Source organism: Diceros bicornis, chromosome 5, assembly GCF_020826845.1.
Source record: "Diceros bicornis minor isolate mBicDic1 chromosome 5, mDicBic1.mat.cur, whole genome shotgun sequence".
Lineage (NCBI taxonomy): Eukaryota > Metazoa > Chordata > Mammalia > Perissodactyla > Rhinocerotidae > Diceros > Diceros bicornis.
This window is the reverse complement of record NC_080744.1, coordinates 65,820,125-66,108,482: the sequence shown is the minus strand read 5'-3', so window position 1 is coordinate 66,108,482 and position 288,358 is coordinate 65,820,125. Positions and strand designations below refer to the sequence as shown.

The following is a 288,358-nucleotide window of genomic DNA, read 5'->3' as shown; positions in this document are numbered from 1 at the left end:
TCTTTCCCAGCTTTCTCTGAAGCTGGGAGTAAAAAGTACATGACCTAGTTCTGGCCAATTAAATATGAATGCAAATCTGTTGGGGGCTTCTGAGAAAGCTTTTGCCTTCCTAATAAACGCAATAGGTGTCTCTAGAGCCATTGTTTCCTGGCCCTACCTGCCTTTAACACAGTCATAATATGACTGTGAGGGAAACGCCTAGAGAATCTCAGAGAGTCTGGCTCTGACATTGTTGGGCCACAGAACCAAAGTTGACACCATCTACCTCTGGACTTCTTGTTGGGTTAGGAAAAAAGTCTGAACCAATACACTGAGGAAAAATATTTTCAACTTATATTACAAAGAGTTAATATCCCTAATATTTAAAAAAAGATTCTAAAATAGAGAAGACCAGAACTATATAGAAAAATAAGCAAGAGATGTAAACAGACCATTAATACAAAAAAATGCAAATGACTCTTAACCAAATGAAAAGAGGCTCAACCTTGCTTATTATAAGAGAAATGCAAACTGATATTTCATTCTCACCTATTAGACGGGCAAAAATTCAAAATTTTGGCAACATACTCTGTTAGCGAGGCCCTGGGAAATGGACATTTTCATACTTTGGTAGTGGGAATGCAAAATTGTACAATCCCTATGGGAAGGAGTTTGGCAAAATTATCTCTGCATTCACTCTTTGACCCAACAATCCCAAAGATAAAATGGCAAAAATACAAAAAGACACATGTGCGTGGTTATTCATTACAGAGCTATCTGAAAGTGCAAAAGCCCCCCACCCGCCCACACACCAACAGGAGATTGTTGAAGAAACTAGTGTATATCCACATAATGGAATTATATGCAGCTGTAAAAAGGAATGAGAATGATTTCTATATATTACTAAAGAGATGTTTCTAAGACATATTTTAAGTAAATAAAGTAAGATTGTAAAAGTATGTATGCTACCATCTATCTTTAAAAGAGTGGGAAACAATTATGTTTTAATGGAAAGACAAATCATAACTTTTAAAAAAAAAAAGGTTACCTAAAGAGAGAGGGAGGAGAAATAGTGGGGGAAACAAGGATAAAAGCTGACTTCTTTGAATGTACCTTGTTTTGTAGATTTGACTTTGGAACTATGTAAATATTTTCCATAATTATAAGACAAACTTTCATTTAAAAATTAATCTCTAAAAATCAAAACTAAAATGAAACAAGTAAAACAAAAATGAATCTCTTTCTGTCCGCATTAAAAGGATTTCTACATTAAGTCAATCTTGCATTCCTGAGATAAATCCAATTTGATCATGATGCATTATCTTCTTTACCTGTTGTGGGATTCTGTTTGCTAGTGTTTTCTTTAGAATTTCTACTTTGTTATCCATGTGATAATGGCCTGTAAATTTCCTTTCTCATATTGTCCTGTTTTTTTTTTTTAAAGTTATATGAGTCATAATTCAAAAAAGAAAAACCATTATGACCATCTCAATAAATTTAGGAAAAGCATTTGTCAAAATCTAATGTCCTTTTATGATTAAAAAACAAATCTCTCAGCAATATGGGAATAGAAGAGAGTTCTTCAGATTGATAAAGAAAATCTATGGAAAACCTACAGCTAATGTCATTTAATGGTGGTAGTCAGAATGCTTTCCCCCTAAGAACAGGAACAAGGCAAGGATGCCTGCTCTTAATTACTTCTATTCAACATTATGTTGGAGGCCCAAGCCAGTGCCATCAGGCAAGCAAAAGAAAAGGCATCCAGTCTTTATTTGCAAGTGACATGATCTCCTATGTAGAAAATCTAATGGAATTTACCAAAAAGCTACTAGAATTAATAAGTAATTTGCATAGTTGCAAGATACAAGATCAATATACAAAAATCAATTGTATTTCTAGATATCAGCAATGAACAATCAAAAGATGAAATTTTTTGAAATGCCATTTACAATAGCATAAACAAATATGAAATACTTAGGGATAAATCTGACAAAAGATGTGACAGACCTGAACATGGAAAACTACAAAACATTGCTGAAAAAAATTAAAGACGACCTAAGTAAATGGAGAGATATACTGTAACCACGGGTTGGAAGACAATAAGATTTCTCCCCAAATTGAGGTATAGATTCAACGCAATCCCAATCAAAATACCAGCAGGCTCTTTTTTTAATAGAAATTGAGAAGCTGATTCTAAAATTCATATTGAAAAGACCTAGAAGAGCCAAACAAAGTTGTAAAAGAAGAAAAAAGTGGGAGGACTAATACTGCCTGATTGCAAGACTTACTATAAAGGGACAGTTATCAAGATAAGTATTGCTCTAAACACAGACAAATAAATCAATGAAACAGAAAATAGAATCTAGAAACAGATCCACACAGAGATGGACAATCGATTTTCAGCACTGGAGCAAAGCAATTCAATGGAGAAAAGATATCCTTTTCAAGAAATGATACGGGAACAGCTGGCTCTCCATATGCAAGAAAATGAACTTTGATTCATACCTTGCACTATTTAAAAAAATTAACTCAAAATGAATCATAGATCTAAGTGTAAACACTAAAACTATAAAACTTTGGGGCTGCCCAGTGGCATAGTGGTTAAGTTCACGTGCTCCACTTCAGCAGCCCCTAGTTCATAGGTTTGGCTCCTGGGTGCAGACCTATACACCGCTCATCTAGCCATGCTGTGGCAGCGTTCCACATACAAAGTAGAGGAAGATTGGCACAGATGTTAGCTCAAGGACCATCTTCCTCAAGCAAAAAAGAGGAAGATTGGCAACAGATGTTAGCTCAGGGCCAATATTCCTCACAAAAAAAAAAAAACTATAAAACTTTTAGGAGAAAATCCTTGTGACCTTAGGTTAGGCAAAGATTTCTTTTTTTTTTTTTCTTCAGCTAGGACAGCAGAAAAGGTGATTTATTACACACATATTATATTCAGCCATAACTGAGAACAGAACTAGTCCAGAATGTCACAGGTCCAGGGCAAAGGACCAAAAGGGACTGTTTTGGTATGAGCAAAGTGGGTCTCTCAAAGGTGGTTGTGGCGATCAGAGGGCAATGGATGTTCCAGATCCACTGAAACAAGTTCTAGACGGTAGGCATGCAGTCCGACGATTTGTACCAGCGTCCCTGGCCTGTGGCTTCCTTATTTCTGCTCCTCTGGCTTCGATAGCTGCACACGCTATCGGTTTACTCAGACCTCAAGCTTTTTTCTTTTGTACTTTGGCTGTGCATTTGTTTCTTCCTCCACTTGGCTTTCGAGGCACGGAGGTTTCTAAGAAGATGATGGTAAGGTCAAGAGGGCAAAGATTTCTTAGATATGACATCAAAAGTACTACCTTTAAAAGAAAAATTGATAATTTGGACTTTATCAAAATTCAAAATTTCTGCTCTTTGAAAAACGCTGTTGGGCCGGCCCCATGGCTTAGCAGTTAAGTGTGCACGCTCCACTGCTGGCGGCCCCGGTTCGGATCCCGGGCGCGCACCAACACACCGCTTCTCTGGCCATGCTGAGGCTGCATCCCGCATACAGCAACTAGAAGGATGTGCAGCTATGACATACAACTATCTACTGGAGCTTATGGGGGAAAATAAATAAATAAATAAAATCTTTAAAAAAAAGAAAAGAAAAGAAAAACGCTGTTAAGAGAACAAAAGACAAAACATAGACAGAAAGAAAATATCTGTAAATCATATACCTGCTAAAGGACATGTATCCAGAATATATAAAGAACTCTCAAAACTAAATAATAAGAAAACAAACAACTTAATTAAAAATGGACAAAAGATTTGAAAAGACATTTCACCAAAGAATACATATGGATAGCAAATAAGCAGATAAAGATATTCAACACCGTTATCCATTGGGGAAATGCAAATTAAAACCACAATGAGATATCACTACACAGCTATTGAAATGGCTAAAACACAAAAGACTGACCATACCAAGTGTTGGCAAGGATGTGGAGAAGCTAGAACTCTCACACACTGCCAGTGGGAATGTAAAATAGTGCAACCACTCTATAACACAATATGTCAGTTTCTTAAAAAAATAGATATATACCTACCATATGTTCCAGCCTTTCCACTGCTAAATATTTACCCAAGAGAATGAAAGTATATATCCATGCAAAGACTTATAGATGAATGTTCACAGCAAATTTATTTGTAATAGCCGAAAACTGTAAATGACTCAAATGCCCATCAACAGGTGAATGGATAAACAAATTGTGGTGTATCCATACAATGGAATACTACTTAGCAATAAAAAGAATTAACTGTTGATACTTGCAACGTGAATGAATCTCAAAATAATTATGCTGAGTGAAAGATTTAAAAAGGGTATATACCATATGATTCCATTTATATAAAATTCTAGAAAATGCAAACTAATCTATAGTGACAGAAGCAGATCAATGATTGCCTGGTGTGATAAGCAACCTCTGAAATGGCTCCCTATGATTGCCACCTCCTTGTATTCACACACTTGTGTAATTCCTTTCCCTTGAGAGTGAGCTGGACCTAGTGACACACTTCTAATAAACAGAATATGGCAAAAATGATGAGATTTCATTTTCGAGATCAGATTATAATGAGATGGGACTTCCATCTTGCTTGATCTCTCTGGCTCTGGCTCTCTCTCTCTTTCTAACTCTCTCTCTCTCTCTTATGAAATCAGCTGCCGGATTGTGAGCTGCCTTAAGGAGAAACCCATACGGCAAAGAATGGAGTGAGGCCTCCAACAGCCTCTGAGAAACTGAATCCTGCCAACAACCATTTAAGTGAGCTTGGATACAGATCCTCCCCTGGTCAAGATGTAAGGTGAGACCACAGCCCTGGCTGACACATTGATTACAACACTGGGAGAGACGTTGAGGCAGAGGTGCTCAGGTAAGTTGTGCCCAGATTCCTGACCCATAGAAAATAAGAGATGATAAGTGTTTGTTGTTTTAAGTTGATAAGTTTTGGGGTTATTTGTTACACGGCAGTAGATAACTAATACATCTATAGATTGGTTGTAGGGACAGGTATGAGAGGCAGAAGAGAGGGATTACAAATAGGCATGAAGAAACTTTTGGGATGATGGATATATTCATCATCTTGATTGCTGAGATGGTTTCACAGTTGTATGCCTATGTCAAAACTTATTAATTTATACACTTTAAATATGTGCAGTTTATTTTGTATAAATTGTATCTGGATGAAGCTGCTTTTTTAAAAGGTCGCTGTAAAGGCAAGTAAGAAGAGGACTTCGTCAACACATTCACAACATGGAAGTCATCAATCTAGGGTGACTTACTGTCTGGATTTGCCCAGGACTGAGGTGGTTTCTGGAATGTGAGAATTTCCATTTTAAAACCTGAGACAGTTCCAGGCATACAGGGATGAGCTGGTTACCCTCCTGATGATGCTAACAAGAATGACAGGGGCATCCATTGTGGTAGTCAATGGGAACCTTGCCAAAAGCTGTTTCAGTGGGATGAGGGGGTCAAAGCCTTTTAGAATAGTTCAACACAGATGGCAGAAGAATTGGGGACACTGAATATAAACAACTCTTTTGAGGAGTTTTATTGCAGCAGCAAGGAGACAGTTGTGGTAGTGGCTGGAGGGGATAAGAAGTCAAGGAGGTAAGTTTTAAGGTGGGAGTCATTACCTCCTGTATGTGTGCTAATGCAAATAATCTAGTAGAGAGAAAAAATGTTACAATAATGAGAAGAGACACTTGCAGGAGAAAAGGCCTCCAGTAGGCGAAACCTATTTGTCGGAGCAATTTCCACAAGTGTCCTGAGACTCTCTGCCAGGCCACAGGGGCCCAAAAGTACAAGTTCTTTCTTCAATTCTTATGGTCAAGTGACTCATCCTTCTATAGACTCTTGTATTTTGGGACACCTAAGGGTTACTTACTAGAAACCCAATGAGTGAGTCATGAAAGGTTACTAAAATGTGCTATTCACAGACTGAAATGACCTAGAACTCTGATTGTGTCCTTTGCTAAGAAATCTGGCTGCCACACAATACTTACCAATATTGTCAAACTCCTACCCTGCATGCACACTCGCAGATGGTTAGAATTGCACGATTTGGCAGAAGGCTGCGTGGTCAGTATTTCATCAGTGTTATCTTGAACTGGCAGTGGTTTTATATTACTGATGGTCTTGCTATGTTTATTATAAAAGTCTCTCTTAGTTTAGCCTTAACATTATCCATTTAGCCTTTTTGGTTGTTAGGTTAATTTCACAGTCTATAGTGATCCAGATTTGCATCAATAATTTTTAACCTATAATTTTCCTATAAGAGACTTAAAGACCCTGTAAGTTTGGTGTTCAGACATGAATCACCCCCATTCCTATGGCCTGTGGGGAATATGTCATGTGTGCTAGACTGCTTGTGAATATCGGCTACTTTAATACGTAAAATAAAGTTATTGAGTTATTTTTAAGTTTTTTGGAAATTGTTTTATAGCACAAAAATCTATTAGGTATGATGATACTGTTTAAGTAACCAATAATTGAATCATTTATATTGCTAGCGATACGATAAATCCAACTTGTTTTATTTCTTCCTTTTCTTTGTAATCCTTGAGTTTTTTCCCTAGTGGAAACTCACGGGAAGAGGAGAGCACAAAGCCTTATATCCTGCCTCCATCAAAACACTCAGGACCCCCGATTGTAGAAGGGATTCTTAGGGCTTCTCAGGGCAAGCCTTTGTGCCAGCACAGGCAGAGTTTACAGCTCCCTAAACCGTGGCACCTGCAGTTTTCTTAATTCCAGGCTGGCCTACAAGCACCCACAGTCCATTCCTTCTTCTTAAGGACCAGCCCAGGGGACGCTGTGGCTTTGCTGCATGGAAATAACATCCCATTTTCTGGGCTGCTTCTTTCCTTTTTTTCTTTTCTCCTTTGGCTTCTCTCTTTTCCTTGCCCCAAGATTTACTGTTCTAACTATAGTTTCTAACAGGTGTGCAGCCAGGGATGGGAGGCTGTGGTCCAGCTGTCCCCAGACACATGGATTCTCTCCAACCCTCTTGCTGGAATCATGGGGCCCGGAGCACACTCCCTGAGTGAGGATAGCTCTCCCTGGGTTGTGGCAAGGGGAGGGGCAAAGGCAGGGGAGGCTTCTCGTGCCCAGAGCAAAGTGGGGCCCAAGAAAGCGTGCAAGCTATCCCCAGATCTGGAGGACTGCTCTGGTGCAATCAGGAATCAGGAATTAGGTCCTATTTTCCTATTTGTAGCAGAGACTGCCGTCCCCTCCTCCTTCTTCTTTTTACTATAACCCCCATTTGAGCCCCACCTGGCTCAGAGTGAGCACCCACTCCAGGTGAGCTACTGCTGTATCATTTAATCCTCCCAACAACTCAGTGCACAGAAGAGTTTATACTGATTCTCAGTGATTTACTCGAGACCTCACAGCCAACAGGTGGCAGAGCTGGGATTCAAACTCAGGTCTGTCTGACTCTGAGATTGATCCTCTTCCCTCTCTACCTTCTGTCTCACTAAGAGAAAGAATCCACATAAAGAGGCAGGAGCCTTAGAAAACACCTATGAGACCCAGGCTTATCTTTGGGAATAAGATCGTCCCATAGAGCTGGTGGCAGGCTCTCCCCAGGGCCGCTGGAAGTTTCACTCTCCTCTCCCAGCACATGGCCCAGAACTTGGTGCATAGTACAGGCTCAAAGCAAAAGGAAGAAATGGAGGAGAGGAGAGACAAAGGTGAAGGATAGTTTATCAGCTGGGACTTGCATTCATTTGAGATTAACAGAGATGGAACTTAAATATGTAAGGGTTTATTATTATTTTCCCCACACACAACCAGAGAGATAGGTAGTGGTGTTATACTAGTGGTTCAAAGTGGTTCTGCAGTCTCTGCTTCTCTTGGCCTTTACCTCATGGTCACAAGATGGCTGCTGCAGATCGAATCATCACGATCTAGGCAGGAAGAAAGGAAAGCAAATCTTTCTTAGAAACCTTTAATTTATGTCTCATTGGCCAGAACTGGGCTGGGAAATGTAAGATTTTAGTTTTGTTTTGTTTTTAGCAAGTCGTCTTTGTTCTGTCACCCCCTTCTCTGTATTCTTCTCCACCTCTCAGTCCCGGGAAATGATCTCTAAAGTACAGAGGCTCAGCTCACACATGTAATCTCAGGAGAAAGGACAAAGCAGGTCCTGCTGACATTATGAAGACTTCTAGGAAATGTATCCAAACCACAGAAATTTCAGACTTGACTACCCGAGCCGAAGTCTTCCCCCACCTGACCCACTAGGCTTTCTGTAGCTCAATAGCTCCTCTGGGAGAGCCCAGGTCCCCAGAACACACAGAGAGGGCAGGAATTGACCATGGCCAACAGGAAGCACATTTTGAATCAGGATGTTTTCAGCTACAAGTAACAGAAAGCCTCAAGTCAAGCCTTCGACATGTAAGGGAGTTGACTATCTCACACATCAGAAAGCCCGGAGATGGGAAGAGAGGACTCCAGACAGGGTACTTCTGCACCCCAACTTTTCTATGATCTTCTGAGAACTGCCCCACTCTATGTGTTGGCTGGTAGCAAGATGGTCACAGAAGTTTCCAGGCATCACAGCTGGATGAAGAAGAGAGACCATCTTTTCCTGGGGCTCTCTATTAGAAGTGAGGGAACCTTTCCCAAAAGTCCCCCTGGAGACTTCCCCTCATGTCTCCTGTGGCCTCTCCACATGGCCTGGGCCTCCTCATACCACGGAGGGTGGGGTCCAAAGGCAAAAGCACTGAGAGGGGGAGAGAGGGAGAGAGAGACACACACAGAGAGAGACACAGAGAGAGAGGACCAGATGGAAGTCGGATCTCTTTTCATAACCCAGCTTCAGAAGTCATGCAGTGTCACTTCTACTGCATTCTATTCATTGCGGCAGTCGCAAAGTCCCACCCAGCTTCAAGGAGAGGCGAAATGGAATCTAACTCTTGATGAGGTGGTGGAAAGTTCTGGAAGAGCACATGAGAACCAATAAATTATGGCCACTTTTCAGAAAATATGATCTGCTGCATCAGAAGATCTAGTGGTTCTTTGCACAGTCCCCCCCCCCCCCGACACACACACACGCACACACACTGCTCACTTCCATATCCAGGTCTTACCTGGCAGGATCTAGACCACCTGCAGAAATCTACTGCAAGGGAGTCTGGGAAATGTTGTTTCTAGATTTCCAGCCTCTGTAGCACAGGAAAGTAAGCTAGAAGGGAGTTGGAATGGGTGGTGAATGAAACAGCTTACGGCGTCTGCCACAGCTCAAGAAGAAGAAAGAGGGAATAAATAAATGATTGGGAAGTGGCCGATAGGGTCTGCTACAGATCCTTACCTTTTCTAATTTCTACTGCTTAACTCTTTCCTGTAGCATTCAACAAATATTTATTGAGCATCTCCCATATTCCAGGCAAGCTAGACTTTAAAGAAGACAGATAGGGATTTTAGAATCTATGGAAGACAGTCTTAAACAAAGAATTATTGTAAATAACTATGTATTTACAGTTGTTTTAAGGGCTTTCAAAAGAAGTAGCGTATTCTGTACTCCCTCTTCCCACACGTATATTTTGTTAGTCAGCCTGATGAGAAACTTCAGGCATTAAAGACTACACATCCTCTGTAGTCATTACAGGACAAAGCTCATCTAGGTGCTCAGATATTACTCAGAGTATTAACTACTCAGAATTAGGCAGTAGAGATTAGTAGAGGTGAGCAAATGTTTAAATAAATGTAAAATGCTGAAACAGGATAGAATCAACAGTATCTGAACAAACTTGGCACTAACCAAAGCAAAACGGAGGCTTTGGCCTCAGATGAGAAAAGTTAAATTCCAGATACAGTCCAGATACTGACAAGAGTAGGCAGTGGGGTCTAGAGCTCAAGACAGAAGTGCGACATTCCAGTGCATGGCCTACATTAGCCACTCGTTTCAGGAGATGTAAACGTTAGATTTCCTCAACATCAGCCATGGTTGGAACTTTAGCTCCCAAGGAAAACCCACCATTCATTCCAAGGAAATGCGGGTGCTGACAAGCGGATAGGGTGACCATGATTGGACAGCATGTCTGGAAACAATTACACCCATATTGATCGAAACTGAAGGTGCCCTTATGACCTATGGTTCAGTGACCCCAGTAAGTTTGTGTTGTAGTCATGTTAAAATAGACTCCCCATTATGGGCTAACCACACAGGGCTGTTTTAGTAGCTAAAGCCAGTGCTGCGTTGATGACATTGTAATATACGTTAAATCATACGTTATTTCTTCAATTAGTAGAATGAAGTTACGGGAATAAACAGCGCAGCCTCACACCCATTCTTTTCCTCTCTGATGTTTTATTCTTAAGAGACAAACACACAGCTTCATTACCAACAAGCTCTGAATAAATTAATAGGAGCTGAAATCCATGAAATTAGATTCACTTTTCTAATTAGCTGAAGAGTTCACAGATACCAGGGCGGTCTTTATCACAGACTCTCTTCGTCTCTGGAAGGGGATAGCCATTTGTGATCTCAGAAAATTAAACCCTCCCTTCTTACACTCTACAAAGGAATTTCTGATTGAAGTGTAAATGTGAATTTCCTTTAGCCACCTGGAAGATCATTTTGAAGTTGTGAATCTCGAGCAGATTCCTCATTAATTCCACCCCATGGTTGAAAGATTGTGTGATACAGCAATTTCCATTTTCAGAGGAATTGTGTTTTCACTAATAATGTCCTTAAGCTTAGTTGGCACCCTCCTCCGTGGAGTTCAAAGTGATTTTGTGACATTTTGCCCTTAATTCTCACATCCCAGACAGAGGAAATAGGGGCTAGGAGAGAAAGCAACTCCTTTCCTGACAGTCAAGTGAAGGAGGCTGAAGTCAAGGAGCCAAGGGCCCAGGGAGACATGGAACAAAGTTCTCAGGATGACCCAGCGGGTCGGAGACAGCCCTGAAGCATCTCAACCCTTACTTACTCCTCACTCCAAGCTAATCAGTCATTCCAATCGCCTCCCAAGAGTCCAAAATTGTCCAAGAGACCCATGGGGCTCTCAGTGAGGACTCCAGAGACCTGACACTGTCTCTTCTAATGATTCACCAAGAGACTTAGAAAGACAAAATTTCCCAATGAAGGAATGGGCTCTCTGTCCACAGCAGCTAGATGCCCACTTTCCAGGAATTTCTTCACTCATGGTGCATTCAGTTATTGGACAAATTTTCATTGAGCACCTACTATGTGCCATATACTATCCTGGGCACTGGGGATACAGAAATGAATAAAATGAATGAAAATCCTTGCTTTCACAGAGGTTATTCTAGTGGGGAAGGCAAACAGTAAACAAGATAAATAAGCAAAATCTAAGGTTTTTTAAATGGTGATAAACGTCAGGGAGAAAATAAAGCAAGGATTTTCTTGCTTGACAAGATTTAAAATGTCCGAGTGGGTGGGGGTTGAATTCTTAGTCAGAGTGACCAGGGAACACTGCGCTGAAAGAACCCAGGCAGAGATGAAAGATCACAATGAATGATGTGGAGGGTGACACTGCCTTGGGTGGAACATGAGACCAGGTTTCCTCTAGTCTCTTTGGATGTAAACTCATTCCTCTCTGCCTCTGCTTATGCATTTGTGCACGTGGCCAGTATTTATCCTTCAGAGGGCTGTAGGAGTTAAGAAATTAACATCTGTCCTGGGTTAAATAGTGTCCTCCCAAAATTCATGTCCACCTGGAATGTCATAATGTGAACTTACGTGAACCCTTTGCAGATTTAATCAGTTAAAATGAGGTCATACTGGATTAGGGTGGGCCCTGAATTCAATGATTGGTGTCTTTATAAGAAGACCCTACAGAGACACAGAGGACACACGTGGGGAAGACAGCCTCGGGAAGATGGAGGCAGAAATCGGAGTAATGGAGCTGCAAGCCGAGGAACGCCAGAAGCTAAGAGAGTAGCGTGGAACAAATTCTCCCTCAGAGCCTCCAGAAGGCACCAACCCTGCTGACACCTTGATTTTGGACATCTGGCCTCCTGAACTGTAAGAGAATAAATTACTGTTGTTTTAAGCCACCAGTTCGTGGTAATTTGTTACAACAGTCCTAGGAAAGCAATACAGATTTTGGTATGAGGAAGTGGTGCTGCTGTAACAAATACCTAAAATGTGGAAGATCTTTGGAATTGGATAATGGGTAGAGGCTGGAAGAATTTTGAGGTGAATGGTAGAAAAAGCCTAGACTGCCCTGAAGAGATTGTTAATAGAAATACGGGCATTAAAGGAGATTCTGGGAGGATAATAGCAAAAGCCTCTGTCATCTTAGAGAAAATGTATATTGCCATGAACAGAAAATCGATAGAAATATAAACATTAAAAATGTCTCTGGTGAAATCACAGAGACAGAAAATGAGGAGAATGTTATTGGAAACTGGAGGAAAGGTGATCCTTGTTACAAAGTGGCAGAGAATTGGGCTGAGTTGTGTTCTAATGTTAGGTGGAAAGTAGGATTCATAAGTGATGAACTTGAATATTTAGCTGAGGAGATTTCCAAGCAAAACACGGAAGGTGAGCCTGGTTTCTCCTTGCTGATTATAGTAAAATGTGAAAAGAAAGAGATAAATTGAGAAGGAACAATTAAGCAAAAAGGAACCAGAACTTGATGATTTGGAAAATTCTTAGCCTGTCCATATCATTAAAGATGCTAAGTCATGCTCCGGAGAGAATACAAGGGTGTGGCTGGACAACTTTCCGCTCAAGAGGTTGGGTGTGTTACTCATGGATCCAATTTACCATCTTAGCAGAAATCAGGAATAGAGATGGGGTTATCCAGGAAGGATCTATGGAGGACTCTTGTGTCTCATGACATGGATCCTCTTGACATACACAGAAGACCCGCAAGGATTTTGAGAATATTATACCACCAAAAACACTATCAGCTTGGACTAAAGGGAACAGAGATGGGATAAAATGAAGGAAAGCTACCAACTTCTGGGATTCTACAGGCAGAAAACCAGCCAAGAGAGATACTCAGCTGTGAACATATGTTGTCCTTCAAGAAAAGAGAAGAATGGCTTTGAGGGTGGCTCAGAAGCCAGTGGGGCTGCCTGTGGTTCCCCTAAAGAAAGTGGCACCCAACATATCAGGGCCCCTAAGCAGCACTTCTTGTTCTCCACACATAGCACAGAAACAGAGGAACATCAGGGACCACAGAGGCCGAGGCCGAGGAGCTTAGGTATCAGCAGCAATCATGACAGATTGGCAATTGGACACTCTATCCCTATTTTCCAGGTGCCACATCAACCTCTACATGCTCTTGAGATCCTGAGTGGGAGATTACTGAAATGGAATTTTCCATTATCCTTGTGAGATGAAGACACAACATAACTATTAGATTGTTTTAAATGAAATGAAAAATATGTGTATTTCTTATACACCTGAGTGTGTAGACTGAAATTTACATCTACCCAAATGTTTTCAAGTTTTCCTTATTAAAAAATGTTAAATCAGGAGACTTGAGCACAATAAAATAAAATTTTAAAAAAAGAAATGAAAAAAATCATAATAAAATAAAACAAAAATAAATAAATAAAAATTTAAAAATTTTAAATATTAAAATAAATAAATTTTTAAAACCTCAGGAGCCAGCCCAGTGGTGTAGTGGTTAAATTCGCGTGCTCCGCTTTGGCAGCCTAGGGTTCACAGGTTCAGATCCCCAGTGCAGACCTACACATTGCTCATCAAGCCATGCTGTTGTGGCATCCCACATACAAAATACAAGAAGATTGGCACAGATGTTAGCTCAGGGCCAATCTTCCTCACCGAAAAAAAAAAAAAAGTTAAACCAATTAATAGTCCTATAAACAATAAGAATGTAGCAGTTTCCTTAGATTCATGAGCGGTAAATATATCTGTTGTCTATTGCTGTGTAACAAATTGCCCCACAATTTAGTGCTTTAAACAACAATGATTTATTATTTCTAGTGATTCTATTGATTGGCTGGGAAATTCCTCTCCTGGCTTTTCCTGGGCTCATTCATTTGACTGCATTCAGCTGCAGGCTTAGCTGAGCTGGAAGGTCCTAGATAACCTCACATATCTAGTGCTGGATGTCAGCTGGGGTACTTTGGTTCTCTTCTGTGTGGCATCTCATCTTCCAGTAGGCTAGACTGGCTTCCTTGCATGGTAGTCTCATGGCAGCATTCCAAGAAAAGCAGATTAGAAGCAGCAAGGCCTCCAAAAGCCTAATTCTGAAACTCATAGAAGATCACTTGTGCCACGTTCTATTGAAGAAAGCGAGTCATGAAGCCAGCCCGGATTCGAGGGGGTAGAGAATTGACTCTACCTCTTGATGAAAGACGAGGCAACGTTGCTTGTAAAGATGTGTGAATGTGAGAAGGCAGAATCCACTGAGGTCCATTATTTTAATGATCTTCCACAATCTGCCCTCTAGCCCCAGTGATTCATAATACCTCCCTCCTGCAAGATATACTCACTCTTTCACAAGACCCCCAAATTTTCAAACAATTACAGCATCAGGTTGCAAGTCCAAGATCTCATCGTTTAAATCAGATGCAGATGTAGACGGGGCTCCTTGGGTGCAGATCCTTGGATAGTGCTCATGTTGATCCAGAGAACTATGAATTAGAAAGACAAGTTATTTGACCTCAAAACACCTAACAGAAAATGGTGAGATAGGGCTAGGCTATCCCTCAAGAGACACCTCCATTTAAAAAGCAGGCAAACAGGAGGCACATAGTGGTCACTGTTTCATAGCAATTTTGAAATCTAGCTGGGCCCATGTCAGCAATTCCCCGAACTCTAGGGGCAAAAAGGGTTCCTTGATTAGGGCCTATTTTCTGCTTTCTGGGAGTGGTTCCCTAATCATTATTCTCCTTGCTTCTTGGCTCCACACTGTGGGCTCTGGGCTCCACCATCTGAGACCTCTTTCCTTTTCAATAATTAATGGACCATATTTGCAGCTTGGTAGCTGTCTCTACCTGCTCCCTGCATGTGAAAAGTTGGAAGCCCGGAGATGTTTTCATTTTTCTGTTTCTGGTCCTTTTAATCCAAGCTAGTAATGTTTTTGCCAGGACTATTCTCTTTAAAATTATGTAGGTTTCCTATGAATCTGGCTGGGAGTCACTATGTGCTTCAAAAGCCATGTTCATAATACTTTCCAAGCTATGCCTCTTTCTACTTTGAGTGGCTGTCAGGATTGTGTTAGAAGCTCTTTTGTCTAGCTAAGAGGATCTACTAAGCACCACCTTAAATCTTTCTGAGATCTAAACAAAGAGTCTTACAGTCACAATCTTGATTCATTCTTTGCCCTGAGACTATTTGTTATTTTGAGAACCTTTGCTGGAGAGACTGTCCTGGAACCTCTATATTGCCTCTAAATTCTTCTTGTAAACTGAGTAGTTCCTGCTTGAGTTCCTCTCTCTCTTACAATGTCTTATCATGTGCTGCTAAAAGAAGCCAATGGGCACTTTCAACATTCTTCCTAGAAATCTTCTTAGCCAGATCCACAGGTTCATTAGCTACATTTTCTATTCTGCAAGAGAACACTAATTGTTCTACCACAATATAACGCAAGTTGCCTTTTCTCCAGCCTCCAACAGCAGTTTCTTCACTGCCCTTCCAGCATCCACAGCCTTGTCATCCTTCCAGCCTCCAGCTGCCACTCAGCCCCAAACCCTATCCACATGTTTTAAGTTTTTGTTACAGTAGCACTTCTACTCCTATGCACAAATTTCTATTTCAATTAGCCTCTGATACATAAAAAAAAAAATACCCCACAACTTAGTGGCCTAAAATCAGCAACCTAAGCTGTGCTCTAAGATGTCCTCATTCACACCCCTAGCACTCACCTGGGATGACTGACATGGCTGAGGGTGGCCTCGGCCACACTCTTTCTCCACAGGGCTTCTTATCTTAAAGGAAGCTGTCACAGGCTTCTTTACAGGGAGTCTCAGGGCAGCATGAAAGGCCCCTTAAGGACCAGGCTCAGAATTTGCACAACACCCTTTTCACAGCATTCTCTCTGCCCAAGGAAGTCACAAGGCCAGCCCAGATTCAGCATGGGAGAGGACCACAGAAGGGCATAAATTCAGGGACCTCATTTCTTTTATTTATTTATTTATTTATTTGTTTGTTTGTTTGCTTGTTTGTTTGTTTGTGTGTGTGTGTGCGTGTGTGTGTGTGTGTGAGGAAGATCAGCCCTGAGCTAACATCCATGCTAATCCTCCTCTTTTTGCTGAGGAAGACCGGCTCTGAGCTAACATCCATTGCCAATCCTCCTCCTTTTTTTGGTTCCCCAAAGCCCCAGTAGATAGTTGTGTGTCATAGTTGTACATCCTTCTAGTTGCTGTATGTGGGACGCGGCCTCAGCATGGCCGGAGAAGCGGTGCGTCGGTGCACGCCCGGGATCCGAACCCGGGCCGCCAGTAGCGGAGCGTGTGCGCTTAACCGCTAAGCCACGGGGCCAGCCCAGGGACCTCATTTCTTAATATACTAGGAAACTAAAAGATTGGAAGTAGTCTGGGTCCCTCTAGGCCAAAGGAGAGACCCGCTTACTTTAGCTCAGAGTAAGTGCTCAGTTAACGCCTGACAAATGAGCAAATGAATATATGCAATGTGGTCTCCTCACTGATGGAGAGAGTGACTGTGGAGTCCCCTGCACCAGGAGGAGAAATCACCCCACCCTGCCCCTTGCTGCATCTCCTCCCCCTCACTATGAGCTCTGGCTTTGGCTCCCTCCTCTCTATACTCACCCCCAGATGTAGGGCCAAGCCAGAAGGATAATCTGAGTGGCCACAGGTTCCTCCCCACTCACCGTTTGGGGTCATCATGCCTGGGCTACCGTGATAGGCATGGGCTCTCCCCTGAGGCCCAGCAGGACAGCAGCCTCACCCCTGGGGCCAGAGACCCAGCCTGCTGGCAAAGCACAGAAAGGGGATGGTGGTCAAGAGGATGCACAGGAATGCCCCCACCACACATGGCCTCTGGTTGCTGGAAGGGCCTTACCAGCCACAAGACTGTAGACGGCCAAACTATGAGGGGCCCTAGCCACTGCATAAGTGGAAATGGAGGCCCAGAGAGGAGCCTCTAGTCAGTGGTCTGTGGCAGAGCCATGCCTCAGGCCTGGGGGGTGACCTCTAGTTGTTCATCAATTCCCTCAGGCAGTCACTCAGCAGACACCTACCCTGATGGGAAGACTTGCCCCAGGCACTGACAAGAAGAAATAGAGTGAGGAAAAGAAAAGAGCCTGTCCTTTCCCCAGGAAACTCCCTAAGAGAACTCTCTCCGACTTGAGGCCTCCTGTCGGCAGGGCCCCGTGAAGCAGGGCTGGGCCTCGGAGTGTCTCCAGGTCCTGAGCTTGCCGTGTTCATCTCGGTCCATCAAGAGTGAATGCTGCCCTCACCCTGACCCCCCATGCTCACCCAGTATCTCCAGCCTCTTGCCCCAGCTGCCAAAACAACCTTGACCAGGCAGCATTCCCTCAGCCCCCACCTCTCCCGACCCTCCCACCTCCTCCAGGCTACAGCCCACCCCCCACCAGGCTGCCCACCCATGTCAGCCCCCAGGGTGCATAGCCTTCCCCTTCCCTGAGCTCATCAGTCGGTCGCTTTCCCTGCCCCTACTCTGTGCTGGGCCTGGGAGACAGTGATGACTCAGAGCCAGCCCTACCCTCGGGTCCTTCCAGACAAGGACAAATAGGCATTTTCCCTCTGACAAGCAGATTAATGCTTTCCTCTCAGGAGAGGCTCTTAGAGCCTGGGAAATGTTGCCCCCTCTGGCTCCAGAGCAGCTCTGAGGGCAAAGAGACTCATATCTGAGGTCCTCCTCCCCAGCCACCACCTCCTCCCCGGGATTTTCCATAAATCCTTGAGTGACAGGGAGAAAAGGACTAAGAAGAGTGAGGGAGGACTGGAGAGAGGTGCACACTCACAGGCATCCTCCTGCACACACAGACACAAGTCCCATGCATCCCATTCAGACATAGGCACACACATGCCATGAGCACGCACACACACAGAGAAGCAAACACCAGACACATACACACACACGCAGATATAACCATACCAGCACACACACAGATGCGGGCACACATGCATACTTAGACACACAAACGCCTGCACAAAGTCACACCGGGTAACCACACACATAAACACACTTACCTACATTGAGGCCCACGGGCTTTCACATCGTCACGCGGGATCATGTGCAAACACAGAGACAATATGCAGGCACACACATGTTGCAGCCGCACAGACACACACAGAGACACTCATAGGCGGACAAGTTCACACGAGGTCATCCAAGTCTCATGATCACCATGGGCGTGTGCGTCACCTTGGCTCTGACCCATTTTGCTCTACCCTGGAGCTGAGCGGTGCCTCTCCCCACAGCCTGGGGTTTAGCAGCAGCCCCTATGTGGGTGGGCTACAGCCTATGACAGGAAGAGGGGAAATGGAGATCTGGGGGCATCATTGAAGGAAGGAAGATGCGCTCTGAGGGAGTCCTCAGCCAGGCTCAGGGGCCTACCCGGTGGCCCTGGTACAGGGTAGGTGCCAAGAGAAGTGTCAGGTGTCATTGCAAGCCTGGGGTCCTTGTCATTTCAAGCTGGCCACACTCTGCTGGCTGCAGGCCAGGAAACTCAAACACAGAGTCCAAACCAAGAGCCTGCTTCCTGGGGGGCCCAGGGGCCTTCAGCATCCTGTCACCCGCCTCTGCTGAGACTGGGAACAAGAGCCACCCTGGCCCTTGCCCTCCCCCCACCCCCGCTGAGAATCCCAGACACAGACTTGCTGCTCCAGCAGATTTCCAGGGTTGGGAGCAGAGGAATCGATGATGCTCAGAGCATTTACCACCAGTGGGAATAACTGCCCTGGGCCTCCCTGACACCAGAAATAAATGATTCCCCGAACAGAAAACCACTCAGACGCGGCCAGAATGACCCGCTGGAGAGTGCTTTCACCTTGAGGAATTGCCCGTGCTGGCAGCAGCGGGCCACTCTGAGCCTGGGTCAGGCTCTCTGTGCAGCACAGGGTCGGATCGCACAGCATCCGGGCCCCAAGACCCCGACAGCCCAAGCCACGGCCACCAACAGCTCTTCCAGGCAGCCTCTCAGCCCTGGGCACACGTGGGCAGGGCCTGGAGGCCCAGTCTTTTAGAGAGCAGCTGCTTGGAAGGATCTGTCTCTGGAGAAAAATGGGGTTTAATTTTCTTAAACAGAAAACCTGGTTTCTTTCCCTTCTCACATAACTCCCAGGCTGCTGACAAGCTCTAGAGAGGAAGATACCAGAAGGCACATGAGTTCCCTGGCTCGTGCAAAACCCCACCACCTGCTGAATCCCCCCAAGTGTTTCTAGGAGTCCCAGGAGGTGACCCACACGTGCTCGTGGAGGAAGCTGGTCAGTCGCCGCACGACAGCTGCGGATTTATTCCTCTTCTTCTAGGGACTGTGTCTGCCCGACACTGACACTTCTGCTGGTCACCACTGGGCCCCCCAGGCACCACTGTGGAGCCAGAGACTGTCCCCCAAATGTAAAGCTGCCCCGCAGCTGTGCAAAGTGGGGCAAAACCTCTCTCCTCCCACGTCACGCTCTATCAGAGGAATCCGGAGTAGGGCTGCTTGGGCCCCACGGCCTTATGGAGTTTTAGGGAAAGGCCTTTTGCACTTCTGACTTTCCCAGCCGTCCGCTCTCCCATGCTTAGCATCCAGACATGAGCCCATGTGGGTTGGTGATAGAGACACAGGCAAGGCTGGACTTAGAACTACTTTGCCCCTTAATGCCTCCACTAGGCAAACCCATTGGCCTGGCTACCTCTTCCCTGGGATAAGGACTCTTCCCGAAGGACCACCGTCCACACGAAAGAGCATGCTGTCCTACTGGTTTGGCAGAAATATCTAGCCTCTCCTGAATTCTAGAGATGGACATTGGTTTGCCTCAGGTAAAGAGCCCCATTGCAACAGACACATGTTCGGCCTGTAAAAGTAATGAGATGGGCCGGCCCCGTGGCGTACCGGTTAAGTGTGCGCACTCCAGGTTCGGATCCCGGGCGCGCACCGAGGCACCGCTTGTCAGGCCACGCTGTGGCAGCGTCCCGCATGAAGTGGAGGAAGATCGGCATGGATGTTAGCTCAGGGCCAGTCTTCCTCAGCAAAAGAGAGGAGGATTGGTATGGATGTTAGCTCAGGGCTGATCTTCCTCACACACACACACACACACACAACAAAAAGCCACATCTGAGTTTAATAAAAAGATAAAGATGTGCAACAATTAAAAAAAAAAATGTAATGAAAACACCTTAGCAATGTCAGAGGCCAGGCCCTGGCTTGGCGTTGCTCACACCAACTCCACCTGAAATGGCTCAAGGGACGAGAACATTGTCTCCCGTGGGCGGATCCTTGTGCTCTGCGGAGGGCTGAGACCTGACCACCACCTCTCTCCTAGCAAAGTGGGCACAGGCGGAAGATCTATACTTAGTGCTCCCCACTCCCACACCACTTGCCCCACTCGCTTCTTTTCCAGACAAAATGAAGACTGTTGGTGTAGAAGAAGGGAGAGATTACTGCCCCATGCTAGAAGCCGATGTTCCCCCAAGGGCTCCCTCCCCCACCTCCAGCTCCACCTTCAGGACCCTTGCTCAGTCTCCCCAGTCCCACTCTGCTGCTCTGAGGCAGGCCCTGAGGACCAATGACCCTGCAGCCTTGGTGCCTGGCCTCCCCTGGGACTCTGCTCACACCCCAACCTCATTTCCCCTTCAATGTGGCCCTGGGTGATCTGTCCTGAAAGGCTTGACCCCGTTACCTTTGGCTTCCATAGTTACAGGGAAGTTAGAGTGCAGGGTTGGCCTCCGGCTGGACATCATGCAAATATCCACACTCTTCTCAAAGACGATGCTAACAACATCCCCAGCTGTGTGCTTCTCGGGCTCAAGCAGCCTGAAGAGGCCTCTTGGGAGAGAAGAGGCCCCTAGAAGAGCAGATCTGTATTGCAGCCAGCACAGAGGGTGAGGAAGGGCTCACAGTCGGCAGGTCCCCAGGAGGCAGGACCGTGGGGACCAGCTCGGGGCTGTGATTCCCCCTTGGGGCAGCGAAGGAGTGAAGGGGTTCAGAACATGCCACTCCAAAATATGCCACTTTGGCATACTGATTATTTTGAGGAGAAGGCACTTGAGAAACAGCAGATGCAGGAAGGGGTCTGTGCCCTCCCACAGTCTACCTGAAAGCAAGCCATAAAATTTCCCCTGAGAAAGGTGCCCTCCCTGCACCAGGAAGAGAAGAACATTCTTATCATCAGAGCCTGGGAATCGAGGTCGAAATGGATCTGTACCAACAGACCTACTAAAATAACCCTTATCTTCCATTAGTTTCCCACATATATTTTGTAGTTGCTGTCTCACAATTTACTGTCCCTAGCCAAAGCCCCTTTGTCTTGTCACATCCCCACAGTTTATCATTATTTGCATAAAAATGTATCTAAGCTTTTGGGCCTAATATCTCCTTCAGGTCTTCATTTTCTTTCTGAAGACTGCCGTGTGCACATAAAAATATTAAATAAATTTATAAATAAATAAATGTGTATACTTTTCTCCTGTTCATCTGTCTTACGTCGGTTTCATTCTTAGGCCAGCCACAGAACCTAAGAGGGTCAAGGGAGGTTTTTACTCCCCTGCAGGAGCATCTTAGAACCTGGCGGTCTGAGGAGAAGTGCAAAGGCTGCTGGTCATTTAATTGCCCCCGAACTTTAATAAATGCCTCAAAAACTCCAAAGTCTCTCTGAATCCTTTAAGTTTTGGAACCACATCTGCTGCCTTTTGTTGTAATGTGGGATGTCAGGCTGTCAGCAGCTGGTGCTGTGATGAGGCACCAACAACAACTTAGTCAAACTCTGAGACCAGATCTACAAGGAATCTGGAAAAGTCCCCCAGATGTGAGGAGACAGAAGACACCCAGTGCAGACCCTGCACTATAACCTGTGTCAAGGCACTAATCTGCCTTTGGGTCAGTCCCAAAGGGGAAATAGGAAAGGGTTCCAAAAGAGAAAGCAGGAACCAGGAGGGTCCTGGAGGGAGGTGATGGTGTTACTGCACAAAAATAGGGTTCTGATGAGCATAAACAAGCCAATTAACTATGGCATCAGCTTTTGGGGAAAGAAATTAACTTTATTCTGCAAGATTGATTTACAGGGAGACAGAGGGCATGTGCCCTCAGATCTGTCTCCCTGATTTAGGATTGGGGGTGAAATATAAGAGGTTAGGGAGAACAAGCTGGCACGTGAAAACGCTGGCGGGACAGATTTTGATTGGTGGGCTTCAAGCATTTATGGTAAGGTTCTAAACATTTATGATGAGGTTCTAAACATTTATGCTAAGGTGGAGAAGGAATTTTAACAGTGGATCTTCCTGAATGACCCCTCGCTTCTGATAAGAGTCCAACTTTTAACTTCTGGTCATGTCCCCGTCCTTTGGTTCCATGGGGAGGAGAATCTTTGGTTCCATGGTCATTTCAGGTCAAGATTTCTTCTTCTGCGCATGCTCTGGCTACATGACTTTGGAAATTTTCTGAAAGACAATTTCTTAATTACTCTGTTGACAAGATGGTGTCCGTTGAACTGGTCCTGGAGGGCCTGCGGTTACAACAGCAGCACCATGCAAACTGTGCAGAGAGAAAGGCATCTTGCCCACGGCCTTGAGGATGTGCAAGATGATGGACACAGGGGTTGGGAGCAGCAGACTAGGAGTACTTCCTGTCCTGAAGGTGACACATCTCTAATGCTGGGGTGGAAGCACTGGACATTCTGCTCACCTGACTCTATGGTAGCTCTCTGCCTGTGTCAAGGGTACATTCCCTAATTCCCTAAGCAGCTCAAAGGAAGTTTTAAGGTGCTTAACACTTCCTCAAGGTTGTTTTTCAGAGCTATGTTGGGAAGAGATACCAATGTCAACCGGCCTGAACCAGATGGAGCCCCACTGCAAGGGCAATGCTCAGAGAGAGCCATGATTTTGGAAATGATTCCGCATGGACTCCTATTTCCTGCAGATATACTTTACTTTGTGTGACAGCTACTTCTGGTGGAGAGTCTGATTTTAGCTTGCCAGGACTAACCCACTTTGGTTTGGTAGCACCTGCAGACACAGAGAGAAGGTACTGGCCACATGTTCCCTCCTAGTGAGTTAGTGAGTTCTGAAAAATTCACTCCAGCAGCTCCTGGTTATGATTTGTTTCACGTGCACATTGACCATAAAGAGAAAACGCCCTAATACCTTTCTCTCTCCCTCTCTCTTGCTCATTCCCATCTGTCTCTTTCTCTCTTATCTCGTGTGCGTGTGTGTGTGTGTGCGCGCGTGCGTGTGTGTGTGTGTGTGTGTGTGTGTGTGTGTTTATTAGTAGTTTATTAGTATTTTAAAATCTGACTGCAGTTGGAGACATTGTCCTAAGAGGATAAGAGAATTCTTCTGAGAGAGAATGCTGCTCTTTTGTTTGGGAAAACACCTTAATGGATGTTTTAATTATGCGAAGAGAGGCCCCAGGGCCTCTCTGGATGGGAAGGATGAGACAAAAAGGAAGCTAAATTGCACTGCATAATAAACTCGCAGGTATTTTGGAATGTCCTAGGAGGTAGCCTTAGGAAAGAGGCCCCCAGCAAGAGGGGGAAAGCCAGGAGCCTAAGGAAAAAGGCAGCCAGCGAGGATCGCAGCCTTCCCCCGCCACCCCATCCCTGAACTGACACCCTGTGGGACAGCACTGGCTTTCCCCACAGCAAGTTCAAGTTGCTTTACCTAGATGTTACTGGAAAGGGCAGCCTAGAAGGCTGGAAAGCTGAGGCATCTGGATTACAGATTTCAACTATTTCACTCGCTAGGTCTGCAAATTTTTATTATAAAGCAATAAATTGGCACTTTGATGTCTGCTGTAACCTTTCTGGAAGTTGGGGAAGGGTGGAGGCAGCATGGTGAACAATGAGATGGAGACGAAGCAACTGGCCACCAAAGAGAGATTCACAGGTAGAGCAGAGATGACCAACGGGTGTTTGGCTTCGGTTCTGTTTTGCGGTTTGCAAGGTCACCCTCTGTCCCATGGCTTCACCAACTCATCAGTAAGATCCACATCTCTTGCTGATGACTTGTGGCATCCTATTGGACTTTTGGGGGATGTGATCAAATGCTGAGTCCTGCTCCAGTGTGAAAACAGCAATAGCAGAGACTTGGTCACGCCTGGGTTCCACCCAAGCTAAATGTGTTCCATTCAAAAGGCTGTCCTTTATTGTTAGATGATGTCCTTCCTATGTTTTATGGAATGATGAGATATTTTTTGCATGTCCTTACTTGACAAAATAAAAATTTGAACCTAGTATTACCTCCCTTTTTAAAAAAAATTTTTTACTGATCCTTGAAATCCCAAAGTCTGACGTAAAGCCGCACTCTCAAAGTCCTGCACCTTGCACAAATCTTAATGAGGAAAGAAATGCCCCTTCCGATGAGAGTGGCTCTCCCTTGCATCCAGCTTTTCACTGCTTCTGTGTCAGCGTGTGTGGCTTTACTACTCACTGTAAGATCAGGAAGGCCAGCACAATCTTTCAATCGATGAAACAAGTCCTTCAACGAAACAAATGAAGGTTTTATGGACACTTGATGTCCTTGGGCAAACTTCTTGTGTTTTTCCTGAATAAGCATCAGACTTAGAGGCACATGTTTTTTAATTGGGTGTTCAGTTCCCAATATCAGAATTTTTCATCTCCTCAATCATGCTTAAATACTGTTTAGTCTTCTAGGGAAAAAATCTTTTAATGTTCTCTTGTATTCTTTCTTCATCCTTGTCCTGAAGTGCAATGGCCCTTTCTCACCCCTCATCGTACATAATATCTTGGCCTCCCCATGCTCCTGTAACTCCTGCTCCCAGAGTCTCCTCCTTCCTCTCTGACCACGGCCAGATGAGGCTCCTCCTCCACGCTCTGCACTTGGTCCTCTTCTCTCTCCACACCCATGCTTTTCACAGTGTCATCTGGACCTGCACTCAAACTGTCTGGGTAGCCTGTTGAGCACATGGCTGCCTGTTGCAGGCGTTAGGAGGCTGAAAATCAGCCAGAGCTGGAGCTCAAGGACACCTTAAATTACACAGAGTCACCTGGTGACCATCTCCCTCCCCCAGGTCAGACCAAGGCTCAGTAGGTGACCACTTGGGTCAGGGCTCCTGGTGGCACATCTGTTCTAGGTTTCCCATCACATCTTTTGGGAAGGCTCCTCGCAGCCAAGATGTGCAACACCCTTCCCTTCTCTCTCCTCCACCATCAGTGAGGGCATCTCTGCAGTGTTGCCCTGGACCTTCACAGCTGTTAGATATTTAGGCCCACATGCCCCAAGGTCACTAGGAAGGATCCTGTGGCTAGCACCTTCTTTCTGTGTCTGCAGGCGGAGAGTGAGCATGGAGTAAGGTGGTTGTACCAATAGACACTCTCACCAATGGTGAGAGTTCTACTGTTCCCACATCTCTGCCAACACTTGGTGTTATTCTCCTTCTCTCTTCGCCAGTCTTACACATATAAAGTAGAGAGTGGAGAGGGTTGGAGCAAAGCTCTGATTATCAAGAGCTCGTTACGCTTTCTCAGGCCTCTGGCCTATGGAATGAGATAAATTATCAGATAGTTACCTCCCTGCAGAATACAGGCTCCACTTCCCTCAGATGTGCTGAGAGGATTGAACCTTCATAGATGGAACCTCCACACCAAGGAAGATCAGGGACTGTGTGGCCTTACACATTGAACCCAAGATCATTCCCCCACAATTTGGGAGCACACACAATGTGTGTGAGTCATTGTGTGGGGGCAGATGTACATGTATATAATCATGTGTGTTTGGGGGCATTTAATATTAGTTGCAATATATGTGTGTGCCTGTATACTTGTGTGAGGTGTGTATATGTGGCTCTGCTAATGTACAAGTGTTTGTATGAATATGATCAAGCACAAACACTGGTGTGTACAACTCTTATAAAGGACAAGGCAGTGAGGGGTGCCATAGTGTGATAAATGAAGAATATGGAAAGCTCATAAGGAAAGAAAAAAAAGGAAACGTTATGGGCTGAAGGTTGTGTCCCCCAAAATTCATATGTTGAAATCCTAACCCCCAATGGGATGATATTAGGAGGTGGGGCCTTTGGGAGGTGATTAGGTCATGAGAGTGGAGCCCAAAGAGACCCCAAAGAGCTTTCACTCACCCTTTCCAACGCATGAGGACACAGTGAAAAGACGGTTATCTATGAACCGGGAAGAGAACCTTCAACAGAAATCTGCCGGTGCCTTGATCTTGGACTTCCCAGCCTCCAGAACTATGAGAAATAAATGTTTGTTGTTTAAACCACTCAGTCTATGGTATTTTGTTAAAGCAGCCCAAGCAGACTAAGACAGGAACTAAAGGAATTAAAATTGTGTTTCTCCCTTCTCTTCCTCTTCTATGATTCCTTCTCTGACTTACAGCACATGGTGACTCAGAAAAGTTCTGAAAAATCTCATAGTTGGAAGGAGCCTTCTAATGCTTGAAACCCTTCTGCAGCATCCCCAACAAGTAACTGTCTTCTTTTGTTTAAAACCTTTTGATGCTGTCTCAGGGCGCTCACTGCCACTCCAGGGAGTACCTCTATTTATCAGGTGGCTCTGATCACTGGAAACACCTTCCTTATGTTACCTGAAATCAGTATCCCTGCAATTCCACTCACTGATGCAGCTCCTATCTGATGGGTTTCACAAACCAAGTTCATCTTCTCTGGGCCAACCTTGTTGTGGTCGCTTGAAATATGAGCCCCAGGACAGAACACAATTCTCCAGACTCAGTCAAATCAGAGTAAGCAGGGCAGTTGAGAAGTATTTGCCATGGCCAAAACAATGCAGGGGTAAGGACTGACATCTAGAAAATTCTGAGAACTCCTGAAAATCAACACAAAAGAGATAGGCCCTACAATAGAACAATGGTCAAAGGATAACGACCAGACAACTTATGGAGCAGGAAACTCAAAGGCTAAGGAGGATTTGAAAAGATGCTCAAACCACATTAGGAAGCAAACAAATGCAAATTAAAATGACAATGAAAGATTGCTTTATATGTGTTAGACTGGCAAGAGAAACTGAGTAATACCCAATGTTGGCAGAGATGTGGGAATGGTGGAACTCACCACTGGTGACAGGGTAGAATGGTACAAGCACTCGGGACAGCAGCCTGACCGCCCAGGTAAATAAGGATGCACTACCCTCTGACCCAGCAGATCCTTGCCCAAGTATATATCCCAAGTGCGTTCTCATATGGGTCCATAAGGGACATTGCAAGGATGTTCATACAGTTGTTTGTGATTGCAGGAAATTGAAAGCAATCTAAGTGTCCACCACCAGGGAAGTGGATAGGTAAAATGTTGGGAGATTCAGCATTTGGAAGCATTTAGAAGCGATGAACTTGATGTACTTGTGGCAAGACGGATGGAAATTTAGCAGCAAAGTGCTGAGTAGGAAAAATAAGACAGAATGAGCTCTATGACGTGATCCCATTTATATAAATTTAAAACAACAGCAATACACACTTTACAAGAAGACATATAAACAAGAAGAATGTGTTCTAGGCAGGCAAGGAATGGAGAGAGATAAGGATAAATCTGAAAACAAAAGAAGCAAGAAAGGAGTCTTGTGTGGACTGATGATGTGGTATGCCAAGAATCAGAGGTCAAATAACTAAGAGATGAGGGAAACAGTATATTTCCATTAATGTGGCCTAACATCAAATTAGCATTTTTAACTGGCCATACAAACACTACTTGGTTTCCTTTCCAGATATTCCTACCACTCCCACCCAAACAATGGCCTTTTTAGACCTAAATACAGGACTCCATATTTAGTGCTGTTTCAGTTCATCTTGGCAGATTTGGTCCAATTTTCCAGGCTATTGAGCTCTTTATGGATCCTGATTCCGCTATCCGTGAGGCTGGCTATTCTTTCTATCTTGATGGCATGCAGGATTAAGGTCCCTGTGCTATCTGCATTCTCCTAATATCTTCTCTCATTCAACTCTTTGTAGGCATCCACTGTAGGCCAGACCCTGTACCGGGTAAATACAAAAATGTAAAGAAAGGGTCCCTGTCCTCAAGGAACTCACAGAGTAGAAAGGAGAGAGACATGAAAACCCAAGGTTACAATGTAACAGCACCATTGCTGCAAAGCAAGGGACATGGGAACAGAGGGAGGAAGGGCGGCCAGGTCTCTCTGTGGATTAGGAAAGATGTCCCAGAGAGGGTAGAACTTAGGCTGCAACTTGAGAGAAAAGGAGTCATCCAGGAGGGAGAGACGGCAGGAAGAGTGGGCCTACAATGAAGGGAGTGAGTATGCTCGTTGCCTGCCCAATCTCCATTCCAACTTCTCCCAGAGTCAGTTCTCCACGTTTCCTCTGGAAAGCTGCCCCACCCACTGTTATTTCATGTGCTTTGGGAAAAGCTAATTCCAATCTCTGCTCCAAGGATGGGCATGTGGCTCAAGACCCAGACCATCAGAGCAACACCTTCCTCTGACCACTGTGATTGGTTGATGGGTGAGGACCTGACCCAAGGCAAGCCAATCAGGTCCAACTAAAGTTAATCCTGTACTTTGAGTATTCATGTGAGAGGCATGCTATCTCTGCTGGATTTGTTCCTGTGACAATGTAGCAATCTAGAGCTGTGGCAGCTATCTTGCCACAACGAGAAGAGAAGCCTACTGGAGAAAGGAACCAAGAAGTGAAAAAGCATAGCTGAGAGAAAGAAACAGCTTTCTGATGATACTGCTTGAGCCCTTGGACCCAGCCATGCCTAAATCTGAGCAAGATCTATCCCTGGATGTTCGGTTACATGAACAAATAATTTCCTTTTTGCTTAAATCAATTTGAGTTAGATTTTCTGTTCCTTGCAATTTAAAGAGTCCTGACTGGTCCAAAGTGACAGAAGATGAAGTTAGACAAATAGGCAAAGGCTAGATGGGAATTTAGATTATATTCAATGGGATGGTGGTTGTAGAAACTGAAGAGTCCAGAGCAAGGAGTAAAATTACATGATTTGCATGATTCACATCAAAGATCACTAGGATGGCCAGAGTGGAAGATGAGACCAGAGGCAAAGAGGCCAAATAGGAGACTAATGCAGTAATCCAAGCAAACAAGGAAGGTATCCCAAGCTAGGAAGAGGAAGGAGTCTTAGTTCAGTGCACTATAACAAATTACCATAGACTGGCTGGCTTAAACAACATTTATTCCCCATGGTTCTGGAGTCTGAAAGTCCAAGATCAGGTTAATAGTATGGTTCAGTTCTTGGTGAAGGCTGCCTTCCTGGTTTACAGATGATGGCCGTCTTCTCGTTGTATCCTCATATGGTGGAGAGCAAAGACAGAAGCAAACTCTATCATGCCCCTTCTTATAAGAACACTAATCACATTCATGAGGGCTCCACCCTCATGACCTAATTGCCTCCTAAAGGCCCCATCACCAAATATCATCACATTGAGGATTAGAGTTTCAATATACGAACTTTGAAGGAATGCAAACATAGTAGAAAGAAAGTCCATAGTAGAAAGAAAGGAAAGAATGGATCTAAGAGAAACTTAAGAGGTGGGATCCCTTGGATTCAGGACTGGAGTAGAATTGAGGGAGACATGGGGCTAAGGGAAAGGGAAGATTCTGGAATAACTCTTGGGTTTCTGGTAGTGGTGACTTTATGGCCTCACAGTTGCCTTACCTGGAGACACAGAACACTGGAGAAGAAGCAGGTTTAGAGCAGAGGAGAAGGAGGAGATGGAGGTGAGAAGGAAAGGCCAATGATGCATTCAGTTTGGGATGTGTTGAATTTGAGCTGCCTATGACACATCCAATGAAATGTCCAATACTAATGAGTCCATAAGTCTGGAGTTCAGAAGACAGGTCCATGGCCATGGATGTAGACATAGGGTCAGCAAAGACTTCCCAGAGGAAGTGATGATAGCTGAGCTGAGAAACCAAGAATGATTTAGAGACAGCCGGGTGAAGAGGAAGGGGGGGAGAGTGTTTCAGGTAGAGGCACTGCATACACAAAGACCCCAAGGCCTAAGAAAGCTTGGCCTCTGCTCTGACAGTCTGGCCATCATTTTGAAGATAATGAAGAAAATGGAAACTCCTGGAAAACGCAGCACATCCACCTCTGCTTGATCTGCTGTGAGTGCCCAGCAGGGCTGGTAGAGAGATAACATGGACAGTATGAAAGTGATCAGCCATGGGAACTGACAAAAGCCAGAGGTGTTTTCTTGTCAACCTTGAGCAGCAAGGCAGCAGACATAAGCAAAGAATAGCTAAAGCTGTTGCAAGACTGAATTTCCTTTGAAACATCACAAATGAAAAAACAAAATCCCCTTAACCTAGTGACGGCTCCTGATGGAATAAAGCACTTTCTCTGAAACTACCCCCAAATTAGCAAAGCCATAATTAGGATTACTAAATGAATAGATCAGAATTCCATAGAGAAAATATTTACTCAGGCAAAACCTCCTCAATTCAATAGCTCTTTCAATTAATTTTTTCTAAAGTTTTGGATTTCCACAGACTAATCTGCTGGTATTCAGAAGGATTTGTAAACCACTTTCCAAGTAGTTAAAAAGTGTGAAATGTCTTTGCCAGGAAGCTCTTTGGGGACCTTTGAAAGAACATACAGAGAGGAGTGAGGTGTCCAAAATGCCTCCCTACAGCCAACAGGACACCACTCTCTCTGGTGCTAGTTCACTTCCCACTGGAATATGCATTACAAACTGTCCCAAGCAATGTAGGATTGTCCAATGACTTGGCCAAGTTCTAAAGTGGTGGTTGCCTCTGCAGGAGGGATAGAGAAAGGGTGGGAGCCTTCTTTGCTGTAGAACTGAAGATTCCATTTGAAGGAAGCTAATGGATGATTAGAGCTGGTCACAATGAAGACGGACTGTGTTGCTTTGAATGTGATACTAAATCAAGCCTGGACCACATGGAGCACTGAGATTTATTTGGATTACCCTAAGATTTTTACTATACCTGGTGGTCTAATGGTTAAGATTCTGTGCTCTCACCGCCACGGACCAGTTTCGTTTCCCAGTCAGAGAACCACACCACCCATCTGTTGGTTGTCATACTGTGGTGGCTGTGTGTTGCTGTGATGCTGAAAACTACACCACTGGTATTTCAAATACCAGCAGGGTCACCCATGGTGGACAGGTTTCAGTGGAGCTTCCAGCCTAAGACAGACTAGGAAGAAGGACAGGGCCACCCACTTCCAAAAAAATTGGCCATGAAAACCCTATGAATATTAGCAAAGTATTGTCTGATATAGTGCTGGAAGGTGAGAGGATGGCTCAGGGTTCCACTAGGAGTCACTAGGAGTCAGAATCGACTTGACAGCACTAACAACAGCAAGATTTTGGCTAGTAGGATATCTGGGAGAACTCTTTTTTTTTTTTATAATTTTATTTATTTATTTATTTTTCCCCAAAGCCCCAGTAGATAGTTGTATGTCGTAGTTGCACATCCTTCTAGTTGCTGTATGTGGGACGCGGCCTCAGCATGGCCAGAGAAGCAGTGTGTCGGTGCGCGCCCGGGATCCGAACCCGGGCTGCCAGCAGCGGAGCGCGTGCACTTAACCGCTAAGCCACCGGGCCGGCCCTGGGAGAACTCTTGACGTGGAAGGAAAGCAAAGCCCTACCCAGAGCCCTAACCCACCTACTAGCACCATCTCCCTACTCCCTACTCCCACCACTGCCCCTATACATTTCCCTCTTTTTGTGCAGAGTAGCTGCACAAAAAGTGACTCTTCCCTGCCTTGCTTCCAATTTTGCAGTCTCCCTCCCAGGACCCCATTCAGTGAATGGTGTTTGAACTCCACCTTCTTTAGAAGAGAGTGGGAAGTTGTAAATAAGTATTTTTCTGTGGCACACTTTTTCCCTTGTGAATGAGGACCAGAGTTTCGTGAGGAGCACAGTTAGAGGCCTGGCTGAGGATAAGTGGGCAGCTTTAGTGGTCACTGTGGCTGCAGAACCTTCGCAAAGCCACCTGGGCATTCCTGTCCAGGCAGACATGAGGCTGCCCTGAGGTCCTTCTGAAAACCCCAGCAGGGGCAGTTCCGCCCAGAAGTGGGTTCAGGCCCCACATGTGCAAAGGCCACACCAGACCACAAGAAATGGAGGCCAAGACTAGAGCAAGAAAGTGGAATAATGGATCTTTCAGGAAAAGATGTCCATGCTTCAATCACCTGAGGGCAGTCTCTGTAAACTATAAAATCCATAGTCACAGGACATTCCAACTGAGTGGTTTCTGGGCCCCCACATGTCTTGGGCAAAGGAGACAACCATATCCTTCCTCTCTTCTTCAAGCCTTGCCCACCCGTTTCCACCTGGGAAAGCTGGGGTTGCCATGCTGATCAGAGTCAGATAACACACTCCCGCCAATATCGCTTTTCCACAGGGGCGAGCCTGAGAGCTGCTGGCAAGAGAGTGGAGCTGACTCTTAGTATCTGTTTGTCCCCACACATTGCCATGGGAAAAAATAATTATCACTCTCACTCAACGGAAGAGGACAGAAAAACATAGCTAACAGACTGGGGCAGCCCCACATAGACGTCTCATTTCAGAACCCCTAGGAGGGGCTCACCTTAATGGCGCTCGAATCTAATCCTGTAACTCAGAGTCACTGGGGGGCCGGGATGAGGTTAGGGAGAAGTGGTTTGGAGTCCTGGCAAAGGGGGAGTATCTGAATTTCTGATACGCCAGCAGGGGGCAGCAATGAGCAAGAACCAAGAGTAGTTTGTAGGCTGACTTCTGCATTACTGGAAACTTTGGAAATACTAAGGAGAGAACCCCTTGAAAGGATTGGACTCCATGCTATTCAGATTGGTGGAGGTGCAGAGCCTTCATACATTCAGATATTTTTGTTTGGGAGGATTTGGCCTGCAGAATCCACCAAGTAGGATGTTGTCAGATATTTACACAGATATTTATGTTAATTAAAATATGCATTTGACAGATTGTATTTTCCAAAGATGGCCACAGCAATATTGCCCATCCCACATGTCCTTGTGATGTAACCTTGCCACACCCCTATCAGGAGGTGTTTATTTCCCCCTTGTATCTGAGTGGTCCAATGTCTGCTTCAACCAATAGCGTACAGCAGAAGTGACATTGTGCCAGTTCTGGGCATAGCTTTTAACTGTCCTGGTAGCTTCTGCTTCCTTGGAATGCTCACTCTTGGGATTATCCCTCTCGGCACCCAGCTACTGCATTGACTCTATTTTCTTATTTTCTGTATTCTTAATGCTCTGGCATTTAGGCCCTTGATCCTGGAAAGATTGCTCTTCTCAGGGTTAGCTAATTCCTACAACCTCTCTTGTGAGTGTGCCTTAGATATACAAACCAACCAGTCCAGAGCCCATGCTTCCAACCAGCTCCTTTATAAAATTCTCACACACGAAGCCAATATTTGCCCTGCCCTAAATCACCCCAGGGCCAAGTACCAGACAACTAAGGACCACTCCTTTAGCCAGAGCCTACCAAAATTATTCAAACTATCCAATCCTAAACTTACTCACTGTCCCCACCCTGCCTCACCCATTCCTTCTTGTGATAGCCCCAATAAAGGCTCTGGGCTATGCTATGCTCTCCTCTCCTCTCTTTCTGCCTCCTGACTGATCCTGGTGCTTCCTCGTGTGGCCCTGTCTGGCATGCAGTGCCTCCTGTTTCTAGGGATCTAGAGTGAGTATAAACTTTTTCCTCCATGTCTGTGTGTCTTACTATACCTAATTAAAACAAATCTTGGGTACATTTTAGAATAGCCACTATGCTATGAGAAGCCCAAGCCACATGCAGAGGCCACATGAAGGCGTGACAGTCAGTAGCCCAACCTGAGCTCCCTGACCGCAGCCTGTGTCAGCTGTCAGCCATGTGAGTGAGCCCTCTGGGACATTCAGCACAGAAGACCACAGCACCAGCCAACTTCTGACTGCAAATGCGTGAGAGACCCCCAGAGCTGAGGCCAATCAACCCACACAATAATAAAAGGTGTTTTAAACCACTCTGTTTTGGGGGTGGTGATACACAGCAATAAATAACTAGAACATACATCATGTTCTTTCACTGAAGGATCAGTTCCTGTAATATTAAGTTCCCATGAATGGTACTATAGCTCCTTGCTCCTCAAAACTTGAGCATCACCTAGAAGCTTGTTACAAACGCAGAGTTTCAGCCCCATCTCAAACCTACTAAGACAGAGTCTGCATTTTATCAAGAGCCCCTGACGAATGCACATTAAAGTTTAAGAAGCACTGCTGTGGCAGATATTGACTACACTCTGCCCAACTCCCCTTGGTTCCTTTAAATGGTTCTCTGTGCTCCTCCTCCAGCTTCTGTCTAGGTGCTTTGATTCTAAGAGCTTGCACCTGTGATCTTCAGCCATTTGCCCTTGGGTTACTGTAGCTGCTTTGCCCCTACATGCAGACAGCCAAGAGTGTCTGGGAGTTTATGTCCCCTGGGGTAGCCCACACAATGACTAGCTAGAATGGCAGTATGAATGCCTAGCTCTCTTGCCTCAAGGTGGAACAAACTTTAAGGTGTAATTTCCTCCAGAGGTGTCCAGGATCAGTCTGAGACTTGGACTTCGCCTGAAATTTCACCCTTGCTTCACTTCCTCATCTTCCCTGCCCTGCTTCCCCTACTGTCTTTCCAGTTTCTCTTAGGAGCTCTTCCATTAATAAATCTCTTGCCCGTGAACCCTCATCTCAGGGCCTGCAACAGGTACCTGAGATAGGTAACATAAGAACATGTCAACTATCAGAACTTAGCACCGCCCTATCACATCCTAGTCACACAGGTAGTAGACATGGGCTAACATATTAGAACATATAGGATTAGGTGGGGAAATAGGAGTGGGGAGGAAGAGGAGACAATGAGTATAGACAACTCTTTTGAAGAGCTTTGCTATAGAGGAGAACTAAAAAATGATGCAGTAATTGGAGAGAAATGAAAGTTAAAGTGTTAATTACATTGCTGTGTAACCAATTACTCCAAAACTTAGCAGCTTAAAACAACAAACATTTATTATCTCACACAGTTTCTAAGGATCAGGAATCCTCAGGGTGGTCCTGGCTCAGAGTCTCTCATGAGGTTGCAAGTCAAGTCAGCCAGGGCTGCAGTCTCATCTGAAGGCTTGGTGAGGGCTGGAGGACCTGCTTCCAAACTCACTCATATGGCTGCTGACTAGAGGCTTAAAATCCTCTCCACTTGGGCCTCTCCATGGGATTGCTCATGACATTGCTTCCCCAGAGGTGAGTGATGAGAGGGACAGGTGTTTGTAAATGAGTAGGCAGGAATTGGGAAGGACACAATGTTAATAGTTGGTAAAAATCCCTAACCTTTGGGAGTGGGATTGAGGAGCACAGGACTGTGGGGATGATGAAGACAGACTTCTACTTTATATACTTCTGAACTCCTTTTGTAATTTTAAAACATTAAAGGAGAAAGCGTAAATGAATTGTCAGTAGTTGGTAATGAATAAAGCTAAGTCTACTGCAAAAATATCTATGAGAAGGAGAGATGATAATGATAGAAAATTTGAATTGGGTCATAAAAAAATATGTGAGTGATAAAAAAAAATATGTGGATGATTTTAGAGGCACATATCTGTCCCATTTAGGATTTCCAGAAACATATTGTGAGCTCTGGAATTGCTGCTGACCCTAGGTGGAGTAAGAGTTCCTAGCTCCACTAAGAAAGCCCAAAGCATTCTGGGAACCTTCCTTCCCCTCCCATTTGCTCTCCGCACCATTGGGGGACATCAGCTCTACATGGCCTTGTTTCAGCAGCTGCCTGTCTGGGACCTGACTCTAGGCTTTCTGGTCTGATTTTCGTAAACACCTCAAATTCAAACATCTGCTCTGACAGCATGCATGACCACTTGCCCTGGATATAGGGTCCTGACTCCTCCAGCAGAGACAAAAACTGAAATACTTCAGCCCCAGGTTCCAGCATCAGCCCCTAAGAGTAAGGACAGGTGAGCAGTTTAGTCTTAGCCCCAGAAATGCGCCTGTCCTCTGCAGGTGGCCCTGCCAGAGAAGTAGCCACACTGCCTGAGTTCAAGGGGCAAAGGAGACTTCTTGAGTCTGACCCCTTCTCCCAACAGTCTCAGGAGCTGACCACCAGGCTCAGGAGAGGTCCTGGCTGTCTCAAAGTCAAGATCACACTCTGAGCATGACCCTTGGCTCAGAAGCCTCCTCTCTAGGCATGACACTCAAGGCCCCTCATCATACATCAGTGTGGAGTGACTCAGGAAGAAGCAGGGGCTTGTGGAGATGGTGAGACCTTGGGGATCTGCACCTGTGTCAAGACAGTTAGAGAACAGAGGATTTGGTGGCCTGAAATGAGAGCTGCATGACATAGAGGAAATTCTCTTTCAAACAGAGATTGCAAAGGCTGTGGGGTAGGATTCAGCCTGATGGTTTCTGGCGCCATCCTCAGACAGAGATAGAGGGACCCCTACCCAGAGTCCCGCGACTTAGAGCAGTGCTCCGAGAAGTGTGATGTATGGACCAGTGCCAGTCCACAAATGGTCTGTTACTGGTTCTTGACGAGTTGCACACAGAAACAGAGAGTAATTTTGTAGCTGTTGAATCTTTAAAAATTTAGCCTTGTATTTTGTATGGATTTTTTAAATTTCATTTTTCTAATGATTTATTTTTACTGGATTTTTACAAAAGAATTGGTTTGTATTGGATTCGAAAATTGAAAACCAATCCTGCACCATAGAAAGTTTGCAAAGCCCTGCTTTAGGAGGCCCCATATATCACAAATACACAAAACATAAATTAATTAGCAGCACATGGGATCTGGTGCTCAGCACTGGCACAGTGCAGCCTGCAGGGGACAACCCCTTTCAGGCTCCAGGGAAACGCTGCTCCTCGTCTTTTGCCCTATGCCCTCCACACAAAAACAGCTGTGTCTGAAGGTCACAAAGGTCTCTGGGTTGTGTTTCTGCCAACACCAGAGACAGACACTACTTCAGAGTAAGAGGAAGATTTGAGTGGCAGAAGCACTTAGGTAAGAAAAAAGACAAATTAATTAACTTGTCAAATCCTTTTTCTCAGTTGGCATGATGGCATGAGTGCAGTAGTTTCCTGCAGAATGAAGCACCGTTTCCCAGTTGGACCACATGTCCACTTTCTCGGTCTTCCTTGTGCTCCAGTTCATGGTCCAGCGGGTACTCACGAATTAGTGTGGGACTGACAGTTGTACATGGCATCTGAGGAACATTTTGCAATATTAACGTTTTATCTTACCTTTGAATCCGTATATACGTCAGCATGGATGTAACCCTAATTCTTCACATCACTGCATGAATCTAGATATTACTTTAAGAGATGGTGATATTTACAATGTCAGAGGTAGAAATTTATATTGTAAAATTAAAATATTTTGTAATATTTTCTGCAATAATGATAATTTATCTTATGCAATCCCATTAAAATATTTAAACAGGATAGGTACAATTCATAGTTCACTTCCACATTTAAATATTGTTTCTAAGATTTTGATGATAATCCCACTTATTACTGAAACTTTCTCCAAATTGAAATTAATTTTTAAAATTACCTAAGAATTACATTGACTCAAAAGGGATAGTCCAATTTGTCATCATCATCAACAGAACATAAATTGTGAAAAAATCTTGATTATAACAACATAATTAACTAATTTTTCAATAAGGAAGGCAAAAAAAAAGTTAATGAAGAAATATATAATAATTTATGATTTATGTATATCTTGATTCTATTACTTATCTAAACATCACCAGCCAATCAACAGGATATCCAAGTATGTGCAAAAATAATTAAATTCTGGCATCTTTACTGCATTGCCAACTTTCGTTCATATGAAAACCATAATGTTACACTTTTTAAAAAACTTTGGTTTTATGAGGATTTTTTTTTTGGGTGGGGGGGTAAGGATGATTGGCCCTGAGCCAACATCTGTTGCCTCACAAAAAGAGGAAGATTGGTGCTGAGCTAATATCTGTGCCCATTTTCCTCTATTTTGTATGTGGGACGCCGCCACAGCATGGCTTGACAAGTGGTGCGTTGGTGCGCGCCTGGGATCCAAACCCGCGAACCTCGGGCCACCGAAGCGGACCACACAAACTTAACCACTATGCCACCGGGCCGGCCCCCTGAGGGTGTATTTTTAAGGGAGGAGGATAGAATATTTTTATCTATTAGTTTATTGGTTTCATTTATAATATTAAATATTTACACTTACACAATGTGGGCCTCTGTTTAGTATGGAGGCCTGCTTAGAACTGCCTTCCTAAGCCAGGCCAGGGCTGCCCAACAGCTGACTGGACATTCGTGAGTTCACTCCACATTTTAATTCACTTAAGAAAGAGAGCATCAGGTGAATGAAGATATGACTTGAACACAAACATCAGAAGGCAGACATGGTTTTTAGAAATAATTTGCAATTGATCCCATGTCTCATTTATTCTTCAATTAGTAGAGACTTTTGCCTAGTTTTGGCTTAAGAAAGCCACTGTAGGTGTGACGGACAGTGGACATCCGTCCGTAAGAGCTACCTCCATGATCTTCCTTTGTTGGTGTCCTGTCTTGGATCCTGGAGGGATAGGATCTGAGCCCTGCTGTGAGGGAATGCCTCTGTCTCAGATGATCACTCCTCCAAATCTTGCTCTGGAATCCTGCTGCTGGCTAAGGGCAGCAGGAAGTGGGCTTCCAACCATCCACGACTGTCCACCCTGCCCCCTGCTCAAGGTGAGACCTCTTGTGGACTGAAAAGATCACAGTTTACCCCAGGCGTCTGGACTGTGAGCCCCAAGGGAAAGCACTGGCATTTACACCATTTCTCCACTGAACGATATTTGCTTTGTTTCCAGGGTTTGTGTACGTGTGTGTCCACACACACAGGCACCATGCATGCACCTCCACGATCAATGCTGCAATGAACAGCCTTGTACACGGGCCCTTAGGTGGATGCTTTTATTTCTCTGGAATAGATTCCCAGGAGTGGGATTGCTAGGTCAAAGGGCATATGTATTTTTAATTTTAATGGATTTTTCCCAATTGATTTCCAAAAAGTCTCTAATAATTTACATCTCCACCAGCAATGATTAAGAACACACTTTTCCTCTACGTGTAATAGGTGTAGAAGCTCTTTTTAATTTTGCCAGCCTGAAGGGTGCAAACTAGTATCATATTACTACTTTAATTTACATTCCCCTGAATTCTAATGAATTTGAGCATCTTTCCATACAGTTGGATATTTTTCTTCTCTGAATTGCCTATTCGTATCATTTTGTCTATTTCTCCATTGGGTTGTTTGTCTTATCAATTGATAAGAGCTCTTTGCATATTACAGCAATTAACCTTTGTGTGTCAGCTAGATTACAGATATTTTTTTCCAAATCTAATGACATTGCTTATGGTATCTTTTGCCATAAAAATGCTTTATATATATATAAAGGCAAAAATATCTATCTTTTTGATCTCCTAGATTTCCAACCTTGGTTGAGAAGGTCTTCTAACCCCTAGTCTATATTTAAATATAATTTTGACTATATAAGTATAGTCAAAATTTTTATTGAAGTATAACATACATATGAAATAGTGCACGTAGTTTTAGGGATCCATGAATTTTCAGAGGTGAACACACTCATGTAACTAAGACCAGATCAAGAAACAGAATATTCCCAGCGTCCTAGAAGCTCCTTCGTGTCTCCTTCCAGTCACTACCCTCCCTAAAGATTAACCTCTACCCTGACTTCTAACATCACAGGTTAGTGCTTAAATTTTATTTAAATGAATGAATCATCCTGTATGTACTCTTTTGTGTCTAGCTTCTTTTTGTGTGTGTGAGGAAGACCAGCCCTGAGCTAACATCTGTTGCCAATCCTCCTCTTTTTGCTGAGGAAGATTGGCCCCGGGCTAACATCCATGCCCATCTTCCTCTACCTTATATGTGGGATGCCTGCCACCCAGGATCCGAATCAGCAAACCCCAGGCCGAGGAAGTGGAGCGTGCGAACTTAACCACTATGCCACCGGCCCAGCCCCCATGTCTAGCTTCTTTAACTCAACATTATGTTTGCGAGATTCATTCATGTAGCTCATTCATTCTCATGGTTGTGCAATATTCCTTTATATAAATACACCGCACTTTATTTATGTTTTACTCTTGATGGACATTTGGGTTGCTTCCAATTTGGGGCTATTTAGTGCTGCCATGAACATTCTTGTACATGTATTTTGGTGAATTCATGTCTGCATTTCTGTTGGATATTTACCCAAGAGTGTAATTTTGGGGTCACAGCATACGTGTATGTTCAGCTTTTGTGGACTTTTCCAGTTTTCCAAAGTGGTTGTACCAGTTATACCCTCACCAGTGATGAAATTTTCAAAAAAGATGTCTATTTGTTCTATATCCATCCAATGCGTGGTATCATCTGATTTCATTTTAGCCATTCTGCTGGGTATATGCCAGTGTTGCATTGTGGTTCGCCTTGCCAGATTTTTAATATTTTATTTTTTACATTTTAAGCCCTTAATCCATCTGGAATTTTACTTTTGTATATATTAAGATAGGAATCCACTTTGACTCTATTCCAGACAAATAGCCGGATGTGCCAGATTAAATAACATGTCTTTTGCCCTGAAATGTCTTGAGGCATAAATAGACATTTGCCAGGTGGAGTGGAGTGGGGGAGAGCACTGCAGGCTGACAGAGCTGCATGAGCGAAGGCACAGAGGCATGAAGCAGCATGATGTGGCTAAAATTAAAAGTGTGCAGCAGCGAGAAGCACAGCAGGTTAGGTAGGGCCAGGTCTTGCCATTCTCACAAAAGAACAGAGGCACAAGGCTGCCATTAAATGGGCGCAACAAAGGAAGAAGGACTCTCTCTGCTTCTGATGTTTGGCAATGTTCTTTGAGATCCTCATTTTGAAAGGTGTGATTATCAAAATGTCACTCTTAGGGGAGTGTTGACTTAGGCACTTAATAAGATCTATTGTATATATTATTTCATTTAATCCTCACAATGACTTCATGAGGTGGGCACCATTAACCTTGATTTACAGATGAGGACGTGAGGCTCAGAGAAATCAAGTGGCTTGCCCTTGGTCACATAGCTAGTAAGTGGCAGAGCTGAGACTGGAACCCAGATTTGTCTCCCTCCTGAGTTCCTGCTCTTTCTTCCAGACACACTGCTGGTGCTGCCTGTGAAAGTGAATAGAGCTTCCAGCCACTTCCCAAATAATGGCGCATGTGATGAAGCAGAGATTTATAATCATTGCTTCAGCCCCACCAACAGACCCTGTTGGTGGCTGTTTTCTCTTCCCCAGTCACGCTGAGTGGTTGATTTCTTGGGAAACTGAGTCTCTGTTCCAGGCAGCAATGGCCTCTTCAGCTGAAAGGCACATAGAGTGAGAATAGGGTGGCTGCTTTGGGCCCATGGGCAAGTTTACAGAGTACGGTCTGCAGAGAGCTTCCGGGCAGAAGCAGAGTACGACAAGAGAGACAGAGAGTGAGGTTGCTTCCATCCTCCATCCTCTTCCCATTTGCAGATCTAGGTTGCAGAAAGTCCAGCTGCTCTTCTTTTCCCAACTGGGAGAGATCTCTCTGCCTACAACAAACCCCCTGGGAACCTGCGTTATTGTGAGCAGGTCTCTGTTCCCCATCGCCAGGCAGACGTGAACACTCACTGACATGAACACATGGGCTTTCAGACGTACATCAGACGCACAGACACACAGAGGTGACACACAAGATCCACAATGACAGAGCAGAGCCAAACACCCAATTATAGAGAATCTGCCTCCTGGAATATAAGAGCCCAGAGAATCAATCCAACTCAAGGGTTTTCAAACTATGCCATGGAGTTATTCTGCAGAGGGAAGTCACACAAATAACGAAGGAATTTCTCACCAAAGGAAAGATTTTAACTGCTAGAGATAATTGTGGAAAAATACACTGAAATTACGAGGTGCCGTCTCCCTTTATCAGATTGGCAAAGATTTAAAAGTTTGATGATACCCAGTGTTGGCAGGGATGTAAAGATATGCCATTTGGCAGAAAAAATAAATGCTTACAACTTCCGGGGAAGGTAACTCAGCAATATAGGTCTAAATGTTAAATGCAGCTACCCTTAAACCCTGTGATTCCACTCATAGAGTTTTACATACATATATATCCACACAAAAATACTGACTAAGGAAGTTCATTGCAGCATTTATTTATAATGCCATAAAATTGGAAACAACTAAAAAATATCTATTAATAGAAAACTGGTCAATTAAGTTGAGGATATCCATACAATGGAATACTATTTAGCCACTTAAAATGATGAGGTGGACCTCTATACTCTGACATGGAAAGATGTCCACAATATATTTTTTAGTTTAAAAAAAAGTGAAGTACAGAAGGGCAAACTGTTTTTATCCCATTTGTGGTTTTAAAAATATATGTTTGTATATGCATAGAGGGTATCTACAAAGTATACCAGAAACTGTTATAATAGGTAGCTCTGCAATGGAAAGGGGAGAGGGAGGGAGGGGAAGAGAAGGGAGACTAATTTTTTACTTAGTTACCTTCCTTAATATTTGACTTTTTTATAATGAGCATATGCTAACTGTATAATAAATAATTTAACTGAGTTTTTAAAAATATATTTATTAGGGTTTCCTGTAAGATTTCACCTAGAAAAAGAGTTCCACCACTAAAAACTTTGAAAAACCTTAATGCAACCAACCCTGTTGTAAAGTTGCCAGGAAAAATTGTGAAAGACTTTTGAAATGGGGAGAAAAAGTACCCTCTGGAATGCTGGGCTAGTGTACTCTTCCAGGTTATCTGATTCTGTAGTAGTCTCCATCTTTCGTTGTCTTTGAGTCTGTAAATTGTAGAAAACTGAAAATAATACAAATAATTCTTGTCCATAGCAATGCAAATGAATTTTCTCCCATGGAGGTGCAATTGATTTACCCCTACTGTGGAAGAAGTTGATTTTGTATCAATTAACAAATTCATTTCATTATTCCTGATCACCAGTATGTGTATTTGGTCTTCGTATTGTCCTTTGAACTGATTTTTAAAACATCACTGGTTCCCTCATTAAATAATGAGTTAAATAAAATCTTTGACACGTGTTCATTTTATATTTTTATGAGAGTTATGATTTTTCCGTTTAAAAAATTCTGTTTTAACAAAATGGAGACAATGAAGACCAGTCAAGGAAGAGATTTGCCCAAGGTTAGGTGCCTGTGGTTGCAAACATAGTATCAATCCCCTGCCCTCAAATTTCTCGGCTATTTTACCCACGTCATCAAGGAACAAGGATTGAAGTCCTTTCCAATGTGACTTGAATACTTACTCCACATAGACGTATCGTTAATTTAGAAGATGCTTTCTCACAAATATATAAACACAGAGTCACACATGCACAAACACCCTGCTGACATGGTGCACGGACTCCCACAGAGATTCCGACACCCTCCTCCTCCTCCTCCACCACCATCACCACCACCACCAAACCGGGACACCAACGCTCTTCCAGCAAAGCGGCTGAAGGGTTGGGGATGGAGCTTGGCCCCTTCCTGCGGACCCTCGCTTGTGCCACGCAGGGAGAAAAGGTGGCTCTCTCACTTATAACCGTGGGCCAGAGGCCGAGAGGCGCTCGGGAGCTGCGATAAGGGGCTCGAGTCCCCGGAGGGAGGCAAAGTCCCCATCCTCAGAGACAGCCCAGCGTGAGAAGCGGGCCGCACTCTCGCGGAACCAGGCGCCGCCCGGGACGCCAGGCCCCTGAGTCCTGGGGGAGTCCAGTAAGGCTCCCCGGAGGCGGTGGCCCTGCGCTGAGGTTTGAAAACCCCAGAGCAATGACGTCCAGCCCCGGAGCTGCGCGGCGGCCGCTGGACTGAGCTGGAGAGGGAAAACGCCCAAGGCGTCCAAGCGCGGACCGGTTAAGCTGATGGCGTTTTTGTTGCGCGGAAAGAGAAATCCCACCAGATGATGACCCGGCGCCGAGCCTGGCCCACCGCCCGGAGCAGCACGGCTCGCGACCCTCCCCCCGGGCGCGCGCGGCCCGGGCCCGCGCCGTGGCAGTTCTTGCGGTGAGCTCGCGGCGCCCCCTGCGGGCTCCGAACCACTATCCTGGCGCGGGCCCGCCGAGGGAGGCCGGCGGCGAGCGGTGTCGCCCGCAGGATGCTGGCCAGGCTGTCCGGTCCTCGGTCCCCTTCGGGCGCCGTGGGCGCTCCTGCTGGCTGGGCTCGGATCTGTGCAACCCCGAAGGCGCCGCGTCCACGCATCTCCATCACCAAGGGATCCCATCCCCATTCCACAGATGAGGAAACCGAGACTCAAAGACAGAGCCTGATGCATCCATAGGCACTAATGGGAGCTCTGGGACCCTAAGGCCCGTCGTCACCGGTGCTCGTCTCTCTCGCCTAGGGACCCGTTCCTTTGCCCTAGAGCGCCTAGCTGTGGCCACAGACTCCGTGGTTTGCGGTGCACCCTACGTGCCCTCTCTGCCGGGTTTCTCCGAGCCAGAGCGGTCGCCTGGAGCATCCTTCCTGGACCCGGCTGGCTGGGCTGCGGTGTGGACAGGAGTGCGTGTGGAGGGGGTTATTCCTATCTACTACCGAAGGGAGATCGATCAACATTACTGGAGGGAAATCTGACAACAGCATCGGGCGTGCCCTTGGACATAGCTGTTCCACTGGTGTGACTCTATCCTAAGGAGACAGTTAAGAAACTCCGCAAAGACTTTGCTGTGAGAATGTTCATCCCTCCTTGTTTGTAATAGCCAAAACTTGTAAACTGTCTCTCTACCGGTGGGTTAAATAAATGTAGTCTATGCAACCATGAAAAATCATGTTGGATAAAAAATTTTAGTGATATGTCAAATGTTCATTAAATCATTGAGAAAAAGTTACAACATATTTAATAATAAAATCCCATTTCTGTGAAGATGCGTGTGTCTGTGTGCACACATTAAAAAAAAAAGTCCAAAGATATAGACCAAAAAATTAACATCGATCAGTGGGATTAAGGCAGATTTAAACGGTATTTGTACCTTTCTGTGTTTTCTAAATGATACACACTGAATATGTATTGCTTTCATGATTTTTTTTAAGCAGAAAAGGCCCAGTGTTCACTTACCCGCCCCAGGAAGGACAGAGCAGCCTAAAGAGTTGGATCAAGGAATAGGAAAGGTAATTATTGGGACATTTCCTTTCCCCGACCTCAGGACAGCCACAGGAATCCCCAAGAGCTGCTCCTTCTGAAGAATATGACAGTGATGATAAATTTTCCGAAGTGTTGATTATAACACAGTTTGCAACATGATCCAACTGGTGGATCATACGTTCCGCCACAGATCAGCAACTCTGGAAGAAAAATTGCTGCTCAGTACCTACTCAAGTTGTCATGGGTAGAGTAACCGACGGATGTGCCAGATTTTTGCTCCAGAAAGTAGACAAACATGCAGTAAGGGATGTGGTTCCTTTCTTGTACCAGTTCCATGCAGATTGACTGGAGCACGTAGAATGGACTCTGACATCCTTGGCTTTACTAAAGAGGCAGCAGCCTCTTTATCTACTCCCAGCCGGGTGTGCAGCTCCAGGCTGCGCGTGGTAAGCAAGAGAAAGCATCGTGTTGATGGATTCAGTTGTGACTGGGAGCAGTGGTGACAAAGTAGACTGTCAGAGAGGAGCAAGTCCTCCAGATTCTCCCAGGCAAGGAGACAACACTGGAAACTACGTTAGGCTTTTTTCTTTCAAAACCTGGCCAAGTAGAATTTGCTGAAAAGTAAGCAGTGCTGTCTGTTTTTAATTTCATTTCTCAAGAAAACCCAGCTAACATTCATCATTACTTTTTAGGCTTGTACCTTTTTGGAAATTAACTTTTTAATATAACCTTACCTAAGATATGTAGATTTTTTTGGTGTGAAAATAACATCTATTTGTTAGAATATTTTCCCAGTGAAGTACTATACACTTTTAATTTATAAAGTTATTTTCTGTTGTTTCCAACAGTAAATAGTGTGAAAAACTAAGAAAAGCATATAATTTCAACATCAGAGCTGACTTGCTTAAAGAAATCTGTTTGCAATAAATTGCAATGAACTGTAGTGCCTCTTTAAAGAAAGATTTAGAAATAAATTGCTAGAAGTATTAGTTCATTTCAAAAAAAAAAACACAGAGAGAAGCATGAACAAGGGTGGAGGGAAATGAATTGCCTGCTCTTTTTGGGAGGTAAGGGGAGAAACATCCACACTGAGACCTGCAAGCCCTTCCACTGTTGCTGAGGGCCAGTGACCCCAAGGGCTGACCACTTGGGATGTTAGCTGCTTCTCGCCCGGGCACTATGGTTGAGTCTGTGGTATAAAGAAGGGCTTCTGCCATAGAAGGAGATAAATGCAACCGGCTTCATTCTGCCCTGCTTCCTGTCTCAGAATTTTTTTAAAAGAGGGTGTAGGGTGTCTTGTGAAATCAGGGATTCACGTCTCAGCCTCTAACATCCCCACCACCACTACCACAAATTGTGTGGTTTGGGGCAAGTCACTTAATCTTTCCCTCACCAGTTTCTCATCTGTAAAAGGGAGAGAACAATGTTCATATTATGTGGTTGCTGGAAGATTCATTATTTTATTATTCAACATTTATTGAGTCCAGGCACTATTCTAGTCACTCACTGGGAAAGACAAGTTCCCTGTTTTCATGGAATTCATATTCTACTAGGATGAGATCACAACAAACAAATAAATGAATAAACAAATGAGAAAAATCAGATATCAATAGGTTCTAGACAGAAAATCAAAGGGGGAGAAGTGGTAGAGACCTACAGGCTGATGATATTATATTGGTTGGTCAGCGAAGCTCTGTCTGAGCAGATTGTATTTCAGCAGAGACAGAAATGAAAGACAGCAGCCTGGTGTGCGAAGATCAAGAGGAGAAACCGGGTAAAGTGTACAGGGGACCTCTCTGTACTATTTTTGCAACTTCCTGTGAATCTATAACTATTTCAAAATAAAAAGTTTTTTAAAAAGCAATTAACTATTGACACACACTACAACCCAGACGAATCTCAAAAAAATTATGTTGAGTGAAAGAAGCTAGATCAAAAAGAGTACATACTTGGCCCGGTGGCAGAGTAGTTACGTTCAGCGTGCTCCTCTTCAGCAGCCCAGGTTCAGGGGCTCAGATCCCAGGTGCAGACCTACACCACTCGTCAGCCACACTATGGAGGAGTCCCACATACAAAATAGAGGAAGATGGGCACGTATGTATAAAATTCCAGACAGTGTAAACTAAGCTATAGTTGTCACTATAGCAAATCATCGATTGCCTGGATACAGAGTAGAGAGAGGGGATGTTTGGGCAGGAAGGAGTGAGATGGAAAGAATACAAAGGCACATGAGGAATCTTTTGGGGGTGGTGGCTATGTTTATTATCATGATTGTATTCATGGTTTCAGAGTGTATACATATGTTAAACTTATCAAATTGTATACTTTAAATATTGTGCAGTTTATTGTATGTCAGTTTTACCTCAATAAAGGTACTAAAAATATTAAGTGTCTAAAAATTTTTCTAAAGATGTGCAAAGCCTCTACACATGAAAGTCTAATATGTTATTGCAAGACATTTAGGTAGATCTAAGTAAATGAAGGAATCTACCATAGTCGTAGATTGTACAACTCAATATTGCAATATTGTCACTCCTCGCCAAACTGAAACTGTCAAAACCCAGACTGGATTTTTTTTTTTTTTTTGGTGAGGAAGATCAGCCCTGAGCTAACATCTGTTGCCAATCCTCCTCTTTTTGCTGAGGAAGATTGGCCCTGGGCTGACATCTGTGCCCATCTTCCTCTACTCTGTATGTGGGACGCTGCCGCAGTATGGCTTGATGAGTGGTGCATAGGTCTGCGCCCAGGGATCCGAACCTGTGAACCCCAGGCTGCCAAAGCGGAGCGCGCACTTAATTGCTACACCACCAGACCGGCCCCTGGATATTTTTTTTTGACAAGTTGATTTGAAAATGTACATGGGAATGCAAAACAGCCAAAGATAGTCAAGACGCTCTTGAAAAATAAGATAAAAGAGTTTACATGATCAGATATCAAGATAGTGAGGTGCTGGTATGGGGATAAACAAATAGACCAATGAAACAGAATGAAGAGCCCAAAACAGATCCACACATACATGGGCACAATATAGGGCAGAGGTGAGAATGCAGAGTCATTGAGAAACGACCAATAAAAGGCACTGGGTCAATTGGGTATCTATAAGGATTCCTCCCACAATACACAAAAATCAATCCCAAGGTGGATTAGACACCTATACATGAAATGTAAAACCACACAGCTCTGAGAAGATAGGATAGGAGAATATGTTCATGACCCCAAGGAGGGAAAGTTTTTTTAAACAAGCAGCAGAGAGCACTAATGATAAAGGAAAAGCCAGCAATAAAAAGGAACAAACTATTAACCACAGTAAAATTAAGAACTTCATTCACTAAAGCTATTATAAAGAGAATGAAAAGAAGCAAAAGGGGTGCAGGACAAGATATTTGCAACTAACAAAAACCTTGTCAAAACCACAATGAGACACCACTGCACATCCCACAGAATGGCAAAATTTTAAGAACATGTTGGTGTGTATGTGCGGCAACAGGAGCCCTCATATGCTGTCAGTGGGAGGGTAAACTGGCGTACCAGTTTGGAAGGATATCTGACATTATCTTGTAAAGTTGAGAACAGGTATAGCATATGACCCAGAAATTTCACTCTTAGTTTATACCCTAAAGGAACTTCTATACATGTGTATCAGCAGTGTGTACATGGCAATATTGTACATAATGGTAAAAAACTGGGAAAATTCCAAATGTTCTATTTACAGTAAAATGGATAAATAAATTTTAGTATTTTTATTCAATAGAACATTATATAGATGCTGACCAGCCAAAAAATAGAAAAAGCCACTGCACAGTGATCTATGCAGAAATGCCTGTTCTCCTTATAGTGAGAGAGTGATAGACCAGCGGGGCTGAGACAATAACTAAATATAGTTCTCAGGAACCAACCATAGCAATGGCAAGGGGGTTTTGGCATGTGTCAACATGTAGCAGACACCATGCTAGGGTCTTTTCAGACACCTCTACCTCCTACAACCATTCGGTAAAGTAGGAATTATTTTGCAGGTAAGGAAAGTGAGGGACAGAAAGATTAAATGACTTGCCTGAGGTCGCACAGATGGTGGATGGGGGAAGTGGAGTTTTAAAACCAGGCATCTTGGGGCCGGCCCCGTGGCTTAGTGGTTAAGCACACGCGCTCCGCTACTGGAGGCCCGGGTTTGGATCCCTGGCGCACACTGACGGACCGCTTGTCCGGCCATGCTGAGGCCGCGTCCCACATACAGCAACTAGAAGGATGTGCAACTATGACATACAACTATCTACTAGAGCTTTGGGGAGAAAAAGGGAAAAAAAGGAGGAGGATTGGCAATAGATGTTAGCTCAGGGCCGGTCTTCCTCAGCAAAAAGAGGAGGATTGGCATGGGTGTTAGCTCAGGGCTGATCTTCCTCACAAAAAATAAACAAATAAAACCAGGCATCAAATCCTGCATTCTTTCCATTTGAATAGAAACTGTTGATTGCCTTATAACAACCACCTCTCCTTTCTTTAAGAACCCTGATTTTGTCATGATGTAGCCCCTGCCACCCTAGGAGTGGCAGAGCAAAAGAAAGAACAAGCCTGGGCCTTTGACAACTCTAGAGCAGTGCAGCCATGCCAGATCATTTGGATGTTTTTGCTTCCTTTTATTTATATTTTCCTTTATTTTAGTTTGGAAAACAACTCTTGGGCTAAGTGGTTCTAGAACTGTTAAGGCTCTTGAATCAAGAAGGAAATGCAGTTAGAAGGCAAACTTTCCATTTCCTTCCAAATGTACATTGCAAGTATTACAGAACCCAAATCAGATGACTATAGCATACGCTGCATGATCTACAACAGGGCTGGTTTACACAGCCTGCAGCGGAGTGCAGAGCAGGCGGACCCATGAGTGAGGAAGGGCTACAGCAGGCACTGTGCTAACAGTGTTCCAGGAAGCCTGAGACATCCGAGAAAGCACTCCAGGACAGGCTCATGCTTCACCTTGTCCCCCTACTCATTTACCCTATGAAGCTCATAGGCCCCCGCCAGACAGAAGCCCAGATAGCTCAGCCCCTCCCACTTTCCCACACTTAGCACTTTCTTCTAGTCCAAAGCAGTTAATCCCAAAGTGGAAATCTAGGGCCACCACACTGTTACATCCCCACAAGCTAAGAAGGTCCCTGTTCCCAATCTGTGTAGGAAATCCTATTACTGTCAAGGAACTATGGGGCCCTCCTCATTGCTTTGCTGCTGATGTTCTTGTCATCTGGTTCCTGTGCCTTCAACACCTCTGCCTGTCCCCATTTGGCAATCCATCCTCCTAGCTCTTCTAGTGCCCTCCTGATGGCAAGTTAGGGAGGAGGATGTCCGATTGCCCAGGGCTGTGGCTGCAGACACAGAGCTTTCTCTTTTTGGATGCTGGGATTCTTTATTCCTTCTCTTTTGTCTCCTTGGAGTTTTCTATAACCTTCAAAGCTGTGCTCTAACTCTGGCCCTTGAGTGTGGCCTGTGGTGGGCTGTGTCCCTGGCATCAGCAAAGGCCCTAACACAGTGTGGACTTCAGAGAGCAGCTTGGACAAAACCCGAGAGGCCTGGAGCTGCGGGAAAAGTTTCTAGCCCACCTTTCATAAGGACCATTTGGGCCCACCTTAGTTTGTACTCCAACGCAGGCACAAACTCACTCCTTAAAACCCTTCACATCACACGGGTGGTGTTGACTGGTGTTTATGTCAGAGCCAAAGCCTTAGGCTAATTTGGGAACTGACAGGCCTCTGCTAATTCCTTGTATAAACATGGGATCTGCTCCTTGGCCTTCCATATCAGGGTCTTGGGCGGGACACCTGGAGCCTCTGTTTGCCTCTGAATTTTCTGGAACCGAATTGCTTTTTTCTTTCATTTCACGGTCCTAGGAAAGAGAACCAATAGCCAGGGCCACATCTGGAAGCAATCTGGGTGGAGGAGGGGGTGTCTTGAGACCCACTCAGTCCTTTTCTCTTTGTTCAGCTTAGGTAATGGAGCCACAACTGCCCCCAGACATCTAACTTCTAGAAAAACAATTGGCTTGGAAAGCATTCCCAACTTGCTAAACATATAGATAATCAGAATCTGAAATGACTATTTTTCATTAAGGAAATATTTCAAGAGGGACTGTAGTACTCTATCTCAAGAGAGCTGAATGCCTGACCCTGAGCCCTCGGTAAGGAGTGAGAAGGAAGTAAGGCCACTGTGATTATGTCTGTGACCAGAAGCCACATCCAGCTCTGCCAGGACTGGCAACTGTCACTGGTGTCCTTCACTTTCTGCAGCTCCTGCCTCTTTAGCTCTCAGATGGAATAGAAGTCGCTCTCAGCTCCTTGTCTCTCCCCACCACCACCCACATCTCAAACCCACACTGAGTGACCAACCAGCAGGAACCCCAGAGCAGCCTCTATAACGATCAGATGGGACCATGCTTGTGACCGCAGCCCACAAAGTGCCAGCACCCCATTTGGACTTTCACATGAGAAATGAACTTCCATTTTGTTCAAGCTGCCATTGCTTCGTGTCCATGACTCAACCAAAAGTTCTAGTATTGTATATGTAGGAGAGGAAGACTGTCCTCTACCCACTCTGGGTCCTTTCTGGCTGGGCTACAAATTAAATTGACATGAGATCGAACAGCAGGAGAAAATCAAACAAAGCTTTATAACATGTATACATGGGAGAGACCCAGAAAACTGGGTAACTCGACAAAATGGCGGAGGTTCTCACCTTAAATACCCTCTTCAGCTAAAGACAAAGGAGGATGTTGGGGGTGGGGGAGGCAGCTATGGGAGATTACCAGAAAGCACAGGAAACAAGAGTATGCAGATTTAAGTCCTTGCCTTCCACACTGACATGAGTTGCTAGAGATAAGGTCATCCTCCCTCCCCCCCCACCATACCCCACCCCCCACGTACAGACAGGGAGATACCTTTACAAATGGAGATTTCCCTTAAAAATGTAAATGTTTGGTAAACAGAACTTTGATAAGAATGGGCTTAGCAAGGACCCTCCCAGTCTATCCATACCCAGAGTTAACTATGGTGATGGCCTGTCATGGGGACAGGACTTCTATCTTAAATCCTTTTAGGCAGTTAGTGGGAGGAGAGGTCAAAGTTTCTTTCAGAGTCTTCTGAGCCTTTATCGTCTTCAGCTCGAAATAATCTGCATACAAGAGTGGCACAACTTGGAGCAGCCTGCCCTGAACCCCATCATATATTTGAAAGTTGCTAAGAGAGTAGATCTTGAGTTCTCATTACAAGAAAAAAAACCGTAACTATGCGAGGCAATACATGTTAACTAAACTTATTGTAGTAACCATTGCACAATATACACATATAACAAATCATCATGTTGTACATCTTAAACTTATACAATGTTATATGTCGATTATATCTCAATAAAACTGGAGCAAGAAAAAGTTCTGGCAAGTCCAGAAAGAAGCAGAAGAATTAGGTGCAAAGTGCTAGTAGTTCAGCAGCTCTCCTGGGAGTCAGAAGGGAGGCCCCAGGAGGCTTTCTTGCCACATCACTTTGGTGTAGAGCACTTCCCTGCTCCTCTAGACCTGTCTGCTCCATGGCCTTCCCACAGTTCAGCTTCCTCTGCTCCCCCGAAAACTTCACCTTGGTAATATACTTAACTGGCTCTATTTTACCTTCAATCTTATGTGACCTTGCAGGTCCAGAACCAAAACCAACCAGCTACAGACTCTTGACTCTTGGTTCAAATTTTCAGTAGAGAGAAATGGTCTCTGGCCAGCCAGTAGATTTGCTGCTTTTTTTGTGTGTGTGTGTGTGAGGAAGATCAGCCCCGTTGCTGCTTTTGAATTAGGTGCTGGTTCAGTCGCTTCTGGGGAAACCTGCCAACTGGGGGCCATGAGAGGGAATAGTTTCTCTGGGAACCGACTGACATGTCTCCCTGAGGAGAGAGAAGGGACAGGCAACTCTAGGGAAGACAGCTTCATGGCCCCACACAGATCTCATTGGCTCCTTGGCTTCTTTCTTTTCTCTGGTAGCCCAAATCTCTTCCTGTTTGAACGTCTCCTTTGAAAGGGATGCTATGGTCAGGTGGGCTGGGCGGGGTTACCTTGGGGAGGGTAGATGACCAGGATGGGGAAACGCTATTGAGGTGGAGCTGGGGGGAATAAAGCTTAATGCCCAAGATCAAAGCTAGGGAAATAAAGATCCACTGCCAAGTCCAAAGGTCAGGGTCAGAGTGGAAAATCCGACACAGAGCCAAGGTCAGGAGGCGGCAGAACTCGAAAAACGGAAACAGGCCAGGAAACAAGACCAGGCCCGGTGTGGTGGCTGCAGAGGGAGCTGGCAGCAAGCCTAGCTTCACTGGCTCTCAAACTAGGCTCACACACAGAAGGGTCACAAGGAAGACAGGGCCTGCTGGGTTTAAATCGTATCATCAAGGGAGAAGAGGAGAAACCAGGAATTCTTAACGCAAGTTCATAAGCTCTCTGTTATACACAAGATCATGTGCATTTGTGCATTTTTCTGAGATTGTTAAGGGAACAGCGCCCCCAAAAGGGTCATTTTAACGTTTGAATCTGGTCATCCAGCGAGGACGATTACCGCAGGCTCTCCTCAGTCTTGGCATGCGCTTCGAGCGGCTGAAGGTCTGAGGCCACCCTCCAAAGGGACAGAATCCCCCTGCCACGCGTGCCCCAGGGGGTCGCTGCAGCGCTGCTGTGGGAAGGGCCGAGCCCGGGGCCTGAAAAAGGCTGAGTTTAGTAAATGACTAAGTAAATGACGATGGGTACACACACGGGCGGAGGGACGGATTTACAGAGGGGAGTGTGATCGTGCCCCTCCGAGGAACTGCAGGCGCAGCTCAATTGGGGACACCGACTACCTCAAAGATTAACATGAGGTTTGCCCGCTTCATAATCTGTCCGTTTCGTTTTACTAGGAAAACAAACGTATCCTCGCCCCTCTATTGTGGTGTATGTTTGGAGTTCCGGGAAGGCGTGCAGCGCCCAGACCCGCACTCCGCCTTTGTCCAACCTCCCCTGGGACCGCGGAACCGCGCCCCCGAGCGCCGGGATTTGGACGGAGGCGGAGGGCTCCGCCCCCTCCACGTCCCTCGCCCCGCCCCCCGGGGCCCGTGCGCGCCGGCGTGGTGGGGCGCGCGTGTCGACGTCGGCGCGCGCCGAGTCCGGAAGCGGCGCGGGCCGGGAGAGGAGCCTGGGGGTGCCGCTGAAGCGCTTCAGTCCCCATGGCGCTGTGGCGCGGCTCCGCGTACGCGGGCTTCCTAGCGCTGGTAGTGGGCTGCATCTTCTTGTTGGAGCCGCAGCTGCCGGGCTCAGCCTTGCGCTCGCTGTGGAGCTCGCTGCAGCTGGGGCCCGCGCCCGCGCCCGCGCCCCTGGGACCCGGCTCCCCTGAGGGCCGGCTGGCGGCCGCCTGGGACGCGCTCATCGTGCGGCCGGCCCGGCGCTGGCGCCGCGTGGCCGTGGGGTGAGTGCCTGCGTCCCTGGGCCTTTCCAGGAGGTGCGGGCGCTCCGGGCCCCCGGGGGCCGCCCTGCCGGGGGTTGAGCGGCTTGGGAGCTAGGAGGTAGAGCCCGCGCGGAGCGGGTTCCCCAGAGGTCCGCGGGCGGCCCCTGGGCGCTGGTGTCCACGCTGCCTCGTTGGCGAGAAGCGTCGGACGTCTGGGACGAGCCCACTTCCTCCTCGCTGCGGAGACTCAGCAGACTGCTTTTGCCTGTCGGCTGGCCCTTGCGCCCTTCTCTCCTCGGTAGGACCAGCCCCTTTTTGTCATCTCCGGCCTAATAGCCTCTTGCAGATCCCGCTCAGCCAGACACCTTCATGTTCGAGCCTCCTTCATTCCGTATTCAGCTCCTCTGGCGACTCCTCCTTTGCAGTCAGAGGTGCTTGGGCTTAACCGCTTTGATGGCGCTCTTCTTTCTCCCGCTTCTGAACTTCTTGAAGGAGTGGTCGCTGCCGTTAGCTGCCGACTTGATTTCTTTACGCCTCATTTCCTCTTCCTTAACGCCGTAGCCTGGAGACCACCACCCTACTGAAATTCCTCTCTCAGCGCTCACGCGTGACTTGTTGATTTTCAGATTCAACTGCCTTTTTTTTAGTCTTCATTGTCAACTCTCTGCAGCCTTCCACGCGTTAAACACGCCCTTCTCCTTGAAACTCTTTTTCTTCCCCTGACTTCAGTGACATTGTGTAGTTAGGGTTCTCCCAAATCGCAGTGCCTCCTGTCTTTGTGTTCCTCTCCGGAAATGTAATAATTCCCTTTACACTGACTTTAGTCCCTGTCTCAGTTTGACTTGAATATCTTGTCATCCCCTCAGAAGCACCAGGCGAAAGCAGGCCTTCTACCCAGTACTCTACTAGTTTGTTTCTGTGAGTGTTGGCGCCAGGAAGGGTAAGGTAGAACAAAGATATCTGAAGATTAAATGAAAATAATCCATGTTATGTAGCATGGTGTCGGCTTCAAAAAGCAGACACTAAATGTTAGCTAATATTTTTATATCAGCACATTTATTGTTTGTTCAAATGTATCTCCTTTTACCTCTGAAGTTCAAGCCCTTTCACCCCCTTCCTTATCAGCTTCTTAATCATCCTCCCTGGCTTTATGCACATTCATTCAACAGATAGTCATCAACTAGATGGTGTCAGGTCTGTGCTAGGCTCTGAGGATACAGAGATGGATGAAGCAAGATCCCTGCCTCATTTGTTGGAAACAAATATATTCATTATTGTATTAGCCTGCTGGGGCTATCATAACAGAATACCACAGACTGGGTGGCTTAAACAACAGAAATTTACTTTCTCACAGCTCTGCAGGCTGATAATAGTCCAAGATCAAGGTGCTGGCAAGGTTGGTTTCTGGTGAGTCCTCTCTTCCTGATTTGCAGATGGCCGCCTTCTCACTGCGTACACATGGCCTTTCCTCTGTGCCTGGGCACTCCTGGTGTCTCTTCCTCTTCTTATGTGGACGGACACTAGTCCTATTGGATTATGGCCTCATTTAACCTTAATTACCTCCTTAAATAGTCCCTATCTCCAAATACGGTCACATTTGTGGTTAGGGCTTCAACATATGAATGGGGGGCGGGGCACAATGCTGTCCGTAACAATTATAAAAAGAGCTTTGCTGAACTAGTGGTAAAAACAAAGTAGCCTTGTGTCGCAAAGAAGGCTTACTAATTCTTCCCAGGGTGAGGTTTCAGAAAATGCTCCATCTGAGAAGGTGACATTCCATTTATTATTGCTATGTCACAAATCACCCCAAAACTTAGTAGCTTAAAACAGTGGTCATTTTATTCTCTCTCGTGATTCTGAGGTTTGATTGGGCTGGACTAGGCAGTTCTCACTTGTGGTCTCGTGCAGTTTCAGTCAGGTGGTGGCTGGGACTGGAGTCATCTTAAGGGTAGATTGTGGTTGTCAGCCACAACCTCAGCTGTGGTTTTCACCAGAACACCTACACATGGCTTCTCTGTGTAGCTATTTAGCTTTCTCACAGCAGGTACCTGGGTTAGGAGAGGGCCTTCCCAAGAGGGCCAAGCAGAAGCCTTAATGCCCTTTATGACCTAACCTTAGAAGGACATAGCGCCACTTCTACTTTAGTCACAGGTCCAGTTGGTTTTAAGGGGAAAGGACATAGAACACACCTCGATGAGAGGAGTGTTGGCCTCACATTGTAAGAAGAACGTGTGGGATGGGACATCGTGTTGTGGCCATCTTGGAAAATATATCCTGCTACAGTGACTTGCGTGGGACAGTCCCTGGAGAAGAAATAGGATTTCTCCACAAGAAGGTGGGGGAATGAGTCCACCTAGGCAGAGAGAACCGAATGTGAAGAAACACGTGGTTTGTTTGGGAATAGCAAGTTGGCCCTGTGTTTAACGCAAGGACCTTATGGTAGATGTCAAGGGCCTTTTATATCAGGGTAAGTGATGGGAAAGCCATCAAGGTTTATGAGCAGGTAAATGATGCTAAGTTCTTTGCTGAGAATAACTGGTGGGAATGTGAAAGGTGGGGTTTGAGCAGTGGTTCTAACCTGTTTGACTGTTTGACATCATTTTTGTGTGTAACAGACATCCCTTGGTAACATTTCTCATTACCCAAGGGGATTTTTAGCCTCAAGATGGGGATGTGCAAGCGGTAGGTGGGAGAAGGTGCAGACTTGTACCAGAATCTCATTTGGGGTGTGTGTGTTGTAGTTTCACCTTTCGGGGGAATACAAAGACACACACACACATATATTCACTCTCACACTCACTCAAAACACAATTAAATGTGATTCATAAGGAGAAAAGTCTTGAGACCCTGACACTAGTTAAGAGGCCATAGTGCCTTTTCTTGTTTGGCAATGGTGCTAAACAGATGAGATTTGTTAACAGGTTGGATGTCGTAAAGAGAGGCAGTCAAAAATGACAGGTTTTTAGCATTGGGTATCTTATAACCACCTTATATAGGCAGATACAGATATTGTCATCCAGTTTTCACAAATGAGTAAACTGGGGCTTGGAAATGTTGATTTGCCCAAGCTTACACAGGTCTTGATGCCAGAGGTGCAATTTAAGCCCATTCCTGGCTCCATGTTCATGCCACGTTGTTACCATTAAGAGAGACTAAGAAAAAGGAATAAGTTTGTGGTGGAACTAACCAGTTTGATTTCAGAGGAGAGGAAATGTACATTCTTGTGGGATTTTAAATGAAGCGGAGCCATCAGCTGCTGATAAGGAGAGGCTGGAGTTTGGGAGCGTATTGAGGGGCAGGGTTGCAGGCTTTGGAGACACAAGCACTTAGGTTGAAGCCCAAGACTGGATAGCATCGCCCAGGAAGAGAACAAGAAGGGAAGGTAAATGGCAAGGGTGGAATTCGGGGAGGCACCAGCATGTAAGGGGATGGTGGAAAGGGACCAGATAAATGAAGGACAGCAGGAGTTTCAAGAAGATGGTCAGTGGTGAGCCCACTACCACATCTTTCTGATACGTGCCGCCTCCCCTACTTCAAAATTGGACCCTGCTTCCTAAGGCTCATTGGGTGAATGATGAACCCCTCATACTAGCATTTGTTCCCCCATACCTGGCTTCACTCGCACCTTTGAAACCTGTCTTGCTCCTTGAACAGGAAAACCCTGTTCAAACTCCATTCTAACCAGAGCAGCATTCTTGTTGTGTTAATCCCTTCGTGCACATCTTGTGCGTGGTCCCTGTGTAGGCTTCAGTATCCCATAAATCTGGGTTTGAATTTAGGCTTCTCCAGTCATGGTCTTTGGAATGTTAGTTAACCTCCAGCCTCACTTTTCTTAGCCGAAAGCGGTGATGACTACTTCCCTGTCTTATGACGTGTTGCAGATTGGTGTGATCTATCTAAAAAGACTTGCCTCCTTTCTCTGTCCAGAGCATCTCTACACAGTCCAGGGACTGCTGCCCCACCCCTTTGGATTTCTCTTCTCTACAGTTCTGTATCTTATAGTGATTATGATTAGCTCTTGTAATATCTCAGGTATAGTGTTGAAGCCAGGAAGAACCTTAGGAAACATTTTACAGATGATGAAACAGAAGGGAGGTGATAAGACCACCATCCTTGCCTTTAAAGAACTTACAGTCTAGACGGGGGAACTGTGCCATCCCCCTTCCCCCACCCAAGTCTCTGATAATAGGCCTGGAAGCCCGGGCTCCCAGCACCCTCTCTGTTAGCCCCTACAGCCTCTTGTTAGGGCATTCAGCATCTGTTGCCTAGCTTTATTTTCAATTTATTTCATCTGTGGCTGTATTTTCTCCAAACCCACATTGTAATCTTTTATGCATTTCTTAATGAAGTGTGAAATTGTGCCTAAGTGTCAAATGAGCATAATTTCTGTCTTCTGGTTCTTTTGCTCCCTCCCTCCTTTTATTTCCCCTGATAATAAAGCACCTTAGGCAATGTGCTTGTTTATATTTTAGTACGCTGTTGAATTGAGGTAAGTGCAGACAAAGATTCTTGCTCTGGTTAAAGTATTATAAAATATAACTAGAAAGTACATGTAAAAGTACTTAGCTTGGTATCTAGTACATAGTAGATGTTTAGTGATCTTGTTATTATAAAAAGCTACCAAATAAAATTTTCTCCTCTGTAAGATTGTTTTTTCTCCTAGTATTCATGACATGATTAGGTGGAGGATATAAAATGTTCCTATGATAGTTACATTCTTTCAACTCAAAATTAGTTCTGTTGTATTTTGTCTTGTGTTGCAAAATATGCTGAACATGGTTCCTTTCAGTTTTGTTTTTTGTAATTTTTGCAAAGTCAACTTCCTCCATTCTCATTTTTAAGGAATCAAACTCTAAGGCTTCAGTAGAACTAGATATGGAGATGATGTGTTTATTGAAGTCATTTTTATTTCCAAATATAGGTATCCCTCAGTATCCGAACTTTTGCTATCCAGACTCAGGACCCAAATCCATTTGGATACATTTTCTAGACAGGGGTGTTTGATGGAAGTAGTATCCCTCGCTATGCAAACTCTCCCTGTCTGTAACTGAAGAACCTCCTGGAGTCTGAGAGCCAGGGACACCTGTATTCCTAGTAAGATTCTACCCTTCAGACATCTGATGTTGTGTTCAGTAGAAATAAAGGACACTCTGTATGAGGAGGACTGGAGACAAGTTTACAAGGTGTGTTTGATTTATTATCATGTAAGGCTGAGAAAAGGTGTTTTAAACATACGATTTAGCACCTGCCACACGCATGTCCATGTGTTTTATGCACTGAAGAGCATACTAACTCTTAGATTATGCCTTTCCAGTTGACCAGAGTAATTATATGCGTCTTTGATTTTAAAAGAATCAGAAAATTTGAATATCTAAATGCTGTTTGGTAGGCAAAAATCTTTTCAAAAACATGGAATCCATAGGGGAAGAATTAATAAAAGAATCTTTATGATGAGGATGCAATCAGTTTGTGTCACGAGAAGGAATGTCTCTCTTCCTTGCCCTTGTAAACCTTTGAGTGATTTAAATAATGTCGACCCTACGTACGAACCTTTTAAAAATTATTTGTTAAATTATAAAAGTAATACGTGCTTGTAAAACTTAGAAATATATCTAATGAAAAATAAAATTTCTCTCCCTTACCCCAATCTCATTTCTTTTAGAACTTGTGGCCGGCCCATGGTGTAGCGGTTAAGTGCACGTGCTCCGCTGCTGGCGGCCTGGGTTCGGATCCCGGGTGCACCCCGATGCACTGCTTGTCAGGCTATGCTGTGGCGGCGTCCCATGTAAAATGGAGGAAAATGGGCATGGATGTTAGCTCAGGGCCAGTCTTCCTCAGCAAAAAAAAAGAACAGGATTGGCATGTATGTTAGCTCAGGGCTGATCTTCCTCGTAAAAAAAAAAAAGGGGGCCGGCCCCGTGGCTTAGCGGTTAAGTGCGCGCGCTCCACTACTGGCGGCCGGGGTTCGGATCCCAGGCATGCACTGACTCACCGCTTGTCCAGCCATGCTGAGGCCGCGTCCCACATACAGCAACTAGAAGGATGTGCAACTATGACATACAACTATCTACTGGGGCTTTGGGGAGAAAAAGGAGGAAAAAAAAAAGGAGGAGGATTAGCAATAGATGTTAGCTCCGGGCCAGTCTTCCTCAGCAAAAAAGGAGGAGGATTGGCATGGATGTTAGCTCAGGGCTGATCTTCCTCACAAAAAAAAAGAACTTGCCACCATTAATGATTTGGTGTGTTAATTTCCATATCAAGAGATTTTTAATGGAATGTGGGATCTACAAAACAAAACAAATGAACAAACAAAACAAAACAGAAACAGACTTCATAGATACAGGAAACAAACTGGTGGCTGTGGGCCAGGAGGGTGGGGGGATAGGTGAAGGAGGTTAAGAGGTATAAACTTCCAGTTATAAGATATTAATAAGTCATGGGGATGTAATGTACAGCATAGGGAACATAGTTAATAATGTAATAACTTTGGTGACAGATGGTAACTAGACTTATCACAGTGATCATTTCATAATGTATATAAATACTGAATCACTATGATCTATACCAGAAACTAATAGGATATTGTATGTCAATTGTACTTCAATAAAAAAAGTAAAATGAAAACTGAGTGATTTAAAAAAAAAGATTTTTAAAGGAGACTAGAAGGGAAGCATTGTAGGTATGTATTTTACACTAAAATTCAAACCATTGGGCCTTCTCTGTTAATAATTTTCCCTCTGGTTTCAAAGCTGCTCGGAATTAACCTGGGAGCCCAGCCACCCTTACCACCAAGAGCTGTCTCGGTTGGCCTGCTGTGAGCCCTGCTCTTCTCAGAGGCTGGGAGCTGCTTACGTGGTCATCCAGCCCCACTGGCAAGAATGACATCCCCAATAGGCAGAGGCGAGAATAAAGATGACCTTGGGGGTCAGAAAGACTTCATCTAGCTACCCAAATTATTTGGCCTTTCTCTTTTAAGGGATGATTTTTAGCGAAAAAACACTGAAAATATAAGCCAGAACTTTTCCATGCACACATAGGAGACGCCATGCCAGATAACCTTAAAACTTGATAATTTCAGTAGAAGAGCCAACCAGGAGATGCAGCACTGGCTTCTTACAGCCCTTTAAAGTTCCTGGATCAGTCCAGTGAACACCTGCCAAGTGATGAGCTGTTACAAGGCTGCAGGTGTACCTAAGTCTTTAAGGCACTACTCAACTCTAAGAGTTTCAACTGGGAGTGTTTAGACATTTAACTGTTTAGTGTATCTTACCACCATCCTAATATGTCTTTCGAGGGAAGGTATCTGATGTTTGGCTTTTGACCAAAATTTATATTTTGCTTACTCTGCACCAAGCAGTGCTCCTAAGCATATATTAACTTATTTACTCTTCACAACAGCTTTATAAGTTAAATACTCTTATTATATACCATTTTACAGATGAGGAAACTGAGACACAGAGAAATTAAAGTGATTCACCCAAGTCACAGAGCCAGTGTGAATCCAGACTATTTGGCTCGGCCAGCATTTTCTCAGAAATGCTATATTTATGTTTTCATGATAGCTTTGTTCTGAAATGCTGAGCACTTGTCCTCTCTCTTTGTAACTAATGTAAAAGTTTGCCACACTATTGAAGAGTCCTGTGTTCTGATCCTAAGACATACATCCAGATAAAGTAATCTTCCTTCTGCCATATGCTGTTTCATTTCTAGGTCGGGTTTCAGTTCCGCTTCATCTATTTTTCTTTTTGAATAGTTCTCGGAAACATTTCCCTGTTAAATGCAGAGTAGCTGCCCCAGTGCTTCTGCTTTCTTTCATAGTGTCTCTCCCCTCCTTCCTTCCAGAGTCAATGCATGTGTGGATGTAGTGCTCTCAGGGGTGAAGCTCTTGCAGGCACTTGGCCTGAATCCTGAGAATGGGAAAGATCACAGCGTTCTGCATTCACGGAATGATCTAAAAGAAACCTTCGTTCACTTCATGGGGAAGGGAGCAGCTGCTGAGCGCTTCTTCAGCGATAAGGAAACTTTCCATGACATTGCCCGGATTGCGTCAGAGTTCCCAGGAGCCCAGGTCTGTTTGGTTCACCAGTAGTAAACTTAAGATAGAGTGAGAAAAGATACCTTTTTGTATGGTTCCTAGAAGCAACCAAGCAACTTTTTCCTCCAGTTGGCCACCAGAGGATGATTGTTGGGAATCCAGTCCTGCAGTGTTTTCTTTTTTTTGTAAAACTGTGTGTCTGATTTCCATTAACTCTGCTATTTCTACTCAGTTCAATTCAGCCAACAATTATGAAGTGTAATTACTAAAATTTTGGTTCTGGTTCATCCACTAACTCGTTCTTTTTCATGTTACCCAAGTTTAAGGTAGGAAAGGTATCTACTCCTAACTTGTTGGGGTATTGCTTGTGGCTAATAACTGGCAGTAGTCTTAAAATGGCTGAGTCCCTCCTCAGCAGGAGAACAAGGCCAAACCCACAGAGAACTAGTTTTAGCCTTTGCCTGGGAAAGGGGGAGCTGAGTCCTCACCTCTGCTCTGCAAGTCCAGAGCAAGGCTTCTCAACCCCAGCACTGCTGACGTTTTGAACTAGATAATTCTCTGTCGTGGGGGCTGTCCTGCACATTGTAAGATGTTTGGTAGCATCTCTGGCCTCTACCTACTAGATGACAGTAGCACTCCCCCTCTTCTCTAGTTGTGACAGTTGAAAATGTCTCCAGACATGGTCAGATGTTTCTAGAGTATGGGAGAGGAGGGAACCAAAGTCACTCCTGCCTGAGAACTGCTGGTCTAGATTGGTGGTTCTCAGACCCACTCGCATCAGATTCACGGAGGGGTTATTGAAACACAGATTCCTGGGCCCCGCTCCCAGTTTCTGGTTCAGTGTATGTGGCATGGGACCCAAGAATTTACCCTTCCAGCAAATTTCCTGGTTATATTGATGCTGTTTGTTTTGAGAACCACTGGTCAACAGGGTAGACCCTGTCAGACTTAGAACTTAGGCCCACCTGGTGATCATAAACAAAGCCCTGGGGCCTGCATGGTCCAACACTTCCTCAAGGCTCAACGGAGTGACAGGCAGTGCTGGGGCTGGAGACCCAACTGTGACTCGCTGAGGACTCTGGAGCCCTCAGCCCAGCACACCCCCTGCTCCCCGTGCCCTCCCATCTCCTGAGGCAAGTTTTGGTGGTTTGTTTAAGCATCTCTCCGCCTCACCCCATCCCACCACCAGTTCTTTTTACTCACGTCAAGTCTTCCTTTGGCTAGTCATCACATTCTGGGTGTGGTTCTCACTAGGGAAGCTTTTAATGCCACTTTTAATGGGTACCTTTCACAGGCCATTCTTTTTTTTTTTTTTTAAAGATTTTATTTTTATTTTTATTTTTTTCCCCCCAAAGCCCCAGTAGATAGTTGTATGTCATAGCTGCACATCCTTCTAGTTGCTGTATGTGGGACTCAGCCTCAGGATGGACGGAGAAGTGGTGCCTCGATGCGCACCCGGGATCCGAACCCGGGCCACCAGCATCGCAGCGCGTGCACCTAACCACCGAGCCACAGGGCCGGCCCCACAGGCCATTCTTTATGATCATTTTTATTTTGATAACTTTTAAGATTTTAAAGTTTTTTTTCCCTTTGAAGCTGCCCATTTGAACATTAGAAATGGGCACAGGCATTACCCAGCTGAGTTTCTAAAGGAAAGAGCAAGCTGTTAAAATTTCAGTTAGTCATTTTGACAGCTGAGCTCAGTAAGATTCTGATCTCTTATGAAGGAATCTTAGTTCTAACGTGATGACAAGTCTACTGCTTAAAAGTCTTTGTGATCATGGTAGTTAAACCACCAATTTGATTTTTATTGTATTCTCTTCTGCCTTGATCCTGCCTTTTGTTTCATAATGCAAAAAAATTTCTACAGAAATTTTATCTAGCTTTTAGATCATCCAAATCATTTCTTAACATTATAAAACCTAAAATGTGTTATTTGTCTTACACTAGAGTAACACTTCATTTCGTGCCTTTTCAAACTCTCTTAAACTATAAGCCCCGTGGCTTAGCAGTTAAGTGCACGCGCTCCACTACTGGCGGCCCGGGTTCGGATCCCAGGCGCGCACCGACGCACCACTTCTCCGGCCATGCTGAGGCCACGTCCCACATACAGCAACTAGAAGGATGTGCAACTATGACGTACAACTATCTACTGGGGCTTTGGGGAAAAAAATGGAGGAGGATTGGCAATGGATGTTAGCTCAGAGCTGGTCTTCCTCAGCAAAAGGAGGAAGATTAGCATGGATGTTAGCTCAGGGCTGATCTTCCTCACACACAAAAAAAAAACCTATAAGGCAGATTGACTGATAAACAGCAGTGAATAACTATTACAGGAAAACTCTAACATCCATTTCATAGACTCTTAATACTTCCCCCAAGATTTTTAGTAAATTCTAGCCATCATAGTTAAATAAAAAATTAAGGCTAACGTGTTAAAAGGCCAAATTTCAGCCTATGTATCAAAGAAAGTTTTAAATTTATCTATAGGTGGCTGTTACTGTCCCACCTGAATCCTGTGATTGGTTGACACAAACCTTGGGACGAAAGTGATATCTGGCATCTAGAATTGAATTAGATTGATTAGTCTGTGCCTCTGCGTGGGGCTGAGGACTAGGAAGGTGAGGTGGTAGCATTCCACCCAGGCAAGACTATTGATGAGGATTCTCAACGTTCATAACGACATCAATCTTACGTCCTACTTCTCAGGTTTCCAAGGCATGTGAATCCGTTCTTAATCAGCAACAAGGTATACTAGCCTTGAATTACCTGCCTCCTGCTATAGGTCCTAGGCTGAGAGATGTGGTGTTTAGGAGAGAACATTGCCCATTACTTTTAGAGTTTACTCCCAGGGAAGCCTTTATATTTCCTACTGCATCAGTGTGTTTCTTCCTTTCTCAAAGTTTAGCAACAGACATTTACTGAGCGCTTACTGTAAGAAGAGGATCGTCCCTGCCCTGAAGGAGCTAGACTTGCACTCAGATGATAATAGCCTAAGTGGACAAGGCCTGCAGTAGAAGTTTGTTCAGAGTATAGAAGTAGCGAGGGATCCATAATCCTGTCTGGGAGGGGGTTGTGGAGGCTGAGGGGCAGTAGGGAAAGAAGAACAGAAGGCACTGCAGAAGAGGTGACGCTGCAGCTGATTCTTGAGAAGTGATCAGGGATTTGCCAATGTATGAGAAGGGGCAGGCGTCCAAATCAAAGGAAACGGTGTGCTGAAGGCACAGAGACAGAGAGGGAGGCCGACTTGGAGAGCTGCAGGCATGGCGTGGAAGGGAAGAACAGGAGGTGAAGGTAGAAAGGAAAGCAGAGGGCAGATGAAGAAAAGCCTGCATGCCTCACTTAAGAGTTGGACTTCAGTTAGTTATATACCTATCCAGTGATTTTCAGGAGGAGAGTGAAATAATCATATACTCATTTTAGAAGGATTACTTGTAGAAGATAAGATCTATCCACACTTCTTATGTTTCTTTTATCTGCTCTGGCTGCCTGGAAGCTCAAGGCCAAATTTGATCTACGGTTAACGCAATTATACTAATTTTCATGTTAGCGTATTTGTTTTCTTTGCCTTTCCTTATAACTCACTGTCCTCACTGTATGGGGTTAATGTTTTTATTAACCTTATCTGTCTGTCCTTGTTGTAAAGTCATCTCAAATTTTTCTTGGAAAAAAATGGACTATAAATTAGTTCAATAAATTAAAACATTATTAAGCTTGGGTAACATAGTTATGCTAAAACACTGTCTGATGACCTTGAACTGTCTTACAGCACTATGTAGGAGGAAACGCAGCTTTGATTGGACAGAAACTTGCAGCCAACTCAGATTTAAAGGTAGGTCAAATTCCCAGATTAAAACCTGTGCCTTTCACTAGTGTTTCAGTAATTTTAGGAGCAAGAATGAATGTCTGTTCCTTGATACAATTTATGGACCACCTACTATGTGCCTGACCCTGGGCCTCTTGTTACGAGGCAATATAGTAATAATAGGAGAGGAGTAGTAGCTAATGCTTTCCAAGTGCTTACTTTGTGCCTGAGAGTGTCTTTAATGCTTTACATAGATTATCTCATTTAATCCTTGCAACAACCTATAAGGCTAATTGGTACTGTTGTTGGTACTGTTATTGTCTTGCTTTCCACATAAAGCTTGAGGCATAGAGAAGTTCACAGCTAATAAGAAATGGAGCTTTCTAACCTAGGACCCTAGAGTCCACGTTCTTAAGTACTGGATCATGTAATGGTTAAGAGCATGTGGGCTCTGGAGTCAGTACCTGAGACTGGGGATTATACAGTGATGAGAGAACATGTAGTTGGTGAGCTGGATCCAGAGTGTTGAAAAATGAAGGCCACCAGATGGGGGTCAGTAGGGAAGTGTCTTCAAGTCTTAAACCATTTGGTTTAAGTAGAATTAAAAATTACTGCTATGTTCAGAATAACATCTGAGTAAGAAAGTTCTTTTGCTACAAGTGGAGTAGGTCTGAGGGGAGAGGCCAGCAAGGAGGTTATTGCTGTTGTCCTGCTGTAAAATGATTAAGCTTTGGGTTAGAGCATCCAGGAGAAGAGAAACTTATCTATCTAAAGTCTACTCAAATGCAGTCACTTCGTGCTAGACCATACATGGGGACAAAGAAGATAAATTTAAGATAATCATAAAGATGATTCTGGAATAAATGAACTTGAGAAGTGCAAGATAGATGTGGCTACTGATGATAGAGAAAGGGAACCATAAACAGTCCTCTAGTTTGGGGGAACCAGTCTGAAAATAGAAATATGGGTCAGGGACACAGATTCAAAAGCCTGGAGATGGACCCAGAAATACTGATAGATGATCAGCTGTTTGAGGGGAAAAAATTCATATGGAGCCACACTGTACACCAAGAGATGGATGTGCTTAAATGTGGAGAGCATATATAAAGTGTGAACGTTCACATTTTAATAAGAATTAAAGTTCTCATGAAATTTTAGGGTGGAAGATTCAGATTTTTTTTCAGTCATTATCTTTTTTTTTTTTTTTTTTTGTGAGGAATATCAGCCCTGACCTAACATCTGTGCTAATCCTCCTCTTTTTTGCTGAGGAAGACCAGCTCTGAGCTAACATCTACTGCCAGTCCTCCTCCTTTTTTTCCCCAAAGCCCCAGTAGATAGTTGTGTGTCATAGTTGCACATCCTTCTAGTTGCTGTATGTGGGACGCGGCCTCAGCATGGCCGGAGAAGCGGTGGGTCGGTGCGCGCCCGGGATCCGAACCTGGGCCGCCAGTAGCAGAGCGCGTGCACTTAACTTCTAAGCCACGGGGCCGGCCCTCAGTCATTATCTTTATAGATAGTAATTAACTCCCAGATAGAGAAGATTAGAAATTCCAGGGCTGACCTTCAGAAATATTACCAATTAATGGATAGAAGAAAAGAAAAGATCAGTCATAAGCTCATTAGAGAGAGCCTAGGCCCTTCCCATCAGAATCCTGGGTGTTTATGTGGGTCCCTAAAAGGCTGCCCTCCTGCCCCCGAGAAGTACTGGCCTCTGGGAGGATGACACCCTGGAAGTACTGGGTGAGTATAAGATTGACCTTTCAAAACTGACCTCCCCTGGGACCAGCATTTGCTATTGGTCTTTGGAGAAGCTGGGCCTGGGACCAGTCCCATAGAAAAGCATTCTGGTAAAACAAGTCTGGCCTTGATAGGAGCTTGAGGAGAGAAAAGGGATTTCTGTTATTCAATCCTCATGGCAGTCTAATGAAGTAAGTTATTATCACCCTTTTAAAGATAAGAAAAGAGGTCCAAAGAGGTTAAGTAACATGTTAAGAAGGTCATGTAGCCAGTAAATAATGGAGTGAGGATTCAAACACCACACTCTGCCATGACTTCACCACCCTATACTGCTCTCTCAGAGATTCAGTTTAACAGGCTGAAATTCTTCTCAGCGTGGACAGAGTGATCATCAGAGAATGACTAGAGATTAAGGACTAGGTATTTTCCAAAGGTAATAATAATAGCTAACACTTACATAGTTCTTACTGTATGACAGGCACTGTTTTAAGTCCTTTACATTATATATTAACTCATTTAATCCTCACAATATCCTATAAGGGAAATCCTATTATTATTCCCATTTTGTAGGTAGGAAAAATGAGGCATGGAGAAGTTAAAACTGTTCAAGGTCACATACCTAGTAAGGAGTAGAGCTGGGATTTAAATCCAAGTAGTCTATCTCCAGAGTCCATACTCTTAATGACCTAAGACTCATAAACATAAGCTATATTATGTTTCAGAAATAGACCCTGGTGAATATAGCAAAGGCAGATTTAGTGGAATAGTGAAATAGAAGCCAGATTGCAAGAGGGGAGCAGTGCCTTTACAAAATATGTTTGTGGAACTTAGCCAAGAATTGGGAGTAGATGTTGGATTTTCTCAAATGCTGCTTCTACATCTATTGAGATGATTGTATGGTTTTGGTTTTTTAGTTTGGTATGTCGTAATTACATTGATTTTTCAAATGTTAAACCAACCTTGCCTCCCTGGGATAAACCTTACTTGCTTCTGATGTAGTATCTTTTTTATGTATTGTTAGATTCAGTTTACTAAAATTTTGTTTAAAATTTTTACATCAATTTCCATGAGGGATATTGGTCTGTATTTTTCTTTTCTTGTAAGTCTGTCTGGTTTTGGTCTCAGGATAATACTGACCTTATAGAATGAGTTGGGAAGTATTTCAATTTTTTTTTTTTTTTAGTTTGTATAGAATTGATATTATACCTTCCTTAAATGTTTGTAGAATTCAGCAGTGAAGCCCTCTAGGCCTTGAGTTATTGATGTGGAAAGGTTTTTAATGACAACTTTGATTTTTTTAATAGATATAGAGAAATTCAGATTTTCCATTTCTTGAATGAGCTTTGGTAGTTTTATCTTTCAAGGAATTTGTTCATTTCCTGTAAGTTGAATTTATTGGCATAAAATTAATTATAATATTTCCCTATCCCTTTAAGATCTGTAGTGATGTTATCTCTCTCTTTCCTGATATTGGTAATTTATGTCTTCTTTTTTTCTTGATCAGTTTGGCTAGAGGTTTATCCATTTTATTGGTCTTTTCAATAAGCAAGGAGCTTTTTTTCATTGATTTTTCTCTATTGTTTTTCTCTTTTCTATTTCATTGGTTTCTGTTTATTTTGAATTTAACTTGCTCTTCTTTTTTCTAGTTTCTTAAGGTAGAAGCTGAGGTCATTGATTTGAGACCTTTCTTGCTTTCTGATATAGGTGTTTCTGCTATATAAATTTCCCCGTAAGTACTGCTTTAGCTGCATCCTACAGATTTTGATACATTATGTTTTTATTTTCATTCAGTTCAAAATGCTTTCCAATTTCCCTTTGATTTCTTGAGATGGGCTACTTAATAGCCTATCGATGAACTATTTAGAAGTAAGTTTAGTTTCTAAATATTTGGGGGTTTCCAGATATCTTTCTGATATTAATTTCTATTTTAATTTTATTTATGCTTCTCTAACTCCTATTAAATTTATTGAGAATTTTTTATGGCCTAGAGTATGGTCTGTTTTGGTGAAGTTCCGTGTGCACTTGAAAAGCACCTATATGCTGTTGTTTTGGGGTGGAGTGTTCTGTAAATGTCATTTGGGTCAAGTTGGTTGATAGCATTTTAGTCTTCTTTATTCTTACTGATTTTCTGTCTACTTGATTTATCAATTATTGAGAGAGGGGTATTGACATTTTCAACTATAATTATATCTATTTCTCTTGCAGTTCAGTAACTTTTTGCTTTGTGTATTTTTAAGCTCTGTTAATAGGTATGTAACTGTTTAGGATTGTTACATCCCTTCATGAACTGAGCCTTTTATCATTACCAGGGGTAAAGAAAAACATTTCATAATATTCCAGTTTTCTTTTGATTAGTGTTAGCAGATATGTCTTTTTCCATCCTTCTGCTTTTAACTTATTTGTGTCTTTATATTTAAAATGTATTTTTTGTAGGCAGCATATACTTGGGGCTTGCTTTTTAATACACTTTGACAATCTCTGTCCTTTAATTGGGGTATTTAGACCATTTACATTTAATATGATTGTTGCTATATCAGGTTAGGTTTAAAGCTGACATCTTGCTGTTTGTTTTCTATTTGTCGTCCACCTCTTTTATCTTCCCTTTTTCTCTTTTTCTGCACTCTTTTGGATTATTTTCTGTGATTTCATATTATCTTTCCTGGCTTATTAGCTATAATTCTTTGTTTTGTTATTTTAGTGGTTGCTTTAGGGTTTATAATTAGCTTATCATAGTCTGCTTTCATGTGATATTACTATACCACCACATAGAATGTGAGAACTTTATAAAAGTGTACTTCCATTTCTCCCCTCCCATCTTTATACTATTATTGCCATATAGTTTACTTCTACATATGTTACAAACCTCACACTATGTTGTTAATATTTTCTTTAAACAGTAATTATCTTTTAAAGAGATTTAAATAATAAGAAAAAGATGTTATGTGGTTATCCAGAGTTACCATTTGTGGTTCTCTTCATTCCTTTGTTCAGACCTATGTTCCCATCTGGTATCATTTCCTTCTGCCTGAAGCATTTCCTTTTTTTTTTTTTTTTTTTTTTGTGAGGAGATCAGCCCTGTGCTAACATCTGCCAATCCTCCTCTTTTTTTTTGCTGAGGAAGACTGGCCCTGGGCTAACATCTGTGCCCATCTTCTTCCACTTTATATGGGATGCCGCCACAGCATGGCTTGCCAAGCGGTGCGTCTGTGTGCGCCCGGGATCCGAACCGGCGAACCCCGGGCCGCCGCAGCGGAGTGCGCACACTTAACTGCTTGCGCCACTGGACTGGCCCCAGTGAAGCATTTCCTTTAACATTTCTCATAATGCAGGTCTGCTGGTGATGAATTCTGTCAGATTTTGTATATCTGGAAACTTTTAAGGTAATTTTCTGGGGCGTTTGTAGGGCTTACTCAGTTTTTTTCTGTTTCTTAGGGATCACTGTCCTTTGTTGCCCAGTGTCCACATGTTTTGAAAATCATTGTTTCATAAATTTTATCTGTTTTTTTGTTTTATCAGGCAGGAGAGTAAATCTGGCCCTTGTTATTTCATTTTGGAAGCTAAAGTTCTGGCCACGAATTAAAGAAAAGAAGTACAATGGCAGGGGCTAGCCTTTTCAGAATTGGCAAAGAATAGGCATGTGTCAAGGCAGAGAGGGAGTAAGTCAAGGGGAGGGAGGTCTATTTTCACCCAGAAGCTGGGATTCCTTAGATACGTGCAAGTGCCTCTGTACAAACAAGCAGTTAATTAGCAAGTTAAAACGCCTTTTGAAGCCTCTGGGTGCAGCATATTAAATCTGAAATAGTGTTGATCGTCTCTAGGGACTTTCCTTTAAATCCCAGTCCAAACCCTCATTGTTCAGTGGTTTTGAGTCTGTTAGCCTAGCTTTTTATTGGGGTCCTGGGCTGGCGTGGCAGAAACAGCAGCAAATGTGAAATAGCTTCTAGAAGGGCCAGGGAGAGGCCCAGGTTGGAATTGTAGGTTTTGGAAAAGTTGCATAGCACCTCCCCCCAAACTTTCTGAATCGAGGTGCTCTTTAATTCGCATATGTGGAAGGCTATCCTGTTCACATAAAGCCTGATCCCACAAATTAGGTCACCTGGTTGTGGAGGGTATCGTGATCCTGAGGCTCTTTTCTATACCGTGTACAATTCAAACAGAATTGTTTTCATCTGGCAACTTTGAGCAGCTAACATCCCCTATTTGTTTGCCCACACAGGATGTGAGTAAAGGAAAGAGAGAAAATGGTGTATGGTGTATCTTAGTGTGCTTGGGCTGCCATAATAACAAAATGCCATGCACTGGGGGGGCTTAAACAACACAAATCTATTTTCTCACAGTTCTGGAGGCTAGAAAGTCAAAGATCAAGTTTGCAGCAGAGTTCAATTTCTGGTGAGGGCTCTCTTCCTGGCTTGCAGACCACTGCCTTCTCTGTGTCCTCACATGGCCTTTCTTCAGTGGATATGGTAGAAAAAGAGATCTCTTTCTTCCTTTTCTTATAAGGCCACCAATTCTATTGGATTAGGACCCTACCCATATGACCTCATTTAACCTTAATTACCTCCTAAAAGCCTGATCTCAGAATACCACACATTGGCAATTAGGCTTCAACATATGAATGTTAGGAGGACACAAACATTCAGTCCCTAACAGGGTGTGTGGGATTCAGCAGCTATATAGGTACCTAACATGTGTGCCCCATGTCTTTTGTCAGCCTCTCATTTCTGGGTACATTGTGGCCATACCCTCCAGAGGCCTAAGCCCTGGTAATAGCCCCTCTGCTACATACTTCTTAACCACAAGCTTTCAAAATTAGATTTGGATTCCAGTATTTTGTTGAAATGAATAGACATGGCCTGGATGTACCTTTTCAGTAACTATACAGATTCCATGGGAGAAGGGACAGGTCTCCTGATAGATTTCGAATTGCTTGTCTCCAGGTTCTTCTTTGCGGTCCAGTTGGTCCAAAGCTGCATGAACTTCTTGATGACAATGTATTTGTTCCACCAGAGTCACTGCAGGAAGTGGATGAGTTCCATCTCATTTTAGAGTATCAAGCAGGTAAGAGAAATGAGTAAGTAATGGTGTAAGACTGGTCAGGGGACTGTGTATTGTCACTTGGGATGTGACTGTGCTAGAAATCTATCTTAGTAAATTGGCAAGATCCTGTTCTTGCCATACCAAAGGTTTTCTGACCCCTTGGTTCTACTGAGCTGATACTGCCATTGTCTCAAGGAAAAGTGATAGAGTATTACAACTTGCAGAAAAGTCCCAGGTCTGCAAACATAATTGATCTGAACCCAAGAGAAATCAGGTTGTAGGAAAGCAGGCATCATGAATAAAATGAAAATATGTTAAAGATGCATATATAAAGTTTTTCTTTGTTACTCAGAAAAGAGAAGAGCAGGTAACATCTGCTCAGCTCTGTGCTGGATTCTGCCCTAGGCCTTTCTGGCCAACTGTTCCAAGCTGCTTAGGATTGGTTCCAGGCCTTTGGCAAACTTCCTTTGAAGCATTTTTTTTTTTTAATTTTTAAAGATTTTATTTATTTATTTTTTCCCCCCCAAAGCCCCAGTAGATAGTTTTATGTCATAGCTGCACATCCTTCTAGTTGCTGTATGTGGGACGCGGCCTCAGCATGGCCGGAGAAGCGGTGCACGCCCGGGATCCGAACCCGGGCCGCCAGCATCAGAGGGTGCGCACTTAACCGCTAAGCCACAGGGCCGGCCCTCTTTGAAGCATTTTATTCTCCCTTGGGTGTGTAAGTAGGAGTGTTTTGTAGTTAACAACACGTACATTATTTCCCATTATATAATGTTCCAGTGTTTATAAATCCAAATCCACCCCATCTTACCCGAACCCCAGCAGATTTTGTTATACAGACTAGAAATCTGATTTCTGAGAGAATCCTAAATACCTAAATATATTTTAATTCTGTTTATTTGATTCCCTATATTAGCTGTTGTACCTTTCCTCTGCTCACACTCAGACTCTTGAATTTCTGATTCGATGCATTATTAATTCAAGTTAAAGACTCCAGCATCTAAACTGACTGATTGGTACCTTAAAGCAGTACTTACTTAGTACGCTTCAGTGAACTGCTTCCAAGTCAGACAATTAAGAGAAACGCACCTGCTAGAGTAATTAACTTTAATGTAAGATAGGAAATATAGTGCTTCTTGAAAATTATGCCTTTCTCTAAGTACAGAAAAGGAATTGTTTCTCATTTCTGGTTCTCTTTAGGGTGCTTACTGGAATCAGTTAGGAAGGGCAGGGTCTGAAAATTTGGGACAGAATGTTGAAGCAGGCGATTCACATTTAATGATACACAAGTTTTGAGTTTCTCCCAGTTTTTATTTCCCCAAGTGGGAAGTCAGAGTGACAGTTCTTACTGCCTGAAGATTGTGGTAAGGATTAAGAGGTTAGTGTGGCTGAGCACTGTGAGCTCTTTAAATGAAGGGCATGAACGTGACTGTTGACTGGAAGAGTCTAGAATAGCTAAAGGTATGCCTTGGAGGTGCTGCTGCTCCTGCTACCAGTTCCAGATTCGTCTCACTTCCACCCTGCTGGCACTCTCATCATGAATGCGGGACCTTTCTGGTTCCTGGTTTCTATCATTTTCCCTGGTGACCGCAGAGTAGAAAGACTGGTTTCTTTAACGAGACACAGCTGTTGACAGCTGTGACTTGTATGTAGTTAAGAAGACAGCATAGCTTATCTTGAAAGGAGATTGTCTCTATCCTTGGATTTATAAGCTTCACACTTCAGTCTTTCTTTTCTATGCCTTATTTTCTTAGTACAAAGCAGTGGCCTTCCACTAAGCTTTATGTGAAGTTACATTTTCATCAGCCCCTGGAGGGAACCTAGTCTGATGGCAGCAGGCCTTGGGTCAGCTCTCTTAACAGAAATCCATCCCCAGTGTCTCTCTGACCTAGATGGATAAATTCCCAGAGAGGATTTGTCAACTTTTTTCCCCTCCTTCTCTCCTACAAGACTTCCCCAGAGAAGTTTATTTTCAGGGTTTGGGCTGGGGATGCAGTGAGTCACTTCATAGGTTTTGCTGACTTACTGGCTGAAGGGTGGGATCATAAATTGAGAGAAGAGATCATGTAAAGAAATAAATTCAAAGCTTTGTGAGGAAAGAGGGGCATTGACTATTATTATGGGCTCACTGTGTCTGAGTTTCAGTCATTTTGCTTCTCAGGCCACTCCATCAGTCCTGTGTCCTGTGGAAACAGGCAGTGTAACTCCTTGTCTTTGCCTTGCGGAAGCTGTTTATTTTTGCCTCTCTTACTTTTTCCTTGAAGAAATTATTTTGATGCTGGGTGGCTCTTCTCTCCTAGGTTAAGTTAGGCCGTGCTTCTTAGCAGCTTCACCCTTTAAGGGTCCGTTCTAGGTCTTGCCCAATGGAGAACACTAATGTCATGTATTTTTCCCATTGTACAGAGTCTTATTAATTGGGGAAATGTTGGATTTGGAGTTCACACCCATAGTTTTTGTTTTCATGGGTATTTAAGTCATTGGTCTGTTCTCTTGTTCACTTGTTCTTTTGCTAATTCACTCACATTATACTCCAGGTGCAATGTGAGGCAGTAGGAATATGATGATAGAAGACGTGGGCCCTGCCCTTGGCTCACAGTTCACTGCAGGAAATGGACTCTTGAACAAATGATTGCAAAATCATGTACCAGGTCCTATAACAGGGTACAGCAGTGGCCCCAGGAAGGAAGTAATTGAGTTTGCTTGGTGGTGGCAGAGTTAGGAAAGGCTTCATAGGGGAGGCCGTCCTTGTGTTGGGTCTTGAGAGACAAAGTAGAGTTGGACTGCTGCAGTCAGCTCTGTGAACCACCACTGGTTATTTTCTTTGGACAAATGGTAAGACATGGGCCAGCAGTTAAGAATAAAAGAGTGTAGTGTTTTAACAAATATAACCGTTGTAGCGGGGTTTAGTAAATAGGTAATGTCTTTTTTTTCTGCTTTCATAGATTTTTATACAAATAACCCACATATAAAAGGTTTTTCAGAGGAATGGATTCAGTAAAGCTGAATTCAAAGCAAAGGAAGGATGGGTTCTCACAGCCTGGACACCTGCTCTAGAGTCAGCCCTCCACACTCAGCACACATGCACGTGCTCCCCACCAGGGGGCAGGGCTTCTGTCTGGAGAGGCCATTGTAGAAAGGAGGAGGCAGGTTGCTGACTGCAGTTGGCAGATCAACCTGCAGGATGAGGAAGCCTTGCTGTGGTTTGTCTGCCTTGGGGATGAACTTTCTGTGGGAATATCCAGTAAAGATAGTGTAGGGGAGGAAGACAAATCCTCTACCCTCTGTGTCCTTCTGGCTGGGTATGAATTAAATTGACATGAGACAGAATAACAGGAGAAAATCAAACAAAGCTTTATAACATGTGTACATGGGAGACACTCAGGAAAACTGAGCAACTCGCCAAAATGGCTGAGGTTGTCACCTTAAATAGCATCTTCAGCAAAAGACAAAGGAGGGTGTTGGGGGTAGTGGTTTGGCACTTCAAAGGGGAGGAAGGCAATTCACATGGAGATGGAAAAAGCAGATGTTTGGGAAACAGAACTGTGATAAGAATGGGCTTAGCAAGGACCCTCCCGGTCTGTCAATACCCAGAGTTATTTATGGTGATGGCCTGTCCTGGGGACAGGCCTTTTATCTTAAATTCTTTTAGGCAGTTAGGGGCAAAGTTTCTTTCAGAGTCTTTTGTTTCTTTCAGAAAAGTTAGGGGCAAAGTTTCTTTCAGAGTCTTTTGTTCTTAAAAATAATCAAGCCAAGGCAAAGAGACACATTTTGGGGTGGCCAATTCTGATTCCCCACAATAGAGACCAGTGAAAAACTAAATTTCAATGTATGGACTTTAGTTTTATAATTGGGACAAATCCTGTATGTGGAGGGAAAGCTGTGTAAGCCTGGATCACAAATCCTTGCCCCCAAGTCTCTGGGAGCACATCCATGCTGGTGGTGACTGGCTCCCTCTGGTGCTCAGTGGGGAAGGCCTCATTTAGGAATTGCCCTAAGCAGTAGCCCTTAGACTGATTGATTTCAAGATTTTCAGGTCTTTATGGAGAAGAATGTGAGTTCTGCATGGTAAAGTCTCCGACCATGAAGCTTCACCAAGTGACCTCGGAGAGGGCCTCCTTGTCACCTTCCTGCTTTAGGACTCACGGCAATAGCACACTCCTTTTGAAAACTTGGCAGCTGTGGGGTCTTAATCGGTAGTTCTTTACCTGACTGCACATCAGGCTCTCCTAGGGTGGGGCCTTGCTACCTGTACATTAAAAACTAGGTTCCCCAGGAGATTCTGATGCATTGCCAGTGCTGAGAGCCCCTCCTATAGATGTGCACAGACTCCAAACTCCTTCCCCACCAGAAGACCCAACCAAGAATGGATCTGGCCCCCCCCCGCCTGGATCAGATTAGCAGCTACTGAGTAGGCACTCTATGCAGGGGTTTGTGACAGGTGCCAAGGGAATCAAAGACATACAGTATTCCCTTTAAAGAGCTGGCAGTCTGTCTGGGGAGATGTGGCACAAATGTGTGAAAAGTTAAGTAATGATATAGGTTTGAATACTGTTTCAAAATGGTGGAAGAGATAACTCAAAGCAAAACCATGTAAAGGAGAGTCTCTGTGGATGCTCAAAGTGGTGAAAGTGCAGCCAGGCTGGAGCAGTCAGCAACCATCTAAGGAGGAAGTAACACTTGAACTTGTTCTTGAACAGTCATTATTCCAAAGCAACTCATTCAGAGGAGGCTTGAGCAGCCAGAGACTCTTACCTTCTGGATCAGGTGCCCGGAAACCACCAGCGGGCAGCAGGGAGGAAGGGGTGCAGTCAGCTTGACTCTTGGAACTTCAGCCTCCCTAGGTCCCAACTAAATGAAAGGTGCTCAGGGCGCTGCTATGAGGTGGAAAGTGCTTTGAGAAAGGCAGCATGTCTGTATTCAGGGACATGCATGGTATGCACCATGTGCTGCTACCTGGAAGTCATGCTCCCACTCTGACTGGGAAAGGACACTGGCATCCTCTGTTTGAGAGCTCAGTGGACAGTAGAGCTTTCCTGGGACTCGAGGGGAGCTAATTGCCAGCCCCTCGACAAAGGCATACAGCATAGCACCCATACTGTGTTTCTGTGTTTTTGTTGGGTTGGGGTTGGGGTTTTTGGTTTGTTTGTTTCTTTACTGACCACTGTCCTCCTGGATGCGATGCCATGCTTATCTTCAGCCATTGTAGCCAGGGTCCACTCAGCCAGAAACCAGCCTGCCCAGAGCCAAGGCTCTAGTGAGGCCCCTGCAAGCCCCCCACAGCTAGGAGACTTAAAGCCTCTTCCTTTTCTTCCCATTGTGTTGACTGGGCTTTTCTAGGGGAGGAGTGGGGCCAGTTAAAAGCTCCCCATGCCAACCGATTCATCTTCTCCCACGACCTCTCCAACGGGGCCATGAATATGCTGGAGGTGTTTGTGTCTAGCCTGGAGGAGTTTCAGCCAGACCTGGTGATCCTCTCTGGATTGCACATGATGGAGGGACAAAGCAAGGAGCTCCAGAGGAAGAGACTCTTGGAGGTAATAGCACTGTTACAGAATTTCACAGATCTCAGCTAGTGTTTTTCTTCAGATTCCTGCCTTTCTTGCTCTCTGCAGCTTGTGCTGCCTTGTCCTTGGTCCTGGCCTCCCCAGGGCATATCATGGCAGCTGGCTCTGAAGCCTGCCTCCTACTCCAGTGAGGCACCTCACGGTATTCTTTCGGGCACAGGCAGTGGCTTGAGTAGGACAGGTCAGAACATCTTCTTGCCTGAGCCTCTGCATCCTGTGCTAAAGTGAATGTGGCTGCAAGCTACGGTGTTTGTAGTTTGTGTCCTCTGTGTCATCTGTACCATCTCACTTCACATCGGCTGTGCTGCAGTTCCTGCAGATTCTTACAGCAGTTGAAGCCGCCTCCTCAGTTTAGGTCCCCAAGAATAGGCTGGCTATCTGAACATACAGGGGCGGGTCTTTGTGCTCTCTGAGTCTATAACCCCAGCAACTCTCTGCAGAACTGAATTTTCCCTGTTGGGAAAAGCATCCCTCGTCCACAGAGGCCATGGCGACCCACATGGCGTGGAGCTTTCATGAGGATGCAAAGGCAGTGACAGGAGGCATTGACTCTCAGGACCTGATCCTTCCCTCTTGCCTGACTTCCTTCTATTTCTAATGGCAATGCTCTCCTCTTCTCTTTGCAGGTTGTGACCTCCATTTCTGACGTCCCCACTGGCATTCCAATTCACCTAGAGCTGGCCAGTATGACCAACAGGGAGCTCATGAGCAGCATGGTGCTTCAGGTAACCACACGGGCAGCACGTGGGGCCCTCTTTGGTCCTGACCCTCATGGGGTCTTGCAGAGAAACACCTTTGTCAGGTGAGACTGGCTCACTGAGATGTGGATGTCATGTCACTCAGACCTAGGTCCACGGACATCCAAATAAGCAGCCAGAACTGTTCTGGAACAGGATCTCCTTCTAGGTTAAAAATACGGCAGTGTGACTGATGGGTTCTTGGGTTGTGTTTCTCCTTCTGGAATGGGGAAGTTAGAAATGAATGGCTTTTGCAGTAGAACTTAAGGGAGAAAACTGAAGTCCAGCTTAGCTGCTTTCAGTTGAACTCAAGAAGCTCAGAGAAAGAAAACTTTGGGTGAGCTTCACTCCCTCACCACCAGGCATCCAGGTGTTCAACCCCTGCCTTTGGACAGCAGCAGTGATTAGATAAATCCAAGAGTGTGATACTTTTTGTTTGTTTGTTTGTTTATTGCAGTAACATTGGTTTATAACATTGTATAAATTTCAGGTGTACATCATTATACTTCTGTTTCTGCATGGATTACATCATGTTCTCATGTTCACCACCCAAATACTAATTACAGTCCATCACCACACACATGTGCCTAATTATCCCTTTCGCCCTACTCCTTCCCCTCCTCCCCTCTGGTAACCACCAATCCAATCTCTGTCTCTATGTGTTTGTTTGTTGTTGTTATTATCTACTACTTAATGAGGGAGATCATACTGTATTTGACCTTCTCCCTCTGACTTATTTCACTTTGCATAATACCCTCAATGTCCATCCATGTTGTCACAAATGGCTGGATTTCATCGTTTCTTGTGGCTGAGTAGTATTCCATTGTGTATATATACCACATCTTCTTTATCCGTTCGTCCCTTGATGGGTACTTAGGTTGCTTCCAAGTCTTGGCTATTGTGAATAATGCTGCAGTGAACACAGCGGTGCATGTATCTTTACGCACTGGTGTTTTCACATTCTTTGGATAAATACCCAGCAGTGGAATAGCTGGATCGTATGGTAGTTCTATCCTTGATTTTTTGAGGAATCTCCATACTGTGTTCCATAGTGGCTGCACCAGTTTGCACTCCCACCAGCAGTGTATGAGAGTTCCCTTCTCTCCACATCCTCTCCAACACTTGTTGTTTGCTGTCTTGTTAATTATAGCCATTCTGATGGGCATGAGGTGATACCTCATTGTAGTTTTCATTTGCATTTCCCTGATAGTTAATGATGTTGAACATCTTTTCATGTGTCTGTTGGCCATCTGTATATCTTCTTTGGAGAAACGTCTGTTCAGGTCTTTTGCCCATTTTTTAATCGGGTTGTTAGTTTTTTTGTTGTTGAGATGCGTGAGTTCTTTATATATTTTGGAGATTAACCCCTTATCAGATGTATGGTTTGCAAATGTCTTCTCCCAATTGTTAGGTTGTCTTTTCGTTTTGTTGATGGTTTCCTTTGCTGTGCAGAAGGTTTTTAGTTTGATGTAGTCCCATTTGTTTATTTTTTCTATTGTTTCTCTTGCCCGGTCAGACATGGTGCTTGAAAATACGTTGCTAAGACAGATGTGGAAGAGCGTACTGCCTGTGTTTTCTTCTAGAAGTTTCATGGTTTCAGGTCTTACATTCAAGTCTTTAATCCATTTGGAGTTAATTTTTGTGTATGGTGTAAAGTAATGGTCTACTTTCATTTTTTTGCATGTGGCTATCCAGTTTTCCCAACACCATTTGTTGAAGAGACTTTCCTTTCTCCATTGTATGTTCTTGGCTCCTTTGTCGAAGATTAGCTGTCCATAGATGTGTGGGTTTATTTCTGGGCTTTCGATTCTATTCCATTGATCTGTGTGTCTGTTTTTGTGCCAGTACCATGCTGTTTTGGTTACTATAGCTTTGTAGTATATTTTGAAGTCAGGGAGTGTGATACCTCCAGCTTTGTTCTTTTTTCTCAGGATTCCTTTAGCTATCCGGGGTTTGTTGTTGTTGCATATAAATTTTAGGATTCTTTGTTCTATTTCTGTGAAAAATGTTGTTGGAACTTTGATAGAGATTGCATTGAATCTATAGATTGCTTTAGGAAGTATGTACATCTTAACAATGTTAATTCTTCCAGTCCAAGAGCACAGATTATCTTTCTATTTCTTTGTGTCTTCTTTAATTTCTTTCAGCAGTGTTTTATAGTTTTCAGTGTAGAGATCTTTCACCCAAGAGTGTGATGCTTAAGAATACAGACTTTGGGGCCAGCCCTGTGGCTTAGCGGTTAAGTGCGCGCGCTCCGCTACTGGCGGCCCGGGTTCGGATCCCGGGTGCGCACCAACGCACCGCTTCTCTGGCCATGCTGAGGCTGTGTCCCACATACAGCAACTGGAAGGATGTGCAGCTATGACATACAACTATCTACTGGGGCTTTGGGGAAAAAAGGAGGAGAATTGGCAATAGATGTTAGCTCAGAGCCAGTCTTCCTCAGCAAAAAGAGGAGGATTAGCATGGATGTTAGCTCAAGGCTGATCTTCCTCACAAAAAAAACAAAAACAAAGATACAGACTTTAGAAACCTGGGTTGGAATGCCAGCTTTGCATTTGCTAGCTTTATGAACTTAGGCAAGTTACTTAACCTTTCATTTTATTGTTGTTTAACCTTTTTAATGGGTAATTTATTCATATGGTTCAAAACCCAAAAAATATTAAAAGATACATGAAGAAGTCTCCCTCCCTCCGGCCATCTATACCCACTGTTATTAATCTCCTTATTAGTTTCAACTGTATCCCTCCAGAGTTGCTGTGTACATATATAAACAAGTATGGGAATATATCTTTATTTTTTCATCCTTGTTTACCCAAAAAGATAAATAGCATACTGAATACACTGTTCTACACTTGGCCTTTTTTCACTAATGAATTTTGGGGATCTTTTCTCTATCATCACATGGAGAACGTCCTCAGTCTTTTCAGAGCCCTGAGGTTGAAAGGAATGTGTGGGTGTACCTCATTTCATTTAACCTGAACCTTCTTGATGGGCATTTGGTTTAGTGTCCTTTGCTATTCCATACAGTGTTGCAACAAATAACTTTGTGCATGATTTTATTTTGTCCATGAGCAAGTACATGTGTATGATAAGTTCTCAGAAGTAGAATAGCTGGAGTAGAGCATAAAAAGCATTTCTAAGTTTGATATTGCCAAATTGCCCTCCATGAGAATTGTACCAATTTACTTCCGCTAGAACTCTTTACAAATGCTTATTTCCTCATCTCCTTGCCACCGGAATGTGATTAGAAACATGCATTCTTACCAATCTGACAGGTGAGAAATGATATTTCAGGATAGTTTCTTTTTAATAGACTTTGCTTTTTAGGTTCACAGCAAAAGTGAGCAGAATGTAGAGAGTTTGCATATACCCCCTGCCCATCCACATCCACAGCCTCCCCCCACCCATCAACATCCCACTGCACCAGAGTGGGACATTTCTTAGAGTCAGTGAACCTACATGCACACGTCACTATCACCCAAAGTGTATGGTTTACATTACGGTTCACTCTTGGTGTTTTTCATTATAGTTTTTATTTGCATTTCTCTTTTGAGGTTATCTTTTCACTTTTTGAAAAACAAGCCATTTTTATTTCATTTTCTGTATGTCTCCTTAACCTTTCTGAGCCTCAGTCCCCTTATCTGTAAAAAAGAGGCCATCCCTGCTTCCCTCAGAGGGTTACAGTAAGAGCTGAATGAAATAAAGCCATTAGCTCGGTGCCTGGCACAGAACATGCAGTAAATGGCAGTGCTATTACATTAGCAAAGGCTAGGCCATTGACCTTTAAATACGTAAATAAATACACATGCATGTGCGTGCAGGCGTGCACACACACACCTACCTACCTACCTACATACATAGCGGGGCTCGTCTCTCTCGCACAGAAATTCACCTTATGTGCAGTTCTCTGGCTCTAAAGATGAAAGTGCTAAAGTAAGAAAGATAGTGAGGTGGACATAGTGGTTCCCCTAAAGATAGAAAACAGGCTCACAGCCCCTGTTTGGTACCCTTTTCTGCACAGTGTTATTATTAAATACAGTCTTCCTAACCCATACCTGCTTTAAAAGCTTAGATCTAACCTGAAACTATTCTCCTTACTTCTTGGTGTTTTGTACACGGAACCATTGCAACCCTGACTGTTGCTAGGGCCTTCTCCGTTTTACTGGTGTAACACCTGCTGACATTCAGGAGCTGAGTCACGTTCCGTCAATGGTGAGAGGATCTGCTGTGTGTGCAAAGGCAAAAGCTGGGCACCATGGAAAGAAATACAAAATATGTACACCTCTGCCCTTTGTCTTATAATGGTGTATAACAAATGACTGGGTCTAAAACGGTGTTACCGCAACTTTCTGGTTTATCCCAAGTGATAATGAAGGTGGAGATGGTTAGAGGTTAATAGCCACAACAGTGACCTATGATCTGTCACTTCCCCACCACAGACTTCAGGGGCAGGGAGTCTCGTGAAAGATGAAAGAAGAAAGATGCCATCCTGCCTTCCTTCCCTGACTTTAGTCATAGGCTGTGTCCTAAGATATCTTAGGAGCTAGATGTCCATCAGAAAGAGACCTCCGTTTTGTTTTTGTTAGCAGGTCTTTCCCGCAGTGACGTCCCTTGGGCTGAATGAACAGGAGCTGTTATTTCTCAGCCAGTCGGCATCTGGACCTCACTCCTCTCTCTCTTCCTGGAACGGGGTTCCTGATGTGGGCATGGTCAGTGACATCCTCTTTTGGATCCTGAAGGAACATGGGAGGAGTAAAAGCAGAGCCTCAGACCTCACCAGGATCCACTTCCACACGCTGGCCTACCACATCCTGGCGACTGTGGACGGATACTGGGCCAACCAGCTGGCGGCCGTGGCTGCAGGAGCTCGCGTGGCTGGAACACAGGCCTGTGCAACAGAAACCATAGATGCCAGCCAAGTGTCTCTGAGGGCACCCCAAGAGTTCATGACTTCCCACTCGGAGGCAGGCTCCAGGATCGTAGTAAACCCAAATGAGCCAGTAGTAGAATGGCACCGGGAGGGAACATCCTTCCACTTCACACCAGTGCTGGTGTGCAAAGATCCTATTCGAACTGTGGGCCTTGGAGACGCCATTTCAGCCGAAGGACTCTTCTATTCAGAAGTACACCCTCACTATTAGGAAGGTGGTTGTGGGTAATTTTTCTGAAGGAGGAGAACTAGCCAACTTAAGAATGACAGGAATTAAGTGGTTTGGAAAATAGGACTGAGGATGTCAAAACAGTTTCTAGATCGAACTGAAAGACAGCCAAAGAAACAACAGATTAAACTATATCAGATACATTCCATCCTGTTGACAATTACATGAAAACATTTCAGGTTTTAATCAAAATTTAGCTATCTACTAACAAAACTGGATTTTTGTTTTTTTATGTTGTATGTTACAGGGGTAAAAACTTGATTCCCATATCCCCAATTTATGAAGCATCATCAGGTATTTAGGCCAAACTTCTTCACCCTCAAGAGCATGTCAGCTGGAGAAAGCACTTCCCTCCTTGCCCACTTCAGAAGTGCATGCTTGCTCACCCACACTCCTCGTCTCCAGTGGAGCCCAGTGTGAAGTTCTTGGGTTCTCTCAGCTCAGCGCTCATGGGCAGAATCATGGTTTCCATTCAGTGTTATAATGAAAATATTTAATGAGCACACCTTCTCAGTCTTCTGCTCTCAAACAGGACAGAGCCACAAGTAAGGACAAAACAGTCCCTCCTGTGCTTCCTAGTTGCAGCAGAGGCTGAGAGCCTTGAGGAGCCTTCGAAGGAGTCAGCCATTCAGCACTTGACCAACAGGGCAGCACTGTGAGCGGAAGGGCTATGCCTTCCTGTCCTGGCTCCTTAGACTGTAGGCTGGCTGGTCAGAGGCTGCTGTGCCTGGGCCCAACCCCATCACCCAGCTCTGGACATGCTTTCTGCATTAGAAGACTGATCTTTGTTCATTCTGATCCTTGAAGGAGTTTCCTTTTACAACTGGAATGTGCTTCTGTGTGTATAACAGATCATATATGTTTTACATTGACACATCATAGCCATTAAAAAGTTTGACCTCATAAGAGCCCAGGATCATGAATAAATTTATGTATTTATTTTTTTATAAATCAAGATTTCTGTGTGCTTTTAAATATATTAAAAACAATTTACATTTCGGGAATCCTAAGTCTATTTGTAATTGGTTTTGTTTCCACCACCACTCTGGAGCCAGATAAAATATAAATCATTCTGGGCCGGCCCTGTGGCTTAGCAGTTAAGTGCGTGCGCTCCGCTACTGGCAGCCCGGGTTCAGATCCCGGGTGCGCACCGACGCACCGCTTCTCCGGCCATGCTGAGGCTGCATCCCACATACAGCAACTAGAAGGATGTGCAACTATGACATACAACTATCTACTGGGGCTTTGGGGGGGGGGTGGGAAGGAGAAGGATTGGCAATAGATGTTAGCTCAGAGCCGGTCTTCCTCAGCAAAAAGAGGAGGATTAGCATGGATGTTAGCTCAGGGCTGATCTTCCTCACACACACACACACACACACACACACACACACACACAAATATATATATAAATATATATACATATATATATCATTGCGATCTTGACTTGTGAGTTAGATGTTACTCTGCTATTGAGATATTTGGTTACCTTGTCTTCCCCATCACTGGGTTAGGCAGTCCCTCACACAGAGCCTGAGCTATAGGTCTGTCCTCTGTGGTTTAAAGTGCTAGAAGATACCAGTATCAAGTAGCCAAGCCACTATGAAACCAGTTTGAACGAGTGCAGTGAGCCTTCTCAATTTGTTCAAAGAGCAGTATAGACAGGCCTACTTCGGTCAGGGGTAATCATTTCACAGCAGCAGCTTCTGGAATCTCAAAGCTGCCTCAAGTTCTTCATTTACCACCTCCCCCTCCGTGATTTGGGTAAGAAGGAAAGGCTTGTTTACTCCTTCACAGAAAACTTAAGTCTAGAGAATTAACGCAGCTTGAAATTCAAAGCAAGTAGTTTCTTAAGGAAACCTGGCTGCTACCTCATCAGTCTCTGCCTCCAAGCTCAATTAAAAATAAACACCAGCCTTCTAGCCTATTTTTATTAGAAAGGCTTAAGTGAGAAGAGATTTCTGCGTTCCCAAGAATTGGAATAACTCATCATTTATGTTCTAAACCTAAGAAGACAAGACTGAAGTGTTCTCCATGTGACTTTTGTTTTTTTTCTTGTAAGGAAGATCAGCCCTGAGCTAACATCCGATGCCAATCCTCCCCTTTTGGCTGAGGAAGACTGGCCCTGGGCTAACATCTGTGCCCATCTTCCTCCACTCTATATGGGACGCCGCCACAGCATGGCCTGACAAGCGGTGCGTCGGTGCGCGCCCAGGATCCAAACCTGCGAACCCGGCGCCGCTGAAGCGGAGCAGGAGCACCCAACTGCTTCCGCCACCGGGTGGCCCCCTCCATGTGACCTTTTTACATTCTGTCTCTAAGTTGTGTCTGCTCGGCCCCAGCCTTTAGCATAGTCTCAACAAGTTCTCCGGTTTTCATTGGTGATGGCAATAAGACCAGTTCAAGAAGTGTAGGCAGCACATACCTAAGAACAGTATTTTTCAAAAGATGGCTCTTGAACTATTAAGTTGCTAAATTTGGTGTTTATCACAAAAAGTATCAAAATGCATCATACATTATAGGGGTAAGTATTATAAGTATTGTTTTGTCAAACTTTATTCCTGAATTTGTGTATGATAAGAATGCACATGCGTCCCTCTTTTTTGAGAAGCCGGCTAAGCTCTGGAAGTAAGATTGACTGGACTCTATCAATCACCTAGGACAGATTACGCAGAAGTGAGTGGGAAGAGCAGGATAAGCTGAACGGGTGGGGCTTCAGGCCCCTCAACCCTTTGCTTTGAACTGTATTTTACAAAGGTTTCCACATATGATTTGCTACAAAGAAGAAAAGTTTGAAAATCCACTGGACTAGAAAGAAAGGTTGGTGAAAAATGAGCCTTCCTAAACATGCTCTAACGCTCACTCTTGCGTTCACTTGAAACTGATTTAACACCTAGGGGAAAACTGCAGCACACGAAACACCATCAGGCAATAAGAATTCAGCCAAATATCAGTACTCTTGATCATGCGGATTCAGTCTGCATTTTATTTCCTCTGTCAAGTTTGAGTGGGGCGGGGGTAATCATTCATCAGCAGTAGAAATCCAAATTCTATGCAGGGTTTGAGACGGCAAGTATTGTATGACATTGGACAAGTTAGCCTTACTGAGCCTCACTTTTACTCATCTGTAAAATGGGGCTAGTATGGTCCCTACCCTCATAGGGTTCTTGATGATGACAGGAGAATGCCATGCAAAATATTTAGCACAGTGCATGGCACATATTTAAAAGTTTAATAATTGTTAGTTATTAAACTGAACGGGCAATTTCCTGGGCCTCTTAAGAACTATTTTAAATCGTTGAAAAACTACCACAGTGATAATGTGACATTTTATTTTTTGGTCTTTTTTAGGTAAAAATTTTCATACAGTGAAACTGCACAAATTTCAAGTGTACCATTTGGTAAGTTTTTTTTTTTTTTTGTGAGGAAGACCAGCCCTGAGCAAACATCCAATGCCAATCCTCCTCTCTTTTGCTGAGGAAGACCGGCCCTGGGCTAACATCCGTGTCCATCTTCCTCTACTTTATATGGGACGCCGCCACAGCATGGCCTGACAAGCGGCGCATCGGTGCGCGCCCGGGATCTGAACCGGCAAACCCCGGGCCACCGCAGCGGAGCACGCACATGTTAACTGCTTGCGCCACCGGGCTGGCCCCCCATTTGATAAGTTTTGACAAATGCATAACCTATCTAACCCAAATGCCTATCCAGATACAGAATGTTCCCATCACCTCACACAGTTCCCTCGTGTCACTTTCAAGTTATCCCCAGCCTCACCCCTCAACCCTGACCTCTGAAGCAACTCGTTACAATTTTTTTCACCGTAAATTAGTTTTGCCTGTTCTGGAACTTCATAGACATGGAATCATATAGTATTTAGTCCTTTGTATACAGCTCCTTTCATTCAGCATAATGTTTTTGAGATGAAGCTATGTTGCTGCATGTAGTTGGTTGCTTTTTATGGCTGAACTGTCTTCCACTGTGAATACAGTGTTTCCACTGTGGGGCTTCTATGAATAATGCTGTTACCAAGTCTTTGTGTAGACGTTTTCATTTCTCTTGGGTAACAATTCCATAGGACTGTAATTGCTGGGCTAGATATATATCATGGAATAGGTGACAGACCTTTCTCCAAAGTGGTTGGACCATTTTACACTCCCACCAACAATATGTGACAGTTCTGGTTGCCTCTCATTCTTGCCAATATTTGGAGTTGTCAGTGTTTAATTTTAGCCATAGTGGTGTTTCACTGTGGTTTTATTTTGCATTTCTCTGATGATGAATGATGAGCACTTTTTCACATGCTTAATGGCTATTCATGTATCTTTGTGAAATGTCCTATTTTTTTGCCTACTTTTTTTTTTTCAATTAGGTTGTTTTGTGTATGTTATTTGGGTTGTTAGTTTATTACTGAGTTGTAGTTCTTTTTATATTCTGGATATAAGTCCTTTGTCAGACATATTTTGTGAATTTATTCTCCCAGAAAATATTCTCAGTCTGTAGATAGATAATCATTTTTTGTTTATTGCAGTAACATTGGTTTATAACATTGTATAAATTTCAGGTGTACATCATTATACTATTTCTGCATAGATTACATCATGTTCACCCCCCAAATACTAATTACAACCCATCACCACACACATGTGCTGAATTATCCCTTTCACCCTCCTCCCTCCCCCCTTCCCCTCTGGTAACCACCAATCCAATCTCTGTCTCTATGGGTTTGTTTATTGTTGTTATTTTCTACTACTTAATGAAGGAAATCATACGGTATTTGACTGTCTCCCTGTGACTTATTTCACTTTGCATAATACCCTCAATGTCCATCCATGTTGTCACAAATGGCCGGATTTCATCGTTAGATACTCATTTTCTTTATGGCTTAATGGTTTGTGTCCTAAGAAACACTGGACTACTCCTATGCCATGAATATAGTCTCATATTTTCTTCTAGGAACTTTATAATTTTAGGTTTCACATTTAGGTCTATAATCCATTTTGAGTTACTTTTTGTGTATGGTGTTAGGCTGGAGTCAGATTCATGTTTTTACACACAGCTATCCAGTTTCACCACCATTTGTTGAAAAGATATTCCTTTTCCCAAAGGCATTGCTTGGGTGCCTGTATCAAAACTCAAATGATGGTGTAAGTGTAGGTCTGTTTATGGACTCTCTTCTGTTTTATTGATCTATTTGTCTATCCCTATGCCAGTACCACATAATTACTATTATGCTAAGTCTTAAAGTGAGGGAGTGTAAGGCCTCCAATTTTCTGCAAGATTCCCTTGGATATTCTAGGTCCTTTGTATTTCCATTTTAGAACCAGCTTGTCAATTTCTACCCCAAAACTTGCTGGAATTATGATAGGAATCTATAGATCAAATTGGGAAGAATTTTTATCTTAACATTTAGTTTTCCAAGGCATGAACATGACATATCTTTCTAGTCTGGTCTTTTTCACAGCAATGCTTTGCAGTTTTCAGGGTAGATGTCTTACATGTATTTTGTTAAATTTATTCCTAAGTATGTCATGTCAATAGTATTTGACAATATTATAAATTGATTTTTTTATTTCATGTCAAACTGTTCGTTGCTAGTATAGAAAAATATAATTGACTTTTGTACATTGATCTTTTATCCTGTGACCTAGCCAAATCCACTTAATCAGTTGCAGTGGCTTTATTTATTTACTTATTTTTAGGGTTCCTAAGGATCTTCTACATAAACAACTATGTCCTCTGTGAAGAGTTTTATTTCTTCCTTTCTAATCTTTATGCCTTTTTATCTCATGCCTTTATTGCACTGGCTAGAACCTCTAGTATAATGTTGACTAAAAGTGGTAAGAGTGGCCATCCTTGCCTTGATCCTGATCTTAGGGGCAAGATATTCAGTATTTCACCACTAAATGTAATATATCTTATTGCATTTTTTTTCCCACAGATGCCCTTCATCAAACTGAAGATGTTCCCTTCTATTCTTGATTTGCTCAGAGCTTTTATGATGGCTTCTTAAAAATTTCTTTTTCTGCATCTACTAAAATCATGACTTTCTTATTTTGTTAATACATGGAAGTACTTTGATTTTCAAATATTAAACCAAGAGTGGATTCCTGGGATAACCCCAACTTGCTCATACTGTACATAGTAACCTATTGATATACTGTTGGATTTGATTCACTGATACACTGTTAAGGACTTTTGTACCTATGTTCATGCAGAATAATAGTATGTAGTTTTCTTCTTTTGTAACGTCTTTGTCCAGTTTTGACATCAGGATTGTGCTGGCCTCATACAAACAAATTGGGACATTCTTGCTCCTATTTTCTAAAAATTTGTCTAAGATTGGATTTAATAGGATTTACTGGTGAAATCATCTGGGCCAACAGTTTGCTTTAAGGGTGGCTCTTGATTTACAGATGCAGTTTCTTTGACAGCCCTGTTTAAGTTTACATTTCATCTTGTTTCAGTTTTGGTATATTTTTCAAAGATTTTTGTTGCTTGCATCTTAGTTGTCAGTTTTCTTGTCATAAAATTGTTTATAATATTCCTTTATCTTTTTCATGTCTGTAGGATCCGTTAATGCTATCCTCTTTCGTTCCTGATATTGGTAATTTGTCTCCTCTTTTTTCCCTTTATCAGTTTAGCTAGGGATTTGTCAATTTTGTTGTTTTCATAGGACTTTTGGCTTTGAGATTTTCCTTTGATATTTGTCTGTTCTTTCCTTCTACTTACTTTGGATTTATTTTGCTCTTCTTTTTCTAGCTTAAGGTAGAAACCTGTATCACTGATTTTCTACCTTTCTTCTGTTCTAATGGAAGCATTTACAGCTATAAGTTTCCCTGTAAGCATGGCTTTTAGCTAAATCCTACAAATTGATTTGCTTTTATTAAGTTCAAAATATTTCCTAATTTCTTTTGATTTCTTGCTTGAGTTATTACAGGTATATGTTTAAGTCCAAATATGTAGGTTTTCTAGATATCTTATTAATTTTTAATATAATTTCATTGTGGTCAGAGAACATATTCTGTAAATTTCAATATTTTGACTTTTGAGACCTATCTTATGGCCCAGTATATGGTCCTCTTGCTGAATGTACTATGTGCACCTGCAAAGAATGTATATGCTGCAGTTACTGTCGTGTTGTATAAAGGTCAGTTAGGTCAAGGTGGCTGATATGTCCTTTTACACTTTTAGTCTAATTATATCAGTTGCTGAAAGAGGAAGTAACATATCCAACTAGATTTAATTCTATCCACTTTTACTTACTGTGTTTTGAACTAATGCTGTTAGGTACATACATATTCATGCTTGTTATGTTATGCCAAAGGTACATCACTGCTGCCTGGTTACCAGTTAAGAGCAGGGGCTTTGCATCCAGACCAGGGTCCAAATTCTGATCCTGCCACTTACCTTGGAAAATTCATTTTGCCTCTCCCAACCTAAGCTTCCTCCTTTATAAAATGAGGATACCAGTACCTCTCTGTTGGAAGGGTTCAGTGAGACTGACCATTCCCTTCCTGAACCTCCTCTTCCTTGGCCTTCCCTAACGCTGCGCTCCTGGTTTTCCTCTTGTATCATCTGCTTTTCCTGTCTGTCTCCTTTGTGAGCTCTCTGCTTCTCCCTTTAGATACTGGTTCTCCATTTTTGGTCCCCCGTCATCTTATTCCTACTTACTCCTTACTCCTTTCAAATATATAGTTTCAGCTATCACCCAAAACTAAATTACTCCTCAATCTTTATCTTCAAACTAGATTTCACACCTGAAATCTAGCTATTCAAGTGTCTCGTGGGCGTCATCATTTGGATGTCTCAAAGACAGATAAACATGTCTAAAACTAGACTCCACAACCCTCAACTCTGATCCCCCAGTGTTCCTCTACTCTGACCTGTGTAACTCTCCCCAGCAACGAGTACCCATCTTACAGTCTGTGCTTATCGCCCACAGCCAGTCAGTCCCCAATTTCTGTTGATTTTACCTCATAAATCTCGCTCATACCTCCCTCCTCCTCTCCATCTCTGAGTTTTTACACCTTCATTATTTCTCACCAAGACCTTTCCAGTCACAGGCACACTAGACTCCACACTGATAGAGAAGTGAGCTTTCTCAGTTGCTCAGGTGCAAATCCTAGTTCTGCCACATACCAGCTGCATGGGTAAGGGTATCACTTCTGATACCTTGCTGTTTATTTCTGATGTATGAGAAGTGAAGAGTTTTCTGCTCAGCTGCTGCTTCCCAGTCATAAAGAACTCCAAACATAGTTTGGTTTGGCAGTACATCAGTCCTCCACCTTCAAATTATGGTGATTGATTAAAGGGCACTTTAAGTGCAAAATGGGGACTAGCCTCAAGCAAACTGCTGGCCTGCCATCCATCAGGGCTGCCGCAGAGGCTGTGCTAGCACCAAGTAGGAAGCTGGCCTTGAGGTTCCTCCGCCAGTTTCAAACTAGGCTTGGAAGTAGGTAAGGGAAGAGTGTGATCATAGGTTCTTTTAAAAAGTTTTTATTGTGATCTCTTATTTTTATACCTGAATAACAACTTTCCCCAAAGGGATGAGGATACATAATCTTTAGTCTAAAAGGACATATAAATAATGTATTGATAGCATCTGGTCAGTGGTATCATTGATTGTCTTACATGAAAATTCCTCTTCCTGGGGCTCTTCCTGGGGCTGGCCCCGTGGCGTCGCAGTTAAGTGTGCGCACTCCGCTGCTGGCAGCCCGGGTTCGGATCCCGGGCGTGCACCAACAGTGCACCGACACACCGCTTGTCAGGCCATCCTGTGGCAGTGTCCCATATAAAGTGGAGGAGATGGGCATGGATGTTAGCTCAGGGCCAGTCTTCCCTCAGCAAAAAGAGGATGGGCATGGATGTTAGCACAGGGCTGATTTTCCTTGTGCACGCACAAACACACTAAATAAATAAATAACTATTTAAAAAAAAAAGAAAGAAGCAGCTCTTCCTTTTTTCTTTTAATCCTTGGTGCTGATACCAGACCAGCCCTTCATTCCTACTCCTTATCATACGGACATGATCTGCCTCTACACTCCGACCTCTCTCAAGAAAAAGATACAGGGACTTGTTCTGGATTCCCTTGGGCAAGTGCAGCTGGGATACTCAACAGGCTGGGCCTCAGTTTACAGAGCTTCTTTTCATCGTTTTTTTTTCCTTCAGATGCAGACTATTAGAGCTGGATTATTAACCCAAGATTTGTGTTTGCCCTGAGGGCTGATAATACCCTACAGCCTGAGGATCACCGCAGCTAAGCCAAGGCTTCGTCATGACAGGGCTACTGAGCAGAGGTCTATCTCAGACTCTCCCCCCACAAAGGAAGGGGTCAGTCAGCCAGGAGATAAAAGTCCTTTCAAAAGCAAACAGTGTCACGCGCCCCACTGGCCCTTGGAACTACATACATAGAGCCATGAGCCTTGCTCTCAGTTCTTAAAGGACCTGTCTGGGCTGTCTTCTCTCTACTTCTTGGCTGATGGGGCCACCGGGGGGCTGCACAGGCCTCAGCCTCCTCATGATCATCATAAGATACTCTGTGTTGTGCATTTTAACTTCGAGGTGCCCAGGGAACATACTGGCCTGCATCTTGCCTGGGTCATGTGACCTTTCCTAATCTGGTACATCCTTGCCAAAGAAACTCCTACTCTGGGATCATCTTACTCCTATTTTTCTCTTATTTGTGCTGATGCTTCAGTTGGATGTGCTTCCACAGTGGGCTCTGGCTCCAAAGGAAGAGATGGTGGCTTTGTGAGCTGGGATGTTCCTCCAGCACCTAGTAACAAAACAAACAGCTTGACTTCTCAGTTCCACAACTCCAGAAGAAATCATTATTTCACTGTCAAATTCCAAGAAGAAACCCCATAGTTTCTGAGACTCGTGGGACTGTGGTATATCTTTGCAGCTATGAAGGAAGACCACAACTGGGGAAATAAAGCAGCAGTCACGTTTGCCTTCAATGACTCACTGAAAGAAATCTAATTACCTGCACCATGCTGACTTAGGATAAGGCGGTGAAAATTAAAGCAAGACTACATAACAGAAGGTATGTAATGTATCACCCTGTGGCTTTTTTCCCCTTCTAGGCAACACTACACTGGACATGTTCTGAGTCTGAAAAGTGCAAGCTTCACTCAAAGCTGTAATCTCTTTGCAGGTACATGGGGCGTGTAGCCTCCTACCTGAGGGGGGCTTCCTGTATGCAGCTGCTGAAGACATTGCCTGTCCTAGAGCTTGATTAGAGCCCAGAGGCTGCGGGAAATTGGCGGCTTTGCTGGCTGAAGTGCTCCGGTGCTTTGATTTGGGATCTTTAACTGGTTTAGTCCACACCAGTGCCTCCCCAACCTGGAGAGCAGCTCCCAACTTCTGGGCCATCTCCACCATCTTGTGCCCACATGGGAAGAAAGAAAGAGTCACAGGCATGACCAGTAGACACAAGCCTACTCACCTCTTCCTAGGCCTTCAACTGAGGCGGGTAGCTGAAATGGTACTAACACTTGGGGGAGGAAGTACTTATTGCAAGGAAATCATCTCAAACAGCAGAGAACACAGACTGCCCATAGTGGAACGCAAGGGGGCTCATACAGGATCTCAAAACCCAACAATTCAAGTTTGATGCGTTACTGGGCTAACCTCCTGCCCTTCCTACATGAGAAGTGGGAGGACACTACAAAGAGACACAGACCTCAACTCAGATGAGTTGTAGTATCAGTAACAGATAACTCAGTAAGCCTAAATTTCCTCTTGTTATTTTCTTCTAGGAAAGTTTTTTCTCAGGCTGTTACTAACTGAAGAATGCATGCTGCCAGGAACAAAGCCAAAACAGGCATAAGCCTATAATACCTTATATTTGGATTATTTGGGCTTGATTCAAAAGTCTCCTGACAGCTTGTTTATGACTCCTGGCAGCTAGTAAAAGACACACCTCAGAGTCAAATTCCAGAGAGCTACTGTCCTTGAGTAGGTTGACTTTCTTCTCCATCTCCTGATACTGGGCCAGGGCACCTCTCTTCTCGCCCTGGTTGTACAGCAGCACAGCATAGTTCAGGTTTACTAAAGGGTTACACCTGTGGCAAAGAGACAGGGATTCTATGGAGCTGGGGCTTTGCAACAAATGCTCCTTTAGAAATCCTTCTCATTACACAAAAACAAAACAAAACTGGTGAAGCAGACATTTCTCCATTCTGCAGCAAGGTGGGAACACTCATGCAGTGTGGCCCTGTGAAGAAGAATCAAGGAATTAATTGCCCAACCAGCAAAGCAGGTATTGGGATCAAGTCTGACATCTCAACCCTCAACAGAGACCATCAGGGCAGGGTTGAAAAAGGGATCCCTACCCTGCTGCCTAGAAGATGCCAGTGGAATAAATCCTGGGAAAGTCAAGTTTATCTTAGATTAAACTGAGCCCAAAGTCCCATCTGATATTCCAGCTTGCCCATGGCTATCAACAACCCAAGCCCACTGCCAGCTCTGTCACTGGCCTCCTGACTACTAAACTGGGGGCTGGAGACATTTTCTCAGAAAGAGCTAGTGTCAGTTCCTGCTGAGCCACTGCATGCTTAGGAACCACATCCTTCCACACTTAGGCCTGCTGTGTACAAAGGTCATGGAGACTTGGGCGATGCCGGTGCTATGGCGCCACCTCGTGGCTTTATTACAGAGTCCAGCCTCCCCATTACCATTCCCGACAGAGCAGCTAGCTTACTTATCCAGGCGGACTGCTTCTGCGTAGGCTCTCTTGGCATTCTCTGTATCTTCCAGATTGGTCAGAGCCACTGCAACAAAGAAAGTGAGCACTGTGGCTGGAGAGCCCAGCTTAGAAAACAAAAGGAATGTTTCAAGCCACAGTTCATTCAGCCCCCAAGCTTAACTCCTACTTTGCCCTCTCAGCTCCTGGTAGCACCATCTACTCATTCAGCCTAGATACCTGGTGTCATCTTCTTCAGCAGTTCCCTCTCCACAGCTAATCAGTTGTCAAGTTCTGTGAAGCCCATTTTTTGCAGGTTTTTTTCTGACATTGCCCTTGTTCAGGTCCAAGTTGTTTAGACTCTCCATTTTGTCCTCCTAGCAATGTCCCCACCTGCCTCCATCCACTTGCCACAGTGCTGCCAGGTATCTCACTGACTTACAAACAAATCTAACCACGTCACTATCTACTTAAGAATCCTTGGGGCTGGCTGGGTGGCATGGTTCAGTTCACGTGCTCTGCTTTGGCACAGACCTACACACTGCTCATCAAGCCATGTGTGGTGGCGTCCCACATACAGGATCGAGGAAGATGGGCACAGACGTTAGCTCAAGGCTAATCTTCCTCAGCAAAAAGTAGAGGATTGGCAACAGATGTTAGCTCAGAGCCAATCTTCCTCACCAAAAAAAAAAAAAAAAAAAGAATTCTCACTGGTTCTCCATTACCCATAACCATGATCTTTAAACTTTTGTTTAACAACAGAACACTCTCCCCTTTTTATTCACTATTTTCTGGAAGCCTGATCTATAAAACAAACAAAAACAGAGCTGCTCTGGAAGCTCTGCCCACTCCACCTCCCCACCAACCATGCACCCTCACTTCTATGAGACACTTAAGAGGAGATCTAGGAGTACAATTGGAAAAACACGGCCTCTAGAATAAAGTCCTCGCACTATACTCATGGCCCTCAGTGTGACCCCAGACTATCTTTCCTGACTCATCTCTCCCTACATTCTATAACACTATTGCCCACTAACTGCAGGCTACATCATGCAATTTCATGGCTACATGCCTTTGTTCAGTGGCTCCTCAGCCATTCTGTGCTATTGAATTCCAGCTTATCTTTCAAACCCAGTGTGAAGGCCATCTCTACTTTGTGAAGTTAGAATTGCTGCTTATGCCTTACAGTATGGCTATTTGTTTACACTCCTATATCCCATTACAACTGGGCTATCTTTGTATTCAGGCAACCCCCAAATAACCACCACTCAATTTGCTATTGCAACCTTTCTCTTATAAATATAAGAACCCCAAAATAATGACCAAAAAAACCACCTGAAGACCACCGTCAATGAGAACAGAGAAACTGCTTTTGGGCATATATTTAGTAAGTTTAGTATATGGAGAAATATCCCCCAGAAATATTTAGTTAGTACTTTTATATCATAGTAACAATAACAACATTGATAATAGACCAATTATATAATGACAACAAAACTAATAGTTAACATTCATAGATTGTTTAATCATGTAATCCTCTCATCGGCCCTATGAGATGTATCTAGTAAGTAGTGGGGGCAGGACCCTACCTAAAGCCCAGGCTCTTAACACTTGATGATATCTGGAACTTAGTTGGACTCAATACATATAAAAATGAATTGTCAAGCCAAGGGAAAGCGATTGGTAAAAGATGAACTAGGGATGATCTTGATTTAACCTGTTGGTCTCTGAGTGAAATTCCCCCAAGTTAGAAGCAACCAAGTGCTTTGTCATCTTTTTCTTTCATATTTCTTTAAGCTCTAGGACAGTAATCCAGATTCGTATGGGATCTGTAAGGGAATGGCTTCCATGGGGCATTTAACCACTGGCCTCCTATGATTCTAATTCATTTTTCCCTTGTTACAAACTGCGGAGGGGGCTCTGCACATAAATGTCTCTTACCGGCCAAGAGCATGTAGAGCTCCCCCATCTTTGGCTGGAAGTTGATGGCTGCACTGAGAAAGTGGAAAGCTGATGCATACTGCTGCATGGTTAGGTGGACAAGGCCCAAATTATACAGAATCTTCCAATCAAAGGGTGCCAAGTAGTTGGCTCGTTTCAGGCAGCTGATAGCCTGCAGGGGAGAGGGGGCACTCGATGAGAGGTTGGGGCAAGCTTAACAGACCCAATAACTGCAGGCCTGAACACAAACAAGGAAGATGAGGAGACACTCACTGCCACGTATTTCTTCTTGCCAAAGAAGCACATTCCAATGTTATTCCAGAGTGGAGGACTTTCTGGAACAGCAGAAGCTACAACTCTGTATTTGGTGAGGGCAACATCAAAGTCCCCATGGGTCTGCATCATGCTGCCTGCTGCCAAAATGGCCTGAGAACACAGGATATGGAAAGTTGATAATACAGTCATTCCCAAAGGACTGGAGTAGTGAAGCAGCCTTCTTGGGTGTAGATACTCCCAGCAGGCCCATTAGCATAGATGGCACTAAAAAACTTCTTCCAGGGACATATATATATTCAAGCTACTGGGACAAAATGCTCATGAGGAGTGTCCCCACACCCCACACTGTGGCTCTCTTTGGCACAGTACAGAAAAAAAAAAGATAAAATGTCACTGACTCTATCCAGCTCATTTGTTTCCTCCTTCTAGCCAGGGAAGTCAATATTTCAGAGTATCAGGGCTCGTTAAGTAAAACCTGCCTTTAATCTGTTCCTTGCAGCCCCTACCTGGTACACCAAGTGCACTAGACAACTCAAAAATACACCTGTCTTTGGCCACTTAAGGTACAGCTCCTAAGTCAACTTTAAGCTTCATCGGTCCAGCCCTTTCATTTCTCTAAGGAAAGATGCCACGGTGGGGGGCTGATGGAGCCATGCTAATATGACTTTCGAGACAGGACTGAGTCTATCCTTCCCCAAACAGCCTGTTCTGCTGTCTCTCCCTCAATAATATTCATCCACTTGATGATCTTCTCATCCCCAAAGTCAGAGCTGCACAAAAGTTGTAATTACAAATTCATTAATAATCTAGAAGTCATTTCACCAGAATTATTTTTGACAGAAGTTGTGGAGGCTTTGCTAATTTCCTGAGTAACACATAAAACTTTACCAGCACTACGATTTTGCTTTCTGCATAGGTTACGGGCCTGTTATAACAAATGTGCTCTTTTAGGAAATAGGAAGCAGAGCACCAACATTTTACAATATTTTCAAATAGAAGAGCCACATTTATTTATAATTTTTATAAGAAAAAGCTAATTTCTTAGGTATGCAAAATGCTTTCTAGGACCAGATCACCTCTAGGAGCAGTGGGACCACCCATGTGAGGGCTCTGGGGTTTGACAGCCCACAATACCTTGTAGTTGGTAGGGTCGTAAGTCAGTGCATTTCCAAGGTGTTCAAATGCCTTCTGGTAAATGCCAAGCTTGGAGAAAAAGCAAGCCAGAGAATTATATCAGGGAAGAATGGCAGTTAAGGAGTCTGGCCAGCCAGACTCTGAACAAACACCCTGATTTTTCTTAGTTCTCTTGACAAAAAAAAAAAAGCTACAGATACTAGATTAAAAAAGAAAGCTAAAAAAAGAAAGCTAAAAATCCTCACACTTATGCCCCCCTCCCCATTTTGTTGATTTGTCCCCGTAATAAGGTCAAAGGGTCTATTTGCCAGGAACCAGCTCTGCCACACTAGTGCTGTTCCACACTAATGCCTCCTGGCAGGAAATGGGCTGGTTGGCCTCATCTCCCCTGGGGCCACCTCCCAAGCCAAAGCCCAGGAAGGCCCAGGGTTAAGCTCCTGATTCCTTTTAAAGAAAAATGAAACAAACAGGGCAGCACAGAGGCAGAACTGGAGGCAGGATCAGCTGCGCAGGGAACTTGGGGAGTTAGTAGGGGGCAGGGAAAGGCCCCTCAGCGATCCCTGGGCCCTGGGTACTCAGGCTGATACAGAGAAGTGATGGAGCTAAAGAATTCCATTCATACTCAGGAATGTGGAGGGGAGAAGAGACTTTTTTTTCTACATAATGCTTTGCCTTCTCCTTGCCTATAGGACCTGGCTGGGAAGAAGGAGCAATAAAAATAGCCTTTACCTCAAAGTCCTAATAGTGTCACAGTTTCTCCCCCCACAACAAAATGCCAGCCCCCTGACCAGACAGTTATTTCTCATATTTGCTCTTCCCTTGAATGGATAAGAATTATAATTGCACTAGGCTCAAACAGATCTGTCTGCTTCAGAATGCAGAAAATTAAGTTAAATCCCTTAGCAGACAAAGAATATCAAATGCAGAGAGTAAAGTTCATGTGCTTCAGATGACCTTTAGTAAAACGTGTTAAAGTAAAATCAAACTGCAGGGAAACCACAGTACACACAAATCCAAAGGCATTTCCAACATCAATGCACGAATGAGTCAAGAGTTCTCATTACCTGTAAGTAGAGTAAGCCTAAAGTTGTAAGAAGTTCTGTATTTTCTGGTGAGAACCTGCAACACAGAGATCAACAGAGAAGATGCTCAGAGAGTGACAAGACGTGTAGAAGAGACACCGAGACATGCGCATAGTCACGTGCCCTCTTGCAACACCTGCGAGACACTATTGCTCCTCCCATTCCCCATGGAAATTCCCGAAGGTGATTTGGGAATTTCCTTCAAAAGTAGCTCATCTCAACCCTGTCAATCCCTGGAGGATTGCTCAGCAAGAAAGAAATGGGACTTAGAATCCAGACTCCTTTCTCAGGACTGTCCTGAGAAAGAACCTATGGAATATTTTGTGTGACTGTCCTGATTACACTGATAGAATTAAAGAACAATGCTTTATAAACCAAGTCAGTCTAGAAGACAATAAGTTTTAGCCAGTTCCCTCTTGTGGGAATTTTTTTCCTGTTCTCACTGTACTCACAATGCCAGCCAGCATAATTTTCTATGTAAGTTAGGATCCCAAGGCCCCTAACACTCTGCTCTCCATATTAAACAAAAAGCCATACTAAATAGCCAAACTAAACAAAAGAAGGAAGTCACATACTAGCTCTAAGAAAAAACTGGCCATTGGCCTTGGGGAATAAATGTTGGCTTAAGTAAAAGATTATCTGCGTTCCAATCCCTCATTTGTCTTTGTCACAAAACCAAAGCAACAGTGAGCTGAGACATCTGACTACAGGATCATCAGAGAGTTTCAACAGTGAAAATGCTAAAAGGTGAGGAACAATGTTTCCTCCTAAGGAAAGAGGTAGGGCGCTGGTTACCTATGGGGAGGCCAGAACCAGACAGCCAAAGCCCCAGCCAGGGAAGGCCTGAGCTGGCCAAACAGAGCTTACACAGTCCAGCTGAGTATTTGCCCTTCACTTTCTGCCATAATAAGTATCCATTTCGATCACCTCTCTCCCCCAAACCAAATAAGTAACTTCCACGATTCTGGCGGCATCCATCCCCCCACCAAAACATGACTATTATCTCTAAAGCTGTGGGTCATAAACAATGGTCTCTACATTCTCAGTAAGGCTCCAAATGCTCAACTGTCTCCTCTTCTTCCCGGGGAATTTTAGTGACTTAAGTCTTTGACCAGCCACTGTAAGAATGTCACTCTCCAGATTTATGTGAGCTAATCTCAAAGAGCCAAATTCTGGAAGGCAGGAGTCAGGGAACAAGGCTTCCACCCAGCACCACAGAAGCTTAACATCTGCTACATGGGCTCCTTCCTCCTCGTCCATATAAACTTAGCCTCTTTTTATGACAAAAGTAGCTTAATAAACCAAGGGATTTTTATGTCTTTTTAGACACAAAATGTGGTTGAAGAAAATTCAGAAAGCAGTGTTGTGACTGATATAACCAGAAAAGTTGCTACTATAGTAGACGACAAAGGTAATTAACAAATTAAACAGAAATCTAAGTTTAATTCAGAGTCTAATTATCAGGAACAATAGACTCTGAACCAAAGACTCGGCATTATGGTAAGTGACCAAACAAACAAATGAGACACTAAAGCATTTTGCTACAGCTATCCCACTATAAGAAACAAGACAAGACGCTATATAGAAAAGACAACATGTGTCCCTAGAGAGGAAACGTGGAACACCATTCTGGGATAGCCAGTCAGTTCCATTATCAACAAGGGTTTGGCCTACCATAAGGATGTTTTAAAAAACAACATATGGGTCTCATGCTAATAAGGCCAAATGTTTATTACTGAACCAGGAGATTTCTGACCCTAATACCTCTGGAAATAAAAGGTCTGCTATAAAGTTTAAAACCACAATGGCAGACTGCCAGCTGACTCCAAAATCTATTCTCTCCTTCCTCCTGAGCACATGTGTGCCCACCTCCCTTGTAGCTAAGTGTGGCCACCTCACTAATTTTGAACCATGAAATGTGAGCAGGACAATGTTTGCAACTTCTGGGCCATTTAAAACTTACTACAAGCTGCTTATTCAGTACTTAGTTTCTGTACCACCTCCCCCCCCCCCACAGCCTGGAACATGGATGCTACAGTAAGTCAGCTTCAACTATGCAGGTGAAGACAACAACCTAAGGAATGGTGGGTTAACAAGGAAGAAACCTGGATCCCCGATTGACCTTGTGGAGCAGAGCTGCCCAGCTAGGCTAGACCAGCCATACTGATAGGTGAAAAAGAAACACAAGTCTTCCTTATTTAAGCCATTGGGAGCTCTTAACTTTAGCTTACCCTTTACTCTAACTCATACAACTAGTAATCAGTCACATATACTCTGTCTTAGGCTTGGGAGTTCATATGTCTGCTCCCATTTTTTTAAGTTTCTGGTTGCTCTAAAGGAAACAGACACACTTACTCCACTGCTTTCTTGTAGATTTCAATGGCCTTGTCCAAGTTTCCCTCCAGCAAGTGGATCTTCCCCAGCATTATGTAAGTCAGATCATGCCTGTTAAGATGTAGTGCGTTGTGCAGCTGGTCTTGTGCCTAATAAGATTGGTGGAGTAAAAAGAACCAAATCACTACCATGGAAGGACAATGGCTTTGTATGGCTAATGTAAAGACAGCTCCTGCTGTACTAATGTAAGAACATCCCATTTCAGCAAACAGCCCCCACTGCCTGAGAAACCAAAATATACCAAAACTGTGCTTGCTGACCAGACAGCTGGTAACATGGGGCATCTATCTCTGGAGCCACTTGGGAGAGTTCATACAAGATGGTTAACTTTTCTGAGTGCTTTCTGCTTCTTAATATTCATACCCATAACTCATACTTCATAAGTCAAAAGGGACATCATAGTACAGTATACAGTAGTATTGCCCTGAACTCAGTCCCAGCTGCACCGCTGACCAACTGCACAGCCTTCACCAGGGTGGACCTCATCCTCCTCACCAATATTTTGATGAATGAATGAATGGATTGTTCTCATTTATGCACTCAACATGTGTTCACTGACTGCCTGTTGTTCTAGGTGCTAGGTATACTAGAGCTAACAAAACAAACTACTTGCTCTGGAAGAGCTTAAATCCCAGTAGATGATCAAAAGGGCTTTGTTTAGTCAACAAGTATTTACATAAATGCCAAGTGTTGTATTTGCTCTGATAGCTTTAGAATTAAATCTAAATATAATTCTCCTCCTCCTCAGTACAAGTCTGACCAAAGACGAATCACACCTCTCCCCTGGCTCTGAATAATCCTGTGAATAGAAATGTACTTGCTTGGAATATCCTCTAAAGAGAAAAATCTCCTAACGAGTATATAACACTGTAGGTCTGCCCAAAAGACCTAAGGGACCCACTAAATATATGTATTTTTAATATATATTAGTTATTTATTATATATCTCACAGGAGAAAAAGTTACTCTCAGTACCTCAACTGCTGATGTACACTTTTTTTTCATACCCCTGAGGGATAGATTAGGTTGCATCAGTTTGCAAACTGACACAAATTAAACACTGTCAAATGGGCATTAACCAACTCAGATTCTCAGTCCTGTCAGCACTGGAGAAAGGAGAATAAAACTTCACAATCATTAAGTGGGAGCTTTATGAAGGAAACTCTACCCAACCCTACTATCGTAACTTTCAGAGCTCTCAATAATTTAGTTATCCCTCAATTAAGATATACACATTTTTTTATCTGAGTACCAACGTAAACTCAAATGTTCCATCTGATATAAGAGCCTTAGAGTCTACCGCTTAATCATAATGAAATATAAATTCTCACACGGAAAATAATCTTAAAAACTGAAACTCCCAGAAATCAGATCCACTTAAAACTTAAAATTCATTTCCAACGACCTTAAGAACTAAAATCAGTTGCCATCAGAGCATAAGATAGTTCACATGGTCATGATTACACTTTTAAGACTTAAGGGTCCACTTTTTGATATCTAAGTTTTATTGACTATTGTTTGTTTACTGAGAAGTTAAACTGGGGGTGGAGAAAAGAGAGGACAAAAGCAATTAGAATGCCATTCTCTCATAATATTTCTAGAATTTGTCGTTTTCTTGTTAAAAGCAGAAAAAAAACCCATATGGATAATGACAAATGACAGTAAAAACGGAGATAAACGTACAGTCTGCCCTCCGCATCGTTAAATATGTTTACGATCTGCAGTTGGTTAAATCCATGGATGCAGAACCCAAGGATATGGAGGGCCAACTAAGGGACTTAGACATCCACAATTTTTGGTATCCTCGGGGAGTCCTGGAACCAATCCTCCATGGGTACCAAAGGACAACTGAAATGGCACTTTCAATTTTTACTTCCAAAAATCTCTGCAAGCACTAGGAATAATACAAAATGAGCAATGGCACCTCTCTAACAAGTGTACCCTCAGTGAAAGCCCCACCAACCACTCAATCGCCACCGCCATTTCTATGAATTACCTTGTTGAACTGTTTCAGATAAATGTAGCAAACTCCTAGGTTATGACAGATCTCCTACACACAAAAGAAAGGAAAACAGCTTAGGTGTAAATTCCACAGTAAGTATTAGAGTGAAACAACAGGCATCCAGAGATTGTTATTGTTCAGCAACGTTTAAACTTTAAAATGTGCACTACAGTTAATTTTTTACTAGATTTCATACTCAAATACAGTCACAACTCACTTAACGATGGGAATACGATCTGAGAAATGCATCCTTAAGTGATTTCGTCATTGTGCGAACATTACCGAGTGTACTTACACAAACCTAAATGGTATATAGCCTACTACACACCTAGGCTATATGGTACGAATCTTATAGAACCACTGTCGTATACATGGTCCATCCTTGACTGAACTGTTGTTATGCGGTGCTTGACTGTATGTTTAATTCTACAAAATGGGTCCCTTAATATTAAAAAAACTACAGTTTTTTTATACTATAAGAGATAAAAGCAGAATAAACAGGTGATCTTCTTGGGTCTATGTGGTACCTTGGGGTACATACCCAGCCTATCCTCATACTTTTTTTCTCTAAGAGCTGCCCACTGCCCACACCCTTTGTGCCCTCTTCTCAGAAGAGACTACCCATGGCACCTGCTCCACCCCAAGGGGATATGTATATATATGTGTGTGTCAATCAGATCCCTTTTCCTAGGAATCTAGAATTGCTAGGTGATGTGGACTTGGGGACTGACAGGGCCATCTGGAGGCCACTATTATGGAATCCATGTAATTGGAGCCAATCTGTTGAAGTCTACAGCAGAGGTCAGCAAACTAAGGCCCCCGACCAAATCCATCCTCTGCCTTTTTTTGCAAATAAAGTTTTACTGGAACACAGCCACACCACTTATGGATTGTCTATGGCTCTTTTACACTAGAACTTCAGAGTTAAGCAGTTGCAACCGTGTATGAAGCCACAAAACTTAAAATATTTACTAACTGGCCCTTTACAAAAAAGAGTTTGCCAACTGTTGATCTACAGAGAGCAAAAATGAAGCGGAAATTCAGAGTAGCTACCTTGGTTGCTGACAGCTTTCCAGTTCTAGTTCACTGCAAGATGAACCTGTATTTCCTGACCTTGAGTTCTATAGAATCTCTCAAATTCCCTTATACTAAATCTCCCTTTATTTAGGGTAGCTTTAGAGAAAGGAGAAAGCGAGGGTTAGGAAACTGCTCTTGGGAAACAGAAAGAGCCTTCTTATTAGTAGTGGAGAGGTGTGGAAGCACATTCAGGCCCAGAGTGTCCCTGGCTGAAGAAACATGGAGCGCAGGGCTCAGAGACAACTGATTTAATGTCGTCCAAGTCTCCTAAAATAACAACAACAACAAAATAGCGCTCATTGATTAACTACTTCACATCAGGTTCTATGCCAGATATTTTTCACATATATTACTCTAATTTTCCCAGCAAACCTGCAACATAGGTATAACAAATCTGATTTTAGAGATAAAAAAATTAAAGCTCAGAGAGGTTAAGTAGTTTGCCTAACTTAAGACAAATGTGTCAGCACTGGGATTTTTGCTTTTTCAGGTCTAAATCTTAAGGAGAATTTCAACCATAAATAAATGTAGACAGAATCACCATGTACTAATCATTCTGTCCCAACAATCATCCAATCCATACCCTCATCTATCCCACTACTTTTGTAAGCAAATACCAGATAGCCTAACATTTCATCCACAAATATTTCAGTATATATTTTTAAAGAATAAGGTCTTTTTTTTCACCTACCCACAATATCACTATAAACTAAAAAAATTTAATAACTGCTTAATATCAGATATTAAATCATGTTGCAATTTCTGATAGTCTCATAAATGTCTCAAAAAACTTTTTTTCCTGAATCATGATCCAAATAATGTCCACACACTGCAAAGCACGGAACTCAGGCCTGTGTCCAAAGCTTGTGTCTTTTCCACTTTCCATCCCATCAGAATGTACACATGGAGCCAGAGAGGGGAGAAACGTAGCCCTACTTGTCCTTGAAATGTCCTGAAAGCTAACTAATCCCTAACTTTTTAAAATAATTTGTCATAGATATTATTTGAGAAGGCAGCAGCAATATGCCTTAAATAAACTGACAGCAAAGGAAATTTCAAAAGGAAAACAGAACAAATCAGAGTTAAATCCTGTCTTTCATGGGATGAGAGAATCTAGCAGACATCCTGCAACGACAGTTGGTACAGCAGAAAGATCACAGGCCTACAGTGAGGAATCCTCGATCGAGGCCTGAATTCTAGCTCTAGTTCTGCCACTACCTTACTGTGTACCCTTTAACAAGTCATTCCATCTCCCAAAGCCTCAGCTTTCTCACCTATCAATGGGGGTAATTCTCCCTATTTAACAGAGCTGTTCCAAAAGTCAAATGAGATAATGGCAGGAGGAACTATTATTCCCCTGTTGCAGCCAGACTGTGGAATACCCTGATGAGTCCAAGAAAGTAGGGCTACAAGGTTTTCTGCAGGCCACAGGCACTTATGAAGCATGCAGGAGATAGAGTGGCTGTTTGGTGAATGACCACCTCTACTGGTGCCAATGGAATGGTTATCCCAAGTTGAGTAATACCAAATGAGCTCCTTCAACCAAATGGATGGATTAACAGACACTCTCCATTCCCACTGTGACCCTGAGCATTCCTGTTTCACTTCTTCCCTATCTCCCTCTGTGAGCTCTTTTCCTCTTCAGCTCGGCCTTTCAAAACTTTTTTGTCCAGGGTTCCATCTTCAGCCCACTGCAGAGTGATCTCATCCAATTTCATGGTTTTCATCATCACCTTTATGCTGTTGACTCCAAAATGTGTATCTCTAGTCCAGAACACCTGAGTTTCAGATTTCTATATCCAGCCATGCATTGGACACATCTCAATTTAAATATCCTACCAGAAGCTAAAACTCATCGTGTCCATAATCTTCTGAAAGACAGGATTTAACTCTGATTTGTTATCATCGCCCTTTCCCAAAACTTGCTTCTCTTCCTTCCTGTATTTCCTATTCTAGCCTATTGTCCCATAATCCACCAATCCATCTCTGCATCTCCAGGGTATAGCCCAGTGCCTGGCACATAGTAGACATTCATTTATTGAAAGAATGACTAGATGAATGAAAGAGTAAATGAATTTCCCTTTATCTGCAGCTTCACTTTGGTCTTTAGCTATGAAATACTCAGTGGCATCAAGACTTAAACATCTCAATCTTCAGACCTATAGAAGAAAAGTTACTGACAAATTGAACACACTTCAAAAACAAGAGTGCCATAAGAACTGCAGAGAGGGGCCGGCCCGGTGGCCTAGCGGTTAAGTATGCGCGCTCTGCTGTGGAGGCCCAGGGTTCGTGGGTTCGGATTCCCGGCGCACACCAACGCACCACTTATTGGGCCATGCTATGGCGGCGTCCCATATAAAGTGGAGGAAGATGAGCACGGATGTTAGCCCAGGGCCAATCTTCCTCAGCAAAACGAGGAGGATTGGCATCGGATGTTAGCTCAGGGCTAGTCTTCCTCAGAAAAGAAAAAAAAAAAACTCCAGAGAAAATGAATGCTAGCTATCTGTACTAATCCATCTAATCCTTCACTTACAGATATGTCTTTCCAAGAATCATCAGCTATTTGAAAAAAACCAACAGCATAAGAAAGAAGAACCAAAATGAAGAGGGAAGAAAAAGATAATTCTGGAAAGCAGAACAGAACTTCAAAAGTCAGAGACATGGAGAGGCTACTTGCAAGAAGAGAAAAGACAAAGTTCTTGGAAATTAAAAATATATTTACTGAAATACAAAATACTGAATGGGGCCGGTCCCATGGCTTAGCGGTTAAGTGCGCGTGCTCCGCTACTGGCGGCCCGGGTTCGGATCCCGGGCGTGCACCGATGCACCGCTTCTCCGGCCGTGCTGAGGCGACATCCCACATACAACAACTAGAAGGATGTGCGACTATGACATACAACTATCTATTGAGGCTTTGGGGAAAAAAAAAAGGAGGAGTATTGGCAATAGATGTTAGCTCAGAGCTGGTTTTCCTCAGCAAAAAGAGGAGGATTAGCACGGATGTTAGCTCAGGGCTGATCTTCCTCACAAAAAAATAAAAAAATAAAATACTGAATGGATAGGCTAAATAACAGAATGTGAATAGCTAAAAACAAAAATGATGATCTGGAAGATAAGATTAAGGAAATGTCCCTGAATGTACAGCAAAAAGACAAGAAGGTGGAAAACAGCAGAGGCAAATTAAGACATATAGAGAACAGGTACAGAACACATCTAATAGAGTGGAAACCAGTGTGGCAGATGCTACTAGTTAATATCCACTCTCTTCGTTTTCTTTACTAACAGAACTCTAATTTTGTTCATAATGGCAATGTATCCAACTTAAAAACTACATTTCCCAGCATTCTTTACAAAGGGGTAGTTAATATGACATAAGCAGAAGTCTGTTGGGGATTTCTGGAAAAGTTACACTTTCCTAATATGGGGCTATGTCTTTTTGTAGCTTCCTGTTTCTCCCTGCCTAGAATGATGATGTGATGTTGGAGCTGCAGCAGACATCTTGTAACCATGAAGAAAAATCAGCCTTGACATCCTTGGACCACCAAATCAATGTCAGCAACTACTTACCTGGACTTCTTATTTCATGAGAAAACAAATAAACCAATAATTTGTAAAGCTAACGTTTAGTCAAATTTTTTGTTGCCATTACACACAATCCCTAACTGATACAAGGAGACAATGGAGGGAGAACAAATAATCAAAGAACTACTCAAAGAAAATTTCCCTGACCCAAACAAAGGCAAGGGTCTTCAGAGGGAACAAGCCAACTGAGTGTCCACAGATGAGGGGGGAAAAAAGAAAAGAAACACATCTAGACAGCTATTACTGACATTTCAGAACTCCAATGATACACAGAAAATCTTCAAAGCTTCTAGAGAGGAAAGTGGGGTAAACAACAAGAATCAGACTGGCAACAGACTGCTCCTCAGCAACACTGCTGCCAGAAACAAGCAGCACTGTCTGCTAAGTTATGAGGAAACATGATTTTCGGTCTTATACCTAACCAAATCATCAGTCAGATGTGAGGATAAAATAAAGACATTTTTGTCACGTTAGAATTCAATAATAATAACAAAAGACAGCCATGTGAGACATGGACCCATTACCATGTTACTAACAACAAGGAACTTCAAGTTCCTACTTACCCAATCCTTCTGGTTAAGTTTAGCTGCTTCATTATATACTTCAATGGCAGCTTTATGTTTTCCCAAAAGAAATCTGAGGAAGAAATACATTTTCTGTAATTATTAACTCAAAGCTTTTACAAGACTAACTCCACTAGTCCCGCATTTGACTCATATTCCATCAAGCAGAGAATTCTGGAAGCCTCTTCCCTATGAGCTGGTTTGGCCAGTGAGGCTGCTCTATACCAACAGCAGAAGCTCTCTTGGTAGTGACTGCACTGGTAGCTGTTCCAGGGCCTTGGTCCCATTCTATACCAATTTTAGTGCAAGTCTTCTGTAATTTATTTTCTGCAATGTACTACAAATGTAGACCAAAAAAGAAACAAGCTAAATCATATACCATGTTAGGCAAAAGCTGCCATCATTTATCATCATCATTATTAGGCACATGCCGTTCTCTCCCAAGCCTAAGAGACTTCTTTCCTTGATACTGGACCATGATTCTGGAGAGCCAGGGGAAAACTGGGCTCTATGCAAAGACAGTGCAGCTATGAATGACAATGTAGGTAAGAAAGTGGGGATGGGAACCTCATGGAACACTTTACTACCCTGGTGTAGTAAAGCTATTAGTGTACCTAATGCTTATAAAGACTGGTGGCTGCTTACATCCAGGAACCTTCAGGGCATTTGTTCAACAAACTCTTACTAAAAACCTACTGTGTCAAGCATTATGCTAAGTGTTGGAACAGTATATGAGAAAAATTCCACGGGTTGCCAATGAGGTTAGGGGACTGGAGGGCACAAGATGTCACTACGGACAGTCCCCAACTTAACGATGGTTCGACTTAAGACTTTTCGACATTACAATGGTGCAAAAGCAATATGCATTCACTAGAAACCATATTTCGAATTCTGAATTTTGATCTTTTCCCAGGCTAGTGATATGCGGTACGATACCCTCGTGATGCGGGACAGCGGCAGCGAGCTGCAGCTCCCAGTCAGCCACGTGATCACGAGGGGAAACAACCGACAGGCTTACAACCATTCTGTCCCCATACAACCATTCTGTTTTTCACTTTAAGTACAGTATACAGTAAACTACATGAGATATTCAACACTTGATTATAAAATAGGCTTTGTGTGAGATGCTTTTGCCAAACTGTAGGCTAATGTAAATGTTCTGGGCATGTTTAAGGTAGGCTAGGCTAGGCTATGATGTTTGGTAGGTTAAGTGTATTAAATGCATTTTCGACTTTTGATATTTTCAACTTACAATGGGTTTATTGGGACATAACCCCATCATAAGTCGAGGAAGATCTGTATTTATATGATAAACAGTATCAGTGTTCCCCTATCAAACTAGGATATACAGTATTTGAAATACTCAGTTCCTTTATACTAGTTATCTCATTTTCTCAAATTTCAAAATAAATCCATACTCTTCAAAGTGAATCCCATTATACCTATTAAGCAACTCTCCCTCTATGTGTCAGGTTGATCAGGCTGCGATGAAAATGCACTTTACATTTTTCTCAGTAGTACCCCAGGGCCTCTAGGCTGCTGATACTCACAAAGATCTGGCCACCTGCTTGAGGTTATCAGCACACTGAGGGCTGAGAATAGCACACGTCTGGAAGAGTTCTAGGGATTCTTGGATATTTCCTTCCAGGCGAAATATCAATGCTGCCAAGAAACAGAAAATAAAATGACATTCTGGGAAGAATGGAGCCTGGTAGCAGAAAAACTGGAGAAGAGGGAGGTGGGAAATCATATCAAAGAAATCCTTGGGTAATTATATCTTTAATACAATCAGATATGGCTTCAGATGGACTGAAACAAGTAGCAAAGTAGTTGACAAGATAAAATCTTTTTTAACAAGTATCTCAAACCTACCTACTCCACCACTCCCAGCATCCACACACAGATAATCCGATGCCTTGCAAATTATCCCACAAATTCTTCATAATAAGAACATTCTTGGGCTTCCCTATCAGATGCTTTATTTATCATGATAATTCAGACTTCTACCTGATAGTTTTCAGAGTACATCCAAATTGGGCAAGTGCAATCAATACCCCAAGTCCAACAAGGAGATTCCAGCAAAGTACACACTAATATTTCAGGCTTTGTTTTCAGTATAGCAACCACTCAGAATCAGTAACTTTTCCTAGGCCTAAGTTTTCAGAAGAATTTACATACTTAAGTATTATGAGGCACTGAAAGTCTGTAACTTGTGATACTGGTAATAAAAGAACATTTTTTTGCCATGTCCTAGATGTGTCAATGTCTTACCAATTACGTCAAAAAATTATATATTAATCTGAAGACTACAAATGCAATGAGTGATAAACAAAACCATTCATTTACACCAAAGAGTCAAAAAGAAAGTTCCTGGAAAAACTAAGGATGCTACTTTTGTCACTAAAGGGTAAGATTTCAGTAAGTGGTTCCTATATTTGGTTTCTGATGAATTTCACTTATTCTCTGCTTTATCCTATATACCTCTAGCTTCTCCCCTTCATCCTGACTCACCTTACAAAAGCCTGACTGCACAAAACCCTTCCAAAACCTTCCTCTGGGCCTGAAACTATTGCATGAGGCAGGGACCCTAACATCCATTCTGAAAAACACTAGCCAGAAACTAGAAAAGGGGTGAAGGATAGGAGAAAATTTTTTTTAACAGAACTAGTCATTTCTGAGGTTAAATCCAGCACAAGAATTATGTTCCAACTTCAAAAAACAAGAATACTGAATAAGATCTTTGTGGAACATTTACTTGAATTTAAGTATTTCAAAAATTGCTTGCTCTTTTTCCAGAACCTAGGTAAAGTGTGCATATCTCTAGCAAGAAGAGAAGAAATATACGGCTTACCTTGGACATAAATAGCATATTCACATAACCCCTGAGTCTCCTGAAGCTGTTCTTTGATAACAGCCTGAAAGAGGAAGAAAAAAACTGAGTAGTGGTTAAGTGTCTTGAAGTGTTTTTAAAAAAAGGTAGACATGGGGGCCGGTCCGGTGGTGCAGCGGTTAAGTTCACATGTTTCACTTCAGCGGCCTGGGGTTCCCCGGTTCAGATCCTGGACGTGGGCCTACTCACTGCTCATCAAGCCATGCTGAGGTGGCATCCCACATAGAGGAACTAGAAGGACCTACAACTAGGATATACAATTACGTACTGGGGGCTTTGGGGAAAAAAAAGAAAAAAAGAGACTGGGACTGGCCCAGTGGCCCAGCGGTTAAGTGCGTGCGCTCCGCTTCAGCAGCCCAGGGTTTGCAGGTCTGGATCCCAGGCGTGCACCGATGCACCGCTTGTCAGGCCATGCTGAGGAGGTGTCCCATGTAAAGTAGAGGAAGATGGGCACAGATGTTAGCTCAGGGCCAATCTTCCTCAGCAAAAAGAGGAGGACTGGCATCAGATATTAGCTCAGGGCTAGTCTTCCTCACAAAAAAAAAAGAAAGAAAGAAAGAAAAAAGAGGAAGATTGGCAACAGATGTTAGCTCAGGACCAACCTTCCTCAAAAAAAAAAGAAAAGGTAGACATGGACAAGGAGCATATGTAAGAAATCTAGGATACTAATAATGAATAAAGTAGTTCATTCGAAATTGTTTTTTGGTGAGGACGATCAGCCCTGAGCTAACATCCGATGCCAATCCTCCTCTTTTTGCTCAGGAAGATTGGCCCTGGCTAACATCCATGCCCATCTTCCTCTACTTTATACGGGATGCCGCCACAGCATGGCTTGATAAGCAGTGTGTTGGTCTGCGCCCGGGATCCAAACCTGCAAACCCTGGGCCACCAAAGCGGAGCACACGAACTTAACTACGCCGCCACTGGCTGGCCCTGGAATTTTTTTTTAATCTCAACTCTCATTATGATTACTAATTCTCGAACAAGGGTCAGCAAACTTCAGCCCACAGGCCACAACCGACCCACACAGCCTATTTTTTTTTTTTTTTTTTGGTGAGCAAGACCAGCCCTGGGCTAACATCTGTTGCCAATCTGCCTCTTTTTGTTGAGGAAGATTGGCTCTGAGCTAACAGCTGTGCCCATCTTCCTCTATCTTGTATGTGGGACGCCACCACAGCATGGTTTGATGTGTGGTGTGTTGGTCCACGCCTGGGATTCAAACCTGTGAACCCTGGGCTGCTGAAGCGGAGCGTGCGAACTTAACCACTACATCACCAGGCCGGCCCCCACATAGCCTATTTTTGTACAGCTCTCAAGCTAAAAGTGGTTTTTATATTTTAAAGGGTGATAAAAAAATAAGAGAAGATAAAGAATATGAGACAGAGACTGTATGTGGCCTCTCAAGCCTAAAGTATTTACCATCCGGCCCCTTATAGAAAAAGTTTGCTAACCCCTATCTAGAATCTACCTAGGCAAGCTAAGAAAAATCTGAAAAGATTCCCAAGCACCATTGTAGATGCTAGGGGCTCGCTGATGTGCAAAACACAGGCTCTACCTTCTACTATGATGGGCTAAGCCCAGGGTGTTATATGACCTCAGAGGACAAGCACCTGATTCTAACTTGGAGACAGGGAAGGCTTTTCAGAGTAAACAGTTTCAAATCTTCTGTTGGCAAGGGGTGAAGAAGCTGAGGTGGCCAAGAGAGTCAGAGAGAGAAGGACCTTTGAATGCCATGCTAAAAAGGTTGAGAGCAATGGGAAAATCTTGGTAAGTTTTAAGCAGCAAGTAACCTGATTCTATTTGTGCTAGAAAAATCATTTTTTTGCAGCAATGTTGAAAACAGATGGAAAGGAGGCAAGATTAGAGGCAAGGTTGGTATAAGAACTCTTGTGGTAATTTAAATAAAAATGATGGGATTAACTAAGACATGGAGAGGGGAAAAGTGGACAATTTCAAGAGACAGTAAGAGAAAGCTCTCCGGAATTTGATGATTATCTGTATTCTATTAGGGAAAGTGGGTCAGGGGATTCTGACAGACAGCTAGGGGAACGATAGTATCTATCCCTGAGACAGGGAACAGGAGCAGGAATACATTTGGAAGGAAGCAGATAAATTCGGCTACAGACAAGTTGAATTTGAAATGCCTGTGAAGCATTAAGTATCAGATTGGTCTGAAGATCCCCAAGAAGTGTGTGGAATGAGCAGAGAAAGGGCTCAAGGACAGGACCTAGGAACAGCCCCAAATGATAATAAATAAGCAGTGGAAGAGAAGCCAAAAATACAAAACAGAGAAAGTGGTCAAAAAAGGAAAAGGGAAACAAGAAAAGGATAATATCAGAGAAGGAAAGAAAGAAACCTTTCAGGATCCATACTAGTACTCCTACTAAACATTGCTAGTTCTGGCATTGCTGTAGGTACACGTGCCACAGGTATAAATTAAAAACCACAACCTTAGAAGCATTACAAAGCTCTGAATACCAAAAAGACAATACCAAGGATTTATTTTGAACGTTAATACTCCTGTCTGCCAGCAAGTATGTAACATATATAGTATGTTACCAAAGAGACAAACAGACAGGTTCAGAGAAAAGGAAATACAAATGATTACTAAATATACAAATGATGATTAAGTTCACCATAATAAGAGAATTATAAAATAAAACTCAGTGAAATACCATTTTTCACCTATCCAGGGATCAAAAAGTTAAATAGTAAGCTGTGATAAACATCTGCCCTGCTCCATGAGACCAACAAGTCCCAGAGAGTGGCTGCTCCTTCAACCTAGTCTTGAAATAAGAAGACACATGGAACACACCTGAACCTGACCCAGAGCCTGTAGTCAAACCCAGCCAACCCACAGCCAATCTGAAGGCCCATGAGCAATAAATACATGTCTGTTGTTGGAGGCCACTGAAATTTTGAGGTTGTTAAGCAGCATTATCACAGCAAAAGCTAACCAATACACAAAGTATGGGGAAAGAGGAATTCCATACATTATTAGTGGGATATAAACTGCCACAAACTCTGTGTGATAGACACTGTCAGTTGCCTAACCAAAGCCTGCTTCTCATTTTCTCCATCATTGCAATCTCTCACCTTGCATGCTTCATAATCCTTCCGGATATAGTGAAGATGTATCAACCAGTTCTGCTTCTCCAAAATAGGAAACTCTGGAGCTGGGTAGCATATTTTGACAAAACAAATAACACAGGCATTGTTAGATTTTCTCCTTTAGCATTGTCCTCATGCCTAAACTATCCACAAGCATATTGCAATTATTACATTAAATTCTTCATGCTGCTGATCCTAAGAATGTAGTATATCAAAAATGTATAGATCATTAAACTAAAACATACTTGTCCTACTATTACACATTGAATATATGCTTCTCTTTGGTTTTTATGGCTTATAATGTCAGTTTCTCAAATGATGACTTAGCCTGAAAAAAAAATAAAATCATTCTTTGTCTCTTCTCCTCTCTCTCTCTCCTTGGTTATAGAAGGTGAATAAGAAGACTTTCTAAAGGATATTTCAGGAACATTACTAACAAAATCTATATAACATAGTTAATGTCACATCTGATAGATCAGAGGACCAAAAACAGTTAAACACAATCTTAGCAATAGCTCAAATTGAAACATTATACTGTTGCCCAGGAATGAGAAGTGAACAATGAAAAAAAATCTATTTGAATGATTGAAAATGATTTATGATAGAGAAACCATGAGTTACTATCCCTTTGAATTCAGAAGTTTAGGATACACATAAAAATTCATTAAGAAATTACTTTTCTATGGTAACAAGGAGATGGATTCACACCAACCTCAGAACAGTGGTGACCTCAAGGAAGGGAGAGGGAGGAATGGGATTAGGAAAAGACAAAAAAAAGACTTCAACTCTTTATTTCTCAAAAAAATAAAAAGCTCTAAAGTATACAAGGCTAAATGTTTTTATTTATTAAATCTGGCCAGTGAGTACATGGGTGTTTGTATTTTTTTAACGCACTTTAATATATATTTGAGATATTCCTTGATTTTTAAAAATGTAAAAGAAAGGGCACAGCAGGGGAAGAGAGGGAAATGATTTGTAATCATTATGTTCTAGAACCTTAGGAGATACATCAACAGCAAATCTAAGACTTATATGTCCATAATAAGACAGGAAGGGAAAAAAGCTTACTGTGACCTAGAGTTAACGTTGCCAGAACACAAAAATTAAAGAGTAATGCTGCTTACTGCTTCCCAAGAATAGGAAATATCAATGGAATTTGTAAGATGAAATTATGACAAAAAGTATGGATATGATTTTACATGCCAGAAGAAAGGAAAAAAAAGATAAAATGTTAAGCAATTGACTCATCTTCCAATTACCCACATCCTCTGAGTGGCACACCACTCTTCTTCTAGTTAGCAAGAGCCTATTTGATATTCTTCAATGACTTTTGTTTCCTTCCTTCTCTTTCCCTAGGCCCAATCAATCACCATATCTTAGCCATTCATGTTTTGCCTAACCACTTCCAGAATTAAGTTTCCTACTAAAGGCCATACAAATCACCAAGTTTAAAGATCTATGTGTATGTTTGTGTGTGTGTGCGCACGTGCACGTACGCACACACGTGCATGTAAAGTGGGTAAAGAAATGCACCATAATATTTCTGGGACAAGTGGTATACTGAGTAATCTTGGACCAAGTCTCAATTGTATGCTTACCGCTCTGTCACCTACCCTCTAAAGTGAAAGGAGTAACAGAGAAGGAGACACTGAAACCTTTGAGTTTACAATATCACTAAGTATCATTGCTTCTACTGCCTAAAAGACAAAATTTATAAAATGCAAACTTGAGTCTTGCCTATTATTAAATTCTCACAATAAAAGACACGTCATTTTTTGTATTCCCTGGGTGAAGAAGAATGGAGAAAAAAATGTTCAATTCGTAAGGCAGCTTAAGGGCCCAGAGGCTCATGAAATGGAGCCCCAGGGATTAGAAGAAGGGAAGGCACCACCAAATCCAAGCACTTAAAGGTCACTTCACACTCCTGAAGATGTACTTTGTCTAAAAGTTAAAAGAAATTTAGCTTCATCAAAGACTTTAGAAATCATTTCAGTGCCCCATAATTATCCTATTACTAACTGTGTGATCTTGGGAAATTTAGAGTTTCCTCATCTATAAAATAGAGACTCATTCATTCATTCAACAAATATTCACTGAATGCCTGCCATGTGCCAGGCACTGTTCAAGGCACTGGGGATACAAAAGTGAACAAAACCGATCTCCTGCTTTCAGGGAGCTTATAATCAGTATGGGGGTAGGGGAGATGGGATACCTTAGAAATCCCCAGAGTCTATGATTTCTGAATTTACAGTTAGGATTTTACTTGTAAACGTGTAAGTTGAATTTCTTGAATTCCAAATCACCTTTCACTCCAATTCCCCCTACAAACAGGGATACTGGTTCTTATATGCTTTCACAAGTATTATAAGAATTGCCTATTTGAAAGATCCTCTAAAAAAGATAGGCATGTAAGTGCAAAGTAGAGCCTCCTCTACTTTACAGCACAGCAAGGTGGTCATCTCAGATGGAGCCTATATTACCACAGAGGTCAGGTGGCCAGCTGATGAGATGAAGACAAGGTAATGCCCTTCAGCTGGTTGTAAAAGACCTTATTCCCACACTGCCTCTCCCACCATCATTGATGAAGACAAGATGAAGCCTCTCAACTGGTTGTAAAAAGACCTTGTTCACATCCCCAGCTCCCACACTGCCCCTTCACCATCACCAAGCAGAGAGGGCAGAAGGCTGGCAACCTGGCAACAATACTCCCATGGCCCTTCTCTTCTCCCACCCCCATTCTACTCTTTTGTGACATCTCTTCTCTTTCTTTCCCCCTCTAAGGATACCCTAGACTTACATCTTAAACAATTCCATAACCGAATAAACATGATATCGCAAGAATTCTTCTCCCCTGTAATGTGCCCTAGGTGCTAAATTCTCTTAGGAATGGCCATAACTCAAACCTTCACATTAAACTTTGATTAATGCTAGGGTATAGCACCCTGGATATATGAAGGCTGAGCAGAAAATTACTGTGCTTTTAGTTTTTAGTTGAAACATTTTCTAAAATGACTAAAGCTTTTCTATGTACACTATAAATGAACCCTTCTTCAGTAAAGGATCTCTTCCAGGACCAGCAGACATGCAGCAGATAGAATTTTTATATGTAGAATTCCAATCTTGATTCAGTACCAGCCTTTATGGGACCTAGAGCAAGTTATTTAACTTCTCTGGGACTCTATTTTTTCCCCCTATAATTTTCACTGGAAAATTACAAAAAATCTGAAAGTGGTCATTCGATAAATGTTAATATCCTCATGTTATAAGAGGAATTTTAACACTTTTCTACGTCAATATATTATTTGGGACATCAAAAGATATAACAATGTAGACATTTTTATCATTTATTATCAGTTTGAGCTCTATATCAGTCAGCTCTAACAACGAAACATGGAAACCACTTGAGGATTTGAAAGAGAGGGACTTCAATGCAGTGAAAAGTGATGGAAGAAATGAGAGGCCCAACAGGGAACAGTGAGACAAATCAGAGGTTAGCAAGGGAGCAAAAAGCCACTACCACCTCTAGGCTGGAGGGAAAAAAGGGAGGAAATATGTTGCTACCAGTATCCAAGGCTGAAGTTACCTGGAGGAAGCTGAAAACAAGATGGCCTGACTGGCAGAAGTAACAAGAGGTGCTTCTAGAGACCACCCCATTCCTCCAACTTCCCCAAACAGAGAGAAAGAGGGGAAAGCACTGGCTCCTCCTTCTTCCTGCCCTCCAATCTCCTGCCAATTCCTCCCACTTGCTAATCCAGCCAGAAACTGCTGACACAGGAGCCTGGGAAAGAATGAAGCCCACAAGAGTCAGCTCCTCACAATATACAGCACAGAGAAGAAGTGTGAGGAATGGATGGGAGGGCTAACAGGCTCAGGATCAGCAGAAACATCAACTCTGTTCATAAATATAAATGATGATGGAGGAGGAGGAGGAGACTGGACTGAATCAGTACTCACTCAAGGATACATGCTACAAGCTGGCTTTTTTTTACTATTATTATTAAATTGCTTGCTAACTAACCTGCTTGCTTCTCATGAGCTTAAAATGGGATGAGGAAGAAAGAACAAGTCATATAAAAGATCAATTATGGTTTTACTACATATCCTAGATTATTTAAAACTATTTTACTAACAAAACAATAATTATATTTTATCATTTTTAGGGGGACATGGGTGTGTGTATCCCCCCACATGTATAGCAGTGTCCCCTTAACTAGAGGTTTCACTTTCCATGGTTTCAGTTATCTGGGGTCAACTGTGGTCTGAAAATATTAAATGGAAAATTCCAGGAATAAACAATTCTTAAGTTTTAAATCATGCACCATTCTGAATAACGAGATGAAATCTTGCACCATCCAGCTCAGTCCCACCCAGGACGTGAATCATCCCTTTGACTAGCATACCCACGCTGTATACACCACCCTCCCTTTAGTCACTTAGTAGCCGTTTCAGTTATCAAATGGACTGTCACAGTATCACAGTCCTTATGTTCAAGTAACCCATATTGTACTTAATAATGGCCCCAAAGCACAAGAGTAGTGATGCTGGCAATTCAGATATGCCAAAGAGAAGCCATAACATGCTTCCTTTAAGTAAAAAGGTGAAAGTTCTTGACCTAATAAGGAGAGAAAAAAAATCATATGCTGAGGTTGCTAAGATCAACAGTAACTTTTATTACAGTATACTGTTATAATTGGTCTATTTTATTATTAGTTATTGTTAATCTCTTACTATCCTAACCTATAAATTAAACTTTATCAGAGGTTTGTAGGTGTGGGAGATCAAAATTTGGCCACCCTGAAATATATCTCTTTACCTTGATTGTTTTCTCTGAAGGACATTTGACCTCCCCCACTAACTGCCTAAAGAATTTGACATGGTGGCTCCTTCCTGGAACAGATCTTCCATCTGATGGCTGTAATATAATGTAAAATAGATGTTACAATAGGAAAGGCACCAACAAGCCCATCTTATCAGAAATTCTGTCTCTCTGGCCACATTCTCTGGATGGCCCTGCGAGGAGTTGCCAGACAAACATTTACATTTATAAGGGAAATCTCCATTTGTAAAGGTATCTCTCTCTCTGTCTTGGGAAGAGGGGGGATGAGCTCATTTCTAGTGACTTATCAATGTGGAAGGTGATGACTTAAATCTGCATAATAACCTTACTCTTGTTTACAGTGCTTTAATGGTAATCTCCTGTAATTGACTCCCCCACCCCCAAAATCCTCCTTTGTCATTGGCTGAAAATGATATTTAAGACGAGAATTTCTGCTATTGTGTTGAGAAACGCAGTGTCCCTGCTTTCTCCCATGTATACATGTTATTAAACTTGGTATTATTTTCTCCTGCTAACCTGTCTTGTTGATTATTTGGCCAGCCAGAAGAACCTTAAGGGAAAGGGCAGAGGGAGATTCTCCCTCTCCCCCGACATAGGTATAGGAAAAAACATAGTACATATGGAATTCGGTACTATCCACGGTTTCAGGCATCCCCTGGGGGTCTTGGAACATAACCCCCGTGGATAAGGGAGGACTACTGTATTTATATATTTTATTTTATTCACATATATTTATTTCTATGATTTACTTATATATGTAATTTATTTATATATATGTTTGATATATATTTATATCAAAGTGTTTTCTCCCCTATTATTTCACTGAATGTTCCTATGAGGCTAATGAGTCATGCAATTCAGGAACTATTCAACACTATAGATGAGGAAATTAAGACTCCAGAGGTTAAGTGATTTGCCCACATTCAACAATTAATGGAAGAGGCAGGACTATAACCCAAGACTCCAAGGTTACTCATTAAACTACACCAACTTTCTGCCCAATGGTAAAGGACTTTCCAATTTTAAAATTTAAGTGTTTGGGCTCTCCACTAGACGTAACTTAGCAACACAAAATTAATAATGATTTTAGGGCCGGCTCCGTGGCTTAGCGGTTAAGTGCGCACGCTCTGATGCTGGCGGCCCGGGTTCGGATCCCGGGCGCGCCCCAAGGCACCACTTCTCCGACCAACCCGAGGCCGAGTCCCACGTACAGCAACTAGAAGGATGTGAACCTATGACATACAACTATCCACTGGGGCTTTGGGGGGAAAAAAATGAATAAATAAAATCTTAAAAAAAAAATAATAATAATAATGATTTTAAAGTTTTTCTATTACTAAAAAAAAGCAGAACAGGACTTTTAATATATTAAAGTAGTAAAATTTTCAAATTTTTAAAAAAATAACTACAGTTGGCCATCTCCATCCATGCATTCAGCCAGTTTAGAATTGAAAGGCCTAAGATGGCTGCATCTCTACTTCACATGTATAGACTTTTTGTGTGTCATTATTCCCTAAACAACACAGTATAGCAACTATTTACATAGCATTTACATTGTGTTAGATATCATAAGTAATCTATGATTTAAAGTATATGGGAGAGGGCCGGCCCCGGGGCTTAGCGGTTGAGTGCACATGCTCCGCTACTGGCGGCCTGGGTTCGGATCCCGGGCACGCACCGGCACACTGCTTCTCCGGCCATGCTGAGGCCACATCCCACATACAGCAACTAGAAGGATGTGCAACTATGACATGAAACTATCTACTGGGGCTTTGGGGAAAAAAAAAAAGGAGGAGGATTGGCAATAGATGTTAGCTCAGAGCCGGTCTTCCTCAGCAAAAAGAGGAGGATTAGCACAGATGTTAGCTCAGGGCTGATCTTCCTCACACACACAAAAAATAATAAAATAAAGTATATGGGAGGATGTGCGTAGGTTATATGCAAATACCACGTAATTTTATATAAGGGACTTGAGAATCTGCAGATTGGGATATCTGAGGGGGGTCCTGGAACCAATTCCCCTGTGGATACTGACGGACAACTATAATTGGGTTTTTTTAAAATACATACTTACAGTAAATCAAAATTGAAAGGGCACAGAGAGTATTAAGTAAAAGATACTCTCCTCTCCTCTTCACTAAAGGTGAATAGTTTCTTCAGTATTTTCTAAGGAATTTCTATGCATATATAAGAACACTGGCAAGTGTACATGTAGGGGATTCTATTAAACATATTTGGAAATTGTTTGCTTATAACTACTGCATCTAAATATATCCTTCCCAGTGACCCAGCAATCCTACCCTAAGTACATATGTCTACCCAAAACACATATACAAGACTTCATGGTGGCACTATGCATAACATCTTAAAATGAAAGCATCCCAAATGTTCATCAAGAGTAAAATGAATATATTGGGGTATAGCCCCACAATGGAATACTATACAACAACAATGAAAAAAACAACCACTACTATATGCAATACATGTGGCATTCATTATTTTTTTTTTTAAACAGTTTTATTTATTTTTTTTTTTGTGAGGAAGATCAGCCCTGAGCTAACATCCGTGCTAATCCTCCTCTTTTTGCTGAGGAAGACCAGCTCTGAGCTAACACCTATTGCCAATCCTCCTCCTTTTTTTTTCCCCCCCAAAGCCCCAGTAGATAGTTGTATGTCATAGTTGCACATCCTTCTAGTTGCTGTATGTGGGACATGGCCTCAGCATGGCCGGACAAGCGGTGCGTCAGTGCCTGCCTGGGATCCAAACCCGGGCAGCCAGTAGCAGAGCGTGCGCACTTAACCGCTAAGCCACAGGGCCGGCCCTACATGTGGTATTGTGGGAGATCAAGATTTGGCCACCCTGAAATCTATCTCTTTACCTTGGTTGTTTTCTCTGAGGACATTTGACCTCCCCCACTAACTGCCTAAAGAATTTGACATGGTAGCTCCTTCCTGGAATAGATCTATCATGATGGCTGTAAAGATAACGTAGGGTAAACGTTACAATAGGAAAGGCACCAACAAACCCCTCTTATCAGAAGTTCTGTCTCTCTGGCCACATTCTCTGGATGACCCTGCCAGGAGTTGCCAGACAATCATTTACATTTATAAGGGAAATCTCCATTTGTAAAGGTATCTCCCTCTCTGTTTGGAGAAGAGAGGGGGATGAGCTCATTTCTAGTGACTTATCAATGTGGAAGGTGAGGCCTTGAGCTGTATAATAAACCTTACTCTTGTTTACTGTGCTTTAGTGGTAATCTCCTGTAACTGACTCCCCCCACCCCCAAAATCCTCCTTTGTCATTGGCTGAAAATGATATTTAAGACGAGAATTTCTGCTATTGTGTTGAGAAACGCAGTGTCCCTGCTTTCTCCCATGTATACATGTTATTAAACTTGGTATTATTTTCTCCTGCTAACCTGTCTTGTTGATTATTTGGCCAGCCAGAAGAACATTAAGGGAAAGGGCAGAGGGAGATTCTCCCTCTTCCCCCCGACAGTATTCAAACAGATGAATACAACAAACATGATTTAGAGCAAAAAATCCAGATATAAAAAAGTACATACTGAATGATTCCATTTATATTAAGTTTAAAAGCAGGCAAATCTGATCTACATGATAGAAGATAGATACAAGAAACCACCTTTGGGAGGAGTGGTTAATGACTGGTAGTGGGCATGAGAGAGGCCTCTGGGATGCTGACGATGTTTTATATCTTAATCAACACGGTGATTATATGGATATGTTCACTTTGTAAAAATCTGTGGAGCTGTACAACTATGACTTACGCACTTTTCTGTGTGTATGCTATATGTCAATAAAAAAATGTCAAGAATCAAATTAAACACCTCCTCAACAAAAAAAATTAATTTTTGCAATCCCAATGCAGAAGATAAGGGGGCACACAACTCAGTCTGAGGGTAAAGGTCAAGATTTCCTAGATAAGACATAAAAGGCATTAATCATAAAAAAAATAATAAATCAATCTTCATCAAAATTAAAACTTATGATCATCAAAAGATGCATTAATAAAGTGAAAGGATAAGATACAGGCTGCAGAAAAAAATTCACAATACATATAATAGACAAAGGACTTGTATCCCAATATACAAAGAATTCTTACAAATCAATAATAAGAAAACAAATAATCCAATTTAATAGGCAAAAAACTTGAACATTTCTTTCACAAAAGAAATGACCAATAAGTATACAAGAAGGTGTATGACATCACTAGTCATCAGGATAATGCAAATTAAAGTCACAGTAAGATACTACAACATACCCACCAGCACGTCTAAATATGAACAAGTCTGACAGTACCAAATGTTGGTAAGAATTTACAGGAACCAGAACTCTCATATTTGCTGGTGGGACAGTAAAATTGTACAACCACTTTGAAAAACAGTTTGGCAGTCTCTTATAAAGTTAAAACATACACTTTACATATGACCCAGCAATTCTACTACCTAGGTACTCACTGTAGAGAAATGCAAACACATGCCACACACACACACAAAGATGCCTAAATGAATGTTCAAAGAAGCTTTTACATAGTAGTCAAAAACTGGAAACAACACAAATGTTCCTCCACAGGAGAATGCATAAACAAACTGTGGTATATACATACAATGGGATATTAGCCAGCACTTTTAAAAAATAAAAGAACTACTGATACATATAGCAACACAGATGAATCTCAAAAAGATTACGTTGAGTAAAAGATGCCAAAAGCTAAAGAGTACATACTGTATGATTGCCTTTGTATGAAATTTAAACACAGACAAGATTAACTTATAGGGACAGAAATCAGAATGATGGTCCTCTCTAGGAAACTGAAGGCAGGATTGATCAGAAAGTGGCATAAGGAAACTTTCTGGGTGATGAAAATGTTTAACTTGATCTAAGTGATGATTACAAGTATATATATTTATCAAAATTCAAGAGTTGGGCACTTAAGATTTGCAGATTTTACTAGCACTAGGAAAAAAATAAGATGTATACTACTTTCCATTTAAATTAAAAGTTAATATTGTTTCTCAAAAAATCAAACAATTACCATATGATCGAGAAATTCCACTTCTGAGTATATACCCCAAAGAACTGAAAGTAGGGAGCCCCCTTCTGTAGTTGCTGCTAAGGTGCTGATCCTTCTAAGGAAGTTAAGGCCACGCTGGGGTAAGGCCCTCACTTCATCCTGCGCATAGTGCCGAGCCTGGCAGCCACCAGGCTGGCACTTTCACCTGCATCTACTCTGGCCCTCATCCTGCACGAAGATGACGTGATGGTCACAGAAGAAAAGATCAATGCTCTCATTAAAGCAGCTGATATAAATGTTGAACCTTTCTGGCCAGGCTTGTTTGCAAAGGCTCTGGCCATCAGCAACATGGGAGAGCCTCATCTGCAATGTAGGGGCTGGGGGACCTGCCCCAGCAGTAAGTCCTGCCCTATCCACCACTGCTGCCCCAGCTGAGAAGAAAGTGGAAGCAAATAAAAAAAGAACCTGAGGAGTCCAATGATAACATGGGCTATGGTCTTTTTGACTAAACCTCTCTTATAACGTGTTAAATAAAAAGCCAAATTCTTAAAAAAAAAGAAAAAGAAAGCAGGGACTCAAATAGATACTTGTATCCAGTGTTCACAGCAGTGTTGCTGACAACAGCCAATAGGTGGAAACAACCCAAATGTCCATCAATGGATGAATGGATAAACAAAATGTGGTACATACATACAATGGAATATCATTCAGCCTTAAAAAAGAAGTAAATTCTGACACATGCTACAAAATGGATGAACTCTGAAGACATTTTTGCGAAGTGTAATAAGCCAAACACAAAAGAACAAATATCGTAAGATTCTACCTATATGAGGTACCTAGACTAGTCAAATTCATAGATATAGAAAGTAGAATGGTGTTGGATAAAGAAAATGTGGTATATATAAATATATACAATGGAATATTATTCCACCATAAAAAAGAAGGAAATTCTGCCATTGGCAACATAGATGGACCTTGAGGGCATCATGCATATTTCATGCAATGAAATAAAGTTAGACAAAGGCAAATATTGTATGATCTCATTTATAGGTGGAATCTAAAAAAATCTAATGCATAGATACAGAGAACAGATTGGTGATTGCCAGAGATGGGGGTGGGGGTGGGCAAAATGGGTGAATGGGGTCAAAAGGTATAAATTTCCACTCATAAGATAAATAAGTTCTGGGGATGTAATGTACAACATGGTGTCTAAAATAAATAATACTGTATTGTATATTTGAAAGTTGCTAAGAGAGTAGATCTTAAAAGTCCTCAGCATAAAAGAAAATTTTTTTGTAACTGTATGAGGTGACAGATGTTAACTAAACTTATTGTGGTGGTAATCATTTCACAATATATACATCTATCAAATTGTGTTGTACACCTAAAACAATACAATGTTATATGACAATTACATCTCAATAAAACCGGAGAAAAATAAAAAGAAAATAGAAGGGTGGTTGCCAGGGGATATAGGGGAGGGAGGAATGGGGAGTTACTGTTTAACGGGTACAAAGTTTCAGTTTGGGAAGACAGAAAAGTCTGGAGATGGATGGTGGTGACAGTTGCAGAACAATGTGAACGTACTTAACGCCACAGGATTACACACTTAAAAATGGTTAAAATGATAAATTTTATGTTATGTATACTTTACCACAATAAAAAAATAGCAATGCTCAGTGTATCAATTTAATCAGTGGAGTGGTAGGGCCAAAAGTCAGACTACAATAGACTAAGAAAACAGAGTTGAAGATATGGAGACAATTAACAGAAACTATCCTTTCAAAAAGCAAATCAATGAAAGTCAATCACTACCACGGTAGAAATAGGGAAATGAGATAACTGTTTATCAAAGATGCTGTGGGAGCAATTTCATGTGGCTTGTAAATTGAATTAGATAACATCTAAATTACCTTCTAACTCTACAATTTTGAATACACAAGAACTAAAACATAGGGAAAGGAAAACATATTAATGAAGTCAAAAGCATGTATCTATGAAATCATTACTGGGAACCAAATATACAGATGGTAATTAGTCTGTCAAAGAAATTGTTATATATCATATAGGAAATGACGTATTTCCAGAATATCTGTAACATTCCCAACCTCCATAACCTTTAAATTCTTTAAGAATTACTGACATATAAAAATACATTATGGAAACAACCCAAATGTCCATCAACAAATAAACTGATAAACAAAATGTGGTCTACAGACATACAATGGAATGTTATTCAGCCTTAAAAAGGAGGAGCCAGCCTGGCGGCGCAAGCGGTTAAGTGTGCGCTCCGCTGCAGCGGCCCACGGTTCGCCGGTTCGGATCCTGGGCACACACCGATGCACTGCTTGGCAAGCCATGCTGTGGCAGTGTCCCATATAAAGTGGAGGAAGATGGGCACGGATGTTAGCCCAGGGCCAGTCTTCCTCAGCAAAAAAAGAGGAGGATTGGCAGATGTTAGCACAGGGCTGATCTCCTTACAAAAAAAAAAAAAAAAAGGAATGAAATTCTGTACAACATGGACGAACCTTGGAAACATTATGCTAAGTGAAACAAGCCTGACACAAAAGGACAAATACATGATTCTGCTTATATGAAATACCTAGAATAGACAAATGCATAGAGACAGAAAGTAGAACAGAGGTTACCAGTGGCTAGAGAGGGGAGGGGGTAATGGGGAGTTATTATTTAATAGGTATAGAGTTTCTGTTTGGAGTGATAAAAAATTTTTGGAAATAGAGGGCCAGCCAGGGGCACAGGTGGTTAAGTGCGCGCGCACTGCTGTGGCGGCCTGGGGTTCCCTAGTTTGGATCCCAGGCGCGCACCAATGCACTGCTTGGCAAGCCATGCTGTGGCAGCGTCCCATATAAAGTGGAGGAAGATGGGCATGGATGTTAGCCCAGGGCCAGTCTTCTTCAGCAAAAAAAAACAAAGAGGAGGATTGGCAGACATTAGCACAGGGCTGATCTGCCTCACAAAAAAAAACACACACAAAAAATACATTGACCAGGATTGCTGTAACAAAAAGGAGGAAAAAAAAAAATTTTGGAAATAGATAGTAGTTATGATTGTACAACACTGTGAATGTAATTAATACCACTGAATTGTACACTTAAAAATGGTTAAAGAGGGGCCGGCCTGGTGGCGTAGAGCTTAAGTTTGCGCGTTTCACTCGGTGGCCCAGGTTCGCAGGTTCAGATCCCAGGCGCAGACCAATGCACCATTTGTCAAGCCGTGCTGTGGCAGCATCCCATATAAAGTAGAGGAAGATGAGGACAGATGTTAGCCCAGGGCCAATCTTCCTCACACACACAAAAAAAATGGTTAAAGAGGTAAATTTTATGTATACTTTGCCACAACAAAAAAAATTTTTCTACTGAAAAACATTCTGAAAGTAAACTTCAAGCTGAGATCAAGTTTTTCACATAGTAAGCACACTGTCTCAGGTTATAGACAAAACTCATGCTGGGCTACAGCCACCTCAGAATGGGTAAGGTCTTTAATGGAGACTCTTTTAAGGAAGGAAATATACCCATGAAGTAAATCAACTCATTCAGCTCAATGATGGATAAGGTCCTCAAGTGAAGGCCAGGAAAAGTCACCTGAGGTTGGATCATGGGGAGAAATGAAGAGGACTTAAGTAGCCCCAAGTAGGATATTATTTTCTCAGAACTATCGAGTAGTTCTGATAAACAATTCCAAATAAGAAGTTGCCTGTTCTTGAAAACGTCCTGATATATTTGGACAAAAATCTCAAATAGAAAGCTGTTTATCCTTTCCACAGTCGGCATTCACTACCCTCAAGACCAGAGTCAAACTAGGACATGGGCCTCTCAAGCTGAGGAGGGAAGGGGCAGGGGGTTGAGAGACAATATCTAAAACCAAACTCAGAATTTCTCAGTCAAATGCCTTCTACTGCTGCTTGTTCAAATCAAGTCTCTCTGCTTGCTAATCCCAATTCTGTGTGAATTTTTCATGTTCAATTACCGACTTCCTGCCTTCTACTTTCAAGTATCATACTATTTAACCAGAGCAGTGGTTCCCAACCAGGAATAATTTTGCACCCGAGGGGACATTTGGGAATATCTACAGATGTTTTTGGTTGTCACAACTGGGTGCTACTAACATCTACTGGGTAGAGGCCAGAGATGCTGTTAACATCCTATAATATACAGGACACTTCCCACAACAAAGAATTATCTTTCCCAAAGTGTCAATAATGCCAAGGTTCAGAAAATCTGAACTAGAGGTTAAAAAGACATCTAAGGATTTCACAGTGAAATGTGAAAGCTTTCTGTTCAAAATACTACTTTGGTTTTTAATTTGTCAATTAAAGTTCATTCATCCTTAAGGCTGATATTTTTCCTGTTTTCTTCATACCTCCCTATATTTTCCAAAATTCTACAATGAGCTTATACTGATTTTCTCATCAGAAAAATCATAAACTTAGATTTCAAAATAAAAACCATTATCCTTTCCTTTTTCTGTAATAGTCTATTTTCCTACAGACAATTTTCCTTCAGGCTGGCTGAGTCTTTATGTTTTCTGCTAACATTTTATCCATTATTGCTCTGTATCTGGAGCAGGAGTGATCAAAACTTGAGTTTACTGCACCACCTTAACTGGAAGCCCAATTTGATATCAGAATTCAAGAGAAATTACTGAGTACTATTAAACAAAGTTTTATACAAAACAAACTATTTTCTGATATCCCATTCTTCAGTGTCAACCAATTTACATACCTGTACAATATAAAATGTGTGATTCAGATATTTACACTATTTAAATAACAAAAATGTTTTTATCATAAAAAGCAGAGGGAAGTAAAAGAGAAGTAATCAGTAACAGCACTACAATCAAAGAGTCAGAATAAACCCAAGAAAAAAAAGCAGCAATGGAGCATATGACCATGGAAACAGAAGCGAGCTGATTCCTAAAACAGCACTGTGGGCGAGGCAGAACCATCTGCCAGTTTCCTGTGCAGCTCATTTGCACCTGTACCCTTACAATACTTACATCATCTCCTTATCTGAATGTTTGTCTCTGCTCTGCAACCAGCAATGATTATTCTTGACTCCTCAAAATTCCCTCCGTATCAGTTAATTAAATTAAACTAATCAATGGTAATCCTATCTCCCTTGTCCATGACTAGCAGGGCGATCAATTTGGTCCAATGAAAAGAGCATTCCTAGGAAGTTCTGAGGAAAAAAAGGCTTTCTTATTTTTAAAAAAGAACCATGGGAAGCCAGACCATGTCTCTGGCAGCGGAGAAATGGAACTTGTATGCCACTGACGGCTATAATTCAGGAAAAGGCAGGCACTGGGCAGAGGAGTAGAAAGGCAGAAAGAACTTAGGCCTTCGTATATCATCAACCGCAGAGCCCACTCTTAATTCTGGACTTCCTCATACATAAATCAATAAATGTCCTGATTGTTCAGGCCACTTTGAGTTGGATTTTCTGTTATTTACTGTAGAAAGTAACTCAGCTAAAACAAGGTCTGAAAAAGATGTACACATCCTTCATACAATCCTGTATTCCACATTTCTTACTTTTATTATATTGTGAACATCATAAACAACAACACATAGAGAAATGCTATAGGTACTCCATATTAACAGCAAGAATATAAATAGCCACTTTGGACAATAACTTGGCAAAATTATTAAAACTGAAAACGTGCATATTTTCTTCACAGTAATTCAGAGAAACTCACGTACAAGAATGTTCATTAAAGCAAATAGTAGTGAAAAATCAGAAACAACTTAAATGCTATCAAAAGGAGAAAAAACTGTTAATACATCCATACCATGGAACATTATATTTAAAAATAATGAGGTGATCTTTATCTATTGACATGGAAAGCCCTCCAAGATATACTGACCTAGCAAAATAAATGATAGTTACCATTTATATAAAACACTCACACAACAGTAAACTATATATTCCTATTGCTATATACATATACCCATACACACACACACTAAAAAGTTTGAATGAAGCACACTAAGTGGTTAACAGTGATTGCCTCTGGACTGCATGGTGATTTAAGGAGTATTTTACCTTTCTTGAAGTTGGTCGAACTTTTTATAACAAGAATAGATTCATATATGCCTGGTGTATTTAAAATGTTTAAGCAGTTTAAAACTAAAATCTAAATATCTAAACTTAGAAAAAATACATACTCACTATAGAAGTTTTGAAAATATAGAAAGGAACAAAAAAAATTAAACTCTCCTATGTTAACACCACTTACAGATAATCATGGTTATCATTTTATCATATTTCTTCCCAATCTTTTTATGTGTGCATTTTAAGTGAGATATTTATCTACATGGGCCGGCCCCGTGGCTTAGCGGTTAAGCGCGTGCGCTCCGCTGCTGGCGCCCCAGGTTCGGATCCCGGGCACGCACCGACGCACCGCTTCACCGGCCACGCTGAAGCCGCGTCCCACATACGGCAACTAGAAGGATGTGCAACTATGACATACAACTATCTACTGGGGCTTTGGGGGAAAAATAAATAAATAAAATTATTTTAAAAAAAAGATATTTATCTACAATTTTAAATCCTGCTTTTTAAAAATAAGCATTATTTTAAATAGTTGCATAGTATTTATTTGCATGAACGAAAAATCACTTAGCCTTGTGTTATTGCTGTTTATTATGTGTCAGTTGTTTCCAATAAATCACTACTATAAATAATTCTCTACTGAACATCTTTGCTTTTAAAAAATAGCTTGTACACATTGAGCATACTTTATTAGAATAGATTCTTAAAACAGGAAGCACTAGGTTAAACAATATGAACATTTAAAGTTCCTGATACTTACTGACAAATTTTTACTCAGAAGTATCGTGTCAACTGATACCTGCATATTTCTATGCATAGAAGGGTGTCTAATACAATAATTTTTAAATAATAAATAACTTAATCATCACTCTAGCATCACATGCTACTTAAGACAGTGAGGGGAAAAAAGAGGATGATGCTTAGCTAAAACTTTAATTTCAAAATTAAATCAAGACTAGACTCTCAATTCCTTTAAATCTACCTTCCTTTTCAGATTAAGGCGACAGAAAAGAATGTTGAAAAAGACTTGGCTTTTTTTTTTTTAACTAAATGCTACTGATTAAGGTTCTTTGAGTCAAATTTTTAAAGAAAATTGTGAAATAAGTGAAGCATACATCTCTTAAAGAAAACAAAAAAGACATGAGTCAATCACTATTAAAATAGGCCTAACCTCAACAACAAAAAGACAAACAACCCAATTTAAAAATGGGTAAAGGATGAGGTCGGCCTGGTGGCACAAGCAGTTAAGTGCGCGCGCTCCGCTGCAGCCGCCTGGGGTTCGCCAGCCTGGAACCCCGGGCGCACACCGACGCACCGCTTCGCGAGCCATGCTGTGGTGGCGTCCCATATAAAGTGAAGGAAGATGGGCATGGACGTTAGCACAGGGCCAGTCTTCCTCAGCAAAAAAAAGAGGAGGATTGGCAGATGTTAGCACAGGGCTGATCTTCCTCACAAAAAAAAAAAAATGGGTAAAGGGTATGATAGATATTTCTCTCAAGATGATATAAAAACAGCCAGTAAGCACATGAAAAGACATGCCCGACAACCTTAATCATTACGGAAATGCAAATCACAACCACGATGACATACCACTACACACATACCACGATAGTTTTTCTTTTTCGCTTGAGTAGGATCAGCCCTGAGCTAAATCTGTGCCAATCTTCCTCTACTTTGTCTGTGGGACACCGCCACAGCATAGCCGGTGAGTGGATTAGGTCCACACCTGGGATCTGAACCTGCGAACCCGGGCCACCAAAGTGGAGCACATGGAACTTTAACCACTTGGCCACGGGGCCGGGCCCTAGGATAGCATTTTTTTTTTTTTTTTGTGAGGAAGACTGGCTCTGAGCTAACAACCATTGCCAATCCTCCTCTTTTTGCTGAGGAAGATTAGCCCTGAGCTAACATCCATGCCTATCTTCCTCCATTTTTTTTGTATGTGGGATGCCACCCCCCAGCATGGCTTGATGAGTGATGTGCAGGTCCGTGCCCAGGATCCAAACCCGTGAACCCCCGAAACAGAGCCCGCAAACTTAACCACTACACCATCAGGCTGGCCCCTAGGGTAGCTCTTTTAAATAAAAGCAGCAGTAGCAGAAAATAACAGTATTGGCAGGATGTGGAGAAACTGGAGCCCTTGAACATTGCTGGTGAGAATGTAAAATGGTGCAGCAGCTAGAAAATAGTTTGGCATTTCCTCAAAAAGCTAAATATAGAATTACCATATGATCCAGCAATTCCACTCCTAGGTATATACCCAAAAGAAATAAAAGCAGGAACTCAAACAGAAACTTATACATCAATGTTCACTGTAGCATTATTCATAACAGCCAAAAGCTGGAAATAATCCAAATGTCCATTAACAGGTAAATGGATAAACAAAATGTGTTATATACATACAATGAAATATTATTCTGCCTTAAAAAGGAATGAAGTTCTGATACATGCTACGATACAAATGAACCTTTAAAATGTTATGCTAAGTGTAATAAGCCAGACAGAAAAGGACAAATATTGCATGATTCTGCTTATACGTGCTGACCTTAAAAAATAGCCAGTTATTCCTCCAGTAAAACTGGGTTTATCCAGAATCAGCAAAGAACTGCAATTCAGGGTCTGCAACCATAGTGAGCCACTGTGCAAGTCCTCAGCAGCAAGGGCAGGAGAAACTCTTCATAGAGGGGAAAAGAAAGTTTCTGTTTATTAATTTTCACATATGAAATATCTAGACTAGGCAAATTCATACATACAGCAAGTAGAACAGAAGTTACTAGGGACTGGGGGGAAAGGTGAAATGGAGAGTTATTGCTTAATGGGTACCGAGTTTCTATTTGGGATGATGAAGAGTTTTGGAAATAGACAGTGCTGATGCTTACACAATATTGTGAATGTAATTAATGCCATTGGATTGTACACTTAAAAATGGTTAAAATAGCAAATTTTATATATTTTTTACTACAATTCAAAAAATAATGTAGTATATACCAAAACCATTGAATTGTACAGTTTTGTTTTTTTTTTTTTTGTGAGGAGATCAGCCCTGTGCTAACATCCGCCAATCCTCCTCTTTTTTTGCTGAGGAAGACGGCCCTGGGCTAACATCTGTGCCCATCTTCCTCCACTTTATATGGGACACCGCCACAGCATGGCCTGACAAGCGGTGCATCGGTGTGCGCCCGGAGTCTGAACCCGGGCCGCCGCAGCGGAGCGCGCGCACTTAACCGCTTGCGCCACCGGGCAGGCCCCGAATTGTACACTTTAAATGGGTGAACTGTATGGTTAAAAAAGAAAATAGAAGCCTATCTATATGTGAATGACAATAAACAATTTGTTATATGCATGCAGATTTTATTAGAAAGGTAATCTACCATGGGAACTCCTTTAAAACGTTTTTTTATTTTAAATAATTTCAAGTTTAGAGAAAAGCTAAAAAAATAGTGCAAAGAATTCCTGCAAACCCTTCACTGATAGTCCCCAAATATTAAGATTTTATCCCATTTTTTTTGTGTGTGAGGAGGATTAGCCCTGAGCTAACATCTGATGCCAATCCTCCCCTTTTTGCTGAGGAAGATTGGCCCTGGGCTAACATCCGTGCCCATCTTTCTCTACTTTATATGGGATGCTGCCACAGCACGGCTTGACAAGCGGTGCATCAGTACACGCCGGGGATCCGAACCTGCAAAGCCCGGGCCGCGGAAGCGGAGTGCGCACTTAACTGCTACACCACCGGGCCGCCCCCTATTTTACCCCATTTTTAATCATTCTCTCTATAAATTTTTTCTGAAAGATTTGTCAGAAAGTAAGCCACAGACATGATTCCCCTTTACTCCAAAAAACTTTATAATTTCCTTAAAAAAAGGAACATTCTTACATAACCTCAGTAAAATTATCAGAATTAACACTGATACAATACTATTATCTAGTCTGTCATCCTTATTCAAATTTTAACAAATGTCCTAATAATTTCCTTGGTAGCAAAAGAAAAGAGTCTTTAATTTTAAAACATTTTAGATGATGTTTTTCTGCTCTAGAATCAAACCTAGGTGTTGCTTTTAGCTGTTATGTCTCTGCAGTCTTCTTTAATCTTTGTCTTTCACGATCTTGACTTTTTTTTTTTCAAAATGCAGGCTAGTTATTTTGTAAATTGTCCCTCAATTTGGGTTTGTCTAATATTTCCTCATGATTAGACTGAAGGTATTATTTTTGGCAGGAATAACACAGACGTGATTTAGGAGGCACAGGATATTGATTTGTCCTATTATTGTGATGTTTAACTTTTATCACTTGGTTAAGGTGGTGTTTGGTAGGTTTTTCCACTATAAAGTTACTACTTTATAATGAAAAAGTATCTTATGGAGAGATACTTAGAGACTTACACAAATATCCTGTTTCTCATCAAACTTGCACCCACTAGTTTTAGCATCAATTGAGGAGTCTTACATGAATCAATTGTTACTATGATGGCTGCCAAATGCTAATTTTCTAATTCTATCATTCCTTCTACACTTATTAGTTATTATATTTTATAAAAAGAGAGCTTTTCCTTTTCCTTCATTTATTATTTATTAGTATATTTATATCAGTATGGCCTGGTATATTCTTATTTTATTCAATGTGTTATAATCCATTACTATGATTATTGGAGGCTTAAATCACTCTAGAATTGGCCAGTGGCCAGCGAAAGCCCTTCAAACCCACTCCTGTGTCTTTTCTGACAAATCCCCGCCACTCTGTAGGCCATTCCTTACTTTCTGGCACAAGAAGTCCCAGGTTGATCTTGTACTTTCCTAGACTTAGCCATGCAATTAGGCATTTCTCTGGAAAATAATATCTAGAAATTAAGACCTGGGCAGTTAACTGTGCTCACTGTTACTAGGGTGTCACTGCTGCTAACTCCTTTCAGTGGACAGAATTAGGGAAAAAATATATTCTATATCTACGTATCTATATTAAAAACCATGCGTTCAATACTGATACCTCCAATTCCAATCCAATCCAGGGTTTTGTTTTGTTTTGTTTTTTGTGAGGAAGATCAGCCCTGAGCTAACATCTGTTGCCAATCCTCCTCTTTTTGCTGAGGAAGACTGGTCCTGGGCTAACATCTGTGCCCATCTTCCTCCACTTTATGTGGGACGCCGCCACAGCATGGCCTGACAAGCAGTGTGTTGGTGCACGCCCGGGGTCCAAACTCCAGGCTGCCGCAGCGGAGCATGTACACTTAACTGTTATGCCACTGGGCCGGCCCCCAATCCAGGGTTTGATCTCACCTCTCCTCTTTCTATATTATGTAACTCCCTTCTCCAACAGTAAGAAAACTTGATTCCAGTAAACCATAGTATATTTGCTTCTGCTTGTATTCTATTTTTAAGTTTTTTGTTTTCTCAATCTTTGTTGATATAAATACATGATTCCAAAAATCAGGACTATACCAAAAAACATACTTAAAGAAATGTCACATCCCCCATCCTTTCCACTGCATTTCCCTGCAAGGCCCTGTAGATAGCCAATCGCATTTGTTTCTGATATATCCTTCTGGTGTTTCTTTTTGCAAAAATAAGCACATACATATTTTTTATTTCCCTTTCTTTCTTATAAAAATGTAGCATATGGCAAATACTCTTTTGTACTTTGTTTTTTTGTACATAACAATTTATCTTGGAAATGACTCTGTATCAAATCACAGAAATCCTTTACTCTTTTTCTAGTTGTATAGTAGTACTCTATTATGTGGATATACTACAGTTTATTCACCACTCTCTTATGTATGGGCATTTAAGTTGTTCCCAATATTTTACAATCATCAACAATGCTGCAATGAATAATAATGTGAATAAGCATTTGTTTATTGTTAGAGATATTATCTTCAGGGTAAAGTCCTAGAAATGTGATTATGGGGTTTTACTAGATATTGCCAAATTCCATCCCAAATGGTTGTAACACTTTCGATTCCCACCAGCAATGTAAGACAGTGCCTGTTTCCCACCACCTCACAAATTGAATGTGTATTCATACTTTTTAATTTTAGCCATCCTGATAGGTGAGAAACAATATCTCAGTATAGATTTAATTTTAATTCTTCTTATTATGAGTCAGGTTGAACATTTTTTTCATATGCCCAAAGGTCATCTTTATATCGTGTGTGTGTGTGTATGTGTGTAAACTGTGATTGTGTCTTATCCATTCTTCTATTGAGTGTTTGGTCTTCTTCCCCCACCCCAAGTTTTAAGAGTTCTTTATATATTAGGGATATAAGCCATTTATCTGTGATATATGTTGCAAATATGTTCACCCAGTATGTTATCTCCCTTTTGTCTTTTCTTATTGTGCCTTTTGCCATGCAAAAAAATTTTTTATGAAATCATATTTATCAATCTTCTATTGCCTCTGGCAATATTTTCTTTTAGTATTTCCATGGTTATGTATTTTACATTTAGATTAGATCTCTGACCCATTTGAAATTTATTTTTGCATATAGTGTGCAGTATAAATCTAATTTTTTTCTTTACCAAAATAGGTATCCAGTTGTTCTAGCATCATTTATTAAAAAGTACATCTTTTACTCCAGTAATTTGAGATGCCATATACTTTATCATATACTAAACTGCCAAATGTATTTGAGTCTATTTCTGGACTTTCTCTGTGCTTTCCACTGGTTTCTCTTCTATTCATGTACCAGTAATATACTGTTTTAATTATAAAGGCCTATAGTATTTTTAATATCTGTTAGGGAAAATTGTGAACTTTATGCCAATAAATTTGAAAACTTGCATGAAATTTAAAAATTCCTTGAAAGACATAAACACCAAAGCTCAATCAAGAAGAAATAGATAACCTGTTTAGCCTTATATCTATTAAAGAAATTGAATTTGTAGTTGAAAACATTTCTACAAAGAAAGCTCCAGGCCCACATGGCTTCATAGCAGCATTTCAGTAAATATTTAAGGACGAAATTAGTCAATTCTCTACAAACTCTTCCAGAAAATTAAAGAGGAGAGACTATTTCCCAAATCATTTATGAGATGGTCAGCATTACCCTATACTAAAATCAAACAAAAACATTATAAGAAAAGAAAACTATATACCAACAGCCTTTGGGAACACTGATGCAGAACTTCTTTAAAAATTTTTAGGAAATCAAATCCAATAATACATAAAAGAGAAAAACACATCATATCTGTGTGAGTTTTTTCCCAGGAATGCAAGGCTGGCTCGATATTCAAAAACTAGGAATGCAAGGCTGGCTCGATATTCAAAAACTGATCAATGTAATTCACCATATCCATAGAAAAGTAAAACAATATGATCATCTCAATAGATGTAGAAAAAGGATTTGACAAAATTCAACATCCATTTGTGGTAAAAAGTGCTCAGCAAAGTAGGAATAGAAGGAAACTTCCTCAACCTAATAAAGGGCATTTACACAAAACCTACAGCTAACATCACACTTAATAGTGACAAAAAGAATGTTCTCCTGTGAACAAGGTTCTCACTGCTCTTATTCAACAACATATTGAAGGTCCTAGCCTGTATAATTAAGTAAGAAAAAGATAAAGACATACAGGGGCCAGCCCAGTGGCATAGTGGTTAAGTTCCCACGTTCCACTTTGGTGGCCCAGGGTTCACGGGTTTGGATCCCTGGTGCAGACATATGCACCACTTATCAAGCCAAGCTGTGGCAGGCATCTCAAATAAAATAGAGAAGGATTGGCAACAGATGTTAGCTCAGGGCTAATCTTTCTCACCAAAAAAAAATAAATGAAGACATACAGATTAGAAATGAAGAAATAAAATGATCTCTATTCACAGGTAACACCCTGTCTACATTTTAAAAATACCAAGAATCTAGGGCCAGACCTGGTGGCCTAGTGGTTAAGTTCAGCACACTCCACTTCAGCGGCCCAGGTTCAGTTCCCAGGCGCAGACCTACACTGCTCTGTTAGCAGCCATGCTGTGCTGGTGGTCCACATACTAAAAAAAAAAAAAAAAAGAGGAAGATTGGCACAGATGTTAGCTCAGGGTGAATTTTCCTCAGCAAAAAAAATAAAAAATAAAAATACCAAGAATCTATGAAAAAGCTACTAGAATAAGTAAGTCTAGCAAGGTTGCAGGAAACAAAGTCAATACATAATCATATTTCTATATACTAACAATGAACAATTGGGAATTGAAATAAATAAGAATTAACATGTACCATAGCACCAATAAACATGAAATACTTAGGTATAAATTTAACAAAATATGTGCAAGAGCACTATGCTGAAAACTACGAAATGCTAATGAAAGAAATCAAAGAACACCTAAATGAATGGAGAGATATATCATGTTCATGAATTTAAAAACTCAACATTGTTAAAATGTCAATTCTCCCCAAATTGATCTATAGCTTCAATGCAACTGTTATCAAATTTCCAGAGGATGTATTGTAGAAATCAACAAGCTAAAACTTATATGAGAGGCAAAGAAACAAGAACAGCCAAAACAATTTTCAAAAAGAACAATGTTGGAGGGCTAACAACACCTGATTTCAAGATTTACTTAAAGTTACAGTAATCAGTGGGCTACTGGCAAACAGATAAACATATAGATATATGGAAGATAATAGAGAGTATAGAAATAGAGAATTACATAGTCAATTGATTTTCAACAAAGATGCGAAATCAAATCGATGAAGAAAAGATAGTCTTTCCTATAAATCGTGCTGAAAGAGTTGGAGATCCATGTGTAAAAAAAACACCTCAATCTATACTCTGCACTATACAAAAATTAACTCAAAATGGGTCATAGATACAAATGTAAAACTTAAAAGTATAAAACCTCTAGGAGAAAACGTAGGAGAATATCTTTGTGACCTTGGGTTAAGCCAACATTTCTTAGATATTACACCAAAAGCATGATTCATAAAAGAAAAAAATTGATAAATCAGACTTCATCAAAATTAAATATATCTGTTCTTCAAAAGACACTGTTAAAAGCATGAAAAGTCTAGTCTCAGACAGAGAAAATATGTCCAATCACCTATCCGATAAACACAACTTGTTTCCAGAATATAGAAAGAACTCTCAACTTTTAATATTAAGAAAACAAAGAATCCAATTTTTTCTAAAGTGAGGAAATTTAGACACTTCACCAAAGAAGACATAGGGATTATGGATAAGCACATGAAAAGATGTTCCACATCAACAGTCTTAGGAAAATGCAAATTAAAACAACAATGCTATACCACTATATATCCACTCGAATGGTTTTTTTGAAAAAAAAAACCTGAAAGTACCAAGTGCTGACATGGGTGTGAAGTAACCGAAGCACACATACTTTGCAGATGGAAATACAAAATGATATAATTACTTTGGAAAACAGTTTGGCAATTTCTAATAAAGTTAACTATATACTCACAGTACTATTCAGCAATCCCACTCTAAGGTACTTACACAAGCGAAATGAAAACATGTTCACACAAAAACCATAAGTGAATGTATACAGCTGCTTTATTTGTAATAGCCAAAAGCAGAAAACAACCCAAACGTCCTTCAACTGATGAATGGATGAATAAACTGTGGCATACACATAAAACTGAATACTACTCATCAACAGAAAGAAACTCAGACACACAACAACATGGATAAATCTCAAAAACATTATTCTAGGTGAAAAAAGCCACTCAAAAGGTTACATAATGTATGACTCCATTTATATGACATTCTGGGAGAGAAAACTATAGGAAGAAAAAGAAAAGATCAACGGCTGCGGGCAACAGGGAGTGGAAGGAGTTCACTACAAAGTCATGGTGAATTTTTGAGGGTGATTAAGCTGTTCTATGTCTTGATTGTGGTGGTGGTGGTTAATGACTATTTTCATTTGTCAAAACTCCCAGAACTCTATAATAAAAACAGGTGAATTTTACTGTATGTAAACTATACATTAATTACCATGCAAACACCAGTCAAAACAAAAGTAGAATAGCTATATTATCATCAGACAAAGTAGACTTCAAACAAGAAATATTACCAAGGATAGAAGAGGGACATTACATAATGATAAAAGGGTCAATTCACCAAGAAGTCAAACAATCCTAAATGTATATGCATCCAACCACATCTTCAAAATAAACAAAGTAAAAACTGATAGAACTGAAAGTAGAAATAGACAAATCCATAATTACATTTGCATAATTTAACACTCTTCTCTCATTAAGGATATCAGTATCTTTTCAGAAAGGATATTAATATCTGTATCAATAAGTACATAGAACAACACTATCAATCAACTTGATTTAATTGACATTTATAGAATATTCCATCCAACAGGAGCAGAATATGCATTCATTTCAAGGCACATGGAACATTCACCAACAGAAACCACGTTCTGGGCCATAAAACAAACCATATAAAGTATGTTCTCTTACCACAATAAAATTAAACTAGAAACCAATAACAAAAAGATATCTGGAAAAATCTCCGCATGTATGGACATTAATCAATACCTTTCTTAATAGTCATGAGTCAAACAGGAATACAAAGGCAATTTTAAAATACTTACAATTGTATAAAAGTTAAAACATAACATTTCAAATATGTATGAACCAGTTTAGCACTGTTTAAAGGGAAATGTGAAGTACTAAATGCTTATAACAGAAAAAAGAAAGATATCAAATCAATGATCTAAGTTTCTACCTTAAGAAATTGCAAAAAGAAGAGCAAATTAAACACAAGAAAATATTGGATAAGAGCAGAAATCAATGAAATTGAAACAGAAAAGCAATAGAGAAAAAGTAATAAAATCAAAAGCTGGTTCTTTGAAAAGATCAATAAAATGTATAAACCTCTAGCCAGACTGATCAAGAAAAAAAGAGAAAAGACATAAATTATCAAAATCAGGAACAACACAGGGAACATCACTATGCGTCCTTTAGACATTAAAAGGAAAATACAGGCATATTATGACCCTTATGCCAATAAATTCAATAACTGAGAGGAAATGGACAAATTTCTCTGAAAGACAAACATTACCAAAGCTCTCTCTAAAGAAATATATAACTGGAACAGTCCCATCTCTATGAAAGAAATTGAGTTTGCATTTTATCTTCCAACAAAGAAAAACCCAGGCCCGAATTGCTTCACTGTTACATTCTAGTAAACATTTAAGAAAGAAATAACACCAGTTCTATAGAAAATCTTCCAGGAAATGGAAGTAGGAATAATTCCCAACTCGTTTTGAGGCCAGCATAACCCTGATACTGAAAACAGACAAAAGCATCGCAAAAAAAAGAAAAGAAAACTATAGACCAACATCCCTCATGAGCACAGACGCAAAAATCCGTAACAAAATATTAGCAAATTGAATCTAGCAATATATAAAAAGGTTAATACATTATGACAATGGCGGGTTAATCCAGAAATGCAAGGTTGGTACAACATCCCAAAATTCAATCAATGTAATTCACCATATCAACAGATAAAATTATGGGTTACGGAAGCCAGAAATTAAGGGCAGGTTAAGAGCAGGTTATACCCTTGATATTTTAGGTGCCTATGTCACCGCCTTGCACAACTTCAGAGGCATCATCTATATTGTGGTCACTGTATTCTACATGAATGATACACCTGGCACTGTGCAACACAGTGGTATTGCAAACGTGTGACTGGTTGCCCAAAAGGCAATGCAACCTTGAGCTGGACTAACAGAAAAAAAAGATCCAGATGAAGAGATTTTATCCTCCAAACATTCCACTTGGCTCTGTTCACACCATACCTGGAATATTCTATTTAGTCCTGAACTCCATACTTCCAAGAGGTCCAACGAATTTCAGCAGAGGACCAAAGCAATAACAGTAAAAGAGTTCTAAACATTTCATATGAAAAGAGTTGAAGAAACTGGAAATGTTAAACTTTCAGAAGAAAAGACCTAGGGAGCATACACTACACTTTAATTATTTGTTTATATTCTATATGCCTTGAAGGCTGTCAATTTCCTGAGGGCAGAAGCCATGCCCTATTTATCTTTGTATTCCAAATACCTATCACAGGTTCTGGAACCTGGTAAGTACTCAGCTGTATGAGGGGTTCAAGAACAGGAAAAACTCAATTTCCATAATAGAAATCAGAAAGTGGCTGTTCTTCAGTGGGGAAGAAAGAAAGAATTGATTGTGGGGCACCACATCACTGTTAAATTTTATAGCATGACATGTCAAATGTGTCCCTTTTCCCCACAGCTATAAACTTTCTATCTCATTAGCCTGAATTGGGCATGCGCCAATACTTTTTTTTTTTTTTTGCAAGGAAGATCAGTCTTAAGCTAACATCTGATGCTAATCTTCCTCTTTTTTGCTGAGGAAGATTGGCCCTGGGCTAACATCCGTGCCCATCCTCCTCTACTTTATATGGGACGCCGCCACAGCATGGCTTGACAAGCGGTGCATCGGTGCGCGCCTGGGATCCGAACCTGCGAACCCTGGGCCGCGAAGCGGAGTGCACGCACTTAACCGCCGCGCCACCGGGCTGGCCCTGGGCATGTGCCAATTCTTGATCTGTGTATACTAATTACAATTCTCCTGGACTGGGAGTCAATCAAACCACACGGTTTGACTCTGGAGGAAGTGTGGAAAGAATATTGGAGAGACAATCACAATACCTACTACCCTCTCCTAACCAGCCAAATCACCCTAGTGATTAATGAAGTGACAGCACAGCAACACAATTCTCGTGTCCAGAAATGGTGAAAAAAATACTAGCAATTATGTTAGATATTGACAGAATTACACCTAAATTTCACAAATAATCTAAATTATAGACGTACTGCTCTTTCAATAAAAGATGCAATCATGAGGGGGCCGGCCTGGTGGCGCAAGCGGTTAAGTGCGCGCGCTCCGCTGCGGCGGCCCGGGGTTCGCTGGTTCGGATCCCGGGCGCGCACCGACGCACTGCTTGTCAAGCCATGCTGTGGCGGCGTCCCATATAAAGTGGAGGAAGATGGGCACCGATGTTAGCCCAGGGCCGTCTTCCTCAGCAGAAAAAGAGGAGGATTGGCGGATGTTAGCTCAGGGCTGATCTCCTCACAAAAAAAAAAAAAAAAAAAAGATGCAATCATGAAAAACTCTTTGAAAATACATTCCTTGGGCGGGCCCCGTGGCTTAGCGGTTAAGTGCGCGCGCTCCGCTGCTGGCGGCCCGGTTCAGACCCTGGGCGCGCAAGGACGCACCACTTCTCCGGCCATGCTGAGGCCGCGTCCCACATACAGCAACTAGAAGGATGTGCAGCTATGACATACAACTATCTACTGGGGCTTTGGGGGGAAATAAAATAAAATTTAAAAAAAAAAGAAAATACATTCCTGAAGGCAATCATATTTTCCAACAACTTGTATTATAATTTCAAAGAGTAACAGAAATGCCCCAGGTAAATTAAACAATTTATTGACAGAATCAACTTTAAAACTCTTCGCAGACCACAGGAAAATACATGCTACAAAAGGGAGAATAGCCTGGTAACCATAACTCAGGTACGCAGACGAGAGCTCACAGAAGACCCTGGGCAAGCATGCCCCTTCCACTCACTTTGGTTTCCTCACCTAGATAATGATAAATCAATGAATAAATAATAAAAGTTTCTTCTGCTAAATAAAAAGTTCAGGGATTACATAATGCCTGACGAGTAGCAAAGACACCGGGTCCTAGACATGGAGAATATCCAATATAGTTACCTACAACCCGATGCAAACCCTCCCAAGACTGTTTAGGTTAACAAATGAAGGAATCTGTTCCCCTAAATAAAACATACATCATATCTCTATCAGATTTTAAAATGCAGCTTTTTACAATATAGGTCCTCACCTAGTTAGGCTTCCCAGACTCAATTTTTATAAAACCTCACACTTATTCAACGTAAACGTGAGATTATTTGAGGCCTGCTATGTACTATGGGAACTTTACAGTGGTTTTTCCACAACTAGAAAATTAATATACATTTACATAATAAAACCCCATTTAAACACATTTACAGATAAAATCAATCCCCTAATATCTAACAGCTCCATAAAATAAAAGCTAGATATGGCAGAACATTTAGACTATTACTGTTTTTCCCCAACACTTACATTTTAAAAAGCTCTAATGCGTATAGAATAGAAGAAAGACTCAATAAGACAGAGAAATCTGTGCAAATATATACATACAATGAAATTGCATACAGACCTTTTTTCAGCCGGGGTTTTTGAGATTCAGCAGATGCAGAAAATTGAGTTCTCTGAAATGAAAGAAGTCTATGTTAAAGCACCACCATAAATCTTGATAACCTAAAGAAGCTTTCAAATAACCATAATCGGTAGCTCTCTGATCATGCAATTAATCCATTAACTACATACAGACACAAAAAATTATTTTTAATATGGTTTAAAAAAACAAATGTCAAATCGTAATTTTGCTATCCAAAGTATTAATAATGTATGATGCATATACTTATGTTTATTTATAATGTGTAATTATAATGCATGATACAATGTGCACAAATAAATGCACTAAGTTCTTAGATACCACATATTAGCATTATACTTAATGCTATACTTATCAGGCCAAACCAAAAAAGTGGTAACTTGATAAACGTAAGCTTATGAGGTCATCTACACAGAAATTATCTAGCACTCAATTCTAGGAGGGAGTTTTTTTAAAGGGACATTATTTAATATAATAGATACTATCTTATACTATAACTGCAGAAAATCTTCAAATGGATTTTTCTTATACATATCTACCTCCTATGTTATATATGATATAGTATGATATAAGCAAAAATAACAGCTGAAAATTTCCAGAAGTAATGAGACACTAATCTTTAAATTCTGGATGCTCAACCAATCCTGACCAGGTTAAACGAAAATGAATCTACACTTAACTACATCATAGGGACCTGTACCAGAGAAAATAAGAAAGCAACCCAAGAAAAACATATTACCAGATTACCTACAAAGAAAGGACCATTAGATTGAAAGCTGACTTCACAAAAATTAAAAATGGAATATCACATTAAGAAGTTATAAGAACAATTACTCCCAAGTGTCGGGTGCTAAGTAAACTGAATGTTAATCCAGACACAAGGTCAGCAAACTATGGCCTGCAGGTCCAATCCAGCCTGTTTTTATATGGCCCACAAGATTTTTTTACATTTTTTAACAGTTAAAAAAAATGTAATATTTCATAACACATGAAAATTATATAAAATGCAAATTTCAGTGTCTGTAAACAAAATTTTATCATAACACAGCAGTCACACACATATTTACAGATTGTCTATGGTTGCTTCTGCACCACAACTGCATAGTTAAGTTAACTTGTGACAGAGACTGTATGGCCCACAAAGCCCAAAATATTTATTATTGGCCCTTTACAAAAACAGTTTACCAACGCCTGATCTAAACTCTTACACCAATCAAAACTAACTTTCAAGAACAATGGCAAATTAAAAGGATTTTCAGACAAATAAAATTTGAGAGTTTTTAGACTCACTAAATAAACTTTTAAAGGATATATACTAGGAAAAAGGAAAATAACCCCAGAATGAGGGAGCGGAACGAGCAAAGGAACTGGTAAAATATGGAAGTATTCTAAGCATCTACTGACTGAATAAAACAAATAAAAAAGTATAGTTTGTGGTGTTGAACTGAGAAATACAAAAACTACAAAACTAAACAGCAATGGCATGAATTGGCAGAAGGCAACTGGTAATAAAGCATTCAACGACCCCTGTATTATTCAGATTTAAGTTTGAAATTTAAGTTAAATATGTATTATTAAAAACTTGGGGTACTCACTAAAGGAAGACTAAAGAATAGAGCATATAACTTCCAAGGAATGAAATGAGAGGAGCAAAAGGGAGAGAAAAGGAACCAAACTCAGCCAAAAAAAAACGCAAGAAAAGAAGGAGAAAAAAATGAAATTCTCCAGTTAAAAAGACAGATTATCAGGATGGATGTTTTTAAAAATCTAGATGTATGCTATGTGTATAAAGACATATCTAAAACATAATAGCAAAGAAAAACAAAGTAAAAGGATTGAAAAAGATACATCAGGAAAACAGAAACAAAAAGATAACCAAAGAAGCAACATTAACACTAGACAAAATATGGGCCAGCCCCGTGGCTTAGCGGTTGGGTGCCCGTGCTCCGCTGCTGGCGGACCGGGGTTTGGATCCTGGGCACTCACCGACGCACTGCTTCTCCAGCCATGCTGAGGCCGTGTCCCACATACGGCAACTAGAAGGATGTGCAGCTATGACATACAACTATCTATTGGGGCTTTGGGGGAAAAATAAATAAATAAACAAATAATTTAAAAAAAAACACTAGACAAAATAAACTTCAAGAGAAAAGGCTTTATCAGGGAAACGAAAATGAATTCGAATAGATTGAAGACTAAACAGAAAAGGCAAATTTTAAAACTTTTTAGAAAAAATATAGGGTAGGGAAGGATTACTTCAAAAAGATATAAAGGTATAAATCAATTAAGAAAAGATCTCAATATTCAACTAAATTAAAATTAAGAACTTCTCTTCCAAAAACGAAAAGTGAAGATAGAAAACTAAGAGAAGATAACTGCAATACAAAACAAAACCAAAAAAATGACAAAGGATTAGCAGTCAGAAACTATAAATAACTATAAATCAATATGAAAAATAAACAGCAAAGTAGAAAAATAAGCAAAACATATGAACCAGGCATCGCACAGAAAAGGAAAGGAGACAACCAATGATGCTATACTTCATTAATAATCAGGGAAATGTAAATTAATATCACATTAAGACTTCATTTCATATCCACCATATTGATAAAATTTAAAGCTATGACAATATCAAGGATGTAAGCAACAGGAACCAGTGGTGGTAGAAGCATAAATTGTTACAACCACCTTAGCGTTTCCCATTAGTAATAAAAGTTGAAGGTGTACATACCCCATGATCCAGCAATTCATTCTAGGAATATTCTAGAGAAATCATAGATCTGGAGACAATTACGTGTAAGAATGTTCATAGCCAGGGCTGAGACACTCTTACTCCTTAGATTTTGCACTCTAAGCACCTCACTTGCCTTACCGTAATCCTGGCCCTGTTTGTAGCAGCATTCTTTTTTTTTTTTCCCGCTAAGGAAGATTCACCCTGAGCTAACATCCATTGCCAATTTTCCTCTTTTTGCTTGAGGAAGATTCGCCCCAAGCTAACATCTGTGCTAATCTTCCTCTATTTTGTATGTGGGACACCACCACAGCGTGGCTGCCATGAGCGGTATGGTATAGGTCCACATCCAGGAACTGAACTGGGGCCACCAAAGCAGAGTGCACCGAACTAAACCACTAGGCCACGGGGCTGGCCCCACAGCCTTCTTTTTAATAACTAAAAATGAGAAGGAAAAAAAGTTGAACTCACAGAAATAGAGAGTAGAAAAGTGGTTGCCAAGGGTTGGGAGGTAGGGGAAACAGGGAGAGGTTGGTTAAAAGGGTACAAACTTTCAGTTACAGAATGAATAAGGTCTAAGGATCTAATGTAAAACATGGTGACTACAGTTAATAACACTGTATTGTACAGTTGAAATTTGCTAAGAGAGTAGAACTTAAATGTTATCACCAAAAAAAAAAAAAAGTATATATGTAGGGTGATGGATGTGTTAATTAACTCAATGGTGGGAATCCTTTCACAATGTATACGTATACCAAGTCATCACCTTGTACACTTTAAATATCTTACAACTTTCTCAATTATACCTCAATAAAGCTGAAAAAAAAACCAGAAATAACCCATATCTCCATCTAGTAGAATGGATAAATTAAGTGTAGTAATTTCCTAAAATGGGATACTAAATAGCACTGAAAAATGAATAAACATTAATAAAAAAATATATATATATTGTTTAGGGGTATTAAATATGGTAAAACTATAAAGAAAAGCAAAATAATAATTAAAATGAAATTGAGGAAAGAGATGACTTCTGCTGGAAAAGGAGGAAAATGCAGTAAAGAAGAGACACTTAGGAGGTTGCAAAGTTATTCTTAATGACCCATTTGTGATGTAGGAACACAAGTTTCCATTACATTGTTCTCTAAAATGTACATATAACCGTTTATTAATTCTTTTAGAGGTAAGATATATTTCATAACAACAAAAAATTAATCCTCAAAATAAAAGAGAATATATAATTTGTTCTTTTAGCTATTTTATTATCTTGATTTAACAAATACAGAAAACTTGATAATAAAATAACCCATTTAAAAATGGGCAAAAGATTTGTAGAGACACTTCACCAAAGAATTATGAATGAATAAGCACATAAAAGATACTCAATATCATTATTCATTAGGTAAATACAAATTAAAATCACAATAACCACCACTACACATCCACTAGAATGGCGAAAACAAAAAAGACTGACAATACCAAGTGTTGTTAAGGATGTGGAAAAACTGAAAGCCTCATGCACTGCTCACGGGAATGTAAAATGGTGCATAGCCACTCTAGAAAAGAGTTTGGCAGGTTTTTTTTTAACATACACTTACCACACAACCCAGCAATTCCACTCCTAGAGAAATGAAAACATATCTATGGAAAGATTTGTACGCCAAAATTCATAACATTATTCTCAACAACCAAAATCAGGAAACAACCGAAATGTTCATCAATTGGTGGATAAACAAAATGTGTATATTCACACAATGGAATACTGCTTAAAATTAAGAAGAAACAAACTACTGCCTCATGCGATATGAATGAACTTCAAAAAACATGCTAAGTAAAAGTAAGACACATAAGACAACATATTGTGACTCTATTATATGAAATTGCCAGAAAAGGCAAAACTATGGAGACAGAAAGCAGATCAGCAGTGGACTGGGGTTAGAGTTGGGTTGGCTGCAAATGGACACAGGGAACAGCTGGAAATGACGGACATAAGTGGATTGTGGTGACAGTTGTGCAACTTTATAAATTTACTAAAATTAATCAAACTGTACACTTAAAATGGGTAAATTTTAGGGTGTGTGTATTATACCTCAATGAAGGTGCTGTTACAAATGCTAAAGAACTCTATTGTTTTTTGATCTGGGATTTTTTTTAACTTGGGGGAATATATTAGCTAAAGAATTTGAAAGGTTCAAAAAGCATCTTCATGAGTCAGCAACCCCTCTTTCTGCACAAAGTAGAATTAAAATAAATATTTTGATGAGTCTCTTTTTCAAAAGACCTTCCAGAACATTCTGAGATGGAAAGGATTCTATTAGCCCACTTGATCTCATGTATAGCTAGGATATATGTATAATAAATTCATTATGGATCTTTTTTTGTTCTTTCTTCATTTTTATGTAGTTCTGTGATCATTTATTCATCTAACGAATATTCATGTAACACTTGATATGTCCTAGGCACTTTATCTGAGCCAAATCAACTAGTGCAATAGTAATGTTTCCCTTCTGTTCTGAAAGCTTTAATCTTTTAATTTACAGGAAGACAGAGAGGTATTTATACAAATACGTCAAATAATGGGCATTAGGAAGTTACAAAAAGTTTTATAAGTCACAAAAACCAGAGCTATTTGCTTGTTTTTTTTTTAATATCTCTAAACCATTTATAATATATTCTTAAATAAAATATAAATATCAGTTCCCAGTTTTCCTCCCTAAGGAACTAAGATGATTCTAAATAGTTCTGGTAGCATATTAGATTTCCTGTGCTCCACATTGGGCTGGTTTCACTCTGTTTTACTGGGCTATCTCCCAACCTCAAGGCCTTTGCTGCAACATTCTTACATTTTTACTCATGCATTTGTTGACAGTTCTCTCTGTGAGTTTTAAGTCTTTTAGTCTTCTCTCCTCCACATCTATATATTTATATCTACAGATCTACGTATCCTTTTCTTTGTGTCACAAAATTAAGATCACCCAATATACCCCACCATACATCTAGCTTTTATTTAAATGTATACCATAGAAATCCCTCCAAGTCAACATACGTAGTTCTAACATTCTTTTTAATGGCCACATAATATTCCTAAGTATGGAAATATCAGAAATCATCCATCACCCTACTAATGGGCATTCACTTTGTTTCCAGCTTTTTCCACTATAAACAGTACTGCAGTGAATACCCTTGTACTACATGCTTATGTTTTGCTTTTATTTCGATGGGATACAGGTCTAGGAGCAGGACTGTTGGGTCCTTTCAATTTTACTACAAGATGTCAGATCACTTCCAAAAAGGACAGAAATTCAAATTTCCATGCAGTGGTAACTTAAAAGGATGAAATTACTATAAATACAACACTGTTAGCAATAAACTTGACAATACTGAAAATAATTAACTTCAGGCTCAAATACTAAAGTCATATATAAACAAAAAGTCATTCCTTTCAAACACTATCAGAGATCAAAAGTACAGAACAATTCCGCCATCACAGAAATCAAGTTCACATTCTGTTTATGAACACCTTTCTATACCTGCAATGAGCACTAGAGAATGAGCTGTATTTGCAGCAATGTCACGTTACCATTATACCTTACATTTAGGCATATGTAGGTGAAGTATTTTCTTTGGTATGTTTCCAATATCTAAAACCTGGTAACACTAATCATGCTTTTCAATTTTTTTTAATTCGTAGCTTAACAGAAATCTTCGGTTTGGGCCTCCTTCTCTATATTCAAGTGTTTTGATTACACTAACTTGATTTCTGTGCAAATGAAAAAAGAACAGAAAACAGGCCCACTGACAGATAAACACGGGCCCTGCTCCTTAACAGCCAAAACTAAGCTGTAAAACAGCCAGACTGCTATTTTGTCTCCGGTTTTCCAGGGCAATAAATTCCGAATAAATAACTAAAGTCATTCTAACAAACGCACAGAATATGCTTTGAAACCCAATACTAAAACAAGGTTTCACACCTGGAACTTGAAAGAAATTAGATCCAATTATGAATATACGCCTCAAAAATAACTACTAATGGGTTATCCTGAATTCATCTGGGCTACTTTGTATTAGCAGTTCTGTGGGAGGTGAATCAACGCCTAACTCACACCAGCTGAATCCCAAAACAGTACTTTCCTAAACTTAATCTCAACAGAGAAAACATGGTCCCGGCCCACTGGCAGAGAAGGCAGTGACGCCGAAAGCTTCCAGGTTTTGTCATACTCAATTCCTACTCCAGGGGATTAACAGAAACTGTCTCTGTACAAGTGGTAGTCTTTTCTTTCCAAACCTCGTGAGACAGAAAAGATGGAGCTAAAGAGCCATTTCTGATGAAAACCTCCCTTTTCCGTCCAGCGCATCACAAGACGGACCACAGTCCCAGCACCAACCCAGCGCTGCAAAGAATTCAGCCTTGCCCAGGCCGACCAGATCCCGGGAGCCGGACTGTGTCGCCCCGCCCACCCCAAGCCACTCCGGATCCCGCTCCGCCTTTCCCCAGGGGCAGCTGCGTGGGACACAGGCCGCCGCCAGCCTCCCTCGCCACTCAGCTCTGCTCTGCCCAGCCCGGTGCTGTCCTGCCCCGCCTGGCGGCCGGGAGACTAAAGAGAACCTCGGCGCTCACCGTCGCAAGTCTCTCCTCAGCCATCTTGGCTCCGCCCACCGCTGCGCGGCCGGAAGTCGGAGGTTTCCCAGCCGACCAGGCAAACGGAAGTCATAGGACTAGGGGAGGGGGGAGGGCCCTGAGCAGGGAGAGGAGTAGAGCGCCGAGCGGAAGGCTTTGCCTGGGAGACCGAGGATCTTGAAGAAGCCGGGACAGGGTTGGGCCCTGCGCTACAGACGGCTTGGCTTTAAAGGAGCCGGTGGGTGAATGCGGAGTCAGTAATTCCCTTCTTCCCGGGCAGCCCCTGCCGCCCCACGCCATTGTGTGGACGATGGAGTAACCCGGGCCTCGCTAGCTGGAGTGGCCAGCCACACCAGGAGGACCTGACGGAGTCCTCCCGCCACCTGGTCCTGCCCCGACGCCTCTCTGGGTTTGTTTCAGTCCTCCTTCCGGGAGTCCCGGCCCCCAAGCCCAAACCCTAGGGCAGAGAACGTCATTCTCGCCCTACGTAAAAACCTCGTTTTGGGGGCTGTCACTATGCAGCTGCGGTACTCGCCTAATCAGCCTCCCACTCTCGTTTAATGTACAGTTTGGAAACCCGCTGTCGGTGGGCTGCATCTGAGCGCAGTCTTGTTTTGATTGTGTCGGGGGAAGAGGAAGACTCTCCCTCTGCCCTTTCCCTTAAGGTTCTTATGGCTGGCCAAATAATTAACAAGACAGGTTAGCAGGAGAAAATAATACCAAGTTTAGTAACATGTATACATGGGAGAAAGCAGGGACACTGCGTTTCTCAACACAATAGCAGAAATTCTCGTCTTAAATACCATGTTCAGCCAACAACAAAGGAGGATGTTGGGGGTGGGGGGAGTCAGTTATGGGAGATTACCACTAAAGCACAGTAAACAAGAGTAAGGTTATTATGCAGATTTAAGGCCTCACCTTCCACATTGATCAGCCTCTAGAAATGAGGCCATCCCCCCCCCTTCCCAAAACAGAGAGGGAGATAGTTTTACAAATGGAGATTTCCCTTATAAATGTAAATGATTGTCTGGCAACTCCTCGCAGGGCCATCCAGAGAATGTGGCCAGAGTGACAGAACTTCCGATAAGATGGGCTTGTTGGTGCCTTTCCTATTGTAACATTTATTCTACATTATCTTTACAGCCATCATGATAGATCTGTTCTAGGAAGGAGCCGCCATGTCAAATTCTTTAGGCAGTTAGTGGGGGAGGTCAAATGTCCCTAGAGAAAATAACCAAGGTAAAGAGATAGATTTCAGGGTGGCCAAATCTTGATCTCCCACAATTGAAAATATTAAAAAATCAAGAGATTTCACAATAAGGCCAGAAATCTGGCCTCGAGATAAATAAAGATCCAACAATGAGCCTGCATTCCTGCTTTGCGGTGCAATAGATCTGAAACTGGCTGCCACTGTAGGTAGACATTTGTTCGCCGTTCTGCCACAATCCTCACTTCCCAGCACACTTCAGCCGTTTTACATTACCTATCTGGCCCTCGGTGTGGTGAATGAAATACTTAGTCTTTCCACTGGGTGATCGTGGAAATACGTATGGGCTTCGGAGTCAAACATGAATTCTGGACTTGACTACTGCATGACTAGAGCCAGTCATTTCTCTGAGCTTCATTCATTTCAGTACCAGGAACTATGCGATAAACAAAACATACAGGATCTCTGCACCGATCTTAGAGTGTAGTGAGGAAGGCAGACAGTAACTAATTACATAAGCAAAGTTTATGAAGAAACAGTTCACTAAAGAAATACAAATGGCTCAAATGTATGAAAATAACTTTGGAAGCAAGAAAAAACGCAAATTAAAGTTTCCATGAGGTACTTTCCACCTCTTACATTGGCCAAGAACAAAAATTTTCATTGACATAATTGTGAGTAAACATGCATTCTTCATCTGTGGCTAGTGGGAATGTGAATTTGTACAACCTACATTGAGAGCAGTTCGGCAATAACTACCAAAATTAAAAATGCACATAACTTTTAACTCTATTTCAATTCTAGGAATTTATTCTATAGCTATAAATGTGGAAAATGACGTTATATACAAAGTTATTCACTGCAGCATTGTTTGTAATAACTGAAGCCTGGAAACAACCGAAATGCACAATAATTGAGGTTAAAGAAATTATGATAAGCCCATACTATATGGTACATGAAAAAGAAGCAACTGTTTACATATTGATATAGAAGAATTGCCAAGATATATTAAGATAAAAACAAAGCGCAGAAAAATGTATATAATATCTGTGTTAATAAAAGGCAAAAATAAAGAGGAATATTATGTATATAATTGATTATATACTCAAAAAATATTTCTGGAAGGATATTCAAAATGCTAAAAGTACTTACTTGTAAGGAGGAGAACTGAGTACCAGAGGGACAGGAAAGGGAAGAGATATTCAAAATGCTAAAAGTACTTACTTGTAAGGAGGAGAACTGAGTACCAGAGGGACAGGAAAGGGAAGAGATTTTTTACTCTATACCTTGTGTACAATTTGAATTTTTTAACAAATGGATGTATTAGCTATTCCAATGACAGAAAAAAATAAAATGAAATGAAAAGAACAACATAACTATATGATTAGAATTGTAGTAAATGCTAAGAAGGAGAAATATAGAGTAGTAAGAGCAAATAACAGGGAGATCCAATCTAGACTTGTTTGGACGGGGAAGTTTCCCTGGGTAAGAGATGTTAAAAATGAGACTTAAAGGATAAGGCATTAGCTTGAGGAAGGGGGATGAGGAAGTGGGCAGGCCAGGGAAGACTTCTAAGGCAAAGGAAGAGCTTGTGCAAAGGCCCTGAGGATGGAAGAAGCTTGGCCAGTTTGTAGCACAAAAACAAGACCAGTGTGGCTGGAAAGAGGAAAGGGGAAGAGAGTGGGTTGCAATAGATGGAGAGGTAGGAGAGACTAGTGGTACAGATCCACAGAGGCCATGTGAATAATTTTATTCTAAGGGCGTTGGGAAGGCACTAGAGAGAGTTGAGCAAGGAGTGACATGGTCAGTGTTAACATTTAAAGAGTTCATGTTAGCTAATGAGTGGAGAATGAATTGAGAGGGGGACAAGTATTGATAATCTAGGGGAGACTAAAGGATACTGCAAACGAGATGATGAAACAGTTCACTTGGACTAGAGTGGTGGGAAAAGAGGGAGAAAAAGTCAATGGATTCTCAAGAATTTTAGGAGGCAAACCAAATTTCCTATGGTGTAGAATTGGAGATGGGAGAATGAGGGAAAGAGAGATAGATGTCACAGGAAGATTACTAGGTTTCTGACTTTAAAAGCAACTGGATGAATAGTACAGTCAATTACTGAGATGGGGAGCCTTAGGGAAGAAGATGGTGGAAAGCGGATGAGCATGCTTCCCAATATATAAAATCTCCCTGAAAGGGGCCCTTTGAGGAGTAAATGACATTCTTTATGCCTATGTTATTAAATAAATAGAAGCCATTACTATTATTATATGTTTTAAAATCTCTCCTTTGACCAGATCTTAAGAGAAAGAGCACTTTCTGTGCAAGAGCCTTTTTCATAAGAAAGCATGTTGCTTTCTCAAATTGCAACAACCAAACTTAATGTGCTTTAGATAGGCAATTAGAAAAATCTCCTCAAAAAACATCACATCTTCACAGGAAGATCTCAGAGTCACATAGACAATATTTCGTGTTTAACACATGAGTCTTCATTCCCTTAGAAAACCTCCTTGGATGTAACCTTACTTATGAGGATCATTCAAGTCAGATAGCTGGGTAAGGCATTCCAAACAAAATAGCATTTATCTTTTTTCCCCCATGGTAGGGGTTGAGGAGGCAGGAGAGGAATCAGGCATCAGTAACTTTTTAACATCCCCAATATGTGTATAAAGAAGGAGTTACAATTGAGTTTCTACATTAAAAATATTTTAATGTGTCATTCCTACTCTGATACGGTCTACAGCCAGCTTTGTTCTGACACCAGCTGCCCAGGCAACTCTCTAGCACCTCATGCCTCTTTTACGATATATAGTCCTCTCAAAACCCCAACTCCCGAGAGCCCAGCCAACACCTTGGGAAACACTTTAAAATAATATAAAGCTCCATGGGCCTTCATGAAGCATTTTAAACATAGTCATTCCTGATACTACGGAAATACTCAACAGCGAATGTGGGCAAAGGCATATATACTGCATTGTTTGTGAGAAATAACACTGCAAACAACCCAAATGTCCATCATTAGGGATTATTTAAACAAACCAAAGTGCATCCATATTAAGACATATTATGCAGCCTGTAAAAGACTTCAAGAGGGTGAAATAGTTACATGAAAAAACAAAGTGTATATAAAATATAGTATGCTTCTATTTGTGTTAAAAAAAATAATAAGAGGGGAGATATTCTTCTTTTGTAAATAGAATTTGTGTGCATGTGAGAGGAAGATTAGCCCTGAACTAACATCTGTTGCCAATCCTCCTTTTTTTGCTCAGGAAGATTGGCTCTGGGCTAACATCTGTGCCCATCTTCCTCTATTTTATATGTGGGATGCCTGCCACAGCATGGCCTGATACGTCGTGTGTAGGTCCGCACCTGGGATCCTAACCTGCAAACCCCGGGCCACCGAAGCGGAGCATGCGAACTTAACCACTACTCCACCCAGCCAACCCCTGTAAATAGAATTTTGAGAAGAAATTGCAAGAAACTGGTAATGCTATTTGTCTCTGTAGAGGGAACAGAGAGGACTAGGGGACCTAGAATGGGAAAGTGACTTACTTTTCATTGTTTATCATTGTATAAATTTTAACTTTTTATTATCCATGTATTTTTAACTTTAAAAACTAGTTCATAAAATATGTAAAGGAAACCATTTGTTAAACTCCCATTCCTGGAATTCAATTCTGATTTGGATGTAGAAAATCACAAGAGAACATAGCTCCCACCCTAGCAAACAAACAAACAAAAGGTCAGACTAGCTAGAAAATCAAAAATATTTTAAACTCATCAGAAAGCTGAGGACACAAAGAAACCTAAAGGAACCAACCTCCAGAAAGAGCTAAGTTGTTTACAGGACAGAAGAGATCCATGGCTGCTCATATTCCATACTGAACTATACTAGGAAGAGGAATCCACCATAGGGGAGTAAAGAGAAACCAGTTTAAATTTAACAAAATTTTAACAGCCCCATGGAGGCTGGCATGCCACCTCCCAATCTTACCTCTTGGATCTTAACCAGGTACAGGGAGGTAGTAGACTAAAAGTGGGAGGGGGATGGATAATAGAAGAGCTGAGACAGATCCCACCCCTGCCCTTGAGGTAAATGGAGCCCCTCCCAAGTGCAAGATACCCTTTAAAAGTGAGGGGGCAAGGCAGGAATGCTGAGAAATGCATCAGAAACAGTCTTGAAGGCTAAGAGTGGAGGAGGAGAGCTGAGAGACCATCCCCAAGCATTGTGGGCATTCCTCCCCAAAAGACTAAGGGTAGGGCACACACAAGAGATGAGCGAAATATTTCCCCACTCCCTATCCCAGTGACTAAAAAACCTGGCAGCTAGGCTGGTTTGTCCACATTTTTCACTAGAAAGAAGAGATCTCCCACATTTCCAAAAGCTGATGGCTTGGCTACAAAGCAAAGTCAGATCTCTAGAATCTTGCCAATGCCCAAAACCTAGGCCCTACCGAAGGGAAAGTTCTGATTCTGTCTTCAAAATATTTGAAGCTAGTGGTGAACTGAATCAAACTAAAGTTGCAATAAAGCTCAGATCTAGGTCAAATATATATCAGATTGACTGAGCCACTACTTAAGTGGCTGAAAGAAAAATGGGCATGCCCCATTTTGAACGTCAGTAATATTTACTTCAGTCTCTCCTGCTTTTTATACAAAATGTCCAGCATACAACCAGATATACAAGACATGTGCAAAAGCAAGAAAATGAGATCCATGGTAATGGGAAGAGTTCAACAGAAGCAGAATGAAAGATGACCCAGATGTTGAATTATCAGTTGGGATCTTTAAAATAACTCTGATTAAAATGCTAAAAAGTCTAGTGGGGGCCAAAATATTGGAATCAATAGATAGGGTTTTTGAAATAACTACGATGAAAATGCTAAAAAGTCTAGTGGAAAATGTGGATGACATGCATGAAGAAATGAGAAATTTTAGCAGAAACATGGTAACTGTACAAACATAATGAAATTCTAGAAATAAAAAATACGATATCAGAAATACAGAATTCATTGATAGGTTTAACAGGAAAGCATCAGAGAACTTGAAGACAGCTAAATGGAAAGTATCCAAACTGAAAACAAAAAGCAAAAAGATTGGGGGAAAACCACCTGAGATCTGTAGGTTACTATCAAATCATCTAATATATGTGTAATTGGACTCCCAGAAGGAGAGGAGAGGCGAGAGAATATGGAACAAAAGAAATATATGAAGAGATAATGGCCAAGAAATATTCAATATTAATGAAAGACATCAACACAGATCCAAGAGGTTCAGTAATCTCCATACAAAGAATATACCTAGATATATCATAGTCAATCTGCTGAAAACCAAAGATAAAGAGCAGATGTAAACGTAGCAGAGAAAACCCACATTATGAACAGGTAAACAAATAAAAATGTTGGATGACCTCACCAGAAACAAATGAGACCTGAAGACAAATAAACAACTTCTTCAAAGTACTGAAAGAAGAAGAAATAAAAGGTCAACGTAGAATTCTATATACAACTAAAATACCCCCCCAAAATAAAAGTAAAATAAAGATATTCTCTGATAGATAAAAGCTGAGAAAATTCATCTCAGAAAAACTGCAATAGAAGAGGAGCTAAAAGAAGTTCGTCAGATTAAAGGGAATTTATACCAGATGGAAACTTAGATTTGCTGGAAAATATGAAGAGCCATAATGAAGTATTGTGGAGAACAGAATAGAGAGTCTAGAAATAACTACACACATATATGGTCAGTTGATTTTCATCTGAGATGCCAAGTCAATGTAGTGCGTGAAAGAAAATCTTTTAAAACAAATGTTGCTGGAACAACTGGATATCCATGGTGAAATAAACCTCATTCTGTACACAAAATTATTTTGAAATGGATCATATACCCAAATGTAAAACTCCAAACTATAGATGTAAAACCTCAAACCATTGAGATGGCTCATAGAACATCTATGATACACCATAGACATAAAACCCCAAACCATAAAACTTCTAGAAGAAAATATGTTCTTTGTGGCCTTGGGGTTACAAAACCATAAAAGAAAAAATTAATAAAGTGGACTTTATAAGAATAAAAATTTCTGCTCATCAAAAGCTCCCAGTAATGGGCCAGCCCCATGGCTTAGCGGTTAAGTGCGTGTGCTCCGATGCTGGCGGCCCGGGTTCGGATCCTGGGTGCACACTGACGCACTGCTTCTCCGGCCATGCTGAGGCCGCGTCCCACATACAGCAACTAGAAGAATGTGCCACTATGACATACAACTATCTACTGGGGCTTTGGGGGAAAATAAATAAATAAATAAAATTATTAAAAAAAAAAAAAAAAAGCTCCCAGTAAGAGAGTGGATAAGCCATAGTCTACAAAAAAAAAAAAAAAAAATCATAGCACATATATCCATCAAAGGACTTGTATCCAGAATTCACAGAATAATAACCCACAATAAAAAGACAAATTTTAAAATGAGAAAAGACATGAAAGACACTTCATGAAAGATATACAAGTGTAAGATAAGCATATAAAAATTGCTCAACATCATTAATCATCAGGGAAATGTAATGTAAATTAAAATTGCAATGTTACTTCATACTCGCTAAAATGGCTAATATAAAACAGTAAATATTGACAAAGATATGGAACAACTGGAACTCTCATACATCATTGATGGGAGTACAAAATGGTAAACCACTTTGGAGAATAGGAAGACAGTTTCTTAAAAAGTTAAACATACACTTACCATATGACTCAGCAATTTTCTACTCAAGCATTTATCCAAGAGAAATGAAAACATGTATCCACAAAACAAAAACAGACAAAAATCTTACATACAAATATACATAATTGCCTTATTCGTAATTGCCCCAAACTGGAAACAACCTAAAAGTCCATCAATAGGAGACTGGATAAACAAATTGGGTATATTTATAGAATGAAATACTACTCAGCAATAAAGAATAATTTACTGATACATACAACAATATGGATGAGTCTTTAAAGCATTATAAGTGAAAGCCAGATGCAAAAGAGTACATATTATATATATGATTCCATTTATATAAAGTCAAAAAGCAGGCAAAACAAATCTTTAGTGATAAAAATCAGCAAATGATCATTGGAGTAGGGAAGGGAGCAGGGATGATTTGAAAGATGCACAAGAGAACTTTCTGGGTTAATGGTAATGTTCTATATCTTCTTTTGGGAGTTATCACACAGGTGTATACAATTGTCAAAACATCAAACTGAAGACTTAAGATGTGTGCATTCTACAATATAATTATTTCCATACATCAATTTAAAGTAAAGGTGAGTGGAGGATTCCTATTCCAAGGGCATCTATCCCCAGCCCTTTACTGATCTATCTGATTTTTTCTCCTCAGAGTGATCTTTGGGCTCTAATCTGTTCAGGGCTATGCCCTTGATTATAGAATTTATCTTAAAGGGCACACAATCCAGTACCAAAGAAATAGCATTTAGAATCTGTGAAGCAATTTTGTGGAACCAACAGTTTATTTCCATTGGCTAGTGAGCAACCATTTAACCATTGTAAGGCACTGACTTGTACTCATGTGATTTTAACATGAATTGACGGTACAATACTTAACCTACTCTATTGCAAACGCATCAAAATAATGGAGTAAAAATTAATTCTTCAAAGGCATGTAGAACACTATCACTCTTCATTAAACCCAATCTCTAGTATTTGCTGCCATGACCTTTACAATGCTCCAAACCAGTCACAAGATTTTTAGATGCAAACTCATTTCCTATCCAGAGCAGGTAGAAACTCAGGTCATGCTTTCTCGTTCGTTAGAGAAAACTTTTTAGTATTTGCTCTAGTTACATAGAAATGAACCACAAGTCAGGGTCATATGGTAGGAATTTATTAACAAGCAAACAACTTTTTTCATACCAAGAAGACCAGCAATTAGGTTATAAATGACTTGAGAGCAGGTGCAAGAACTTACAATTTTAGAGCATTCCATTAGAATGTCTACTGCCCAAGTAGGCCCCTAAGAGGTGCTCCATTAGTGCTGGTTACCACTTGATGCTGCACTCCCTCTGAGAAAATGATGTGACCTGAAGAGGTAGGAGTATACATAGGGAGTCTCCCTGCAAGAGGAAGCTGGGTAATTCAATAAGTAGTGGTGTTTTTAGATAGGGTCCCTCAGAAAACTTAGGATGAAATCCTGCTCTATGTGTATTTGCTCAGTCCTCAGGAATCCCAGCTTGGCCAATTGATTCTAGAGATCCAGAATCTCAGACGTAAGCCCGAGATTCACAATTCCAACAAATAGCCATTTAATGAGCACTGAAATGGCTTCTAGGGCACTGCTTTGTTATTATATATATAGAAACCAATTTTAGCCATTGGAAGGAAACCTAAAATCTATAGAAGCAAGTTTTCAGCCTAGAGAGCTTTCTGGAGAATTAACTGTCCACTACAGAGAATAAGTTTTATATTTCTATAATCACCTTTTAGATTCCCAGCCTGAAAGAAACTGGAACACTCCATGGCAAAAAGCAGGCAGCTTGAAAAGCAAATACCAAACTTTTATACAGGTATAGTCAGTGAGTAGGGATATACAGGTGCCAAATAAGACACCAAGTCAGGAAGTGTTACTTTGTGCATAGGAAGACCAAGTCATCAGCTCAAAGTACATACGATTGGCCTTCTGGAGAGGGTTTGGAAATATGGGGATTGCATCTTAACTCTCATTAAAATGCTAGGGTGGCTCTCAAATGTGAGGGAGAAAAAGGCATACTTTGGGTCCTTCTTGGTAGAGTATCTGAGGTTAACAACAAGAGAAGAGCCAAAAACAAGAATTGGTCATTGAGTCTCCAGGGCAATCTAAGGCTGGATGTCCCCTAACCAGTCTATATAATTGTAGCAGGTACTTTTGGCAAGGCTGTTTGAGAAGCAGCTAGTGTGATGAAAAGAATAGCGGTGGTCAAAATGTGCCTCCAGCTCTGCCATTAACTGGCTAGGTAACCTTGGGCAATCCACTGAGTCTCTACGTAGAATCAGGGTTAAGAGCTTCAGATAAACCATCAGACCCTTTGTTCACTGCTGTACCTCCAGTGCCTAGAACAGTGCCTAACACCATGGTGTTGACTGAAGGAACCTAGGTTTGAATCTTCATTCTGCCACTTAAAAAAGGAAGACTTCAGGGAAATTACCTACCTTCTTTGAGCTTCTATTTTCTTATTTATACAATGGAGATGGTAACTATCTCATAGGATTGTGAGTTTAAAAAAGATGGACATGAAGCATTTAGTAAACACTAAATAAGTTAGCCATAATTTTCTATTATATACTAATTCCTTACATTTATTTAAAACTTCCAGAACATTTTGTTTTTGTTGAAGACACCTTCTGTGATGTGCAGCCAGTGAACCATAATCTCCAAGATTTGGCTCCTAATCCAGAGGGTTAAGCCCCCAAGAGCCACATTTGTACCGATGATCCTGTCCATTGGTTGGCTGGTTCTGTCTACATGTGTCTGGAACAGTTACAATATAACACCTGGAGCTATGGGGTAGCTGATAGGGAAAGCAAAAGCTGTTAGAATGATATGGATGTACAGAAGACAGACAATAACAGTTTAGGAGTCCAAATAGCTTTTTAGTTCCTGCATCCAATCTCATCCTGCCTTTGGGAATCTAGGAGACAGCTCTCTATCCTTATTTTTTGCCTAAGTTAGTACTAGTATGCTTATTATTCGTAATTAGGCTTTGTTTTCTCACAATGTTCCTATAATAGACAATATAGCATGACGGAATGAACACATGAAATCAGACAAGCATGATCCTGTCATAAACTCTACATAACTTTTGAGTGAGTTAATACTCTACGAACCTGTTTTCTCATTTATAAAATAGGATAGCAATGCCTACTTTGTTTTAGGACTGCTTAGAAGACACAGATAATATAAGTAAGCATCTAGCAAGAAGCACTCAACAAATTATAGCTCCTATTAGTATCCCCATTTTACAAAAGGAAAAACTATGGCTAAGGAATATTGATATTTTTTCCACTATAAAAATAGTGGAATAAAAACACTGGGAATAAAAACAGGAAAATCCACTGTCTTAACACAGATCATCAAAAGAATGAAACTAACAGTGAGAAACTTGTGACTCTTAAGTGCTCTGAATTTTAACTCTAAATGATTAAGTGGAATTGTGCATTGACTTGACACAAATAGCTTAATGACAGCTTTGCTTATAACGATTCAAATACCTTTGCTCAAACTCTAATTTACTTTCCCAGATAGATTTCTCTCCCTTGGGAAGCGAATGTATTGCTAGTTGATGAAAACATTCTCCTCTGTTTGTCAGTTCTACTGTTCTTTTGGTTTTGTGACTTATTTTCTCCAAGGTGGACCGCTTAACAGAAAACTGACAAAAAACAAATTGGGCACTTCCCACTAGACCCTTAGAAGGTACCATTCCACAAAACCCACTCAGCTGGGGCCTACAGTATGGCCCTTTCCTGAGCTTGTGAATTTGTCATAAGTCTTATTGTCCCTTATGACCTAGGGTGCTCACCTATAGTCCTTCTCTGAAACTACAGAAGTGTCTAGATCAACGGTCTCAACCTTATCTGCAGGTCTCAAACTGCACTGCACAATCATCAGGGCTGGGGGTGGGGATAGGGCCTTAAAAGTTATTGATGCCTAAGGACACAACCCAAAGCAATTAAATCATAATCTCTATGAAGTGGGACTCAGGCATTAGTTCTTTCGGTTTTGTTCTTTTGCAACTTCTCAGTGATTCCACTGTGTGTCAGATGGATAGTGGCATTAAGTTGCAACCCAAAACTAACACAAGTTGGAAAATGATATGGCCCAACTGCAATTTTTCCTTGACCCACATTTAAGAATATTGTGAATTAATTGCCGACATTTCAAAACTGAAAGAATTCACATATAAAGTATATTTCACAGGATCCTCTCAGATCCTACTTAGCCCAGAGTAGTCATTAAAATATTTACCTGTCTCTTGTAGACATGTGAGTTTAAGACTCCTGTATTACTTGAGACCCCTGGATTACTGTGGTAATAGAATTGTGCTTCTGGCACTGTTAGAGCTGCTACATATCAATGTGTGATTGCTTCATATACTAATTGGCTCCTACTCTGAAAATGGCCCTCAACAAGCATATCTATGGTTTAATCATAGTCTGAAAACTGCTTTTCAAAAGAATCTCATATTAGTTATTTTTCCCACACTAAATGCTTACAGCCTACGGAAAGACCAACAGCAGCTGCCTTAAAAATTGGATTTAATTCCACAAAAAGCAAAAAATTAAGACTCAGAAATTGTCTTACTCTGTTTATTCCTATTTATTTCCAGCTGAGCATTTCCGAGTTAGCTATTTCATCTTGGGTAATAAAGTAGAGAAGCAAACTCCTTAAAATAAACCAGAAATGCACAAACTTTATCCCCAAAGAAATCTGAAAAAATCTGAGGGGCCTACACTTCTTCATGTTTCTGAAGGAGCCAAGATCTCCCCATAAGTCTCACTGCTTACCTTCTTAAAGCACCATAGGTCATCCAGTTCTAAGAAATGCTCAGAACAAACGGATATTGGCTATTCTGTGCATTTCTACTTATCAGTTATGAAACAAATTCTGTAAAAAGTTCCAGTAGACTAGCCAAAATCTTTACACTGAAATTCATTTGAACAAATAACCAGACCAACAACTGCAATTTGCTTGGGCACTATTTATCAAATCAAATGATGCTGAACCATATACTCTTAACTATCACATGCGATAATCTTCAATGAGGACTGTCCCAATCAGTAAGATGGGAAGGGCTATTCTATCCATGGCTGGTTTCTTTTGATTAGAGAAAACACAGGGCCACATTAGTTGCAAACTCTGCAACAACAAATTAAAGATCAGAGATAGTATACAGCATTCCTCTAACAGTAGCAGCAACAGACATTTATATAGTCTTTGATGTGGTTTAAAAATACACTATAGGTAAGAACCACCTTTCCTGGTACTAATGCTAGGTCACTCTGAGACCAGATTAAGAAAATAGGATACAAAGAGGTAGTACGACATTGATCGAGTCTCAGAAGAAAATTTGAGTTCCAGGTAGAAGAAATTGTGAAATCTTGGGCAAGTTACCTAACCTCGTTGAGCCTTATTTTCTTCTTTTGTAAAACAGAGCAATTTCTACCCCACTTGCTTTAGACGGTAATATAAGTTAAAGCGGCCAGCCCTGGTGGTCTAGTGGTTAAGATTCGGCACTTTCATTGCCATGGCTCGGGTTCATTTCCCAGTCAGGGAACCACTCCCACCCATCTATCGGTTGTCACACTGTGAACAGCTGCATGTTGCTGTGATGCTGAAAATTATGCCACTAGTATTTCAAATACCAGTAGGGTCACCCATGGTGGACAGGTTTCAGCAGAGCTCTCAGACTAAGACAGACACCAGGAAGAAGGATGTAGCCACCCACTTCTGAAAAAAGTGGCCACAAAACCGCTATGAACAGCAGTGGAGCAGTGTCCGATATAGTGCTGAAAGATGAGAGGATGGTGCAAAAAGAAAAAAAAAAAAAAAAGACCAGGCAGAGTTCCACTCTGCTGTACACAGGTCACTAGGAGTTGGTATCACCTCAATGGCACTAACAACAAAAATAAGTTAAAGTGCTTTGAAGATAAAAGTGATAAACTAACTCTCATAATTACAGATCCAAATAAGACCAAATTAAATCTTTGTCCTAAAATCTGGACTTGGCTAGATTATCAATGACAAAGATCTCCAACTTTGGGACCTTCTTTAAGACAACTCTCCCTCCATCCCTATGGGAGATATCGGCCTCTAAGAGTCAACTAAATGTAATGTGAAGGAGTTTTGAGGTTAATTGAGAATGACTTTTAAACTACTTAATCTTTAAAAAAGTGACAAAGATCTACTAAGCATCTAATATGTATCACTGTTACTACACAAACAGCAATATAAATTCAATGTTCAAGACACAGAAATTGGAAAGCTTTCAGAAAATGCTCTGAAGGCTTCATTAACCAAGTTAATTGTTGGGGATGGTCTCATTCACAGTTCCCTGCAAAGAAACTGAACCAAATCTGGACATTTTATATTAAGTAGGAACAGTGAATAAGGCACATAATATAGGTGACTGATAGGCCACCAATGTCTTTTTTTTAACTATAAAAATAAACATAAGTTACTAATGGAATAACAAAATAAAAGTTTATTTTATTAGAATTAGGAATGTTCTTTCCCTCTGGGCAACCTGAACAGTCCAGTTACAATGAAAATCTAAGAACAGTTATTTCCACAGCACAGGGTGCTCTATGCACAAAATTACAGGGTTAGGAGCATTTAATCAATTTACCGATCTGATTGTCTTACCAACCCGCCCCCTCCCATCCCCGAAGTGCTCTATACCGGGATTTGTAGCTAAAAGAATTTGTTACAACAAGTCCTTTTCTCTCTTATACTAAATTTCAGTTCCTAATCATGGCTGAACCACATTTTACACTGCAGATTCAACCATTTCAAATCAAGTCAGTCTTGGATCTGTTATATGTGTGTGTATGTATACACATGTGTATTTAATATATTTATTTAAACACACATAAAACACATACAATCTGGGTCGCAGCAAATTACACAGAATTTAGAGTCTGATGATATTATATGCTACTCAATTTTACCACTATGGTTTGTATCCTGAGCTTTGGATCAAAATTTCATTGTAAATCATTCAAAATCCATCAACTGCTCAATGAGTTGTTCAAATGCAGCTTGCACTTTTCAAAAGACAATGTAACTGCCCTCAAGAAGACAGGGAGACCCTGGTGCTTACCATGAATATCGCCCTCTGATAGAAAGACTTAGGTAGGTGAAATAGGAAAGCTGTCACACAATATGGCTTACCTATCCCAGCTGGGGTCACTGAAGCTACTAACAATGAAAGCAATTAACTCAGGGAATTCTGTCAAATATGGAGACAACTGTTAAAAGCCTGGGAGTAGAATAGGCCAGTTCACCTTGATCCATACAAATTAGGGAATGCACCCACAACTGCAATACCCTCAGGTAACATGCCAACACTGAAACTAGAAAGCATCTCTAAAAAGCACTGTTTTCCTCCATGGGTGAGGGCTGATATTATGAAGTGCAGACACTGTTTTTGGATACTTGTTGCAAGGGGAACCTGTAAAGAGGATTTATAACACTCAAACCTAGATACTGCAGTTAACTGGTAAGGTTTTTTTTAAAACACCACACATCCACAAAACATTTTGAGAGTGCCACGTATATCTAGGTAGCAACTCTGGCTGCTTTTCAAAGCTACCAGGGAAAGGAACTTATTCAAGCTTTCTAAAAAAAAAATCTCCTTAGTTCTGATAAATGTCTTTTAAGATTGATGCAGTCATTTAAAATAAAGTCAAATGGACGATGGGGAGAAAAGGGAGAAGAGAATATGGAAGAAGCAGACACTGAGTTCAGATTTGCACCTGAGGTGGCAAGAGAGGGGAGGATAAAAGGTACAGGTAAAATTGATCCTAAAGCGACAAGTGGTTTAAGGAAGCAGCATAATATACTCAGCAAACATTCACTGATTTTTGATGGGAAAAGAACAGTTGCAAGTACATCTCATGTAACAACCTTTTCTAAAAGGAAAAGTAGGGTTGATTCAGCAAAGCCTAACTTAGGCAAAAGGCCAGAGGAAAGTGAACCTACTTCCCAATGGAGTAATAAGATGTACAATGCAAGAGCAGACAAAGCTGCCTCACAAATGGTAAACACTCCCTAGGCGCAAGACATTTAAAGGAAGACAGAGGTCCTCAGCCAAAACTGGTATTTAACATTTAGACCTCTTAATCTAATTGCCTAGTTCACTCTCCACTCCTGTATAAAACTGACAGATTTAGGGATGCTGACCTGTTGAAAAATACCACAGCCAGAATGGCCTAAACAGGTATATAGTTAATAAAACCACCACCATCCTTTACTTTTAACATAGCTCTTAGTAGAAATTTCATAAAAATGGACATCACAGCTAAAATGCATTATTAATTCTCCTATCTGCTGACAATAGAAAAGAAGCAAATTCAGTGATTTCTATTTAAATGCACTAGATGGGAATATTATGTTCTAGGGGTATTCGCCTTCAAACTGAACCCACAGCAACACACACAAGCAATTTCAGTATCTGCCATTTTGAATTCACAATCTGAAACTAAGTGAATGGCTATTTATTTATACTTACATTTAAAGCAAAAACATTTTCTTTGACACCCTAACGTAAAGAAGGGGTGAGAGAAGAGCCATAACTAAAATTTCTTAAAAGGCTCAAAGCAGCAATTAAGGAAAAAGAATTGAAATGTTTCCTCTGGATGTGATACGGAGCTTAGGAAGCCTTCAGCCATGTGCATGACACAGGTACACAAAGGCTTGGGTAGATGCACGAGGCCACAGAGGGGGATGAGGTTGGGGACTGGGTCATTCTTGAACTGCAGCAACAAAGCTCCCTGTTGCAGCCCTTATCAGGCCGTGGCATTCAGTCAGAGCTTGACCTCCCTGTCCCTGACCAAGAGCTGGGAATTCAAGGCATGAGGCCCATGGCCAGCAACAGACATATCAAAACCAGAAAGGGCAAAGTAATCTCAGGTAAGGGAAATCAAAGAGCTCTAGTTAGGTCTTCCAGAGGTGCTAAACCAACACACCTTTTATCCCAACCCTCAACCCTGGAAAGATAAAGCAAACTGAAAGAAAATGCACAGCAAATAGACATAATCTTGAAGATTTTTAAAGAATAAATATTTTTTTGTAATTAAACATTATGCAAACACGTGCCACGCTTGCTTTGTCCATGCATATGCGCTATATACAATTTTGAAAAATACTGTGTTGTCCTGTTTTAAAAGTCATATACAAAGTTTTTTTGTTTTTGTTTTTGTTTAATTCCTCTTGCTGCCTACCCCCTTCCCGCCCCAAGAATTTTCTTTACAAGGAACTAATCATCATTCACTCATGACCTTGGGGTATGAGAGAAAGAGAGTCCGTCTGTGTGTGTGGGTGTATTTGTCTGTGTAGGGGAGGAAGGGGAAGAGGTCCTTTACCAAAGTACAACGAAATGGCTGGTTTGGACATGAAAAGCAGTGTCAAGGAGCTGTTTTAAATTTTAACTGTACTACACTCAGGAAAAAGAAAAAGAAAAAAAGGAGTCAGCTTTGAGAATGAAGCTACGTTACAAGTTAAAGTTGGAGGGCTTTTAGTGTGTCTGTCACACTTTTGTTGGTGGCCTAGAATACTGTTGTACAATGGTTTATCTACCTTTTTTTATTACAATATAATTTACTTAAACTTTCCGTTAACAAAACAGAATTCTGGTACTATAGACCAGCGGTGTCAGAATAGGCTTAGTGCCTCCTTGTTTGTGTTTGTTTTGTTTTGTTTTAATTGCATGAGCACTCTAGATGGTAAAGTTTTCAGAGTTCATTTTATGCAGGGCCATTCTCAGTCCTCAATGTACTCCCACAGATCTTTTTCATAGCCTTCATGCACATGCTGTAACAAAACCCTTCGTCGACTCTCACAGTATCTGTAATCAAAGAGAAAAAAAAAACTTGTTGTCAGCCTCCAATAATAAAAAAAAGAGACATTTACTTATTTTTTAAGGTATTCCTACAGTTAGTTTATCTACACTTGCAACCAAGCACCTGTTTTTAATAGAAACATTTTCAGGTCTAGATGTAAAGACACAACAAACTGTTTCTAATTTTAAAAAGGTATATTTCAAAAGCTATGATTCCCAGTTTGGGGAATTAATTTTAGAGCAATAAAATGTTAGAAATTCCCGAGGGCCTTAGAAATCATCTGATTCAATCCTGTCATTCTACAGATAAGTAAACAGTTTCAGGAAGAAGTAATTTAAAGGGTTATTTCTTCACATTTGTAAAATCTTTATTAACTATGAAAAACTATAAACACAATGTAGTAGCTTGGCTAAGAGAAGTGAAAATATTACTTAGGACAAAATTTCCAAGTCTTCCAAGTCCCTAAAGGTTTCTACTACTATTAAAAAGATATCAGTATTTGCCAGGAACAACTCTGGGAGAAAAAGATCCATGTGGAGAAAACAAACATTTGCATATTTACCTAAGACGTAGCATATCTTGAAGTATTATCTACCCCTAGGACAAAGTAAATCTCTCCTTAGAAAAAACAAATCTAATAAAAACTCTAAAAAGAAGTTTGGGTAGCTTACTTGTCAATAGCCATAATCCACAGGATCCCCATGCTAGAATCAGCATCCTAATCTCACCCCTCATTCTAATGGCCACTTGCCCTTTTTAGGCTCTTTCTTCCTTGCAGGGCAGCAACTAAGTAGATAAAGCTGCATGGAAGAAGCAGAATCAGCCTGCAGGATAAATGGCTGATTTGTCCACTATGCTTGACTAGCACTACTATCTGCAATTTGTTGCCCAAAGGAAAGCAGCAATCTGTGAGAAATATGGAAGCAGCTCAGGTCCTGGATACGGTAAACCCAAGTTTCACTATCATCTAACTTCACTACTAAGGCATATCAGACCACCACTGGCAGAAACTTTTGCTCAACAACTACTAAAAAAAAATTTCTCACCTGTACTTATCTTGTACTTTCTGCTTTATATCCTGCAGAGAATCTTGGGAAATATCTCGTTCAAGGTAGCCCGAAAGCACCTCTGTGGCATTCTCTAGATCTGCTTGGTTATTCTGTAAGAGGAGGAAGAATACATAGTAAATTTTGGCTTCAAAAGAAAGCTAAAAGATAAACCATTTTAGCTGCTTCCTTGCCTACTGACTGCTCTCAACACTGATTCCGTAATTTTTACAGGTGGTTTAACTGCACTTGTAAAGCTCTTTATTGCTTTCACCTCCAACAACTTGTTCTCTCTTTTCCAGGACAATTTTTTAAATATTAAAAGAACTAAAGATTTACCCATTACCTCTGGAAGAATATCAAGGACAATCTGAAAGGAGTTAAAAAAAAGTCTTTTGGAATCTTCTAGTTCTGAGAATTATTTGCTAAAACTCAAAGGGAAACTTGAGGAAAAAACAGAAACCCATTCTTGCTTACATCGCGCTGCACCTACTTCTTATAAGAGAACACTGTATGGAAGATTAAAATTTTGTTATCCTTTACTACTATGGCTAGTTCTGTACACTCACCCATCTAAATTCCCATCTGCTAGTCAGTATTATGGTCTAGACATCTATGGACACCAATGTTCCATGCATCAATTTTAAATGAGCATCTCTATTTGAAAAACGTTTACTGCTAAAAGCCCCCTTTAGTCATTACTTCTCCACCAAAGGTAACCACCACACTAACTTCTAATAACCATATATTAGTTTTGCCTGAATAAAAACTTTTATTCAGCACTTATGATGTGCCAGGTGCTATATAAGCAATATACAAGGATTTTCTCACTTAAATCTCATAACATCCTAGAAAAGTTATTATCCTCGTTTTAAAACAGAGATATAGAGGAGGTCAAGTAATTTGCTCCAAGTAATCAGAGCTAAAAAGTGATCAAGTCAAGATTCAAATTCAGGGCTGATTCCAGAGTCTGCACACTTACTCACTAGCTGGCTAAACTACATCAATTTGAATGTAGTTTAGGACAAGAAATCTAAATTTCTCATATCTTCCTAATAAATACTACACTTGTAATCCACACACTCTGAGCAGACAGGAACCTTTAAAATTCTATGTATCTTATCTATGAAAGACCAAGTAGTCCTATGACACACGGTGGGTTTTTTTCCCTCATTCAGCAACTATTCCTACCTCAAAGATAATGGATTGGTTATTCTTTTTGAGGTAGAAAGCGAAGACATAAGTGTACATGAGTGTGGCACGACACTGGCAGAGGACATCAACTGCTTTCTTCAGGAACTGCACCTCAATCCAGGACATGTTGTGCTGTTGCATCTCCTCCATTTTCTGTTTCACCTGAGCATACAGTTTGTGCTCAAATCGTAGACTCTGCATGTGGTTCATATAGCGATTACAGTAGAACAGGTACCTCTGCAGGGCTGCCCTAGATCGCTGTCCCAGTAATAAAAAATTAAGGTCATGTAATTATAACAAATGTATTATATATACACAAAAGCTGATATCATACTTACTGATGAAACACTATAGGAATTTAGACTAAAATCAGGAACAAACAGACATCTATTGCTACATTCGTTATTTCATATTGCATTGAATGTCCTATAGCTTATTCTTTCCAATATGGCAGCCACTAGCCACATGTGGCTATTTAAATCAAAATTAAAAATTCAGTTCCTCAGTGTTCAATAGCCACATGCGGTCAGTGGCTATCAAATTGGACAGTGGTGATAAAGAATATTTTCATCATTACAGAAAGTTCTATTGGATAGCACTGTTCTCCAGCATGCAATAAGGTGTACAATGAGCAAGAAGCATCAATATTTTAAAGTAGAAAACAACAGAGAAGCAACCAGACATCATATAATTCCTGATTTAATGCAACAAAAGGTATACAGTACCACCAATTAAGTGTTCTGTGTCTTTTCCATCCCACCCCCACCAAAATTGAGACTGAATTCAAGTATCAAGAATTAACCACCAGTTTCAGAAGATACAGGGATATAAGAACCTATTAAATGATCAAATAAATAATAAATTAATTAATTAAATAAATGACCAGAGGGTTGCAATCAGCAAAACCCACAATAATGTGGAAAACTCTACAGGACAAAATGACTTAGTTTCCTCAACAAATAAATGGCAAGGGGGGGAACAAAAAAAAAAAGGAAGGACGGACCTATAAATTAGAGGAGACTCAAGAGATATCAATCAAATCCAATTTGTGGACCTGTGTGGATCCTGATTTGAACCAACTATAAAAGAAAATTTATGAGATAAACGGGGACATTTGAACACTGCATCGTTGATGATATCAATAAAGTATTGCTTTAAAAATATAAATATGTATAGTATAATTATACAATAATATATGTAATATGCTATATAGATAATAAATATACATACAAACATAATAATGGTATGGCAGTTACCTTAAAAGAGTATTTTAAAGATACATGAGGTATTACCAAAGAAACAATATATCTGGTCTAGATTTGTTTCCTATTATTTATTACATGCAAAAATAATGCACATAGGTCTCTCCCAATACCCTGTAAATCTCTAGAGGAGATACATTTTTTAAAAAGTAATCTTGTTATCTCTAGTACCTAATATGCAGAAAATGATTAACAAATGCTTGTTAAACGCAACCACTATGAAAGGGTCCCTTACCACACATACATATTTCTTTTCTTTTACTATCACCCCCTCTTCCTCTCCTCATGCTTTAAAGCCTACAAACAGCACAGACACTACTAGGCCCTGTGGTTGGTCTCTTGCTTAGAAATACTAACTCTGAACCACAGAATTAGCCAATCAAGTGATCCAGAATCATACAACATTAAAACATCTCAAAAAACATAGACAAGCCATATTATTTCAAGAGTTAGGTAGGTATCAAATCAATGCTTACACACTGGAAAATTATGCCAATTATAAATATTATGCCAATTACATCTAATCATTATTAAATTAAAAATAATACTGATGTTATTAGATATTATATATATAAATAATCTAAAAATTATGCCAATTATATCTAAAAATATAATATGTGGAAAATAATCTGCTTGGCATTTTATTGCTCCAAAAAGCACTAATATTTTCAAGCCTGTCAAATTCCCAAGATGAAATGGAAAACCTAAATTACCGTGTTAAAATATGTTAGAGGACATGATTTAATGTGGCCAACAATTACGAAACAGCTTCTCAATAAAATACCTTTAAAATTCAACATGGAAGAAAACCCACACCACCACTGCAAATAAGACCAACTTTTTAATCAAATGCCAGAATCTGGATCGAGAAACGCGATCAGTGACCTGAAAACACTGTGGGGGAAAAAAACAAAACAACAAACCTGACTGCTTAGAACAGGGGTAGGCAAACTCCAGCCTGCGAACCAAATCCAGCCACTGCCTATTTTTGTAAATAAAGTTAATAACTTGGAACACCGTCATGTCTACTCATTTAAATCTATGACTAATGTAGCACCACAAGAGCAGAGGCAGAGTTGAGGAGTTGTAACAGAGACCATATAGTCTGCAAAGCTGAAAATATTCACTATCTGGCACTTCACAGAAAAAACATACTGACTCTTGGTCTAGAAGATAAGAAAATTCAAATGTCCACGACTGTCAGTGCTGTGGCATAGTATACTAAGTCAACAATTTTCTACAACACAGGTACATCTTTCCAAGGCACTCAACGTATCATCTGTTCTTTCTGGACTGTGTGCCAACCTTCTAGTACTTGTAAACACTACAACTCCCAGTAAACACTAGGCCAGAGTATGGAAGTAGGGAAAGTGAGGAAAGAAGAGGCCAGACAGGCATGCAATGGTGTGCTCCATTCTGGGAGGCATGGCTCCCACTAAATAAACAAACAAAGGCATTCATATGAAATCTTTCCCTGTACACCTACAGGATCAAAAGATTCTAGTTTAGTCCAACAGATGTGAACTAGAAAAATAAAGCATTCTAGCATCTAGAATCTAGACATTAGAAACTGGCTTAGAAGCTATGCACAATAATCCGCCCTCCCTGTAGATCTCAGAAAGGGATTTACCAGCACCCAAAGGAAGACCAGATGAGGCCAAGGATAACCAATATACTTTCTCTGTTGGCAAATACCATATTTGGCTAGATCTAGCTAGTACTCTTCATACAGCGTAAGTAAAAACTAAAAGCCTACTATGGCAATTAGGAAAAATATAATGCAGCATAAGAGAAAAAGTACATTTCTCTGTGGACTCAAAAAAATTATTTAAAATTAGAAGAAAATTTCAGGAAAATTTATGGTCTCTTCTATAGTATTTAAGACAATCATGATTACTTAAAACAGAAGCAGAAAGCCTTCAGGAAAAAAAGACTCAGATTTCAAAAAAACAACAGAAGGAGATGCAATGACAAACTGAGCTAAATAAAAAATGCAACAGTAGAATCAAGTCCAAATGGGAGGTTGGAAAAGCATGACTATCATTATAGAACATATATCAAAATTACATGGGGCAGTGTATCTCAAATTGGAGTCTAAGGATACTACATGGAGTAGGATAGGGATGCTAAATAATCTGGTTTAAAAAGACCATGGAATTTTTAAATGTTTAAAAATCTGATGATAACCTAAAGAAAACACAAACACTCTGGATCATCTGAATGAACTTATAACTGAGAATTAAAGTTTTATTTCAGGTCTTACATTTGGGAAATGGCTAAAATTGGCATGAAGCAGTATTACTTTAACTGTATCAGGCTGATGAGAAAAATAAATGGTAAGAGAATACATCAATAATAAATTCTGATCAAATCAAATCATGATGCACTATAGGAATGAAGGTTTATAATAGCTGAAATATAGAAAATTGGTGGGAGAACAAATTATCACATGGCACTAAATAGTACAGTAACACCAATTTTAAAAAACCCAGTCATACAGCAGTCTATCAACAATAATTTAATTTCAGCATACAACTTATCTGTCAAATTAATTTTACTTGAGTTTCACCAATTTTGTAGTACTCTTAGTTTGGCTGTATAATTGTATAAGAATTTACAGCTGGTTTTATGTTTAAACATTTAAGTAATATACTGAATATGATTTAAATCAATATTGGAATTTGTGGGGATTTTTTCCTTTTAAAAGGATTACAAATATTGTGTAAGCCTGTGAAACACCACTCATCAATTAGGAATACAAAATATAATTTTCCAGTCTTTAAAAAAGTGAAACAGAACTTTCACTTCTAACAGTATAACAGAATAGGTTATATATATTCTTTTGTATTTACGGTATTTTTAATTAGAAATAAAATTTAAAGGAATGTTAAAAAATTGAAACAATAAGAAAACAGATCATGTTTTGGATTGTATCCTGGCAAGGAAACTCATTTGAAAAGAATATTTTTGGGATAACTAGGGAATTTCAATATGGAATGGATAAATGTAAGGAATGATTAAATTCCAGGATTCTACAATTACGATACATGCAATTACCAGGCTGAAAGGAACTCAAAGTTTTCTTGAATCTAATCCACACCTAGTATTTGAATCCCTTCTATAACCGTGGGTTAGTTTCCTATCCCGTAAGAGGGAATTCCCCACCTCCTGAGGCAGTCCCTTCCGAATCAGCTCACCTATAATCATTAGAGTTTCTTGATCAACAATAAAGTTTAAAAAATAATAATAAAGAATTAAAAATAAGTGAGACTGCATATAAATAGTTATTTATTTGCAGAGCTATTTAACAACTACTGTTCTCTGGTCTCCCTCCTGGAGAGGGAAAATCTCAACACCAAGACTACTGAAACCTAGAATTGTGCTACATGACTAGATTAATCAAAAGAAAGCAAAGAAATCTATAAATAGGAATGCTCCTGACATGCATTTTGGATAAGATTCTCTTTCTAAATGTACACAGATACCCAGTATTTAATGGGAGTGTCTTTCCACAAATTTTTCAGAATTAAAACTTCTCCTAAATTATTCCCTAATAAACATATAATGCATGTTCCTGTTCAACTGTTACCTGAAAAATAAATATACTTACCTCCTGTGCGTCTCTTGCTGCCTTTGCATCATCCTCATTATAGCGGTTACAGTTGTACCTTAAAGTAAATTAAGAGGGCTCCATAAAGCCATATATCAATGAAAAAGAATCAAATCACAGAACATTAGCCTGGATTTAGAGATTTTCTAGAACCAATATTCTCCTTTACAAAGATACACTGAGGTGTTAAAATACCCAGGGGTCTACCATTATAATGATAGAATCACCAGACTGAAAGGAACTCAAAGTGTTGTTGAATCTAATCCACACCTAGTGTTTGAATCCTCTCTATAATAGTGTATCAGTTCTCTGTCTAATAAGAGAGAATTCCCCAGCTCCAGAGGTAGTCCATTCCAAATCAGCTCACCTATAATCATTAGAAAACACTGTCATTCTACAACTTCCATTTACTGACTATAGTTTGAACTTCTAACTCAATTTTTGAAGAAAGAGATGATCTCATCTCCTAGGTTGTCTGTTATTTAGGCCAAATATTCTCAATTTTTCCAGAGTTACTCACCTTTTTATTTCTCTTTTATAAACCAAAGAAAATGAATAGTTGATGGGCTACTATGTAACAGATGCTGTGCCGTGTGCTTTACATGCTACTACAGTTTATATGAGTCATTGAAAACTGAATGATATACAAAATGAGGAGAGGGGGCAACCTGCCCAGGGAAGTCAGCTCAGAATGGAGATGAGTAAGACTGGCATGTCCCTTATCCTGATTACTCTACATCTTTTATGAGAGCCTACGTTATGGGAGCAGCTGATATTTACTGAGTGCTTACTACACACCATGCATTTACTAAGGACTTGAAAGATACTATCACATTTAATCCCCTCAGCCACCTTACGAAATATGTATTATTATCCTCACTGAGCAGATGAAGAATTAGGTTTTGAGAAGATAAACAACATACGTAAGGTCACATAACTAAAGTTTCAGAGCTGGGAATTAAACTTATGCCTGTCTGCCACATGAGGCTCATGCTCTTAACTAGTGAGTATATTGTTCACATGCTGTCATCATGTCTTCAGAATCTCTAAACTGATCTTTCTAAAACTAAAGGAAGAATTTTGAATTTAATTTACATCTTGTTAAACTGGATCCATTGTCCCAGCTCATCAAGTTCTTCAGGATTTTAATGGTCTATATAGCCAATATCCCTCTTTGACGTTACCCCAAAATGTATGTAAGATTCTCACATTTCAAGAAAGTCATCGATAAAACTGACCAGAAAAGCAGTATACAGTTTCCATGACTAAAAAGATGAGGACAAAGCCTTTTAGCAAACCTTTACAGCATTCCATTAGGAAGACATAAATCTATTATCTGTACTCCAAGAAATGGTAATTTAATTAATCCCAAATATCCCTGTCTGTATTCATCAACTACAGCCCACAAACTTCTCAGTCCACAATGAAATAGCTTGCTGAGATTTACAAAACATTCCCTAGTCCATCATGCTAATAACACCATCTAATTATGGGATTTCACGTAAGAGAAAGTTATGTGGTTCATAGGTAGTTTGTGGAATCAATCACAAATTCTGGAAATCTGGGATTATATTTTGTCTGCTTCTAGTCTTTGGTACCTATTTTCCATAATTACTCAGAAATAACCAACAATGGCTCACTGATATCATCTTCAAGTTTGTAAAGTAACCCAGACCACAATTCACCTGAGTCAAGTGACTTAGTAGTTTTCTCCCAGCTTGGGTTATAATCCTTTTACCAATAATTACTCTACTCCACTTAGCCCAAAGATCACCTCTCCTTGCCCTCTTCTGGTCAACTATTAACACCTTTTATTCCTATGTGATATATCCTTAAAAACTTTCCTTTTGATATTTTTTAGATATTTAAGCCTCAACTCATTCTGGGCTTTACTCTGCCAACATTATGAAGGATTTTAAGGCCAGGAAAGCAAACAGGATTCAGCTATACTTCTAACTCAGATGACTGATGGTGCTACTTGGGATGCTATTTTGAAGATTCTGAGGCATTTTCAGATTTAAACAAGAAAGCATAGCATGACTCATTTGCAATGTTAGCCATGAGTAAAGGCAAGACACAGGCAACATTTCTGACACCCTTGGTCCAGGCCATTCTTCATTCTTCCGTATCCATCATTTGTTTTGTACCCTTTTCAGTTTTCAATATAGCACATTTAAAATTTGAGTTGTGATCAGAAAATATCTCTCTTTAATATCACACAAAAATATATCTCTTTAATAACCCTTCTTCCCCCATTCCCTCTTACCTTCACTAGGCTTGTTTAAATACATTAGATTGAATTTAATTTCTGGGAACAATCTAATCCTCCAGTTTGCCTTCTTAAAATCTAGAGTATCTGTCTTGCTAAACCCCAAACACCCTTCCTTGGCTCTGACAGTAGCAAAATCACTTTCTCTACTTCCACTTAACCAATTAGTTTTTACCTGGTTCAGACAAGTAATCCTTCTTACTATTCCTCTAACTAGTGAAACTAATGGAAGTTTCAATGAAACTAAAAGGGAAGACTTGCCATCGTCCTAAGTTCAGATCCTCCCCATCTTGTCTTGAACCTGCAATTTCTTCCCCTCCCATCCACTCTCTACAAAGCAAACACAATTATGAGATAATGTATGTAAAGCACATAATACAGAGCCTTCTCACCTAAATTTTAGATCTAATCATGTCACTCCCCACTTAAATCCTTCTGATAACGTCCAAACCACTTTACATCTCAGTCTACTTTCTCTTTTCCTATTCCTCGCAACTTATGAAGGGTCACAACTCAAATACCAACAGCGCACAGGCAGGTAACACAAATTAGTGAAATGGACCATTTGTACATTATAATACTCAGAAATATTTTCACTTTACCAGGATATGTGCTAGCTCCTGTTTTTCTCAAAACTCAAGGCATCCTCAGTCTAACTTGCATTTTCCCAAATTGATAAGAAATATGCATGTCACAAAGGTATATATCTCTACTAAATGTGACTGGTATTATCATGATACATGCAAATGCTGTTAAGCTTCAGTTTTGGGGAAACATCAAACTGGAAAAGTAAAGGTCCCATTTAAAGGGCTACTAATGAATTCCAGATGATTCTTGCCAAGCAGAAATGCAGGCCCGTTTCTATGTTTCAAAGAAAAGCTAAAAATAGGGATTGTGTTGGGCAATTTTTTGATGTTTAAAGTTTGGGACAATTTTTTGTCTAATGGTGTGCAGGGTAAGTAAAACACAACTGCAGGTTGCGTTTCGCCAATAGTCTCTAGCTTTCAACTATTGCCTGGAGAGACATATTAGACAATGCAACTCTTCTCTGAATAAGTCGTGTACTTTCACATCATTCTACCCTGGTGTTCAGACTACTCCTTTTGCCCTGAAGGTTTTTCCTACCACTTTTTGAAGTACTGAACTCTTAGTCTTCCTTGAAGTTCATCCCAATTGTTACCTCCTCTGTGAAATATGCCTAGTTAATCCCTCTCTCTGGATATCTTGTGTATAATTCTAACACTGATCATACACTGTTATCCATTTATCTAGCTACCAAGTTAGATGGTGATTTCCATGAGGTAGAAACCTTATTCATAATATGCAGCATTATATCACATACTTACTTATGTGAACATAATCTTCCCTTCATTTCCCCAACCTACCAGGCAGATCCATGTGGTTCCCAAGGGCCAAGACACACCCAGCAAAACTCTGCTTTACAGTTCTGGTTACGACAGACCATGTGATTACAACCGCCATCCTTCTCAATTGTGACATGGCATTTGGGACATTCCTATGAAGAGAAACTATAAAGTTGGTGTCAATGCTACACTAGGTTGTATTACTACCACTGAGGAAAAGCCAGTTCTAGATTTGGTTTATTTTTAAATACCACATTTATTGTGATGAATACACGTAAAGCAGTTAAAACAGTGTCCAATGCTTAACAAATACTATTAAAAATGAACTGTTATTGGGGCAAGCCCAGTGGCATAGTGGTTAAGTTTGTGTGCTCCACTTCAGTGGCCTGGGGGTCACAGGTTTGGATCCCAGGTGTGGACCTATGCACCACTTGTCAAGCCATGCTGTGGCAGGTGTCCCATATATAAAGTGGAGGAAGATGGGCACGGATGTTAGCCCAGGGCCAATCTTCCTCAGCAAAAAGAGAAGGATTGGAAAAAGATGTTAGCTCAGGGCTAATCTGCCTCACACACAAAAAAAAGAGCTGTTGTCATCATAACTGGCTTTTAAGATGTACAATGATTCCAGAATTTGTTTTAGTGGGGTTGGGGGATAAAAATATGTTAAGTACTTTTAACCATACAGGTAGTAAATAATAGTTTTATGGGAGGTAAAACATTTTGTTCATGTAAATATAATATACACTCTAGGGTCATCTAGAAATAATTATTGAGTACTTTCTGTACCCCACACACTGTTCTTGGTGTTTAATACGTATTAACTCATAATCCTTACAGTGGTGTTATTCCTATTTCCATTTGTCAGATGAATAAACTAAAGGAGAGAAAAAAAAAAAACACAAAAAAAACTAGTCCAAGGTCACACAGATAGCAAATGGTAGCGTAAGGACTCAAATCCAAGCAATTTGGCCTCAAGAGTCAGGCAAGCAGGATTGGTAAATTCTTTTTGTGGCTACTGGATTTCCCAACTTTCTTCTGCTAATTATCCTTGTTTTAAATTCTTCTCATTGTAGTCAAATTTACAACTGTGCTACATAGAACATGCTATTTTCTAAGTCTGTATCATTTTCTTGGTTGCTAGTGAGCCAAAGATATTATCTTGTAGGCCTAGTGTTTTTTTCTTTTGAAAAATCTAGAAAATCAAACTTACTCAATATTTTTAATGAAACTATAAATAAGATGTAAAGCTTGAATTTTTGCTGTATTTGTGTTTGATGTCTGTAACTCCCACAAGGGGGGAGTATCACCCATATTATTTGTATAGTTTGACCTTTGTGAAACAGACTACACTGCCCATAAACTATAGTAATTTTAAATAGGTCAATATGGCATTTTTTTTTTTTTTTTTGCTTGAGGAAGATTAGCCCTGAGCTAATATCTGTGCCAATCTTTCTCTATTCTGTATGTGGGTCATGGCCACAGCATGGCTGACGAGTGGTGTAGGTCCAGACCCAGGATCTGAACCTGTGAACCTAGGCCACTGAAGCGGAGTGCACGGAACTTAACCACTATGTCAATATGGCAATTCTTAACTATAACATCTTATATCGAATTTTTGAAATCACTCACCTAAGAAATTTTACATTTTTCCCAAAGAAGCAAATTTCAGACCTAAAATATCTGTTTCATTCTACATTTCTTGGTTATAATTAACCAAATAGTATTAAGCTCTCAATATAATAGGATACCACGGACAATCTGCAGATCTGTTTAACGAGCTAATAACAGTAATAAAGCTTCTGAAACTTCTCAAGAGAAAAACTCTCCAGTTTCATCTCAAAACTACCAAGTAGATAAATTTGTTATTACAAATAATCTATCTTCTAAGCAAATTCAAACATGTCAAGCCCATACTCCCTATTTTAAACATCTTGGGGTGTAGAGTACTTGGGGATTTCTCTAGATGCAGAAAGAGGGCTACAGTTTAATTAAACTACTTAGTGACAAGATAATTGCCCTATTCTAAACTCTAGTTTTACAGATCATATTTAAAGATTCTGGGACTTTAATGAATATATCTGGTGAGGAAATCCTCAATTTTCAAAAAAGAATGCTTGGCTAGGAAATTTTTTAAAACAAAAGTAACCACTTCCTGACATTACAGTAAGGTTTTCTTGAGTGACATGAGTTGTTTATCATGATGGTTTTAGACAGCACAAAATTATTCATTTCAATCATACATTCCTCAAAGACGTGGGCATTTGTTCTATGTGACAGAACTCACTGTTTCACTAATGCTTTCTGGGAGATAGAATATATACATATGTTTCAATCTTTTTGGGTAGAGCAGGGTACTAAGCTATAAAATAGTGTGTTGGCCTTCATTGTTTAAGCACTTCTTATTTTTATCATCATCCTGTAATTGAGTGATGGAACAGTGCAAAGCTAAAATTAATACTGGTCAAACAACTTAGTATTCTTTAAAGCATCATCTTCACATGTAAAAGACAATACTAAAAATGAATAGCCCATGAATTACCCTATCATTCATCACCCAAGTCACTTCCTATATGAATAGGATATAAGACTGAATTAAATAAAGATTGGATATTTATACAATTTCTTATTAAGAGATTGGCTGAGTACACACTTGGGATTCAAATGCTTGCTTATTACTTAGGGATAGAAAAGATTACTTGCATTTGTAAGATATCTAGGATTAAAGAAGTGGTTCATGGTCATAAAGAGATTGAATTGTGAAACTAGTATCATCAAAAAATAAAAAACAAAAAACAAAAAACCAAGAGATACCCATATTACCCTAAAACTTCTATTTCTCAGGAGTCAAGTCTCTTAACAAATCATATTTTAGAAGCTTAACATGTTAAAGATGTTAAACTTGCTAAGCCCAGTTCAGTTACATAAAAATAGTTACTCAGTTACTTGAATACTGCTCTAAAGAATGACTCCTTAAAAGTTAAACCCTGGGGGCACCAGCCCGGTGGCGTAGTGGTTAAGTTCACACACTCCACTTCAGCGGCCTGGGGTTCGCTGGTTCAGATCCCGGGCAAAGACCTATGCACTGCCCATCAAGCCATGCTGTGATGGCATCCCACATACAAAATAAAGGAAGATGGGCACGGATGTTAACTCAGGGCTAATCTTCCTCAGCAAAAAGAGGAAGATTGGCAACGGATGTTAGCTCAGGGCCAATCTTCCACACCAAAAAAATTAAAAAAATAAAAAGTTAAACCCTGGGGAGTTTTAAAGGCAGAAATGTAAATTACCCTAATAAAACCAAGAGAGGTAGAGCAAACCCTACAATACATTTGTACACTAAAAGGCAGCCAAGAACAATCTGAAAAGGCATTATCAAACCCCAAGGTAGAAAAAAGATCCACTTTTTTAGGAAATTAATGTTTTACCAACAGAAGAAAACTTCTAAAGCATACTTCTGTGCATCTTGCAGTATAATACTCAATAAAATAGACTGAAACACTAAAATAAAGGAAAATTATTAATAAGCAATCATTCTGGGGGAAAAAAGCCTTAATAGAGAAAAAGGTAAAACAAGCCTTAACTAGGTAAACTTAATGCTGATGCATCTATCCTTATCAGTTTCTTTTCTTTTTTTTTTTTGTGTGTGAGGAGATCAGCCCTGTGCTAACATCCGCCAATCCTCCTCTTTTTTTTTTTTTTGCTGAGGAAGACGGCCCTAGGCTAACATCTGTGCCCATCTTCCTCCACTTTATATGGGACGCTGCCACAGCATGGCTTGCCAAGCAGTGCGTCGGTGTGCGCCCGGGATCTGAACCAGCAAACCCCGGGCCGCCGCAGCGGAGTGCGCGCACTTAACCGCTTGCGCCACCGGGCCAGCCCCACCTTATCAGTTTCATTACGAAGAGTTTACTGAAGGAAAACACCAACCTTTGTGTTGGCTGCAATCCAATTAGAGGTTTCACTGTCATCGTCACACTTTTTAATCCATTTCTTCAACCACTGTTTGAAAACAACAACTGTTAGGTACAACAGAAACTTAAGAAAAAGGATAGCAAATTACCTCAACACTTAAATACAGTCAAGCTTAAAAGTAAAAGCCAAAGGACAAAATTACCATTGGGTTTATTTCCTTTCAAACCAAGGAAATCCTGCAGTTCTCATACCCAGTAATACAAAATCAACCAAAGGAGGACTTTCTTTGGCTGAACCTGCGTGGGAAACCTAGCACTTGATGAGAAGCCCAGCTCCAAGGTGTATCATTCCCCTCAGCTAATTACAAAGCCTGCCAACGGAGGTACAGTGACTATCCTTATCCTGCTGATAATCAGGAGCTGACTTATTCCTAAAGAATGCTCCCTGAATACTCGCAATGATCCCCTGCAAAATCAAATCTATCTACTAATGGATAAATAACAAAATTGTGGGGTATGGTTTTCAGTCATCAAGTCTTAGAAGTGCTCTACTACATTATTTAAAAATGAAAATGCCAGACTAACTCACCTTACATTTAACAGGATCATGCCAATTTTCTCCACAGTTAAAGCTGTTAAGCGACACAAGAGTTAAAAGAATTAAGTCCTACCTAATGTAAGTAAGTAAACAAACAAACCATTTCATGCTTTATAGTTCCTCAGTATAGTCACCAGTTTCTAGAGACTGGCAAATACAAGGGCAGGAACCATATCTATTTTATTCTACAGTAAATTATTTAGAATTCAGTATTAGGACCAGCATGTATGGGGGGAGTAGACGGGCTGTGTGTGAAATGAAGAATGACCATAAGTACGAAAATGCGTTATGATGACAATTTCATAATAAATGACTATCTAAATAGCTACCAAACTGTTAAGACAAAAAACATCAGTTTAGCTATATCTGTATTTTATTGACAGTTTTTAATATACATAGTTCCTTGCTGCAACCGTTCTCTAATTAAAACCAAACGGAAATTGTTTTCACTAATTTGAACTAAAATTTCAACCAATGCTTCAAGAGCATATATTAAATCTTTTACTTAACACCTCAAATGAAGAGTAAAAGTCTGACTTTGTAATTATATAATCTAGTAGTAATGCAGTAAGCAATATGTGGGAAGCAAACAGGTCACATCTTTGCATGATCCAAACAAATGAACCTCAGCCTGGCAGAGATAAATTGTACCAAACAAGGTATAAAACAAAAGACTGGGACTAAATAGTCTCTAAGAATATATTAACTGCTAACTCTGTTTTCTAGGCACATGGTATACACATTTGTTTAAAAAGTATAAATTAAGAATAAACACAAATGCTTATGAAATTATAACCATGGAATAGCTGATTAATTAGCTAATCAAGCAATTTAAGAATGGAAAATTCTCTGTAAATGAGAGGAAAAAAGTGCTCTTATTTAAATGAAATCAGGATAATGGTTACTTCTGGAAGAGAAGATGGGGAATGGGATGGAGAAGGGAACCAAGGGGCTTCAAATGTATCTGTCATGTTTTATTTCTTAATAAGAACAAACAAAATACTGATTTTGATTAAGCTGGGTTGTAGCTACATAAATATTCATTGCAGTTATTCTCTATAGTCTATATTCAAAATAGTTCATACTAAAAGTATATTTGAAAGTAGTATGGAATCAGACTCCGCCCCCTGTCTACAGGGTAAACTGAAACAATATATATTTAATCTTTACCAAAACAGTATGTATTTTACACGTATTTAATCTCTGAGTTTACCTGCTCTTTTTAGAAATATTTAACTATTAATGAGTAAGTCTAAGTCTATAGACTTAGTTCTCCAAACTTAAATAAGTTTGGAGAAAAAAAGAATGGTATGAAATACCAATAAAATGTGTATCTGCTAGCTTGAGAGCTCCTTGATTTACTTGACTGGCTTCTCATTCCTAGGAAATACACAAAGGAATGGAAGATCATCTTAACTCTCTAACATGTGATATTGGAAATTCCCTATTAAGTTGAAACTAGAATTCAAAGTCTGAAGAGTATGCTACAGAACTCCAAGAACCCCAAGAAAGCTGGAGCCAGAGAAGCCATAGAAAAACTCTTAGTAAAAAAAAGCACATCTAATCAACCACGTTTTATCTTTCCAAATTTATCTGCACATTTTGTTTCTAGGAGTAACATTAAATTTGTCACAGCAAAGGAAATTTAAAAAAAAATCTTAACTGTGTATTTTATTTTCTAAGAGATAACTTGAAAACAGAACAAGAGCCATAAAGGAAGCAAACATAATTTGACAAAATAAGCAGTTAATCAGAATGAGAAGAACCGAATTCTTGTCCCAAATCTGTAAGTTTGCTCCCATATAAGTTCCAGTGAGGCACACAAGAAAATGTGATTATAGCTGCATTTTTTTTTCCCATAAGAAAATATATCCAAAAGTTAAGAATTGACATTTTAATCTAATTCTTATTTAAAAGAAACATGCACTATTTTAAAACAACATCATCCATCTCCTTGCCTGAGGTAAAAAATTTTTTCTACTATTTTTACTACCAAGAATAAACAGAAATGCTACAAAACACGATTCTAATTTAGGAAATCACATGCTTACCAAAACTGGCGCCCACATTTGCAGCGAACAGGTTTAGCATCAGGATATTGGACTTTAACAACATGGTGGCAATCTGGGGCAGGACACCACTTTAACAGTCGATTGCACTGAAACACAAGTTAGAAAATAAAAAATGACAGCAAATCATGATGCAAGATTTCCTAGCATACCAAGCAATTACTTACATTGCTTCCCTAAATCAAGGGGCAAATGGGGGGTGATGACACAAGTATATAAACACCTGCCACCAACACCTACAGAAATGCTTTTGGATGCACTGTTTTTCCAAGTTTATAGATCCCTCGAAGATGTGGTTTTATAAAATATATGAACTACCTCTTGTTTTATTTTCAAAATCCCACTAAGAAACTTCAAAATAATTACCCATTATGTGATCATTAACAAGCATCAATTTGTTTATGGTTTATTCCAGGTCAATTTTCAAAGATACAAGAGAATAAGATATGCTGCTAATTCAGGGAAAGTGTTTAGATGCTACAGAATAGTTTGAAACAAGCTAAGGAACATACGTGTAATTTCTCCCTTTGACCATAAAAAGCTCTTCTAAGAAGAAAAGCAAGTTCCTAAACCACAGCAAAGACTGCATTTTAGGTTCCTCAAAAGGAAATATAACTTTTGAAGTATTTTTATTATGGAACAAAACATGGCTCAAGTAACACTCTGCACCAAAATTCAAGTTTATTGACCAATTCAAAAAACAGACTATTCCTAAAATATGCTGTTGTCTAGAAGATCTGACCTTCAGTTTCATCTCTAATAAAAATGAAAATTACTTTCTAGAAGTAAAATACCAAATTAACCTGATGCTCTTATACAGGGGCTGGCAAATTTCTTCTGTAAAGAGCCAGAGAGTAAAGATTTTTGGCTTCGTGGGCCATAATGGCCTCTCTAGCAACTACTCAACTCTGCCACTGTTGCACAAAAGCAGTCATAGACCCAATGGGCATGTTCAAATAAATATTTACAAAAAGAGGCAGGCCATAGTTTGCTGACTTCTATTCTGATAAAAGAGAGGTATCTGATAAAAACAAATTACTATAGCATTCTTCACTAACAAAGTTTACTAGTAATGGAAGCTAAAACAAGCAGAGATATAGCAGGGTTAGAGGGCCGAACATGATTAAACATGACATCATTAATAAGCAGCTACAACTCTCTGCTAGGGAAAAAGAGGGATAAAGGAATAATACTGTAAAAATAATTTTATCAAAGTTCAAGATCTATAAAGAGATATCTACTTATTGGTGTGTCACATTCCTTTGAGAATCGAGGTGTTTTGGCATGCTTCATAAAGTCTGTAACCCAAAGGTTATGGGAAAGGTGTTTCTTACTGTCGAGAGTATTTTATATAAGAAAAACTAATATTTCTATTAATAAACAGAATTCCTTTTATTAAAAGAAGAACACTTAAGAGAAATCACTTACCTCTACAAAGCTATTTGTTATTAAATGCTGATACTTTAATTTAACTTTTGAATCTGTGATCAGGCGCCTGAAAGCAAGAATAAAAATTTCAATGCTATAAGCTATAAAAACTGCCCTAAATAGAAAATACTAAAATGCACGTAGACTATCAACAAATGTAACTGTAATAATCAAAACAATAATTTCAAAGTTTCTATAGTTCTATTTTGGTAGATGTTTTCCCCTGTGTTTCTTATACTCTAAAAATTCTATTTTTACCCAGTTTGTGTTATAGTCTAATGCCTTACCAACTATTGCTAAGTTTAGGCCCCTTTCAGAGTGTATGACTCTGATATCTTGCCTTAAGATAGCAATTCTCAGCCATCTTCCCTTAGACTCCCTCCCAAAAATCAGTGTGTGAAATAAGAGATGTTTACAGGAATGTTAAGAAATGGATCCAGGTTTTGCTATATATCATTTTGAGGGCCTTCTTCTTCCGAGATCTCTTGATAACTTACCATAAATGCTTACTGACTGCAACCTGGGCTTCCTTTGCCCACCTAGAACACCCTATAATTCACAACAATTTCTAGAATTCACAGGAGCCTATGAAAGTGAAGAACCCAGAGGCTTAAGTTTCATTAGTTTTAATGATAAACACTCCTGTGAGTGTGTTACAAGAAAATGGTGTTAAAGCAGAAAGAGTAATCACTGACAAAGCCAGTAAGAACTACACGAAACATGTACGTAGTCCAACCTCATTAATATCTTTTAAGTGAACAAAAAAGTTTTGTACAATCTGGCCTCATCTAATTCTTAAGTTTCTAATCACACTGCTCTCCTTCCACAAGACCCTACCCTATCCTGTGCCACTTTCAGTGTACTCCTGCCACATCTGCATTCTTTCAAAATAGTAAGTACCACCTTTCCTCAGAGACTTTTGCATAGGGCTCCTTCCCTTGGAAACAAAAGAGAAGAATATCATGGTGGGTCTCTTAGGTGGGACAGCCTAGATTTGAATACTGGCTTCACAAGTTACTCGCTATGAAGTGAGGCTAAGTTCTTTGACCTCTTCATTTTTCAGTTTATTAAATCTGTAAAATGGATAGCAGAAATAGAATTGTGACACTAGAACAGTGCCTGGCAAAAAGTAAGCACTCAATAAATATTAGATGCTGCTAACTACTATTATTATTATTACTCCTTTACTTCACTCAGCTAAAATATATTGTTACTCACTCAAGGAGGCCTTTTCTGACTATTCCCCACACCAGTCTAGAGGCAGACCCCCTCTCAGTTCTCATGGCACCTTAGACACCCTTCCTTTACAGAATTTGTCATAATTTTAATTAGACAGTTATCTGTATAATCATTTGTTTAGTATCTGCCTTCCTCCTTCCATATCCACAACCAACCAATAAAGTCCACAAACGGATCCTTCGTAGAAAGTATTCAATAAAGTTTTTTTTTTTTTTTTTGTGAGGGAGATCAGCCCTGACCTAACATCCGTGCTAATCCTCCTCTTTTTGCTGAGGAAGACCGGCTCTGAGCTAACATCCATTGCCAATCCTCCTCCTTTTTTTCTTCCCCAAAGCCCCAGTAGATAGTTGTATGTCATAGCTGCACATCCTTCTAGTTGCTGTATGTGGGACGCGGCCTCAGCATGGCCGGAGAAGCGGTGCGTCGGTGCGCGCCCGGGATCCGAACCCGGGCCGCCAGTAGCGGAGCGCATGCACTTAACCACCAAGCTACCGGGCCGGCCCATAATAAAGATTTTTTAAAGGAGTAAACCTCCACATTTCACAGATGTTGAAACTGAGGTTTAAAAACAATTAGTGTATTTAGCGATTCCTCAAAAATTTAAACACAATTATCGTATGACCCAGCGATTCCACTCCTGGGTATATATAGCCAAGAGAATTAAAAACAGGTGTTCAATAAAAAAACTTGCATACAAATGTTCAAATAATAACACAAATGTTTCCATAAAAAGTGGAAATAACCCAAATGTCCAAGAACTGATGGAAAAACAAAATATGGAATATCCATATAATGACATATTATTTACCTATAAAGAGTAATGAAGTATTGATACATGCTGCAACATGAATGAATCTTAAAAACATTATCTTAAGTGAAAGAAGCCAGACACAAAAAATCACATAGTGTATGACTCCATTTAAATGAAATATCCAGAATAAGCAAATCTGTACAGACAGAAGACAGATAAGTGGTTGTCAGGGTCTAGGGGGAGGAAGGAATGGGGAGTGGCTGTTTAATGGATATAGGATTTCTTTTAGGGATGATGAAAATGTTCTGGAATTAGATAATGGTGATGGTTGCACAACATTATGAATATACTAAAAGTCACTGAATTGTATACTTTAAAATAGCTAAAATGGTGAATATTATATGTTATGTGAAATTTTCATCAATATCCAAAATCCAAAATCCAACCATTTCTCACTAACTCTTCTGCTACCCTCCTGGATCAAAGGATCATCATCTCTCACCTGGATTATTGTAATAGTCTCCCAATCTCTCTACTCCTACTTACAGTCTCTCTTTTAACACCAGCAGTCAAAGCACCCCTCTCTGACCATGTCACTCCTGTGCTCAAAATCCTCTTATGGCTCTATCTTAGAATAAAAGACAAAGACCTTACAATGGCCTATAAGGCCCTACACAATCAGCTTCATGCACCCTTCCCACATCCTTCTCTGCCTCCTTTCAATCTTATAAGTTTACATTTATAGTTCAAAAACATTTTTAAAAGTTTAATAATAATTATCAGTAATTTACTCCCTGTCTATATACTTTCCCTCTAACTAAAATTTGACAAATCATTTCAATGAGACTAGGAAATTATTTCAGTACAAACTTGAGCTCCGATCCCTTATGTGTGTATTTTAAAACAGATAGTATTCTATCGCTTTTGTGCTAAATTTCCTACTTAGAATACTAAAGCATGCTTTTCTGTTTCATTGTGGAGAAATGATAGGGGTATTCAATTTATTCCACTATGAGACACAGAACTCTAAAGTCACATGTTATCAAAGGATTCTCCATAAACTCTCTGTGGAGTGCCTGAAAAATAAATACAACTTTGGGGTAAGCAAAGATTTCTTAAGTAGCAATAATCACAAATGGGAAACAATGATGAATTAGATACCATTAAAATGAAAACTTCTGTTCCATCAAAAATCATTGAGAGAGAAGAAGGAAGCCACACATTGGGGAAAATAGCTGTAACACATATATCTAACAAAAGACTCTTATCAGAATACTTAAAGAATTCTCACATTGTAATTACCAAAGTAACAAAATTTTAAGAATGGGCAAGTGACTTGAAGGGGCTTTATAAAAAAGGATATCCAAATGGCTAATGGAAAGGTGTATGACATCATTACTCACCAGGGAACCACAAATTAAAAACACGAGCTATCCCTACACACACACCAAAATGGCTAAAATTAAAAAAGTCTAGTGATACAAGTGTGGGCAAGGACTAGAGCAGTCACACATAACTAGGAGGAGTGTAGGTACGACTACTTTGGAAAACCATTTGGCAGTATCTATCAAAGCTAAATTTATCTTACTCCTGACTATATACCAAAAGAAATCAGTACATGTCTGCTAAAAAAAAAAAAAACAACACATATAGGAATATTCTTTGTAGCTTTTTCACAGTAGTCAAAACCAAACAAACCTAAAAACTCCAAATGTCTATTATCAGGAAAATGAAATACTACACACAGCAATAACAAAAAAAAACGCAAACAAGGGCCGGCCCCGTGGCTTAGCGGTTAAGAGCGCGCTCCGCTGCTGGCGGCCCGGGTTCGGATCCCGGGCGCGCACCGACGCACTGCTTCTCCGGCCATGCTGAAGCCGCATGCCACATACAGCAACTAGAAGGATGTGCAGCTATGACATACAACCATCTACTGGGGCTTTGGGGGAAAAAATTAAAAACAAAACAAAACAAAAACAACGCAAACAAACCTAAAAACATACAGATATATTTAACAACATGCACATATCTCAAAGACATTATGTTAACTGAAGCAGACACTCACAAAAAGAATACATGCTACATGATTCCATTTAAATGAGGTTCAAAAACAGGAAAAACTAATTGATGGTGACAGAGTGACAGAAGTCAGGATAGGTAGCAGGGGTGAGACGGATACTGTCTGGGAAGGGGCACAAGGACGAACATTCTGGGTACTAGAAAAGTTCTATATCTTTATCTGTGTGGTTAGTAAAACAAACATTTTTTAAAGTTAATGCACTTTACACACTTTACTGAATATATTTTAGAACTTAAAAATAAAATAAAAATTAATATATACATAGCAAATTGAGCCTATTACAATTAAATAAGAATGACGTTTTTACACTGTAAAAGATGAGATGCTCTACTGTACTGCAATTAACACATATTAAAGTTTAGTTTGTCTGTTGCCTCAGACGGTACAAACCATGATTTCACTTAAGGGGCTAGGCAGCTTCACAACCCTACTTGGGATTTTTAAGATACTGATAAAAGGTAAAAAGTAATCATCTGACTTGGATGTTTGGAATATTATTCTTGGAACAGCACAGACTTAGAGGACTACATTTACTTCTCTCTGGATCCATTCAACTACTTGGTTTTATGTAATATTTATATTGTTATAACATTATAAAAGTACTTGTTTACAATTTTGTGAATAAATCTATTGAACAAACATGAAAGAATCTGTTCCAGAATAGAAAAGAATAACTATAAAGTTGACAATATAAAGTAATTATATATCTAATATAAATTACAGGTGGAAGAGATAAAGGTAAATGACAGCATAGAGGCCCCAATTTCCTCACCCTACACAGTAAGGAGTTAAAATACACTGCTTAAAGTTGATGGAACAGGAAATAACTATTAAAAAATAGCATTTAAATTATATTATCTAATTTAAAACAATCTGTTTTTAAAAAGAACATTTCTGCCCTTTTCAGACAAGTGGAGACTTAGCTAATAGAGGTATGCATTATCTATACACAAGTCCTAAGATTCAATTTTTAAAAATCTTATGTATCAGTTAAAGCTTTTAAAAAGCACTTCGCATAATTCTGCTAGAAGTAAGTGGCAACGAGTTCCTGTCATCGTCTCTGCTTGTCTGTTTCAAAAACCCCCATATATGAAAATAAATTATACTATTTTTTAGATACACCTCATAGATCACAATTTCAGATGCGTGTTAACGCTATCAATGATTAGTCAAGATGAGACTAAATATACTAGTTGAAGGTCTTTAAAGACTTAACAGATATAAGTTCACCTTTACCATCCCTAAGATTAATAGAGAGGCTATAAATAGAAAAAGAAATTTAGGCCCTAAACTACATAAAAAACTAATCAACTGCTAGAATGAATAGAAACAGATGAACATTTATTTGGTCTCAAGTGATAAATAATTTAGAGAAATAATTTTCATTAATCTCATAAAAGCATCAATGACAACTCTTAGGACAAAGGAAAATCTCAAAGTATACTGTTACCTTCCTGACTTTGGAAGTATAACTGTATGAGGCCATTGTGTAGGGGAGCCCCCAGTTAGCCAAACAGCCTTGATGGTTTCACAGTACAAATCAATCTATGAAGTTTGCAATGATGACATATGCTTAATGAAAGCAAGGGATAATAATGTACTTCCAGTTACTTATTCAAGGATACATGCCTATTACATATCTGTTGCTAAGAAATAAAAAGCTGAATCCATTGAATCACTAATCTTAAGAATTAAAGAGTCTAGGAAGCACTGAGAGATAAGAGAATAAATACTTTCAGCATAATGTTTCCAAGGTTAGAGTCACACATCCTGAATGGAAAAATAAGCAAAGGATTCAGTCAACATAAATAGGGTACCTGGGGTCATACAGCTTATAGCCTAAGAAGAAAACAGACAAGAATATAAGCAATTACAAAAGTGTATGGTAACAGAAATATGGCGGAGCCAAGGAGCACACAGGATGTCTGCCCAAATCAAAATGAAAATCTAAACTAAGGCCTGAAGAATGACTAAGAGCATGAGTAGGTTAGGAGAACTGAAGAGTAAAACAGGAAGAGAGTATAGCACGTCAGAAAGTCAGGAGACAGCACAGAAAAAAGTGAACAAAATCAAAGCAAACCAAACGCAAATAAAATGCACAGCACTTTTAAGAAACCAAGTTGCATGTGGCTAGAATAGAGAATGTGAGAAAAGGCAAGGCAAAAGATGAAGCTGCACAGGTAAGCAACACAGAACAGTGAAAGCTATTTGTCAAGGAGAATTGGAAGGTGACAAAACTGGGTCTAAGGGAATCACTCAGAAGCCAATTGGAGAGTCCCAGCTAAGAGAAGATGGCCTGGATCAGGTTAACGGCAGTAGGAAGAGAGAGAAATGGATGGATTTAAGGGTAATTAGGATGTGGAATGGACAGAATTTGGTCAGGATGACTCTGAGACATGCAGGAGAAAAATGAATGAGGGATACCATCAAGGTTTCTAATTTAGACAAGTCTTTAACACCTAGTGGTAACATTCTTTGACACTAAGAAGCAAGAAGAATGAGTGAGTTTGGTGGTGGTGGAGGTGGAGGAGGGTTGGACAAGGTATAGCCTGAGAGATATACACATGAAGATACCTGACAGGGGCAGTGAGATATGTGGGTCCCAAGCTCAAAAGAAAGTTGATCTGGAAACATAAATCTGGGAATTTCCAATGTATGCCTAAGGAAAGTGTATAGAGTGAGAAAAAATAGCAGGTTGGACAGAAACCCCAGGAGCAGTATTTTAGAAAGAGGGAGAAAAAGACGATTTTGCCAAGTCAATTAGAGTAAATCTGGAGTAGGCCTAGGGTGGTGGCTTTGGGAGTAGGTGGCTGGGGTGAAGGGGATTTTACTGGAAATGAGTAGATCAGGGAAATGAAAAGCTATGGCAGTGGTTATCTAACTTAAGTGTGCATCAGAACCACACTAGGAGAGCTGATTGTTCAGATTGCTGGGCCCCCTTCCCAGAGTTTCTGATTTAGTAAGTCTGGAGTTGGGCCTGAGAATGTGAAGTTCCTAGTTGATGCTAGTCAGAGGACCACACTTTGAGAACTACAGGCCTAGAGTATAGAATAGATATATATAGGAGCACTGAAATCACATTTGATGACAGCAAGCCCTGGGAGAAAGAAAAGACAGTGAGTGAGGTGCCAGCACTATGAATAATTAAGTGGAAGTGACCAAGAAGTCAAGCAGATAAAACACAAAGGACTGTGATATAGCTGGATAACACAAACCTCAAAGGATCTACAGATTATAAACTGAAGTAGACAATCTGAATACAGCATTTGGGACTGAGGGAGATAATTACTTCACCTACTGACCATATGGTATATAGGGGAAAAAAAGCTAGCTTCAACTAGAGAGGGTTATAGGGGAATATGTCTTCTGGAAAGAACTGGGTTTCAGTTTCAAGACCCAGCTGAGTTTAATTCCAATTAAAAGAAGAAACCATTTTTTAATCTATCAAATTGGAAATTAAAAAACGTTAATGCCATGACTGGGAAGGATTCAGTTTCTTTTCATACTAAGAAAAAAAAAATTTAAGCACATATCAGTTACTGGACCTTAGGATTAAACATTTAAAAAACACATTCTCTCATTTAATTAACTAACCTTTTAAATTCCAAAAGAAATAAATTATTTATTTAAAAGAAAGAAAATGGAAGATATATACCAATAGTATACAACTATATAAGGTGAAAAATAAAAATCCCACTTCCTAATCCCCGACTCCCCAATTGGTATCACTATTAAAATTCTCTTATGAGTATTCTCAAAGTTTTGTGTGCATGTACCAGGCTGCATATCCAAAGAGCTCAAGAAACCCCAAAGAGGATAAACACAAAGAGAACCACATCTAGATATACCATAGGCAAATAGCCTTAAGCCAAGGACACAGCAAATTGTGAAAGCCACAAATAAAGGACAACAATGATTAACAGCTGACTTAGGAACAAGAGGCAAGAGGGCAACAGAATGACATATTCAAAGTCATGAAACTATTGAATGAAAGGCCAAAGAGCACAAAAATTTGTAGAAATGGCCAAATTGCATTACAAAAAGGTTGCAACAGTTTATACTCCCTATTGTACTATATTCTCACACACATTAGATATTGCTCAATTCTTTAATCCTTACCAATCTGAAATGTAAAAACTTTTTTAAAAAGTTGCAGTATCTAATTCTGATTTAGATTTATTCAACTAGGCATGACAGCTAATGTTCATGACCATTTAAATTTCTTTCACTGCGAACTGCTTATTCATGTCCTTTCCATAGAATTATCTTCTTCTCATTGATTTGTAAGAGCCCTTATATTATTAGCCACATTTGTTTTACGTGTTGGAAATATTTTTTCCATTTCCCTCCAAATAAAATTTCATAAAACAACCTTCTAACCACATCGCACTGCCCAAATGCCTCCCCACTCTAAACTATCCTCCACCATACCACCAAAGTTGTATTTCTAAAATGCAAATCTTATCACAGTATTAACAACCTTCATTGATGAAACTCATTATAAACTGTCAAACTCTTTTCATCTGCATCTCTAATAATCTGCTACTCTGTGCTCTACCCACCACAGATACTTAGATAAGTTCGTGACCTATTTTAAAAATATTGGCATTCTTTCTTTAACCAATATTACCATCCACTTCCTCAACCCAAATTTTTACTCCTTTTGTATTACTCCCTAAGTAAAGTCTCCCTAAACTCTTCAGGTGGAATAATTTGCTTCTTTCTAACTGTAACTTTGTACATACCTTTATACATAAAACAAACTCTGCTTTTAGTTATTTATTATTATGAACATCTTGGGGGAAGGAAATGTATCAATTTTTTTGTTCTCCTGTGCATATGTGCTAATAATAAGTAGGCTCCCAGTAACCGTCTGTGCAATGGATGAAAAGATACAGGAGCCTATATTGATGAGATGTATTGATGAATCTGTATAGATGAAATTGATGTATTGATGAAAGAACACAAGAAATCAGAAAGTATCAAAGGACAAGATAAAGACAACTGGAAGGATGCTGGTACTTCAAGACGACACATGGCGGGCTGGCCCCGTGGCTTAGCGGTTAAGTGCGTGCGCTCTGCTACTGGCGGCCCGGGTTCGGATCCCGGGCGTGCACCAATGCACTTCTCCGGCCACGCTGAGGCCGCATTCCACATACAGCAACTAGAAGGATGTGCAACTCTGACATACAGCTATCTACTGGGGCTTGGGGGGGGTGGTGAGGAGGAGGATTGGCAATAGATGTTAGCTCAGAGCCGGTCTTCCTCAGCAAAAAACAAACAAACAAACAAACAAAAAAGATGACACATGGCTTATTTTTGCTAGCTTAAAACAATAATGGAAGTAAGAGCTACTGAAAGATAGAAATAGTATTAACACAGAGCTGACAACAGTAAATATGTTTTAGTAAACCAAAGTAGGGTGAGGTTAATAAAGTGGAATCAGTGAGCTTTATAAACTGTGCTGGTTAAGTCAATTTATAGCTTTATTAGATTAAGAAATTTGCTCATTAAAGTCCATGGCTTTACTTTTGTTACCCTCAAATCTCAGTGCCTAAACACAGACATACCTTTCTATATAGGCAATTATCCAGGAGTAATTATACAATTTGTTTGTGGATCGTTCAGGCCCTCGATCTGTTTATCCTCCTAGACTGAAGTCAATTAGGTAACAGCACTGACACAAAAATTAAGCAACCTGGGACTTTATCCCAGGTTCAGGAACTATGCTTGTTTCTTCAAGTTTCTTTCTGCCTTCAAAAGAGAACTTTTCACAAGGAGAGTAGTTAGCCAACAGCCCACAGCTACAGTGCCTCTGGGATCCGTGGCAGTGTTCTAACTGAAGCCACGTTCCCCCTGGGCAGCTCCCAGTAAGTGACCAAGCATGGCAAGAGTACCAGGGCCTGGCCATTTCTGCTCATTGAGGCATTCCTCTATGGGCAATCTATGCAATGAAGTCCCCACAGAGCTGCCAGACTCTCACAGCTGTATCATAGTCTGAGTCTGTTCCTATTGAACCCTCTTCCCTTCTTTCTCTTTCTCTCCTTTAACAGGCATCAGACCTGCACCAATGTCTGTCCACTCCTGTTCCTCCTCCTCTTTATCCTACACAGATGCTATCCCACAATAAATCTCCTTCCCTTTTAACTCTATCTTGGCATCTGCTTCCCAGAGGGCCTCAACTGACACATGCTATTCTACAATTCCAAGGTTTACTGAAATGTAGCTATCAGGTCTTGCCATGTTTACCAGAATAGTAACTGGGCATTTAACCAAGTTACAAACAGGCTTTTGTACTATAAAGGAATGTAGATTAGAAAATCTCTTCAGACTTTAAAAATTTCACCTCCTTTGAAGTGCTGAGTGAAAATTAATTTGGTTAAACCAACTAACCAATATTCAACATGCAGAATCTATCAAAAATACTTACATAACTGTGTTGTCATCCACTAAGATATCACAACCATGAGCAGGGCACGAAATAGTCTGAAAAAGATTGAAATTTAAACTATGTCTTCATTCAACAAATATTTACTGAATGCTTACCATTGCCAGGCACTTTGGTAGGTTCTGAGGATACCTTAACATTTATAGGATCTTAACCTTTTCTTTTCTGTTAAAGAAAATGTATGTGCGTGAATATGTTTATCACCATAAGGTAATTAGAACTGCTGACTTGGATATTTGGTTTTTCAATCTAAAACTTGAATGGCAAAAGCAAGAGATCTGACAGAATTGCCCAACAAGTTTAGCCTGATATATACAAATGTTAATGACCGCTGAGAAAACATTACCTAGACTGGATCTTTAACTGGAGTGCCACATTGTAAATAGAAAAAAAGTCTCAATTATCTTTTAGTTGTTTTAATCTAGAAAACAGTTCCCCATACAATTCACAATCCAGAATGCTTCACCTGTTTATATTTATGCAAGGGTCTAAATGCTGTAGGAAATTCAACAAAAACTAAAAAACAAATTGGCATCTTTACCTGTCCCATGCCTTCCTCCATTATTTTGGTAGTTAAATATTCGCTCCAGCACTGCATACAAAACTTATGTCCACATTCAAGGCCAGTGAAATACTGTAACAAAAATAATACATGGACTTTTAAAAGACATTATCAAAAAAATCACTATACATAGTGACTCAATAAGGCTCTGTTAGGTCACATTTTTTCATATTGGCTATAATGTCCAATTTAACAAGACTAGATGGGCCCCTAAAATGAACTTCTAGGTAGTGAAATCTAGACATGCAAATATATTGAACACAAAACACCTAATTAACGAGAAATGCATCTATACTAGATATTTATAGTTTTTAGGAAAAGCAGACAAGAAGTTTTTATGAAATATAAGAATATGACATGTACCAATAAGCATATGAAAAGATGCTCAACATCCTTAGGCATCAGGAAAATGTAAATCAAAACCACAATGAGACACTACTTCATACCCACTAGAATAGCTATAACCCTATAAAAATACAGATAATAACAAGTGTTCGCAAGAATGTGGAGAAATCAGAACCCTCATACACTGCTGGTGGGAATGTAAAATGGTGCCAGAATATGGAAAACACTCTGGCAGTCAACACCTAGGTATATACCCACACAAAATATGTCCACACAAAAAACTTGTACCTAACAGTTCATAGCAGCATTATCCATAATAGCCCAAAAGTGGAAACAACCCAAATGTCCATCAGCTGATGAATGGATAACAAAATGTGGAATACCCATATAATGGAATATTATTTCACCATAAAAAGGAATATGGTATTGATATATACTACAATGTGGACGAATCTTGAAGACGTTATGCAGGGTGAAAGAAGCCAGTCATAAAAAACCACACATTGTTTGATTCCATTTATATGAAAGGTCCAGGATAGGCAAATTCATAAAGAAAGAAAGTAGATCAGTGGTTGCCAAGGGCTGGAGGGCTTGGGGTGAAATGGGAAGTGACTGTAAAAGGATATGGGGTTTATTTTGGGGGTTATGAAAATATTCTAAAATTAACTGTGGTAATGACTGTACAACTCTGTGACTATATTAAAAACCACTTTAAAAATTGTATGGTATGTGAATTATATCTCAATAAAGTTGTTATAAAAAAGTATATCAGGGCCGGCCCGGTGGCGCAAGTGGTTAAGTGCGCGCACTTCGCTGCGGCGGCCCGGGGTTCGCTGGTTCGGATCCCGGGCGCGCACCGAAGCACTGCTTGGTAGGCCATGCTGTGGCGGCGTCCCATGTAAAGTGGAGGAAGATGGGCACCGATGTTAGCCCAGGGCCGTCTTCCTCAGCAAAAAAAAAGAGGAGGATTGGCGGATGTTAGCTCAGGGCTGATCTCCTCACAAAAAAAAACAAAAAAAACCCAAAAAAAACAAAAAAAAAAAAGTATATCACACAAATATAGGACTTCATGGAGCTGCATGGAATGTAGCTAACCTAGAAAATAAATAAAATCTTATGGAAACCAAAAGATTTATTCAGATAGCTAAGAATAATAGTAACATTTTAGTCTAATCTTATATTACTCATATGATTTGAAATACTATTAATTTGAGGGATGGTTAAATGAAGTATACTATATTCTATAATGGGATATTAACAAGTACTTTAAATAATATTAGACAGTCTAGAGGACTGCATTTCAAAAAGAAAAATAATGGTTGGCATATTTTAGTTTAAGAATATTTTACGATATTTACAACTAAATTATTTTTAAGTAAATAAGTAACATAGGCTCATGGTTAAAAACAACTATTTAACAGTATGAGTTTATGTCGAGAAATAAGTCTCTCTCATCTTCATCCTTGTCCTCTACTTCTCTACCCAGAAGTAATCACTATTTTCCAACATCTTACATATTCTTCCAGAGATGTTCTAACGTACACAGGTACAGACACACAGTAAGAGTACTACATAATCTCTTCTGCATCTCAGTTTTCTTTACTATTATTATTTAATAGATTTCTGATGTGGTTCTACATTGGTACACATGGGTCCACCTCTTTTTACAGTCTGTATGAAAGTACCACAATTTAGTTAAACAGTCTACCATTAAACGGACATTTAGACTATGTTTTTCCTACTATGCTACTGTATTGACTATATATACATCTTTGTGATCGTATGAATGTATCTTGGGACAAATTTTTAAAAGTGAAATTATTAACAGGTATACATTTATAATTTGATAGATTATGACCAAGCTTTGTTCAAGGAGGCTGTAGCAATTTCTACTGTTCAAGAGAACTTGGTTTCTCACACCCATGTCAACATGGTATATTTTCCAACTCCTTGATCTTTGCAAATCGAACAGGTGAAATTGAACTAACTACATTAGTTTTGATTTTTAATTCCTTTTATTATGAGGGAAGTTTAAACATCTGAAAAAAGATTTAAGGCTGTATATTTTTTTTTCTGTGTACTCTCTTCACCTATTTTGCCCATTTTTTCCACTGGATTTTTTCTTAATGATTTAGTGGAGATTTTTACTTATTTAAGAAACTGACTATTTATAAGTGTGGAAAATATTTTCTCCCAGTTTCAATTCTGAATGCTCATATTTTGTTGCCATGCAGAAGCTCTTTACTTAAATGTAGCAAAATGTATTAGCTTTAAAATTTACGGCTTCTAAATTAATTAATTTTGATAGAAGGCATTAGGTAGGAATCTAAGTTTCCACTCCAGATGGCTACCAGGTTGTTCCCACACCACTTATTGAATAATCCACCTTATTTGAAATGCCTCCTCTATAATACACTAGATTCTCCTCATGCATATTTTACTCTATACTGTTCCAATGCACTGCCTATTCTTGTATTTGGTAGAACTAGTTCCTCCCCAACTCCATCAATGTATTCTTCTTTTCCAATATTTACTATTATTCTATCTTTCCAAATACTCAAGTCATCCTTTTATCTTAAGTATAAAATATTTAAAGTTTTCTTTACATGGATCTTTTACATTTCTTGCCAAATTTATTCCTAGCTCTTTTATTCTTGTTGTGGCTCTTATACGTGTTATTTTTTATTCCATTTTCTAATTAGCTGTTATCTGAAATATACTTATGAAATTTCTGATGTTTCTTATGATAGTAGATGCAAATCATCAGGATACAAAATCCTATATTATAGGATAAAAAAATGCCTAGAAGCAGCTGTGGAAGAAAATGTATCAGACTCCTGAGACTGGTTTTACAGACCAAATGACATAGAGAATATTTATCAAGTTTAAAATATAGTACTATTCAGATTGACAACAATTCTAACTCATTCATAAAACAAGTAAAGGTAAATTTTGGGGAAATCAGTATTCTTGTCCATTAAAAAAAGATCTGGGAAACAAATAAAAGAATCTATTCTCATCAGTCCCCACCAGTGAAGAAGATCTGGCACTAACTTGTTGCCAGATCACTAATGGAGGGTATCTGACTTTCAGTTATAATGAGAAGTGGCATTCTGTAGAGAACAAATACAGCAGAGTAATATACCAACAATTCTGTTTTATTCGTAACTTAAAAACAAATATGCATCCTCTTGTGCTTTACTCTTTTTTCAAATAAGAATCCTTAAGATAGAGATTAGGGTCACAGTGGTTACTAAGTGATCACTACAAGTAATATCTCTATCTTTGGGACTTCTGACCAGGGCCCCTTGTATGGTAAGATAAAGCAAGAAAAAGAAGGCTTTTTATTCTTTAAAGGCTTCTTTTCAATAATTTTTCTAATTAGATTGATAAGACTAAACAAGATAAATTAGAAAAACAAATCACACATGCATGTCTAAAGATAACACAAAAACTAACCTGTGGTATAAAGACATTCATTGCGCTCGAGAGTTGTGTCATTATCATGGACATATGTGGGTATCTTCCAGTCTGTCTTATTTCCCTTTTCCCTCCTCCTCCTTCAACATATTTTTTCCCGTATTGCCATGCGCTTACCTACTTGGCTCCCTGGGCCTTTCCCTGACTCAGGGGATCAGATCATCTATTCATCAAACTTATCCCTGTTTATATCATAAATAAATCTGACCAAGAATACACTAAAAATATATGAAATGTTACCTACAACAGAAATTAATGGTCCTGAAGAAAAAGAACTGAAAGAACACACACTGTTAAAGGTTTCATTCATCTCCACCATTTTACATACACAGCAACTAATGTCAAACAACAGTGAGAACACTAAGAATTATCTTTCCTCCATCAGAAGTTGCCCATATAATCTCTCAAGTAGAAGCCATTTTGTTTATAAAAACTGAGCCAATGATCAGGGCATCAGTTCTCTCATCTGTAAATGGAATGAGTTAAAAAGGAAGATAGGGTTGGACTTAGATCAGATGTTTTCAGTGTTCCTAGGAACACAAAGATTTAGAGATGCCTCAGTGGTGGGGGATGAGAAGGTGGACTACCCTCACAATCTTCAACTTCACATCTATTTAATGTATCTTAATCTTAGAAAATACAAATTATTTACTTCATTAAAAGGAGATACTGTAGCCCAAGCGGTATTTCCTAGTAGAGTGAGGGGTTAGTACAGCTAGATCTTACACTTTGATTAAAAATAACATTATTATAAAATGAGTAACTGTTGCCAGGATTAAGAAACCCCTGAACTGGCCACAACATAAGCGTGTGTGTGTGTGTAAGGGCAGGGAGGAACCTATGAGTTTAAGAAGTGCTCCAAAGTCTCAGGAAATGATTTTTAAAGAAGACACCACCCAGGACAGTTAACTCCAAAGTGTTACAAACTAAGCTATCAGAAGCATTTATTTAAAAACCTGTCTTTACGTGGCACTGTATAAAGCCAAAGTTGCTTTCTAGAAAGATAAAGGTACTAAAGACAAACATTAATAAAAGGCAAGTATCAGTGTTCAAAGAGATTAGCAGATATTGAAATGTAGGAGTTATACAATGTAAGTAAAGAAATTACTCATCCAATTAACAAAGCTTCAATGAAGAATCTCAGGTGACATTTACTTGCACAACTGAAGAGGTTAAAATTATCCTTCTATCTTACTCTAAGAACTATGAGAAAAGAAGTCCTAGTTTCATCATGATTATATTTTTCATAACGCTTGGCACAGTTTCCCTAACTCTTTAACTTACTTTCCAAACCATGTTGCTCTGTTTGCTTTCTTGTCCTGTCACTTACATAGCAAAACTTCCTTTAAAAAAATAACTTCTTTGTATTTATTGCCTCCACTTCGTTTCCCACTTTCAAGTCAATGAATCTTCAGCCCATGCAGTATGTTTTCCCACCTTGCCACACTACTTAAAATAACTTTCCAAGATCATCAGTAAACTTGCTGTTAATTACAACTTCACTTTTCAATTCTTTTCTCTGAAGCTTTTAGCACTGTTCACCATTCTTGGAAGCGAATTCTCTTCCTTTGGCTTCTGTATTGCTACATTTTCCTGATTCCCCTAACTACCACACCTATAGAGGTTAGTTCAAATGTCAATTTCTGTGGGAAATCCCCCTGATCCAAAACTGGGTTAGGTGTCTTTCCAACATGTTCCCACAGTATTACGCCCTATCAAAACACTTAACATTCTTTTTGAATACATCATTTTACTTGTCCGCCCAGCTAACCTGTAAAATTATCTGACGCAGGTATTACGTCTTTATGCTCCATGTGTTTCTAACACTTAGAGTAGTGCCTGGTGTGTTGAATGAATGAATGAATGAATGAATAGTAGATTCTCCATCATCAGTTACAAGTGCAAGCAAAATTTGCACCACAAATCTCCAGTCATGATTTTCAATTCTAATTTGTTGAGACTGTTAGACAATATCAATGGCATTTAGAAAGTTACAGGGGATATTTGTAAGCAGCTAGCTTCAGTACTCGAATTACACTTAAGATTTAAACTAAGGAGGAGATAGTTATAACAGATCAGGAGGATAAATGCCAAGGAATAAGAAAACTTTGTATAATCTGAGACAAATTACATATTTGGGGTTTAGTATTATCTCACAGAAACATTTATAAACTGTAAACACTATACAAATGTCAAGTGGCAAAGAGAATCTGTTAAAAGAAAGATAATAGAAAGGTCAAAACAGGAATTTAATATATTTTTAATAGTAGTGCTGATTGTTTTTTAAAATACTCAAGTGAGGATTGTGATTTAAGGAGAGGGAAAAGATACAATTCTCAGGCTGGTGGAGATTTGAAAGAATACCTTATTCAACTCATTTGAAAGATAAAAAAACTGAGACTCAGTACTACCCAAATCCAAATAGCTAGTGTTAGAGCTATGGTCAAAACTTGAGAATGTGGAAATTCAATTCAGCACTTTACCTGCTAAATTATTTTAACTCACTGATTTTTCTATTTCTCTAAGAGTACTTAATTAACTTCCTTTTAAAACCTCTTTCTAAGCACTTGTACATGTCAACAAATTAGTTCCCTTCAAATAGGCCTCTTTAGAGATACACATATACAACTCTAAGATAAACAATGAAAAACCATCAATACGTTAAAATATATAGTAATTTTTGACAAAGACCTGGTATATAGTAATTATGAGAAAGAGCTGCTTAACTATTAAAGCAGAGCATATGAACAAGATAGTTACAATTACTACAGAATTAAGATATTTCTTAGATATCTTGAAATATCTTAAGGGGTGAATTCCAAAGAACTAAACACATTTATGCCACAAATATAATTCTCCTATGGTCACTAATAAAGTAAGGCCTCCATAGGAAGATTATATTTATTTAAGCTTAAAATTTCTTTACTAGACATGCCAAAGTAAATTATCTAAATTCAATAGGTTTTAAGAGGGATACTTTTACTTAAGAGAAACATGATAATTGGTCACCTTCTCTGCTCCAACTCCATCACCACGTGCTATATTTAAGAATCTCTGTTAAAATGGAACTATATAAGTGAAAATCTCTTGTTATAAAGAATCCTGAAAGCTCCCTAATGAAGCAGTATTAAAGACATTTTCTAAGTGTTTTGGATATGTATTAAAAAAAAAACAAAAAACAGTTTTAAATCTAGTTTAATTTGGATGAAAAACAATTCTACTCATTGCTACGTATTACACAACTCTTACCCGGTGGTAAAATAAACTCCGAAAAGATGTAGGTATGTAATGACAATGTGGACAAGTTGCTGCTTTAAAAAGCAAATTGGGGGGGGGGGGGGGGAGCAGCTCATTCTTTCTTTTCCTTTCCTTATCCTTAATATATTGATAGGTTACTGCTTTACTACAAGCCCAGACAACCACATCTTCCTTTGTTTAATAATGATAGTTGATTTACCCTCTGAAATATAGTCAGTGCTAGCCTTAAACTACCAGATACTCACCGAGTTAGGGTAGTTCAAGTAGCAGATCTGACAAGGCATATCCTGTGCTGATGACCTTGTATTCATCTGGCGTGTTCGAGACTTTTTACTTGGATTAATTACATGACACTCAGCAAAGAGCTTCTCCAGGTTTCCATCAAAGTACCTGCATTATTTAAACAGAAAGGATGAGAGCCCAGCAATAGCACACTGTTAGAGCTCTCCAAAAACCTGATTCTCTATAGGGAAAAGCAATGAACTGAATTAAAATAAACCAAGATCATAATCTTTTTTGCTCAGAGGAAATGAGTTGTATGGCTACAAATTGTAGCAAATAGAGGTATATATGTAGGAAAACAGATTGAGTTCTTGTTGCTGTTGATATTTTTACTGTTTTTATACTGGGAAGTTAAGCTATTAGTATTTTAACAGTACTACTAGTAAAACTTAAAGATGAAAGCTCTTACTATCTCTAATGGTACCTTATGAAGAATAATGGTATTTTAAATGGCTAGGCTATATTCATTTATATAAATGAATTCATTTTATTAATAATTTTAGTTATACCAGTTTAAATATATTAGCAAGTAAACCACCTACAAAGCATATCTTATCCCATAAATCATTTAAAGATTTTTTTTTTTTTTAAGATTTTATTTATTTATTTTTCCCCCAAAGCCCCAGTAGATAGTTGTCTGTCATAGCTGAACATCCCTCCAGTTGCTGTATGTGGGACGCGGCCTCAGCATGGCCGGAGAAGCGGCGCATCGGTGCGATCCCGGGATCCGAACCCGGGCCGCCAGCAGCAGAGCGCGCGCACCTAACCGCCAAGCCACGGGGCCGGCCCCCATAAATCATTTAAAAAATGAAATCATTACATTTCATTCTATAAAATAGACTTATTTTCTAAATATTCTTTTGAAATAATTTTTAATTTACTAGGAAAGGGGAGGAAGGAGGAAACAAAAAATATATTTTAAAATGTTTTTATATCAAATAGTCTATATATTAGCTTTTCATAAAGGATGCTATATATCTAAATATACACAAGTAGTTTCACTATCTAAGATATCAAGACCATGGTATGCCAAGTACTATCCCCAGAGTTTCAACTAAACTGCAAACTTCTTGACAGAGGATAGTGGTAAACACATTGCACAATATTTTCATTAATCCAGATGAGACATGGTCCCTGGTCTCTTGAAATATCTTAATATTCTAAAAGTAAAAGGAATAGATACAAAAACTTCCAATCTGTGAATCAACGTAACCAGCAAAAATATTAATGCAGAATCTGGTCAATTACCTTTTAACTTGAAAAGCCCAGGTTTCAATAACTACAACGTTCTTTACATACAAATAGGAGGTTCTCAAGTTAAAAAAGAATTAATACTCAAGAGATTTCCAATATTTTTAATGAAGGTCTTGTTGAGGCTTTGTGTCAAAGCACTTACTATATTCCCAGAAAATCACTCAAATGAGAACAAGCCACATCACTCTCCTAAGACTAACAAATATCTTTTTATAAATACTTTGACTACAGTATATTTCAATGAAATGATCAAATTATCAAAAGGTCAACACATTATAAAAGGGGAATTCATATGAAGTCGTCCCTGATGATTCAGCTAATCAAAATATATAGAGCAGAAAATCAAATGCTTTCCTACAAATGTTATCTCTGAGAAAACCTAAGATGCCAAGTTTTACCGGAAAAGTAGAAAGCATACGAAGCTAACACTAAATATGAATAGGTAAACCAATTAAACATCTTGTTTTTTAAAAAAAATATTCATGCTCACAAGAAAAGACAAGCTTCTGTCATCCAAAACTCGACCACACAAAATTAGTGAGTCCTAATACTTTGGTGAACATTCTAGATAGCATTCTATGCATACACAGCCAAAAAGGCATGTGTCTATAATTTCATATAAATAGTATCATACTCCAGATTTATAACCTGCTTTCTTCACTAAACAGTATGTAACAGACATCTTTGTCAATGAACATAGGTCCACATTTTTCACTGCTGCATAATATTCCACTATAGGTATGTATTACAATTTACTTAACCAACCTTATACTGAGGGACATTTAGATGTTTCACAATAAACAATCCTAGATTAAATGCTAGATTAAAATCTTGGTCCATCTGATGGGGGGGGTGGGAATATCTAGACTTAACTTGCATTTCTTTATTAGCGAAGTTGAACATATTTTTCTGTGAAGATCTTACTACTATGAGTTCAGCATGTAAACAGCCAAGAGTAACCCTCTGCTTCATGGAATGCTTTCTTCCTCCAGTTTCTAACTTGCCTTTCAATCTTGTTTAATGGTGTTTAACTGCCTCTTTTAATTTTTACATAGGCAAATTTATCATCCAACCCCGTTGTGATCTCTGGATTTCATATCAAGCTTTAAAAGATGTCTATATCCTAAGATTATAAAAATTCATCCATGATTTAGGCCTTTCCTTTATTAAAGATTTTATTTTTTATTTATTTATTTTCCACCCAAAGCCCCAGTAGATAGTTGTATGTCACAGCTGCACATCCTTCTAGTTGCTGTATGTGGGACGCGGCCTCAGCATGGCCGGAGAAGTGGTGCCTCCGTGCGCGCCCGGGATCCAAACCCAGGCCGCCAGCAGCAGAGCACGCGCACTTAACCGCTAAGCCACGGGGCCGGCCCATAGGCCTTTCCTTTAAACTGCTTCCATTAAAACTGTTGATTCACAGAGAAATTATTTTTGTGTAATAAGGAATAAAGCAGGGATTCCATTTCATTTTAATCTGAATGTCTAATCATTTACTGAAGAGTGTTTCAACTGCCTGTAACACTTCTTCCTACTTTAGGTCTCAGGTTAAACCTCACTTCCTCAAATAAGTTTTCTTTGACAATTCCTCCCCTCACAAATTAGGTAAGGTTCCCTTGTATTACATCCTCATTGTACTTTGTACTCCTGCACAACATTTATCACATTACTCACTCTGTTTCACTATTTATTTTATGTTTTCTCTGCTACAATATAAACGCCAGGAGGACTACTTCATTATTGCTATAGCTCTAGTGTCTACAAGAATTGTATTATAAGCATTCAGTTTCTTTCTAAAGAGTCACTGACATAAAGAGTAACTTGTTAAAGATAACTGGTAGTAATAAGCCTGAATTCCTTTGCTTTAGGCATACTTCTTAAAGATACATAAATTGGAGTTCATAGCTTTTTGATCCATTCTGGAAGCCACCAAAGAACTTTCAAATACTCCCCAGGTAAACAGAATAGGGAGCTTAAGAATCCACTCATGTTGGGCATAGGAGGCTTAGAAATCTTTTTCTTTTATTAAGTTCCATTTTAGGAGAAATGTAGCATTTTAATATATGGTTTTGTTTGTTTCTTTGTTTTTGCTGAGGAAGATTCACCCTGAGCTAACATCTGTGCCACTCTTCCTCTATTTTGCACGTGGGTCACCGCCACAGCATGGCCGCCAATGAGCGGTGTAGGTCTGCGCCCGAGAACTGAACCTGAGCCATTGAAGCAGAATGCACAGAATTCAACCACTAGGCCAGAGGGCCAGCCACTATGTTTTGTTTTTATTTTTACTTGTTACATGGTCTGTCCACCAATGACTTTGCAATGGTTATTTGGAAGATATTGAAATCTAATTTATTTTTACAAAACATAACTTAAAATCAGTACTTAAACCTATTTCTTAATTTGTTAGTTTTCAATAATATATTGATGGTCCTTAAGTTATATGACCCTACACTTAACCTAGTTTTGGTTGGAACTCCCTGGAGCTTTTCCCAGTTGATTATTATTCTATACTATCTTTTCACTAATTATATTATTTTTACATTATATAGCTTTTCTTTCAAGAATGACAAAAACTGCTTTTTGTTTCCTAAACCTGATTACTCTAATTACTTAGACATAATTCAAATGTTTAAATGTATTCAAATGCTCAATTGGCCAAATCCCCCCCCAGCCTCCTCCCACCCCCATATTCTCTATATTGACAGCATCCATTTTCTTCTGGTATCTGTTATTGAAGTCTGCAGGCAAAATAATTTTCCTCATTTTATAATTCAAATCCTTTTTCAACTGGCATATATATAGGTCAAACTTTCTTCATTCTTTAAGTTTAGTAGTTCTATGAGGTTCATTTTAGCATTTAACTTGCTCTTCTGAAATGCCATTCAGGTAATTACATCAAGATCCTTTAGTTATTAAGACTGTGCCTTGCTTGATTTGTACCCAATCTTTGTTAATTTGTCCTCCATGTCTACCATCCGCTAATTCCTTGTCCTTTTCTTGTCTTATACCTCTATTTTTCCATAGTATGTATCTGCTCTATTTCTTGCAGTTGCCAATGTAGTTTTAAGTTTTGCAAGATTATTACTTGTCCCTTCTCAGTTCTGTCAGCATCCTTTTCATCTTGTTCTGTTGTTTTACCAGTTCATCTTTGATTTGAGTCTATGTTTTCATTGAGTCTACGTTTACTTTAATTCCCTTAAAAGAACAAAGAAGGTTGTTTCTAATTCTGATAGTTTTATTAAGGACTATTATGCTCAAGCATATGGGTAGATTCTTAACTCTCCACACTTTGTTTACCTGGTCAATATTTGAAAGTTCCTTCAGTTTGCTAGCTTTTATGTACATCCTTGTGAAAAACAGGCCAAAAGGAAAAGAGACTGATTCAATGTCAAGCACTGCAGTTCAGGCACCTTGTTTAATGAGTTACAACATACCTCTCTCTGCTCCACTGACTTTGGTAAACACCTGCAAAGCTTATCCTAGGACACTGCTGCCCTCCTTTCTTGCAACTCTTGCCCACTCTTTTGAGAAAACCATATTGATGAAAATAAAAACAGAATGGCAGTGTGTTTTCCCTTTAGTTCAGCCTTTCCTTAGTGGGCGAAGGGCACAATTAGAGTATCTCAACCTCATCTCTCACATGGCCCCGATTTCTCTAGATTAAGATTGTTAGAAGGGCAATTTGAGAGGTTTCTCAGTAGAGATTATAAATCCTCTTGTCTAGGGTTCTTTCTGTTCATTCAGTATGTATAGAGAAATGTAGTTAAGACAACTGGCACTTAGCCAATTTTCCAGAATACCTAGATCTTAATTTTTCATTTTACTTGACAGCTAGATACAAATACACTAAATAGTATGAATTAAATTTCAAGGCAAGAATAATTACAGCCTAAAAACTATGTCTGGTTTTGGGGAGGGGGGAGACGGCTGGTAGGGTACATCACTGGCTATTATTCCTTTTTGAATTCTGAATGACTGTGGCATTGTTTGCCATTTCAATACCTAATTTTGCCACTAGGAGTTTATTTTAAAAGTCACTGGGGATTCATACTTCATAAAAAGACCACCATTGAAGTAGTACTTATTTTCACAACAGAACCAGAAAAGCAAAATGTTAAGCTAGTTTCAAGTTATATATTGGTCTTTTCCACTCTATATTCTTGAGTTATTAGAGTTCAGTCCTCCTTACAGTTTGTTAACGCTCCCATTGTAACAAGTCAATTATCTATTGCTATAAGCCTTAAAAGGAGCAAAAACACACATATATATAAATTTATAAAAATACATTATACATTTTATATATATCCATGTACAAACATGCATATCCACACACTTTTACTTCTAAATAGCCAAATAACTTTAGTTTCAACATTCTCGTGTGGCATTTTATGGGAACCAGACTTCAAATGGCAAGAAAACAGTCACCATTATTGTACACCTTAATTATAGTTCTGACAAAGCACTAGAAAAGATCTGTGACACCAACATCTCTCCTAGGAACTGCCATTTCAACTATTCTTTGGCCCCATTAACCTGCTTCTAATGGTGTAATTTTTTCCACTTTTAGAAAAGGTATATTTAAGCAAAAATGTCAAAGGGGCAAAGGAATAGATTAAGTTCATTTAAATCATGTGGATGACTAAGAACTGCCATCATATATACAAAAAGCAAAAGTAATAGATAAGACATGAAAACGACAGTCTTAAAATAGTAAAATATTTTGAACAAGAGAGTAGACACACTGGGAGAGAACACTTTCCTCAGTGTTTACACATAAATATTAGTTTCAGAGCTTAAGCCTCATCTTCTACAGAAAGAAACCAGTAGAGATAGTACAGTATGGTAGTATTAAGCAAGCTATTAAATACTGAAGTAAACAGTTCTTTCTGTTCTAGGGAATGAGATTGGAATGAGGGTTTGGAGCACTATTTTTTCACTTTTAACTCTTGAAAAACTATTACACTTTTAAAAAACTATAATTGTGTTACTTCGATAAAAATTTAAATTTAAAAAGGGCTCCTGGGGCCAGCCCCATGGCCTAGTGGTTAAGTTTGGCGCGCTCTGCTTTAGCGGCCTGGGTTTGGTTCCTAGGTGTGGACCTATACCACTCATCGGCGGCCATGCTGTGGCAGCAGCTCACATACAAAATAGAGGAAGATTGGCACAGATGTTACCTCAGGGCGAACCTTCAAGTAAAACGAGGAAGACTGGCAATGGATGTTAGCTCAGGGCAAATCTTCCTCAGCAAGAAAAAAAAAAGGGCTCCTGAAGTAGAATGTAAACTTTCATACAAATTAAAAGATTCACTGCATCCTTTGTGGTTTTTAAAGGTATTCTTTCAAAAGAAGGACTAAAATTAGAATGTAAGATGACTGGCACACATATAAACCTCTATTAGGTAAAGTTCAGAATTTCAGAGAACTAAAACTAAGGACTTAGGGATAGAAAATCTTTTTTTCTAAGGAAGACTTTTGGCCCTCATAAGAAAACAGATCTAATGAGGACTTACATAAGTCCATAAGAACTTGCTTTGAAAGTTTTGGGATTTTTACGCTAATTCAGAAAATAAATTTAGTTCACATTTTAATATTAATGTATTATATGTGGTTTATAGCTACATTAATATACTGAGCATAGATTTTTCTAAGAAAACAATGTTTTTTGAGATTCTAAGATATTTCCCTATCAGGAAAAACTCAACCTAACAAAAAAAGCATGATGATAAAATCTGTTTTTTTTTTTAATTTTTATTTATTTATTTTTTTACCCCAAAGCCCCAGTAGATAGCTGTATGTCATAGCTGCACAGCCTTCTAGTTGCTGTATGTGGGACGCAGCCTCAGCATGGCCGGAGAAGCGGTGCGTCGGTGCGCGCCCGGGATCTGAACCCGGGCTGTCAGCAGCGGAGCGCGCGCACTCAACCGCCAAGCCACGGGGCCAGCCCTGATAAAATCTCGAGTTTGCTTACTGGTAAGCAAAAGACCACTTGACAAAGAAGCTACTAAATAAAATTACTTACAAGTTGCAGTACAAAAATCTTACTGCATAATTTTTGAGAAACTTTCTGTCATTTGTTCCTCCCTACTTTATCCTTTTTGGTTCTGAGCCATGATAAAAGCAAGTGTATTAAGAAACTAACCAAGTGAAACAGATGTAAGATAACTCCTTCGAGGCTTGGATTAGCAAAATTGTAACAGAAACACAATAAACTATGCCGTCTTCCAAAAAGGCTGCCACCCCCTTTTATTACAGAAAGATTTAAATATAAAAAAGCCAAAAGAACAGTAAATTGAACTCCCACGTACCCACCATCCAGCTTTAACCATTATCAACATTTTGCTAATAAAAAGGCTTTTTTGAAGAACAAGATTTTATTCTCATATGAACTTTCAAGGTAGATATGAAACTATGTCAGACATTTAAAGAAGTAGTTAATGACTATTCCTTTCATAACAGAGAAGAGAGAACCCTATACTGGTGGCTTCAGAAGACAGATGCTGGTTTCATAGTGTGTTCCAGCCACACTTAAAGACACATGTGTCATCTTCACTGGTAGTTGTCCATGTTCTCTGGCTTGATTATTGCAATTTACCAAGTTCTTCTAACCTGAAGCCCCTGGAACTTCAACAACTGAACAGTATCCAAAATATTATAACTTCTTTACACATGCTCATTTCTCCCCTCTGAGAAGCTCCAAAGCTTTTATTACTTTCTCAAAAGAGACTATGGCCCCCCAAGTGACAAGAACCAATATTATTTTTGAAAACTATGACAGCGGTTTCTGTGCCCTCTGTCCAAATATGTACACGAAAGGGATATCCACACCCTCTGCTCTGCTCAATGGTCTTTTCCTCTTGCTACTCATGAGCAGCACAACATCGTAAATGAAATGAAACAACCTACATTGCGATTCATGCAATAGTGGATCTGATTCCAATTAAAGAGGAAAAATGGTTTCTTCCAGTACATGAAAAGAAATATCCTTTTATTATTTTGATAATGGTGTTTTAATATATTTAATGGAAGTCTTCAGGTTGTAAATGTTGAGAGCCTATAAACCAAACAAAGTATGTTTAAAATCTAGCTATGCTAAAACCAAGAACAAGCAATCAAAATACAAGACAGTATACAATTAAGATCCATTTTAAATAGTTCCCTCACAGATTAAGCAACTATATGTGGGAAGTGTGCTAGTTAGTAACAATGTTAATAGCTTTCAAGGAAAGAGATGGACAACTATTTGCAATATGACATGCTAAGTATGCAAGAGGTGGGAGAAGAATGCTAGGGAAGCATAGAAAATAGCAACTAATTTCAAGAAGTCAAAATGACTTAGTAAATGTGATAAGAATTCAGAGAATAAGGATATCCAGCGGGCATCACACAAGTTGTATATGATGTACAGAATTGTACGTGAGGTCTGTGAGCACAACCCAAGAATGAAATATTACTGATGCTCTCTGAATCTGTGCAAAGCTATAGCTCTTGAGGCAATTAAGGTCTGAACAGTCAAGGGCATCCCAGCGGAATGTAGAGCAATACATATAGACATACAGAATGAAGTGAAAGTATGGAAAGTTTTCAAAAGTCAGACAGTATAGCTTTGATGTGGTAGAAACCACAAAGGTAGTAAAGGCCGATAAAATGAGTTGACGATCAAAGTTAAGTTTAGGACAGATGTGATACTAGAGTCTAGGAAGGCAGTGAGGAAACTGTGTTGGCAAAACATCAGATTTACCTGTAGGTACCAAAGGTACTATTAATCCTACATGTCCAAAAACCAAGCAGAACCTTCCCTTTTAAGGTTGTTTCTTTTCCTATGCCTGTGTGTGTGTTTTAAAATTATTTTTGTGAAATAATACAATTCTAGAAAAGTGCATAAACATAAATGAGCAGCTTACAAATTGTTATAAAGCAAATACCTCTGTATAACCACAACCCAAGACAGGAACTAGAACTAGTACTTCAGAAACCCTCCAAACATCCCTTTCTCAGTAACAAGTTCCTCTTTCCCCAAGAGATAATCACTATCTTGTTTCTCTTCATAGTTTTACCACGTAAATATGCACCCTTAAACAATACAGCTTAGATATGCCTGTTTTTGAATTTTATATAAACAGAACCATCTAGGAGATATTCTTTTGGATCTCTCTTCCTTTCACTCAATATGATGGTTTTCAATATTCATCTATGTAGTCACTTGTAGCTCTAGTTTATTTTTCATTGCTAAATAGTTATTATATAAATACACCTTAATTATCTATCTGTTGACATTTGGGTTGTTTGTAGGTTGGAGCTATTATGAACAAGCTTATATATGACTTTCAATTTAGATGTGCATATTTCTTTCTAATGGGTATGTATCTGAGAATGGAATTACTGGGTCAAAGATATGCAGGTAAATGCTAAGAGAAAAAAATAAAATTTATTTTTATATTTCTTTCTAAAATCATTTATTTTAACAACTTATCTGTAGACTCCTTTGGATTTTCTATGTACACAATTCATATCATCAGTGAATATTAACTGTTTAGCATCTCCCTTATGACCATTATACTTTATTTTTCTTTTTGGTCTACTACTGGCTAGGATCACCTTCAGTATAATATTGAAAAGAAGTAAAGATAACAGATACCCATGTCTAGAAATTCACCTAAAAGGGAAATCTGGGGCCGGCCTGGTGGCGCAAGGGGTTAAGTGCGCGAGCTCCACTGCGGCGGCCCGGGGTTCCCCGGTTCGGATCCCGGGCCACGGGCACCAATGCACCGCTTGGCAAGCCATGCTGTGGCGGCGTCCCAGATAAAGTAGAGGAAGATGGGCACAGATGTTAGCCCGGGGCCAGTCTTCCTCAGCAAAAAAAAAAGAGGAGCATTGGCAGATGTTAGCTCAGGGCCGATCTTCCTCACAAAAAAAATAAAAATAAAAAAATAAAAGGGAAATCTTCCCAGCATTTCAGCATGAATTATGTTATTGCCTACAGCTGTTTTTATAGATTTATTAGATTAAGAAAGTCCCCTTTTGTGCCTAGTTTGCTTATGGTTTCCTTTTAAAATCACGAATGATTACTGATTCTTAGCAACTGCTCCTCTGCATCTACTGAAATGTTTTTCTCATTAATTTGTTCAAGTGACCGATCATATTGAATTCTTTCAGGTTAAACCAACCTAGTATTCCTGGGCTCAATCTGAGTTGGCCATGCTGGGTTATCATCCTTTTTACATATTGCTGAAATCAATTTGCAAATACTTTGGAGTTTTTTGTTTCTTTGTTTGCATCTACATCCATGCAAGAAACTGATGTAGTTTTTCTTCGAGTTTTGGTATCAAGGTTGTGATAGCTTCATGAAGGTGAGGGAATCCTCTTTTTCTGCTTTCTAAAAGAATATAAGGTAGAGAACATAAGGCTGGAGTCACTATCTCATTAAATGTTGGTAGAACTTACCAGTATATCCATCTGAACTTAGACTTTTCTTTATAGAAAATTTCACTTTATAGCTATAGCCTCATACATGTTTTCTTTCTTATGTCACTTTTGGTAAATTGCAAATTTCTAAGAACTTATCCATTTCGTGTAAAATTTCAAATTCTGACATAGTTATCCACAGTATCTTCTTATGAATTTTGTTTGTTTTTTTAATATCTGCAGGATTCAAAGTGACTTTTTTTTTTCATTCCTGATACTGGTTATCTGTGCCTTCCTTTCTTCTTGATTAATCTCACCACTGTGTCAATGTTATCAGTCTTAAAAAAATCATCTTTTGGCTTCCTGATCCCCTCTACTGTATGTTTCTTTTCTATTTTATTAAATTCTGCTCTCTGTTATTTCTTCTCGTATTTTCTCTGAATTTATTTTGTTGCTCTTTTTCTATCTTGACATATCTAGCTCATTACTTGAGACTTTTAAGATAAATGCTTAGCTCATTACCTTCCATATATATGCATTTAAAGTTATAAACTCCATTCTTCAGCACAACTTATGCTGCATTCCACAATTTTCCCCCTTAACATTCAAATAGTTGCTTAAATAACAATTATGAGTATTTGAAACTTCAATCAACACTGATAGAACTTAAAACAAAATGTTGGCTTAAAAAAATACAGAGGCTAGGTACAACACAAAGCCATTTATATTAATTAAAAGACAGCATTGTTTATGAATACATTTTCCAAGAACATTTATTTTCTTTCAACCTATTGAGGTATCATTCTACTATCACCTCTACTGTTGCTATTGAGAAGTCAGCTGTTCTCTAGAAGAACAGAAGTATAACACATACTTTCTATATATTTTCTCTATATACATTATATATATACACATACACACACATGCTTTCACTTTTTGAAAGTAATCTTTCTTGTATCTTATTGTTTTTACGATTTTCTCTTTATCTTTGCTGTTGTTTTTGTAGTTGTACCATGATGTTTAAAAACGTAGATTTCTTTTTACCATATTTCATAAAATCTGAAACAGTTTGGTACTGAAATTTCATATCTTACCAAAAAGTGATTAGACTGTAAAGTGCCATCAACTGAAAGATGCATTCAGATTTCAGACACGTTAAAATGTCAAAAAATACATCTTAGAATCAATGAAATAGTATTTATTATGCCTGGGAACTGTCAGGCTTCTTGAATCTGTGGCACTTTTGGTTTTTACGAATCTGGAAAATTATCAGCCATTCAAATATTGCTTCTGCCCCATTCTCTCCTCTCTTTTTCTAAAACTCAATGAGACTTTCTCATTATATCCTCTATATTTCTTAATTTCTCTTGTGTATTTTCCATCTTTTAGTGTATGTGCTTAATTCTGGATAGTGTTTTGATCTTCTAGTACACTAAACCTCTTTAGCTTTGTCCAATCTGCTGTTAAACTAATTCACTGAATTAATTTTGCTCATTTTGTTTAGTTATAAAAATTCTGGGTTTTTTCCAAATCTGTATGACAGCTCGTACTTTCCAATTCCCTGCTGACAGCATACCCATTTTAGTCTAGGTCTGACAATTCCAATATCTGAAGTCCCAAGTTAGTATGTTTTAATTAGAAAAATAATTTGAGGAAGTAGTTTGAGGCCCTAATGTTCTTTTCCTAGAAAAGATTTACATTTACTTCTGTCAAGTGCCTGGGTACATTAACAGCCTGGGACCATCTTAATTTAAGTTCAAGGCTTCAGGTTTTCTGGGCCACACAGATGACAAGAATACTATCCCCAGTCTTTAGAAGAGCTGGTTTCCTAATCCTCCCTCTTTGTAGGCCTATGACTCCAACGTTTTTCCCCCACTAACTAAAGGACCAACAAAAATCACAGCTCAGTCTTTTAGCTACCTCTTCTGGATCAGCATATACTTCCAGGGCAAAGCAGACTGGGATGCTTGGCTCATTTCTCTAGGATTCTCTTAGGCCTTAACCCTCTAATTCCTGTTTTACTAATTCTTTTATGTTCTTGATTTTTTTAAAGATGTTTCAGGCTGGCCCGGTGGCGCAAGTGGTTAAGTGCACGCGCTCCGCTGCGGCAGCCTGGGGTTCGCTGGTTCAGATCCCAGGCGCGCACTGACGCACCGCTTGGCAAGCCATGCTGTGGCGGCATCCCACATAAAGCGGAGGAAGATGGGCACGGATGTTAGCCCAGGGCCAGTCTTCCTCAGCAAAAAAAGAGGATGATTGGCAGGTGTTAGCACAGGGCTGATCTTCCTCACACACACACAAAAAAAGATGTTTCAATATTTTATCTAGCCTTCTCTATTGTACTTAGTGGATGGAATGGTCCAAATTACCCAAAGTTTCCCAGAGTCTCCTATATTTTCTCTCAGTTGAAACTCACATCTCTTCCATCTACACTCTGCTTTCAATTAACTGTCACTATCCAAAGTCAGGCCAAGATTTTCCCTTTACCTGGATTATTAAAATAGTTTTCCAATTGATCTTCCTGCCTCTAATCAGCTCATATTGTTACTAGATTTTTTTTCTGCAGTAATACTCTTACATCAGATTTCTCCATAAAACAATCCTCAGGGGCTTCCTACTTAATAGAAAAAAAGTCCAAATTCACTTGCTTTGAATGCAAGATCCTCCATAACGTACTTCCTATTAAACACGTCCAATCATTTCCCTTCTATTCTTCATGCACTCCAACCACTCTAAATCTTACTACCGTAAACTTTCCTTTCCACTTGTTTTCTGAACCTGAAATGCCCACATTCTCACATCCTCCTGCCTTTTCAAGTTCAATCAAATGCCATCTCATCAATGAATCCCTTCCCACCTAAATTAGAAATAACCTTTTATGTATTCCCATAACACTTTATCTCTAAGTACCTTGGGGGTAAAAACTGTACATGATACATTGTTGTGTGTACCTCTTCATCACCAAACCTCTGCTCAATGTCTTACGCATAGCTGATATTCAAAAACATTCTTGAAATTTATGAAGTAGTGAGATAGCAGGGAGACTAGGGAAAAGAGAATGGATAAAAGAAAAATAACTTCAGATGATGTAACTAAGGGAGAAAATTGCTCCAGTTCATATTGCTAGTAGGTGGTGGAGCAGAGATCTCATGTTCTTACTCACTACTATATAATAAGATAGCACAGTTGCAGCTTTCCATACACTGCTCCCCAATAATACCTGAACTGTTTAAACAGGAAAAACCCCACTATACTGCAAAATAGTGATGAACGCCATCATGAAAGCCAGGTTTCTGACAACCAAATTTACTTTCACATCCCAGAAGTTAACTGTGAAACAATATATTATTACTAATGTGGCTAAGAAAAGCTCCATAATATCATAATAACCTACATGTGCTAACTCTAGTACCTATTCACTAAATGGGTGTTAATGCTTTAGAATGAAAAGTGGAAAGCTATTTGCAACATACTCTGCGAAAGACTGAAATCAGTCTTCAAGACCTTTTGATTATACCTATCCATTAAAAGTAGTGAGTCATCAACCACCTATATTTCCCCTTACCTCAAACATGTCAGTTAACTCATTAACACCTTATACACTATCAACTAAAATGAGCTTTTAAAATTTTATAAAATAGATCAATAAAAAAAGAAATCTGAGCTGCAGGAAATAAAATACTTTTTCCTTGTTACCAACTCTAAAGGAGCTCGATTTGAGGGATTTTGTCTCTGCCTCCTGCCCAACTGAAATCTGATTTACATACCTGTCATAATTTCAATAAAAGTTCTATTACAGAAAAGAAAACCAAAAAATGGCCGAACTTAATTAAAATATTTACTAAACACTGACTATAAATTAGGAATTGTGTTGTGCTACAAATGAAAAAAAAGTAACACAGTTTCTGCACAAAGAACTCTAATAGAAGTGGTGAAATAGTAAACCAAATACATATTAAGGTGCAAAGGAGGGCTGGCCCAGTGGCATAGTGGTTAAGTTGGCGCGTTCTGCTTTGGCGGCCTGGAGTTCACAGGTTCGAATTCCAGGCATGGACCAACACATTGCTCATCAAGCCATGCTATGGTGGTGTCCCACACACAAAATAGAGGAAGATGGGCACAGATGTTAGCTCAGAGCCAATCTTCCTTAGCAAAAAAATAAAAAATAAAAAAAAAGGTGCAAAGGAAGGAGTGATTAACTGTCTTGAGAAATAAGAAAGCCATCTTAGAAGTAAAGCTTAAGTTGGGTTTTGAAGGACAATTAGGAAAAAGGACAATAAGGAAGGCATGCCAGGCATGGGCCAATGATAGTATAATTCCAAAGGGGCTCCCTAGAGCTGTGCAGCTAATAGTCTCTCTCTTTTTTTTTTTTTGTGAGGAATATCAGCCCCGAGCTAACATCCGTGCTAATCCTCCTCTTTTTGCTGAGGAAGACCAGCTCTGAGCTAACATCTATTGCCAATCCTCCTCCTTTTTTTTTTTCCCCCAAAGCCCTAGTAGATAGTTGTATGTCAAAGTTGCACATCCTTCTAGTTGCTGTATGTGGGTCACGGCCTCAGCATGGCTGGAGAAGCAGTGCATCAGTGCGCGCCCGGAATCCGAACCCGGGCTGCCAGTAGCAGAGCGCATGCACGTAACTGCTAAGCCATGGGGCCGGCCCCCGCTAATAGCCTCTACTGATATCCACAGAAGCCCTGTGTCAGAAAAAGGAAACATTTGCAAAGTTGAGGTGACACAAAAATGAATTTGGTGACCACCTTAAAAGTTTGGTACTACTAAGGTGTAATATCAGAATAGAAATAAAGATATAGAAATAAAGAGAAGATGCCAGAAAGGCAGACAGAAGTTGAATTTTTAAAAGTCTTGTCTTGTCATAAAAAGAAAGGGAAGAAAGAACAACTCCCTTTCCCAGTCTTTCCTGCTGGGAAGATTCATGGTGATCTACAGTTTATGAAAAGCACAGTACTTAAAGAAGGTTCAATGAGGATTCCATTCTATCAAAAGGGTAAGGAGACATCCAGCTTTCAGAGGCTGCAATAGCAGAAATACTAGTCATGGTATCACTTGCAGAATATTTGATTATATGAGCTGTGATGCCTGTGCCCAATGACAGCAGCAACAGTGCTGCCACTAAAATAGTTTGACACTGTGGTTTTGGCATCTTCCTGGATGCACAGACTTCATGGCTGATTCTCAATCTGTCTTTTTCTCTTAACCTCTTAAAGTTTGTTTACAACTAAAAACTGTGACTGATATACCAAGAAAGGAGAAGGTTCAAGATATGATAGATGAAATAACAGATGCAACATCCCATGAAAATTATGATACGATCAAAGCCCAAATGGAAAGGTTGGCCTTAAAGTAGTAGAAGGACAGATATAGTTGTTGCTGCATTTCTGATTCTCTGATTTGCTCTGTTTCTCTTCATCTGGGGGAGGATGAGAGGAAACCCAGTGAACAGAGAAAATTCTATTTAATTTGTAAAACAGAACTCAATCTACAGAGTTAAAAAGCAGAAGGCTGGGTAAGAAAGAAAATGGCAAAGGTCTGGAAAGCTGCTATGAGAGAAGAGAGACCAAAAGTTAAAACGGTCCCTTCTCCACCAGGCCCTGTCCACTTTCATCAAAATGTATTTTTAAAAAGAATAAATTACTCATTTTTAGGACCAGGACAAATTTGTTTAAACTGTGGACTAGAAGTCCAAGAGCAAATAAGAGGAATTATTGGCAGGAGTCTATTTATATCTCTATTGCCTTCACGGGACCATGAGCTCCTCCTCCAGGGCAGGGACTATGGCTCACTAATGAATAAAATAAAAGAAACACTGACATGCTTGGTATATGGAAATGAGAAAAGAGAACAGAGAGAGGATGAAATTGAAAATACTTCACAATTTTGACTAGGGTAAGATTTATCTTTAAGTATGTCAAAATGAATAGAAATGATACTTGAATACATTCTGTGTTACTAATTGGAAAGCAAGATTTTTTTAAATGCTATGCAACAAAATTTATTGGCTATACTGTCCATCTTTTCTTGTGATTCCTGGGATGCTAAATAGTTACAAAACTATCATATGGGTAATCTTCATTTTTATACTCAAGAATTGGGAGGTGCAGTGTTACTGCCACCAAGCCTCCTCATATTCCATGTTTCTTTTCATATTCCAAGGGTATTGCGGGGGATGAAAAGGGGCGTGGGCAGTGGTAATTTTTTGTGTGGGTGTGAGGAGGACTAGACCTGAGCTAACATCCAATGCCAATCCTCCTCTTTTTTGCTGAGGAAGATTGGCCCTGGGCTAACATTCGTGCTCATCTTCCTCTACTTTATATGGGACGCCGCCACAGCAAGGCTTGACAAGCAGTGAGTGCATCGGTGTGCACCCTGGATCCGAACCTTCGAACCCCGGGCCACCAGAGAGGAGCGCGCGCACTTAACCGCCGCACCACGAGGCTGGCCCCACTGGTATTTTTTTTTTAAGTTCTCAGGTGATTCTAAATGTATAGCCACTTTAATAGTTTATTGTTGGTTCTTTTGGGTTTCCTAGATAGATGGTTATATTGTCTCATAAAATTTCTCATTTTTTCTTTATAAAAATGTTTTTATTACAAGTAAGTGCTTCTTTTCTTAACTAGTTATTTTGTTATAAAGCTTTTCTGTCACTAAGGAAAATTCACAGAATATGTAAAACTATAAAGAATCTAAACATACTCCATAATCCTCCCATCTCCAAAACAATCTTTATATCACTTATATAATTTTCCATGTATTATTTTATCAGAACTTCCAGTACATTTAAATCGTGATGATAGCCAGTAACCTTGTTTGATTTTTTTTTTTTTTTAAAGATTTTATTCATTCATTTTTTTCCCCCCAAAGCCCCAGTAGGTAGTTGTATGTCATAGGTTCACATCCTCCCAGCTGCTGTAAGTGGGACTCCGCCTCTGGTTGGTCGGAGAAGTGGTGCCCTGGGGCGCGCCCGGGATCCGAACCCGGGCCGCCAGCATCAGAGCGCGCGCACTTAACCGCTAAGCCACGGAGCCGGCCCTTGTTTGATTTTAATAAGCATACTTCTAATGTTTTAAAATTAAGTATAATTTTGCTGTAGATTATTATTAATTGATACCTTTTATTAAGGTTACATTAGGGTTTACTTTTGGTGCTGTACATTCTATAGGTTTGGACAAATGTATAGTGACATATATCCACCATAACAGTTTCATACAGAATAGTTATACTGCCCTAAAAATCCTTTTTGCTCGACATATTCATCCTTCCCTCCCCCTAACCCCTGGTAACCACTGATATTTTTACTGTCTCTATAGTTTTGCCTTTTCCAGAATGTCATATAGTTGGAATCATATAGTATGTAGCCTTTTCAAATTGGCTTCTTCACTTAGTAATGTGCATTTAAGGTTCCTCCATGTCTTTTCACGGCTTGACAGCTCATTTCTTTTTAGCATTGAATAATATTCCATTGTCTGGATGTACCACAGTTTATTCATCCATTCACCCACTGAAAGACATCTTGATTGCTTCCAAGTTTTAGCAATTATGAATAAAGATTCTATGAACACCCGTGCGCAGGTTTTAGTGTACACATAAGTTTTCAACTCATTTGGGTAATACCAAGAAGCATGACTGCTGGATCGTATGGTAAGAGTATGTTTAGTTTTCTAAGAAACTGCCAAAATGGAAGCAAAGTGGCCCTACCATTTCGCATTCCCACCAGCAATGAATGAGAGTTCCTGTTGTTCCACATCCTCATCAGTATTTGGTGGTGTCAGTGTTTTGGATTTTGGCCATTCTAACAGGTGTGTAGAAGTATCTCGTTTTAATTAGCAATGCCCTAACGATATATGATTCAAGTACCTCTTCACATGCTTATTTGACACCTGTGTATCTTCTTTGGTGAGGTGTCTATTCAGATTTTTGCCCAGTTTTTAACTTGGTTGTTTTCTTACTGTTGAGTTTTAAGAGTTCTTTGTATATTTTGGATAACAGTCCTTACTTCAGATGTCTCTTGCAAATATTTTCTCCCAGTCTGTGACTTGTCTTCTCATTCTCTAGATATTGCCCCTTTTAAAAACCCATTTCAAAGATCTTTTTGTTGTATTTATTTATTTTTGTTCTCTATTTCATTATGTTGCTTTTATCTTAAAATACCTATTCTTCTCTCTTTGGGTTCATTTTGTATTTTTCTAACTTCCTGTTTGAAAGGCTTAGTTTGTTTTCTACCTCTTTCTTTTTCTTATAAAGATACTAAGACTGTAAATTTCCCTGTACCTCTTCAGCCACATCCCACATTTGTACTCTCATTATTTAGTTCTAGTTATTATAATAATTTCATTTTTGGGTTCTAAGAGTTATGTGGAAGTGTGAAAACAGAATGCATATCAATTTTTATTGGAATTTATTATAGCCTAGAACGTGACCAATTTGTAAATAATATACTCTGAAGGGTACCAAATACCAATACATATTTTAAATCCTCTCTATTTATTGATCAATAGTCCAGAAAAAAATGTTAGTGTAAGAATAGCTATATGCCAAGAGAGATAACGAAGAGGTAGCATTCACAAAACAAGAACAAAATTATAAAAATGAATAAGTTGGAGACTGTTGAAATAAACAATTCAAAACAGCCAAATAGCACAATGGATGCAGAAAGAAAAGCAAGTTAGCGAATTAACAGTAAATCTGAGGAACTTTCACAGACCAGAGCAGAAAGACAAAGATGACAAGTATGAAAGAAGCATTTTGAAAAAACTTAGAAGATTTGGAAAAGAGATCCAGAAGTTTCAACATGTGACTAACAGGAATTCCAGAAAGCATCAAGAGAATGGAGAAAAGGTAATATTGAAGAAATAACAGCTAAGAATTTCCCAAAACCAAAAACATGAGTCCTCAGACTTAAAAGACCCAACTGGCTATGTTTTCAAATCCCACCCCAAAATTTCAGAATATTATGGATTTCTCTTAGGGCACTCAAAAATTTATCACATATGAAACTTGACTTAAATGACTAAAGAATACATTCTAGAGGAAAAAAGGTAAATTTGGAGAAAACAGTGGGATGCAAGAAATAAATCAGCAAAAATAAAAAAAGGGTAAATATATTGATAGTAAAAATACTTAATAAAAAATGAAAAATTCAAATATTATCAACTTATCAAGCTGAGAGGGGAAGAGGAAAGGACAGAAAAGTATGCTGCAGCTTGTGTCTTGTGTAGGGCACAGATATAAAAATTGTAATTAAATATTGTATAAACTTATAGTTTTAAGTATGCATATACAAATGCATATAGAAAAACTGAAATAAAATATATAACTTTGAAATTATTAGGGGGGAAAAAAGAAAGAAAACTTGATCAAGCCAACAAAATAAACAAATAAAAAATATGGTAAATTTAAAGCACAACTTACAATGACATTAGTTAAATCTAAACATATTAGTAATTAAAAAAACAAAGCGAGGCAGTTCTAATATCAGACAACATAGGATATAATGTGAAACTCATTAAACGAGACAAAAAAGATATTGCATATTGATTTTAAGAATACTATTTAAAGATTTAGAGGTACCCAATAACACATCTTCAGAAAATATAAAACAAAAACTGAAATTACAAGGAGAAACTGAAAAGTTCACACACAGAAGTTTCCCAGGGGCTGTTTACTTTTTAATTCATACTTACCACACTTTAAGTATTTAATTGAAAAATGCTTTCAGCAGCATCAACAGTGTTACAGGACAAAATTCAAAATGCCTTTGAAGAAATACATTAATAAGAAACGAACTGTATATAAGTCTAGTTCACTAGAAGAGTATCAGATGTAAACAATGAAAACTCCTTTTCCTAATAGAGGTGTCATAAAATAAGTCTGAAAATAAATGTTACTAAGATTAAGAAATATTACTGACTTCAAAAAGATGGTCAGATCCATGGGGGGAAAAAAAAAATCACACTAGTCAAGGAGCATTTTCTTCTTCATGAACCCCAGGAAAGCTGGATAGTATGTGTTTAACAACATAAGCTTTGGAGTCCAACAAACCTGTGTTTGACCTTGTAAAAGCTTGTGTTTACAAAACTGAAATAAATATATTAAGCTCCAAGCCTTAAGTGGGGATAATAGTTTCTAGCCCTCAAAAGCTATCAGGAAGATAAAATGAAATAACGCCTGGCACAGAGGGCTCAATAATTGATAACTATTATTGTTAATATCAAATTGTAGTTGGAGTGCAAGGTCTGAGAAACTAGGTAATATTCTTGGTATTATTTAATATCTGTTTTACAAGTGCTTTCAATTTTAAAATCAAATGGGAAATATTTTCTATTTATTTCTCATAATATTTGGGGTCTCAGTTCCCAACAAAAACTAGTTGTAATTTTTTATTAAAATTAGGATTGCTAATTTTAGGCTGATAGAATAAATATAGGCTGTCACGCTACCTAACAAGTGCTCCAAATTTCCAATCTAAGGAAGAAAAAAAGATTAAGAATGGCATTAATATTGTCATTCTCCAGTCCCAGTAATTTCTTCCCTTTTAGAACTAGAAACATTTTCAGAGAGAAAATATAAAAAGTACCCAATGGAATATAATCCTGCACTGAAACCAGAGAACCAGTCCTAACAGCTGTTTTGGTAAACAGTCAGGATACCAAGAGCAACTTTTTACTTTTATGTTTTTCTATAACTGAATAAATGTTATTAATATGCCTAACATAGATTTAAAGGTTTATGGGCAAGAAATTTTTAAGTAATTAAAGGAATATCTCATTCATGTCTTCCAAGAACGTATCAAGTGCTTTTTTTTTAAACTTATTTTTAGTTCTTGGTGCTCAAGAGGATGTATTGTAGAAGATACTAAAGCAGAGACCCCCACCTCACCACCAAAGTAAAATAAGAAACATTAAGCCTAAATTCCCTTAACACTAAGTTTATTGCAAAATTACAGATGGAAAATACAAGAAATTAAAGCAGACACTACCTGCACATTGGTTTGTTCACATACTGGCACATAAATCAATTCCCTACTTGCTTTTTGTAAATTCAGTTCAAGAGGCTTTCTGTGTTACTTCTAAGTACAAAGCTGACAATATAGTTCCTTACCTTTCCATTAGCTTCTCTTTATCCCAATTGAAGTGGCTAAGGAGTATTCTTGTGATAGTTGCTGGATTCTAAAGAAGGGGGGAAAAAAAGTCATTTTAAGGTAATAGCACTTCATTGACATTTAGTGAATTTTCAGGTTGAATTTAAATTTCTTTAACACCCCACCCAGATTTCCTTTCTTAAGATACTTCTTTATTCCTCTAAGAAAACAGAACATTTTAATTACATGATCAAGATTATTTAAAAATAGTTTGCCACACTAATATGTCAGGTTTCTGTGGGATTCTAAAGCAGAATTCAAAATAAGCCAAAAAGAAATTAAATGAAAAATTGCTCTATTAAATCAAACACAAATTAAAATTAACTTTTTGCAATTAAGATTTAACAGACTGCAACGTCAGCATACATAAAATTTCCAACATCTTATGTATTGAATAGTTCAAATGAGTCCAAACCATTTTTAAGTCAGAAGGTCCTTCAGAGACATTTAATGAAAACGACAAACATCTGTACTATGTAATAATTTATAGAGTATAATCTTAGGTTGCGATTTCATTTCTAGAAGGAAAAGTTAACACCATAAAATAAACCCAAAGTTTACTGCCCTATTATTCAATGCTGTCACAAATATTTCCATTTCCCATGAAAACTAGTCAGCTTACTATCTGGGCACAGAATGTGAACTTAAAATGCAATGAGGTCTAAGAGATGGGCTAAGCCTGACTCATTCAAAGATACTAGAGCTAGTTACAACGTCAGAGGTGAAACTCAAAACTGAGTCTGCTTATTTGTATTTCATGTATAATTTTATTACATCAAATATTTCAAAAAAGATCTCTGTACACAAAACTACTTTTATTTCACCATAGTTAGACCACAGTATTAGTTAATAACTGATGTAGTTTAAAAGTAATTTTAAACTGTATAAAATATCATGAAAGAAATATCTGTCAATTATTCTCAACAATACCATTCGTCACAGAAAAATTCACATACATTCCTACCCCCCAAAAAAGCCAAGAATGCAGACATGATAACTCTCATCCACCCACACAGGTACATTTTGCTAATCCATCTAGGTACTCCTTAGTTCTTGGACCCAGCCTCCCTTAATAATCTTCCTTTAACACAGCACTCCAGACAAACACCACCAATCTATAAGAGTTAATGTGGGAGAAGAAGCCTATTAACTGATCTTATGTTATAATATGTTTATTTGTACAGAATATTTACCTAGACATTCTCCTGTCCAGCTACTCCTTAGAAATGTGATTCAACAATTTATTTAAAAAACAAACAAACAAACTCTGGGTTTGGTAACAGGTTTTCACGATAGGATTTGCCTACAATTGAAATAAAGTTATTCATTTAGATTTAGTCATATGTAAAATAAGGGCAACACTTCTATCAATTGGGAGAACTAAGTCTAGCAGTATCCACTAGAATTGTGTGACTATAACTTCGTGGTACCCAATACACTATATTCTCTGCACTACAGAGTGCTTGGGGAAAAATGTGTCAAGAAATTAGTAAGTCTCAACTTGCAAAGAGAAACAAAGGAAGAGGAGGGGAAATGTCCTCTCTGACCTGATGTTGCCAGTGTCTGTTCTGTGTTTTATTGAGTTCCAGTATCAAAAATTGGGCCCATCCACTGGCCCGGTGGTGTAGTTGTTGAGTTCGCATGCTCTGCTTCGGCAGCCCAGGATTTGCAGGTTCGGGTCCCGGGCGCGGACCTACGCAGTGCTCCTGCTCATCAGGCCACGCAGAGGTGGCGTCCCATATATAAAGTAGAGGAAGACTGGCACAGATGTTAGCTCAGCGACAATCTTCCTCAAGCAAAAAGAGGAGGACTGGCAACAGATGTTAGCTCAGGGCCAATCTTCCTCACCAAAAAAAAAAAAAAAAAGGGCCCATCCAAAGGTTCCCACACTTGTTACTGGTTCATCAAAAACTACTGTGGAAAGGTGTGTTAAAACACAGACTCTTAGGTTCCACTCCCATATTTTTATTTAATAGGTTTGGGGCAGGGCCTCCCAAATGTGCATTCATCACCAAAGGGATTCAGAAAATCACACCAGTGGTTCCCCAGGGTGAAGAAACAACTTCTATTTTTTAGCTCATCCTTTAAAAATTTCTGTGTAGGTGTATATGTTTGTTTAATAATGTGTATACTATATCGGAGGTATATATTCAAAGGTTTTTCCCAATAGTATATTACTGAAAAAATTTGTCTAAACCACAGTGGCATGATAATGTCAAAATATCTACGCCAGAGCTCCACGCTATGGGGCAGGGGATATTCCACAATACTAACTAAATAAATATATTTGGGTCAATATTTCAGTGTAGCTAGCTCAAGTCATTTATGTGCATTGCATATAATGTGATGAGGGAATAACATTTATTGTGCATCTACTATATGCCAGGCCCTGTAGAAGGTACTTTATAAACCTCATTTAATTCTCAAAGCACTCTGTAAGGTAAATATACTTACTTGCCATTTTAAATATGAGAGAAAACTATGACTAGGCTCCAAAAGGTTACAAAAATTACCCAATATCATGCAACTAATTAAGTGGAATAGTTGTGAATTCTAGCCTTGGACAATCTGGATCTAATATTCCTTTGATTATTCCATGTAGTAGAACCTAAAAGAATAGTAAGGATCTCACTTAGTCATGCCTAAATATCTTTTACATCCTCCACCAAAGGGTAATTCAGGGCAAGATGAGGAGGGGATGGCAGAAAGCTAAGAGGCACAAGGAAGATTTCTGAGGGGCCGAAAACACTCTATTTCTTGAACGTGATGGTTAGTTATATGAGGGAAAACATTTATCAAAACTCAAACTATACACTTAAATGGGTACATTTAGTCATATAAAAGTTATACACCAATAATGTGGATTTATTTAAAAACAATTATTTAAAAACAAAACAATCTGACTCCTGGTCCTGGCCAAGATGAAGTAACAAGCTCACTGTAGCATCTTTCTCCCACTGATTACAACTAAAAACTCTGGACAAAATACAACTAACAGAGTGCTCTGAAAATTAAATAACAGCAGGCAGACTGGGGAGGGAAGTGAAGAAAAACAAATAAGGTGGTGGTGGGTATCCTCTTTGTTTTTTCGCCTTATATTTCCTGGCTTTGACCCAAGGATGGGCCAAATAAGGAAAACTGTTGTAGTCCGCATGATTAGCAAAAGCTGAGAGAAGTGCATCTCTTTAGCCAGAGTACTAGGGCAAAAGGCTCCTGGAGAATAATTTTCTTTTTCTTTTTCTCTTGTTGGTCTGGGCCCTGTCTTGAGGCCAGCCCAGCCATGAAACTAAACTGCTGCAGAGTGACCACAGAAAACCACAACAGAAAACTCATCACTCTGAATAAAGGAATAAGAGGGCCCCTGCTGTGAAAAGAGTATGAGGGAATCCCCATAATTTTCTTTCCTTTTTTTCTCTTGCCACTTCACCTCAAGGCATGACAGAGAGGAAACAAAAACAGAGAACTCCACCCTTCTGGCTAGAGGAATGAAGAAAGGGATCCCTGGGAGCCAGAGAGTATAAGGGAAATCACTGAAAGGAGAGAGAGATGGATAAGGAGATCCCTAATTCTACATATGAACCAAGTCCTGGGCTCACCTCCAAGCTGTGCATGTGTGAAATACAGCCAAAGAAGTATAGGAGAGGCTTTCAGAACAGAGCTATGATATAAATCACTGCCTAAGTCCTAGAGCAATCTAAGTGGCAATAGGAGGAGCAAACTTAACACAGCAAAAGCTTTGAAAACTGAATAGAAAATGGAACCACTCCCTATATAAAGTGAGAAGGAACCTGCAGTTATAATCTAACTGGGTTGACTTGTTTACTACAATAAAAAATCCTCACTATTCTCTAAAGGATTTTAACAGGACACAGATTCTCACAAAATAATATTCCAAATGTCAAGGATAGAATCCAAAATTACCAGACACAGCAAAAGCAACAAAAAAAATTATGACCAATTCTCAAGAAAGAAGACAATAGATGCCAACCCCAAGATGACCCAGATATTAGAATGATCAGAGAAGATCAGACAAAGACTTTTAAAGCAGCTATTAAAAACATGACCCATTAGGTAAGGGTGAACATCTTAAAATGAATGAAAGAAATTCTTAGGAAATAAACAAATTATAAAAAAAATACCAAATGGAAATTTTAGAACTAAAAAACACAGTTCACTGGATGGGCTCAACAGCAGAAAGGAGATGACAGAAGAGTCAGTGAACTTAAAGATATATCAATAGAAAAATTTCCAATCTTAACAAGAGAAAAAATATTTTTTTACAATAAGAGCAGTCTCGGGGCCAGCCCGGTGGTGCAAGCAGTTAAGTGCATGTGCTCCACTGCGGCAGCACAGGGTTCACCAGTTTGGATCCCGGGCGCGCACCGACGCACCGCTTGGCAGGCCATGCTGTGGCGGCGTCCTATATAAAGTGGAGGAAATAAATAAATAAATAAAATTATAAAAAAATATATATATAAAAAAAAAAGGGCCGGCCCTGTGGCTTAGCAGTTAAGCACGCGCGCTCTGCTGCTGGCGGCCCGGGTTCGGATCCTGGGCGCACACCGACACGCCGCTTCTCCGACCATGCTGAGGCCACGTCCCACATACAGCAACTAGAAGGATGTGCAGCTATGACCTACAACTATCTACTGGGGCTTTGGGGGGAAAATAAATAAATAAATAAAATTATAAAAAATATATATATATATATAAAGTGGAGGAAGATGGGCATGGATGTTAGCCCAGGGCCAGTCTTCCTCAGCAAAAAGTGGAGGATTGGCAGATGTCAGCGCAGGGCTGATCTCCTCACAAAAAAAAAAAAAAAAAAAAAATAAGAGCAGTCTCTCAGGGCTCTGTGGGATAATATCAAAAGCTGTCAGCCTAGAATCCTATATTCACTGAAACTATGGCTCAGGAATGAAGATAAAGACATTCTCAGACAAAAGAAAAGTTAAAGAATTCATTGCCAGTGGACCTGCTCTAAAGGAAATGTGAAAAGAAGTTCTTCAGGTGGAAAGGAAATGATACCAGGGGGGAACCTGGAACTTCAGGAAAGAAGGCAGAGCAACAGAAAAGGTAAATAGGTAAATATTACACACTATTTTTCTTCTCTTACGTTCTTGAAAACATAAAATTGCTGAAATCAAAAATTATATATGTCAGGATGAGGGGAAATGGTTAAATGTACAGAGATGAAACACATATATTAGTGCCGTGGAGTCGATTCTGACCTTCTAGCAACCCCGTGTACAGCAGAACAGAACCCTGCCCGTCTTTCTGCACCATCCTTTTACCTTCTGGCGCTGTATAAGATAACACTCCACTGCTATTCATGAGGTTTTCATGGCCAATTTTTTCATGAGTGGGTGGCCAGGTTCCTCTTTCTATCTGTCTAGTCTGGAAGCTCCACTGAAACCTGTCCACCATGAGTGACCCTGCTGGTATTTGAAATACCGGTGGCATAGCTTTCAGCATCACAACAACACACAGCCACCACAGTATGACAACCGACAGACGGGTGGTGTGGTTCCCCGACAGGGAAACAAACCCAAGCCGTGGTGATGAGAGCGCTGAATCTTAACCACTAGTCCACCAGGGCTGGCTGTAACATGTATGACAACTGTAACACAGAGGAAGTGGGAGAAAAGTCATCTATATAGTTGTAAGACTTCTATGTTTTACTTGGAGTGGTAAAATATTAATTCTAAGTAGAATGTGAAGAGTTAAATATTTATATTATAACCCCTAGAGCAATCATTAAAAAAAAAAAAAAAAAAGACCTGGGGCCGGCCTGGTGGCAGGGTGGTTAAGTTCACACATTCTGCTTCTGCGGCGGCCCGGGTGCGGACTGATGCACTGCTTGTCAAGCCATGCTGTGGCGGCATCCCATGTAAAGTAGAGGAAGATGGGCACGGATGTAAGCCCAGGGCCAAGCTTCCTCAGCAAAAAGAGGAGGATCGGCATCAGATATTAGCTCAGGGCTAATCTTCCTCACAAAAAAACAAAAAAAAACAAAAAACACACACACCAAAAAAGAGACCAAGAGATATGGCTAAAAAAGCCAACAGATATAATAAGTGGAATATTTTAAAAATTTCAATCCAAAAGAAGGCAGAAAAGGAGGAACAAAGAGAAAAATAATTTAGAAGACCTAAATCCAACCAGCTTAATAATTACATTAAATATAAACAGTAAAAAAAAGAAAGTCATTTAAAAGACAGAGATAGCTATACAAATATTGAATTATTATGTTGTATACCTCATACCTCAAACTAATATAATGTTATATGTCAATTACACCTTAATTTTAAAAAAGAAAACTTTATGCTGCTAAATGAAAATAAAATGACAGAGACAGCCTAGTTTTTTTTTAAAAGGCAAAACTATATATTGTCAATAGCAACTCATTTTTCAATGTAATGATATATAGAAGACTAAAAGGATGGAAAAAGATACATCATGCAAACCACTAATCAAATGAAAGCTGCAGTGGCTATATTTCTATCAGACAAACTAAACTTCAGAAGAAGAAAAACTACCAGTGATAAAAATCTTACAATGGTAAAAAGGTCAATTCACCAAGAAAACATAACAGTCTTAAATGAATGCAACTAACAACAAAGCCTCATAATACATAAAGCAAAAACAGATGGAAATAAAAGAAAAACAAACAAATCCACCATTATACTTGGAGATTTCAACACTCCTCTCTCAGTAATCCATTAAACAAGTCAAATTGAACAGATTATTTGGAAATCAAATCGTCTTCTACTAAATAACCAAGGGGTAAAGAGGAAGTCTTAAAGAAAATTAGAAAACGTTTTGAACTGAAGAAAATGAAAATACAACATAAAGTTTGTGGGATGTAGCTAACATTGTTTAGGGGGAAATTTGTTGCATTAAATGCTTATATAAGGAAAAAAGAAAGGTCACAATTTTTTTTTAATAAAAGCAAACTAAACCCAAAGCAAGCAGAAGGAAAGAAATAAAGAGCAGACGTCAATGAAATTGAAAACAGAAAAACAAAAGAAAATAAATGAAACCAAAAGCTAGTACTAAAGATCAACAGAGGGCTGGCCCCGTGGCTTAGCGGTTAAGTGCACGCGCTCCGCTACTGGCGGCCCGGGTTCGGATCCCGGGCGTGCACCAACACACTGCTTCTTCAGCCAATGCTGAGGCCGCATCCCACATACAGCCACTAGAAGGATGTGCAACTATGACATACAACTATCCACTGGGGCTTTGGGGGAAAAAAAAAGGAGGAAGATTGGCAATAGATGTTAGCTCAGAGCCGGTCTTCCTCAGCAAAAACAGAGGAAGATTAGCATAGATGTTAGCTCAGGGCTGATCTTCCTCACACACACACACACAAAAAAAAAGATCAACAGAACTCTAGTAAAGACAAACCAAGATTAAAAAGAGAGACACAAATGACCAACATCAGAAATGAGAGAGGAAAGTATCAGTACAGATTCTATAGACATTAAAAGGATAATAAGAGACTACAAATAACTCTTTGCCCACTAATTCACAACTTAGATGAAACTGACCAATTTCCTTAAAAGATACTAACCACTAAAATTCACTGAAGAAGAAATAGATAACATGACTATTCCTACATCTATGAAACAAATCAAATGTGTAGTTGAAACCTTTCCACAAAGAAAACCTAAGCCAAATGGTTTAAGTGGTAAATTCTACCTACCACTTAAGGAATTCCAAAATATCAATTCTACACAATTTCTTTTCTAGAAAACAGAAGGCGGGAATCCTTCCCAATACCTAGTTTTATAAGACTAGCATTATCTTGACATCAAAATCAGACAAAGACATTACAAGAAACTATTACATGAACAAAGATGTAAAAGTCCTCAACAAAATATAAGGAAATCAAATCTAGTAATATATAAAAAAGATAATTATACCACAACAAAGTGGATTTATCCCAGTATTGCAAGGCTGGTTAAACATTCAAAAAATTAAAAAATGTTAATTGACTACATTATAACAGCCTAAAGACGAAAACCCACAAGATCATATTAATAGGATGCAGAAAAAGCATTTGACAAAATCCAACATCCAGTGCTCATAAAAACTCCCAGAAAATTAGGAATAGAAGGAACTCTTCAACTTGGTAATCTATTAAAAAAAATTACAGCTAACATCAACTTAACGATGAAAGACTGCATGCTTTTCCCCTAAGATATGGAACAAGGCAAGGACGTCCATTTTCACTACTCCTATTCAACACTGTACTGGAAGTCTTACAAATGCAGTAAGACAGGAAAATAAATAAAAGGCATAGAGAGTACAAAGGAAAAAATAAAGCTGTCTTTAGTCACAAATGACATGATCATCTATGTAGAAAATTCCATGGATCTACAAAAAAGTTCCTAGAATAAATGAGTTTAGCAAGACACATATATGTGTATATATATATGCCATATTTTTATATACTAGCAATGAATAACTGGAAATCAAAAAAATTTTAAAGTACTATTTACAATAGTACCAAAATACGAAATATTTAGGCATAAATTGAACAAAATACGTGAAGTATCTGTACGCTTAAAACTGCGAAATACTGAGGAAGGAAATAAAAAAGACCCAAATAAATGAAGAGATACACCATCTTCACGGACTGGGAGACTCAACATAGTTAAAATATTAATTCTTCCCAAATTGATCTACAGATTCGACTCAATACCAATGAAAATCCTAGAAGGATTTTTTGGTAGATATCGACAAAATGATTTTGAAACCTATATGGAATAGCAAGGAAACTAGAATAGCCAAAATAATTCTGAAAAGAATACCACCTGATTTCAAAACATAGTATAAAACTACAGTACTGGCAAAAGGTTAGCTACATGGATCAAAGGAATAGAACAGAAACCAGAAACAGATCCACACAAATACGGCAAAGTGTTTTTTCACAAAGGTGTAAAACAATTCAATGGGGGAAACACAGTGCTGGAATAATTAAGGCATCTATATTTTTTTTTAAAAAATCAACTTTAAACTATACCTCAGACTTTATACCAAATTCATAATGGATCAGACATAAATGTAAAACATAAGACTAAAACTACTAGAAGAAAATCCTTGGGACTTTGAGTTAGGCAAATAGCTCTCAGATAAGATATCAAGAGTACAATCCAAAAGAAAAACTGATAAACTGAAATCCACCAAAATGAAAAAGACACTTAAGAAAATGGAAAGACATGCCACAGACTGGGAGAAAATATCTGCAAATCACCTATCTGATAAAGGATTTGTATCTAGAATATATATTTTAAAAATCTCTTGAAACCTTATAAGAAGAAAACAAAAACCTAATTTTAAAAATAGGCAAAAGAGGGGCTGGCCTGGTGGCGTAGTGGTTAAGTTCACACATTCCACTTCAGTGGCCCAGGGTTCACGGGTTCAGATTCTGGGCGCGGACGTACTCACCACTCATCAAGCCACGCTGAGGCAGCGTCCCACATAGGAGAATTAGAAGGACCTACAACTAGGACATACAACTATGTACTGGGGCTTTGGGGAGAAAAAAGAAAAAGAGGAAGATTGGCAACAGATGTTAGCTCAGGACCAATCTTCCTCAAAAAAAGGCAAAAGATTTGAACAGACATTTCACCAAAGAAAATCTACACAGAAACATGAAAAACCAAATGAAAAGACGCTCAACATCATTAGTTATTCTGGACCCACAAATTGAAGCCACAATGTTACCACTACACGCCTAGCAGAATGTGTGTGGGGGAGAGGGGAGAACCAATCTGACAATCCCAAATGCTTCAGATTATGTGGTGCAAGTGGAATTCTCATATGCTGCTGGTGGGAATGCAAAATAGTAGAGCCAATAGAAAAAAGTTTAGCAGTTTCCTATGAAGTTAAACATAATTTACTACAAATCCAAAATCTCACCATTAGGAATTTACCCAAGTGAAACGAAAATTTATGTTCACCCAAAAATCTATATGAGAATGTTTATAACAGCTTTATCCATGTCTGGCAAAAACTGGAAACAACTCAAATATTCCACAGCTGGGGAATGGATAAACAAATTGCGGTACATCCTCACAATGAAATAGTACTCAGCAATAAAAGAACTATTGATAGATACAACAATATGAATGAATCCCAAATACAAATTCTAAAGAAGCCAGACTCAAAAGGCTGCATGTTGTATGATTCTTGATCCAAAATAAAATAGGTTAATAGGAGCTGAATATCAGGGAAAGTTTATAAAAATTTATGCCTGTAGCACCACCCTCAAACATTCTGATTTAACTGCTTTAGGATGGGGTCTGGTCAAACGACAGAAATTCACCTGTGTGTGCTGCCAAAATTCGTAATTAGTTTAGTGGAAAGTAAATTCAAGCTGTTGGTTGAAATAAAGTCTCTTCATCCTGTGTTCTTATTGGTGTTCCTCATTTTTTAAAGATACAAACAAACCAAACAAAAACAGTTAATGAGCAAAATGACTAATTAGAATTAATCACAATTTATTAATCACTTTAATCACAATTAATTATAAAACTAATACTAGCAGCAATGCTTTTAACTTTTAGGACAATAAAGCAATCTAAAACCTCACATCTTCTCTAGTTATAAGCTCTAAAACAATGGTTCCCCACTCTGGCTACATATTAGAATCTCCCAAGGAACTTTAAAAATACCAATACTAGCACTTCACCACCAGCAATTCTGATTCAATTGTCTGGAGCAAGACATGGGTATGTGTTTTTTTCACCCAAAGTTTTTACCTGAAGTTCCCCAGATGACAGTAATATGCAGCCAGAATTAGAAACTACTGCTCTAAACAGTTTCCCACCATGGGGCCTCTGAAAAAGTAAAGTATATGTGCACAACTCCCATATGAATATAGTAGTATAATATTTTAGTAATATGAAGAAAATTACATTCTAGGGTTACAGCAGCAGTGTTGGCTTTGAAAGTATCTCAAGTTCTGTTTTTGTACTTTTAAAGGTGGGTCTGAATATGCCAACTGTCCCAGCTGAGGCGTTAATATCAATGCACTATCATCCTCTATCCTTTGATCAAGTGGTTCTCAACTTTGGTAGGACATCAGAACATCTGAGGAGCTTTTAAAAAACTGATATGCAGGGGCTGGCCCGGTGGCGCAAGCGGTTAAGTGCGCGCGCTCCGCTGCGGCGGCCCGGGGTTCGCTGGTTCGGATCCCGGGCGCGCACCGACGCACTGCTTGGCAAGCCATGCTGTGGTGGCGTCCCATATAAAGTGGAGGAAGATGGGCACGGATGTTAGCCCAGGGCCGTCTTCCTCAGCAAAAAAAGAGGAGGATTGGCGGATGTTAGCACAGGGCTGAGCTCCTCACAAAAAAAAAAAAAAAAAAAAAAAAAAAAAACTGATATGCAGGCCACATCCCAGGCCAAATACACCAGAATACTGGGGAAGAAGAGGGCATACATGAGGGAAGAACCTGAGCATTACCATTTTTTGAAAGCTCCCTTGCAATTCCAATACGCAGCCAAGGTGGAGAACCACAATGTTGGACGCACAAATGTATGCAGACATGCCTACATTCAAGAGTGTGACAGAATCTCCCGGTAGAATTAACCAAGTTGTTGAATGACATTCCTATGATCAGTATTGTGGAGACACAACTATTTTTCGCAAAGTCTCAACAGACAACCTTCTTATTGTACGGGAAAGCTAAATATTAGATGAATGGGTTTTATAACATAAAAGAGTAGTTAAAGATGCAACAGTAAAAAAAAAATTTATTCCAATTAGCATACACAAATCCCTCCAAAGTCTAGTTTATTTATCTCAGAATTTGATCTGAAACAGAATTAAATAGGTTATAGACTCCATCTCAAAACTCAGTTTGATGATTTTCCTATAAGAACAGGCTTATGTTTCTATATTGTTTCTATCTTGTTTAATCTATGAACTCCTTGAGAGAGCTGCTGATGATCCAAATTTTACAACCATTGTTTTGTAATGCCTTCTTAAACAATATTAGAAACCCAAACACTCTAAAGTACAAAAACTTATGTACAGAAAGAAATATCTGCAACACCTACAAAAGGTAAACAAGCAAACATACTTATTCATAAAAGACAACCCAACAAAAAATGGACAATTTATGAATTCACAGAATTGGCTGAAAAACAAAAATATATTCAACCTCCTTAATACAATGCGTGTTTTTAATCTACCACACAATGGCTAAGATCTTAAAAACTGATGATGTCCAATGACAAAGGTGTGGGGAGATGGCCTCTACATATCCATGAAGCTAGGTGATGTACACAACAAAACAGAGTCTAGCTGCTGCCTTTGCCACAAATGCCTCTTGATAACGCAGAAAAGTGAAAAACACACAATGCAATGACACAATTTCTGCTACTGCAGAAAAATCTCACGTCTTCACAACCCAGCAAAAAGAAGGCGGAGCAGAAAAGGAAAGAAAGATGAACTCTTTCCAAATCTCTCATATATATATATGATTGCCAGCAACCATTTCACATCTAAAATCCTAAATGCAAAATAGCCTGAGAAATAAAGTTTTTGGCTTTCTAACCTGGCAATACAGAAAGGTACCTAGGAGAGTTGAGAAAGACAATCACAGAATTCTTACATGGCTTAAAAGCCATATGCATTTAAAAAGAATTTACAACTAAACAACACTAATCCTCAAAGTTTTCAGTTTTGAATATTTACTTCTAAACTACTCTCAGGAGATGGAAGGTAAAAGAGAAAGGAAAAAATGTTGAGATAAGGTACTTGAGAGATTTTCCCATTGAAGATGTTTCCGGGAGGATTACTTCAGCAAGAATTTCACACTTGCACTCATTACCGTTGGAGATTATTTAAAACAAAATTTAACACTGACAAGTTTTGATCAACTATCTATAATTCTGTAGATCCACGATACTTAACTTGAAATTTTGCTGAGGTATGCATTTGAACTACAAATGTAATCCTGATGTACCAAAACTTATTAATAAATGCACCTAGCCAACTACCCATTAATAACATCTCAAACTTGGCTTTGCTGTTCTTTATTTGCCCTTGTACATGCATTTTATGAAGTAAATTACTTCCTTCTATGACATCTCAAATTTGGACAAAGATTTCGCCTTTAGAGAATCTAAAGTGTTTAATTAGAATTTAATAAAATAAATTAAATATTTCTGTTAATGGAAGGAAGGATAATATCACCATGCATAATCATTTGACTTATTCTGTAAAAATTCAACTGTAGACGCTGGCCCGGTGGCATAATGGTTAAGTTCACGCACTCTGCTTCAGCGGCCCAGGGTCTGCAGGTTCGGTTTCCAGGTGCGGACCTACACATTGCTTATCAAGCCATGCTGTGGCAGGCATCCCACATACAAAATAGAGGAAGATGGGCACAGCTTTAGCTCAGGGCCAATCTTCCTCAGGAAAAAGAGGAGGATTGGCAATGGATGTTAGCTCAGGGCCAATCTTCCTCACCAAAAAAATAATAATAATAATAATAAATAAATAAATAAAATGCAACTGTAAACCAAAAGGTGTGGATGATGGAAGGGATATACTATATAAACAGCAGAAACAATATGTAAGGTAAAACTTTTATTTTACATCAGAAAAACAAAATCAAGACCTTAAATAGCACTATATGCTTTAGCATCAACTCACCTCCGACAAACATAACCCTAGTTTTAAACCTTTACCACTACATGAGGCCCCATTCAGGCATGATTTTCTTGGGTCTCAGTCTCCCAATTGGCTATTTCTTGAGGGAGGAAAAATCCTACAGATAAAAAAGGTAAGAACTTGGGGCTGGCTTGGTGGTATAGTGGTTAAGTTAGCATGCGCTGCTTCCGTGGCCTGGGGCTCAGGGCCCAGGCATGGATCTACGCACCGCTTATCAAGCCATGATATGGCAGGTGTCCCACATATAAAAATAGAGGAAGATGGGCACAGATGTTAGCTCAAGGCCAATCTTCCTCAGCAAAAAGAGGAGGAATGGTAACAGATTTTAGCTCAGGGCTAATCTTCCAAAAAAAAAAAGAGTGTGGAGGTTTTATTTAAGTAAATTTGCATCTCACAAACCATTTTCTAAGAAAAATTCTATTTAAAGAAAAGGCCATTGTAAATTTCTTTAAAGCTCAAAAAGTAATCATAAATCCAAATGATTTTGAAATAGACACATGTACATCTCCAGTACATCCTCTTGCCAATTATTCTTAAAACACACAGCTTAATGATTAAGAAACATGAAAAAGGAACATGTGACATACAACTGGAATCTTCCTCCCTTCTTGATGGGCTTATAATAAATATGTGGACTAAGAATATTTCCAAATGTATTTGCTGAGGGGATTTTAAAGGTGAAAATATCACTAAATGTGGACCTTTGATGATGGGATTGCACTGAGTCATTGTTTTAAATCTTTTTAAATTTCATGTGTGTGCATAGTTTTGGAAGTTAATAGTAACCTCAAGGTTTGGCAATCATTTTTGCCACATCTCAAGCCGCTACTGATTTCCAATCCTCTGAGGCAACCATTTTAAATTCTTTTAGCTGTTTCTTCTGGTACTTACTTTTATCCTAAATAATATGCTTATGCTCAGATAGTTACTATCTTTCCATTTTAGATATCATCACCTTCCTTGTGAAAGATGAAGACCTAGCATTCCTACATGCACCCTCCCCCCAATCTTTCTTGTATAATTTTATCATCGCTTTTATTTAAGCCACTATCCATTGTTTTTAACAATCAACTAACAGGAATTCCAGAAAGAGAGGAAAGAAATTACCAAAGCAGTATTATAAGTAAAATTTCCCAAAGCTTCAAAAGGACACAAGTCTTCCAGTTGAAAGAGTTTGCTAAGGGCCCAACATAATTAATCAGAAGATTCACTTTCACATCTCTTCAGAACACCAAGGATAAAAAGAAAAGGCTGAAACTTAAAAAAAAAAAAAAAAAAGTCATCAAGAAACAAGACTCAGGGGCTGGTCCAGTGGCACAAGCGGTTAAGTGTGCGTGCTCCGCTTCGGTGACCCGGGGTTCGCAGGTTCGGATCCCAGGCGCGCACTGACACACCGCTTGGTAAGCCATCCTGTGGCAGCGTCCCATATAAAGTAGAGGAAGATGGGCACAGATGTTAGCCCAGGGCCAGTCTTCCTCAAGAAAAAAGGGGAGGACTGGCATTGGATGTCAGCTCAGGGCTGGTCCTTCTCACAAAAAAAAAAAAAAGAAGAAACAAGAATCAAACTGGTATTAGACTTACTGGCAACAGCTGAGTGCAGAAGGCAGAATCTTTTATAAACATTCTGATATAGAGTTTTCCAGCTAGCGAATCTAGCAACCAAATTTGAAGGTAAATTAAAGACATTATCAGGGCCACGAGTAATATTTTAAGTTATGTGGGAGTTAAATTAAGGATGTAGTATAGGAAAATGAGATTAAATCAAGCAAAAGACATAGATCTGAGAAACAGAGGCTCCAACCCTGGAGAACAGTGATGCAAAGTTCATGGTTGACAGCCATACAAGAAGTTCAGTGTTAGTGGGAAGGCCATCCTGATTAGTAAAGCAGAATGGAGGGCTCCAGGAAGAGTATCAATACAATCCAAATGACCTTGATACCAGAAGCACTGTCGTTAGGAAGGTCCAGAGCATTTGACATTAGGTCTATCAAAAAAAAAAAGTAATAATAATAATCCTAATATACTACTTGGACTGTCATTGAATGATATTATCATCATAAAAACAAACATTGTTCAATGGTGTCACTTGAAAAAAATCAAGCCAAGAGCAAATTAAGACTTGGCTATGATTACAAGACAAAAGGACTTTGATAACATAAAATATAAATGGCATAAAGTAGGATTCTCAAAGGTAAGAGAAGAGGAAAGAGATAATGTCAAAAGGTGATGGAAAGGAAAGAGGTATATTAGTTAAAGTTAGAAATGTAAACATTTGAAGACACCACAGCTCTTCACTTTTTCATCTGTTACCACATGTCATGTATTACTTTTTTTTTTTAAACAAATAACAGATTGGAGAAAAGAGCTACAATAACTATCATACATTAAGAACTCATTAAGAAAAGGTGCAAAGGATACAAAAAGGCAATTCAAAGAAATGTTAAATTAAAAGAATCAGGTAATATTTTATTTATCAGACTAATGAAAATGTTAAGATTCTTAAAAGTATCAGCAAGGGTATAGAAAAAATGATAGTTCAGACACTGTTGGTGTAAAGATAAATTCAATTACCTTTTTTGAAAACAGTCTTATTTATAAAAACTGTAAATGTCTATACCCAAAGTCCAGCAAGCCCACTTCCAAGGTTAGGTTAGATCAAGAAAGGAAAAGGAAGGGACAGAAAGGAAGGAGAAACACAATACAGAACAAACAAAATGTCCAACAATAGGGAAAATGATAAACTGATATGGTCATACTACAAAATACTGTACAATTCTTAAATCCACAGTATACTGCTGAAGGAAAAAATAGCAACTTGCAGAATAAAGTGGAATTGGAGCAGGAAGTGGGAAAAAGCACAAATATAATTCACTATTTTTCTTCTAAAAGAAACTATTTCAATTGTAGATTAAAGTTTATTGACATAAGAAAACACTACTTGAAAAAAAGCAAATCTTAGCAATGATTTAGATCCAGTTGAACAGTTCCCATCTTCACCTTACTAAGAATCTCTTTTCATGAAGACACAGATTAACCAAATTTTATGAAGGTACCACCAACACGCATTTTAAAAAGGAGAAAAGTGAAAAGTAGAAGTTACCTTCGAAACGGCAATAGTGGCAGAGTCAGGATTAGAAAGAACCTAGGTCTCTAAAATTTAGGACTATTTTGCTTTCTATTGAGTTGGATTGCCAGATCTGACAATTTTTAAGAAATTATAGATTCATGACTAATATTCATTTTAATATTGCCACACTATAAAAGTTAAAAAATGATTTATGATCTACTTAGAACATGAAATACATAAAATACATTTGAAAGGTGCTAAATATGAAATACAAAAGTAAAAAAAGTTAACCAAAAAGGTTTCCAAGACAAAAAAAAAAGGCCATACCAAAACATCTTGTTTTAACACTAATGATTCAAAATACCTCTACTATGGTACACCATGAAACTTCACTTCAAAATATGTTTCCACATGCAAGAGACATAAACTAGATCTCCTCAAATATAGTATATAGAATTTATTAAAGTATTAACTACTAACATCAGCCTTTTGGGCCAGAATTTAGGCTGTGGATGATTAAGATCTTAGGTTTTACAGTCACTTTGAAAACCCAGCAATCTTCACTGAAAACCAAACACAAACTTTTATCTGCCTTTTCATTTGGGAAGCCTTGAGAAGCACTGTATTAACCTATTTAGAAAAACATAGCCCCTTTCTTTTGGAAGCATAACAGCAAAGAAAATGATGCAAATATCTGTATCACTCAGCTACCCCTATAACATACAGCCAATACTACAGTAATATAAACAAGCAATCTTACACTACCATATTATATATAAGCCTTCCATTTCTTTTTCTTCAAATGTCTGCATTGTATTGCCAAAATTCTTAAAACCTGCCTGTGATTTAGGTCTTAGGATTCACTATACAAATGCAATTGTTTTCTCATTCTAACCTGGCATTTAAAAAAAGAAAGAAGCCAGATTATAATTGCTATCATTTAGCAAGTAAATGGATACAAATATCTAAGTAAATGGTACAAATATATAAATAGAAATCCTTAAGCTTCCTTATAGAAGTTAATTAAAGAACAACCTGGAAGACTTAAATTATTTCCATCAAATATTCCAGAATTGGATATATAAATAAACATTAATGTATAAACGTACACACATGGCCAGATCAATCTATCTTTCCTGCTTCTTCTCCTCCCACAGTTTTACAAATGGGATCCTTTATCACCATAGTTTCTGAAAATCAACCAGGTCCATGAATCAAGCAAATACCATTAATATCCTCCACTTCATATTTCTTCAATTAGTCAGCATTTTAAGAAAAGATAGTGGCAAATGCCAATTTACTTTGTTGCCTAAGTGCCAAGTAAGCTTCTGGTTTAAAAAATAATAAAACTGTGCCCTTTATAAATAGATATGTCAAATTTGTCATGTCAGAACAGGCTTTCCATAAAGATTTATAGGATAAACAGTGTGCCCTTAAATAATGTACTTGCCGCCAATAATGTGTGCACGCATATGTGTTTAATGGTCCTTTAATGACTTGTCTTTGGAATAATTCTGTCCTACCTTTGCTGCTGCAGCCCGCCTGTCCTTTGCATCACTGAATTCATACTTCTGGAAGTACCCAATATGCACTGTAACAGACAGATGGACAGATCAATGGGCCACAGCGGCAAAGGCCAGATAGACAGATTTGATAAAAATTAAAATCAAAGTATATAAAGGGGACGGGGGTAACAGAAGAAAACATATCTACCTATAGTCTATAGTAAAATACCTGAACTTCAAGTCTGCAACCCTCCCATACACATACCCAAATAAACTATTCTTGATTTCCATATTTCTCACTTTTTTCAAGTAGAAATAGTACCACTGCAATAGGCAAAATAATCAGTATTTTTAACACATCAACAGTTACCAATACAGCAGGCACTTCTGTAACCATGCCACACAATTTCTCCAAATAGAGGTTGCTCTTTAATACACAAGAAACTATTTATCACACCCAAAGAAGACTTTCTATGCCAAAGGTAAAATGGCAATTATTACACATAGAAAATGTCTACTGTAATGCCAAGGTTTGTGTGATTCAAGTATACTTGGAATCACTGAATAAAAGTCATATTTCAGCATTTTACCGTTCTACATTTTCCTGTCTTTCTATGTAAAAATGGCTGCTAGCACCACATCCAGATAAGATAACTTGGGGAGCTTAAAAGAATATATAATAGTGCCATTTAAGCCAATTATCAAGATACAGTAAAACATTTATATATAAAACTACTAACAATATCTTTAAAAGCTATGTAGAGTCCTTCTGTTATCTGAAATCCACTCAAACAAGTGTTCATACTTCAAGAAGTTTCTAAAAGTTATTTTTTTAAAAACACCTTCATATCTCAAAATGCTGATTTGGCTTAAGCTTGATCTTACACCTCTGTAAAAGCCACTTTAATTTAACCAAATATTTTATTTTGCAAGCATCTAAAATAATACAGATCCATGATACATGTTCAAGAAAAATTGAGGGAAAATGTTTCCCCTTTTATTTCCAAGGGATCTAATCATTTATACATTTCTTATTGTAACCCCTCAAAAACATAAGCAGGTAATGAGACACGATAATCAAACGTAATGCATGCTCCTTGACTGAATCCTGGACTGGAAGAAAAGCTATAAAAGACAACTGGGAAATTGTGAATGTGGTATGTATATTAGATTTTTTCTATGACAATTTTGTTCAGATATAATTCATAAGCCATAAAATTCACTTTCAAAGTGATAATTCAGTGGTTTTGATTATATTCAGAATTGTGACACATAGTTGTGTCAACCATTAATTTTAGAACATTTCATCATCCCAAAAAGAAACCCCATACTCATCAGCAGTCATTCCCCATTCTCCCCTTCCCCCACCCAGCCTCTGACAACCACTGATCTACTTTTTGTCTCTACGGATTTGCCTATTCTGGACATTTCATATAAATGGCAATAATAAAGTATGAGTCCTATTGTGACTGGTTAATTTTGTCATTCAGTTTTACTTATCTAGGAAGGCCAACACGCTGAGAGCTTGCCACGGACATCAAATAGGTCTGTTTTACCGAGGGAATGGAGAAGAACTACTAATCCAGGAAGTTAGTTAAATGAAGGCTGCTTAAAGCTTCCACTACACTATTATAATACATTTTACAGATGAGGAAAAAGAATTTATTAAAATTAAATAACTGATACAAAGTTATACAGTTGATAGAAGACAAAGCTGGAACTGAACTTAGTTCTACATGATGCTAAAGATTTAACTACTAAGCTATTTTGTTTCCTAATAAAATAATTCACCAATTCTCACTGATTCTACCTACTAATATCTTTAATATTTCTCCCTCCTCTCCATTCCAGCCTTGCTAACCTCATCATATATTCCTTGCTCGGATTATTATAATAGACTTCTCACTACTCTCCCTGCTTCCTGTTCTTATCCCATTCTCATTTATTTCCCATACTGCCAGCAAAGCAGTCTTTCTAAACACTAACCCCATATTAATTTAAAAGTTTAAAGTTTTTTCACCTGGCCCTAGGGGATAAAGTCATTTCATTTAGCATTATGCTAAAGGCTTTCATAAACTGCTTACCTGTCTGGCCCCACTTCCTACCACACTACTTCCTAATAATTTTAGCAACATTCAATTCCTTATTGTTCATTCAACATACCAGACTATTAATAGCTTCTGCCTTTGTATATTCTATTCCTCCTCCTCCTCTGTCTGGAATACCATCTCCAACCCCACCTGCCTAGTGAGCTTCTATTCATTTTTCAAAACGAGCTTCAGACCCACTTCCACCAGCAGGATTTGTCAGTCCTTCTAAGAAAATAGCATTAAACATTCCTTCTCTGAGCTTGTAATTCTACTGTTGCACATATCGTTGTACATAATTTATTTATACATGCCTCCTTCAAGAGTGGTTTCATATCTGTATTCCCCCAGCACAGTGTAGCAGCTAAAGAAATATCAGTTGGTAAAAAGCAATCAAGTATTCAACTTATATACTGTTATATAAACTGAAACATTATTTTTAGGAACCCATTAACCTCAGAAATTCATAAAATAATCATAACATCATAGGGCCTTAAAAGAGGGATAAAAATCGGGTTAGGGGAAGGGTGGAGGTTCTACTTTTAAGAGAAAAATATTAAGAATGAAGATAATAGTGGTTGCCTCTGAGGGATGGAACCAAGTAGTTAAGACACTAAAGTGGGAGGTTTTTTACTTTTTTATCTTTTGTACTTTTTTGAATTTTGAGCCAAGAAAATATATGCATAGTCAAACAAAAAAAAAAATTGAAATCCTAAAAAAAGTTTATCAACAGTCTTAGAATACTAAAGCTGTTTTAGTTTTTGTTTTTTTTTAAATCGGAGGTTATGGAGGAGAATTCAGTCATATTGGCCTCAGTATGCAACTTACTTCTCTTTTATTTTGGTTACACAGAATAAAGAAAATCCTGATTCACAAAAATAAGAAGTTTGCATTTCAACGTCAGGACATTCCTCACTTAAACTTACCCAGAAGCTTAAAAAATGTGGTAGAAAACATTTTATTCAGAGCTAACTAGTTAACATTGTCTAGCAACTGCTTTTATTTTTATAAATGCAGTCAGAGGAAATATACAGAACTCAAAACCCCAAAACTATTAATAATACAGTAACATCAAGATGAGTTACCTATTCACTTGTTACTGCAAAACCTGCCATTGTCTGTCTGCAAGGAGGGTATGAACAAACAGACCTGCCTTCGCCTTGTCTGGCATTTATTTAACTGAACAGGGTCCACACGTGCTGCTGTAGTGTTCTACCTTATGTAACTCTGCTTGAGCAGACACACACAGGGCTGAATCCAAAATACCAGTGCGTAATAATCTTCTTAATCAACAATCCATAAGAAGTAAAGCAGGAGCTTTATTCTGGATTCTGCACAAAAAAATGTTAGCCTGGATAAAGTTTAATGCATTGGTAGTCTCCAATATGTTAAATAAGTCTTTAAAACTACAGAAAGGCTATCACGAGGAAGGTTAGAATCAGGTAGGTTCAAGTAAAAAGCTACAGAGACAGATATTAATATATGGAAGAACATGAAATCAGAGCTGTTTAAATATGAAATATGTTCACTTCTAGAAGCAGCTGTGAGGGTTTAAGTCACTGTAGAGGTTTAAGAACAGGCTCAGAGGGGCCAGCCCGGTGGCATAGTGGTTAAGAAAGCTGCCCAGGGTTCGAGGTTCGGATCCCAGGCGTGGACCTACTGCACTGCTTATCAAGCCATGCTATGGCAGTGACCCATATAAAGTAGAGGAAGATGGGCACAGATGTTAGCCCAGGGCCAATCTTTCTCAGCAAAAAGAGGAGGACTGGCAACAGATGTTACCTCAGGGCTAATCTTCCTCATGGAAAAAAAAAAAAAAAGAATAAGCTCAGAGACCACTTAATAGGGAGGTAGTACTTGGTAAATGGTTGGACAGGATAATCTTTAAGACCGCTTTCATCCTTGTCAATCTTACTTTATGTGAATCAAAAATTGTGTTGACTATGGTATGACACAAAGATTAGGCAAGTTTATTGTCATCCTTAATTCTTTTGCTACTGCTTACACGTTACACTTTCATTCCTAGGGTGACTAGAGGATTTTTAGAGGAATTTTCATCCTTTTGACTGTACAGTTGGGTGGAATGCAACATTATAAGTCAAGCTTCAGACACTGGCATATATTCTAAGGACCCAACTATATTAACGCAGTATGAGTTGAGATGATTATAGAAAACAGATAAAATGTTTAGGGCCAATGAAACGGAATTATTACATTTAAAAAGTCAGTCAGACTGGTGAAAAAAATTATATACATACTTTCTCTTCAAAGGAATATCATTCCCATATTAAATAACAATCTGAGGCCCACTCTACGTTTTCTCTTCATAAGAACTGAAGCAATGGACAGTAGGTTGAAAGACATTTCCTTACATCTGAGTTTAAATGGTTAAGTATCAGCAATAAGCTCCTCAGGGAACTTCACAAAAAAACCTTCTCATTATTGAGCAAAATAAGTAAAGTCAGCTATTCTCCCTTTAAACATACCAAGCATTTGTTATCTAGCACATCTATAACAATTTCACAATGCTATTCTTCCAGAATGGCTTGGTGCTTCTGTCAGAAGGAGAATGTTGGGCTTTGTGGACCACTGCTCTCAGTTTGTCATTTCATGCATAAATCATGAATAAATTTTACATAATATATATGTATTCTATAACATAGGTCAAGTAGTGAAATTATTTACCGCTAAAACTTTGTTTTTTTAAATTCTTATATTGGTAAATGTTTTAATAGCAATTTTGGCTTGAAATTTTCTTGAAGATGGTACATATGCAGGCTGTAAAGTTTAAATGGGGCATGCAGTAGACTTCTGACTTTATTCCACTCTTATTATTTATTTGAATTCATAGGCCATCGCAATGAAGTCACAAGTCAGAGCCCATTGACTCAGTCTGTGTAAGTCAGTCTCTTGGGGCATAGAGCTAGATGGAGAAAAGTAGAGTGGATCTGGAAAGACAAACAGAAAATACCCAGCATACAAGACAATAACATTCACAAATGTTTTATTTATATTTAATGATACACTGAACTCTGACCTCAGCAATGAAAACCCGAGAAGTTAATTCCTCTAAGTCTCAATTTCCTTATCCATAAAATAGTAAAAATGCCATCTACTTCAGAGAATAGTTGTGATGACTAACATTCTCTTAAATAACTGGTTAAGAGCAAAAAACTGGAAGTATATCAGAGAATGAGAGGAGTTAATTCAGTGAAGTCAACAGAAGAATGTGAACAATTCACAGATAAAAAAACAGAGATAGTAACAAGACTTATTTTTATAAATAATAAAATCAATAATAAAACTCACTCATATTTAATTTTGACTATTCAATCAATGTTTGTTTATCAGCTACGTTCCAGGAATTGTGCTGGTCAATGGGAATACCAAAATTAACACACTGATCCTACCCTCAAGGATTTCAGAGCCTATTTAGTGGGTGAATAAATAACAGAGACAAGAGCTTTTTAAAATAAAAGTACGTACAAAATTCTGAGACCCACTCATAGGGAAGGATTCACAGAAGAAATGATGTTTAAGGTGAGTCTTGAAGTCTGAATGAGTTTATAAGGGGAAAAGCATTTGAAGCACAGGAAAAAGCCTTACAAAGGCACAGAGAAAAATTTCACAGGGAATATCATTATTTTTACATGCCAGGATGAGTGTGAAGAAATGGCAGATAAGGTAGATAGGGGTAGAAAAGCCTGATCTATTATGCTAAGGAATCTTTTATCCTAATCTGCATTCTCTTGTAACCCTAGTATTGGGACTCCTAGGCTAAGTAGGTTTCTCATAAGCACCAATTCCTATCTCATTCCCACCCCACTCCTTACCATGAATGGTAAAGATTTGGTATACTTTCTCAGGCCATAAACGTAGACCAAGTATGAACATTTTTCACATTGCCATAAACTGAACAGAATGACCACCTTGCAGGAAAAGGAGACATTCAGCATTCCCTGAAAAATCTGTGGTGACCACACTATACTCAAAAGGCCCCATTTTCTATCAATATCATCCTTTTCACATTCTTTCAATTTTTGTGATTTTGCCAATGAGAGACTTCTAATAACTTCTAATAGCTTCTAACAAGACTCTACTTATCCACACAAGGGTCAATATTTTCCTTCTTTCCTAAAAACCAACTAGTGTCTTTGGAAGGCAGGGCTTTCCTTAACCAAGCAGCAAAGAGGAGTCAATAGACAACAAAAATAAAACACACCAGGGCTGACCTGGTGTAAAAACATTTCAAAACCTGGTGTAAAAACAACATTTCAAAAGACAAACTGGTAAGGTGTGGAATTTCTGGGTAATGGCAATACACTAAGATCCTCAACTTTGAAAACCAGGCCAGGGCAAGTCCAGAAATAGGAAATAACTGAGATCAGGCTACACATGGATAAAAAGTGGGGACCATGGGTCCTGAGTTACTGCCTTATAATTAAGTACGTATTTACGTGTCTGCCCTTCCTAGACCAGTAGCCCTGAAAAGGAAGGGAATCTTCTCCACTCATCTTTGTAAACCTACTGCCAAGCACATGTACTGAGGGGAGGCATCCCGATGTAAAGGTTTAGTATAGATTTGGCAGAACATGGTGACAGGAAGACGTACAGCGGTTTTAGGAATAGTAAAATTCAAGAGGACCAAGTTCAAGATAGACAGTGGCATTAGATCAGATGGAAAGGCATCTTTGGTCTTTTAGCTTCCTATCTTAAAAGTACTGACACTATCTTTTGTCACTACCTGAATTTTATAACTAAAAAAGAACTTTGGAAATGATCAAGTCCAAACCTTTTCTTTGGCAAGGGTATATTAAGAGCAAAGACTAAGTTAGTCTAAAGTCACACAGTTAGTAATGCAGATGGGACTAGACTCTAGTTCAAGACTATAATATAGGTATAAGAGTTTTATGAAAATGTATGAAATGTGAATTAAATAGACAAAGTGTCATATACTTAAAAGCTTTATAAATACTTGTCCCACATATGGAAAAAGGTTTTAAATACTGATTTTGGTAAACCTACTGTATTATGCAAGAGAAGGCTGCCCTACACTCAGTTTGCAGGGCTTTCAAGTTTATTTTTTATTATTTGTTAAACATACCATCAATTTTTTTTTAAATCACATGTTCTTGGAACTAAAATCCAGCCTCACAGCCATACTCCTATGGCTTACTCCTCCTTTCCACATGGTATCTGTGGTAGCCAGGCTCCAGGATGACCCTCAATGATCCTTGTCTCCTGGTATTTGTGTAGTCCCCTCTCACAGTGAACAGGGTTGACTTGTATAATCAAAAGGACACTGCAGAAATCACAAAGTATGGCTTCCAAGGCTAGGTCATAAAAGACATTATGGCATCTGTCTTGCTTTCTTTGATTACTTGCTCTAGGGGAAGCCAGCTTACATGTAGTGAGGACACTCAAGTAGCTCTTATGAAGAGGCCCACGTGATAAAGAACTGAGACCTCCTACCAATAGCTATGTGAGTGAGCCATCTTGAACACAGCTCTTCAGCACAAACCCAAGCCTTCAGATAAATGCAGCCTCAGCTGACAATGATTACAATCTCATCAGAGACTCTGACCCAGAACCACCCAACTAAGCCACTCAAAACTATGAGATAATAAATTTTTGCTGTTTTAAAGCCAAGTGTTGGGGTAATTTGTTATGCAGCAATAGATAACTAATACAAGTGACTCAGCTACAATCAGAGTCAATTAGCTAAAATGAAAGATTATTTTACTATTCTAAAGTTTCAGTATACAAATATAAGAAAATTTAAGTACAAGAATTTGGCTCAGTCAAAAAGTCCAACTAAGTCTGAAAAAATTTGATATAGCAGAAGAGCTTGTACTTTAAAAGTCAAAAAGGCCCAGTTTCAATGACCTCCACCAGTGTCTGAGAGAGAAACTCTGAGCTTCTCTAACTTCAATTTACTTATCTCTATAATGGAGATAATGCTATTTCCTTGGGATTTTGTAACTAGTACAAGCGAAAACACCTAAGTATTCCATAAATATCAGCTATTACCACTTTCGTCTATGTTTGTGAGCCTCCCCTTACATAAAAGTGAGTGAATTAGATCTTTTTGTTCCTCCACCCTGTTATTTTCCCAAATCTCAGACAGATTCCTTACTCCAATCTTTAAAATGTCATACTTTCTACCCGGAATCCTACAAGCCACAAAGCGGTTGCTTGCCCCCATGGAATGCATGCTCCAGAAATCCTCAAAACATCCCACAGACTAAGGGTATTCATTGATTTTTTAAATATTTATTGCTCCCCTTCCAGGTAGGATATAGTAGCTAAGAGGTAAACCAGCATTCCTATCCAGAATTAGAAAAGCCAGATAATGTCCAGAAATCATCTGTCTGAAGGCAGTAGAGAGCAGCTGAGGCAACAAGAACTAGAGAAATTGGTGATGGTACAGCAGTGGCTTTTACCTGGGGTCACTCGCAAATTCTAGGAGCAAGCAGAAGACTGATAATCCACCACAGAGGGGTGCTACTGGGAGGCAGCATAGTGGTCCTCCCCCCAAAGATGTTCACATCCCAATACTTGGAGCCTGTGAATATTATGTTACATGGCAAGGGGGAATTAATGTTGCAGATGGAGTTAAGGTTGCTAATCAGCTGACCTTAAAATAAAGAGATTATCCTCGACTATCCAGGTCAACCCAATGTAATCAAAGGGTTCTTTAAAGTGGAAGAAGTGGGCAAAAGTGGAGGTCAGAGTCAGAGATCTGAAGATGCTATGCCATGGGCTTTGAAGTAAGGGGCCACAAGCCAAGGAACACAGGAAGCCTGTAGAAGTGAAAAAGGCAAGGGAACAGATTCTCCCCGAGAGCCTCCAGAAGGAACACAGCCTGCCAACTCCTTGATTTTAACCCAGTGAGATTCACTTTGGACTTCTAACTTTCAGAACTGTGAAATAAAGAATTTGTGTTGTTTTAAGTCACTAAATTTGTGGTAACTTGTTAGAGTAACAAAAGGAAACTAATACTAAGACTTGAAGGGGTGTCTCAAGGAACAGAGGAATGGTCAGTCTTCCCCTCGGGACATTTGCTGAATCCTGGGATTGCACAGGGCCACGACTAAAAAGTCTAAAGGTAAAGCCTCTGAAACGCAGAGTGGTACTTCCAGCAGTCTAAGGAGACAATGGTTCAAGTCTGGGACCCTTAGGGGAGGGACTGCTGAGAATACAGCTAGTTCTTGGTTGAAGACTCTAAAACGCCAGCAGCAGATCAGAGATAGACTGAAACTAAACAGGCTAGAGAGATGTTAGCTCAGGGCTAATCTTCCTCACACACACAAAAGAGAATCAAATGGAAACTCTAGAACTGAAAAATACAATATCTGAAATTAAGAACTAATTAAGAGGTGTTTAATAGCAGGTCAAAGGAGAAGACAGATTTAGAAACCCAGAAAATCAACAGAAATTATTCAAACTGAAGCAGAGGAAAGAGGATGTAAGATACACAAAAGAGCACTGGACACATATGGAACATAACAAAAACCTCTAATATATGTGTTACTGGAGTATCACAAAGAAAGGGGATAAAAAAGGCAGAACTGAGAATTTCTGAAACTTGTAAAACATCACCCCCACAGATTCAAAAGGATCTGAAAACCCAAAGCAAGATAAATACAAAGAAAACTACGACTAGATACAAAGCAAAAAATCTTACAAGCACCCAGATTAAAGACTTGTTTGCTTCTTCCTACCACAAACAATGAAAGCCAGAAGACACCAGAATCTTTAAAGTGCTAAAAGAAAACAACTACCAACCTAAAATTATATACATAGCAAAATACTCTTCAAAAATGGAGGCTAGGGGCTGGCCTGGTGGCATAGTGGTTAAGTTCACGCTCTGCTTCAGCAGCCCGGGGTTCACAGGTTCTGATCCCGGGCGCAGACCTACACACTGCTTATCAAGCCATGCTCTGGCAGGCGTCCCACATATAAAGTAGAGGAAGATAGGCACAAATGTTAGCCCAGGGCCAATCTTCCCCAGCAAAAAAAAAAGGGGGGGGGCTAAATAAAAGTATTTACACAAAAAAATATTTACTAAGTGCCTACTATGTACCAGGTACTGTTCTGGGCAATGGAACTACAGTCATGAATAAAACAAAGTCTCAGCTCTCACAGAGCTTTCATTTTAATGTAAGAAGTCAGAATATAAACAAATTAATAAATGGAATATGTCAGGTGGTATCTCTGCTAGCTCAACCCTGAAAATATTAAGCATCTCATCCCATTTCCAATCATCTTCCCCAACTAGTCACATCTTATGAGTCATATTTCCTTTCCTGGATTTTATTTTTTAAGTACAGTCTAATATTTCTGTTAATACCTCCTAACATAGCTTATAAACAAATGTTTCTGATTAACCAGCAATACTTCTTAATTTGTAATTTATAACCACTGCTAATTTATAGTGAACTCATATAGTGTGGTTGTCATACCTTTCGTTTGCAAGCCTACACTACATTTCCTTAATGATTCAGAAATATTTCAGAACATCAGAGCAGGGATTCTCAACTTGTTTGGTCTCAGAACCCCTTTTCATCTTAAAAATGATTGAGGATGCCAAAAAGTTTTGTTTATGTGAGCTATAACTATCAATATTTATGTTAGATATTAAAATAGAATTTTTAAAAAACATTAATTCATTAAAAATAACAGTAATTAATTCCATTATGAGTTAAAATAAAAAATATTTTTATGAAAATAAACTATATGTTCTAAAACAAAAGTTAGTGAGAAAAGTACACTATTTTATGTGTTTGAAAGTCTCTCTAATATCTGGCTAAACAGAAAACAGCTGGATTCTCATATCTGCTTCTGCATTCAATCTCTTGGATATGTTATTTTCTTGGAAGAATAAAGAAAATGTGGCCTCACAAAGATATGTGGCTGGAAAAAGAAGGAGCACTTTAATAGCCTTTTTAGATAATTATGGATAGTCTTTTTGATATTACACCAACGTGGTAGTTTCTTAAAGACTAGCTGCAGCATAGAATCCGAAACCATACCAAAGAACCTTTCATACTCCTGTTATATTAAAATCCAATGGTCCATCTTGTACTCTGAATGGATCATTTACCAACGCATGATGGTGCAATATCACAATTGTTCATTGGAAAATTGATCATTTGGAAAATACTGGTTCATTATGTTATGCAGTTCTTCCAAATGTTGATATATCTTATTATACAATATCTCATCAGAAGTTTTTAAGTACTGGGAAGCTGTCAGTTTTACAGTGGCAGATAAAAGTTTTCCAAAATTCTAATTTTCACTTAAAAACTTAAAAAATTTTATCATTGGCAACAAATACTGTAAGCAGTTTCCCTTGAAATGACAGGCGTGAAACATTTACCACGTTTATTTCCCATTTGTCTAAATCACCAGTGTGTCAGTCACCTTTCCAGTAAAAATGGTGTTCCATCAAACAAGCAGCTTCTTCAGCTCACAAATCAAACAACTGCACAAATGTTTTCCTTCAAAACAATCACTGTACTTTAGTATGCAGAAGTGCTTTATGCGTACCTCCAATTTTGCCACATGAGCTATCGAGAAGATGTATACTCAGTAATTTTTACTGCTTTATCCAGGACAATAAGTGAAACTGATATTTTTTACTGAGTGCGTGGTGGTAAAGAATACAATGACTACTAGTATAGTTTGGTGCCAGTGATTTAATCTGTGCTAAGGTTTCCATGGTTTTACCCATGCTTTGTTTCTATGCCATCAGTACAAATGTCAGCACATTAAAAAAGGCAAATAATGTCTTAATATCATCATACAACAGTTTTGCTCTCATGGACCATACTTTGAGAACTACAGTGTTAGAGTAACTCAATTGTTTTTAAGATCACTGACAGTTCATATAAAGTGCCAGGAAACTACATGCAAATCAAGTTTAACCTAAAAGGGTCTCTATTATTATCAGAGGCCTTAAAAAGCCTGTCCTCTTAGAATTTAAACTTTTTTTTTTTTTTGGCCATCTTCTTACACTATCACTGTGGCATTATCTAGAAATCATAAAATAATTTATAAGTGCCAGAAGAAAATCTTGTCTGGCTCTCTTTGGTTTACAGATGAGGAAACCAAGGCAGCAAGCATTTACTAGGCAAGGACAAACTTCAGCAAGTATTTACTGAGTTTCTGTTATGTCAGAGACTGTGTTAGTGTGCCATATGCTATGGATGAAGAAGACTCAGCTCTCAATCTCAAAGCCCTCCTATCTAGCTAGCTAGAGAGACTTAGGTATTGGGATAGTATATTACAACCTAACGTAGGCTACACCACACATCCATATGAAGTGCTATGCAAACATAGATAAGGAAGCACTAGAACAGCAAGGTAGAGAAAAAGGACCAGGTAAGAAATATGATAATACCTGAGCAGGATCTGAAAAGGAGTATATCAGGCCATTAAGAAGAGAAAGAGTATCACAGGAGCAAAAACAGGAAAACACAAATGTGTATTATATATTAAGGAATTATAAGCAGTGCAATCGGGGGTGGTGGGAGAATCAGGAACAGCAGCAGATGAGATTGAAAACATTAGCTGACATCAAGATGGGGAAGCCATAAATGCTATATTAAGGAATCTGAACTAGACTTATAATGGGGGGGAAATAAAGTCTTTTTTAGCAGAAAAATGACTACTGTATTTGTATTTGGCAGTATGACAACCTGGAAGCCTAGAGACAAGAAGGCAAAATAAAAAGAGGCCCTAGATTAGGATTAGTTAGTAAAAAGGATAGGAATAACGTAAAACAAATTTCAGAGATAACTTGATCAAGGCTAACTGGATGTGGAAAATACAGGAAAAAAAAGAATCAAAGATGACTCTCAAATTCCAAGAATGGTAAGTCAATCAAAAGGAAGAAGAGCCTGAGGAGAGAAGGCAGTAAACTTGGGTTTCAAATGGGTTTCAGAGAAATACCTGTCCAAAATGTCACAAATTTCAATTTAAGTAGCCACATTATTAGATACAGGGTTTTATTTATAAATACTTGCTAAGAATCAGAAAATACTTCCTAGTCTCTACCTTATATTTAATCCCTAAAAATATGTACAATTATGATTAAGAGAAAGGATATATTACCAACTAATTGGAGTCAGTTAATATTTGAATCAGAAGTATGACAGTTTCAAAGGAGACAGCAAAGCAAGCTGGGAGAGAAGTGTCTGGAATTATAGCTATTCTTAGCATTGTCTAAACAAATGTCTTAGTAATAAGGAAATGTTACCTAATACTTCATTATCTGCTATACTTTTTGCCACAATGTATTAAGTGCCAGGTCACTTGTGACTTCTTTTAAATGGAACATAGCAAAAAGGAAAAATGCTATTGAACAAGGTTTACATTAAGAAAAAAAAATTACATGGAAAAACTCGCAGTACAGTATTTGACATTTCTCATTTAAATCCTCACAACCTTTTGGCCTTAATAGTAGTATTCTCGTTTTTAAAAATGAAAGAAAGCACAGCTCTGAAAAATTAATCTGCCAGAGCAGCTGCTAACTCAGTAAGAACTTTTTATGCCGCTTTCTATTAAGATACCAAACCACCCATCTTCAAATACCAACTGGGCATCTACTATGCACCAAGATACACCAAGAAATGAGACATTCAACATTAAGTCAGATGACCACCAATCACTGAGTGAATGAAAATTTAGGAAGAAAGCAAAAATTTAGGAAGAAACAAATTATTTATGATTGTAGAAATCTACTGACTCTATAAAATGTGCTGTTCTTTTGGAATTGAAGATCCAACACTAGCCCACATTTTAATTAGCTTGAGCAGTCTTGTTTTGCTTTGTTTTAAATACATTAGGCTTTTAAAAAGACTGAAAACAGGTGAGAACTGCCACTACTATCTCCATGGGCCCCAAAGGATCAGTAATCCCAGGTTAGAAGAAGCCTCTGATTATACAGATAACTCTCTCACCTAATAAGTGATGATCAAATGTCAGCCTAAATAAATTCTTATTCTTCTATTTATCCCATCATTTAATGAAAATAATTAAGCTACTCATAAAGATACATAGTAACATAGTATCAAGATCAAACAATGACAGTATATATACTGTCAAGGTCTTAGTAAAGTTATAGCCTATGATACTATGCCTATTGAAACAAAGTGTCTAATGGAAAAACAGAGAAGTAGACACTGTGCATAATCAAAGATACAGGTTCACTGTCATAAAAGGAATGAAGAAAGGTGATTGATTAACTTTAGGAAGGAAAGTTTTCCCTTCAGTCTTCCAAAACAATAATTATGTTTAAAAATAAAATAAAAATTCACCCAAAGGACCACTCTAGGAACAATAGGTGAAAGTTAAAATGAAAGCAGATTTTAATTCTATTTAAAAAAAAAAAAAATCAAGAGTTAAACTTAAAATGAGCTACATCACAAAATAGCTCACTGTCATTTATTACTAGTTAAGCAGAGACTGCAATGTTACAGAGAGGATTCTTTACTTAGAGACACTGGACAAGAACAGGGACTCTCAACCCTGGCGGTGCACCAAAAAAATTCAGGGAAGATTTCTGTTTAATGACAATGCCTGGTCCAAAGTGACAGATACCCATTCACTTAGTCTGGGGTGGGGCCTGAGTGCCTGCATTTTCAAAAATCCTCAGGTAAAAAAAATCTGAATAAGATGAGTAGATTGCATCAAAGTCAATATACTGGTTGTGACATTATGCTATAGTTTTGTGAGATGTTAACCATCGCAGAAAAATCAGGGAAGGGTATGTGGGATCTCTCTGCGTTGTTTCTTGCAACTGCATGTGAAACTACAATTATCAGAATAAAAAGTGTGATAAAAAAAATCCCTAGATGATTCCACTACGGAGCTAAAGTTGAAGGAAAAAAAAAAAAAAAAATCAGTGGACTGGAGAATCTCAAATTCCTGCCAATTTGAAGAGACTGCAAACTATTCTTTTAATCTTAGACATTGAAAGGTAATTAGGAATGCTTATCATTTAAAGGGATAATAATGCTTTGCAAAGCCAAATACCAATAATTTATGGTTGATCAAAAATAAAATCCAAACTACTATGCTCTCCCATTAGTATAAAATTGACTGGATAGATAAGCATTATACAATAGCTGTCATTCACCTCTTGACTAAGCCAGATATATATATATCATGGTAGGCAGACTCTAAGATGGTCCCAAGGATCCCTGCCTCCTTACTTTTGCGTAATCCCCTCCTTGAGTGTGGGCTGGATATAGTTACTCACTTAGGTAGAATATGGCAAAGTAATGGGACGTCACTTCTGAGATGAAGTTATAAAAAGACTGTGGCTTCCATCTTGAGGGTTCTCTCTCAGACTCCTCGCTCTGAGGTAAAGAAGCTACTGTGATGCAAGCCACTTTCTGGAGAAGCCCACATGGTAAGAAACTGATGTCTCTGGCCAAAAACCAGCCAGTGAAAATGTGGAGTCTGCCAACAGCTACATGAGCTTGGAAGAGGATCCTCCCCGAGTCAAGCCTTGAGAACTACAATCCAGATGATATCTTGGCTGCAGCCTTATGAGACCCTGAGGCAGAGGCACCCAGCTAAACTGCACGCAGAATCATGACCCACAGAAACTGTGAGATAATAAATGCTTGCTGTTTTTAAGCCACTAAGTTTTGGAGTATTATAGGGCTAAAGATAACTAATACATATAGCTACCACAGGTCAAACCCAAAAGAAAAGAATCTAATCTGATGACTTCTGCCTACTTTTCTTCACAGTATCAAACCTCTCAGCTTCTGTAACATTACCACCCACAATTTACAAACTCTGTTATATTTGAGCTGACCTCACCATTACCTAGACACCTTTCTCATTCTCGCTTTGTCCAATTTCTTAGAAATGCTTCCTATCCCTCTTTTCTGGCCACCCAAATCCTAGCCATCTTCCAGATAGCACCCACAGATCTCTCTTCCATGAATACTTATTAATATCCACTTAGGACTTGATTAAACTACTTACTGACCTAATAGCTTTGAGTGTCTAAATTCAAAAAGATCACAAACTCCTTGAGAATAAGTCTTCTCCTATTCTCTTCAACATGTAGTACAGTACTGAGCAGGTGCACTTACAGTTATCCATGCACTTACAGCCCTTCCAGTGTATTAAATAAAGAAGCAACTATTTTTGCTTAAAAAAAAAAACGGGGTAGGGAAGAGTGGAAGGAAAATCAAGTGCTAGAATGTGAGATGTCACTAGTTGGGTTTGTATGCCTGAAATAACTGAGTAAAGACCACCTTATCTGAAGGCTAGTAGTAACTATGACACTCCCCTCCAACTCTATGATTAGCCTAGTAAGCGCTGTCCAGGCTCTTGAAATTTTCCTTTTATTAGTTTCTTTTTTTGTGTGTGAGGAAGACCAGCTCTGAGCTAACATCCAATGCCAATCCTCCTCTTTTTTGCTGAAGAAGATTGGCCCTGGGCTAACATCTGTGCCCATCTTTCTCTACTTTATATGGGACACCACCACAGCACGGCTTGACAAGCAGTGCATCGGTGCGTGCCGGGATCAGAACCAGCGAACCCTAGGTCGCCGAAGCAGAGCGCGTGCACTTAACCGCTGTACCACGGGGCCAGCCCCCTTTTATTATTTTCTTAAACAACTTGCCTTCCACCATTAACCCATCTCTGTAGTAATTTATCCCTAGTCATAACACATGGAGAAACACTGCTATTAAATTTTAAATAGATCAGTGGTTCTCAAACTTTAGCTTGCATCAGCATCATCTGGAATGCTTATTGAGACTGCTAGAGGGGCCGGCCTGGTGACGCAGCGGTTGTTTGCGCACTCCCCTTCGGAGGCCGGGGTTCGCAGGTTCCGATCCTGGGCGCGCACGGATGCACCGCTTGTCAAGCCATGCTGTGGTGGAGTCCCATATAAAGTAGAGGAAGATGGGCACAGATGTTAGCCCAGGGCCAATCTTCCACGGCAAAAAGAGGAGGATTGGCATCGGATGTTAGCTCAGGGCTCATCTTCCTCACACACACACACACACACACACACACACACACACACACACAAACAACAGACTGCTGGACCCCACCCCCATAGTTTCCAATTCATAGGACTATAGCCATAAGCAATTCAACAAGAATTAATGTAATTTAAAACTTATAGCTCAAGGAAAATCAGCGGAAAAGATAAAAGTTCAAGAGGAATGAACCATACCAAACACTTTAATAGCTTCAAAACACACATACACACACTCACTCACTCTCTTCCCTTCCTCTCCCTCTTCTCCTCCTACCCAAGTAAGTTAACCAATGTAAGTACATCTTGTTATGCACACTTGAGTTCAATTTCTTGGAAACAATGAGCATCTCCAACTGAGGTTTTAAAAGGATAGATAGATAAACAAAGCATTAATGCAAAAAAGACCAATCTAGTAGCTGGACTCACATGTTAACTTCCCAAGTTAAAAAAAAAAAAAAAAAACCAAAACCGAAGATTCTGAGATGTAAATTGCCTAAGTTAGAGGAAAAGCCAGGGCTAGAACTGACTCCCAGGCCAATACACAATTCGCTGGAATACACACTGCCTGTCAATTTAAGCTTGAAACCTCACCTTAGAAGTTCTTTAATTAAATCTTTTAATTAAACAAATAGGTGAAATAAAATTAAAGATTTCAAATCAAAAGCCAACAGAAAATTTCCCCCACAAGGGTTAGATATTTCTGTTGTCTTTAAAAAAAGTTATTTAGCACAATAAATCTTATAATAGCAAGACACCCACCCATTTCTCTTTATACCTTCTCTCTGACCTCTCACATCAAACAGCCCCATGCCCCTCTTCCTCAGCACTCCCTTTAAACTCGGTATTCCCAAGGGTTACTGCCCTTCTCACTACTCATTCTTCCTGAGTGAGTCAAAATCATGACAGCGTATTAACTAACCACTATTCCAGTGGTTCAGAACTATCACTGGAGTGGCTAAAAATATATAGATGCTCAGGCTCCAACTCAAACTAACTAATGAATAACAATCTCTGGGAATGGAGCCCAAGAACCTCTATGTTCCCCACCCCTATATGCTCCTTAGGCAAGAACCATATCCTTTACTTAACACAGTGACTGGCACACACACAAGGCACAACCAACATTTGCTCAACTTCACCATGGAGACACAAAATGGCAAGTTTAAACATCCCTCAATTGCAGAATTGTGTAGTGTTAGTTTAACAAATCATCTAGCTATTTAGGCACTTACATTAGAAAATCACTTTTAATATTAACAATACTAGTTAAGTAAATATAGGTGGAGGGTAAGTTAAGGGCTTTAAGCACTTCTCTATCACTGGTATAGGTTAAAGTTTAAGAAAATCCCTGATCTTTTCTTAAAAGTTCAAAAGGTAAGCTAGGTGGCCACAAAGGATTTAAATAAAACAAGACCAAATTAAACAAACTATAACAAGAGAATTACAGAAAGCCAGAAAACCAAAAGACTTTTCTAAAAGAAAAAGGGTTACCTTATTTCACTGAAGACTAGAACTAACCTGCAGATATCTACAAATAACAGTATTAATCTCTCGTTGCCCAGAACTACTCCCCCAGAAAAAATAATCAAATTCCCATGGAAAGATTAAATTAACCTGGCAATCTTTTTACATTTCAATCTTTTCCTCCTGCAAATTTATTTTTAAATTCACTAATATTTGATTTCATATTGAAAAGTAGCACTGGGGAGTAGAGGATTTAATTTTTTTTTTAATTAACAGTAAGGTCTCTAATGTGAACCAAGTAAAACAATGGTTTTTAACTTGATAAACTTAAAACTTACTGTCACATTAAACCAACATTAATTTTTTTAATTGAAAAAACTAGACGACTGATATTTAAAGCCTCTATGAATATAAAGAGGTCTTATAAATGGGGTAAAGTGAGCAAAAGCAAAGGGCAATTTACAAAAAAAATACCAATGCCCAATAAACATGTTAAAAGTTCAACCTCATCAGCTAAAAAAAAAAAAAAAAAAAGGGCTAATTTAAAAAATGATGACCATTTCATCCCAATTAAGGACCAACTGGTGGGAGAAAACTAGTATAGCCTTTTTGAAAGTAATGTTGTAATATGTATCAAATGCCTTGAATAAGCAAATCCTTTGATGCAGCAATTCAACTTATCCTAAGAAAATAAAACATTCAAAGATTTATCTATGAGGATACTTCCAATGAGGTTTATAAAAGCCAGAAACTAGAAAATAAAAAGGAAGGCCAATAATAGCAGATTAATTAAATAAATTAATTTAGATTAATTTTAAGTTTAGATCTATACACATGTAAGCATTTGAAAAATAGTTATTACCGACAGGTGAAAGTTGTTGAGATTCCTTCTGTTTTTGTAACCTGCTTTTTTCTACTGAAAACATAAACAGAACATACAGTATGAATCTGTTGTTATTAAAAAATATGTATAGCTTACCCAAAGGTCTGGAAAGATAACTACAGTTCAAATTTTGGGGTATCTGTCTGGGTGGCAAACTTATTTTGTCTTTTTATTTTTTCTTGCCTAATCATTTTTTTCTTAAAATGTGCATGTATCACCTGTGTAACTTTTTTACGTTTAAGTCTATTAACATAAATAATATCACATAACCAAAGCCTAGTTTAGATCTAGTAAGTAAAACGTTTGGAGAAAAGATGGTCTGGGATAAATCCTATCCTTTGATTTACTGATATTTCTAAGTTTCTAAATCTGAACTTTTAACAAGAAATATTTATATATTCAAGAATTCCATTTAAGAGTATCCTTACCATTAAGTAGACTAGAAACAAGTGAGTTTTCAAAACTCAGGCATGGAAACATGATAAAAGTAGAACACCTAAAAAAATTCCCACTATTTTGTAGTCCTTATTTATTAGTTCAGTACATGCCATGTTTATTCTCTCTCTGCTAAACTAACAAAGGAAGAATGATGTCATATACATTATCTATATCTCTGTTCCAAAAGTGACATAAAGAACTCCTAAGATTTGGCCTCAGTGATTAAGACACACCTAAGAGCTGAGAAGGCTGGATGAGATTTAACTACAAAACTATTAACTTAAAAAGTTAAATAATAAATATCCATGAGTTTTTTTAAAGCTAAGTAAAATGCCAATAAGCTAGGTAGCAAGTTTGAAAACATCAAATTTTATACAGTTGTATATAAGTGAAAAGAGAAGTCAAGGTTTTACTATAAATCCTTGTAATGAAGTTTCCTCAAAAGAAGAAAAGAAAATTTCTCAATGCACTGGCCTAAGAAGTCAACTGTCATATTTTTAGGGTCAGAAAAAGAGCAACAAAACTTATCTTTCTTCTACAACCCTTCAAATCTCTTAGACTGCGTTATCTATATGAAAGTTTGAGATTTCCACTCTTTAGTAATAGCACTAGATGGCACCGATTTTTTTTTCACTATTATTCAAAACATTGTCTTCAAATAGGCATAAATAGATGGTTCAATTTTCAGAAAAAAGTGGTGCTTACTAGACAATATTGTAAAAAATCTGTTAATCAGGCAAACTCAACAAGTAGGCAGTGACATACTGCTATTTTGCCAGAGTATTAGCCAGCCAATTTTAAGCAAAAAAAACCCATAATGACTGACATACAAGAAAGCAATAGTAACTTGCTGCTCATATATATATTTTCTTTCCATGTAACTAGTGTTTTCTAAAAGTTGCACTGAATCAAGATTGCATTTTTATTCTTCAATCGAAAGAAACCCTGCCCCCCTCATCACAACTGTTTTTTCCGAAAAAAAAGAAACTTTTGATCTTCCTAAAGCTCAAAAATGCAAAATCTGACCCACAAGGTTAAATGAGATGTGGTTAACAAATTAAAACAAGCCTAACTTACTAACCACGAAATAGAAATAGAAATTATCAGAGAAAGGAGTCCACAAGCAGAAAGCCTCTACTTTCTAACTCACTATAGTGTCTTGTCCAATATTAGACAATAACACTGCGTTTTGCTGTTGTTTTAGCTGCAAGGCTGGGCATGCAATCTGCACTAACTATTCCAACAGCTTCAAGTAAGTCATATGCTACAACTAGAAAAAGTAGCAGTTAAGTCCCAAACAGCAAAGAGGTAGAGATGCAAGAAGCCTCACCATCAGAAAAGAAGACCCATCAGCACCTCTTCCGAGAAATAATTCCCCTCCCCCACCTTTAAGTAGGCACTTAAGACTGCCAAGCAGATCCATTTCTTTATTAACTGGTGCCCACTTGGGGCAACCGTACACCAAGCTGCTCTTAGGCCTGCTCTAACCCCTTCCAAAAGTGCTCAAGTGAGACTAAAGGCCGGGGTAACCCTCCTTCGGACCCAGTTCTTTCTGCTCTTCTCCACCGTACCCCCCCCCCCTTCGCCCCGCCTCTGTAGACGCTCCTCCGGCCAGAGGAAGGACACTGGGCCCAGGGACCGGCAGGAATTGCCCGCAAGAGAAATCTTAGGCGGCAGGAGGCCTCCGCCATAGCGCGACCTGGAAAGCACCGCCCCCAGCGCACCTTCCCACCCCCGGCTAATCGGCGAACGTCTGCTTTCGACACCCTCTATCCCCAGCAGAGGCAGCGGAGGAGACAGGGCCGGGAGCCACCGGGCTGGGCTGCGCACCAGGCCCAGGCCTGCCCCTCGGGGCCGCGCGGGCCGCCCGAGTCCGCTCCCCGGTCCGGCCCCCTCAAGCCAGCGCGGCGGCCACCCTCACCTGGATGACCTCGTTGACCTCCCGGATACATTCCACCATGTGTTGCAGAATCTGCTCGGCCGTGAGCACCTCGTAGCGGTAATCCTCCTCCTGCTCGTGCCCCGGCCCGCCGCCACCGCCACCGCCGCCACCGCCACCGCCGGGCCCCAGAGCGCTGCCGCCGCCGCCGCCCGTCTCCCCGCACAGCAGTCCGTCCCGCTCCCCGCCGACGCCCAGCCCGGGCTCCACCAGCTCCACCTCGCCCAGATCCAGGTTATCATCGTCCGGCTCGTCCTCGTCCTCGTCCTCCTCCTCCTCGGCGCCGCTGTCCTCCTCGCTGCACTCTTCGTCCTCGTCGAACTCGTAGTTGTAGCCCTCGTCCGAGTCCATGGCGCGACGCGCGGGGGCCCGGCGGACGCTGGCCCTGAGGCGGGGAGAGGGCGGGGACGCCGAGGCCCCGGCTCTCGCTCCGGCTCCGGCTGATGTCCGGACGCAGGCCTGGCTCCGGCCCCGCGGGCCGCGGCTCCTCCCCGGGCGCGGCGGTTGGCGGTTGGCGGCTGGCGGCGGCGGGGAGGGCGCGGAGGAGGGAGGGAGGGAGCGAGGGGGCCGCTTGCCGCCCGCCCCAGTCAGACGCGGCTCCTCTCCGGCCTCCGAGAGAAAACAGTCCCCAGCGCCACCTCCACGGCCGCTGCTACCGCTCCTGAGCCAACAAAGGGGCGTGCGTCACCGCGTCGCGCTGCGTCGTCGCGTCACTCCTCTTGGCGTCACCGCGCCCCGCCCCGCCGCCCCTGCGTGGAGTTCGGGGAGACCCCACAGCCCGGCATGGCCGTGGGAGCGCGGCCGCGAGAATTGGCTACTGGGTTCCAGCTGTCGTGGCTCTGTTGGTGGCACCAGTGGACCCAGTACTTGAGGAGGCTACGGGCTTCTGGTCACCGAAAGAGGGGGCCCTGGGTCGCCTGGGTGGTTGTTTTTGCCCCAGGCCATGGGGATCCAGCCCCCTCACGCAATCCAGTGGGGAAGGCGGCCTTCCCCCCGGGCCATAGAGACACTTCCCGCCCGCCCTAGAGTAATTCCGGGAAGACCTAGGCTCTTGAGCTAAAATTCCTGTTGTCAGGGCTGCTAAATGGAAATCTGTTTTATGCAGAACCTCTAAACTTTGTGACAGGTAAACTTTAAGTAGTTCGTCTGATTCTTTACACTGGTACAGAGGAGCAATGGTTTTTAAGTCGCCCGTAGTGACGTCATTTTAAAGAAGCGTTTCCTGAACTGAGCTCAACAAGCACCTATTGAGGGCACTAAACAATGTAAACAGTCATAGCTTTCCTTAATTGAGCACTGTGTAAGGGCTTTACGTATGTTATTGCTCATCTTCACGGAGCCACAGTACCCATTTTATACCTGAGGCTCGAAGGAAATGAACTTGACCAAGACTACAGAATTTGCCCTAGTTTAACCACTGAGTGACCTGAAACATCAATCACAAAAATGTTTTATAAGGCATGATATGTATTATATACTACATAGTATATAAAATGTATTATAATACAACACAACACAGGCAATAACAGAAATATCTACAAGGACCAAATATAGCAGAGAGAGAGTGCGGGTCTCTTATCTGGAAGTGTGTTCTGTGAGCTGAGTGTTGATGGATGGCCAGGAGTTCAACAGAGAAAGAGCATGGTCTTTCAGAGAAAGAAGGTGGTTTAGCCTGAGAGAATAACAGAAGCAAGAGCACAGTAGGTGTAAAATAGTTTAGTTTGGGGAGCTTAAAGTACAAGGAGGGTAAATGACAAAGTATTAGGCAAGTTAGGGGCCAGGACAGTAGAAGTATTTTATGGCTTTCTAAGAGTGGACTTAAATCTTTGTAAGTAGGACAGGAAAGCCAGAGAAGTGTTTTGAAGGAAGAAGAGGATGAGAAAGCTCCCTCTTGGGATAACTTGAAGGATTGGCTAGATTGGAAATCTTTTAGAATCTGAATCCCTAATTTACTAATAAATCTTACTGTTCAACCTACATAGTCCCTTTGGAAATTGATTTTGAAAAGTGAAAACTTCCTTTATAATGTAAGTAAGGCTCTACTAATTTGTTCATTTTGTAAATTTTTGAATAATCAGATTTCTTAAAATAATCTTAGGTTTTGCATTTAAAGCTTTTAATATCAATGCTGGTAGGTCTTAGTCCTTTGATCCTGTTTCTATTTAGCAATTCTAGGTTGTCACAACTGGGGCAAGCTAAGGAAATTAGCAATCCTTCTCTCTACCCCATCCCTATTGTTGTATACCTACGAAAAAATTCAGTAACACTTGTCAATACCCTAAATTCTTTTGCCCCACCTTTGTTTTTATTGTACCCCTGCCTTGAATGAACTCTACCATCCATATGCTCCCCTTTGATATGGGAGCAGCTGACCACTGTTGGAGAAATTTGCGTAATCACATGCATTCTATTATTAAATTCCAATCCAAGCACAACTGAACCTTCCACACCACCCAGCAATCCTGTTATAATTTCCTGAATTGTTCTCCCACTCTAGACAACCCTTTCAAACCTTCACCAGTTTTCTCAAACCTCCTACCTTGCCCTTCCAAATCCTCTCAAAGTAGATGATTTTACATCACAGAGAAATTTGAAATCATAAAGACCAATGTGACTGAAGCATGCTGAGCAAAGAAGAGAGTGTTAAGGGATAAAGTCAGAGAAGGCAGATCAAAGCAGAACGTCAGTAGGGCCCTGTAGGCCATGTTAAGAAGTTTACACTATTGCAATGGGAAGCATTAAAGAGTTTTAAGCAGAAGAATGAAACAATGTGGTGTGTTTTTTAAAAAATAGCTATGGCTACTTTGTGGAGAATGGACTGCGAAAGCAAAGACCAATACTGAGGAGGCTATCTCAGTAGTCCAGGTGAATAATGATAATGGCTTGGACTAGAGTTTTGACGGGGGCGATGATGAGAAGTGGTCAGATTCAGGTATAATTTTAAAGTGGAGCCAACAGATTTGCTGATGATTTGACTGGGGTTGATAGAGGAATCAAGGATGCCTACCAGATTTGGGGCTTGAGCAGCTGGGTGGATGATGGTGCCATTTATTGAAACATGTTAAATTTGAGATGATTGTTAGACATTGAGGTAGAGATGTTGAGTGGGAAGTTCCAAATACTAATGTGCAAGATTGAAGGTCAGGAGAAGTTAGGGCTGGAGATCGTATCTCACCGGAGTTCATGTCAACCATATTGAGAAGTAGCCCAGGCTTAAGGTTAAGATCTTACGCTTTGGAGGAGACAGAGTTGAATTTGCCCCTGCCCGTGCGGTTGCTGTCTATAACCTTGCGCAAGTTACTGAACCTCTCTGAGCTTCACTTTGGAGGATTATAATTCCTATTCTCATAGGGTTATATGTGAGTATCAAATGAAATAATGTATTTAAAGCACTTAACACAGTGCCTGGCACATAGTTAAGTACTCATGAAATTAGAACTTTAAAAAAGTGTCATAAGTCACCCTATATCTTGTGGGGAAAACTATGTATAGCCAATTGGATTCATAACCTTTTAATTGATTTTATTTTAATTACGCATGTAGGTCCATGGCCTGTGTCATCCTCATTTTCTAGGGAGGAAAATTGGTCTGCTTTTTTCTCAGAAACCTTCTCCATAGTCTCATGGCTTCTTTTTTGGACAATATCATGCAATATCATAGTGCTTCTGACTTTTTAGGTGTTCTATTCATGGATAAACCTTCATAACAGATTTTCAGCAACACTCATTCCACTGATATTTTGGAAATTATCTTTGAATCGGGTTAGGTTATAGTGCTATTAAAGGAATCCAGTGTAACAACTTCTCTCTGGCCCCAAATTGGCCAAGGGATGACCCACATATAATGTTTTTTCAAATGACTTGATCTTAAAGATATTGTCTGTGTTACTGCTTTCTCAGCTATGGTCATTACCAGGTAGAAGTACAGTAGTCTGTAAACAACAACAGAACAAGGTCCTTGGAAAAGAGAATAGGCAAATTAATATTTCCTTGGTGCCAAAAGAATCACTGTTAGTAATCAGGTACTCCCATTGTCCCCATGTCCTAAGAAGGTCAAAAAATATTAGTACACATTTATTAAATATCTACTCATGGAGCAAAACTCCATAAATATTTGTATGCTTATCAAATGGTTATGAACGAAATTCCAACAGGAAGAATATGCAAGTGCTTTTCAGATAAATAGAAATTAAAATAGCACTGGAATTTTTCTAAGGGCAGATAATAGAGCTGTAAGCTATGGAAAATCCTCTAATAATGGCAGGGCTCTAGGGTTACCAACTGTCCCAGTTGGCGTGGAACAGAGGTTTCCTGGGGTGTGGAATTTTTAGTGCTAAAACTGGGAAATCTCAGGCAAACTGAGATGGTTGGTCACCTTACAAGCACCCCACCAAAAATTCTTATATGATGTAATTCAAACACTGTTTCATAACTAAATGGAAAGAAATTGCTTTTTGTCATTTTGTTTATCAAGTGTGTTTGAATGCAGCATTTTTTGCTTTTTAAAAAAATGTTTTATTGGTCTCTGTTTTACCAGGCAGGAGGTAAGAGAATTAAATTTTAATTTTAATATAAATTGAATTTAAAATTAAATTTTACCAAAAGTTCAAAGAGAGATACTAATAAGCTAATTGAGTACTTTGCATTTCTTTAAAAACATGGCCGGCCCAGTGGCATAAGCGGTTAAGTGCTCGTGCTCCGCTGCAGTGGCCCAGGGTTCGCGGGTTCGGATCCCGGGCGCGCATCGACACACTGCTTGTCGAGCCATGCTGTGGTGGCGTCCCATATAAAGTGAGGAAGATGGGCACAGATGTTAGTTCAGGGCCAGTCTTCCTCAGAAAAAAAGAGGAGGAATGGCATCAGATGTTAGCTCAGGGCTGATCTTCCTCACCGAAAAAAAAAAAAAATCTGTGTGCTTCAAATTTTGTTACAAACAACAATTAAGTGTTACATCATTGCTGAGAGGTAGATCTTACCACACCAGTTCTATGTGGTAAATAATAATAAGGCTTAGAGAAACTAAGGTTATTGCCTCATTAGAAGTATGGTAGAGATAGTAATGACCAAAAATAAAACGTGAGATTTCTTTTTGTGTGTGTGTGTGTGAGGAAGATCAGCCCTGAGCTAACATCCATGCTAATCCTCCTCTTTTTGCTGAGGAAGACCAGTTCTGAGCTAACATCTATTGCCAATCCTCCTCCTTTTTTTTTTTGCCCAAAGCCCCAGTAGATAGTTGTATGTCATAGTCGCACATCCTTCTAGTTGCTGTATGTGGGACGCGGCCTCAGCATGGCCAGAGAAGTGGTGCGTAGGTGCGCACCAGGATCCGAACCCGGGCCGCGAGTAGCGGAGCGCGCGCACCTAAACGCTAAGCCACAGGGCCGTCCCAGAACGGGAGATTTCTGACTACAGCCCTTTCTCTAAGATATCTTCTACCTTATCTTTCTTCTAGAATACAAGGTCTATAGACTTTATTATTGAACCTGAGATGTTGTACAAGTAATTATCTATAATGTATGGTAAGATAATGCTGGAACCAGAAGTCGAGTATGTGCCCTCACACAGTTAGACAAATGTGCAGAACCATAGTGTCTATGTTCCCCATAATTGCAAGACACATTTATTTGGCCTAAATGTGTGCTTATCCTCCAGCAAAAAATAGCAGATGATCACCTCCCAAAAGTGAATACATATTTGTCCTAATGACTTAACCACTTGAAGAAAAAAGTATTTTCATAACAGAAGTTTGCAAAAGAAATGCTTCTCTGTGGTTCACAGTATCTGGAGTTTATTGTGTGTTATGAGAGGTTCGGGGATTCGATCGGAGACGTAAAAGACACTTTCCACTCCAAACAAATGGACTGAAGGTATATTTTATTATATAGAGGATAGTAAAGGCGATAGTCTGCAAACAGATCCAAATAGGTCAAATATTAAGAGGGAAAAAACATCAGCCCGACTGGAAAGGGAAAACACCCACATTGGCTGAAGAGAAATGACACAAATCAACCAGAAAGAGAAACACCAGGTTGACCGAAAAGAGAACACATCAAATCAATTACTTCATATCAAATCAATTACTTCATATCAAATCAATTACTTACAACATCCACGCCCCACTGCCGGGAGAGCCCTGTCAATCAACGCGGCTGGGCAAGGATCACACGTCCTGGGCAAGGTGTCCCATCCACAGGTGGAACTCTCACCAGGGCTCAGTTTCCAGCAGTTTTTATACCATCAGTAATTTTCAGAGTAAGCAATTACAGAGTTTGCAGAGCAAGCATTTAGTGTTCCCATGCACAAAATGGTTATCAGCGGCGTACGTGCACTGAGCCCCCTGGCTAACATCCCGGCCCAGTAGTTGTGTACGTGCATTGTTCTCTTTGGTTATCGTCCCAGCCCGGCACAGATGGCCAGTCCATCCCGTGCTACGACGCTCCAAGAGCCTTGAAATGTTACAACTTGCAACTCCCTCCGTGAGAGAAAGGCCAGTTCCCGGGAGAAGGCCATTTCCCACCACACAGAAAGCAGCTTTTATATTTCTTTTTGTGCTGGTGGCTGTAGGTCAATGGAGCGGCCAAACATGGCTGTACTCATGTCAAGACATTGTGTTGCCGTACAAATGTATTTGAGGGAATGGATGAATCAATGGGCAAAAAGTGAGCAAATATATTATCGAGTGTCTACTATATGCCAGAGTAGGTGCATGTACATTTTGAATTTACTCCTTATGATCTTGTGAAGTTGAATTCTTAACTTCATTTTATAGATGAGGAAAAAAGCTCAAAGATGAAAGGTAATTTGCCAAAGTTCACAACAGATGGCAGAGCTTTGATTCAAATCCAAGTTTTCAGAGTTCAAATTCACTGTTTTTTCATTACAATTCTCAGTAATTGTAATAAGACCTTATTCTTGTTCTAAAAAGTGCCTTTGTATTTGTTATAATGGAGTAATTGCTATCAAGCCTACTGTTTTCCAGATTGGCAGCGTAAACATTGACTGTATGCAATGTTTGTTCTTCTGGGAAATAGATAATAAGAATAGAGTAGTGAACAAATATATCTGTTATCCTCTATTCACATAGTCCCACTTTATTCTTGTAGATACAACCTTAGTATTTTTAATGAAAACTTAAAATACGTAACTCACAGTTTTTTGGTCAACCAACCAATAGTTATTTATTAGTATCTACTCAGTGCAAAGCACCTCTCTAGGCATTCTGGAGCAATAAAAAAGAAGAACCCTGCCATCTCAGAAATCATAATTTATTTAAGGGAAAGAGACTTAAATTAAAAGAAAAAGCTAATTATAAAAATGGTGGTTGCAGTTGAAGAGATGTCACAAACCAAGAATGGCACCGATGGTAAGTGCCAAAAGAGTTTAAAGGAGAAAGAAGTCACTAGACTGAGGTGTTCTAAGAAAGCATTATATGCTGGACTTTCTCATACCTCCATGCCTTTGCATCTGCTGTTCCCTCTGCCTGACATCCTTCCCACCCACAACTAATTCATATGCTTTAAGACTGCTTTTTTTTTTCAAGCCATTCCAAACCTGGCACTTGATGCCTACAACATGAGTTGCCTGTGTATCTCCCATTCCTAACAAATTTCCAAGCTTTTGATAATGTTAGAATGAATTAATATAAACCTAAAGCTATAAACTAATAGACATTTATTGTCTTCTTCCCTTAAAATGTGTTGAATCTTGCCAACATTGTATCAACATTGGTGTTCTTACCTGTTACTTCTTCTAGGTCTCCGTGAAAACTTGAAGCTTGTGTGGAAGACGAGGAGGGGGCCTGATGTGCATGTCCTCCACGGCACCCCTTGTCTAGGGTTTCTCTAGGGCAAATGCCCATCTCACCTCTCACATCCCCAGTGGTACCTCAGCCTTTAATATACTTCATGGCAAGACAGGATTGATGTTGGAATTCAACAGATTGGACACAAGTGATACAATGCAGCCTAGTTATGAATGTGTAAAGGACTGCAGCAAGGAACAAAAAAGAAATGACTTAAGGACCTGAAGATTGGAGTGACCAAGGGAACCCAGAAAACAGCAGCATCTGATGGGTCCAACTAACCCCAAAGCTTTCAGAAATGAAAAAGCTTTTTCTTTATTTTCTTTGTTTGTTTCTTTCTTGGTTTTTTGTTTTTCATTTGTTTTAAGACAATACTAAGACTTAAAAGGCATAGTCACCTCTTCCAGCTCTAGGAACCAGATGCCACTCCTTACGGTTATTTTGCAATGTGGCAAGAACCGGTTCTTCAATTTTGTCTTTCCAGCTATCCCCTCACAGACATCATCCGTAAATAATAATAGAGGGCTTGTGATACATGACTTCTTGTCCAGGATTCTTTATGAGCTACCTCACATTTCGCTTTCATGAAAAGGTGATTTAACATGCTGGATGCATGGCTTGACACACTCGAATGCTGAAGCACTGAACAGAGTTCCCATTTTAAAGAGTTTGAAAGGTCAATAAAATAATAAAAATCATTACATTGTATCTAAATGTTATTAAAATGTAATAGCCCCAAAGTTATACTATAGTTATTGATTGGTATATTTTTTTACATAAAGCAAAGCTGAGTATACATAGACACATTTTTTGTGAATGATAACAAACTGCATGTATGAGTTATGAGCCTTTGTTTTCTTTTAGGATTGAATGTGGGAGGTTGCAGATGGAGAGGGTCAGATAGAGGGATGTTGTGCCAAAGTGAATATTCTGACTCAGCAAACTTTGAGAGGCACTATAGCCAGAAGCCCCACTTATTAAGTATATGACTTTTGGCAAGTTACTTAACCTCTTAAGAGCCTGTTTTCCCATATAAGAAAAAATAGGAATAATAATAGGATTTTCTTCACTGGGTTGTAATGATTAACTTACTTAATGTAAAGGACTAATTATGTTATCATTATTGACACAGAAAATGTACAGTGTTTTGTTTCAGAACTGAGAATATAAAAAGATGATTATTCAGTCAATTTTAAAGCATTTGAAGAGTACAGACCATTATTCATTTGTCAAATTGTTGAAAAATGTTGCTGTGCTCTTGTATGCCTGTATTTTTATTGGTTAATTCAGCAAGTTGATTGTTTACCAACAGTATGTCAGGCACTGTACTAGATGTTGAGAATAAGAAGATAAACAAAGTCATTTCAGCTCTCAAGATGCTCACAGACTAGTGAGGGAAACAGACATGTAAACCATTAATTACATTATAATATGATAAGTACTATAGTGAAGTATGATCTGAATGTTAGAGGAGCAAGAAGTTAGGCATTTCAGTGTGGGAGGTAGACAGGGTGTTATGGAGGGGGAGGTGTGGCCTGAGCTGAGTATTGGAGGAAAAACAAATAATATTCTGGAAAGAGGGAGTATGTATGTGCATATATGTATGAAAGAATATGGCATATTTGAACCATGGCCTGTTTGGGGAACTGCCAATAGGTCAACATGCTTGAAATTTAGGGTGTATAAAGACTATTGGAAATGTCCTTGTCCCTTCTCTATATCCTCACTATATTCGCTTCCCTTTTCCCATTCTTTTTTTATCCTCTCTCCCCTTCCTCCTTAGGTTACTTGGCTGAAGTTTCCATAGCTCGCAAATGGTAGAGCTAGAAATCAAAGCCCTCCTTCATCTCTCTATCCCCAGAGTGCTCCTCCTGCTGTGCTACTTTGAAGATTTTTCACTCTTTTAATAAAGTTTGTCATTATTTTCCTAGGATTTTTGTGAGACAGACTATGTCAAGTTGCTTGCTTTATTAAACTAATTTTGATCATTGCATTTGGATATATGGGACAATAGGATGGGTACAAGGAAGGGAAGAGGTGTTCCGTATTAACTCAATTCAATTACATTTACTGAATGCAATTGGACATAAACCATTGTATTAGGTATTATGGAAAATGGAAAACAGGTTACATTTCCTATCCTTAAGAAGCTTACAATCTAATACAGGAAACAATACAGGAAAAACTCTAATACAGGACAGCTCATCTAACAGCTGTCTCTTAAGCTTAGCACTAGGGCAGGGTTTCTCAACTTTTTTTTTTCGTTACCAGTCCCAAAGGAACATTTTTAGACGTTTTAATCCTAATAACCTCCCCCCAGGAAATTTTAATACCACAGATATATTGCACAGCTATTTATGTACTGTATGTAAATCTATGCTTTCTACATAAAAACAGTACATTTTTTTTCACACACACCCCCACCAAGAACCAATTTTTGCCTCCTTGTGGGCAATATTGCCCATGTTGAGAATGTATGCACTAGGCTAAGGCTATCACTTTCATAGTCTAAGGATTGGCAGTCAAATTCAAGTTTCAGAATTTTGGTAAATATCTACCAATTATTAAATATAATCTAAAAATTAAATTGTATTTAATTTTTAGTGTATACCAACCAGAAAATTCACAGCGTACACACATTCGTTTTAGTCCTCAATCTAGAACTAAGAGTACAAATGCTATGCTAATTTTTACTCCATATAAACGTTCTTTACAAATCGGTTTATCAAAGCTGAAGTACCCATCCCAGGACAATACTGAATTCTCCTGGCCTATATGCCAAGGTACTGAGGGAGGTCTCCAGCCGACAGCCTGTGAGGAACTGAATGCTTAGCAAGGAACTGAAAGCGTTGGTTCAAAAGTCGAGGAGCTAAATCCTGCCAACAACCACGTGAGCGAGCTTGGAAGAGAATCTTCCTGCAGTCAAGCATTCAGTGAGATTGCAGCCCTGGCCAAACCTTGTTTGCATCTTTGTGAAAGATCCTGAGGCAGAAGACTGGGCTAAGCCACACCCAGATTCTGACCCACAGATACTCTGAGATAATAAATGTTTGTTGTTGTTGTTGTTTTAAATTGAATTCTCCTTCAACCAAAATATCTCCTTTTAAATGATTAACTGTTCAATAGGTGCCAGAATAATGGGTTAGATTCTACCTGCTATACACTACCTTAGAATTTGGCACTTCTTCATAGCATTCATCAAACAGGTATAATATCTGTCTTCTCTCTGAGTTGGTAAGTTACATAAGGGTGGAGACTATTCTTGTCATGTTTATTACTATAGACTACTTATACAACACAGTTTTCAGTATTTACAAGGTATATAATGAATAAGGTAAAGATTTGACTTAATTTGTTTCCTCATTTGTTCTTTCTACCAAATTAGATCCTTACCTTACATCATATATCAAAATAAAATCCAGACAAATTAAATATTTAAGTATAAGGAAAGAAAACAGAAAATTAGTAGAAGAAATATTGGTGAATAATTAATCATCTGGGAGTGGGAAAAGCCTCATCAAGGATAGTACCAATGGCAATATCTATAAAGCAAAAGATTAATAATTTCAACTTTCAAATTTGAAGCTTCTTTCTATAAAAACAATATCATAAATAAAAGACAAAAACAAACTGAGAAAAACATTTGGAACATATATGACAAAGGGTTATTTATCTTTAACGTCTAAAAACCTCACATGAATTAAGAAGAAACATACATATATACACATACTAGTGTGTTTGGGGGATGGCAGAGACATAAACTGAAACACAAATGTCCAATAAATGACAAAAGAAGGTCAACTTTATTAGTAATTGAAATGGAAATTAACAAGATTCCATTTTCACCTATCAAAATGGTAGAGATTTTAATAAAATACCAACACTGATTTTGATGGGAAAGAAGCAGAGACAGTATGACAACTTGTAGGAGTACAAATTGGTACAGCTTTTCTAGAGGGCAATTTATAAGCAAGAAAAATCTTAAGATGAGCATATCCTTTAATCCAGCAATAGTTCTTCTAGTAACTTAACCTAAAGAAATTTGTACCAAAATCTAGCTGCAAAAATGTTCAGGGAATGAATTGGTTAAACAAATTATAATATAAAATAAAAAACTATGCTACCACTTAAAATGATATTGTAGAAAAATATGAATTGATTTGGAAAGATGGTCATGATATGTGGTTAAATGGGGGGGAAAAGGCAGTTAAAAAGCAGTGTTAGAGGATGGTCCTAAGGTATGTGCATTTGTGTAAGCAGAAAGAAAGCAAATTAAAGAATTTTAAAAACTTTATTAAGTTTTAACTTACATATCATAAAATTCATCATTTTAAGTGGTGCATTTCAATCATTTTAATTGAAAAAATTGAATGGTGGCACCATTCAATTATTTTAAATAAGTTTACACAGTTGTGCAACCATCACATTTCAGTTAAAGGGATTTTTATTATTTACCTATATTTTCTTATGCTTCTACAATAGGTATGTAGAACTCATAGTTTTTAAACTCAAATCCTTCCTTTATTACTGACTTCTCCAAAACAGAAAAGGCAAACATGAAATGTCAAAATAATTATAATAGTAGTTAAAAGGTTTTCCAAAGAACGAAAAAGGGAGCAAGCAAATACACTTTAATGCTTAGAGGGATTGCAGACTCACAGAGATTGAAGGACCTGCTTTCAGTGTGTGTAAGTTTGCCTATTTGCAAAAGGGCTTTTCTCTTTTATCCCCACCTGCCCTCTCTCTCTCTGACCTTGCTGATCCTCTCAACGTATTTCAGCTTAAAGGAGTAAGGAGTTTTAGTTCTGGAGCTACTAAAATTCCTAATTCAACCTTAATTCTTAAAAGTAAATAGAATTACACTTGATAAACAAAGGGAAAAATGAAATCAAGAAATAAATAGGAACATGGAATCAGAAGAAAAATGATAACGGAATATGCTTTTTCAAAGATCAACATGTAATAACCAATTGCCATTGTTGTGGAAACTATACGATAGGTACTGAACGAACATTGATTTCCTGAGCAAAATCACAATCATTTTTCACCTTTAAACATCTTATGCCATCATTGAGAGATCAGATCTAAAAATGCCAGATAAATAGGAATAAGATTTGAAATTTTTAAAACTTTTATCCTACCCAAACATATTTTGCTTTACAGTAATAGAAATAGAACACATACTTGCGACTCACTGTTAGTATGTAAGCTAGTGCTAGAATAAATATGAAAATATGGAAGAGGAGGGTAAAATGCCAAAGCCCTTCCACCTCAGGAAAAAATAATATCCAAAGATACATTTTTCACACAATAGGATCATTGAATATTATGAAATGAGATACTAGTTATCTCTACTTCAATCTCTCTATTTTATGAATGAGAAAATTAGAAAGATTATGATTTGCCCATGGTGATATTATTAGCTAGTCAATATCAAAAAACTTAAATTAAAACCCTCATCTCTTTCTTCTGAATCTACTGCTTCTTCCTTTAATCCTTGCTCTGATGGGAGGCAATATAGTAGATACAAGCTCTGGAATCAAAGTGTTTGGTTTCAAATCCTGGGTCACCACCTCACTAGCTATGTAGTCTTGGGTAAGTCACTTAATCTTTCTGGGTCTCATCTGTTCTCATAGTAAGTTCTATTAGTGGAGGAAGATTGAGATATTACTGTAGTGTGTGAAGATTGAGATATTACTGTAAAATGCTTAATACAGTGCCTGGCACATTGTATGGATTCAATAAACATTAGTTATTTATTATTCAGTGTAAATAAAGTTTTTAAATGATAACATGATAGTCAGGAGAGTGACAAAAATTGCGGAACAAGGGGTCAAAGAAGTTGAACTTCTGTGTGGAGATATAGAAGAGAGATAAGGGAATGGGGTGGAGAGGGAAAGTATGAGTCAGGGAGTAAGGTAGGATTGAGTTAGAGCAAGATCCAGACAGAAACTGGCTCATAGGAGAATTTTAAATAAATAATGGACCAAAATCTCTGTAGAGATCTGGGCTACAATGGAATTGTGAGCCTCCAAGTCTTAGTAGGAATAGGCTTCACAGACCATGTTTCCTGAGCCAAGGCATGGCTAGAAATAGCAAGAGATTAAGAAGATGTATTGGGCTTCTTTTGGGAAACCTAGGCAAAAGAGAGACTACCACGTGCACGGACAGAATGAGGCCAACTCATTGGACCAAGAAACACTCTAAGACAACATTTCTATAACCATTAGTTATAAAAAACTAATTCTTTATACTCTTAAAAAGCTAGCCTAAGTATGATGTGGTTTATATCACCCTACCAAACAGTTAAGTCCAGAAAGTTTGGAACTGGAGTCAGAGCCAAAACATTTTCAGGTGGTAGCTATGGGCGTACCCATTTACCGTTGATAAACAAAAAGGCTTTTTTCCAAGTGTTTATGGCATTTTGTCACCACTTTTTCCAGAGAGATTTGTTCAAAGTTACCATAACAGTGACAGCACTCCTAAGGGTTCTATGGACGCAGTCTGGATCCTTTCTTCTGAGATGTCAGTGCTCCATATGCAAAATCTTTAAACTGCAGAGAGTATTGGAAATTAGAATCTTTATAATAAGCTCTTGGTTCCTTAGCATGTTCAAACAAGTAGAATTGACTGGGTTTAGAGCTGGAAGGGACTTGAGAAGTCCCTCATTTTACAGAAGGAGAAACTGAGGTTCAACAGAATAAACTGGCTTGCCTGTCACCAAAGTGACCAAGAGCAGAGATGGCACTAGAATTGCAACCACCTAACTTCTAGTGCAATGCTCTTTCCACTGAGATGGATTATTAATTTGTATATTTAACCTGGTCTTTTTAAAAAAATTTTGATCCAGGGATTCCTAAATACTTGCCCAAGAACTGGTGCTAGATTAGCTGTAAAAAATTATAAGTAGTGCTTCTTAGAGATACATATCTTGGGCTCCATTTCTAGAGATTCTGATTCAGTATGGTCAGGATATGGAATCTGTATTATTAAAAACTACACAGTTAATTCTCTTGATCAGCCATACCTAGGAAGTGTTCTCTGGTCCAGCCTTTGATCAGATGTACCAATCCCATCAATAACAGTCATGCAGCTTCTGCTTGAATACCTCCGATGTAAAGTCTACTATATAAACAAGTCCTTGTTAGCATGATACCTAAACAGGCGAATGAGGATGGGGTTTATGTTCTGTTTTAAACTTCAGAAAACTCTGCTCAAGTTTAGGCAGAGAAACAGGAATTCTCCGTATATGAACGATCAGTTGGGCACAAATACCAGTTCACATAATTTGGGGCTGTATTAATGGAAACACGGAAAGAGGCAGAAGATCTGCTGAATTCAATGGTAGAACCCAGGAAGCTGGACATAATGATACTTCACAAATTAACTCTGTGTCCAGAATCAGTTGAACTCATACTTCTCGGCACTTATAATTAAGGTTTCACTATCAAATATGTCAGTGTTTACGTCATTCTGAGGCTAGCGGTGTAGAGGAGAAGCAACAAATTTATGATAAAAGTCATTGGACTATTACAATTAACATATAAATACAATTTAGTTAATTTCAGAACTCATTCACCCCTTCTCCTTCCTAAGTAACCTTGTTTTTGTTCAACTATCCCTTTCTCTTCCATGACTTCTATATGATCTTTAAAGCTGTCCTAATCCCTAGCCCTAAGAGCTTTATTTCGACTAGTGCAAACATGGTAATCCCACTCCCATGCCTATGTTCGTTATTGCTCCAGCACCGGGCTAAGGCAGTCAGCACATAATATTCTCATGGTGACTTTTACCGGTCTGGGGGTGAACCTAAACTGATACAGTCAAACTGAAGGGGAAGACTTATATTCTGTAGTAGGTGAGAGGTTTCCATTCTTTCTCCATCTACAAGGGAGTAAGGATACCTTACCATTGCTGCTGCCGCCAGCCACCAAGTGACCAAGAGGAAAACCACTTAAGGATGAACCCAACAGACTGAGGAGAGCAGAGCTGAGAGAACAGCATAGAAATGGGGCCAGAGCCTGGTTGCACCCTGCCTAGAGACATCCCAAGTACAGGGACTTTCTGTTTTGTGAGATAATAAAATTCCATATTGTTTGAGTGAGTTAGACATCATTATATGTAGCTGAAAATATCCTAACTATCCATGCATAAAAAGTAGTGTGGAGTTCAGCCTATCAAATACTTTGTTTTAAAATGAATATAACGTGACCAGCTCTAAGCACTCAAACTATAGCAAAATTATATTTGATAATCTAATCAATGAGTATATGCCCTGGAATTTCTGGGTCCCTGGCTTTATCACCAAATCTTCACTGACATGGCTGTTGTCCTACCTACATAATCTGTAAACTCTTATTGGAGGGCACCATCTGAGAAAGATTCTCTAACCCCATTCAGGAGCCAGGGCATAGCTTACATTAGTGTCTACTTAGCAATAGGTAATAGATCTGCATAGAAGATTTATTTGTTTATTAAGCACTTACTATGCAAAGATTGAAAGGTGAGGCTACTGAGGTACAAGTGAAACTTGGGGACTGTTATGTCAAGGAAGCAGAAGGAAAAGATGTTTCTAGAAGGAAAGAATAATCAGCCCTTCCAGAAGGAAAAGATGTTTCTAGAAGGAAAGAATAATCAGCCCTTCCAGTGCTGCTGAAAGCTCTCTTGGAATGTAAAATGCAATTAAGTAGGCAAGATATTCACACAATATGAAACAAAGTTGCATATAGTAAATGTCATGTGAATTTGAAGTCTGTATATTCTACCTCCTTGCGCTCAAACTGTGGTCCATGGAAGCAGCAACAGAAGTATCATCTAAGAGGTATTAGAGTTGCAGAACCTCAGATCACTCAGAATCTACTGAATCAGAATTTTGCATTTTAATAAACTGATGAAGGCTGGGATTTTAGGAATTTAACTTAGAGGTATGCAGTATGAATTGGAGAGAACAGAGACTGAGGTAAGGGAACAGACTTGATTTTTTATCTCCTCTCTTCCTTTTAACTGAAAATTGTTATGTATATATAATTTGTTTTATATATACAATTTATTTTTCATCCTTAAAAATGTATACATTTATATATAATTTATGTATAATTTGTATAATTATTTTTACCTTTAAAATTATATATTTATTTATATCTAATTTGCTTTATATATGTGTGTATATATAAATGTTACATATATTATATAATTCTACATATATATAATAATATATATAATTCTTTTTCACCTTTAAAAAATTTTTTCTTTGGACACTATTCCCTATTGATTCATAAAGAGCTTCCTCATTCTCTTTAACAGCTTAATGGCATTCTATTGACTGAATAAATGATAATTTATTTTTCAGTCTCTATGATAGACATTTAAATTGTTTACAGATTTACTTTTATCAATAATCCTGCAGTGAATGACTGCATATGTAAATCACTTCTCGTATGTATCTCTGTAGGATTAAATTCCTAGAAATCGAATTGCTGGGTCAAAAAAAATGTACATTTTAAACATTTCAATTCTTACTGCCAAACTGCCCTCCACAGAGGTAGTATCAACTTACATTCTCCATTCCAAGAGTGTTATCAAAATTTTAAACATTTGTCTACCTGACAGATGAAAATGTTAGCACAGTATTGCTGAGGTTGAACATTTTAAAATATATTCAGGAACCATTTGGATTTCATTTTCTGTGAGTCATCTGTAATTATATGCATCATCTTTTCATTTTCTTGATGGTTCTGTCTGTAGCACAAAAGTTGTTAATTTTGATGTAGT

The 288,358-nt window shown here is 39.5% G+C and overlaps 4 protein-coding genes and 1 long non-coding RNA gene across 10 annotated transcripts; 3 read left to right on the top strand and 2 right to left on the bottom strand.

Moving 5' to 3' along the window:
• Positions 1-54,325: 54,325 nt before the first annotated feature.
• Positions 54,326-85,671, top strand: ADPGK (ADP dependent glucokinase). 3 transcript variants are annotated; one of them, XM_058542023.1, is made up of 7 exons: positions 54,326-54,611; positions 62,433-62,658; positions 66,392-66,454; positions 73,102-73,222; positions 78,542-78,738; positions 79,395-79,493; positions 84,095-85,671. In XM_058542023.1, the coding sequence occupies exons 1-7, from the start codon at positions 54,373-54,375 to the stop codon at positions 84,647-84,649; spliced, it is 1,500 nt and encodes a 499-aa protein (XP_058398006.1). In that variant the 5' UTR covers positions 54,326-54,372; the 3' UTR covers positions 84,650-85,671. The 3 variants fall into 3 exon arrangements, with proteins under 3 accessions (XP_058398006.1, XP_058398007.1, XP_058398008.1); XM_058542024.1 differs by having other exon boundaries at positions 54,327-54,611; positions 84,098-85,671; XM_058542025.1 differs by lacking the exon at positions 54,326-54,611 and adding an exon at positions 58,137-59,773.
• Positions 85,672-92,510: 6,839 nt separating this feature from the next.
• BBS4 (Bardet-Biedl syndrome 4) lies at positions 92,511-154,262 on the bottom strand. 4 transcript variants are annotated; one of them, XM_058542018.1, is made up of 17 exons: positions 153,899-154,261; positions 146,535-146,586; positions 116,390-116,469; positions 113,255-113,318; positions 111,954-112,065; positions 110,404-110,476; positions 105,176-105,229; positions 103,142-103,269; positions 100,769-100,823; positions 99,705-99,773; positions 98,568-98,720; positions 98,295-98,466; positions 96,372-96,441; positions 95,592-95,733; positions 94,849-95,050; positions 94,331-94,442; positions 92,511-93,506 (listed from the first exon to the last, which is right to left on the bottom strand). In XM_058542018.1, exons 1-16 carry the CDS (start codon positions 153,920-153,922, stop codon positions 94,333-94,335), a joined length of 1,560 nt encoding a protein of 519 aa, XP_058398001.1. In that variant the 5' UTR covers positions 153,923-154,261; the 3' UTR covers positions 92,511-93,506; positions 94,331-94,332. The 4 variants fall into 4 exon arrangements, with proteins under 4 accessions (XP_058398001.1, XP_058398003.1, XP_058398000.1 ...); XM_058542020.1 differs by lacking the exon at positions 94,849-95,050 and having other exon boundaries at positions 153,899-154,262; XM_058542017.1 differs by having other exon boundaries at positions 92,511-94,442.
• Positions 154,049-173,473, top strand: LOC131406249 (uncharacterized). Its single transcript, XR_009220086.1, has 3 exons — positions 154,049-154,136; positions 162,312-162,401; positions 173,036-173,473. It is a non-coding gene; the product is annotated as an uncharacterized LOC131406249 (long non-coding RNA).
• ARIH1 (ariadne RBR E3 ubiquitin protein ligase 1) lies at positions 168,314-271,300 on the bottom strand. Its single transcript, XM_058542016.1, has 14 exons — positions 270,770-271,300; positions 230,654-230,721; positions 208,847-208,991; positions 201,498-201,590; positions 200,939-200,994; positions 190,439-190,505; positions 188,993-189,099; positions 186,933-186,975; positions 186,360-186,431; positions 182,454-182,584; positions 178,800-178,857; positions 173,925-174,185; positions 172,734-172,846; positions 168,314-171,692 (listed from the first exon to the last, which is right to left on the bottom strand). The coding sequence occupies exons 1-14, from the start codon at positions 271,136-271,138 to the stop codon at positions 171,608-171,610; spliced, it is 1,668 nt and encodes a 555-aa protein (XP_058397999.1). The 5' UTR covers positions 271,139-271,300; the 3' UTR covers positions 168,314-171,607.
• LOC131406248 (putative uncharacterized protein FLJ45840) lies at positions 271,112-280,258 on the top strand. The gene is made up of 2 exons (XM_058542021.1): positions 271,112-271,913; positions 278,540-280,258. Exon 1 carries the CDS (start codon positions 271,137-271,139, stop codon positions 271,656-271,658), a length of 522 nt encoding a protein of 173 aa, XP_058398004.1. The 5' UTR covers positions 271,112-271,136; the 3' UTR covers positions 271,659-271,913; positions 278,540-280,258.
• Positions 280,259-288,358: the final 8,100 nt, after the last annotated feature.

Excerpts from the sequence above, each read along its gene's own strand:
- LOC131406248 (XM_058542021.1), top strand. The coding sequence starts at position 271,137 with ATGGCGCGACGCGCGGGGGCCCGGCGGACGCTGGCCCTGAGGCGGGGA.
- BBS4 (XM_058542017.1), bottom strand. The coding sequence starts at position 153,922 with ATGGCTGAGGAGAGACTTGCGACG. Across the intron at positions 110,477-111,953 it reads AAGCAGGTGGCCAGATCTTT|ATTTCTTTTGGGAAAACATA; the intron begins GTGAGTATCAGC and ends TTTCTTCCTCAG. Across the intron at positions 99,774-100,768 it reads TAGGCTTACTCTACTTACAG|CTTGGCATTTACCAGAAGGC; the intron begins GTAATGAGAACT and ends TTTTTCTCCAAG.
- ADPGK (XM_058542023.1), top strand. The coding sequence starts at position 54,373 with ATGGCGCTGTGGCGCGGCTCCGCGTACGCGGGCTTCCTAGCGCTGGTA. Across the intron at positions 54,612-62,432 it reads TGGCGCCGCGTGGCCGTGGG|AGTCAATGCATGTGTGGATG; the intron begins GTGAGTGCCTGC and ends CCTTCCTTCCAG. Across the intron at positions 79,494-84,094 it reads TGAGCAGCATGGTGCTTCAG|CAGGTCTTTCCCGCAGTGAC; the intron begins GTAACCACACGG and ends TGTTTTTGTTAG.
- ARIH1 (XM_058542016.1), bottom strand. The coding sequence starts at position 271,138 with ATGGACTCGGACGAGGGCTACAACTACGAGTTCGACGAGGACGAAGAG. Across the intron at positions 208,992-230,653 it reads AAAGAGAAGCTAATGGAAAG|GTACTTTGATGGAAACCTGG; the intron begins GTAAGGAACTAT and ends TAAATAATGCAG. Across the intron at positions 189,100-190,438 it reads TAACAAATAGCTTTGTAGAG|TGCAATCGACTGTTAAAGTG; the intron begins GTAAGTGATTTC and ends CTTGTGTTTCAG.